Source organism: Erpetoichthys calabaricus, chromosome 4 (genome assembly GCF_900747795.2).
Source record: "Erpetoichthys calabaricus chromosome 4, fErpCal1.3, whole genome shotgun sequence".
NCBI classification, from domain to species: Eukaryota; Metazoa; Chordata; class Cladistia; order Polypteriformes; family Polypteridae; genus Erpetoichthys; species Erpetoichthys calabaricus.
Window position 1 is genome coordinate 189131884 of NC_041397.2, and position 288358 is coordinate 189420241.

Consider the following 288358-nt stretch of genomic DNA (forward strand, 5'->3'; position numbering starts at 1 on the left):
CATTTTTACACAATCACCGCTTGCTCTATTTGTCAATGTTAAATACGATAGATTTCACTGGAAACACATGTTCCCCAGCTTATCAGCAGAGAATTTTGCACTAAAGACAAACAGTTTAAACCACCAAGGTGTTTACTGACAAGCAGCTGAGGCTTACAGGCAAAAATGAAGACATAAACTTTCATTGTGGAGTTGATGTGAGGCAAAGATAAAGACTGCACCTACGTCAAGCGTTTTGGCTTTTGGCTTGCAACTTATTATAGCCTCCCCCCTGACTGCCCTTCACAGAATTTATAAAAAGGCAGGTTATTACAGCAGGTATAAGCAGTTCCTTCTTGTCCTTGAGTTTGAGTCGGGGCCTCCTGCCTCTTCTCACCTTTCCCAAAGAGCCATAACATTGAATTTCAGAAAAGATGGCTGCACTGAAAGAGAAGCGGACCTGTGCTCAGCGATGTGAAGATTTTGGGTACTTTGTGTGGAACCCGGACACCAAGCAGTTACTGGGAAGAACACTTGACAAATGGGGTATGATGATTGCAGTACTCCGAATATTTGTTCCTTTTTTTTGTTGATTTAGCACAGGAAAGTGAAGCTCCTTGGAAAGGTGAAGAAAGAGAAAATATTAGGGATGCAGAGGTAGTATTAGGGATTGTGATGGTATGAATAGTGAGTTCTTATGGCTTTGTAGAGAAGGAGGCCTTTCACAATAATTAAGAGCCACTTGAATGCTTAGTTCAGTTTACTTTATGTCTTCAATATTTTACAGACATTTTGACATTGCTTACCACAAAATATGCAATTAAGATTGACTTATGGATCGCTATACAGCATTAACAATACACAAAAGCTAAACTAGACTTCTTTAAAATAACCAAATAGTGTGCATGAACTTGGAGAGGCCTACTGGCTGCTTGTAGTGTCTTTATCAGGTGTTCAAGGTGCAAGGTAACACAAAAATGATATAATGTAGCATTAATGACCCTGTACTTCTGTGGTAGACTCCTCTCATGTGCTCCTTATGTTTGTGAGGGTTTCCTTTGTGACACTGAGTCTGCGCACAGTTCACGCTTGACTGGATGTGCATGTCACTGTATTTGTGTCATTCTTTCAAATAACAGGTCTTCTCACAGTTCAGTCGTTATTGGTTACTCTGAACTGTACTGGTATGGGTGTGTGACCATGTTTGTTTCAGTCCTTCACTGAATCGATGATGAGTTTGGAACTGATAACCCTGAGACAAATGGACATGAATAGATAGAATAGTGGAATAAGAACAGTGCACAACAAGGGAGCTGGCCCACTCTTCATCACTGGCTGATATGGCAGATGGTATTAAACCACTCCAATGAGATCTTACTGTTTCAACGCAATTACTTACCTGGGTAGATAATCATATTTAATAAAGAGTGTTGCCGCTGTTTTCAAGCAATATGGTAAGATTATATGACAAAAACTACTAAAAAATGTGACTCCTGAATTAAAGTTTCAACATAAGTGTCATCATTACCCCAAGTGAAGGTTCTGCTTTTAAACTTGAGAACATATATACATGTAGTTTTATAAACTGGAAAAGGCAGGTTTTTTTAAACAAACTTCATGATTAAAGATATAAAAATATATACTAGTTTTCCTCTCCTGTTCTTAAGATGTGTAAGTTAAGTTAACCAGCAACTTTAAATTAGTGTAGTGCAATACAATGTCTTGGTGTCCCTAATTCCAGCCTTGCACCTGATGCCGATGAGGTAGGCTCAACCAACCCATAATCCTAAAGTGCGAGATTAAATGGGCTGCCTAAAAAATTATACACTTCAATGAAAATAAACAAAAAAATGTTTGCAGCTTATTTTGCAATAGTTTGTTTCCTAGTGCAAACGTAATTGGCATCACGCAGTGAGGTGTCTTTTAAGCACAGTTAACAGTTGGAAAACTCACGAAGACTGTTCTTGGGAGGAAAGACGAGTTTACAGAAAATAAAAACCTCCATCTAATCTAAAATATGTTTCTATTTCTATTGTAAATATGTAAATATTTCTATTTATTTTCTGTCTACAGTATAAGGACTGACTTGGGCGCTCAATCCTACTTTACTATATTGCGTTATATATTTCTGTTTTTTGCAATATATTTTTCACTACTACTGTATATAAGATGGGTGGAGTGGTGGCTCTGAGGTAGGGATCTGCACTGGTAGTCGGAAGGTTGCTGGTTCAAATTCCGTAAACACCAAAAGTGACTCTACTTCATTGGGCTCTTAAGCAAGGCCCTTAACCTGCAATTGCTCTGTCCTGGTATGACGTTAATCTGCATCCAGTCCTGCATGTAGGCCCTCCAACCTGGGGGTTGGTGGTGGAATTGGCACTCTGGCCACCATAAAAAACCTCACTGTTCCATTCCATCTGAACTAGTGTGGTGCTGAGGTGTCACCCATTGCATGGCTACACTTGGGTCCTAATCCAGGATCCTGAGTGGGTTTGTCATGTGGTGGGGGCGGCAATGCGCTGTATCAGCGTGTGCTCCTAACTTCTCTGTCTCTCTTGTATATAAGGATGTGATGGTGCCATGTATTGTATATTGTCTTGTTTAATTGTATTTATCTTGTTTTGTGTTTGAATGTAACTCCAGTAGAAATTCCTAGCAACTATTTTGCCTGGCAATAAAGTTCAAATATAAAGTGAAGAAGTGGAATGAGGTGCTGAATTTAGACTGGCACAAGGAGAGCATTGGTGCTTTGGTTTCTTGCAGGCACAAGGCCGTTAAAGTTGACTGAGATTATGCAGAACAATGAGGTGGGAAGCAAAAACTTCAAATTGTCCTACATTTGAATAGCTCCATAGTTAATTATTAGGAATAAAAAAAATCTATTACAAAAGTTTTTGGGCCACATATGAATATACTGTAAAACAAACATAGATTCAGAGGCACTAATGTAATATCAGTTATTCAGAATTTCAGTTTCCTTAACAGACATTAATTAACTTTATTGCAATAACAAAATTTGAGGTTCAGAAGCAATACCTGTGAGCATATCTAGCACAGTAAAGACACCCAGCCCAAAATTTGTTTCCAATAACATTTGAAACACGAGTTACAACTTGAGTTAATATGCGTGCAAAAAAGAACCAAAGTGCGTAAATTAATCACAAAATTGTTTTATTTTTAATTACCTTTGAAATGTTGCTACATTTCACATATTAAAGGCCAGCAAACAGCTTTAAAAATTAAACAAAAATCTTATTTCTAACAGATGTATTCAAATACCACGGACAGAGCAGAGATAAGGTCCATGGGGTCTTTATTGCACCATGTACAGAGTATTACTACCTTACCAAGAAAGTCATCATTCAAGTCATTTTTTGTCAATTGGTTGTGCTTATTATTCCTAATTTTCTTGTCGCTTTATAATTCATTGACATTGTCATTCTTCTGTGGGTCAAGTTCATCCTCAGACAGTGTTCACAGAGGATACATTCTCCCAATTCTTCTTTAAGATGTTCTTGTAACAGTGTTCAATGTGTTATGGTGCCCTGATTATACCAGTCAGACAGGAGGACCATATATTGGAGGTTCAAGTCTGACTGAAGGACAAACAGCGGCAGATTTCAGAGTAAGCTGAGATATGTACAACAGTAAAATCAGCAAAGGGGCCCAGCAGGGTATGGAACAGTGCAGGACAGGAGTAGCATCGTCATAAGAGGCCCCAGTGGAAGTTACACTGACAATGTTATCATCAGAAGTGACAACAGGCCATCATTGATAAGGGACGCTATGACCCACTAGGAGACTGGGATACCGATAACAGTCTGGGTCGAGGAGAGGGGCTAGAAGTTTGCCTGAAGATGATGAGATGTAAGCAGGAAGATCTAAGCTTTAATACTTGTATGCCTGCTCCCCACAGCGAGAGACAAGTGTGTGGGCATTGCTTGTCCCATTAACAGATGGCTGGGGTCTAAGACTGTTGGGACACCTGGAGCAGTTCTATAGCTCTTTTCTGGACCCAGATATGGTAACTGGTCTTCTCTTTGAAGCAGTTCTACTTTGGAATTATAAAGATTCTTCTGACCATAAAGTAGCTGAGTAAAGTAAAGTAGGATTGGCAATAGTCCAACTTGTATGAGAAAGCGAAGCCAGAGACTGAAGAGGAAGATTTGAAGGAGTGAGCAAGAGGAGCTGTGAATTGCAGGCACAATTAAGACAGCAGGATGGAATCAGTGGAATTAGGCCTAAAGTGCTTTAGGTTTATTTACTATCTCATTATTGCTTTATGTCTCCTCCAGTCCAGTATCCTTCTGTTTTTATTATATTTTTGTAATGATAAGTCCCTTTCTTTTATATACTTTTGGCCTTCTTGATGTTTGAAGCCAGCCCCAATGGTCAATAAAATGTATAGCGGCAATTATAACAAAGAACACGTTATTGTCAGTATTTTACATACCAAATACAGTGCATTCTTGATAAATCAGAGGATATGTTGGTAAAACGGGCAAAATTAGCCATCGCAGACATTTATTTTCTGTATAATCCTAATTATATTTATTTCAATACTTTGAGAGAAGACTGCCCAAACCTAAAGGAGTTTTAACATACATCCATGACCGCTCCAGTCAGCTAGTAGTCACTAATTACTATGTAACACAAATTATTACATCTTGCCTGAAGAAGGGGCCTGAGTTGCCTCGAAAGCTTGCATATTGTAATCTTTTTAATTTGCCAATAAAAGGTGTCATTTTGCTTGACTTCTCACTACATCCATAATGGCTAACACAGTACAACACCCTAGTACTATGTAACACAAACAAAGCCATCATTGATATCAGTAAATAAATAATATTTGCACTTTACTATGTGAACTGCAAAGTGTCACTGGTGTTTTTATAAGGCTTATTAAGATCAGACCAAGTGTTTGTGAAGGTCTTGAGGCAAAGAAGAAACTGACTAATAGATGCACCTTTGTAGTCCTTTTCCGAAAGGTTACCCCATTTTCCTACAGTACATTTAGGATTCTGTACAGCTTTGAACAAACTTAACAGTTTTAACAATTTAACTCCTAATGCATGGTTTTGTTTAGAAAGATAATCCATTTAACAATGAAAAAGATAAAAAGCCCCACATGTAAAATTGGTGGCCTACCCTATTGTTTGTTAACGGGACTGTGAAAATATTTCATTTCGGTTCTCAAATCAGCTTTTCAACCGCTGCCTAGGATGGGTAGGCTGCTTTTTTTTTCTGAATTCTCTTTGTTTATCAAATGTGCCCGTCAATGAAAGAAAAATAAACTGCTAATGGAACAAAAAAGAAGCTACTTGGACATGTTAAAATACTTCTGCGTTTTATCAGGTTGTCCCTCCATTTTACTTCATTAATTTTTTTCCTTTTGCAGCTGACTGCTGTGAATAAAAAGTGTTCTTTTGGAAATACAAAAACCAAGATCAGTACGTTGAGAGGTTTCTTCTCTTTCTTGTTCATGTTTTCCTCTTGCTCATGTTCATAAATCCTTTCTCTTTTAATGGGAATTTGGCAGCTTAATGAATCAGAAAGCCTTCTGGCCTTGGCCTGACACACTGCTAATGCAGCGTAGCTCATCAGTGTGAAAGTTGCTGTTATTTTGAGTTGACTTCGGATAGAATTACCCAGGTTATTAGACTGTAACCAAGAGTCATTGGTCATGGCACTATGTGAATTTCCTTCAGATCCAGGAGAGCAAAACTCATAAAATGGCCCAAAAATGAACCATTCGTGATAGAAAGTAATTCTCTATTATCTTTTAGCGATAGTTTCAAAAATCCCCTTACATAATCAGATTGAGGTGATGTGTCTGTGTGTTCATTATAAACAGACTTTTTTTTTTAATGTTAACCTTGGAAAAGGTCACTGCTAATGGAAACAGGCCATTTATTAAACACTTACAGTGTAGCCAACGCATATCATGATCAAATACGCTATAATCGGCCGGCTGATTGGGACGCTGCTGATAAGCATTCACATGTGGTCCTTCAGTGCCCTTGTGATTCAAAGAAAGAAACACCATCTTTCCATGGGTCTCTCTATTTGTATTCATGCAGTGTTAGTATTATTCTGCTTAATGAGCCCACTTTCTGACATCCAAAACATTATCACCATGTCTCACAGTTCAGTTTTAAAATTTACCCAATAAATAATTAATTTAACAACTGCTTTGTGTTAGAGTGGCATTTGATCCTGAATGCTAGTTTGGTGCCGAGATGCTTTTTGTGAGGTTTGTATATGTGCTTCTTGTCTTTGGTCCATTTTTGTAGTTGTTTTATTAAACTACTCTGTTTGCAATGTGTATCCAGCAGGGGGCACTAGCTCCCTTGTTGGAATGAGTTCTTTTTTGTAATTGTGTCATGTTACATAACCCAAAACTATATAGATATAATATAAAAAGGCGACACCCCTCCCTTAGTGATACGGCAGTAAGAAATCACATAGGAGAAATAACTTAGCTTTCTTTAATGACGGTTTACGTGACATAATAGACAAAGGAAGCCATGACTTCCTTGTGGGAGTGGGGGCCCGATGTATAGAGTCTGCCATTTTTGTCACTGCTTTGGAAGGATTTTCCGGGTTGGATGATGCTATCTCCCATCCGTCCGTTGACTTCAAAGGTGTGCCGGGCAATGTTCCAAGGCTTTATACTCTTTCTTCATGTGCAGCCCCCCACTTAGGTGAATCATGCCATTCCAAGCAAGGCAAAGACACTGACAGACGAAAAATAGTGCACATTGCCCAGTTGTTCTTGTCTTGTCTTCTAATGCTTGCCTAGCAGTTCTAAATGATGAGCCCCTGTGCTAAATCTGTGTCCACAGTGCATGAGAGTAGCAAGAAAAGTGGATTTATAATATATTTTTGTACAGAGGACAGTGACATAGTAAACTTATGTTACACCATGACAGGCTATGTGCAGCCAACATGGACATTTCATAGAGTATTATCGTATATACTCGCAGATATGTTCTCCAGCAGATAAGTCGGGACTTGATTTTGCAGTATAATTTCTGGTAATTTATAATGTCGGTCATAAAAGTCGAATGGGGAAAACTAACGCTATTGGCCCAAGAGATTACGATATGCTAACGCCCACCTAAGAGATTACGGTAACCACGGAGCACACTGCCTTTTTTCCTATGTGAGTGTGGCAATGTGCTGTATCAGCGTGTGTTCCTAACCTCTCTCTCTCTATCTATTGTGCCTACAAGACCACACAGTAATAACCAAACTATTCTGAAGCAAAGTTTGCACTGATTTGTGTTTTTTGTATCTCACACCCTCATACACCTTTATCGTAAGAGCATCCCTTATCTACGATGGAGTGTTCGATCAGAAGAAAATATGAAGCTGGTTTTAAATTAAACGTCATTCAAGTAGCGAAAGAAATTGGTAACTGTGCTGATGCAACAAAATTCAATGCGTCTGAGTAACTGACGAGAGATTGGAGGAGGCAAGAAGATGTAAAAAAAAAATAATTAAGTGTCGCATTTTTGAACGGGCATATAAGTCGGAGTCTGATTTTATGATCGATTATTCGGGTTTCAAGACTCGACTTATACGTGAGTATATACAGTATATAAAGAATCTCAGTGCAGGTACACAGTAAGGATGTGGTGCAGATTCAGGCCATGCTCTTCAATGATATCTGAAAAAAACAATTATGAATTGGTGATCGGTGATCAGACTGGCACTAAGGCCTAATTGAAACATCTCACTAGTATGAACACAGCAACGCCAGCTCACTTTAGGCACTACAAGGGTATAAGGAGCGAGAGCCTTCCCCACGAAGGCCATGTTCACTTTAGAGCACACTCATACTCACTCAAACTACTGTCGCTCCAGTTTCTCTTAGACTTACCCAAACATAGCAATGATGTCACACTGATCCGTCTTCTTCAGCTTAACTAGGCTGCTGCTCACCTTTTCAAATGCTTTGCTTTCTGTATCTCTCTTCCATTTTTTCATGAAGCTTGCCTTTCAATCTGTTTGCTAAAGGCTGTTTCTCAAAAGTTTCTAAAAGATGGCAGAATATTAGAGTTTATAGTGTAGATGAGGAAAAGATCATACGAAGCCTATAATTAGCATCTTAAACAAAACTATATTTAAAATTAGCTAATCCTGTATTAAATATACTTTTATCATGCAGATTTTTCAAGTTCAGTCCTATGCTACACAGTGGCTGTAGCTTTTCATCCCAACCAGATTGATAATTCATCTCTTTGTTTAATTAGACAATCTCGCTTCCCATCTTCTCTTATTTTGCTTTCAGAAAAGAACAGTAGTGTGACATTTATATTTGTGAGAAATCAAGATTGGCCTTAGGTTTAAATGTTTAACGCTGTTTTGTCATTTTCTTTTTTGGTTCACTTTTTATGGTGGATTTGTTCTCTTAATTGTAATTTAATACTGACAGCTAATGATCACCAAAACGGACACAAGTGCAAATAATACTGAATCACTAAAGGGCAGCAGCTACATCAAGTCAAATGATGATTGTACAACTAAAAAAGACAACATTTTATTTGAGGAAAATCCAGTAACATGCTACATTGTAGTACAAGAAAATGTTAACCCCACCTCCTTCCCATACGCTATGTTATAACAGGCGATGATTCAGACCATTTGTCCATTATCAAACTTGCCTAATATAGTTTAGAGTCAGGGTGCAAGGACCCAACGCTGGCAGCTGTGCATGCCAGGAAGGAACGAAATGTTGAATAATCACTTACACACCCACACTCATCCGTAGTGGACAAACACATTTCTCTAAGGAATATTGGAGAACCTGGATAAAAACTCACATAGGGGGAACATACAGACTTTAAGCAGGCGCTGACTCTGGAGGTATGAAGCAGCAGGGCTAACCACTCTGCCATCCTAGACTATATTTTATGCTATTAGAAATGAAGGACTTAACGGTCATATTTGATATGTGTGGAGTCGTCTGGTCTGTGTGTCAAGGATTTCTTAATATTAGATTTTTTCATACTGTACATAAATTGTCTAATTCAGGGCTTGTTGGGGGAGCAGTTGGTCTTTTTGAAGTAGTACAATTTATTAAGACATTATAAGATAGTGAAAAATCATATTACTGTCCTATGCTACCTTTAAAAACACTTAAACATAAGCAAGTCTCTTTTGTATTAAAAATGATTAGATGCCAAGGAGTATTTTATTTTGCTATGGAATTATATTCTTAAGCCGTCCCTTGTTTTTGAGATTACGTAGCTGCATGGCGAGTCTCCCAGTAAGTATGTGTCGGCCATAGCTGTATCATCCATTTGCCTAATTTCCTTACCAGAGTGTAGGGGACGAAGTGTATCCTGACAGCGTCTTCCCCTAAGCAAAGATGAAACTCAAACATACTCATTCATACTGCACCAGTTCCAGTTATCCTTACTCCATCTGTCTTTGGCCAGCAGTCTTTGGCCAGCAGAAGGATAGTGGAGTAGCCAGAGACGACTCACATGGGAAGTACAGTACATGCAAACTCAGCACAGGCACTAATTGAGAGTCATATCCAGCATCCTGCAACAAAAGCTCCAGTCAACCACATCCCAAGAGAAAATAAGCTTCTGAGGGTCCGTGGTCACTTAGAACATGCGAAGGTACAGTTCAGATGACCCAAGCCACCAAGCCTCCCTTCACCCAAGGACATTCTACAGCAGCCATACCACATGCACTTCAGAAGAGTTCATCTACCTGAAGTTAAGCATGTTCTTCTGGCCTGGCCAGTACTTGGATAGGAGACTATTTAGGAAAAGCTTGGGTTACTGCTGGAAGAGGTGTTGGCGAGGTCAGCAGAGGGCGCTTACCCTGTAGTCTAAATGTGGATCCCAGTGTCCCAGTGTAGTGCTGAGGACACTATTCTGTAAAAATGGCACTGTACTTCAGATGAGATATAAAACTGAGATACTGACTCTTTGTGGGCATAAAAGATCCCTGGGCAATCTTCATAAATAGTAGGGTGTATCCCAATATCCAGTCTAAATTGATCACCATGGCCTAGTCATTTTGATCACCTTATCAACTCCTGTTTCTAGTCACCACTTCACCACCTAACAGCTAATGTGTAGTGAGTGTACTTGTGCAAAAATGGCTGCCGTTGCATCGTCCAGGTGAATTCTACACATTAGTGGTGGCTGAAGTGGCTCCCCACTCACTGAAGCACTTTGAGTAGTGAGAAAAGCATTATATAAATGTTAAGAATTATTATTATTGTTAGTAGTAGTAGTGGACAATGTCACATTGAGTTTTATGCATTCAAATGACAGTTACAAGCAGAACCATGTAAAAGTACGGTGCCCTGTGGAGCACAATATTTAGCTTCTAGAACTGAATATTGTCACTGCACTGCCTGTGAAGTAAGCACTGAATGATCCTGTTGATAATTCTGGGTCAAAACCCAGCAACAAGTCGTTAACTAGGAAGCCAAAACACTAACCAAAGTCAAAGAGAAAAAGGAATTTTCAGTTTTCAGGACCAAAAATCCCTATAGAAACCCGCACAACGTTCTTTTTTTTAACTTGTGGGCTTTGCCCCCTGCTCCCCCCTGGGCGCACTAAGCACCAGCAACTTCGCATCTCTGCCACTTGTGTTGTGAAGGGGGGAGCTAAACACATGCTAAGATAATGCGGTCGGATCAGCTGCTGGCTTGCTGCTGCTGCTGCTGCTGCTGCCGAGCTGCGTGTTCTGCTTGTCGTGCTGCACGTCGATCATTTAAAAACCTGTAGAGCAGCTGTCCTTTTGTCTCACTGCCTTGTCTCGCAGGACGTTAAAGTGTCTCCCACGGGACGTAAAATTGTCTCTGTGAAAATCACGTGTAGTCTCCTTCCAAGCCATCCAAGATTTTTTTTTATAATAGAGAGATTCATAATATTGGATGGCAATGGATTGTAGTGTTGGCTTATAAAGCCTTGCACCAGTGATGCCACGTGGTATGATTTCCAGGACCACACAACCCAGGAACCAGGAGTTCCATCTATATTGTCAAAATGGAGGTGTACATATGAAGAAGAAAAAAAAATTGCACCATGAGAAATGGAAATACAAGTACAGTCGACACAAAAACGACCAAAATTTTCCTTTTGAATTACGACCAACGTCTTGAATTACGACCCGAATGCGGTCACGTGTATTCGCTTGTGAAATTGTAAACAAACAGCGTTCGTAAGCATCAGTCGGAGCCCAGATACGTGTGTTTGTGAACGTAATTTCGGTCAGTGCAGTGATTTATATAATTTATTTCAATAATTGCAATCAAAATGGCCCCAAAAAAGCTAGAAAAGAAGCTAAGGAAGGAAGAGAAAGCAATCACAATCGAAACGAAGAAGGAAATTGTGCGGAAATATGAGAGTGGCGTTCGTGTGACTGATCTCGCTAATATGTACAGTATGTCGAAATCCACCATCTCGCCGATTTAACAAAGAAAAGATTTGTATAAGGAAGCTAGTGTTGCTAAAGGTGTTACTCAAATTAGTAAGTCATGATCAACAGTGTTAGACGAGGTACAAAAGCTATTATTAGTGTAGATAAACGAAAGGCAGATGGCAGGTGATAGCCTATCTGAAGTGTTGCTGTGGGAGGTTCAGAACACATTATGGGTATTTCCATTATTTCTTATGGGAAAAATAGTCTTGACTTAAAATCATCTTGAGTTACAACCAGCCCTCGCGAACGAATTGAGTTTGTAAGTCAAGGGTCCACTGTAATAAAATATAAGCAATTCTAGTAATTAGTTTTGTATAAAATAATATTAATGAATACCCTACAATGAAAAACTTCAAAAAATGTCTATGGAAATCTTACAAAAAATGTATTTAATAATATGTTTTAAAATGATGACTGCATCATAACATCACCACATTGTTGTGGATACTGAAATGGATTTAGAATGGAAATGGAATGTTTTAGGACTAAAGCATTCAAGAGCAGCACCTGACAGCCCAAGATATTTTTCAAGTTTGTGTAACAGAATAGGATGATCAATAGTGTCAAAGGCTGCTTTTAAATCTAGCAACATAATTTTTGTAATATTGACTTCATCAGAAAACACTACAATGTCATTGGCAACATGCGTGTTAATACCTGATGCTGGATTGTTGATACGACAGCTGTGAAAGATAGCTTGTCACAGATTTTATGGTCATTTTCTTAAACATAATAGCCAAAAAAGTTGGAAATGAATGATCAGTTACTCCTTATTCGGTTTGGCTCCTCAAACTGTAAGCATTACCTCAAAATTATGTTGCAAAGTAATTTATTTTCCACTTCAAGCGAAAGCGTCGATTGTTGTACCTCAGTCTTTTGCACTTTTTCAAATTACAAATAATAGTGTAAAATGAAATACTTTGGGGGAATCACATGTGTAAATTGGGGAGATCTGTAACTTTCCACTCTTTTTATTTTATTTGCATGATCTCGATTTCACAAAGGTTCTCCCCACATGCCAAAAAATGTTGGTGGCTCATTGTGAAAGAGTATAGGAACTGGTAAATGCTTCAAGGTTTGCACCTACCTTTAACTCATTTTTTTTTTTTGCCTCAGCAAGCTTAGGCTTAGAGAAGAGCAGATTTACAAAATGTCAAAAGGAATGGCAGTTGCATACAGTATATATCTGCCATTTAGGTTTATCTTAACTTGGAAGCTCATTAACAAGATTTGAAGAACTTGTAATGCTAATGTTACTTTAGAGTTGTTAATCACAATCTGCTAACCATACATTTCCATGTGTTTGTCTCATTCACTACAGTGTACATCAGCCTCTACTATGTGGCTTTTTACATTGTGATGTCAGGATTGTTTGTACTTGCCTTGTATGTACTGCTGTCAACACTCAGTCCTTACACGCCGACGTATCGTGACCGGTTACAATCACCAGGTAAGTCTAGTCTACATTTACTGTACATTCATTTAAGTGGCTGATGCCTTTATCCAAGGCATCTTACAACATTTATTTGATTCTTTTTGGTTTTCCAATTGAAGCACAGGCAGGTCAAGTGACTTGCTCATGGTCAGTAGTGGGATTTGAACCCACAACCTCAGTGTTTGAAGTCCACACTAATCTACTATTCCACAGTCCAAAAAACCTGATCATTTGTAAAACCTTAAGTCAGAGATCACTAGTGATACAATCACTTCCATTGACTTGTAAAGGTAGCGCAATGTAATTGAAAGAAATTCAGAACTAATACATCTATCTGGAAAGGATCATATGATCAGTAATGTACTATGCATCAATTTTTAAACTCACTTTTCCCATTCAGCATCACAGAGATTAAAGCCTTTCTCAGAATCCTGTATGGTCAGCATCTTCTTACATACTCCAACATTCACTCATTTTCGCCCAGTTTAGACTTGCCATGCAGACATGGGAGAAATGAGCAAACTCTACATATGTCTGGACTGGGATTCAAACTCACAACTCATGCCAGCTTTTCGGTAATGATAGTTTAGAAAAGAGACACATTCACACAAATTAGTAAAAACATTTTAGCAAAAGAGAAATTAATGGGATTAAATGGCCAGAAAGGAACTGAGGAACAGGCACAGGTTGATACCAATAAATCTGAATGCTAAAACCAAAATGGAAATGTTAACAAGATACAAGGCAGGAGGTTTATAGCATCAATATTGTCAGGAATGTTTTCCAAAATTGATTCTATAAAAGCTACATTAAAAACACTTTTTTTGGAGGTGCCTTTTAGTTGCTGGTACACCAGTTAAGGGGTACTTGGGTCTTCTTCTGGAGGTCTTCTGTGGCTGCAGGTTTTCATTCCAGCCAGGTTCGTAATTAGAACTCAGGCCTAGCAGATGATGAAACTTGATATTTAATTATATGGCTTTTTAGTGCTGTAATTCTTCCAAGACAAATTGTATGTTGTAGGTTTTCTGAGTTTCTGAGAACATTATCCATATGTTTTGTGGTCTGGAACAGATTTGTACCTCTCAGCCCTTCCGTTTCGTCTCATTTATTTCAAAACATATTAACACAGATACTTCATGATTCACATACACATTAAACGTTAGCTGGAGAGCTGGTTCCTTGGTCATTTGCACTTCATTACTAACTGACAACTGCTCAAGAAGATAAGAAAGAATTAAAACCCAAATGAAGCTTTTTAAAACTAATATATGCATTTAAGTATTAACTAAAACTATGCCCCAAAAATCACATTGCTGTAGTAGTAAATAAATTGATTCTAATTAAAAATTTGATTAAAGCAAAAACCTCCTTCCTTTGTCATGAGGGTCAATGTGGGTGGCACCAAGTGGAAATCTAATGAATCACACGAGTAGCATTGGTAACTAGCGTTACAAGCAAAATGGCAGTGCCCATGGGAAACTAACACAAGATGGTAGCACCCAAAAATAAAATAGGACCACAGATAATTCTAATATATCCAAAAGTAAAACACTGTGAAAAAGGGCAATAATTAACAAATTCCTGACAGCTTTATTGTCATTAACTGTTAACCCACTGTATTAGGAAAAACTAGGGGAGCCTCCGTCACAGAGTAGTGTCCATTGGATAGATACCTTTAAATTAGGTGCTATTATTCTCTTTAATACACAGTTCTGTTGCTAAGTACAATAGTGTCACGCTTACTCAATTCTTAGTTTTGACAAACATTGTAATTCTATTGATCTTTTATCCATCCATCCATCCATCCATCCATCCATTATCCAACCCGCTGAATCCAAACACAGGGTCATGGGGGTCTGCTGGAGCCAATCCCAGCCAACACAGGGCACAAGGCAGGAACCAATCCTGGGCAGGGCGCCAACCCACCGCAGATTAACGTTTCAGTTGGCAGTAAAAAAACTCAAAGTATATCAAAATCCATCAAATAAGATGGATGAACTGTGTGCGCTTATACCAGGTCATGGAGCATATAAGTATAGTGGCATTTTGTGCTTTACAGAGAGCTGGCTCAAACCTGATACACTTGACACTGCTTTAAAGCTGGACGGATTTCATCTTATTCAAACAGACAGTGACCCAGTGCAGAGTGGAAAAAAAAGACAATAAGGGAAAACTTGGCATGTATGGGAATGAGAAGTTGTGTAAAAGGGAGCATATTACAGTTAAAACTACAGTTTGTAATTCAGACATTGAAATTCTGGTTGTCAGAATTCATCCATGTTATCTGCCCAGGGAGATAAATTACATCATCGTTATTAATGTTTCTATTACTCCCTCCGCTAAGGGTGTCCTAGAATGGAAATGATTCATTCTGTCAGCAACACTTTAATGATGACTTACTCCAATCCAATAGTTATAATATGTGCTGACTTTGAAAGGAACGATGACAAAATTCTATCAGTTTGTGACCGGTTCCACTCAAGGAAATAACAAGCTAGACCCACTGTATTTAAATGGTAAAGATTCCTTTAAGTGTAATGTACAGACTGTTATTAGACAGCAACCTGTTAACCACCAGAACAGCGAAGAAGTAGAGCCTGGAGCCTGAAATAGCACTGAATGACTGCTTCTAAATGACAGACTGGGAAATAATGTGCTAGTCACATAGAGACAATATTGAAGATCACTGTCACTGCATCGCAGACTATAACAACAACCCTTGGATTACTAAGGAGCTAAAAGGTCTCCTGAATGAGAGAAAGACAGCATTCAAATCCAGTGACAAAGATGACATTCATTGTGTGCAGAGTGAAGGAAAAGAAGCTTATAAAGCTAAAACAGAAAGCAAACTCATTCAGAATAACGTCAACGATGGTTGGAATGGACTGGATATAATTGGATATAATTGCTGGACTCAAGCAATCCAGAGCTCAGGTGCTGGAAGGGGATGTGGACAAAGCTAATGTCCTAAACCAATTTTTTAACGGATTTCCCCTCTCACTCCCAATGATCAGTCTCCCCACACCATCCCTACTACATCAGTAACTCCTATCACATCAACTAGAATGGCCAATGACAAGTCCACCTCTGACCATCAGTGTGGACTTTGCATAACTGAAGACCAAGTAAGGAGACAACTGAGGAAGGTGCACAAAGGAAAAGCTGCGGGACCAGATGGAGTCAGTCCTTAAGGCCTGTGCTAACAAGGTTTGTGATGTCCTCTGTTACCTGTTCAGTCTGACCCTATGGCTTTAGAAAGTGCCACTGCTGTGGTAAACATCTCTCATTGTTCATGTTCCAAAGAAGGCAGGTGCCTCTTCACCTAATGACTGCAGGCTAGTGGCACTTCTCACATCATGGAGAGACTGGTCCTGGACTATACGAGTCATCTTGTGGTAGACCACCTGTACCCACTGCAGCTTGCCTAAAGGAGAAAGATGGGAGTGGAGGATGCAATTATCTATCTGATCAACAAGGTTTATTCTCACATGAGCAAAGCTGGCAGCACTATGACGATCATGTTTTTTGATTTCTCCAGTGCTGTCAATACCAATCAGCCATCCCTGTTAAGGGGTAAGCTCAGAAATATGCAGGTGGATGAGCCTGAGGTGTCCTGGAAAAGGACTATCTGTTGGGAAGACTGCAGTTTGTGAGACTCAAGAACTGTGTCTCTGATACGGGTGTGAGCAACACTGGAGCACCACAAGGAACAATCCTGTCTCCTTTTCTCTTTACTCTGTACACCTCCGACTCCAAATATAACACCAAGTCATGTCACTTGCAGAAATGCTCAGATGATTCTGCACTTATGGGGTATATTGATAAAGGGGATGAAAAAGAGTATGGGAGTGAGATGGAAAAGTTTGTTTCTTTGTGCAAAGAGAATGGTCTGCAACTAAACATCAAGCTAAACCGAGAAACTAGTGATTGACTTCCATTGCACCAAATAGTGTCTCTGTCAGGTCACTATTCACGAGGTGGTGCACTCCGACAAGTATTTGCTGGTCCACATTAATTACAGGTTGGACTGGTCTCGGAACACAGAGGAAGGGGCAGAGCAAACTCCTTTTCCTTAGGAGACTGTGTTCCTTTAATGTGGGAAATGACATCCTTCATATCTTCTGTATCTCTGTGATGGTCAGTGCAGTTTTCTGTGCTGTATTGTGTTGGGCTGGTAACATCAAATCAAGAGAGGCCCTCCAAATCAACAAGATAATTAAATGGCCAAGCTCAGTTATAGGATGCACTCTGGACCCCCTTGAGGTTGTAGCGAAGGAGAGAATTAAAACTAAACTGAGTATCATTATGAACAAAGCTGCACATCCTCTCTCTGACATGCTAACACTGAGAGCTTTCAGCCAATGAATGATTCAGCAGAAGTGTGTCAAGAAGTGCTACTGGGACTCCTTTATACTAGCAGTAATACAGCTGCATAGCCTCACTGGGACTGGGACTGCCAAGGCAGATATTTTCTTTGTTTTGAATTTTCTTGTTTTATAATCTTTCCAGTGTGTTCAGACAAAAGTGTGTGCGTATATTTATTTATTTACTTACTAATCTATCTGTTTATTTATTTAGTTAAAGAGCTTCTGTAAAAAGCCAGATTTCTCATGGGGACAAATAAAGCACTATATATCTACCTGTTTTTGGTCAAAAAAACTCTTTGACTGATAATACGGCGTGTTCTGGTATGCTGCCATGGTTCAAAATGCAGCTTTTCATGCACCTCTGCTCCTGATGTTTTGTTTCATGATTTTTGTTGCAGATACATTAGCAGTTAAACGTAATTTTGTTGATTAACAGTTTTTTCATATATAAATAAGGGAACTCCTTATGGACAAGTCTGTTAATGATAAAAAACGTGATTATCGTTGTTTTGATGTTCGATGAAACAATGTGCTTTTTTTGACTTTTTCTCCAGGTACTCTGGTATCCTCCCATATTCCCAAAGAAATGAAGATTAGGTTAGTTGCTGGCTCTAAACTAGCACCCGAGTAGGTGCATGTGGTTGAGTGCATTAGTGTGTCCTGTAATTGACTGGGACTAATCAAATGGAACCCAGCATTCATCAGACGTTTTGACTCTAGGCTAACGTGTTATAACTCTATCTTTATTTTATTGTTTTTTTATGTAATAAATATATTTTGGTGGTTGTTTAAACATTTTCTGAGGTTTAGGAATATGCAGATTCCACATACAGTACATCTTCAATGTGCATTTGAAAGTAATTTTGAATTAGTTGTTTTATCATCTTGTTTATTGTTTTCTGTCACACCATTTTGTGTGCTGCAATTCTGAACGCACTTTGATACGACATAATAACAATCATTGCGGTTAGTGACGTGATTTATACCTTCCATTATAAATATGGTGGCAATTAACATATATCCTTTAAAAATTTGGCATCAGATTTGTCTTTTGTATCATTTGTTCCTTTTCAACTATGTCACTTTGGTATTATTTTGATCTTTTTGCATCTGACCTTCACACTACTCTAGCAATTTTTTTGCCTGCTCCCTTTTTGATCATCACATGGTCAACTTCTCTGTGCTTACAATAATTCAAGATCTTGTATGTTTGGGAGACAAAGTCAGAGAGGCGAGATTACGTTGGTTTGGACATGTACAGAGGAGAGATGCTGGGTATAATGGGAGAAGGATGCTAAGGACCTAAGAGAAGGTTTATGGATGTGGTGAGGGAGGACATACAGGTGATGGGTGTAACAGAACAAGATGCAGAGGACAGAAAGGTATGAAAGAAGATGATCCGCTGTGGTGACCCGTACCGGGAGCAGCCGAAAGAAGAAGAAGAAGAAGATCTGTTCTTCCCTTAACAACATGGGGTGTAAGATGAAATCCAAAGTACCCAGAAGAAGATGCAAACAGTTATGACTACACACTGACAGTGACCAGATTGAGATTTTACAGTTTCTCAAATGCAGAGAGATCTGAACAACTGAACCTCCACATTTTATTTGTTTCAATTCAGTTTGCAATTTACATCGATGTGTGCTGTTTTGTAGAACACTTCACACAATTTTTAATAGTCATTTTAACAACACCTGTTTAATTACTTTAAAATAAATGAAACACCTGATAACCAGTGAATTGCAACAACCATCTTCACCTGAACAAACACAATCAGTCAAGTATCTTCATCCAGTTCTCCAATATAAAACGTTTCAGACGTGGTTAGTACAGAAAACAATGGAACAGCAAAGAACACATAGATCAGGTGGTGGGAAAAGAAACAGATGGAGAGCTGCAAAACATACTTCAAATGAAAGAAGAGCCATTTTTATTAATAACGTTATCAATCATGGAATGAGTATGCAGGAAGCAGAATGGAGAGTGCAACCCAAGTGAGTAGCAAGAACCATCCAAAATTTCAGGACTGAGAACAGGTGAAAACTGAAAGAAACTTGCAGGATATTTGGGAAATGGAGTAGCAAAATGATGGCATCTTTGAGCTTGACTTGCAGTAGAGTAGTAAGCAGAACTCAGAGAAGACCAGAGGCTGGTGGACATAACTGACTACTCACTGTAGAACAAGAGGCTGAACTAGGGAACATGGTGTTTGACAAAAAATGCTCTAAAGCAGTGGTTCCCAAACTCGATCCTGGGGACCCACTGTGGCTGCAGGTTTTTGCTCCAACAGTTTCTGTGTTTTGGAGTCAATGTGGAAATTAAACACTAAGTTTGGTAGATTTTTATTAAAATGTAATAAGCAGTTATAAGGGGAATATGTCGTTTTTTTTTAAGTCGTTAACGGTAATTTCATCCTAATTTTCATTCTGCTTTTCCAGGTGTTCTGGTCATTTAATTTATTATTTACTAATTAGTGGGCCTGACACTGAAGTCGGTGCTGCTTTCATCATCCTGAGTGTCTGCTATGCTGGTTGTTAATTGTCACTATGAGGGTTAAATGAAGGGAGCAAACTACACAGGAAAAGGGGAAAATAACAGGAAAACAACAAAAGAGAGCTTTTAGAAAACAATACAAATATTTCGAAATGTCTTATCAATGTAAAAACCATACTGTTGTGTTGTTCTGAATGCAGAATAAGAGAAGAGTAAAAAAGACCAGCTAATTAAATGAGATGAGTTGTTATCGATTACTATCACCGATTGTGAATCTGGTTGGAACAAAAACCTGCAGCCACAGGGGGTCTCCAGGATCGAGTTTGGAAACCACTGAGCTAAAGACTCAAAGAAATCCTACTCCAATTTACAGTTTTCTTTTTTTTATAGTTACAGAACACATGTTACCTATCTTACTATAATTTCTATAAACTTGTATAAACAAACTACCTGAACTCTCATTACAGTATTTTTCTTCTTTCCTTCAAATGGTTTTTGCTAATTGATCATGACATTTTGGACACAGTGTTTTATTGTTGCTTTATGAGAGTTATACATTGTGAGGGATGGCTGGCCATTTACCCCGGCCAATACCCCCAGGCCACTAGATGGAGCCCTCCCTGTAGCATGGAAGTGCCCCGAAGACCAGCAGGGAATTATGGACAATGGAGTTTTTATTCCCAACCCTGCTGGACACCGTGGGGCCCACCAGAGGACGCTGCAGGGAGGCTCAAGGACTCTTACGTGCCCTATAACCCGGAAGTGCGTCATGATCACATGACAAGAAGAAACAACATGCTTCTGGGTTGAGGAAAAGGACTTTTACCCTGACCCGGAAGTCATAAGGACTTGTGAATTGTTGGACAGGAACACCTCCGGGTCAGGGGGTATAAAAGGACTGTGGGAAAGCCCACAGACTGACCTGAGCTGGGTGGAAGGGTGGCAAAGCGTCTGGGAGTGTGGAGGATTGGTTATTGTTTATTGATTAGTTATTAATTATAAGAGATTTGTGGAGAGGTGGTGCTTTGTGCACATTATTATTATAATAAATACTCATCTTTCGATTTTTATCTGGTGTCTGACGTGTGGTCCGAGGGTTCAAGGGGTCACGGAGACCTTAAACTGTCACAACATATAACATAAGTATGCAAAATTCACTGTGACCCTCACCAAAAAAAGCAGTTTCGGAAGATGGGATGAGAAGTGGCATTCAGACTTAATAGTTTGGTTGTGAGGTTGTTTATGTACGAGTATGTAGTTTTTTCTCCTTTGCGTGTTAGATTTTGTAGATGTGATATTTTGCATTAGTGACAGTGTCAATTATTTTGTGAAACTGATGAATATGCATATGAGAATTATTTGTGCACAACTGAAAAAAATTGTAAAAAATACTCAACATACAGTATGTGAATTTTCAGATTGTAAACTTCAGAGGTCAAGCTTTAGTGTTGCTCCACAGAAAAGGGCTATATCATTCTGGCATTAATTCAGTCATACTTTTTCATAAAGTCATACAATTTATTAAAAGCAAAATCATATCCGTGGCCAGTTACAATATACTAGAAACACAATGTCGTGAGTTTTGGAAGACAGGGATGCAAATCTTTCAATGGTTTTTAATGCATAAAACATATAGCTTAAGATCATCCATCAGAGCTCACCTAATGGGAGAACTTCATAAAGACTTTGACACTTCTCGATTTGGTTTCAGGAAACACACACACACACAAAAAAAAGAAAAGAAAAAAGAAGCAAAGTTACAATCTGTGTTTCATAAACTGCAGCTTCACTCCAGAGAACACACTTGCTTCATTATTATACACATATTTACAATGACTTTTGAAGAATATTATAAGGGGATATAAACTTGTGAAAGTAACCCTAAAAGGTTCACCATGATTTTACCTATAAACTTCAGACTGTCCATTTGAGTCGGGCAGACATTTGGCAGCTGTGTTCCTGTCAGATGAAAGCAGCACTCCCTTTACTTTAAGAAACAGCACTTCATCGCTTTTGCAAAGGCAACCTAAATCTATGTAGAATTATGGAAATATGGTTACAAATGTGCATGTGACGAGAATAATTCACAGCAACATGCTAAAGTATATATTGATTACATTTGTTGCACATTTAGCCATGGTGTAAGCCATCTCCCAACAATCCTCCCACACTCAGGTTCTGGCCTGGATTTAAATGTCTTTCACCAACTACACAGTGGCTCTGTGGACAGCATGGACCATCAGATTTGAGATTTACAGTGCAACAGGTCAGCTACAAACTGTTGGTAATGAATCGGTTTAAAGACCAAAACATTGCTGAACGATGATTCTAATTTTACTTTTCAAAAAAGTAAAACAATAAAATTGGAGGAAATGACAGGCGACATCATTTTATCTTCAAACTAACAAAGTCCATGCAGAAGAACTGTTTTTTAATGACTACCACAATATTCAATTTGAAGAGTGCATTTCCAGTTTATGTTCATTTGTATGACACCTTACAGAACTGAAATTACTGTTCCAAGATAATTTGCATGCTAGCATTCACGGTTATGTCACTAACTTTGTTACACTTTAATGTTTTTACAACTTGTTCTGTTATTCATTTAGGAGTGGTGATGCGACCAAATACATATGGAGATGAAGGCTTGCTGATTGTGTACGAGGTTAATAAACCCGACAGTTACACCCCCTTAATACATACCCTTCAAAATTACCTCACACGTAAGTAGACTTTCTCATGGGGTTAAATTCTCGTATTTTAAACAAAAGGAGTGAATCTCACTCTTGAGTCATGAAGAGATTTTTGCACTGCTGCTGTTGTTATTCTCTTAGGGACTCAGCAGAATGAATGAAAATAGCTGTGCCTCCTAAGGAAATAAATCACAAATAGATGCACCAAATATAATGCTTTAAAACTCAATGCAGTGTGGGTCACAGGATACATCAAGCTTTGATTGACTATGCTGTTATTCTGGACTGTGTTTTCCACAGACGTTTGTCTAACCAGTCATCCATTTTGTTAACCTTCCTTCCACAAAAGATGATGAAAAGGTTCCTGTGCCTGGGTGACGGCCACAAGGAAGGAGTTAACTCTGGAAGGAACATCCAAAGCATTCTTGCAATTATTAATATGCCACAGGATTAAAATTATAGTATAAAAGGTTAGATGAGCGTAAAAGCACCTGCAGATGCTTAAACATTTTCAAACAAGATAAATAAATTAGTGCCTGCAATCTTATCCTATCTCCCAGGAGAACATTCGTGCAATCAATCAAACGCAACCTATAACAGAAATATGTACCCTTCTATTTATGAAACATGCAGTGTGCATTTAGAATCATCAAATGAAACAGTAATCTGTGAAATATCATAATGATAATAACTCTGTACATCTGACTATGCAGCAGTTATTACGTGCTACTACCTCAAAAGCTCTCAGTGTAGTCCAAAGGCTTGAAGTCATGGTTGAAATCAGGATGTAATGTCTGAATTCTAATTTCCCCTACATTTAGGCACCCTGTGGTTTGCTGGTGGTGCCTCTTTAAGACTGAGATCCTGGATTATGTCCATAGCTGATAAAGGCCAGTTTGTTTAATATTGTATATCTGAGGTAGCACTTCTCACCAATACAAGGAATTCACCTTTGCAGTTCAGCTCTCGTGTCTCAGCTAGAGGTAATCCCTCTTTGCCAGTAGGTGCAATTTGAACTTGAAGTTGAGCTTCTCGTGTCAACGTTCGCCTTGTGTATACTAATTTCAGTGTTTTAAGTGGCAGTGTTTTGGAAATAAGTGACCAGGAGAAGTAACAAGTTGAACAAAAAAGGTTAAGATTTGTAGCAGGGAAATCAACATTTTAGAAACCATAGCCAAATCGCTAAGCCTAAATCATGTTCAGAAAAACAAAGCAGAGAATCGCTAACTAGAACTCCCGAAAATAACAAATAAAAAGAGAGTCTGGATGAATTGACAGTCTTGGTTTAAACAGAATTGTGCTCCTGATGTCACATGGTGCGACTTCTCAGGGCATGGCGTAACAACTGGGACCCACACCTGAGCAACAAAATTCACAAAATGGTGCTGTCCAAGAAAAAAAAAAACAGAATGGCACTGTAATACAGTGTGAAATATTTTTAACAACATTAAAACTAAACTAAAGCTAACAAAGAAATGAATTTACCATGAAAAACCACAAAATGATTGCCAAATACCTCAACAGGAGCAAAAGCAGTCATGTAAAACTTCTAAAATATCCTGGACTTCATTTTCCGCTTGTTCTCAGTATGGTGAATTCTGGAAACCTTCAGTTTCTAATAGTATCTTAGATACTATTCAGTAGTACTTAAGATCAGTACCAAATACCTTCAATATTTTCATAATTCAAGTCAAACAGCAGTATACCTGCTGGCAAAATACTTTTTCAGAGATTTTCTGCAGGTCCAATTTAAAAAAAAGTAAGTTTAGTAGAAATTGAATTGTGGAATGATTGAGAACAAAAGAAAATGAGACTGTATGAAAGAGCTGAAGTTAAAGAAAAAAAGCGAAAGGCAGACGTCCGCTGCCTAACAATCAAATGAACAAAAAAAAAACCAGAAAGTAATAGCAGCGACTGGCTCTGAGGTCTGCACCCACATGCATGGGACAAGAAAATCAATGCACGGTCTCACAAAAAGAACCTTTCCATTATAAAGGGGATGAGGGACTCTAATGTTCTTTAAAGTGAATAATCAAAATAGATAACAAAAGTCACAAATGTGAAAGTTTGACTAATTTCATAAACGCAAATGTGTCTTTCCTGTTTGCAGCATATAATAGGACAGAGCAACATGCCCACTATGAAAATGAGCACTGCAATGGCAACAAGTACTTTACTCAGAATGAACCCAAAGATCCAGAGCAGAAATTGTTATCCTGTCCTTTCTATAGAAGCAGTCTAGGAAAGTGCTCTGGGATGGACAATTCAACATTCGGCTATCCAGATGGTCAGCCATGCATCATTATCAAAATGAATAGGGTAAGTATGGACCTTCCTCCGCTTCCTCTGAAATATAAATAATCTTTTCAAATGTGAAGATATTCTAAAAAGATATATATTCAAGCATTTTTCTATTATTTAAACTCTTGGTTTCCTTATTAAAAAAAGATTTCTAATTCAGAATGCATACAAACATTGGCTAAAAGCTTTGCTATATTTTCCGGAGAAATTGGTGTTGATTTTCAAGACGGAAAGGAACAGTCTGCCCAGACATATGCGCGTTCTTGGATTTAATATCACAACTTTTTTTTATTTTTATTTTTTTTAAGTAATATATATTTCACTGAGTAAACCAGTTGCTCAAGTGTTAGCTAACATTCTAGGTTTGAATCCAACACCTGTTTGGTGTCACATCCTCCATCTGTGTGTGTGTGTGCGTGTGTGTGTGTGTGTTTTCCCTCCCTCACCCCAAAAGATGTGCAGGTTAGGTTAACTGGTAACTCTGAATTGGTCCCAGTGTCAGCAAGTGTGTGTGTGCGCTCCGTGATGGCATTGCTGTCTCTGCTGCCAGAACAGGCTCCAGCCCTTGCAACTCCAAAATAATCTTAACGTTTTTAAGAATGAATATACAAGTATGTATTTGGTCAATGGCATCATAAAAGATAACTTACAAAATCAGGATGCATAACATAACATCCTCAGACCTGCTTAATCCAATTCAGAGCTATCAATCAGTAATTGGCTCAAGGCAGGCAACAGAATAATTGGTCCATTGCATGGCCCAATCACATGACATTGGGCCAATCTGGAACCACCAGTTAGCGTAACCAGCAGGGAATATGGGAGGAAAAAAAACCATACAGAGAGAATGAGCTGAATGTGCAGGATTCAAACCCAGTATGTTGGTCTAGAAAGCAGCAACACTAACCACTCTGCTACCATGCTGCAATCAACTGTTGTTTTCTTTTTAATTTTTACACCTTAAAAGTAAAGGCCAGTTGAGTGATTTTCCCAGAGCCACACATTGAGGTGGCGGTATGAACTGAACTGACAACTTTGTAGTTTGAGCCCAGTTTTATGTACTGTAAACACATTGTCTACAGCTTTTAAGCCGTATTAATAATGCAGAGTTTTTACTGCAAAGAGAAATCAATCTTTAGAGTGCTTCTTAAAGGAAAACAGACAGTTTGAGAGAGTTATTTCAGCTGATACCTACTAGCTATGAGATCTCAACATGGAAATTTGCCATTATTACATCACCAGTTTAATTCGTCAGGTGTTAAATGCAGTTAGGTGGTGAGAACAGGAGTGCTGCCACAAAACTGGGATAAGGGGAGTAATCTGCTTAAGGAAGAAACCTGGCTTTTTAAAAACTTCCCTTCACAGAGTTCTTCCTTGGGGAAATGATCTGATGTGCCAAAAAAAGGCAAGTGTTTAAAAGTAACTTAGTTACATTACTCATTACCTGTAAAAAAGTAACTAAATATGTTACCGTATATACTCATGTATAAGTTGGTTCTTGAAACCCGAAAACATGATCATAAAATCACACCCCGACTTATACGCCCGTTCAAAAATACGACACTTAATTTTTTTTTTAACATCTTCTTGCCTCCTCCAATCTCACATCAGTTTCTCAGACACATTGAATTTTGTTGCAGCAGTGCAGTTACCAATTTCTTTCACCATTTCAACAACTTTTAATTTAAAACCAATTTCTTTCGCTACTTGAATGACTTTTTAATTTAAAACCAGCTTCATATTTTCTTCTGATCGAACGTTCCATCGCAGATAAGGGATGTTCTTACGATAAAGGTGTATGAGGGTGTGAGATACGAAAAACACAAATCAGTACAAACGTTGCTTTGGAATAGTTGGGGTTTTACCGTGTGGTCACGTAGGCACAATAGAGAGAGAGAGAGAGAGGTCAGGAACACACGCTGATACAGAGCATTGCCGCAACCACATAGAAAAAAAATGCAGTGTGCTTAGTGGTTACTCTCTCACGTGGGCGTTAGCATATCAAAATCTCTTAGATCACTAGCGTGAGTTTTCCGCATTCGACTTATATGACAGACATTATAAAATACCAAAAATTATACGGTAAAATCAAGTCCCGACTTATCCGTGAGGATATACGGTATATAGTTTTTTTTTATAAAAAGTGTGTTACTCTTTCTTCTTTTGTCTGAAAGATATTTGACTGGACAGCATTTGTTAATGGACATCCAAACCTGATCATTTTCTTGTGTTTTATAAATATTTTTAGTCTTTAATGTACTGTAAATAACATCCATCCACTTTTACATCCTCGACCTGAGCCACCAGTGATTTGCGGTATGGACACTTGCTGTGTTGCCACCCGATTTTTTTCCCTGTTTCAACATATGTATAGCAAATAGCTGGATGAAAACTAAACTGACCCTTTATTTATATGTTTCTGTTACTGGATTGCATGCAGCACTCTCTTTTCTGCTTGAAAATGTGATTGTGATTAGCAAGGAGCGGTGTACCCAGTATGTTTGCTCCTTGTCTTACAACCTAGTGCTGCTGCGATAATAATAACGTAGGGATTTTTCATTCAATAAAATAAGGATTAGGATAGGTTACTTGTTACTTTTAAAAGTAATCAGACTACCTAATGCATGTTATTTTTAATGCAGTTACCCAGAACACCGCTTGCAAGATTGTGCTGCCGAGTTTACCACTGTACATTCAGCTCATCAACTTAAAATTTATCATTTTCTTAAATATTGAGAAGGATTATTTCAAACAGGTGAAGGAATAATGCGATCGGCCGAGCATTTGACTTGTGGAAACTTAAACCGTTTTCTGTCCATGGCTGCTAGATATGTATGCAAAAATAGGCTCAGACTAGGAAATCCTTAAGTGTAACCTGGTTAAGAGTTTAAATGGTCAAATAACTGGGTTACTCACAGAGAAATTGTTTTGCATTAACCCTGTTTCTCAGACACTTGTAGTGTACAAGACGTTTGGCATCAGTTTCAGTGGCATAGCTAGAGTTCGTGCTGCTTGGGGTGGGGTGGTGCTTCAATTTCCGCCCTCCAACATATCTGAATATGTTAACCTATTTATATAGAAAATTAAAATGACATATAGAGAAAAATTAAGATAAGTTTGTATAGATTTATTCATATATAGAGAAATAGCTATATTTTTTCACATATAATTATTTATAAGCATCAACTAGACAAGAATATAGTATACTAGCCAACCCGCGGCGTACCATACGCCGCATAATCAGGCCGCTTTTTTAATGATTTTTAAGCACAGGGAGAAAATTAACATTTGAAAAATCGGAAATGTAATAAATCACCAAGAAAAGTAACATTTCATGTGCCCACCCCCAACTCGTCACCTGAGTCATTTTCCTCTTTGCACAGTCCATATGCACGTGTGAGTCACGTAGACTTTTCATTGTTGTTTGCGGTTTTGGCTGCTTTTCTATATAAAATCCACCAAGTCATCCTACCATGGTAGTACCGAGGGGGGGCGTACAAAGGGCAGGGACATAATCAGTGCGAGCGTTTGAGCCGCTAGCCATGTTTTTGAAAGTTTGGCCCTGTGCCTTATTAATTGTCATCGCAAAGGCAAGTCTAACAGGAAATTGTCTTCGTCTTAAAGTAAAAGGCAAATTATCCGCGACAAACTGTTTTACACGGTGCATACCAACTCGCGGCGTAGTATACGCTGCATAATCACGCTGCTTTTTTAATGTTTTTTAAGCAGAGGGAAAAAAATGAACATTTGCAAAATCCGTAGCGCTGCTTTCAGTAAGTACAATGCACACGCGTTTAATTTGTCAGCCACTTTTTGCCAGCCTAACTAACACCCACCCACCCAGCTTGTGTGAAAAAAGTGCGCCCGTTCTTTCATCATTTTGTTGCAGCCTATCAAAGACTTGCTGATCATGTTTTGTAGACTCAATATATATTGGCTTTTCACTCAGCGCGAGGGCGCGCATTCATCTAGGATTATTACATCCTGCTAGACTAATCTGCTACATGGCTGCGTTTGAAAAACCGACTTATCCCGGATGAGTTTCACCAGCATTAATGATTAGGAATCTGGTTGGAACAAAACCCTGCAGCCACAGGGGTTCACCAGGACCGAGTTTGGCAAACACTGCTGAACACAGATGAAACCGACTCAGGTGAGGAATTGGGGCGGGCAAAGTAGTTGTAGCTATTGATTATTCAGTGTTGTTTGCCTGGGTGTCTGATCTGCGTTGACTGACATGGCTGTTTTCTGCGTATCCCATGATTGTCTTCCGGCAGTGTGAATGCCTCGAGAGACAGGGCGTCCTTGTGTGGTGAGTTGTTGCAGTTTGTGACCACGTCGCCGACATTATCCCAATGTTGGCAAACAAAGCCAACAGCCATGTTGCGAAGTTTGAGAGCAACAGTTTCGTCAATGACATTTTTACATCCAGCTAGTCTGCTAGACTAATGTGCTACACGTCTGCGTTTGAAAAACCGACTTATTCCGGATGAGTTTCACCGGCATTAATGATTAGGAATCTGGTTGGAACAAAACCCTGCATCCACAGGGGTTCAGCAGGACCGAGTCTGGGAAACACCGCTGAACAGAGACAAAACCAACTCAGGTGAGGAGTTGGGGCGGGCAAAGTGGTTGCAGCTATTGATTATTCAGTGTTGTTTGCCTGGGTGTCTGATCTGCTCAACAGGATTATAAATAAAAGGAAAACAATGTGAAGGCAATGTCACAGGTGATCCTGTGGTATAGCAGGTCCACAGCTCCCCTTCAAAAGGCCATTTTTAAATAAATAATCATCACACTCACAGTGTAGTGAGGGGCGTGGAAGTGTGGCTGAAACAGTTTCCGGGTAGACTCGTGCTTCGGGCATTTCTCCCCTGTGCAGTGTGTGAGCGAGTGAGGAGAGAGAGAGAAAGCCGGTATGCTAGAGTAAGCGAGAGCAGGCTCGAAGGCAATGTGTTCCTGTGGTATAGCGGGTCCATAGCTCCCCTTGAAAAGGCCATTTTTAATCAGGCGACTGACAGTAGTGGAGTCAGGCACAGAGAAGGTCAGCTGCAGAGAAAGCGTCTCGACTGTTGCAGGGCCTGAAGCAGGTGAGACGCTAATGAAAAAGAGGCACAGGGCTTATTGGTTTTTAAAGACTGCTTGCTTCATTGTGTTTTAACTTCAGTTTTAAAGGATTGCACGGCTCTCTCTCGCGCGCTGCCTGTGTGTGTGCCTCTGTCTCTCTCTGGCACTGCCTCTGTGTGTGTGTGTGCGTGGCTCTCTCTCGCGCGCTGCCTGTGTGTGCCTCTGTCTCTCTCTGGCGCTGCCTCTGTGTGAACCAAGGTTCCACTGAGGTTGACTAATGAAAAGTCATCGTGGCTCAGAGCTGCAAGTGGACTGTGGCACAGACAAACAGAAATGATGGCATGTTTTCCAAGGCGTCGCGTCCGAATTGGTGGACGTGGCTCTGTGATTTTTTTCGTCGTATTCAATGGTCTAAGAGTTGGTGGGCGTGGCTCCTTCCTGCATGCGCCATTGGCGTCTTACTTGTTGGCGGCTTAGTGAATCCACGCCCCTTCCGGCGTGCTTTCCATGGGTGGCTACTTGTCTCCCGGCTTAGTGAATTATATATATACGAGCTGTATATACCCGGCGTTGCCCGGGGCAGAAGTAACCTAATCGGTCAAACACTTACATATATACCAAAGTAAACCTAATCGGTCAAACAGTTACATATATAAAAAAAACGAACCTAATCGGACAAACAGCTAATCTATATACATAAGCAAACCTAATTGGTCAAACAGTTACATAAATACAAAAGCAAACCTAATCGATCAAACAGGTTCATATATACAGAAGCGAACCTAATTGGTCAAACAGTTATGCATGTGCAGAATGATTTTACAAACATTATGCGTGTTAACAATCATTAAAAAGAAAAGATTGAGGAACTGTTCTTCTATATGTGATGAAGCCACTAATAAGACAGATTTTTTTCAGGACCCAGCTGTTTCATAACTAAACTACTGCCACCCCAAAGTAATGGCTAATAGTGGTTTTTGGGGTAGCTGTGGAATAAAAAGGGTGTTTTTTAGTCAGTAAGAATCTGACACTACCCTTCAGTACGGGCTGAAGGGTGCCTATGTAAGGTTTTACATCCTTCCCGTATGGAAAAAAAAACATACTAAACTTTTTTTTCATCATTACACATAATCTCAGTCAAATGGAAGTACGCATTCTCAATTTATTTTTATCTAATTTTTACTTTTTCACAAAGCCATCCCATGCCAATTTGTATGAATAAACTTTTGCTAGAGAGTTAGCAAAAGTTTATTCATGCACATATTTTAATACGGATAATCTATCTCTAATCAAGGTTCTCATTTTCATTCTAATTTAAAATAATAATAGATACTCATTTTTTTCTTCTGTTTTAGAAAAACCAATCTATGCCACCTACGTCTTCGTCAAGTCAGCTTCATCCAGCTTCATCACATATAGAAGAAGAGTTCCTCAATCTTTTCTTTTTAATGATTGTTAACACGCATAATCTTTGTAAAATTATTCTGCACATGCATAACTGTTTGACCAATTAGGTTCGCTTCTGTATATATGAAGCTGTTTCATCGATTAGGTTTGCTTTTGTATTTATGTAACTGTTTGACCAATTAGGTTTGCTTATGTATATAGATTAGCTGTTTGTCCGATTAGGTTCGCTTCTGTATATATGAAGCTGATTGTCCGATTAGGTTCGGTTTTTTTATATATGTAACTGTTTGACCGATTAGGTTTACTTTGGTATATATGTAAGTGTTTGACCGATTAGGTTACTTCTGCCCCGGGCAACGCCGGGTATATACAGCTCGTATATATATATAGCAAAATACCCGCGCTTCGCAGCGGAGAAGTAGTGTGTTAAAGAGGTTATGAAAAAAAAAGGAAACATTTTAAAAATAACGTAACATGATTGTCAATGTAATTGTGTTGTCATTGTTATAACTGTTGCTGTCTTTTATATATATATATATATATATATATAGATATATATATATATATATATATTATATATATAATATACACACACACATAAACATTTATATACATATACATATATATACATATCTACATATACACATGTACATATATATACACACACATACATAAACACACACATAAGACTTACTGAGTGAAACGGGCTTTCATTGACAATCATGTTACGTTATTTTTAAAATGTTTCCTTTTTTTTTCATAACCTCTTTAACACACTACTTCTCCGCTGCGAAGCGCGGGTATTTTGCTAGTATATATATATATATATATATATACATATACACACATACATGCAGTTTTAATAACACAGAAATCAATATAAACATTAACATCATTATCATATGAGAATATGAAGTAATATATAAGAAGCACATTTCATATAAATATAAATTATTAAACAGTAAAATCTTCTTCTGTAATTTGCTACCGTGGCAATTTGTGTGTCTGTCCAGGATTTTAAATGATCTGTAGCTTGCAAACCGTTGCACCTATACACTTGAAATGTGGTACACATATAGTACGTCACGTCTACTATCCGCTTTATGGGTGATAATTGTTTTAGTCTTTTTATCTTTATTTTATTTTATTGTACAATCAAGTCCTATCTGCGCACAGCAGGGCAGCCGTGGGCGGATGCGTATGGTGTATTCACTCGATGTTATCGTGCATTGCGCTGTCAGTGGTATTTTGATAAAAGAATTTGAACAACATATAAGAAGCGTATAAATTATTAAACAGTAAAACATTAACATTTAAGAAGTAAAGTTACATTAAGTACTACTGCTGTGCCTTCGGGTATACCTCATTTTTTGTTTGCCCATTACATGCTTAAATGTATACATTTTTTGGTGCACCTACCCGAGAACACGCGACATATAACCGAGCGTGGGAGAAGCATGGATTTTAAACACGCGTTGAGTTGATGTGCTGGTCTCCCTCGTGAAATAACTGGTAATGTTTGACTAAAATCTACAGCGAGTAAAACGACATTACCTCCTATTTTTTTTTTTTACGATCTCTGAGATGTTGCTTTTTTCGGTTCAAGGCTTCATAAGCTCTTTTATGTTGTATGGTGTACTTATCCCAAACCATCATCTTTGAATGTTGCAACACTTTCGCCTTGTATGTAGATCGGGGTAATTACATTCATTGCATTCCTAGTCTGAATCACAATCTGATTGTATGGGTGGTTACCTGGCACTGTAGGGTTGCCACCCGTCCTTTAAAATACGGAATCGTGCCGCGTTTGAGAATGAAATTGCGCGTCCCGTTTTGAATCAATACTGGACGGGATTTATCCCGTATTTTTTTTATCATTTTTTTTTTAAAGCAGCGTCTCATGCAAATCATCCCACACGCATTTTATGAAGATGCCTCCTTTCCTACTTTTGATTGGGTAATACTTGATGTCATCGTTAGTTTAATTGGTGTTTTTAACTGTCCAGTGAGTAGGGCGTGTCTTTCAACGGAATGAAAAAAAGGCCCACCCGACGACCCACCCATTCCATTTTTATATATATAGATATAGATAGATCCTATATGAATGTTTGTTACATTACTTAATTTCAATAAATTGGTTCTATAAAAATTACAGTGGGTATGTGTACAATTTATTACTTTAGACTTTGTTAAAGACTGGTTTACCACAGTCCATTGATGGAGAACATAGGTATGGAAAGTTAGTGGATGGACTGATGTGTGTGATACTGTACTGTGTCATTGCATCTCATTTCATTCTCAACTCCACTTAATCCAATTTGGACACAGGAGGTGGGAGATATTGTGTCATAGCTGCAGTGACCAGCACAAGTGACTAACCATCTCTAGACAGGATTTTATATAATGAAGGTGGATGAGTTTAAATACTTGGGATCAACAGTACAGAGTAATGGGGATTGTGGAAGAGAGGTGAAAAAGAGAGTGTAGGCAGGGTGGAATGGGTGGAGAAGAGTGTCAGGAGTGATTTGTGTCAGATGGGTATCAGAAAGAGTGAAAGGGAAGGCCTACAGGACAGTAGTGAGACCAGCTATGTTATATGGGTTGGAGACAGTGGCACTGACCAGAAAGCAGGAGACAGAGGTGGAGGTAGCAGAGATAAAGATGCTAAGATTTGTATTGGGTGTGACAAGGATGGATAGGATTAGAAATGAGTTCATTAGAGGGTCAGCTCAAGTTGGACGGTTGGGAGACAAAGTCAGAGAGACGAGATTGCATTGGTTTGGACATGTGCAGAGGAGAGATGCTGAGTATATTGGGAGAAGGATGCTAAGGATAGAGCTGCCAGGGAAGAGGAAAAGAGGAAGGCCTAAGAGAAGGTTTATGGGTGTAACAGAACAAGATGCAGAGGACAGAAAGATATGGAAGAAAATGACCCGCTGTGGCAACCCCTAACGGGAGCAGCTGAAAGAGGAAGAAGAGTAACATATTTTTTCAAAGAGCAAACTGTACTTTAAATACATTACTTTAAAATGTGCAATTCTTTTTTCATTCAATTTTCTTAAATAAGTGAGCAAAACTTTGCATTAACCTAACACATACAATACCTGAATACATTTGAACTTATATTCTATTTCTTTCCAGAAACCTGCAGCGTTTCTGCTCATACTGCCTTGCCATATTTGCCCTAATGGAGTTTAGAGTGGAGTACAACTTCAAGATTAGCTTCAGTAAACCTACACCTGTATTTGCATTTATTACAATTCATAGTTGAGAAATTTCTCACACAGATATGTGCTTCCAAATAGGCACATTACCTGACTGAACATTTTGGACAGCTCTGGAAAGGATGGAGGTCATTCTCTCAAAAACTGCCCAGTCAAGACTGCTTTTCCCTGTGCCTCTCTGAATTTAGAATTTAGCTCATTATTGCACTGAAAGTCAATAAGTTCCATTTGGAACAAACTCGGAACACTCTCCACATCAGGGGTCTGCAAACAGCTGGTAGGTGTTGTAATGTGACCTAAAGTCAGCAAAACGGTGATCACATTCCTGCAGTAGGGTTTCAATAGCATTTGTATATGTATCACTCCTGAGATTACGAAACACAGAATGAGATGTTACTATCCTTGTACAAGCATGTACAATAGGTTAAGTTACGCTTGTCGGTGAATGGTGAATGGTAGACTTGGAGAAGTTTGTAGAATATTGGGACGAATTATCAGTAGTGTTCCTCTTGCTCATGGGGTGTTTCAGCCTTTCACACTATACACCCTCACCAGAGGTGGCCAGCTATAGGGTGATCAGCCCTAAGCTTGCGTCCCATGCCCACTTAGTCATGAGTGTCGCTTTGGTGTTTAATGACTGACATCTCATGAACCTATGTATGGCACCCTAAGCTTGTTACTTGGGGGCCCAGCAGGGGGCATTCCTCTTCATCCAGAGCCACTGGCTACTTCTCTCCACTGCCTCTGATGCAGCTTTGATGGCTGCGCGCTGGCTCTGGCCCCTAATTCCCAGGTCTCTCAGCAGTTTGATGGTAGATGTTGCCACAAACCCTTTGCATCCAACTTCCATGGTCCAGCCGCGATGTTGCGCTTCAGCAGCTAACTCAGCATAGCGTAGATATTTCCGCTCGTATGCCTCATTCACAGAATCCTCCCAGGGTATGGTGAGCTTGATAATGTAACCTTTCCTTAAGGAAGGGGACCAGAGCACCATGTCAGGTCTCAAGGTAGTAGTGGCAATCTCCGGAGGAAACACCAACTGTTGGCCAATATCTACCAGCAATTTCCAGTCGCGTGCTAAGCACAGCTGGCCTCTCTCCGATGGTGTGGAGTTGCTCCTGGTAACTGTAGCACCTTTTTGGACAAAGGCAGTTGTCCATGAGTGATTAGATATTGGTGGTGAAAGGGCATTAATGAGAGATCGTTTTTCCTCCATTGTGGACGCAAGGCTCTTAGGACCTGGTTGTGGCACCAAGTGTATTGCCCTTGACTTGTCTTACACCCTGTGAGTATATGCCGGAGGGAGGCTGGCCTGGAGCAAAGGGCACACCCTGGATCTTCACCAATCCACTGATGGAGATTGGTTGGTGTTGGCAGGACGTCATAAGTGGCTCTGATGGTAAAGCTCAGACTCCTTGCCTCCATGGCCCACACATCATTCCAGCTAAGCTTCCTCCTTTCGACACTGTCCCATCTTGTCCACTGCCCCTGTTTGCCAAGGGAGACTGCCTTAGCCCACCTTGCAGCCTCCTCCTGACGACGTATTTCCTCCACCACCATCCTCCTCCGTGCTTGAGCAGTGGCTTTATTCTAGGCTGGGCGGCTAGTTGTAAGGCCAAGGCCTCCTCTTCCATGCTGAACATTCCTCACGATGTCAGCATATCTGAGAGCTGATATTGCCTCCTTCACCACTGTTGCTGGTCTCCATTTTCACCTATTAGCCAAGGTTGGTACGTTGCTCCTCAACACTTTGACCTGAGAATCATTCAATGTCATCTGCAGTCGTGTTTTAGTGCACTTGTACTCCTCTGTGAGGCTGGTGAGGGGCAGCTTGAGGACACCATCTCTGTAGAGGCCTATGGTGGTGAGGCTATGCAGAACTCCGAGCCACTTTTTAATGTAGGCTGTGACTCTTCTTTCCAGCTTCTCTACCATCCTCCACGAGATCTACATGTTGGAAAATGAGTGAGATTTTTGGCAGAAAGCTGTGTTTTCCATAACTTAAATTCTGTGGTGAAGGCTTTCTCACTTTCATCAGCTGCTTGTGATGAGCAGATCAGGGCCCTGGCGCTTCAAGTTAAGTATGTTCAGCTCCTGTGTAATGTCCACTAAGAAAGAAGGTCCATGACCCATTGTGGATCTTCCAGCTCAGGAACATTCATTCTGCCATCTGCCATGAAATTTTTCACCTCTGTTCTCAACAGAAAAAAATCTCTTCAGGATATTTCCCCTGTTGAGCCAGAGCACCTCAGTGAAGTACATCACCATAAGTTGACTTAATTTCTCCTAAAAAGGCTCTGAACTGGCGATGCTGTAAACTCCTTGACCTGATGTAATTAATACAGTACATCTCAGAATAACAGACATGACATTTTCATCCATCCTCCATCCTCTTCCACTTATCCGAGGTCGGGTTGCGGGGGCAGCAGCTTGAGCAGAGATGCCCAGACTTCCCTTTCAGATTTTAAGCATTTGCTGCACCGTGCTTGTGATGAATATTGCAGTGTAAAACTACTGCTGGATCAGCTTTTTCCTTGAATCAACACTACCAGTCCATTTTGTTTGCCTGTCATGGACGGAGCTCCATCTGTGGTGATGCCTACCAGTTTGTTTCATGGCAAACCAGCATGCTCAATGGCGTCACACAGAAGCTGGTATGTGTCATTGCCTGTGTTGCAGCCATGCATCGGACATAAACCAAGCAATTCTTCAGTCGCATCAAAGAAGGAATTAACACCCCTAATTAAAATCACTAGTTGAGCAGTGTCGCTTATCGGTGCATTCGTCAAGCGCAAAGGAGTATGCAGTAAAAACTTCAGCTTTCTTGAATAACTGATCATAAATGTCATTCGATAACTCGCCTGTTCGCTCTGTCACAATGTTTGCTGATAAGGAGATACTTTTGAACAAACCCGTCTTTTCTGGACACAATATTTCACCGACTTCTAACGTACAGTCCTTAAGAAACTGCCCTTCAGTGAATGGCTTTCCTGCCTTAGCGATTAACTCACTTACCACATAACTTGCAGCATTGTTCAAATAGGTTGCTGTAATTTCAGGCCTTTGTGTAGCTAGTTTTTCCTTCTCTTCTCCGATACTTATCATACTGTTCTCTGTGTTTAGTCGAGTAATGACGTTTGAGATTATATTCCTTCAAAACAGACTTTTTCTTTGCATACAAGACAGGTAGCATTCCCACTGAATTCCACAAAAAATACTGTAATGACAATCTTTCTTGAAATTGTCTGTGTTCAACATCCACCTTCCTTTTCGGTTTGTAAAAAGACATCTTTTATATTGACAACCAAGGAAATGAATTCCAAAACAAATTAACTTTAATCAAAAACTGCACATTTGCACCAAATGACAGAACTGTAAGATTTACGTTAATTTTTTTAAATTGAAAGTTATTATTTTTAAATTAGTTTGGACTTAAACGAGTAAATGAAGAAAGTAGGCGAAAATAGTTAAATAAATTTAGTTTGTGGGCTGGATTGCATTACTTTGTTGATGTCATATACGGTCTGGTGGGAAGGGAATAGGGGGGCCGGGAGTTTGAGACCCCTGATGTAGGGTGTAGCAGCTTTCACAAATATATAAGGTAAGGAGAGTCAGAGAGTTCAGTCCAATGCTAAGTAGTGACTAAAAGATGGTGGTCTTTAGCATTTACATGTCCAAGGATGGCTGTCACAGTGAAACTAATTTTTTTTCTTCTTTTGTTACAGATTATAAAATTTTTTCCAAGTGGTAAAGGATCACCCCCACCTTACGTCAACTGCTCTATGTTGGTAAGTAAGACCATGTGATATTATTTGAGCAGTGTGTGCCTGCAACTGAAATAGACATTGAAGAAACTGTTTTGGGAATGATGGTAAGACCTGTCGACAAAACTTTAGATGACAGTTTTTCTTGTCTTGATACATACTGGTATACCATCCTGCAGCCTAGCCCATCAGAGATGCATAATTAATACCCATTCCTAAAACGGTTGACAGAAATCTCATTGAAATCTAAAATTACTTTAAATAATATATATCTACTCTCTATATACAAAATCCTAAGCCTAAAAGTGCAACAATTTTATGTCATGTTTTTAGTCACGCTTTAAATCGGGCTTATTTTAAAACCTACATATATATGTTTGGTATCATTCGTTTCAGAATTTATCGAACTTTAATGTGATGTTGTTAGATTTTCAGATTCTTATGTCATTTTAAAATTATAAACTAAAAAATATCAAGAACTTACGTCCTATGAGACGAGACTTAACCACAGAGTGCCAAGAGATTTAACCACTCATGAGGCCGGGAAATATAAGAGAAAGAGTAGAAGACAGCTGCGTACAAGCTTTTAAATGTTCGAAGTGCTGTGCGAGATGCAGATCACGTGGCACAGCAGCAAGCCAGCAGCTGACTGAGCAAAGAGGAGGTAAAAAAAAAAAAACTAATTGTTTCTCATTGCATCACCGTTTAAGAGGGGGTTTCGGAGGAGCGACTGCGTCACTCAGCCCCCCTCTTCACAACATGAGTGGCACAGACACGAAGTGCCTGGCGCATAGCGCAGGCCTTGGGGGTTGGCGAGCAGGGGGCGAACCCCCTAGTATATATGTTACGGCCAAAACCCAAAATCGGCTAAAGCGGGAAGTGTCCGGCCAAATCGGGAAATGGCCAATGTTGCTGTAAATTGACCAGCCAATGTCCGATCTTTTCCTTGACTTCGGGATTTGGCCAGCCAGTTTGCGAAACAGCATTGGGTGATCGGCCAAAGTCGGAAAATAAAAGGCATGAGCAGTGATTTGTTGTGCACTTAGTAGTGCAATTGCATTGAGTGTAGCCTTGACGGCTCTTGTTCAGAAAGTGGACGCTGCTTGGTTGTTTCACAATAATTAAGATTAGGTATATAAATAGGTTTCACATTTATGTTATCATTTTAGCCCTAAAACAGTGACTTAACATCGGGGACCTACTTTATTGACCTTAAGGTTAGTGTTTGGGCGAGGGGAAGGCCATCTCAAGTGGTGTCCGCTTTCTGAACAAGACCTGCGAAGTCTTATTTCAGCACATCGAATTTTGGCCAGAGAATTCTTGCCACTTCGCAAAATAGCTGGCCAAAGTAGCATATACACTGGTCATTTATAGTAATTCGGACTTTGGCCAAAATGCGAACTGGCTGAACTTTGGGATTTGGTTGTAACATATTTATATATATACTAGTCATTTAGCCCGTTACAATAACGGGCGCTAGAACAGTAGTGCATAAACATTAGTAGGAACAGTCTATATTAAATGGCAAGGGACCTTGACCTCATTCTTTTTGTTGGTCGTAGTTTTCTTTCTTTCAGCATTTCTTTTATTGATGTTTACTTGCTGAGCTGACCGTTATTCGTGGGCTGCCGCCCTGTACTGTGTGTCTTTAATTTTCTGTGATAGTAATGCTGTCTTGTACGTCCGCTGGCTTGTACGTCTGTAATATACCTTTAATTTTCTCTGGAGGTAATACAGGCGTGCACATTGGTAATATGCCTTTAATCTCCTCTGACAGTAATACTGGCTTGTATGTGGCTGTAATATGTGTCACTGTATTGTGTACCTTTAATTTCCTCTCACAGTAATACTGGTTTGTATTTCCGTAAAACGCCTCTAACTTTCTCTGACAGTAATATCGCTCATCGCACCGTGCCCCGTGCATGTGCACTTCACCAGAAGACACACACACACGGACACCTGGACGCACACAGGGATTTTATTAAAGAGGATATATACAGTGGAACCTCGGTTCACGAACGTCTCGGTATACGTACAACTCGGTTTACGACCAAAAAGTTCGCCAGACTTTTGCCTCGGTTCACGACCAAACACTCGGTTTACGAACAAGCCAGGTTCCCTTTCGGTTTGTTGATGTTCATTCTCTCCCTGTGCATTTCCTGTGCAGCAAGCGAGAGAGAGCACGCGCACGCGCACGCGCACACGCACACACACACAGGAACACGCGCGAGAGAGGCGTGTGCGCACACACACAGGAGCGCTCTAGACAGACACACTGTGAGCTGCAAAGCTGATCGCACCCCCAGAGAATACAGACGCCCCTGGGAAAACCCCTAAGAAACATGGACAGACTACCTTCACATTCCTCCTTTCCCTTCTTGCCGGCTCTGTCGCGTAATATGCCTCTCGTGCGGTGCTCCGCCTTCTTAAAAAGCCTGCACGGGCTTCTTTCAGTTTGTTAAATTGGTTGCTTGCTTCTCCTTCTTTCTCTCTCAGACAATCTGTGCTCCTGGCGGAGCTGTCATCTCTGACTTGTCATGGAGCACGTTTAAACTGTTGAAAAGAGACAAATGTTTGTTTGCAGTGCTTTGAATAAAGTTCCTTTTTTTCTACAACCTCCTGTGTCTCTGTGCAAATCTGTGACCCAAGAGTGACAATACACACAGGCGCTCCAGGCTCGCAAAAGAGAGACGCACGCACGCACACACACACAGGCTGGGGGGGGGGGGGGGGTTGGTAGGAGAGAGAGGCGCACACACACACAGGAGCGCTCCAGGCTCGCAAAAGAGAGACGCACGCAAACACACACAGAGCGATTGAGGGACGCATAAGTTAGAGAAGGCTTGTTTTTGTTTTCAGTTATGTTTCCGGTGATCGGTTCGTAGCCTGCATTGTTGCAGTGTTACTTTTCTTGGTGGTTTATTAAATTACGGATTTTTCAAATGTTCCTTTTTTCCCCTGTGCTTAAAACTCATTAAAAAAAGTGTTTTTAGCGAGAGCGGTTCCTAGCACTATAGCGCGAACTATTGCAGTGTTAGTTTTCTCTGTTGTTAAAGGTTTTCTCAGTGTTATTCAATGTTTTTACATTTAGTTTACCATTACGCTGTGCATTCTATGGTATAATTAACTATATTTGTGCTTAAAAACTGAAAAAATGTATATATTTACATACAGTTTCTACGGTCTGGAACGGATTAATTGTATTTACATACAATCCTATGGAAGAAATTGCTTCGGTTCACGACCAACTCGGTTTACGACCAGAGTTGTGGAACGAATTATGGTCGTGAACCGAGGTTCCACTGTATATATATATGTGTATATATTTTTATATATATAAAAGTGTAAACTTTCTGTGACAGGTATGTGTTGTACCCAGAGATGGTTGCTGAATTTTCCTCATTTATTAAATGGATGGCTGGGGCATGAAAACACCCAGGAAAATGTGGTGTCTATAATAAAAGGCATTTTAGAATTTCAACACTATGACATATTGTTAAATGATTATGCCTTGCATTTATTATTTGAACATTGTCATTTACAGGCTGGTAAATGTTTATTTTTTATTTTTTAAACAGAAAGGGGAACCTAAAAATCTGCATAATATTGAATATTTTCCTCCAAATGGCACTTTTGATTTGCATTACTTCCCTTACTATGGAAAAATAGCCCAGGTAAGTTTGAAACATTTTTCGTTTTCCAAGCTACTGAACTGTCTTATTGAAGGAAAGGTCAGAATATTTCAGGTGGTCCATGGAGGGTCACAGCAGGTGCAAATCTCTTAATTAGTGGTTCCTTTATGTCATATTGAACTTGATGTTTAATTTTTTCTTTTGTTTATTCCTACAGCCCTCATACATGAACCCACTCGTGGCGGTGAAATTCAACAGCCTTGAGAAAAATAAATTGCTCAAGATTGAGTGCAGAGTGGTAGCAGATAAAATCAGTGCTGACAACATTCATGACCCGTATGAGGGGAAGGTAGAATTCGAGATCGAGATTAAAAATGGTACTGCTGTGAACAAGTGAAAATCTGCATGTACAAAAGCTAAACATTCAGAAGAAAAGAGTAGCAAGAACTCAAAACATAGCAACCATGATGACAATAGACTGAAACTCTGAAGGCCCATGTGGCAGTCTCTCTATTTCTGAACAATCCTTTACTGTATGTGTAGCATAAAACTTGCATGTAATATTAGGTACGACTCTGAGAGTTGGCATGAATCTTCTTTTGCTTCATAATTCTCAAACAAAAGTGCAGTATACAGGGTGTGTGGGCTCATCAGTGGTACAAGAAATAATATTTGGGGTCCTACAAATTGTATTTCCTGTAGACAGACCATGGCATAAATACATACTGTCATGTCATCATACCTACCCTCAACTGGTTTATGTAAAGTTTCTGCAATACACGTGCTGGTGCCCGATTATAAAATAAACACAAACTGTCCAAACAACTAGATCAGTATGCTATACATATCATGCATTTTGAAAGTGTCTGGAACTAAATGAAAAGGAAACACTATTCTTCCATCACAAACTCTTATTATTTGTCATTGGGATTATGGTGTTAGAAAAGTGCAGCCTCAGATCTCTCTTCAGAATCACCTATAAATGATCAATTGAGTTTAGATCCAATGGTTACGACAACTGTGGTATGTTGTTTAGAACTTTTGTCATGTTCCTCAAATTGTTCCTTAACCACTCATTACCGTTGTCATCCTACAAGTCTCCACCAACTTCTGAACAGAAATACTTCCCCACATGAAGAACAAGATCACCAAGAATTGCATTTATCGGCATTGTCTTTTATCTTCTAAGGAAATCACTGGATATAAACCATGAAATAGCAGCACAGACCTTAATACAGCAACTAGAACTCTACACTGCACAATAATGATTACCTTTTTTTTTTTAAGCGAAGTTTCATGAGGGAAACAGATATTAAGCTTTGCGCTTAAAATTGTGTTGCTAGCTGAAAATGTTTAATTTCAATGCTGCCAACAATTAATCAGTTATTAATAACTGATGAGGAATAATAACTTATGATATGGTAGAGATGGAGAACATAAAACATTGGGAAAAAGCAAGGAACTCAGAAGAAGCTCACTCAGTACGGAAAAAAAAAAAACCATGACATGGGAGGTGGCTGAAAAGGTAATGGAGACATCTCCGGCTCTGTCACAGCAGCACTTGCAGCAACAACATTTATTTATATAGCACATTTTCATACAAATAATATAGTTCAAAGTGCTTTACAGGATGAAGAAAGAGGAAAAAAAGACAAAATATAAAAAAGAAAATTGGGCAATACTAACAAAGTAAAAGTAAGGTCTGATGGCCAGGGAGGACAGAAGAAAAAAAACAAAAAATCTGCAGGGGTTCTAAGGCCACGAGACCACCCAGCCCCCTCTAGGCATTCTACTTGTCATCAATGATCTCAATCAGTCCTCATGGTATTCAGTGTTTACATGAAAGAACTTGAAAATGACGGTCATGTGGACTTCTGGCCTCCAATCCATCAATGTAGTGTCTGCACGGTCTGATCAGGTGGTGGTGGCGCAGATCACTTGCAGTGTCACTTCCTTCCGTTTCTTCTTACATGACAATGTAGAATCTATGAGAGAGTCATCAGCAATAAGCTAAAATTCTTTTGAAGACAATTTTAATGATATTGATGGTTGGTAGTGCCCTCCTATATAGAAAAAGGAGGCTTGAAATGAACAATGTTCAGATCACCTAGTAGATAAAATGACACAGCATACTCTGGGCAACTTATATTGATGCTTATAAGCAGGTTGAGCCTTAAAAAGTGTTAAGATTGACTTCACATTTACTTACAAATCTTATTCCTCTGCACTCGGGGGCAAGTGTAATTCTAGAGTGTACTTGTACTGTTGTTGTGAAGAAGAGCACTGTGCAAGGAACAGAACATACACTTTGTAATGAAACTGTCTGCACTTTTGCACAACTATTGCATTTGGTAAAGCTCCAATTATTGACAATAATCAACTATTAGACTATAACTGGAGGCGTCAATTGCAGCCCAACACTGAGCTCATGTTAATGGACACTTTCAATGCTTTGAAGTGAAGGAGTGAATCAAAGTTACACATAGAATTATATTATACGCCAATCAGTCACACCATTTAAACCACCTGACTTGTATTGCATAAGTCCCCCTCGTGACCTGTAGAAGTCTGGACTCAAGACCTCTGAAGGTGCCCTGTAGTATCTGGCACCAAGACGTTAAGATCCTTTAAGTCTTGTAAGTTGCGAGATGGGGCCTCCATGGATTGGACTTGTTTTTCCAGCACATCCCACTGATGCTTGATTGGCCTAAGACTTGGGAATTTCAGCACCTTGAACTCTGTTATGTTCATCACACTATTCCTGAATAATTTTTGCAGTGTGACAGCCTGCTTGATCCTGCTGAAAGAGGCCTCTGACTCCAAGGAATACTGTTGCCACGAAGGGTTGTGTGTAGTATGCAACAATTTTGAGTAGGTGGTACATGTCAAAGTAACATCCATACGAATGTTAGCACCTAAGGTTTCCCATCAGAACATTGCCCAGAGCATCATGCTGCATCCACGATCTTGCCTTCTTCCCACAGTGCATTCTGCTCCTACCTCTTCACCAGGTAAATGATGAACACACAAAGCCATTCACATGATCGAAAAGAAAACCTAATTCATCAGTCCAGGCCACCTTCTTCCATTGCTCATAGGTACTCTCAGCAGTGGACAGGACAAATATTGGTCTGTGGCTACGTAGCCCCTTATGCAGCAATCTGCGATGCACTGTGTTTTGACACTTTTCTCTCATGGCCAACGTTACGTTTTTTCTGCAATTTTTACTATAAGACCAAATGGGCTACTCTTTGCTCCACACACTCATCAATGAGCATTAGACACCCATTACCGTTTCACCAGTTGTCCATCCTTGAGCCACGTATGGTAAGTTCTAACCAGTGTGTACCTGGAACATTTCACATGACCTGCCATTTTGGAGATGCTCAACCCCAATCATTTAGCCATCACAATTTGGCCCTTGTCAAAGTTGCTCAGATCCTTAACAGCTGCCCCTTTTTTTTTTTCTGCTTCCAACACATCACCTTCAAGAAGTGACAGTTAACTTGCTGCCTAATATATCCCACCCCTTGACAGGTGCCATTGCAAACAGATAATCGATGTCATTCACTTCGTCTGTCAGTGGTTTAAGTATCAATCGTGGCAGACATTGAATAAAACTTTGAAACTGGATGACTGGCAAAAATAAATATGGCAGATGTTTCCACAGTGACTTTGAATATAAGGCACACTAACATTTCATACGAGATCAGATGTTGCCGGTCATTTGAAGATGTTCTTCTAAACAGTCAACAATGCAGTTCACCATTACCATTAAGATTAAGGTAGACACCCTCTCTTCCTTCACCGTTCAGGACATTCCCAAAAAAATTCCAACTGTTCACACTTCCTTCCACTACTGTGAGCAGAAGACATTAACAAATAAGGAAATCAAATTGCCTACTCAACTAGAAAAATGCAATAAAACTAACCTCTGACCCATACTGAACCATGCCAGTAAAAGAAATTACAGGACCTTGAGCATGAGTTGATGCCCATTGTATCATGATGCCACCTACTTTCACTGTAACCCTTATTAGTCGCTTAGATGTTTCCTTTAGGTTGTCAGTTACCTGAAATAAAAATAGCGGAGTCATGAGCGAGACAGTTGAGAGGCAGTGTTCGACTTTTGCCCGAGGCACAGGATGCATCAGAATGAGAAGAAAGGACTGTTGGAGATTGGGTGAGAAGTTTGCACTTATGGTGAAATGTAAGTGTTGGATCACATAGCTGACCCACTACACTCACAGTTTCACCTTTTTTGTTTTTAAATGGATAACTGGTTTCTCACTTTTTACTTTCTTGTATACAAAGTACTGTAATCCCTCGCTATATCACGTTTCGCGGCTTCACTCTATCGCGGATTTTATATGCAAGCATATTTAAATATATATATCGCGGATTTTTTGCTGGTTCGCGGATTTCTGCGGACAATGGGTCTTTTAATTTCTGGTAAATGCTTCCTCAGTTGGTTTGCCCAGTTGATTTCATACAAGGGACGCTATTGGCAGATGGCTGAGAAGCTACCCAATCAGAGCATGTATTACGTATTAAATAAAACTCCTCAAATATATTGTGAGCACAGGGGCTGTTCGCACCCCTAGAAGATACGGCCACTCATCAAAAAACACTGAAAGATTACCTTCACATTGCTCTCTTCCTTGCTGGGCTTAAATGTGGCTGTTTTGTCAAGCAATATGCTTCCTGCATGGTACTTCGCATACTTAAAAGCTCGAACGGCACGTATTGATTTTTAATTGTTTGTTTTTCTCTGTCTCTCTCTCTCTGACATTATGTGCTTCTGACGGAGGGGGTGTGAGCAGAGGGGGCTGTTCGCACCACTAGACGATACGGACACTCCTCTAAAAAAAAATGCTGAAAGGCTACCTTTACATTGCTCCCTTCCTAGCAGCTGCATTGTCCGGCAGTGCTTCGCATACTTAAAAGCCAAACAGCCCTATTGATTTCTGATTGTTTGCTTTTTTCTCTCTCTCTCTGACATTATCTCCTCCTGACACACACTCCTTTGAAGAGGAAGATGTGTTTGCATTCTTTTAATTGTGAGACGGAACTGTCATCTCTGTCTTGTCATGGAGCACAGTTTAAACTTTTGAAAAAGAGAAATGTTTGTTTGCAGTTTTTTAATAAAGTTTCCTGTCTCTCTGCAACCTCCCGTGTTTCTGTGCAAATCCTTGACCCAAGCATGACAATATAAAAATAACCATATAAACATATGGTTTCTACTTCACGGATTTTCACCTTTCGCAGGGGGGTCTGGAACGCAACCCCCGTGATAGAGGAGGGATTACTGTACAGGGAAAATAATGTAATTGTCCAAAAATTCAACCTTGAGATTTTGATGAATTTCAACGTTTTAGACCTCACTGAGTCCAATTTACTTTCTCGTAGGGAAAGTATTGTAATCGCCGAAAAATACTATTTCCAGATTTTCATGAATCTCGATGTTTTAGACCTTCCTGAGTCTGAAAATAAAACTTTTGTAATTACATCTGTCTGTGTGTATGTAAACACAATAACTTGAGTGCTTAAGGGTAAATTTCACACAAACATGAAGTTTTTCTTCACACAAAGCACTTTTTACACAGAGCACTTTCTTTAAACAGAGCACATGATCTACCAAATAGCGTGGTAGACAGTAAGACTTTAGGGCCTTTCAAAGCTAGACTTGATTTTTTTTTTGAAGAATTAAATGAATAGGACCGACGAATGTTGTTGAGCTGAATGGCCGGTTCCCTTGTCTAGATTGTTTTAATGTTCTAATATGTTTCCACAATACATTTTCCCCAAACATGACATGAACATTGTAGTTGTACAGGCATGTGACCTAAGCACACATTTCTTCTGCACATGATTCTTGTAAACCACTTTGCATGAGGTTAAAGGAACCCTGAAATGCAAGAAGTGCCCTAAATCACGTCAAAATTTTGTTAAAGTAAAACAGATTGTAGATACATCATCATTAAAAAAATGACTGGATTGGTCTCAAACAGTCACCTTAAACTTGGACAAGCCAGTTTATACTGGAGTCACTGCAGTACGGCTGACACTAGCAGTCTGGAGGAATGAAGAAGCAATGAATTGCCACTGCAATTAAGAAAATAAAATCAGACACCGGTTTTTACCATACTATACGCACACTGTGACAAAAACATACTGCAGTAACCTACTATATCCATTGTTCTTAAAATACTGGAAATGATAAAATTTTAATTCCTTAGAAATTCCCACTCACATAAGGACATCAGCAGCCTTTTTGTTTGAGGTCTCCAACAGTGGAAGGAAATTTTGCAGTACAACACCTGTATGTTTAAGCCAAACAAGACTGAATATCACCTGTCATGTTCATCTAAAAGGGAGACATGCCAAGGGTAAAAGAAAAAAAAAAATCAAAGAATGTAAAAATTGTTTGCACAAAACAAACTACACTTAGGTTGATTTTACATGGAATAACTGCAAGGTAAAATTTTGCATAATTTGCTGGGGTATGTCATGTTTATTAACAAAACTAAAACAAGGATTTGATTACTCCATGTTCTCTAAAGAACAGGGATACAGTTACTGTACATATGAGGCAGTTGGGCATTTTCCTCAAAAGGCAATAAGCCTCCAAAAGCTAAGAACAGAACTTAACTTGTATTAACATCAAATTTTAACGGTATGGAGTAAAGAATCTCATCTTTTAACAAAACCACATGTTCAGTTAAACGGGATTATTTCAAAAAAAGCAGATAAGTGGACAAGAATTGGAGTGCCGGAAAGGATGTGGTCACCTGCACTGTTACTTGAAACTAAAAATACACTGTGGCTATCTTCAAAATTGTGAATCTTACATGTAACTAATTTTACAGTTTGCAATTTTAAATACAATATACTTTGAGTGGGGGCAATTGAAAAACTCATTTGTTCTGTAAATGCTGGATCCAGAAATTGATACCTCTTCAAGATAACGAGAAATTATGAAAAACTCCCTGCATTACTGCATCTGCTGATGATCACAGAATTTTCAGCAATGTAAAAGGCGGCCCACAAGTACACTGGAGATACTCAAGAGCACTTTATGATAAACTGATTTAGTTCAGCTGTATTCTTCTTGATATATTATTGATGAAGAAAAACTAGGCATTGAAAAGTAATAGGTTATTGAAAGATATGAGAAAAGGTGTTACAATAAAATCTATCAGTTGATCACTGACAAAATTGACCATAATGGCATTCAGGAACATTTTCTTTTCAGCTGAAATGCATAAAAATGACTAGAACAAATTTTCCTGGAGATAAAGCAGCCAACTAGTCCTAAAACACAATAAATTAGTCTGAGATGAGACAACAGCACCTTGTGAAAAATGCCCATGCGCTGTTTATTAAGAAAACTAACAGTGCCAAGTTAACAGTTGAAATATGTCTCTTCAAACTCTTCGATTACAGAAAAACTTTACTGTTTGGCCCACACACACAGTTTATATACATTCATACAGACATACACACAAGATATATACACAATCCCACACATGCACACATATATACACACCCAGTTTCACACGTGCACACACACACACACACACACAGAACTGAGTACAGCTAATGGGGCTGAAGTTCTTATGTAGATTATTACCGCTGTAAGCAATATTTTCATTCTTTTAATATATAAAAACTACTTGCTCTGAAACAGGATTATAAAAAGTATTGACAAATCTAAATTACAAAACTGTTAAAACATTCTCTATATTTAAATTTTATATTTCAAATTATATTAGATTACAGAAAGATATTTATGTTCAGTTCATTTTATTTTAAAAGGAGAGTTCTGTAGGTATGTAAACACAATAAAATTTATTTCCAATGTTTAATGCCTGTGAGAAATCAGGCACCTTCTACAATCCTAATCATTTTAACCTTTCCACAACTTGCCAAACATAGCTGCCTAGACAATGGCAGTAAACTTCATATAAAAACCACTCACACAAGATAAAACAGAAAAACCTGCTGTTTTCAACTGTACAAATATGTACTTATCAAAAATCAGTCCATACACATCATTGGTTTTCTTTCCAGTAAAATAAAAAATGGGATTAAAAAAGTAACAAAATTAACAGTTTATTAAATTATTTCAGAAAGTAGGCAGATCAGCTATCATCTTTTGGTTTCATTCGACATTACCATAATGTCACAGTTCATTTTTGCCTCTTTGTCAATAATATTTATGTTTATTTTCAAGATCACTATTTTATACCAAGACTGCAATATGTTTCCTTGATTTTCAAAGGAATGCCTTATTTTGTTTCCATATTGAAGGAAGAAAAATATAGAGCTCATAAGATTTTACATTTTACACTCTTCTCAAAAATAAGAAAAAACTCACATATCCACACTAACATGAACAAATGCTAAATCAGCTTCCTTCTCTTTGCTAACTGATTAGTACGAGTCTTGGCCCAACCTGCACAAACAGGGCGTGATCTAGTGAGAATTCATTCAGAATAAAATGTGTGTTTCCTGCAAGCAAGCCTAAATCAAGGCCATTGAATGTTAATCTTCATCATCATTCTCATCATAGTCATCATCGTCATCGTCGTCATCCTCCTCCATGTAAGAAACTGGTGTCTCAACTCTAGATCCACTATAATGTGATCCATTTGAGCTGGATGCCAAAGTACCATCTGCGCCGTTGTCGCTACAAACACAATTGAGACAAAATTTAAATTTTGCATGAAACCTTAAAGTATTTTTTAGAACATTTGCTATTACTGTACACTCATTATTAAGGCAAACTAACCTTGACATCATATGGACTAGATACAAGATATATGAAGAAAAAACAGCCATGTAATTTCAGATATGTTTTACAGATTGAGACTAGTAAAACTCGCTGACAAAATAAACATTGGATTGTTTTCCCCACAAAAGTTGAGGACACAAAATTTGACAGCTAGTGAACTAGAACTTTGTCCCCAGTGGGGAATTTGGCTTTTTACAGAAGTTCATTAATAGATATTCATACACACACACCCACACCAAAATCACTAAAAAGAAAGAAAACTTCTGTTACAGTGAGGCATTATACAGATGAATTGCAGTTGAAATAAATTAGCCCCTTTCTAAAAAGTGTCAAGATTGTCTACTGGCGGCAGAAAATCAAGTAGGACAGGACACAAGTGACTTAGAGCAAGGCTAGACTTTGTAAACAGAGTATGGAATTTAGGTGTGCTAAGTGAGAGAAGTGTGTCACTTACTATCAGTTGCATTCCCCCGTCCCAACAAACTAGGATAGGGCAATGGAAGGAGAAAGCATGAACCACCACATAAAAAAAAAAAAAAAAAAACAAACAAAAAAAAAAAAAAACGGTCTATACACCAGTCAAATGTTCCACCACTTGTCAGGAAACCAAGCTGTGCAGCAGCTGAAGAGCTCAACTCAAGCAGACCACTTATGGAAACTAACACATGCAAAAATAAATAACCTCTTAAGGTGATTGAAAATTTGAGGAATGAACCAAGATTAGGCTAATAAAGATAATTTTTTCTTTACTGAAAATTTACAAAAGATTGATGCAATTTACTCATTTTAAGAAACCAGTGCAGAAGGTTTCAGTAGCATATTTGAATATTCATGGGGGGAAAAAAGGTATTCTGTGACTAAACTTTACTTCATTCATCAGAAAAAAAAGAATGAAGTATATGCTGGATTACCGTTGTAGAAACATGGTTTGTGTGAAAATTAACATAATAAATGCTTACAAGGATATTTTACTTACCTACTTGCAAGAATTATATAAATTAGTATACTATATAAAAAGTTAAAACAGGTCAGTCTAATCAAATACTTAAGGCAGCTCAAACCACCCAAGGTCTGTGTGTCTAGTCCGTCAGAGCTGACGCAACAAGAGTGTGAGATGCCCAAGGATAAGTATGGGCATAGGAAGTCTGCTGAAAGAGTTGGCTTCAAAGACAGCAAGTATAAAACTGGACAGGAGGTGAGAAATGGAAGCAAGCTTACGAGAGGGTGTGCTGCTGAAGAAACATTCACACACACATGCAAATATAGATTAAACTAAAAAAGGTATAGGTAACTAAAAAATACTTGGTGTTGCTTGCTCTATCTTCAACAGGTACTGAAATTAGTTACCAATAAAACATAAAAATATTCATTTTTGACTCCATACTAACATGTTTGAAGTTTAGCACAAGGTAAATTGAAACCTCAAGTGTACCAAACATGCATCAATAAATCAGCACTACATGTGAAATTGATGAATAAAAAGGTTCAGATACTACCAGCTGTACATTTCAGAGCAATTAAGTGTAAAGACCTTTCAAATAAACTATACAGACCTTAACAAAATGCCTACCTGCCAGTATTATAGCGCCCACCATTTGAAGATGCTCCACCATAGATATATACATTATTGATTGATCCCTGAGCCATTTCTACAATAAACATACATAGAACATTCAAGTTATTTCACTGAACTTTGCACAAAAAAGGAAAAAATACACTTGAGCCAAAAATATCCAAAAAAAAAGGCCAGAAATTATTCTGAATGTTTTGTGCACACAGTTACCTGTTACATATGGTTCCAATGATTTAGGCACTAAACTTCTTGCAATTTTCAGGTCTTCAGGAGAACACTTTCCAGACTCTAAACCACAAGCCATCCCCATTCTTTTCAAAACCTCAATATCATCGTGAATTTCAAATGTGTTGTCAAAATTAAATAAATACTCAAATCTATCAAACAAAGAACAAACATCAGATATTAAACAGAATGCAAAAGGTGTTTTTCTATGACAGCGCATTTATAAATTAATCACAAACATGCATTCAAGAAAAAAAAAAAAACTTTACATAATGAAACATCTATTTTACTGTCCAAAGAAAGCAGTTGTCAACTAAGATGCTGAGCCACCTACACTTAACTTTTCATTTCCACTTGCAGATCTTCTATACTGTCACTTAAATGACTTGTTGCCCATTGATGCCTCTCAAATCATAATGTACACAAATCATGAACACTACTATAATTAAACTGTCCAGTAACGAGAAATATATTTTGCTTTTGTCTTTATAGTGGTGAGACAAGGGACAAGCACTCAGCTTGAAGCATCATGCATCTACAAGGAAAGGAGAAGAGTGGCTGTCTGGGCTATGCAAACAAACAAGTGGTATTTGTCAGGCATCTTGTAGTTGTCACACCAAAACATAATGGAAAGGCAGACCAAGACTATGGTGGAACTCCCCGTGTCTGGGAAACATTCATGCAGCCAGAGACGCTGTCAACTGTCTGTTGAAACGTGAAAAGCTTGTAATACTTAGAATTTTGAAACTGGGCATAAAATTAATTCCTAACGGTGTGATCTGACATCTTGAGGTAACATGAACCAGCAACTGTACTCATTACGAGGTGTGATCAAAAAAATAAGGAGATTGTTAAATTAAAAAAATGTATTACAGTAAAAGACACATTGCCATTAATCCCCCTCAAAATACTCCCCCCTGCTCCAAACACACTCATCCCATTCATTCTTGCCACTTCCAGAAGCAGTTCGAGAAGCCCTTTTTCGTGAGTGCCTTTAGTTACGCTATTATGGATGCCTTGAATCCTGATTTGATTCAAAACGTTTACCTTTCATGGTCATTTTGACTTTGGGGAAGAGCCAGAAGTCTCACTGTGCCAGATCCGGGGAATAAGGTGGATGAGGACACACTGTAATAATTTTATTTGACAGAAATTGCCATACCAGAAGCTATGTGTGACACGGAGTGTTATCATGATGGAGGATGAAACCGTTTTCCCATTTCTCAGATCGTTTTCTAGGCACATTGTTTCTTAAACACTCTCATAAGCCCTTATATTCAGAGTTCACCGTAGTGCTCCTGGGTACAAACTCGGCTCACACAATTTAATCAAGGTCAAAAAAAACACAATCATCATCACCTTGGTGTTGGATCTTGACTGGCATGCAAGACATGGAGGCTGACACAACTGTGTAACTAAAGACACTCACGAATGAGGACTTCTAGAACTGCTTCTGGAAGTGGCAAGAACGATGGGATGAATGTGCTCAATGTGAGGGGGATTAAGGGCAATATGTCTTCTACTGTAATACAATTAATGTTTCAATGAAAAAACTGTATTAGTAAGTATGATATGTGAATTCAGCTCAAAATTGTGTTATTGCCAGCATAACTAAAGACACGAGAAAAAACTTCCTTGTACGGCATTATTTTATCTCAAAGAAATTTTTTTTTTTTTTTTAAAAAGACTGCAATGCACAATCAGGTTATATGTGCTTCTATATGCCAACATGTTCACTTACACTTAAATTACCATCCATAATTTTAAAACATTTTGCAGACAAATACCTATACATTACATTCAAATGTTAACTGAATAGTTTCCAGTATAAAGGATGCTAGAGCCTACAAATGACTGTGCTTTGCAGCTTATAACATCATGGCATATAAACACAATGTTCACTGACAGAAAACACACTAGAGGGAGGTAAATAAAACATTCATACAAACTTAAATTTTAATAACCATTCAATTACTTGCAATTTATTGATTAAAATTACTGAAATGTTTAATCTCCCCAAGATCAATATGGCCAGGAATACATTTTAAACTGTTGTAATTGTTTGTTGCTACCCTGTGGCAGTTTACAAAGTAAGGAACATTAATATTTTGAGGTGCAAATCATGAAAAGATAGCCATGAAATAGATAGGGCTTAACCATAATAAATAATAATTGCTAATGGATAGTGCATTTACTTTGGCAGCAACTTAAACAAAAAAGTGTTGAGTGCATCCTGAGAGTTAAAAAGAATGCTGAAATAAAAGTAGTTTGACTCTGCTTAAACTTCTTTGCCCAATACTGTGTAGCATATGAGTAGATAAATTTGAATTTCAATGCTACATCTTTACTTGGTATATCTATATACAGTATATCTATATATCTATATATATATATATATATATATATATCTATCTATATATATATTATATCTATAATATATATATGTATGGGTTTATCTGTTACTGTACTTCAAAACTTTTGAATCTTTAAAAATCTCAAAATTCATCTGAAAATGAATGGCTTACTGCTTCAAAATAAACAAAACTAAAAAAAATTCCTCTAAGCATCTAATGCAAAAGGTATACCCACAGTCAATACTTTTCAACCTACTTGTCATTTGAGATGCTGCAGTCAATGACTGTCTTCTTGCTGGTATTCACTATAATAAAGGGCAAATGAATCACAGAATTTGAAGGTGGAGGACGATTATTCTGCTGCTCTACTTGTCGATTTCTCTGTACAAGATTTTTAAAGGCAATTTGCTGAAAGAAGATTAGATGACAGTGTTACTACAGTATTTGTATTGTGATTGGAGACCATGCACACACTTTTAATTTATCTTTTTATTTTGCAGAACAACTTACTGCAGTTTTGTCAAAAATACCACAAGAGGGGGAGGAAAAAAAAGCTTAATGATTGCAAGCAAAATAGTTCAAATATTTCATATCAAATTACTGTTCAGTAAAGTTTCTCCTTTCATTTTTTTTAAATTATCAAATATATTTTACCCAACATAACAGAAAGAGTAGCAATTATTGGTTAAAAAAGGCCACGGCCTTAAACAGTTGACATTTGTAAAGGTGTCATTCTGGCACAAAGTACTTGTGAGGGGAACAACGGTAATAATTTCACGAAGTACAAACACACACTATCAAACAGATGTGGGGTAACTTAAGACTGCAACCATGTTCAGCTATTTTATGGTACCCCTAAAATGCTGGACCACCCATTAGATTAACATTTAGGATTATTGTTTGTATTGTATTGTATTGTATTGCAATTAACCATTATGAAAACTTGAGGCTTTTGTTTCAAAAGGAAATGAATCCTATATAAAAGGCATTATACAGATTTAGGGGGACGAACTCTGTCTGGGCATACTTGCAATAACATATGAGGAACAAGTCACCAATTAACCTGAATATCTTTAGGCTCCCAAGAAGAGGCGGCAATACATAGTTGATATTAAGTTCTAACACTCACACATTCTTCCTGGATTACCAGAATTTCTATAATACAAGGAAAATGTATGGGATAAATACAAACCAACCCAAAAATAGTAGATGTAATGCACAGTGTTCACATAACTATTGTCACTCAAAACACTTAATTAAAACCATAAGAGCTTTACCTGTAAAATTAACTCCTGTAGCTGTGATTGCTTCTGTTTTATTCTCTCTAGCCTTCTCTGCCTCTCCACCTTAAAAGAATAATTTTTACACACACACAGACACAAAATCAAATAGGTTAGTACACAGTTGAGTTACAGAATGCTGTTAGCTTAATAAACAGAGTACTAAAGCTATTTCTTATTGAGGTTAAACAGCAGGTTTCAGGGATTACAGCAAGCTTTCCATACCTCTAAATTTTGACATTCCTGAGCGGAGTTGGTAGGAAGTCCAATCCATTTAATTTCTTTCTTCTCTTTTGAAATAATGTTCATGGCCATGAGCACATTTAAGGCATCATAGACTCTACGTCTTATGTTTTTCTGATCATATACATGCTAAAAGGAGGAGGGAAAAAAACACCTTAAAGTTTAATTTCAAGACAGTATTACTATAATTTTATAGTTTTAAAAGCATCTAACAATTAAAACAGCTTTCCTTATAGGAGACCCTTCAGAATGAACATATCCAACAGAAAAGCCTTTCCTTAAAAGTTAATGTGAACACCAATCTTATCCCAGAAAACCTACCTGTTTACAAAAGATGGATTTATGTTAGAAGGCAAAACAAAAGAAAAACTACAAAAGTCAGTTATGAGAAAAGCATAGACTTAAAAGAGCATAACAAATGCTACTGTTCTTTGAAAGAAAAATGACCACAGAATTATGTGGAATGAATTTATCTGTTACAAAAAATGCTGTAAAAACTTTACAATATACTTAGACCGTAATTTTTAAGTTACCTCCTACCAAACATTACCCAGTTAATATTTCAATTTACTACTCAGAACAAAAGAATCAAAGAATGAAAGCTTACTTTAAAGTTGGTGACAAGAAAATCTCCTGTCTAGGGAATGTTGTCAACATATAACTTGAGTCTGGACAATCTGCTGCATAAAACTAATTCTACTAATTACATTTGTCAAGTTTGCTGTGGCCCTTTTGGTTTTAAATAATGAATGGTACTCTTCTGTATCTATAAGCTTCTGGTATTTTTTCACTTTTTGTTATTAACACAACTACATTACAGTCAGTTTGAAACTTTTCATGTTGAAATTTGTTTTGCCATGTGAATTTGTGTTCTAAAGTTAAGCACATTCTATAAATTTCAAAAACACCTTGCCAGCACAGGTGCTTTACAATGTAGGGTATGGAGAAAACACTTAATTTAAAAAACAATCTACTTTCAACCCAAAATTTTATTGATTTTTTTTTTTTGTTTTAAACATAATTTCTCCAATGACATGAGAGAAAGTTAATTATAACTATAATATAAAACAAAACAGTAAAAACAGTGCAATTAAGTTAGTTTTTTTGCAGTAAAACATAACTAACTTAAACTGAAACTGCTCCAGTAGTGGCTTAAAAATGAAATTATAGCTGAAACTGCTACATCGGTAGCTTAAAAAAAAAAAAAAAAAAAAAACACAATACAATAATTCCTTCACCATTGTCACCAGGAATGTAAAATGGTTCTACTCAAGTTTTGAGTTGCAATGCAAAAATGTAAGCATGTTCACATGTTCTTGGCTAAAGCTGGCTCTCTATTTGGAAGTTACTGTATGTTGCCTGCAGCCGAAGAGACAATTCGGATGTTGAGGTAGCAGGGATATACAGTGGTGTGAAAAACTATTTGCCCCCTTCCTGATTTCTTATTCTTTTGCATGTTTGTCACACAAAATGTTTCTGATCATCAAACACATTTAACCATTCGTCAAATATAACACAAGTAAACACAAAATGCAGTTTGTAAATGATGGTTTTTATTATTTAGGGAGAAAAAAAATCCAAACCTACATGGCCCTGTGTGAAAAAGTAATTGCCCCCTTGTTAAAAAATAACCTAACTGTGGTGTATCACACCTCAGTTCAATTTCCGTAGCCACCCCCAGGCCTGATTACTGCCACACCTGTTTCAATCAAGAAATCACTTAAATAGGAGCTGCCTGACACAGAGAAGTAGACCAAAAGCACCTCAAAAGCTAGACATCATGCCAAGATCCAAAGAAATTCAGGAACAAATGAGAACAGAAGTAATTGAGATCTATCAGTCTGGTAAAGGTTATAAAGCCATTTCTAAAGCTTTGGGACTCCAGCGAACCACAGTGAGAGCCATTATCCACAAATGGCAAAAACATGGAACAGTGGTGAACCTTCCCAGGAGTGGCCGGCCGATCAAAATTACCCCAAGAGCGCAGAGACGACTCATCCGAGAGGTCACAAAAGACCCCAGGACAACGTCTAAAGAACTGCAGGCCTCACTTGCCTCAATTAAGGTCAGTGTTCACGACTCCACCATAAGAAAGAGACTGGGCAAAAACGGCCTGCATGGCAGATTTCCAAGACGCAAACCACTGTTAAGCAAAAAGAACATTAGGGCTCGTCTCAATTTTGCTAAGAAACATCTCAATGATTGCCAAGACTTTTGGGGAAATACCTTGTGGACTGATGAGACAAAAGTTGAACTTTTTGGAAGGCAAATGTCCCGCTACATCTGGCGTAAAAGGAACACAGCATTTCAGAAAAAGAACATCATACCAACAGTAAAATATGGTGGTGGTAGTGTGATGGTCTGGGGTTGTTTTGCTGCTTCAGGACCTGGAAGGCTTGCTGTGATAGATGGAACCATGAATTCTACTGTCTACCAAAAAATCCTGAAGGAGAATGTCCGGCCATCTGTTCGTCAACTCAAGCTGAAGCGATCTTGGGTGCTGCAACAGGACAATGACCCAAAACACACCAGCAAATCCACCTCTGAATGGCTGAAGAAAAACAAAATGAAGACTTGAGTGGCCTAGTCAAAGTCCTGACCTGAATCCAATTGAGATGCTATGGCATGACCTTAAAAAGGCGGTTCATGCTAGAAAACCCTCAAATAAAGCTGAATTACAACAATTTTGCAAAGATGAGTGGGCCAAAATTCCTCCAGAGCGCTGTAAAAGACTCATTGCAAGTTACCGCAAACGCTTGATTGCAGTTATTGCTGCTAAGGGTGGCCCAACCAGTTATTAGGTTCAGGGGGCTTTTACTTTTTCACACAGGGCCATGTAGGTTTGGATTTTTTTTTCTCCCTAAATAATAAAAACCACCATTTACAAACTGCATTTTGTGTTTACTTGTGTTATATTTGACTAATGGTTAAATGTGTTTGATGATCAGAAACATTTTGTGTGACAAACATGCAAAAGAATAAGAAATCAGGAAGGGGGCAAATAGTTTTTCACACCACTGTAGAGGTAGGTCTTTGCAAGCCTGGCTAGAAAATGGCACCTAGCCTCATTAATCTTCCACCAATGTAATGGATTTTCTTCATTGGCAGCTTGTTTCATTCCAAAGTATGTCTAGATCACATTCTTTAATACTTGCCCAGAGATTTCTTCAGCTTCCACATCTCTGTTATCTGTAGTTTCCCCAAGCTAAGGAGTAAGTCATGTAAAGTGACAGCAGTTGTAGATTTAGCAGCTGTACTACTGGTAGAGGTACTGGCAGCACAGTTTTTGTGTTCCTGATGCTGTTGGTGATCCACTTTCCCTTTCACTTCAAGTGCCTGTGTTTGTACTTTAGCTTGCATATGGAACACTTGCTTAGGTGTCAGAAACGTCAGTTTTCTATACCTTGGGTCCAGTTCAGTAGCAGGGACTACTATGTTTGGTGCAAAGACTAAAAATTGGGTCATTGGGTCTGGGCTATTTTTTGGTATGAATTAGTGCACATTTGGCTATCACTGTGTGCTTTCAATGTCAGATGATGTAGGTGCAAGGAGCGACACCTCAGACAAATGCTTCTTCAATGAGCGGATATTTTCTGTTCAAACATGTGCACAGTTGATGCACACAGAGCAGCATGGTTACACAGTTCTGGAAGCAGGGTGGTTGCTGATTCAAGGGTCCACAAGAAAGGACTGAAATTTACATCATGTGCACTGTGTAGCATACCCTCGCATGAAAATACTGCATGGTATCAGCAGTTTGCCAGCTCGAGGAATGAGCCATTTTAAGGCTGATTACATTGCCATTAATACTGTGTTGAGTGCATAAAAATGCACAATATGTTATATACTGCAATAAATATTTGACTAAATGATGTTAAATAAGATCCACACGTGTCTGTTTTGACATAACTACAAATGACTTTAACAATAGACTTAGAAACATCTCATTTGTACTCCTCTGACTGCCTGTATACAAAACTGATCAATTTCAAATAATATACAGTTAGTTATCTACAGCCCTAAAGTTGTCTAAGGTCAGTTTCACACTTGCAAAGTATATTAATGAAACAAAGTTAATGCCAGTAACACAAAAGCTACAAATTGTTCTAAATTATTCATTATTCCTTTTTATTGTCAATAAAAATGTACGTGATGAGTGTGCACCCGTGTATGGCAGAATCACATACGCAACTTAAAGTGTGTGACATCACCAATTCAACTATTTGACAATGGCAATCGTAGACAACTAATTTAATAAATCAAATTTATCCATATATTTGTCAATTAGATGTTGCTGCCCTAAACTTTAGAACACAATTTCATGCAAATGCATATATACCATGTATGTGAAGAAACAACTTCAACATTAAACATATCGAACTTATCCTTTAACAGAGCTTTGGGCATAGCAAAAATCATGGGTTCCCATGGAAGCTTATTTGCTACAGATATTTTGAAATACACGTAAAATTATGTTACAACGAATATCTTTACAATTAAGTATTTTTATGGTCCCGACAGTTTCCCCATATGACACGAGTCTATAGAAATCTCGTTACTACGAAATACATTCAGCAGATACTTTCATTACAACGAAGTGCCCAAAAGACCTTGAAATGCCTGACGGAATAATTCCCAGAGCAGTTAGTTCTGTGGTTGCAGCTCAGCTGTGCACAACGATCCCCAAACAGAAACATGGAAAAAAAAATTCTTCGAACTTTCCTTATACATTTTTTTTTGCTGTTTTTGTTTACGGTGGCTTTCAGTGATACCGTTTGCTTATTGCCTGTCAACATTTGAAAAACATCCATTGGAATTTAACTCATTGTCACCCTCCTATAGAAACGACAGACACGAAAAAATGATAACAGTTCATAAAAGAAAAAAAGAAAAAAAAACTTTACATTTTTGTAGCTCTCGATTGTGGCAAAAAGAAAGAAAAAAAAAGGCGTTACCAGTGAATTCGGAATTTTACCATCAACACTGTCAACTTTCTTGAAAGACCGAGCAAAAAAAGAAGAAAAATCTCGGCTTGCAAATGTATACAAACTGCTGCATTTGAAGACGTCGAAAAAGCCATTTTTATGTGGTTAAGTGATGCTCGTTCAAGAAACATTCCTATTAATGCGGCACTCATTCAAGAAAATGTGAGGTTTGTAAACTCTCTTGGGACCTCCCCCAACCGGACAACACGCCAAAGAGTGTCCCAAAGTGCGATCACCGCGTCTGTGGAAGACTGTTTATCTGTTGCTGGGGATACAGCAGGCTCACAGCTCTGCAGCGTCTCTCCACCAAAGCAAACTTGAAGGGTGATGCAAGGAACATTGTAAATGCAGGGTACAGTATAACTTGGCCATGCCTCTGCCTAACTGCTGTGTCTGGTTATAGGAGAGTGGCAGATCACTCTACAATAAATAATCCTGCTGTTCCCGTTTCAAGCTGAAAAAAGCTGGTTTTGCTAAATTACCGAGACTAAACCTCGTGTTTTGGGGTGCAAAACAGAGACTTCTAGCGCAACCCTGATCTTTCAGGATTCGCTTCTGTGGCGCCTCACTGCACCGCTGTGAGCCTGCTGTTGCCCTGCCCTGGCAACAGACAATCTTACGCAGATTCGGCAATCGTGCTTCAGAACACTCTTCAGCGTGATGTTCCCATTGGGAGTGGGTATTCAAAAAAAGTTCAGAAACCTCACAATATGAACAAGAAGAAAAGGATGATTCGGCTTCTTATTGATAACTGTGCTGCCCACATGTTTCCGCATTTAGATAATGTTCGCATTGAATTCCTCCCACCCAATTGCACAGCAGTGCTTCAGCCATTGGCTTTGGGCATCATTCGCACCCTGAAAGTGTATTATCGCAAGGAAATGCAGAGAAAAATTCTCGGCAGCATAACTTGTAGACAAGAGGAGATTAAAATTAACACGAAAGAAGCTATTGAAATGATTGCAAATGCCTGGACACAAGTGAACGAAAGCACTGTAGTGACAAATACAGAATCTCATTACAACAAAATATTTTTTAGGTCCCTGGCAGTTCGTTGTACCAGAATTTTACCTGTAATGCATTTGGGTGGTGCCATGGTCAGTGTTCATACCATGCATCTTCATGTGCTTGGGGTAGAGATGGGAAAAAAGGAAAGGACGCTATTTACTTCACAGCAAGAAAATGATCAAATTTAGCCATTTTCCAGAAAAGTTTCATGAAGGTGCATATATGGGTTCAGGATTTAATAATAAATACTGGTTTGTGAAATGCGAAGTTTTTCATACAAATGAAGTAATGCACTGTGTAACTCATTACATTTTTTATGTAGCTATATACGATTTTTAGCTTTGTTAATAATGAATATAATAACAATAATTCTTTGCATTTATATAGCGCTTTTTTCTCACTACTCAAAGTGCTCTGCAATTGCAGGTTAAGGGCCTTTCTCAAAGGCCCAACAGAGCAGGGTCTCTTTTTGGCATTTATGGGATTCGAACCGGCAACCTTCCGATTGCCAGTGCAGATCACTAACCTCAGAGCCACCACTCCATCTACCACCACATTGTCTACCAGTAATCCTGCTTTAACTTTTAATTTTGCAATGCCCTGAGAACACAATCAGCAGCCTTTATATTACACCCTTCATAGAATGGAACACTACTAAGTGCTATCTCTCAGTATATATATTTTTAAAAGAAAGTAAATCTCATCAAGAAAGTGTGAACAGTGTGTCAACAATCATCATCATCATCATACAGTAACATAACAGAGCACATTTTGAAGGCACTTGTGGATATCCGAGCCATACTCAACTATACACATCTAAGATACCCACATGCACTCACGAATTAAAATGGAGACCTATGCGACATTTGTAGGCCTCCTTTTTAAATGTCTTATTATAGTAGTTGCCTCTCCTTACTAATCCTGTAATGGTCATTGGCTTCAACTAGGACAGGGGTGGCGAACTCTAGACCTCGAGTGCCGCAGTGGCTGCAGGTTTTCATTCTTACCATCTTCTTAATTAGTGACCAGCTTTGGTTGCTGGTTGCTTTTAATTAACTTGACTCAGGCCCCATAGTTGTTTCTTTTCTTTAATTTGCAGCCAAACAATAATGAGACACAAAACAAGCCACCACATGACCAGCTCCCCTGCGCACATTACACAATATCTGAAATTAAAGAGCGGTGATGGCCTTGGTAAGGTTGATCTCTCAGGTCAACAAAACATTTTGACGGTCTTCTTAGAAAGAACAGAAAAACAACAGTTTTCGAAATGTGTGGTGTGGCAGAATGAGAGCAGCAACAAGCCATGGAATTAAATAACGGGTTTATTTAACAGCAAGAATTGGGTTCTCATTAAGAAAGTGATTGGAGTTTGAAGCCCCAGTTTAGCTGGTCATCATCTGTTAGCTCGTTTCACATCTCATTTCTTCTTGGCTGTCATTTAATGAAGAAAGGAATCAATTCAGAGGGCTGAACTCTTCTAACAGGGCTATTAAAGTGATGGGGGGGAAAGTTAATTAGCAGTGAAAACTGGTCACTGATTAGGAAAAGGGTTAGAATGAAAACCTGTAGCCACTGCAGCACTCCAGGCCTGGAGTTTGCCACCCCTGAACTAGGATATATTGAACAGGCAATCAACTAGTCAGCAGTGCTGTAAGAGTCAGCCCATATATATTAAACCACAGGGGGTAACATATCTATATAGCAAGCTATGTTGTAACAAAAGCAAAAATTTATATATAAATAAATAAATAGAAAATGAATCTCAAGGTACAGTGAATGTTCAGAATTCCAGCTTCTAATGATAAACAGAGAGCTGCAGAGGGGTATGAAAGCAAACACCACTGACTAAATGCGTAACTTTGTTAGCCTATAAAATATTTTACCTTCTAGAGAGTACATGTGAAACAGATGGACTTACTAAAGGTAGTGTGCTTCGCACATTTGCAAGCTGATGTATGTAAAGCAACCAGTTAGATGATCAGAAATAATACAACTTGAAGCTTCCACTTTGTTTCTTAATAAATATGGTAGTGTATGAATTAAATACATCTGAAAGTTTCATTCAGAGCCTGATTAGTTTTCTCTTTATGTTGCTGTTAGGATATTGTATGCACTTCAGAAAAATAACATTCATTGATCTGCCAATGGTATTTGAATTTACAGTATTTATCAAAAGAACAGAATGGTGCTTATTTTCTTCTATCATTAATTGCTCTGGAGAGAAAAACACTTGTTATAACTGCAAAAAATCCTTCTTATAGTGGCCAGTTATTTGCTAAATAGTTCTGTTTGACATTTAATACAAGTATATAAACCTAAAATTAAGATACTAACTTTGACTCCAATTTAATTTTTAAACAGTCATATTTCTACTCTAAGACTGGTTAATTCCAGTTTAGAATCAACACAAAATTTTAATATTTATGTACTGTATGTTATTTAAAAAAAAAAAAACGAATTTTAAAATAGCAAAAGTTATAATGTCATCTTATCAGGTAACTGAAATCATTAGCACACATTGGCTATATCTAATTCCAAACATGTGGCATTGTTCAAACAACTAGAACCAAGTACCACCACCATATAAACCAAGTTTCTAATGCACTTCATTGGCATCCAGTTAAGTTTGTGGCAGATTATGAAATCCCTATTTTGCTGTAAATATTCATAAATGGCATAGCCTCCTCAGTTTCTTCCATGAAGAATTTATTAACAGCTATAAAACAGAGCATGCACAGCTACTACCAAAGAGACAGGAATGCTTAGCATTCAGTACCCCAAAAAAAGGCAGAAATTGGCATATTTTTATTACACACTGAACTGTGTTTCATATGTATTAACTATTATTTTAAACCACACCATATTTGTCAATGTGAACAGCACTAGGCCAAATTAAGTGTTACTGTGTTTTGTTTGAATACATGGAATTGAATTAATCAGTGGAGTTGTTTATATAGCTTACTTATAATCTTAAAGAATGTATTAAATTCTTAACTTTTTGAAGCCTGGCCTATGTTTAGATGGTTGTAAAGAATGCTGCACATGTTTATTTAAGTGGATGCATTAACAGCTCATCACACTGTTACGGGAAAAAATCCTGCAAAAGTCACCTGTCCACTTTGGGGGAGTATTTATGTGTGTGGATGATATGAAGTACAAGTTAAAAATTATTCATACAAGATCTGAACTGAACCCATTACACTTGTAAATAGCTGAGCTTGATTAAACTGCTTAAAATGCTTCATTCAAAGAGGTCTAGACTTTCAATACCTCTCTCATCACTATTTTCATTCTAATTACAGGTCTATATTAGTCCTTAAGATGAATAGTGATCTATTATCTTCAATTTTTTTCCCTACTCCTTGTTCCCTAGTCAAAAAACAGTAGTGGCTCTATAGTAAACAATACATATTATGGTGTATTTTAGGCCTTCATTACATTTAGTGTGACAGCATGATTACCCATGTTCATCAGTCAAAAAGCCTACATAAGCATTAAAAAAAGATGAAAATAAAAATGTTGCTTATGTCAGGCTGCTGATCCCTCTTCCATCTTTGTTCCTTTAAAATCCCAGCAGACTACTATTTTAATTCTCTATGCTCTTCAACTCTCCTAAGCAGAGGCTACTTTGCCTGGGCACAACTGCTGCCAAATTAGCTCTGTCCACTCGCTGGAAATCCTCCAATTTGGCCTTGCTTGAACTCTGCATTGTGCCGAGTCCTTATGAAATGAACACTAGTGTTTGTATTAGCTGCGTCAACCGCTATGTGACTTGAAAACATTTCAAACATTGTTTCAATGGATGGTATGTTGCAGATTTGGTGAACTATAAAATTCTCAGGTTGATCAAGGATCCTCCTAAACATCGCTGATAAGTATTTTTGCGGGAGGTGAAGCTGTGTTTGTATTTTGGGGTGTGATACATGTGCTTTGAATGGTGTAACACCAACAATGAATACTGCAAAAAGTGCAGAAAAGCAGCACTATGAGAAAGTACGAGAATATCTCATTTTAATATAGAAAAAACACATATGGGTGAATTGCTGGCTAAACAAAAAACACGAGCCTTGCCTATTTGGAAACACTTAGGCCTCAAAGCAAATGAACATGGTGTGCCAAACTATGTAACCAAAGTATTTTGTTAATTAAGCAGGAAGGTTACTTCTCACAAACTTAAAATTTATAGTCATTTGCACAAACTGCATGAAGTGACCTATGCTTTAGTCAAATGCTTCTAACATGAGCACTAAATGCTCATCTCACCAGTCAAATATTAGTGCTGCTGGATTTTGAAAAGGCACAAAATACATGCAGGGCAGTATGTGATGGATAGAATGGTTGACATTTATATGAATTCTGATTGGTTTACGAATTTTCTCCAACAAGATATTTTAAAGGATGAGAAGTATTTTTCCTACTAAGCCACATATATCAGCCTTTAACTCCACTAAAAAGGAAAACTTGTACAGAAAACAATCAGCTATGGCCTGGAATTAAATTAAGTAACACCCGTTTCAGTTGTAATAATCCATGTTAAATTGTTTGGGCCAGTGATGGGGGATATATGAGCCTCAATTGCACCACTGTACTTATTGCTTCTCTTGTGGAAGCTTGACTGTGCATGTATTTGTTTCACACATGCTTTCAGCAGCCAGTTAGAAGTATCCATAAAATAGACTTCCAGAGACAAATGTTCAGAAAATAGCATTACTCCTTCTCGTGACTGAAATGATTTGTCTCAGTGTATCAGAAATTGTTAAATTTACATTAATGGTTGAAATGGACAGTGCTAAACTCAGCAACACAATCGCAACATAAGTAGGGTGACAAGTTAAAAGTGCTGTGTGTTACATAGTCTGATTACTTTTTAAAGTGACAAAGTAACCTAACGCAATATTTATCTTATTGAAGTAAAAATACCTGCATTATCATTCTTGCTGCACTAGGTGCAAGGCAAGAAGCACATGTACCGGGTTTCTTTGCAAGGCTTAATCATACAGTCAAGAAGAAAAGAAATGCACTGCATACATGGTAACAGGAACCTAAAAATAAAATGTCAATTTGACTAAAATAATTATAAAGACTTGAGAGAAAGATCACAGACATTTTGCTTATTTTCAGATTCACGGTGGCCGATGATATTTAACTTTTTTTTTTTTTTTTTTGCAAAATTATCATGAGTATTCTGATAAGGGAGAACACCAGAAGATCACTTGTCCATGTAAATATGGATTTTGAAGAAATTAGATTTCTGCTTTAAATGGTTATTGACCTTGACCCAGTTATATGTGTTCATGTAACCGAACTGAATGATGAAGAGCGGAAAAAAAAAAAAAAAAGCAATTTTAGCTTGGTACAAAACTGTTATTTGCACACCACTGAAAACTAAGTACACAGACAGCTTGAGTTCTACATGAGGAAGGGAGAACATACAAAGTGGAACATAGTGAACAGAGCAATCAAGCCACAAGTAAAGACAACCACTGTTTTCAGACTGACAATGAATGCAAGGATAAACAGTGGTCTTTGTGAAAATGGAATAACCAATGCAGCGTTTTATTTGGCTGTAAAAGAGGTGCCTTTTAGGATGATTTGTTATGAGATGTTGTGTTTATATGCATTTCAAAACTAGTTGCATGTATTGAACACACACATGCAAAGAAAATCAAGCGTTTATTCTTGTATTTGCATACTTGTACATTATCAGTTCTGTTTTTCTTCTGTGAAAACATTGCAAATCAACAGCATTCATTCACTGATCACTCTGTAGACAATGCACCATCGTGCGTGTTCCCACCTCCCCTTGTACCACTGATGTGGGCAGTTCACTTCACATCCTGACAGCTTTGCAGTTACTGTATATAAGAAACTTGGTACAGTTTGTGTAGAACTGCAGCATGCATTATAAGTCAGGGCACAAAAACCCCTTGATAAGCCATTGTTAAACTGTTTATACTTTTTCATTCATTGAAAGTCAAATGAACCAGTCAAATCTGGAATCAAATTTTTGCTTGTGATATAACAAAAATAAATTAATGGCATAGTTTAAACTTAAACAATGACCTTAAAACCTGAACTTTGAACAAAACACTACTTGAACAAGTACAACCTGAATTTGAATGCCTACCTGCAAGGCACGTTGAAAACATGGGCAATAAGAAAACGAGGCCAATGTATTAATTATCATACCAGCATAGAATACGAGACACAGACATGTCAAATTAAATATTAAAGATTCAAAACAACCGTTGACCTTAAATGCACTGCTGAAGACTTTAGTTAAATCTTGTTAAAACTCTATAAATATATCCTCAATTACTCATGACCATCAACTACTTGATAAATTATATACATACATATATATTAGGGGTGTGACGAGACGCTTTTCCCACGAGACGAGACACGAGACTGGGTTCACGAGAACGAGACGAGACGAGACTTTTAGACATTTTTTTTAAAGAAATCCTCAATGTTTAAATATACAGTATAGCAAAAATAGCCTTTTATTTAACTGAAAAACACAAAATGCAAAAAATGCATGTCCATTTTGAAATCAACTTTATGAAATAAAACTTCTATTTTGATGAATGATATGCAGTAATAACATGTAAACACTGCAAAATATTTTGCCACAAACTGACAGGCAATTAATTGCACAATAAAATTAAATAGTATAAATAAAAATAAATAATAAACAACACAACTATCCCTTTACGTGCAATTAACCATAATTAGTGTAACTATCAAAGTAGTGCTGTCTTAAAACTCAGTGCAAAACAATGAACAAAATTTTCTTAAGCATGGAAAAAGAGCTAAGACCTAGGTAATGAGGTAATGACCTATACAGAACAGCCTAAGATACGGTCATGTTCTTTTTTAAGAATATAAGCATGTCTACATTTTTTCACAAGAAATTCGGCATTGACAATGTCGCAGGTATCCAGTGTGTCAATGTTTCGGGCATTTTGTCTTATTTCTGGGCTGGTGAGCGCTGCTGCTATATAGCAGCCTGCTGCTCCAGGTAACGAACCAGCATATCCAATGATGAATTCCATCGCGTGGTGACGTCCATTATTAATTTGTGCGGTGGCAGTTGTAGCAGCTTCTGCTTAGATGTCAGTACCGTGGCAGCTGTCGAACTCCGGTGAAAAAAAGCAGTTACACGTCTCACCCGCCCGAACAAATGAGCGACACGCGCAACACCGAGACCAGCCTGTGTAGCAAGATTTATTGTGTGCGCGAAGCATTTGATGTGCGGCTCAAATCCCGCCTCGCACACAGCCACATCCATATTACGCGCATTGTCTGTTACAATAGCGATGCAATGGTTTGGCTTTTTAAGACCCCACTGTGTGACAGCTTCTTGTAAAACTTCAGCGACGTTTGCCCGTGTGTGATTCAAAAAGTGGGCGCGTCTGAATACAAAATGTACCATTTCCCAATTACTGTTGATAATGTGGGCTGTAATTGTGATATAGCTCTGTGTACACCTAGAAGTCCAACCGTCAGTAGTTATGGCGATGGTTTCTGCCTCTTTCAGAGCCTGTACAACGTTTACCTTGCACTCCCTGTAGAGGGTCGGGACCACCGTGTGAGTAAAATGTGCGCGTGACGGGATGGCATACTTTGGTTCCAGTGTGTGGATGAGTCGCCGAAATCCCAGATTTTCCACCACAGAAAATGGTCTCATATCGGCTGCAATGAAAACGCCGATGTCTCTTGTTATTGCCGTGGCTCTTGCATTGGATGGTGGAAGTTTAGCTGCAAAGGCATTTGTTATGGTTGTTTGCCCTTTCATGCGAACTGAACTACTTTCCGTTTTCTTCACAGGCGCAGCTTTTAGTAACGAGCTGTGGTTGTTTTCTAAATGCTTTTGCATAGTGCTTATGTTAGCAGAGGTGTACGGTATTAATTTCTTACAGTGTTTGCAAATTGTCTTTGTCTTGTCTGTCATTTTTTCGCCGTTTCTTATTTCCACAAGGAATCCAAAATGTTGCCACACCAACGATTTAAATGTCGCAGGCGCATCTTCTATCCTTACTTCTCCCTCACACTTCATCACGCCAATAACGCAAGGATATCGTCACGTTCTCGCGAGACCAGACGCATCTCACAAGACAAATCTGATCTCGCAAGATCTCGTACCACGAGATCTCGTCACACTACTAATATATATATACATATATATACACATATATACACACACACATATATATACATATACACTTATACATACATGTATGTATATGTACCTGTATATGTATAAATATGTATATGTATTGGACCCTATGATTTCCGCAATGCGGAAAACACAGATGGAATCACGGAATTAACACACAAAAACATTTTAGATTTAAAAACAAATGTGCGGAATTTATAGGCTGATAGACTGTTACAACCCTTCCTCCTAGTGCACGACAATGCCCAGCCTCATTTGGCAAGAGTATGTAGGCAGTTCCTGGTGGATGAAGTAACTGATACCATTGACTGGCTTACAACCTGTGGGACATTATGTTTCGGTCCATCCAACGCCGCCAGGTTGCATCTCAGACTATCCAGGAGCTCAGTGATGCCCTGGTCCAGATCTGAGAAGAGAACACCCAGGACACCATCCGTCGTCTCATTAGGAGCATTCCCCAATCATTGTCAGGCATCCATACAAGCACGTGGAGGCCATACAAACTACTGAGTACGATTTTGAGTTGCTGCAATGAAAAAAATGGACTCGCCTGCCGCATCATTTTTTCACTTTCATTTTCGGGGTGTCTTTGAATTTAGTAGGTTGATCATTTTCATTTCCATCAAACGATGTGGCATCCCTTCGTTCTTAACATATTACCCAGTACATATCAGTATAGATATCCAGCATGATTATTTTTTCCTCATTGAATTCTAATGTGTTTTCAAAGTGTTCCTTTAATTTTTTTGAGCAGGTTATTATGTATGTACCAGTGCACACTCTGATATTACCTCGTTACATATGAAAAAGAATGAAGAACTCGGAGTACCAATGCTTCTTTCATTCAACTTCAAGCACAGACTGCATGGTAAATAAACTGCTTGTTCAAAAGGCAGCGCTTACTCTGGACTGAACAGTCAACAAAAGGAAACGAGAGCTAACAGCCCACAGTAGGACGACACAAAAGATGGTCAAGGAGACAGACAAGACACCGACAAAATACAGAACATATAAACAGCAAAACATAAGTGAATCCAGGGCACCTCTTTATGGTGTGCGAGCCATGAAAATGAGAGCTGATTGGTGATTGTGATATGCACAGCATTACACATTGCTATTTACCAACATAATCCATGACATATGCAAGTAATGATATAATTTTATAAACTATTTTACTGTATATAGAATATCATTTGTCTTAATACATTTTGAATAAATGTTAAAGTAGCATCTCTTCAGTTTGTTTCCACTCCCAAAACCAGTACAAAATTGGGCAATACACACACTAAAAAAATAGAGAATTATATAAAGTGTCAACATGAAAATTTTCTACTTCATGTATTATTTTATGTATCCAACTAATTGAAATATAAACAAATGCTGTGTGCCAGGAAATCACACAAACTACTGTGGAAAACCGCAAACATTGTAGCAGCACTATTTAAACTGACTGCAAATCCCAGTAACCCCGGGAGTATTGTGTCATTGATACATCCTTAGTATAAATGGGCAGCTTTGGCAGTTGCCACAGGGGCTGCTGGGTAAAACAAGATGAGGGCATTAGTTTTACAAGTGAGCCAAAAGCTGCCGGCAGGATTGCCAACAGGTGGTGACTTTCTATTTTAACACTTCACTGCACAACTGAATTACAATCACACCCATCAGATCACAGTATTCCATGGATTTATGTTCTTGTCCTGAGCTCGCTTGCTTGCGTAATTTCATCTGAGGAGTGCTCCCAAATTCTATACATCTTACCTTACATTGACATCACAGTGGGACAATACTTTACATAATTTTCAGGAGGGTTGTTCATAGGGAATTTCATTTCATAACTACGCCACCATCATCTGGGTCTTGTTTATTGTTATGGTCTTAGTGTTTTGATGGATTTCTTTTGTATCGGTGATATTAATTAATTTGTTGTTTACTAACATATATACTTTTACAAAAGAGCCTCTGAACTATGAACCTTGCCTGGGGGACACTATGCATCTTTGTCTCAGTAGCTGGCCTTGCATATGTGATTTGCTTGTGCAGTGATCATTCTGTCTTGTGTTTCTCAAAGCTTTTTGCATTTTACTCAGTGCAATAAACTTAGAACATACTATGGGCCCAAAACGTACAGTATATGTATATTTTCATGATCACAGGGGTTCTGAACCCCTAACCCTCGTGAGTCACAAAGGATAACAGTTCATTGTAGGTCAAAGCCAGAAATACCACAACAATAGTCATATTGCACGAATCTAGTATGTTGTATGTAGGCTCAAATTTTAAACAAGTAGGCTGCTGTGAGCAGCATATAGATATTAACTTGATATATCCTTAGTATAAATGAGAATATTTTGATACAAGCAAAATATCTTGAACACCATACAGTTCTCAATTACTAAGAAAAGTTCCATGATAATCTGTTTGGGGCTAGTGGTTTTTTTTTGTTTGTTTCTTTAACTTTTTCTCTCAGAGCTTCAATGTCACTTATATTACGTTAGACGGTTAGGACAGATGCTAACAAAGCCTCTAAAGGAGGCTGCGAACACTGCATAGCAATTTCAGCTTAGGCTGCTTGTTTCTGTTTATCTTTCACCACATTAGTGTTTGAATTCTAAAAAAAAAAAAAATCCATATGAATCAGTATTTAAGTGCTCCTGTCAGCTGAATTTGAAGAGACAGTTCTAGTTTGAAGTTTGACAGATCATTAAATATAACAATACTTGCAAGAGGTACATTATTCTGTTCTTTGCTGAAAACAAAAAATAGCTTAAAAACATGACATAAACATGGACCTCTAAAATCTACAGTGTGTCATCTGCAAGATTAAAGAAAAATGCATTCTGAGAGTTATGAGAATATCACAGCAAAAGCAAACCACAATCAAGCAGTTAGAATACTCTAATTGCACACACAGCACCTTCAATAAAGTACTGAAACCAAATGCCTGGAATATTATCTTATGAGTGGATCGCTGCATAGTTGTAAAAGTAGCCAAACTATTCCAATTAAACTTACTGCATCATTAGGGGAAATGTGGTTGTCTGTAGTACTGAACTCTGCAACCAGTTCATCTGCAACTTCATTGTAAGATGTGGTTCCTTTCCTCTGAACCTTTTCACACACCTTCATGGAAAAATGCCTCAGCCCTTTTCCATTCTTCTCCCCTTTTTTACTCCTTTTCCTAAAGAAAAGTACATTTGGTATTACAGATTTGCCATGAGATTTACATTTTAAACATAAGCAAACTAAAAAGGACTAAAACTAGTTAAAACTATCTGCTTTTGTCAGCCATCCAAAATGCAAATTTACAACAGAATCTTAAAGTTTTGATGTCCCAATACCAGTCAATGTAATGTCACTGTACTTGTCTTTAGTCTTGTTTTTTAAAAATTGCACAATTAAAATCTTTTTGTCTCTAAATGTAACATATGGACTATAGTGTATATAGAAGATGTGTTTGGAATAAATTACTATTCTCAGAGAAGGAAGGAAAAAATAGCTACCAGTTAGGTCTAGAATAACTTGATTGTTTGCTACCCTTAAAAAATGTGCTTAAGTTTGAAAATCCATCCACTATCTAACCCTTTTAGTTTTAGCTCAGTCAGGTGGTTCCACATCTCATTTTGTCAACAAATGCAATGCAAAAACCAGTCCTGGATAGGGCTTCGGTCTATCTCTGCATAAACTCAATCACAAACTGTCACTCACAATGTACCAATTTGGAGACAACAAATATCCACAATCTTGAACTGAATTAAGCTGGTTAACATATCAGACACATGAAACTATAAATTCACTGACAAAAAAAAACATTTTAAACAGTAAACATAAATGTAAAAGATACAACAACCTAAAAGATAGAACAACTGTCTTTCCAGAAGTATGTACGAAGCCTTACATACTGCATTTGGTTGCCAATGGTTTAAAATATTAAGACTACGAAAGAGTACAGTTTGTAAATCTTAATACTGAAAAATATCAAGAATTTCAATAACTAAGCAGACAGGAGTGGGAAAGAAGTCCTGAGACAACTTAAAAAATGTGTTATTCTCACATGATTTAACAGTTATGCAACATTGTTTAAGTTGCATAATGAATAGGGCTGTCGGATCAAACATTGCTATTCAAATATAATTTGATTTAAAAAAAATTTTTTATTCAAAGACAAAATCTGACATTCAATTGTAAAAGAATGGTCGCTTGTTTGACCCCGACTAATTCTGGTATCCAATTACTCCAGAGGTGCTACGCAAAGCTGTAATAATTTATAGATCTCATTTTACCATTTACTTCCACAATCATCCTTTTTTCAGTTTTGTATGAATTGGTATCTAAGATGCATTAATAAAACTTATAGCCAGATTCCTTCATAACACCCCACTGCTCTGATTTTTGATCTGCAAGTGTGCTCAAAGGAGTTTTTCTAAGTGCTTCTTTGGTGGACTAAGTATTTTGCATCCGATTCTGTCCCATCGATTCTTGAACATAAGACCCCTAAAGAGCCTCATCTGCATTGGCAAACAGGTGGTGTTCCACAATTAGGGCTACAAGATAGCTTGTTTGTAACAATAATGTTAAAAAAAATAGATGCAATTAAAAATATTCACGCCACCATTGTTAAAATATTGCTGCATCTATAAAGGAAAAATCAGTATACAGATTGTGCAGATTAAAGTCAGTTCCGGTTACAGAACTAATATCTCCTCATCGGTGCATTATTTTCACCACAGTTGTCATTCATTGCATTAAAGCCCTTTGTATGGACTAGAGAGTCATAGTGCCTTCTGGTCTGAAAGGGGCCTCTACAAAGATGTCAGTTCAACTCTGATTCACGCCTTTGTTAAAAGTATAGGCTAGTCCTGGTACATAGAGTTCAGTCACTTAAGTCTTCTGTCTTCACAGGACTTGTCTTCCACCAAGAAGCATTGAAGAATGGGCAATGCCCGCTTTACCCTATAACCCTCAGAGTCTCCCATGTACACAGCTGTTTCAAAATACACATACAGGTGCCAAGAAATGAACAGCTGTGCTCTGTGAGATTGATGATCAAACCTCCTAATGTTATCCTACAAAAGCGATGCACGCGGTTGAGCATCCTATTGACACAATCACATTTTGAGTGTGACACAGATATGTAGAAACACAAACTCTGACATATGCAGTACTGTTAATCCAACAATCTGACAAATTGCTGTGAACAGCCAGGAACCTTACCCAGCCGGGATGCATTTATTGTGGGAGGACTGGGGGAGACAGCATGTTCAGGGCATTATCTCCCCAAGTTTCTACGGTGCCATGGATTCTTGCAGGGCTTCATGGAAGCTGGAGTTCGGGAAAATTCCTGTTGGGTTCTGGGGGAGCCACCAGAAGGTGTTGCAGGGGCTAACTTTGTTGGGCTTCCTCTAGAAATGCTTCTGGACCACACTGTTGGGACAAATGGAATACTCCCGGGTAACTGAATAAAAGCAGCCAGCTGCCACTATTCTGAGAACCAGAGTCAGGAGGTGGTGGATGAATCTTGTAAGAGGAGGAGTTGGGGCAGAGAGAGAGAAGAAAAAAAAAACCTGGCTTCGATTTGTGCCTTGTTGGTGGTCTACTGTACTGGGCTACCGTGGAGAGTGAGGGAGAAGCGCTTCCCCACTATAATAAATGTGTGCAAAACTTGTGCCTTTTGTCTGCTGGTGTTAAGTCCGAGGTTACAACCAAATGATGGCTACTGGAGCATAAACACACAACATTAAATGGTGAAATGAAACATGCTGGCATGGCATAACTTGTGTCAAAACTGAATAGTATATGCTCCCAGCAGAGCCTTCTCTTTTATACACTCACCTATTTGAAACATGCCCTTTTTGTACCATGCATAGCAGCATAACTTTCAATTAGATGTGCAGTTATTTGATAATAGATGTTTTGTTCAAGCTGTGTTTGGTAAATAAAATTAATGCAGCAGTGCGCAATGATATTTTGTTCAGGAAAAATGCTTCCGTCCAATTAAAGAAGTCCATGACATGTCAAGAGGGGTATATCGATATGTTTATTTCACCTGAAAGGCTGCTGTACTGTGGGGATTTATTCAAGTCAAAATTAAGACTTGTAATGCAGATATGCAAATTCAGAATGAGGACATTCTTTTACTTCTGGAACCTGCTCATTCGACATGAAGTCAAATTTCCTCATTCGTTTATTGAGATTGCAAAAAAAAAATAAAAAAAAACACTTCCCAAAATGCATCTTGTTCAACATGGCAGCACATGAGGTGTGAACAAATATATATGTGCTATTGCATATTTATGCATTTATAACAGTATTCGCAGAAAAGTTATTGTGCATGGTATTTTTGCATGATTAAAAGATACAATTTCAGGATATGGATGAATGATCTCTCAGTTATCTCAACACGGTTAATTAAAAAAATGCATTTTATGACTTCTTTAGACATACGGCAAAAAAGTCAGCAACGTATCACTGATCATTCCTGAAGATGATTAACTTATGTCATAAATTCTGCTCACATATCACTCTACACGTCTTCTCTGTGTCATGTCATAATGCAATAACAAAGTTTCTCATGTGAGATGAATTATAAGTCTCTGAAACTCTATGTTCTAACTTAGCACTAGTGATTATGTAAAGATTGCAAACTTTAAATACCTTTAAAAAATATTTAATTCCTTGCATAATTTTTCAGTTATTATGAGACCATATTTACAATTTGCTTCATTTATAGAAGTGCTCACAAGAGAAAAAACTCACAGGCATTTAACTAACTTTCCCCTTTAATTATAGAAGTGTCAGTTGATGCAAAGACAAAATGATTACAACAGCCAGTCTTCTGTTTTGTATAAATGTGGACTAAGAGATTTCACAAAAAAACTCAAACTGTCTTGGTCTCATAAATAAAATATTTTTTTATGGAAGAAGAAAAATACACACACTAAGAGAAAGAAGTTCAACTCTAAACCTAAAGAACACCAAAGCTGACAGGTGATTGATAGATAGATAGATAGATAGATAGATATAGATAGATATAGATAGATATAGATAGATAGATAGATAGATAGATAGATAGATAGATAGATAGATAGATAGATAGATAGATAGATAGATAGATAGATAGATAGATAGATAGATAGATAGATAGATAGATAGATAGATAGATACTTTATTAATCCCAGGGGGAAATTCACAATATTTTGTGTTCATATTTTATAATCTTTAGGCATTCACTATGGATGAGAAGTTGCAAATCAAAAGCAAATACTGCAATGTTTATTCTGTTCCATGTTCCTTTGCTCTAGACAGACCATTATAAACTTTAAAAGTGTTAGTGTTTCTTTTAGAGAAAAATCTAATGGAAACAGAAAAGGCATAACAAAATCTGAAGACAAGATTCTGAGCTTCAATAGCTTGTGTGATAAATGCCTCACAGGATAACAGCTTTGCAGTACCCATATCTTAAACTATTGTATTCTTTAATTTCAGAGTACATTGAGACTTGTGGTGGTTCCTGTTCCAGACAAGCCTCTTTTTATTTTTTGCAGTTTTATCAATGGCTCTCTTACTGCTAACTCAACCTGTCAAACCTGCAGCTCTAAGTCGTCACAGTTGACAGTGCCACTTGCTTACTTGGATACACTTTGCATAATAAAATGTATAATTTTTTAACATCAGTCCAGATATAATGAAAAGTACAAAGAACAGCTTATAGCAATTCCTTAAATTCACCACTGAAGTGTGTCTTCCACACTGGAACAAAATCATTTTAATTTAGTTAAGTTAGTGTAAAAGACTATATGGATCACCTCTATTTTTAGATATCGCCAGGTTCATCAAAATGTATATTAAGTATAGCCACAAACATTTTGATCAAAGGAATAATTGTGTCCTGGTGCAGGTTACCAACAGAGCACTACAAATGAGACTCAAACATTATTATAAACACTTTATGTTTTGAAGACAAACCAGTGAATTAAAGTGGGGGGGAGGACCCCTACAAATACTAAAAGTATATCAAACCATGGTGCCAGTGTGTGCAGCTAGAAAGGAATTAAGCTCCTTTTTGTAGCCGATTTTATGGCTTGCATTTCTGATAAACCAGCACTTCCAGCCATCAATGATAAACTAAAAATAGGCCATTAGTACAGCTGCTCAGGATTTTGATGACTATTTTATTTAAACAACAGTTTCCCCAAGTACTGAGAGGATTTTTTTTCTTTTGCTCTTGGTGTTTGTTCCTGCTGTGGACGTTACCATAATAATAAAGCATTAAAAAAAGCATGCACAAACATACATGTAAAGCCCATTTTTGCCCATCAAACACACAAAAATCAATTACGACTAAATTAAAACGTTTTCAGAAAGGTTTCCCGATTGATTAAAAATCAAAACCTGAAATCTCTCATTTATGTAAGCATTTAGACTCATTGCTGTGGTACTCCAGACTGCGGTCAGGTGCATTCTTTTTGCGTTAATTATCCTTACGATGTCTCTAGAACTGCGGTGGGTTGGCACCCTGCCCGGGATTGGTTCCTGCCTTGTGCCCTGTGTTGGCTGGGATTGGCTCCAGCAGAACCCCGTGACCCTGTGTTCGGATTCAGCGGGTGGACTATGGATGGATGGATGTCTCTAGAAATTGACTGTAGTCCACCTTTCGCAAACTGAACTGACTGGACATCGCTTAGAAAGGCACACACCTGTGTATATTAAGTCCCACAATTTATACTGCAAGTCAGTACAAAAACTGAGCCATCAAGTCCAAGGCACTCTCTGCAGACCTCTGTGATCTGATTTGTGCTTACCACAGTTTGGACAATGGAATCAAACCATTTTTAAAACTTTGGGCATCCACAGAAGCACAGTAGTTTCAATAACAGTAAAATTGAAAACAGGTCTCTTCTTAGTGATACTCTAGTCAAACTGACTAACCAGGAAAAAAAAGGGTCTTAGTCAGGGAAGTGTTCCTAATGGTCACACTAAGAGTTTAGAAGTCCTCTGCTGAGAGGAGAGAACCTGTTGGAAAGACGACCACTTCCGCTGCACTCTTAAGTAAAAGGCATATGTCACCCTACTTGGAGTTCACCAGAAGGAATGTAATGAACTCAAGAGTAGTGGGAAAAACATTCTCTGGTCTCTTTTAGGGCGGATGTCGACTTTTGTCGACAGGAGGGGTTGAGGGCGCATGTCGACAAAAGTCGACATCCAGGGGTAGAGGGCGACAATCAGCTGTTAATAGTGACAAAACTCACTGTTATGTCACAGGCATTCCCTCTCTGCTTGGAGGAATGTTAGACTCATTGACTCAGCATCTAATCCCTGCGTGTGCGTGAGTTATGAAATGTAAACAAAGGCAAGATGGCATCGACATCTCACGAGGGAGTAAAGCGAGTGCAGAAAACAAACTACTCAGCAGATGTTGTTTTGCGCATTATTGCTGAATCGGACTTCGATTTCTCAGAATCTGATTTTGTCGACAGTGATCAGGAGATCGAGCAAGTGAGTGAGGAACTGGCATCAGCTGATCGGACATTCGCGTGGCTGACGCACTTACGGCGAGGTTCGTGTGGGAGGAATACCCAGACATTGATCCGTGGGAGCCAAACTGGCTACCGGACTTCACAAGACAGCATGGTTTGCTGTTGGACACGACAGATTACCAACCACTGGACTACTTCAGGCTGCTCTCTCCTGATGCTGCTTTTCAGCTACTGTCAGATGAGACAAAGAGGCATGTAGAGCAATTTTTTGAATCGCGGGCTGTGCTTGCACTGCATTCTCGTTTTTCACAGTGGAAACCCACAACAAAAGACAAGATGAAGGGCTTTGTGGCATTACAAATAGACATGGGACTAGACAGGTCATATAACTTCAGGGAGCTTTGGTCCAAATGTGCTTTTTCCCCTGGTGGCTTTGGACAGGTTATGCCGTGTGACAGGTATGTGCTCCTGCAAAGTTTTATTCACTTCTGTGATAACCAGAAACAAATCCCAAGGGGAGAGCCAGGCTATAACCCAATGTATAAAGTTTAGCCCCTGCTTAACATTGTGGAACCAACATATAAACAATTTTATCAGCCTGGCCGTGATTTGTCTTGTGCATGAATCTATGATAAAATAAAAGGGACGCCTTTTTTTTCTGCCAATATATGCCAGACAAGCCCACAAAGTATGGCATAAAGGATTTTGTGCTGGCAGAAGCAAACACTGGTTTCTGCCTGAAAGTAATTACATACACAGTAAAGTATTTCTTTCAAAGAGAGAACTGTCCCTTGACAAGTCAGGATGTGCTGGAGCTGTTTCAGGGCTATGAACATTTGGGTCATGTTGTATACATGGACAATTTTTATACATGACCAGAATTGTTCATAGAGCTACAGAGCAGGGGAATTGGAGCTTGTGGCACAGTGAGATTGAAGCCAGACAGGCTGAAGATGAAGAGAGGTGACAATACAGTTTTCATACAGGTGAAAAACTTGGTGGCAGTGGCATGGCTCGATGTCAAATGGGTGACTTGTCTCTCTACAGTAAACACTAGCAATATATGTGATAAAGTGCAGCAACAGACAATTGAAAAGGAAACACCAGTGCAACACATTGTAAGCAGTGCAATGTGGCAATGCATGCAATTGGCTGCTTTGAGCGATATAAGACTTTGCCGTGTAACATGTATGTGATATGTATGTGAAATCATATAGTATGCAGGCTCATACAACATGCAAAACAGTAACATTTGTCAAAAGTAAATATTTTTTGCTGATTTGATATGTTAAACAATTGCTTTGCGTTCTTTTTTTTTTTTTTTTTTTTAAAGTTAGTTTTTGGAAAAAATATTCAGCCCTGGAACAAACAAACAAAAAAAAAATTAGCCCTAAAAGAGATAAGACAACATTGAACTATTTGGGCAGAACTCCAAACACAATACATAAGTATACAGCCAAGAATACACTGGAGGGGCTTTGGAACAAGTCTCTGACTGTTTGAGCAGTCCAGAAAAGTGGTATAAAATTATATTATATATAATCCATATTTTATAATTACACCTCAAGAACTGAAATGTCTAGCTGATACACTGAAGAAAAAAGCACACCTTTATAAATATAGTAAAATGTACATTTCAACAGCAAAAAAAGCTGGAGTGCAACTAATGATTACAAATTATTGAAACCTACAAGTACATGTACATTTCAGCAGTGTTTAATTGCCAATATTGATTATGCGAGAATAATTGTTTTTTTGTTAGAGAAATGGTGAAAACTACTTTTTTTTTTTAATTAAGCCTCGTTTTAGACAGGTACAATACAGAAACAAATAAATGACAGCTTGTAATTATAAATACTATATGTGTTATAGATACATATTTTATTAGTTAAATGTATTAAGGATTTTTTTTATTTTAGTATTTTTTAGGGCCACTGAACAATACGTTTACATAATTTCATTTTGTTAATAAAAAAATAAACACTTAACATTTGTGCTCTATAGTTTAAATATAAAAATACCAAAGGGAACACTAATATAGAACATAAGGCTTCTATACGTCTGGTTATGCAGGAGATTAGTGTAAAATGTTTTTTTAAAGGATTTAAAAAAAAAATGGAATTGGCATCAGAATCATAGTTCAAGTAACATGGAACTTGTGTTCAGCATCGTCCTTAAAAAACCTGATGGAAGCAACCCTACCAGAAAAAATGTTAATTTAGTTTACTGTAGAAAAACAAAGCTAATACTGCACTGAATTTAAAATGGGTTGTAGATCCACTCAGCTTCTGAGGTGTTGTAGACCAAGAAAAATACAACAAACACCTGGTTAAGCAACAAGTCCCAATCTCTACTATATGATTGCTACAAGTTTCTCAACTAATAACAGGTACAAATAAGTTTTGTGTTCTACGAATTAAATTAGACACAACTGTGCTTGTTTGCTGCAAATCTCCAGCATTCAAAAAGCCACTGTAGTTCAAGTTTAATATCAGTATTAAAAAAACAGACCAGATGACAATTCTAATTCTTCCAACCAAAGATAGATTATAAATTATTATTATGGCCATCGGACGTTACTGCTTTTCCATGTTGCCTTATTTTAATTTCTTATTATGTCTTTTATTTTTCTTTTCTTCATTATGTAAAGCACTTTGACCTACTTTTTGTATGAAAATGTGCTATATAAATAAATGTTGTTGTTATTGGCCAGCTTTATTTTCATCACCCCATCCAAAACAGTTTTGAGAAACACTGTATGAATAATTTAGAATCAAAGCAATAGCACCTTATGAAAAGAAAAAATGCAATGAAAAATAACATTTTATTACTTTAGCTTTTCTTTACCGAGACTAATTACCTAAAATAAACAAACCAACCTAGAATTGTGGCTGAATGAGTGTTAACAACATTAATTGAACTTGTTTTGTAAGCAAAAACTGTTATAGTAAACTTAAGCAGATTTTTGTTTAGAAAAATAAAGGGTTTATTATGGTTAATTGATTTTGATTTTAGAAATTTGGTATAGCTTTGCTGTAGTAATTTTTGTTTTTTTGCATTTCACTGTAACTAACCTCTGAAAACAATCAGAAACTCAAAGTATTATTATTAAACAACTGCTAGCTGGGTTAGAAATTTTAAAACTTTTCATTAAAAGAAACACATCAACGCGTTGAGTTAATGCCATGATTTAATATTTTGAATTTTAAGTGGAGGTAATATGTAAAGCCCAAATAAAATAGTCTTTGTAATGGTCATATATAATTGAAAGGAAAACATTGATTTACAGAGGATACAAAATCAGTTCTGTGCTTACCCTGTGGACCAAGGAGAAGAATCTGCCACATGGCTCTGTGAGATAAATTGTGCATTTGGTGTGTGTGGACTTCCAACAAGCACGGTATTTGTCCCTGAAGGTCTCTGAGGGGTGCCAATAACCTTAAAAAAAAAAAACAACAACAAAAAGAAACACAAAACAAAACAGCTTAAAGATGTCTCAAGCAAGATTTTCATAAAAATAGACATGGTGTTGTAAAATATAATTGCTTATTATCAGGGTTAACAGAAACAAACCAAGATCTTATTTCAAACCAGAACTCAGCTGGCATCTACGCAGGGATGAAGTCACACCCCCTTCTAATCCCAAAAGAGTCACCTCAAAACCAGTCTCTTAAAACGGCAAAGTAGTGTCAGTGCATGCCTCAGTCATTAAGTGGACCGAGACTCATTTCCTTCTTTGGCAGTTTGACATCCTGGTGCAGTGGTGAGAGACCTCCCAGATAGGCAGTGCTGTGGTGGAGTAAAATGTTGCAGTCTATGCTGGAACAAATGACACAGGTAAGGGAACACTGCCAGTTCTGCACAACATGTTAAATGAGCTATGCTGATGGAGGGAAAAAAAAAAAGGTAGCCTTCAAAGAAGTTTTACTTGTACTGCTTGCCAGTCAAGGCAAGATTTTGCTGATTACCATTTTTACAAATATGGGTCAAATCTTGAATTGACTGGGAGCATACATTTATGGGAAACATATCTGAAAGAATATGAGTACATTAGTTGAGGAAACTAGGGAATGGTGGGCACAGTTTAGGACAAAACAAGAACAATGGTGTTGATGTAAATATACACAGTAGCTTTAAAATTTATAATTTTAAATATAATTTAAAATTATAATTTATAATTTTCCTCCACACATCCTTCTGCTGATACCAGCATAGGAAAGACATCCCCACCCATAATTACACCAGCGCAAGTGAGCAGAGAGCTGAGGAGACTTCGTGCCAGCAAAGCAGCGGGTCCAGATGGAGTACGCCACGACTGCTGAAGGTCTATGCATCAGAGCTGGGGGGCCCTCTACAGCGCATCTTCAACCTGAGCCTGGAACAGGGGAGAGTCCCGAGGCTTTGGAAAACATCTTGTATCACCCCAGTCCCAAAGGCATCACGTCCTAGTGAGCTAAATGACTTTCGGCCTGTTGCTCTGACATCACATGTGATGAAGACCATGGAGAGGCTGCTGCTTCACCACCTTAGGCCACAGGTTCAACACGCCCTTGACCCTCTGCAGTTTGCATATCAGGAGAAGGTGGGAGCAGAGGATGCCATCATCTATATGCTACACCGATCCCTCTCTCACTTGGACAGAGGCAGTGGTGCTGTAAGAATTATGTTTCTAGACTTCTCTAGCGCCTTCAACACCATCCAACCTCTGCTCCTTAGGGACAAGCTGACAGAGATGGGATTAGATTCATACCTAGTGGCATGGATCGTGGACTATCTTAAAGACAGACCTCAGTATGTGTGTCTTGGGAACTGCACGTCTGACATTGTGGTCAGCAACACAGGAGCGCCACAGGGGACTGTACTTTCTCAGGTCCTGTTCAGCCTATATACATCGGACTTCCAATACAACTCGGAGTCCTGCCATGTGCAAAAGTTCGCTGATGACACTGCTATTGTGGTCTGCATCAGGAATGGGCTGGAGGAGGAGTATAGGGACCTAATCAATGACTTTGTTAAATGGTGCGACTCAAACCACCTACACCTGAACACCAGCAAAACCAAAGAGCTGGTGGTGGATTTTAGGAGGCCCAGACCCCTCATAGACCCAGTGATCATCAAAGGTGACTGTGTGCAGATGGTGCAGACCTATAAATATCTGGGAGTGCAGCTGGATGATAAATTAGACTGGACTGCCAATACTGATGCGCTGTGCAAGAAAGGACAGAGCCGGTTATACTACCTTAGAAGGCTGGCGTCCAGGCAGCATTAAGAGGAAAGACGCCTCACATCTGGACAAACTGGTGAGGAAGGCAAGCTCTATTGTTGGCATGGAGCTGGACAGTTTAACATCATTTTTTGTAGAGCGAAGGGCGCTCAGCAGGCTCCTATCAATTATGGAGAATCCACGGCATCCACTAAATAGTATCATCTCCAGACAGAAGAGCAGCTTCAGCGACAGACTGCTGTCACTGTCCTGCTCCACTGACAGATTGAGGAGATCGTTTCTCCCCCAAACTATGCGACTCTTTAATTCCATCCGGTGGGGGCGGGGGGTGGGGGGGTAAACGTTAACATTTAACATTATACATAGTTATTGTCTGTTTTTCACCTGCATTATTATCATTCTTTAATTTAAATATTATTTATTGTATCAGTATGCTGCTGCTGAAGAATGTGAATTTCCCATTGGGATTAATAAAGTATCTATCTATCTATCTATCTAAAATTACTGGCCTATAGGAAACAAGACAAAATAAAAACATGGAAAAATAGAAAGGTGGAGAGTAGCCATTTATGTGTGGATTTGAAATTGTGCCAGTTTTGTAATGAGATATCACACAGTAAGTATATTTAAATTAAACTAGAAAGCACCAGGGATAGGGGTGTGAAATTGGAAGTGTGTTATAAGTTCCCAAACCAGACAATAACTTCAATATACAGTACTGTGCAAAAGTTTTAGGCAGGTGTGAAAAAACATGCTGTAAACAAAGAATGCTTTCAAAAATGGAAGCGTTAATCATTTATTTTCATCAATCAACAAAATGCAGTGAATGAACAAAAGAGAAATCTAAATCAAATCAATATTTGGCGTGACCACCCTTTGCCTTCAAAACAGCATTAATTCTTCTAGGTACACTTGCACACAGTTTCTGAAGGAACTCGGCTGGTAGGGTGTTCCAAACATCTTGAAGAACTAACCACAGATCTTCTGTGGATGTAGGCTTCCTCACATCCTTCTGTCTCTTCATGTAATCAAAGACACACTCGATGATGTTGAGATCAGGGCTCTGTGGGGGCCATACCATCACTTCCAGGACTTCTTGTTCTTCTTTACGCTGAAGATAGTTCTTAATGACTTTGGCTGTATGTTTGGGGTCGTTGTCCTGCTGCAGAATAAATTTGGGGCCAATCGTACACCTCCCTGATGGTATTGCATGATGGATAAGTATCTGCCTGTATTTCTCAGCATTGAGAAAACACCATTAATCCTGACCAAATCTCCAACTCCATTTGCAGAAATGCAGCTCCAAACGTTCAAGGAACCTCCACCATGCTTCACTGTTGCCTGCAGACACTCATTATTGTACCGCTCTCCAGCCCTTCGATGAACAAACTGCCTTCTGCTACAGCCAAATATTTTAAATTTTGACTCATCAGTCCAGAGCACCTGCTGCCATTTTTCTGCACCCCAGTTCCTATGTTTTCATGCATACTTGAGTCGCTTGGCCTTATTTCCACGTTGGAGGTATGGCTTTTTGGCTGCAACTCTTCCATGAAGACCTCTTCTGGCCAGACTTCTCCAGACAGTAGATGGGTGTACCTGGGTCCCACTGGTTTCTGCCAGTTCTGAGCTGATGGCACTGCTGGACATCTTCTGATTTCGAAGGGTAATAAGCTTGATGTGTCTTTCATCTGCTGCACTAAGTTTCCTTGGCCGACCACTGCGTCTACGATCCTCAATGTTGCCTGTTTCTTTGTGCTTCTTCAAAAGAGCTTGAACAGCACATCTTGAAACCCCAGTCTGCTTTGAAATCTTTGGCTGGGAGAGACCTTGCTGATGCAGTATAACTAACTACCTTGTGTCTTGTTGCTGTGCCATGACATGAAACTGTCTTCCACAACCTCACCTTGGTAGCAGAGTTTGGCTGTTACTCACCCAGTTTTAAGCCTTCTACACAGCTGTTTCTGTTTCAATTAATGACTGTGTTTCAACCTACGTGTGACACTGATGATCATTAGCACCTGTTTGGTATAATCCTACAAAATCCCTGACTTTGTGCAAGTGTACCTATAAGAATTGATGCTGGTTTGAAGGCAAAAGGTAGTAACACCAAATATTGATTTGATTTAGATTTTTCTTTTGTTCGCTCACTTTGCATTTTGTAAATTGATAACAATAAACAATCATTTATATTTCTGAAAGCATTCTTTGTTTACAGCATTTTTTCACATGTGCCTAAAACTTTTGCACAGTACTGTACATCTTTTTAATATTAAAAAAACGAGTTTAGAGGGACATGTTATAGTAATTAGGAACCTTAACTGCCCAATTATTAGCTGTGAAAACCTACATATAGATTACATAAACAAGAAATTGAAAACAATCACCAATACTTTAACATAGTATGTGAAATCACAAACAAAAGGAGAAGCCTCTCTACTGTAGACGTATCCTTCAGCAGAAATTAGGATAGAATTTATGGAGTATAAATAGATCTAGTGACAAGAATATAATGCATTACACAAACTCATGTTAAAAAAAGCTGTAAATGTGATAACAAAACAAAATTTAAGCAGTTGTATAACATCTTAGAGACAAAATGTGGCAAACTTTAGTGTTAAGAGTCAAAAAAGCTGTGGAACAGGTTTAAAAGCAAGTTCATTCTTTAATGCAGGACCACTGAGAAATTAAAGAGAACACTTTGGTGGAAAATTAGGGAGGTTAAATAAACTGCACTTCAAAAGAATATTAGGAAAACTAAAAGGCAGGTGGAGAGATACATTGTTGAAAATGCAGACAGAAAGAATAGTAAAGGAGTAGGTGAATTGTATTAGAAAGAATGAGGTGAACTCCCATTCACATTTTTCTGACTTTTTCAGATGTCAGAGAAGTACTGTTTAGATGAAATAGGGCAAAACAAAAAACTTCCCAGACCAAATAACATTTGTACAGTACTAATAGAAATCTACAAAGTACATACATTTTTCAAATATCACAACACAGTGGTGAAATCCGTAAAGACTGAAAACTACCAAAGGTTGTCCCATTATGTTTATATATATATATATATATATATATATATATATATAAAAAAAGGGGGAAAAGGCCAATCCAATTATCCATGGGTGAGAGGGCATTACATTTATGAATGGTAAATTATTAGGAGCAATTATTAAAGGAATACCACCAAGTGGTAGTTATAGCCAAGAAAAAAAATGCTTTCATGCAGAATAAGATAAAAAATACCTGATATAATGAAGTCTAATGGTGAAACACTCTATACAGTGAGAAACACTGCAAACAAGTCTGCGGGCGTTGAGGAAATCTCGCATTGGTGGTGTTGCATAATCCACAGGCCTGTTACCAGTGGCAAGCTCAAAATAAATGCATTTTTACTAAAATAGTAGCAGTTACTTCCTGAAAAGGCAGCATTAATAGCAAGCAGGAAAAACATTTTCCATAATTTTGTGCTTTTCAATTGAAGACATTACTCTTGACCAATGAGTTAATGGGGAGAGAGGTCTTCAGTTCAAAAGGACAAAATTATGGGTAATGCATCGTTTCTTTTTACTGTGAACACTGCTTTTCCAAAAGGATATTATTAATAGTTTAGAAAAAACAGCATTTGCTTTGCTAGTTTTGAGCTAGCGACTGGATAACAGACACTTAAATTATGCGACACGAGTAACACAAGATTTTTCTTTTTTCAAAGCACAAGGAGTAGTAGATGGCAGTGAAATTGGCTAGAACATGGAAAGAAGTTTATGGTATGAGAATCTTTCTTGATTTAACTGATATTAAAATAGTCTCTTTTGGCAATCACTGCTGAAACTACAGCTCTTTCACATATATAAATATTGATAAAAATATAAATAAACTGGCCTAAGTTGGCAAATTAAACTAGGTGGAAAATAATCGGACAAACTAGTATAAACTATACATTATAGATAGACCTACTGAACACCGAACTGATTCTTGGTCAAACTCCTGGCAGATGAAATATAATTTCAATAAAAGTATATTATATGTGGGACGAAAAAATTGGACATTAACACTCAATAAGGGTATGAAATGTGAAAAACTCTTTTTGAAAGATTTAGATAAATACAGATTAAAATTACTGTTAATTGAAACATAAGAATCATTTCCTTATTTTATTGAAAGTGCAGGAATCTCTAATAAAATATATACAAGTGACTGCTCTAAACAATGTTTGTATTTAAAGCATATACATTAACTGGGCAACAGATATATTCTATTGTAAAGTATAAGAATAATTGGATGAAGCATCTACTTACAGTAACCCTGTTACATGCTGACTGGGGGATTTTGTTTGTAATCCTTAAAACCAGGTGACCCCAGTCAATGTTAATGAAGATATTAAAGATTTCATCAATATGCCTGGACATTACTATTCAAGCTTAAAATCCTTTATGCATAAATAGGCTTCAATATCTGAAAATAACAATACTTACGCATTCAAAAAAAAAATTAAAAAAAGCGATTAGACTGTTTTTATAGCTGTTGGATAAAAACAGCCCTGGTATAACTTGGCAGTTACATTCTAATGTATTTTAAAAAGACATTTCCCTGATGTTGCTGTAACTACAATAATCACAAAGGTGCACAACAGCCAAAGAAGAAATATTAACCAATTTGTCAGTAGAAGACTTTCTGATAATTTCACTTATCTGTAAAGGTTATCAACAGTACTCTACTGTAGTTTACACTCAAACTTGAAACAACCGGTCTCACTTTTGTTTTAAGGCACTCATAAACAAAAACAAAATGCCAAAAGTATACAGTATTCTATATAAGGCAATGAATAGCTCAAGTCTTCTTTTACGTTAAATTAACTTAATGACTACACTCCACAATGAATAAACAAAAAATCAAGAATGTAGTCTGAGAACTTATCTTACTTTACCAACACTGCACTAATACTTTGGATTAAGCTCTAGCCTTGCTCATGAGCAAACCCTTAACACTAGAATTACCAGAGTCTACGAAAAAACTCGTAGATCCGGCCCACCTTAAAACCATTCTCACCGCTCTTTTGTGTTCTAAATGTGCCGATTAAGACTGAGCAGCAAGCAGCCGGCTATTCCATCCCCCACCGTCGCAGAACGTTCACTAAGTTTTCCCAGCTCATGCCTTGTTTGATTATCTGGAAGTGACTGAACTGCTGGAGTTTTAGAATGGAAATAATAGATGTTATTTGGAACACACGCATTTCATGTGTGTTCTGTTTCTAAAGTAATCTGTGTAAACACATTGTTAAAACAGGAACTTTTTCATATTTTAGTAATGTTACAAAATGTAGGCATAAACTATAGAATGTGTGAAGCCTGATGTCCAAACATCAAATAAACACTTGCACTAAAGGTGCAGGGATGACACAACACCTTCCGTGGCGTGGTGCTAAGATTTGCTGACTCAGTACAGTTGCCCTGCCGTGCCTTAGAGACCTGAGTTCGATTCCCTGCTGGGGAGGAAGTGTTTTTTTATTCTTTGTAGCCTCAAACGGACATAAAATTTATAAATTGGTATGTACTGTAAATCGTTAAGTTTAAAATGTCGATCGCGGTTATTTCTGTTGATTAATTCATGCTTTTTTTTTTTTTTTTTACTTAAGAGTCAGAACAGGAGCTTATTCAGCTTCTGATCTGACTCTAAGTAACAGCGGCAGTATAAATCACACCCAATCTGACGCTGTTCGTTTTAATAATAATAATATTGCATTACTTAGACGATGTTTTCTGATTGGTACTATTCGCATCATAAAATGATTTCTTCAAAACGTCACATATATCTGTCTCTTTTTTTAAAATGTGCGTTGATCACTGCCAGCATGTTGTAGCACACAGCAACTGGCCACCTGCATGTTCTTGTGCGCACTGAATAAGACAGCGCTATATGCAATCATCAGATTCAAATGTTAACAGTTCACACTCACGTAAGGATCGTCTTTCCTACATTTACAACGTGTGTACCTGTTACAATGTACACACTTCTCTCTATGCTGTGGTTTCTATTACACACCTGAAAGAAAGACAATATGTGTGAAAACATCGCAATAAATGCAATACTATTTGAAAACGAACAGCGTCAGATCGGGTCTAAATTTATGCTGGAACTGGAAATTCTCTGATGTGGTATCAGTTCTGTATGGTTGTGGGCATGGGTGTGAGTGGTGGACATAACTTGGAATTACTGTGAATGTGAGTGGTGTTTTGAGATAATGAATAGAGCTGCAAATTACAGGTGCATGTTCAGTGTAATAGGAACCATAGCACAGAGAGGTGTGTACACTGCAACAAGCTATAGCACGTTTTTATGTGAAAACAGCAGTGTCAGATGGGGAGTGTCTGATGATTGCATATAGCGCTGAAGTTACTGCTCTTTACTATGCTTTACTCTGCATGTCCTGGAGTACATAAGAAACAGCATACAGCAACATGTGGGGACTGGCAAGATTGGGGGGGGGGGGGGGAAACTCGCGGTCATATGCATCGTGTCAGATGGGGTAGGGAAGGATCCTGAACGCGACAGAAGTGGATAAAAAAACAAAAAAAAAACAAAAAAAAAAACAAAGCTAATCTTTACAAATATCATAAATTACACTGGCTGTTACAGACTGAAATCAAATGTATCTTTTTATTCTAAAATAGTAAAAATAAGTAGTTCACTTCTCAAAAGGGAGTCGTGCAGGATCGAACTCGTGACCATTTGATTCCCAGTCAGCAACTGATACTGTTGCGCCACGATGGCAGTCGTAGTATAGAAGTGTCAATGTCGCACACTAAGGCGTCTTTTTTCTGCAGTTATATTTTTGAATAAAAGCGCACTTGTTCTGTTATATTTGTACCTTTCGTGAAAGTGTTTCTTTGATATTTGGACTTCAGGCTTCATTATATAGTTTATGCCTACATTTTGTCATTTACTACTAGAATATGAAAAATGTTTCTGTTTTAAAAATGTGTTTTCAATTCTCATCCTGATGATACGGAAGCATATTAGGGCCACGGTGAAGAAAAAAAAAAAAAAACTAAATGTAGAAATTTCTCGACTTTATTCTCGACATTTCCACTTTAATCTCAATGCTTATGTTGAAAATAAAGATGACATTTCCACTTTATTCTCGACATTTATGTCGAGATTAAAGTCGACATGTTGACTTTATTCTCGTAGTTTGTCATTAAAGTAGATCATCATAAACTCCTGTCATAAATTATGCATTTCATCATGAAATTGATATCAAGTATTTATCTTAGCATTCTAAATATTCAGAGAGCAGGAATATAATGAAGTGAATGTATTCTGTGCGGCGATCGCTGCCTGTGCCTCTTTAGTGCAGAGGAAGTCATTTTAAAAAGTGCATAGCGATTAACAACTGGGTCGGGGAACACTTAACACAAAGCATTTAATGTGCTACATTAACTTATGACAGGGTTTGAGAAAATCTAGTAAATTAGACATTCATTTTAAGATGAAGTTTAGTTTACGATATTCCCCTTTAATGACAAAATAGAAACTACGAGAATACAGTCAACATGTTGACTTTATTCTTGATATTTTTTTTTTTTTTTTCTTCACCGTGGCCCTAATACGTTTCCATATGGCGATGTTACATTTGGCATCTAACAAATTCACGTCCTAGCAGAGATCAAACAGTTGAGACAAAAGAATACAGTAATCCCTCCTCCATTGCGGGGGTTGCGTTCCAGAATCCCCCCCCCCCCCCCCCCTGCGAAAGGTGAAAATCCACGAAGTAGAAACCATATGTTTATATGGTTATTTTTATATTGTCATGCTTGGGTCACAGATTTGCACAGAAACACAGGAGGTTGTAGAGAGACAGGAACGTTATTCAAACACTGCAAACAAACATTTGTCTCTTTTTCAAAAGTTTAAACTGTGCTCCATGACAAGACAGAGATGACAGTTCCGTCTCACAATTAAAAGAATGCAAACATATCTTCCTCTTCAAAGGAGTGAGCATCAGAGAGAGAGAGTGAGAGAGAGAGAGAGAGAGAGAGAGAGAGAGAGAGAGAGAGAGAGAGAGAGAGAGAGAGAGAAAAGCAAACAGTCAAAAATCAATAGGGCTGTTTGGCTTTTAAGTATGCGAAGCACCGCTGGACAAAGTAGCTGCAAGGAAGGGAGCAAGCATTTTTCAGCATTTTTTACAGGAGCGTCCGTATCCTCTAGGGCAGTATGCGAACAGCCCATCTGCTCACACCCCCTCCGTCAGGAGCAGAGAGAGAGAGAGCAAACAATCAAAAATCAATACGTGCTGTTTGATCTTTTAAGTATGCGAAGCACCATGCGGGAAGCATATCGCTTGCAAAGCAGCCACATATAAGCCCAGCAAGGAAGAGAGCAATGTGAAGGTAATCTTTCAGTGTTTTTTGAGGAGCGGCCGTGTCCTCTAGGGGTGCGAACAGCCCCCGTGCTCACAATATATTTGAGGAGTTTTATTTAATACATAATACGCGCTGTGGTTGGGTAGCTTTTCAGCCATCTGCCAATAGCGTCCCTTGTATGAAATCAACTGGGCAAACCAACTGAGGAAGCGTGTACCAGAAATTAAAAGACCCAGTGTCCGCAGAAATCCGTGAACCAGCAAAAAATCCGCGATATACATTTAAATATGCTTACATATAAAATCCGCGATAGAGTGAAGCCGCGAAAGGCGAAGCACGATATAGCGAGGGATTACTGTATTATCACCAACAAATAGCACATATGCAAACTTCATACCTCCAAACTGGACACTATTCAGGTCTTTCTAAGTATTAGTAGAGGGAATAAATACAAGACAACTCTGACAAGATTCTATAACCACATTAAATAGGTCCAACTTAATACAAAAATATTAACTTTTAAATGCTCTACCCCCTACCCCAACTCCCACATTAACAACTTAATGCAAGTCAAACTGTTGTACAAAAAGCTATATATTTACAAAGTAGACACATGAATTGTGAAAGCTGTACCTATTCAAGGTCTGCACTGCTTAGTACCATGTATCACTTAATGGTAATACTACAACTACACTCCATACATGACACAAAAGAAAAAACTCAAATCATGACTGTTTCATTTTTGTCTAAAGGGCAAAATAGCTATGTCCTTATGCCTATTATTACTGATCCCCATTTTTCCCCAAACTTTTGTGAAAAGTAGGAATTCAGGTACTTCATATTGCAATTAGGGAGTGAATTCCTAGGCTCATTTGATGAGAAATGCACAAATGTTCTTCTGATCATTTTTGCTTAAGACACCTGTTGGTTTAGTATTTATCTCAAGGGTGTAATTTTCTGCACAAAAAATGGTCCAAAAATGGCATACACATTTTTTTTTTTAGGTCTTTTGGGCCAAACATTATGGCAAGACCACAAAAAGCTTTATGTCTTGTATATTTAACAGTAATTATCTTGCATAACTAGACTTCAAGATGAATTGAACAGTATTTTATATGCATTTATCATACAGGTGAGTCAGAAATCACCAGACCAAAAAAAAAAAAAAAAAAAAAAAAAAAAAAAAAAAAAAAAAACAACCATTAAAGTTATTTTAAAGGATTCATAAGTAACACTGCACAACAAAGTTTTTGCTTCTTGAACACTGTTAGGTGCTGATCACGAATATCACATTAACATTTACTCATCACATACTGTTCCAGACAAAAATCTTCAGTTTTGTCACGATTTTTTCTTATATTTGTATCCAAACATTTTCGCTCCCGTAAGTGACTCATCAACAATGGTTTGTGCAGCCAGGGCATGTCCAGGCATGGAATCAGGCCAGGTTGGAAGCGGTTCTGTGGAAGTTGACATTCTGGGCAGGTCTGAACGAGCTTGACGCTGTCTATATGTTATGCTATAAAGGTGGCTTGCATACACTGATCCTTCTCATTTGGTTAATATAGATAGTGAGTGTGTATGTATGGTATCAGTAGCAATATAAGCAGTAGTAAGTAAGCTTGATGCTATAGACATTTTGGTGTCAGGCGATATGTCTTGTCAATGTCGTAACAGCCTCGATACATTCAGCTATATCTGTGGCAAATATACACTTACCAGTATAGCAGGTACAGTCATGGCCAAAATTATCGGCATCCCTGGAATTTTTCTTGAAAATGCACCATTTCTCCCAGAAAATTGTTGCAATTACAAATGTTTTGGTATACACGTTTATTTTCTTCATGTGCATTGGAACAACACAAAAAACAGAAAAAAAGCCAAATCTGACATCATTTCACACAAAACTCAAAAACCGGGCTGGACAAAATTATTGGCACCCTATACTTAATATTTGGTTGCACGCCCTTTGGAAAAAATAACTGAAATCAAGCGCTTCCTATAACCATCAACAAGCTTGTTACACCTCTCAACTGGAATTTCTGACCTCTCTTCTTTTGCAAACTGCTCAAGGTTTCTCAGATTTGAAGGGCGCCTTCTCCCAACAGCAATTTTGAGATCTCTCCATCAGTATTCAATTGGATTTAGATCCGGACTCATTGCTTGCCACTTCAGAACTCTCCAGCGCTTTGTCTTCAACCATTTCTGGGTGCTTTTAGAGGTACTGTATGTTTGGGGTCATTGTCCTGGAACACCCATGACCTCTAACGCAGACCCAGCTTTCTGACACTGGGCCCTACATTGCTCCCCAATATCTTTTGGTAGTCTTCAGATTTCATGATGCCTTGCACACAGTCAAGGCATCCAGTGCCAGAGGCAGCAAAACATCCCCAAAACATCTTAGAACCTCCACCATGTTTGACTGTAGGTACTGTGTTCTTTTCTTCGTAGGCCTCATTCCGTTTTCTGTAAACAATAGAATGATGAGCTTTACCAAAAAGCTCTACCTTGGTCTCATCTGTCCACAAGACGTTCGCCCAGAAGGATTTTGGCTTCCTCAAGTACATTTTGGCAAACTCCAGTCTGGTTTTTTTATATTTCTGTGTCAGCAGTGGGGTCCTCCTGGCTCTCCTGCCATAGCGTTTTATTTCGCTCAGATGTCGACGGATAGTTCGTGCTGACACCCCGAGTTTGCAGAACAGCTTGAATATGTTTTGAAGTTGATTGGGGTTGTTTATCCACCATTCTGACTATTCTTCGTTGCAGTCTTTTATCAATTTTTCTCTTCCGTTCACGTCCAGGGAGATTAGCTACAGTGCCATGTGTTGTGAACTTCTTGATTATGTTGCGCACAGTGGACAAAGGAACATGAAGATCTCTGGAGATGGACTTGTAGCCTTGAGATTGTTGATATTTTTCCACAATTTTTAGTCCTCAGACAATTAATTCTCTGCTCTTCTTTCTGTTCTCCATGCTTAGTGTGGCACACTCAGACACCCAACAGAAAGGTTGAGTCAACTTTTCTCCATTTTAACTGGCTTCAGGTGTGATTGCTATATTGCCAGCACCTGTCTCTTGCTACAGGTGAGTTCAAACAAGCATCATGTGCTTGAAATAAAGCGATTTACCCACAATTTTGAAAGGGTGCCAATAATTTTGTCCAGCCCATTTTTGGAGTTCTGTGTGACATGATGTCAGATTTGGCTTTTTTCTGTGTTTTTGTGTTGTTCCAATGCACATAAAGGAAATAAACATGTGTATACAAAAACATTTGTAATTGCAATAATTTTCTGGGAGAAATAGTGCATTTTCTGGGAAAATTCCAGGGGTGCCAATAATTTCGGCCATGACTGTACAACTGGAATATCTGTGGAGATCTTAAAGGCGTTGCTCTGTTACTAGGACTGCAGCTCGGCTATACAAAGTACTGTTGTTTCATCTGTGAATTGGACAGTCGTGCGAAAGAGTCGCACTATTCGACAGAACTGGCCACTCCATAAAAAGTTAGTTCCAGGACAGAAAAATGTGGCACATGAATCGCTTGTCAACCTGGCAAAGAAATGTTTGCCTTCTCTTCACATAAAACTGGGACTCATGAAGAATTTCATGAAAGCACTGAACAAGGAAGGCGAAGGTTTTCGTTATTTAAGACAGATGTTCCCAAGAAAAACTGACGCCAAGATCAAAGAGGGCATTTTTGTTGGCCCCCCAGATCAGACATGTTATGAGTGACAAGCGGTTTGAAGATCTGTTAGCTGGGCCAGAAAAAATTGCCTGGAAAGCCTTCAAAGACGTTATTGACAATTTTCTGGGCAATTACAGAGCCCCAAACTACATTCAGGTGGTAGACAAACTTCTCAAAGCATACAAGACAATGAAGTGCAACATGTCACTCAAGATTCATTTCCTCCAATCACACTTGGACTTCCTCCCCGCAAATCTCGGTGCTTTGTCAGTGACGAACACGATTAAAGGTTTCACCAGGACATTGCTACAATGGAAAAACGATACCAGGGCAACTGGAATCCGTCAATGCTTGCTGACTACTGTTGGACACTGCAACATGATGCACCAGACATTGAATACAAGAGAAAATTAGGAGCAAAACAATCAATTCTGTTGAATTTAATAGCTTATGTGAAACATAAACGTGACTAAATACGTTATTGTCATGAAACATATGTCTATTTCTCAGAGTTCCTACGAGATGCAGTAAAACGAACTATATTTGTGCATACCCAGTAGGTACCTGTCACAATCAGTAAAAACTTTTCAGGAAGCAAGACTTTTCAAAAAAATTGTTGTGCAGTGTAATCGCCAATTCCAAAAAAAAAAATACAAAAAAATTAAGAAGGAATAATGTTTAATACAATATGGTTAAGACCAAAGGCAATGTTGTTCCAAGGTCAGCATAGCACTCCACTGTAATACAGAGTATGGCAAAGGTCACACCACTGCTATCAACTGGTGGTGCTCACTGCATTATGGAAAAAGATGTATTAACAGAATTTGTATAAGGTCACATAACAGCCTATGTGAAGCAAGTTTGTGTACCATCCAATAGAGGAATGACTTGGATGGAATGTCAACATATTGATGTTGACATTCCATCCAATTGGAAGAGGAAGGTTCTACAACTGGAGAAATGGTCCTAGAAACCCTTGAAGTGCATCAGAAGGGAAACTGAGGTAGAAAGAATGGCCAAAATGGACATTGCTGGCATCGTAAAATCCGGAGTATCCACTTGTACCACATGCAATTGTTTTTCTTAAGCAAGATAGCAGTCTCATGTCCCTTATAAATGGCACTCTTGCTACCATCACCATTCATACCTGCTGTGTTGTCTCAAACAAGACTGAAGGAAAGAATGGAGGTCTTTAACCTTTAATGACAAAAGCAGCCTGTGTCTGGAAATGAGTTATGGTCATGTACAGCATATGTCCTATGGAAATCTGGTGAACAGCTATTCTCTTTTTATACACATCCGGCACACAGCATTCATGTCAGACATCCTGGTAATGGAATGCTATCAGCTAAAGCTACAGGCTATTTGTGGAGTGGATATTAACCTACACTGCTTACATCTGAATTATTAAATGGAAGAATGTCTCTTCCATTGACACAATGTGCTCTAAAGAAGCGTTTCTCAAATACTGGGTCATGGGCTGCCACTGGTGGGTTGCAAGTTGCTACTATTTATATTGGTATTGGGTCACATCTTTCAGATGATCACATTCAACTGGCCTTGGGGGTTCAACAAAACACTTATATGGGGAATACGTGGGTTGAAACATCAAAAAGATTTGAGAGACATAGCTCTAGAGAATATTCATCAACTCCCCTCGCATTAACAGTCAACTGAGCTATCCCTGTTTGAGACTGCATGGTACTAGATTGGACAGAGTCTCCTGGGCCTAGTTGCAGGTTATGAACCACAACCTCTATAGAGGAAGGGCTCACTCCACACTCTTGTAACAAATATGTCTGGATAGAAACAAAAATGTTTACAGTAGACCCCTGCAAAGTCGCGGTTCAGGGTTCATGGACTCAGTTGTTTGTGGATCTTTTCTTAGAACCTAACTATTAATTGTTAGCAGAAAGCGCAAATATCCTCCTTAATTTTTTATGGCTTTTTTCGTGGCAATACTGTGCTGTAGAGAGAACAGGAAGCAACCGCTGAGGAAACGCGGTTTGGGATGGTGAAAGTAGCCAATCCAAGAGCGTTATTCATTTCTCCTTGCTGCTGATTGACTGCTGCCATGTGACGCGTCTCCTGGTGAGTGGGTTTACCACTGCTGAGGGAAACGTGGTTTGGGATGGTGAAAGTAGCCAATCTGAGGGTGTTGAATTCATTTCTCCTTGCTGCTGATTGACTGCTGCTTTGTGACGCGTCCCCAGGTGAGTGGGTTTACCACCGTGGTTTGGGATGGTGAAAGTAGCCAATCCGAGAGCGTTATTCATTTCTCCTTGCTGATGACTGACTGCTGCTTTGTGATGCGTCTCCAGGTGAGGGTCCTCGTGTTTTCCATTTTATTATTGTTTTGTCATTTTTAAACACACACAATGTCGTTGAACCGCTCTGCACCTTCTAAGGCTTCTGAAACTGAGCCTAAGCGCCAGAAGAAGTTTAAAACACTCCAGGAGAAGATTGATTTGCTCCGGGAACTAAAAAGTTATGCTACAGTAGCGCGCCACTATGGCATTAATGAAAGCACCGTATGCTACATAAAGAAGAACAAAGCAGCGATCTGGAGTACCGTATCTGTAAGCTTCTGTGATAGTGCCAAAAAGGAAAAGACTGTTAAGGAATAAAAATATCATCAGGATGGAACCTGCCTTGGCACATTGGATCACTGACTGCAGGAAGACGGTAACATCATCTGTGAGAAAGCACGGAAATTGTACCAGCAGTTCGCTACAGGAGACAATGTAGCAACTTTCCATCACAATGTTCCTGAAACCTATAAAGAAAAGCCAGCACGAAACACCACCAGAAGACGACCCATACAAAGATACGACTCCTCCTGAAGATCCTGAAGAGGCGCCGCCCGAGGAGTTTTAAAGCTACTTCATCATCATCATCAATATCATTCATCATTGGCGAGTACCCGTACATTTTACTATTTTAATTAAATGAAATTATTATGTATTCACTCTACTTATAACAAAGAAAATGACAGTGCATACCAAAGAAAACGTGCTTGCATGAATTACAGTAAGTATAGCGGTAACATCTGTATTTTACATTCTAGCACCGCAGGAGACATAGCAGTACAGTACTGTACTATACAGTAGACGGTTTTACCTTTACATTCTGTTTTTAGGTAATGTATTAAGGTAATTTTTTAGGTAATGTATTAATGTATTAAGCAGAGTTTGCAATGAAATTAAAGTGCTTTGGGGGCATACTGTATTTAGGATTGAAACTATAACAATAGACATTTAAAAGGCATATTTTAACCACATCAAAAAGTTGCGGTTTTTCACAATTCGTGGGTGCTCTAGGAACGTAACCCCCGTGAATTTTGGGGGTGTACTATACTGTTTATTATACAGCCATTGTTATTTGTCTATATATGTCTTGGCTGTCATGGTGGTAATAATTATCTTTTAAAATTCCAGTGTTAAAAATTAATAACCTCTGATCAAAAGACCACCAATATTTTTAGATGTTTTATTTGAAACAATAAAGGTCCCTTAATATTACACAAAACTTTACAACAGCCTAAATTTCTTGCGTGTCTTCTGCTTTCAAAGTTCAAGTTTTACTGTTGGTCTAATTACACTGTAAATGATCAGCTTCATGCTTACTTGAAAATTTATTTCATTCTTCATTAAACTTTTTTTTTTTTTTAAATGGTTACAGGAATGCCCTAACTTGACTGGATGAAAAGGAGTTTAGTACTTTCTGCATTTAAAGGAAATGCTTGCAAATACTTTAAAAGACATCTCTCTAACCCTTTTTAGACTTTGAAATCTTAAAATTTGCCACTAAATGCACATCAGTAAAACCATCTATGGATGGATGGATATCTTGTTAAACACAATTACCAAGGACAAATTTCTTGCAATAAGTCACCTATTGGCTCATTTACTTACACACAAATCTTAAGTTCAAGTGGTATGGAGGGGGATATTTAGGATGTTATTTATTTGGTTAAACATTGGCACGTTCAGTAAACATAATAAAACAATTTAATTACAAAAAAACCCAAAACACACTTTCCTGCAACTCAATTTACTCTTTATGCCTCAAGTTAAACAGTTGGGTGGTCTGTTTTAAATTCCTTTGATTCCAAATTTTAATACTATAACAAGTTCAGTATAAATTTCAAGAATATTTTATGCAACAATTGCATGCACTAACCACTACATTTCCATAATAAATGGTTGTATACAATAATTGAAAGCGTCTTTTCAAAGAATGCTATCATATCCATCTGAAAGTTTTTCAAAAAATAATCTAAACATTGGCAACTCACATTAAGAACACCATCACGTATTAAAAGGCTTCCTTAATAAACGTACGGTTACCATGTGTGGTGAAATGTTTACATTTGAAGGTCCAAGCGTTTTGGGCAGAAGTTGTTTTCCTAGCGATACAGATGGATGAACAGCCACTAAAGACACCACACCTGAAGAAAAAAAAAAAAAAGCAAACAAAAAAATACATGAATACAGCTATTCTCACATAGCACAACCCCCACCCCCATGAACAAAAAAACCCCACACAATTACTACATGATCAAAAAATAAAAATACACACAAAACAGACTAATGAATTTCTAAATGTTCCCATTCTAATAAAGCACAACTGTAATTAATCCTTCAGACATATACACAGTATTAATGGCTTGTCAACTTAGAAGTAATCACACAAGCTCACACTTAGTCATTTTTTTCCATTACTAATCTAGCACTAATGCTTTTATCTAGACAAACCAACACTGAAGATGGATAAAATAAATCTTTGGCTTTTTTTTTTTTTTTTATATAAATAGTGAGTGAAAAAACACATTGAATTCAGTCTTGGCATTTCCCCCCTTAAAGGTAGCAGATGTTACATGGAGGAGGAAAAATGAATAATAATTCCCAGGATGTCCCAAGCTTTATAGAGTCCATTATATAAGACAATACACAAAAGCTACTATCAAAAACCTACTCTTTTAAGCCCCTTTAAACTTGTTCTTTAAATAGGCTGCTGATTTAAGTACAACCAGATTCACATCAACAACTATGTAAAACTATCGTAACTACACAGAATATGCATACTACTTTATATTAATATTCAATAATTTGCAAGATGCAGGGTCTTGAACACAGTGTTTATGCTGTACAGTATTTTGGTCAACAGTACCCAGATGAATGCATTTTACATACATTCTTATTTCTTTGTGATCCCAGCCACATGGAGATTAGGTTAACTTGTAACGGCCGACCCCGTACCCAGCCGGCAGCTACACCTCCAAGACCTGTGGCCTGGATAATTTACTGAGACGAATCTAACTATCAAGCCGTACCTCTATCAAATTACACTTTTCTCCCACAATCGACGGTGTAAATATAAGCACTCAAAAAGCAGATGATGTAAAAAATAAACTGATTAAATGTATTAAATGAAACCACAAGACAAATGCAAAAATCGAAACATATATAAATATCCCTCCACCACATCAACAATTAGACACCACCATATATATAAATACAACAAAACCCTCCCTTGCCCCTGTAACATATAACACACAACACGAATAATAAAAATGAATGATATACTGAATGATTGTGAACTTGAGTCCGGTTATAAAAACTGTCCTGAATACAGATGACTGAACTAGTGGTAAATGAGTTGTTTGATTTTCCCGGCAAATGGAACAACCTCACCGTGATTCCTCGGCGTATGGTGGATGGCGAATCGACCCCGGGGTCTCAGCAGATGAAGGATGAAAGCAGTCCGGCAAAATGAAAAACAAACTGGTGCAAAGGCGCGATGTGGAAAAACAGCAAGTAAGTTGATACGTGGTTGAAAACGAATGGTCTCCTTTCTCCTTTCTAATTACTTAAATAGTCCTTGTGATGGTTGTAATTGATTAATTGCGAACCGGTGTTTTCCAGGTTAGAGGCTGTGGTCTTCCTCCATCATCCGTCCCCCTTTATGGGGACGGCATTTCCTGATAAACACACACAAACAGCAAACGGGACAATGGAAACAAGATGCACTTAGAACTGACATTTAACAACACTAACTATGTAGCCCCGCTACATTTCTCCCCCCCCCCCCGCCCCCTTCAACCTTGGACAAGGGAGGGCTGAAATACGGCTTGAGATTGGCCACATGGATTGTGTCTAGCTTGGAGTCAGTGCCGATACCCCTTTGGATCTGGAAATTGACTGGACCCGTTTAGATTTATGATTTTGGCTGGACCTAACCATTTAGGCGCTAGCTTGGCGGAGAACCTTTTGCTGGCATCCGAGAGATGTGAGCTCTAATCCAGACCAAATCACCCGGCTGAAAGTGCGCTTCCTTACGCCAGGCATTGTACAACTTGGCATGTCTGGATGTCGAACTCACCAACCTCTGTTGGATTCTCCGCCGTAATTCCTCTAGTTTAAATAAGTTACTGTAGCTGGTGGTTTCTGGCCTAGGGGCTCTGGGAAGGAGTCGGTCAAGCGGGCCCTTTAGCTGTCTGCCCAGCGCAACCAAAGCAGGCGTCTCACCTGTGGCTTCATGCACAGCGGTGTTCAGGGCAAACCGGAGCTCGGGGAGCCATTTATCCCAATCCTGATGGCGTTCACCCACATAGGAGGCGATCATGTTCTTCAGGGTCCGGTTCACTCGATCTGTCATGTTGGCCTGGGGATGGTAAGCTGTTGTCAGGTTTTTCTTCACTCCCCAGGCTGTATAAAGTTCATCTAATACAGAGCTCGTGAACTGCGGACCCCGGTCTGAGACGATGTTCTTCGGCACCCCCCAGCGGGTGAAGAATATCTTGTTGGTTTTCGCGTCTGTTAATGCAAACAGCGCCACCCACTTCGAAAAATAATCAATCACCACCATCAGGATGGTTTTCCTCGAGCTGGTAACAGAAAATGGCCCCATCAGGTCAACCCCCAAAGTCTCCCCCGGTCCATCAGCGATAGTCGATTGTAAAAATCCTGCCGGTTTACCAGGTGGGTTTTTGAGCTGCTGGCAGGTTAAGCAGTTCTTCACGTGGTGGCAAACGTCTTTCCGGACAGACGGCCACCATGCAACCCCCAGGATCTTCAATAAAGTCTTTGTCCTTCCAAGGTGACCACCTAAAGGAGTGTCATGATAGTAACTCAGAAAGTCGGGGATGAGCTCTTCCGGGACCACTAGTTGGTGTTGCAGACCCCCAAGGGAGGATGGAGTGGTCCTATACAGAAACCCTGGAGGTCCACGAAGTGTATCCGGTCGGTACACTGCTGCCCCAGTCCCTTCCCTGATGTTCTGGCAGAAAGGACTGGTGGCTTGTGCTTGAGCCAGGTCTTCAAGACTTCTTGGCAGAGGGAGGACCATCTTCTTTGCCTCTGCCAAACACACCATCCCCGGTCGGACACCCTGGACAGAGCATCAGGTACGATATTGCCACAGCCCTTCCGATAGGTCACCTTGAAAGTAAAGTTCTGGAGGTGGAGTACCCACCTGGTTAGACGGGAGAAGGTCTTCGGGTGATTAAATACCCAGGTCAGCGCATGATGGTCTGTGTACACTTCAAATTCAACCCCCTCCAGATAGTGTCTCCATTTTTCCACAGCCCACACGACAGCCAAACACTCTTTTTCAGCCGTTGAATAATTCAGCTCAGCGCCGTGCAATGCTCGAGAGGCGTAAGCGATGACATGTTCAGCCTGGTGGATTTTCTGAGTGAGCATGGCGCCAAGCCCCAGGTTGCTGGCATCTGTTTGTACCTGGAAAGTGAGCTGCGGATCTGGCTGGGCCAGAACGGGTGGCTTTTGAAGATGGCTTTTTAGTTGCTCGACCGCGTCCTGGCACTCCGTTGTCCACTCCCATGGGACATCATTTTTTCTTAAGTTGTTCAAGGGAGCCGCTATATCAGCCATCCTGGGGATGAACTTGTGATACCACCCCACTAACCCAAGAAAACGTTGTAAAGATTTCAAATCCATGGGCATGGGGTAGTCTCGGATGGCTAAGGTCTTCTCGGGGTCTACAGCGACCCCCTCAGATGAAATAATGTGCACGAGGAAGCGGATGTGGGGTTGAATGAAGGTACATTTCTTCGTGTTCAGCGTAAGGTGCGCTTGATGAAATTGTTGGAAGATGGTGTCCAAGTCCTGGAGATGATGTTTAATAGAAGGGGAGTAAACAATGACGTCGTCGATATAAACAAAGCAGATCTTGCCTATCAACCCCCTCAGGACTTGTTCCATGAGCCGCTGGAAGGTGGCCCCAGCATTTTTAAGCCCAAAAGGCATGACTTTGAACTGGAACAAGCCTTCGGGGGTGATGACTGCCGTCCTCCTCTTACTCCCCTCGTCCATCGACACCTGCCAATAGCCACTGCGGAGGTCTAGTGTGCTGAAAACTGCAGCTCCATGCAGTGACTCCAGAATCTCATGAACCAGGGGCATGGGATATGCGTCCAGGCTCGTCTTTCCGTTAACCCCCCTGTAGTCCACACAGAAACGATAGGTGTCATCTGTCTTCTTCACGAGGACCACAGGGGACGCCCAGGAGGAGGAAGATGGTTCGATTATTCCCTCGGCGAGCATTCGATCAAGGTGTTCTTTAATTATGCTCTTCTTCAGTGGAGAAACACGGTATGCTCGGTGCCTTACTGGAATTTCGTCCGAGGTGTGGATCACGTGGGTAACTCCACGGGCAAATCCTAATTTCTCAGTCCACACCTCAGCCCACTTCTTCAGCACCGGCCTCACCTCTTCGGGCTGTTCCTCCACAGGGGCTGCCGCCGAGGTGGTTGCGTTACTCCTCACTGCCGCGTAAAAACCAATGAATTCCAAGCCCAGATCTTCTTTGGATTTATGAATGAATTCGCATACCCCTTCCCCCGGCACCGTATACCCCCTGGGACTGAGAAGGATGGTCATCCTCATGGTGGTTAAAGAGTCCAGCCCAAGGAGTAACGGGACGGACAGGTGCCGGTCATCCAGGACATATGTATCAATTTCCCAGGTGGTGGAGAGTACACTGTACCTCAAGGGGACTTTGCCCAGGGCCCTGTGTTCACTCCCATCTGCCAATACAAATCGGACAGACGGGGCAGATATTAAGTTGTCTGTCGGTCGGCTAATCATCTTCCATATACTTGAGCAGATTAAGGTGTGATGGCTCACTGTATCCACCACCGCATCCACTTTCCACCCCCGCAGCTTCACTGGGACAATCAGGAGGAACGTACTCGCTTGCATGATGGCGAGATCGGCTTCCGACCGGCAAGGTTTGGCTCGCTGGGGTTTTAGGGGCTGGGTTTCTCGTATACTGGCTTGTACCTTATTCCAGTACGTTTTTGAGTTTCCCCAGTCCCGTTCCATTTGCGAACCCACCTTTACCAGGTCTTCCACCAACCCCACCGAAACCCCCAGCTAACCGTGGGTTACAGGCATTAAGGATGCGGCGGACCACCTCTTCTTCAGACATAGCCGGTCGCCACTTCAAACACAAAGCCCCGGATGGATTGCGAAGGCAGTTGCACCATGGATCGCAGCTTGTCCTCCAGTTTGGATTTGTAATCTTCCGGAAGAAAAGCCGCGAGGAAAGATCGACGAAAGGATCCCCAGTCTTTAATATTCTTCTTGACCTTCAGCCACCAGCTCCGCACCGGCCCCGAGAGGGAGGCCCCTATCACCCCCATAAGCTCTTCTGGGGTTAAAGGGTTAACAGCCAGATACGCCTCCCCGTCCTCCACAAAGTTGAGGACATCATCGATGTTATATGGAGCCCCCAACTTGGGAAAGGAAAGGCGCACCCCAGAAACTGAGGGCCGATTGATGTATTCTCCCTCCCCCACGAGACCTGTACGGCGTTGAATGACAGGGTGACTGAAGTAACTTCTGGAGACCCCTTCGGACTTCCCCTGAAGAGTTTCTTGCCAGCGTTGATCTCGCCTCTGGAGGCACAACACGGTTTCCCGCCCCAGGAGTTGAACTTGCTCATTGATGTATTCTTTTATTTCCTCCTGGGAGCTACTGATGCAAGCCCGCAAGGCATCTTCGCGCCCGAGCGCACTTTCAGCAATCTCGCGGACTTTCTCATCCAGCCGGGTCAGTTGTTGCGCCAGATCTTCCCACGGAGGCAAGACATCCTCCAGGCATTCCTCCTCAGGTCCATGGTGATCTTTGAGGTACAGCGACTGCAATGAATCCACCACCTCCTGCACCGCTGAACACGCTCCGACCGTGACATGCCGCGCCTCGGCTACTCCTTCCTCACACCGCGGCGAAGCAATGGTGCCGTCCTGCTCGGCACGCAATAAAGACATGTTAATTGGGGAAATGTTTAAAGGCAGACAGCGATAGTATTTATTAAGATTCCTCAGAGAGGGAACCACTTATGTAACGGCCGATCCCGTACCCAGCCGGCAGCTACACCTCCAAGACCTGTGGCCTGGATAATTTACTGAGACGAATCTAACTATCAAGCCGTACCTCTATCAAATTACACTTTTCCCCCACAATCGACGGTGTAAATATAAGCACTCAAAAAGCAGATGATGTAAAAAATAAACTGATTAAATGTATTAAATGAAACCACAAGACAAATGCAAAAATCGAAACATATATAAATATAAATATCCCTCCACCACATCAACAATTAGACACCACCATATATAAATACAACAAAACCCTCCCTTGCCCCTGTAACATATAACACACAACACGAATAACAAAAATGAATGATATACTGAATGATTGTGAACTTGAGTCCGGTTATAAAAACTGTCCTGAACACAGATGACTGAACTAGTGGTAAATGAGTTGTTTGATTTTCCCGGCAAATGGAACAACCTCACCGTGATTCCTCTGCGTATGGTGGATGGCGAATCGACCCCGGGGTCTCAGCAGATGAAGGATGAAAGCAGTCCAGCAAAATGAAAAACTGGTGCAAAGGCGCGATGTGGAAAAACAGCAAGTAAGTTGATACGTGGTTGAAAACGAATGGTCTCCTTTCTCCTTTCTAATTACTTAAATAGTCCTTGTGATGGTTGTAATTGATTAATTGCGAACAGGTGTTTTCCAGGTTAGAGGCTGTGGTCTTCTTCCGGGACGGCATTTCCTGATACACACACAAACTGCAAACGGGACAATGGAAACAAGACGCACTTAGAACTGACATTTAACAACACTAACTATGTAGCCCCGCTACAAACTAGCAAATGGATGCACTTCAAGACATGTTATCATTCCAGTTATCGGGACAGGAACTTAGGGTGGATATATTTCTAGCCCATTATTATGCTTCAAGAACTCTAGAACCAGCCACCATTGTTGGATACATATAAAAACATGAAACTTGTTAGCTATGTGAATATCTTCAAATATAACCAAATCAAAAAATATTATCCTTTGAAAATTTAGATGGTACTTTTCTTATCTTTAGACTTAATTTGCTCAAAATTTTCATTACATGCCCATATAATTCCTTAATGCCATGTAAAAAATTTTAAGGCAGTATCTTTACCATGAGATTGTGTATTCTGCAATCTTGTGAGATGTACATTATATTTTCTTAAGCTGTGCAACCCTAATCAAGTATTAAGCAGTTTATTACAATCAACTCTCTAATATTTATTTAAGATACTCTGATCAGACACATAAGGGATACTATTGGTAGAAAATGTTTAAGCATCACAGCTTGCCAAAACACAGTCAGTGAAAAAGAGCACATGAGGAAGATGTGATTAGAAAAAAAAAAAAAAAACACCTTTGGAGTACTGTACATCTCAAAATCCAGAAAGAGTGTAAGAGCAAATGTGACAGTGCGGTTCTTCAAGTTCAGAAATAGTACACTGGGACAACTCTCCTTAATGGGATGAATCATTGCACAACTGAATTAATTACATTGTCTATATTCCTGCAGCAACACTTTCATATTTCGTCAATGTAGAATCTTTATTTTAAATCAAATTTTTAACAAAAGTTTACAACTATTGCCGGTGGTTGTGGTTGTAGCCAAATACCATTAAACAAAACAAACGGGGAAGATTTTATATATATGAAGGGAATGTTTAGCAATGATGATAAATAAAAAGTAGACCTGACCTGTTACTAAAAAGTATCATCCTGAATCTACTAAATGCACTGTTGGCCATAAGAATGTGACAAAAGAGCAGCCTGTATCACAATATGTACAAACTCACTCTTTACTGGACTAGCTTTAAAACATACCCAGATATCATTACTACAGTCATTTTCAAGACTTTCAAACCACCAACCAACCCCTTAGTATGATTTTAACCCACAAAAATGGGCTCCATCTAAGGTAGCTGCAAAGGTGCAAAAATAAGACTTTACTGGCCTTCACATACAACTGTATAACAGAATATAGAAATATCGCTCACCATAATAATGTAAAAACTTCTGACTTCCTAGAAGTGTGGAACACAATGATAAACTAGGTGTAGTTTAGAGACTTCACCCGCACTAAGTGGAAACACTACCATACCAGTCAGTGCCACTGAAATCTTTCAGGAGACCCATGGTGATCATTTTGTTGACAATAGAGAAACTGGTGACTAAATACAACAGACATTTATGATATGGGATTCCCAAATTCCTTATTTGTAGCACTTAACCACAATTCTTGGCACAAGAACTCAACACATTTCTGGAGGCAAGTCATGTTAGGTACATTTGCTTAGCTCAATACCATCCCCCTATTAAATGACCAAAAATGATGGATCTATACAGAACTAAACAATCATTGAAGTGTACTTAGAGCTCGGCCACTACTCAGAACAGACTGGATTTGTGCTAACAAACTTACATACCCTTGAACAAAAGCATCTTCAGCAGTGTTTATTGGATACAAGTTGTGGTCTTATTTGGACTCCTTGAAACCTGTTCAGCCTAATGAAAAGCACACAGGTCCTTAAAATTCTTTGCAGAGATTAACAATCCAGACAAAGTTTGCTGTGAAAGACTCTGTATTTGCATATGTTAACAGTACTGGAAAGATACAAAATTCTGGGAGTAGCATCAATCTTTCTTTAAATGTTCTGGTATCTAAGCAATAACACCCACAGACCTAGCCATACAAATGCAACTTTTGCTCAAATTGTATTTCCTCTACAGATAGTGAAATAAAGTGGAGTATAACTCAAGAGGTTTGTTATGTGACAAAATCTAAAGGCTCATTACTTATAACACTAAAGAAATTCACTGCATAATTAACATCTTTCTTGACAAAAATATTAGAAATGGGCCTTCTTCAGGGAACAACTAATAGGTTACAACCTATAGATGTTCTGCAGCAAATTAAGTAAATTAAGCCTTGCAGAGTTTAAGCAAACAATTTGGAGAGGTGTCCCAACTTCTGTTAATTACTAAAAAAAAAAAAAAAAACCTTCCGTCTTAAAGCACAGTTGAAAGAGACTGTGTTACCATACCCTAAAGTAGTACTTGGACATTACTCCAATGATAGTGGTGAGAAAACGGCAATTAAATGAGACAGGGCATTATTACACTTGAAAATATAGGCATTTCATTTAGAGAAATTGTAAAACAAATATATATATATATATATATATATATAATAATAAAAGGCAAAGCCCTCACTGACTGACTGACTGACTCACTCACTCATCACTAATTCTCCAACTTCCCGTGTAGGTGGAAGGCTGAAATTTGGCAGGCTCATTCCTTACAGCTTACTTACAAAAGTTAGGCAGGTTTCATTTCGAAATTCAAAGCGTAATGGTCATAACTGGAACATATTTTTTGTCCATACACTGTAATGGAGGAGGCGGAGTCACGTATCGCGTCATCACGCCTCCTACGTAATCACGTGAACTAAAAACAAGGAAGACATTTACAGCACGAGTCACACGCGGGAACGAAGGTAAATGACGTTAATTTTTGACTGTCTTTTAATACTGTGTAAGCATACATATTAACACATGTGCAATTAAACGTGTGCATTTACGGGGTGATTTCTCAGGCTTAAAAGCTCGCCTTTTACTAAAAAGGTAAATGCAAAACTATTTTCAATCAGTTTATTGAAACGCTCCCGTTAAGGATTGCAATAACATATTCGCGAGATAAAAGAACGAAGTAGGGGGAAATGGAGGAAGACCCGCAAACAGCGAAGAGCAAAAAATTAATTAAACAATTGAGAACGGAGTGAGTTAAGCATACAAGCATGTTCATAAGGGAAACAAAGCATGGTGTAAAACGTAAGTTTAAATTAAGTTTATAGAAACGCTCCCGCTGCGGATTGCAATAACATATTAGCGAGATTAAAGTTTAATGAGAAGACACGAGGTATAAACGAACCACACGCCGTGGCGCAACGTTAGGGGCAACAGTTTCAACCATTCTATGATCTGCTTCTCGCAACTGAAAGACGGCACATGGCGGATGTTAGCCGACTTGCTCACCGCAACGTTAGGGGCTTCAACTATGGCGCTGACGCCACATCTCAGTGCCAACACTTTGCACACTCTACTTAAAAGACACGCCCTCCTCACTGGACAGTTAAAAACACCAATCAAACTAACGATGACATCAAGTATTACCCAATCAAAAGTAGGAAAGGAGGCATCTTCATAAAATACGTGTCGGATGATTTGCATGAGACGCTGCTTTAAAAAAAAAATTATAAAAAAAATACGGGATAAATCCCATCCAGTATTGATTCAAAACGGGACGCGCAATTTCATTCTCAAACGCGGCACGATTCCGTATTTTAAAGGACGGGTGGCAACCCTACACTGCCAGGTAACCACCCATACAATCACATTGTGATTCAGACTACGAATGCAATGAATGTAATTACCCCGATCTACATACAAGGCGAAAGTCTTGCAACATTCAAAGATGATGGTTTGGGATAAGTACACCATACAACATAAAAGAGCTTATGAAGCCTTGAACCGAAAAAACCAAGATCTCAGAGATCGTTAAAAAAAAAAAAAAAAAGGAGGTAACGTCGTTTTACTCGCTATAGATTTTAGTCAAACATTACCAGTTATTCCACGAGGGAGACCAGCAGGTGAACTGAACGCGTGTTTAAAATCCATGCTTCTCCCACGCTCGGTTCTATGTCGCGTGTTCTCGGGTTGGTGCACCAAAAAATGTATACATTTAAGCATGTAATGGGCAAACAAAAAATGAGGTATACCCGAAGGCACTGCAGTAGTACTTAATGTAACTTTACTTCTTAAATGTTAATGTTTTACTGTTTAATAATTTATACGCTTCTTATATGTTGTTCAAATTCTTTTATCAAAATACCACTGACAGCGCAATGCACGATAACATGGAGTGAATACACCATACGCATCCGCCCACGGCTGCCCTGCTGTGCGCAGATACGAGTTGATTCTACAATAAAATAAAATAAAGATAAAAAGAGTAAAACAATCATCACCCATAAAGCGTGTGTGTGTGTATATATGTGTATATATATATATATATATATATATATATATATATATGTTGATATGTGGATGTGTATATGTATATATATATATATGTAGATATGTATATATATGTGTATATGTATATGTATATATATGTTTATATGTGTGTGTGTGTATTTTATATATATAAAACACAGCAACACTCATAACAATGACAACACAATTACACTGACAATCATGTTACGTTATTTTTAAAATGTTTCCTTTTTTTTTCATAACCTCTTTAACACACTACTTCTCCGCTGCGAAGCGCGGGTATTTTGCTAGTATACTAATAAAAGGCAAAGCCCTCACTGACTGACTCACTCATCACTAATTCTCCAACTTCCCGTGTAGGTAGAAGACTGAAATTTGGCAGGCTCATTCCTTACAGCTTACTTACAAAAGTTAGGCAGGTTTCATTTCGAAATTTTACGCGTAATGGTCATAACTGGAACCCGTTTTTTGTCCATATACTCTAATGGAGGAGGCGGAGTCACGTATCGCGTCATCATGTATTATGCCTCCTACGTAATCACGTGAACGGAAAACGAGGAAGAGATTTACAGCACGAGTCAAACACGGGAACGAAGGTAAATGACGTTAATTGTTGAGTGTCTTTTAATACTGTGTAAGCATACATATTAACACATGTGCAATTAAACGTGTGCATTTACGGGGTGATTTCTCAGGCTTAAAAGCTCGCCTTTTATTAAAAAGGTAAATGCAAACTCTTTTCATTCTGAAGGGCACAAACCACGTTAGATTTCAGCCGTTAAACACGCAAAAATGTCGGTACACCAGATAAATAAGCGCAACATATTATCAGTTGTATTGTATGCTTACAATACATATAGAAATGTGTTAATCGTTAACTAATATTATGGGATGGTGTTTTTCGACTCGCGCCTTGATTTAAACGATTGCATGTCTTGGTGGGTTTGCGTAGCTTATTGTCAATATCTTTACACCTCTTTTTAAGACTTAATTTTAAAAGGTTTTCTTTTCTTCTTAATTAAAATTTAAAACCAATACTTCACCGCTGCAAAGCCCCTCTAGCGCTGACGTCCGACGTTCGATTACCGTAAGCGAGTGCAGTGAGTGTGTACGCCTGATGAGCCAAGAATAAGGGGGAAAGACGTGTTGCGTACTCTTTGCATTATTTGACAGTAAACTATTTTCATCCATTCTATGATCTGCTTCTCACAACTGAAGGCACTGTGGCTGATGTTACCTGACTTGCTGGCCAACCATAAGCGTTACCTGGTAGGTAACCACCCACTCACTTCACTCCCTTACGGGAATCGAACGTCGGCGCTAAAGGCGAAGCCCCTAAAATTGCGCCACGGCGTGTGGTTCGTTTATTTGACAGCATGTAGATCGGGGTAATTACATTCACGGCATTCGTAGTCTGATTCACAATCTGATTATATGGGTGGTTACCTACCAGGTAACGCTTATGGTTAGCCAGCAAGTCAGCTTGAACTGATCACTCGAGTAAAGGCAGCTTCACAAAAAAACAGATCCTTAAACTGTTGTTGGTATATTTTCCCTCAATTTTAAAAGGTTTTCTTTTCTTCTTAATAAAAATTTAAAAGCAGTACTTCGCCGGTGCGAAGCGCGGGGATTTGAGCGACTGACGCATACAGACATATTCATGAGTGCAGGTACTTCGTAAAGAAAGCACCGTGTAAACCTAAAGTTTAAATTAAGTTCATAGACCTACAAAAGGTTGCCATTGATTTCAGGCAAGATTGCTTTTCTCATGCCTTCAGTTGTGAGAAGCAGATCATAGAATGGTTGAAAATAATTTACTGTCAAATAATGCAAAGAGTACACGACACGTCTTTCCCCCTTATTCTTGGCTCGCTTATGGTTGGCCAGCAAGTGAGGTAACATCAGGCATGGTGCCTTCAGTTGTGAGAAGCAGATCATAGAATGGTTGAAAATAGTTTACTGTCAAATAATGCAAAGAGTACGCGACACGTCTTTCCCCCTTATTCTTGGCTCATCAGGCATACGCACTCACTGCACTCGCTTACGGTAATCGAACCTCGGACGTCAGCGCTAGAGGGGCTTCGCAGCGGTGAAGTATTGCTTTTAAATTTTAATTAAGAAGAAAAGAAAACCTTTTTAAATTAAGTCTTAAAAAGAGGTGTAAAGATAGACAATAAGCTACGCAAACCCACCAAGAAATGCAATCGTTTAAATCAAGGCGCGAGTCGAAGAACACCATCCCATAATATTAGTTAACGATTAACACATTTCTATATGTATTGTAAGTATACAATACAACTGATAATATGTTGTGCTTATTTATCTGGTGTAGCGACATTTTTGCGCGTTTAACGTCTGAAATCTAACGTGGTTTGTGCCCTTCAGAATGAAAACAGTTTGCATTTACCTTTTTAATAAAAGGCGAGCTTTTAAGCCTGAGAAATCACCCCGTAAATGCACACGTTTAATTGCACATGTGTTAATATGTATGCTTACACAGTATTAAGAGACACTCAAAAATTAACGTCACTTTCTTTGGTTCCCGTGTTTGACTCGTGCTGTAAATCTCTTCCTTGTTTTTAGTTCACGTGATTACGTAGGAGGCGTGATGACGCGATATGTGACTCCGCCTCCTCCATTAGAGTATATGGACAAAAAACAGGTTCCAGTTATGACCATTACGCGTAGAATTTCGAAATGAAACCTGCCTAACTTTTGTAAGTAAGCTGTAAGGAATGAGCCTGCCAAATTTCAGCCTTCCACCTACATGGGAAGTTGGAGAATTAGTGATGAGTGAGTCAGTCAGTCAGTGAGGGCTTTGCCTTTTATTAATTAGTATAGATATATATAGATATCTACATATATATATCAAAATACCCGCGCTTCGCAGCGGCGAAGTACTGCTTTAAAATATTTTATTAAGAAGAAAAGTAAACCTTTTTAAACCGAGGGAAAATGTATCAATAATTATTTGTTAAGGATCTCTTTGTATAGCACGTTGTCAGGTCGCCCCTCTGCTTGTAATATGACCAAGCTGTGTGGTAGCTTACTGTTGAGCATGCAATGTACAGTTGGCCATGTGAAAAGCAGTCCTGCCTCAAATCAATGCCAACCTTTTGTAGGGTCTGTCCCTGAGACTTATTAATTGTCATTGCGAAGCAGAGCCTTAGTGGAAATTGGAGGCGTTTGAATTGAAATGGGAGATCAGAGGGTATAACGGGGATGCGAGGAATAAAAACTCTCTCCCCTGAGCCACCGCCAGTAAAAACAGTTGCCTCAATGAGGTTGTTTTGCAGACACGTGACCTGAAGTCTCGTGCCGTCACAAAGTTTCAGTGGCTGTACGCAAATCCACAATCGGTTTCATATTCTGTTCGTACCTTATCAATTGTGTTATTTGTTTTTTGAACAGGTTTGATTCATTGAAGTGATCACTCCTGCTGCGTTCAGTCACTTCACGTGATCCGCTCTCTTGTGTGATGTTGCGATGTCCACGGGTTTATTTAATGTTAGCTAAGACCCGGCAGTTAAAAGTGTCTTCTCATTAAACTTGTATCTCGCGAATATGGCATTGCAAACGGCAGCAGGTCAGTTCACGTGCTTACGTGGGAGGCGTGATGACGCGATATATTTCGATATATATCAAAATACCCGCGCTTCGCAGTGGCGAAGTACTGCTTTAAAAATTTTATTAAGAAGAAAAGTAAACCTTTTTAAACTGAGGAAAATGAACCGGTTGTAATATGACCAAGCTGTGTGCGGAGTTTACTCTTGAGCATGAAATCTAACGTGGTTTGTGCCCTTAAGAATGAAAACAGTTTGCATTTACCTCTTTAATAAAAGGCGTGCTTTTAAGCCTGAGAAATCACCCCGTAAATGCACACGTTTAATTGCACATGTGTTAATATGTATGCTTACACAGTATTAAAAGACACTGAAAAATTAACATCATTTACCTTCGTTCCCGCGTTTGACTCGTGCTGTAAATCTCTTCCTTGTTTTTAGTTCACGTGATTATGTAGGAGGCGTGATGAAGCTGTGATAGATGTGGCTGTTTAACCAGCAAATCCTACACCACGGCAAAAGTGACCATAGCAACAACAGTCAAATTGGTTGTCCTGAACAATTAAAGTCTCCAACAAGAACTAATCTGAAGACAGATATGTTTTTCCAGATGGAATACGTAAAGCTTATTTCCCTTCTAAATCAGAAGATATGTAGCATTACTGCCAGTTCAGAAATAGCAAAAAACTTCTGGGACCCTGGTACACCCATCTATAGTATGTAGAAGTCTTATCAGAAATGGTATTAATGAAAGAGCTACAACCAGAAAGTCCTTTGTATAAGGTGGTGACAAGGCCAAACAACTCACCTATGGTATGCAAGAAAATATATGGACTGGGATGAAGAAAAGCAGCAGCAGGTGCTCTGGATTAATGAATCAAAAATTTTAATTTCTGGCGATTAAAGCAGGTAGTTTTTGGAGGCTCCCAACAGATTTGGAGCTGCATTTCCACAAACGGAGCTAGTGATTTCCTCAAAAAAAAAGACAGCCCCCTCAGTTCTGAGAAGTAAAGACAGATTCTCATCCATTATGCAATACAATCAGGGAGCCTTCCGATTGGTCCTACTTTCATGCAACAGCATGACAATGACCCTAAACACAACCAAAAATCAAAATGTGAAGAGAGTTAACAGGTAATCTTGCAGCATATGCTACAGCCTACACAAAGCCCATATCTTATCATCATGAAGCCAATCTCAGATTAGTTCCAGAGATAGAAGGAAACAGACAGCCAATGGCCACAGTGGAAATGTGGCATGTCCTGAAAGAGGTTCGGAAGAACCAGCCATGTAAGAACCTTCAGTAACTGCAAGCAAGTGTGCCTAAGATAAATGTGGCTCAATTAAGGTAAAGGGTGGTCACACTAAATATTGCTTTCTTTTTTTCCCTTTTTAACTGTAATTCCTTTCCAATTAAAAAAAAATTTAATTTCAGCAATAATGAGCTACAGTACTTAATATATTTCAAAACATAAAATGTGTAATGTTACTGCATTGTGATGCATGCATAATAGTGTCCATGGCAAATACAACCCCTAGATGAGAATGCCTGCTAAGAATAAGCACATCCTCGGATACTGCATTTAGAACACAAGGACTTTGAAGGGTATCTCAATGGGTCTTGAAATAGTAGGGAACTACAGTTTTGGTACCATTTCTAACAAGTCGGGTTCAAACAGTGGACTGACATTTCTCTGTATCATGAGCAAGCCTCTACCTCAGGATGCTTTGTGTCTCGGTAGAAGCACAATTATGGCAGAGTTGAAGTCTGCAGGATCTTGGCATGATGGCCAATGAATTTAAGAGCAGGAGTGAAAAATGAGATGATGGAAGCCTGAAAACCCTCCAAAAAAAAAAAAAAAAAAAAAAAAAGCCTACAGATGTGAACTTGTCTACCAGGTCTATCAATTTAGGTTTAATTAAGGGGCAACCCTGCCAGCCAAAACTATTATATATATAAAAAAAAAAATTCCTGGTTAGCAACTGTCATCCTTACTAGTATACATATGTATATGACACTTGTTTGTCAACTAACTTACCTTTAGCAGGGCTAAGATTTTGGTCTATAAAAACCTTCAGTTCTCCATTTGCTTCTATAAGGCCAGCCTTTAAAATTAAAAAAAAAAAAAAAAAAAAAGTTTTGATTAGTCATTTGCACATTCTTTAAAGTATCAGTGGCTAGATGTTGTGGGGATTCATTAAAAAGTGCAATTTTAATGGGAAAAAAAACATTTTCTAGCAATTACAATAAATCAACCCAAATATCAGTACTGCAATTACTTGACCAATAATAAATAAAATTGTTCTTTAAACTAATAAGTCAGAGTGTGAAAAAGCCAGTTTTCACAACATCAGTTTTGATCATGGGAATTAAACCTTTAAGTCAGTAGTTCCCAAAGTGTGCAGGCGTCGCAAAATATTACAAAATTCAATGTGATAGGACACAACATCTGGTGGACCTGGTGCAAACCAGCAACTCACTTAGTAATAACTGTTTGCGGAAGCCTCTACAAATGATTGTAGAGCGCAATCTAGTAACAATTATCTCGATTGTTTTAGTAGTTTGTCGAACTTTCTCAGTACTTTGTGTTCGTATATAAATAGCTGTCGGTTTCGTGAGGTCTTAGTGCTGAATTAGTTTTTGGAGAACACCTGAATATTGTTTTAATTAAATCAAGTGAAGTTTTTGAAATATTTCTTCTCGTATGTATTTTTAAAAATGGATTGGTTTTTACTAAACAGTAATAAGCGTTGTGAGAGTGGAAATAAAGTGGGCACACAGTTAACCAGTGGCAAGAGTGTAAAGAAGCACAAATAACGAAAACATGAGGACAGTTATTTGGACTTTGGTTTTACGTTGACCGAGGTCAATGGTGAAGAGAGGCCGCAGTGTGTACTGTGTATGAAAGTTTTGACACCAGAGTGCATGCTAACAAGTCAGTTGAAACACCATTTAGAAAGCATTCATCCCAACCTGGTAAATCTTGTGACTACCAGAAAGCTAAGAGTTAAAATTAACAAAAAGGTAGTTTTATAAGCAGACATCAATATCAAGCAATGCTTTGCTATCATCTTACAAGGTGGTACAGAGTATCGCAAAATGTAAGAAGCCTCATACCATCACAGAAGAACTCATTCTATCGGCTGCTGTAGATATGGGGAACATTATGATTGGCGAGTCTGCTGGGAAGCTGCTTTCAAAAGTGCCTTTGTGCAATAACACCATCAGTCGCAGAATACAGCACATAGCAAAGGACCTCAATGATCAATTAACTCAAAAAATAAAAGGGAAAGAATTTGGGTTGCTTTATTGGTTGTTTAACAATGAAATGATTAAAACCTGTATAGAACTATAGGTAGGTAGAGTGTCTGCCAACTGGTGAAAAACTAAACCTACTAAAAGGTGTTTTTGTATTTATGTTTTTATTTATTTTATTTTTTTTTAAGTTTACATTCACAGGTCAAAATACCAAATATTGTGAAAATATCCCAGTGGCAGAATTATGTTTTAAAATACTAGGGGGGCTTCGCTTGCCAACCCCTGTGTTTGGTTAACTGGATATACAAAAGACTTTATTTTTCTGGGAATTGTTGCAATGCCATTTTTTTCACTTTTATCTTGGAACATTCGGTAAAAGCAATATTTGGAATTACGTTTACTTCAAGATCATATTTAATTTTGATTCCGTTTTTGGACTTACATCGTGACAACGCAATGTATAACTGCCCATGAGTGAATATAGTTTCTTTTTCTCTTATAAACAAACCAACTTTTTCAAAAGTTTGTCCCTGTGATTTGTTAACTGTCATAGCAAAAGCTATTCTAACGGGAAACCGTAAACATTTTAATATGAATGGCATATATCAAGGTCTCCTTTGGTATCTAATGTTATTCACGGAATATATACTACATTACCTTTCTTGTTGCCTGTTAAAATTTTACATGAGACAATTGTTCAATTTTTAATACGAACTAATCTTGTCCCATTACATAGCCCATCACTCATACATAAATTATGCAATAACATTACGATACATTCTTCTTTCAACAGTAATTCAGCTGTTGGGAGACCAGATGGCGTTAACGTTTGTAGATATTCTATGGGATATTGTAGGTTGATGTTTTCATCTTCTGCATCATCTCCACCAACTGCTTCAGCATAGTCTATTGATACAAATTTAATCAATCTGCCGTGTAACCGATTGACAATTTTGCCGTTAATTCATGTGACTTCATCATTTCTCACTACTAGGATTGTCCATGCATTCATTTCTTCTGTTGATAATCCTAAGTGATAAAATTCTTCAAGATTTTTACATAGTCTTATTTTATTTGGAGATTTTGAATTTTAAAGTTGCCAATGTCTAGTAGCCAGTTTGCAAAATCATCTGAATTTTTATTTGCTTGCATATTTTAAATTTTAATTGTTGGAACAAAGACCATAAAGGTCCACTCTTTTTAGGCATGCATTGTAAATCTGCTTTCGGCCTCCTTTCTTGACTACTGGTAGAACTTGTCTACAGTCGCCTCCCAGTATAAAGGTTTTTCCTGCAAACTGTTTTTCACATCCAAAAACGTCCCTAAATTGTCAAAAATGGATCTTTTTTTTTTTTAATATTTATTTATTAATTTTATTGTAATAATTCCATACAATATAGATTAATTCATAACAAAAAAGAATTAAAGACAAAATCAAACCCCACCCTTGAGAAGGAGAGCTTAGTCAAAGGAGAATTGCTTAGGGCTTTTTAATAGGGCAAAAATAAACAAAAGAAAGGAAGAAATATATATAGGTAAATAAAAAAAAAATGAAGGGAAATAAAGCGGTAATAATTATTTCTCTTATTCTAAAATATTATTGACTAGTCATTTAGCCCGTTAACAGTAGTGCATAAACATTAGTAGGAACAGTCTACTGTATATTAAATGGCAAGGGACTTTGACTTCATTCTTTTTATTGGTCGTATTTTTCTTTCTTTCAGCCTTTCTTTTGTTGATGTTTACTTGCTGAGCTGACCGTTCTTCGTGGGCTGCCACTGTGTATTGTGTGTCTTTAATTTTCTGTAATACTGTCTTGTAGGTCTGTAATATACCTTTAATTTTTTTCTGGCGGTAATACAGGCGTGCGAGTCGCTAATATGCCTTTAATCTCCTCTGACAGTAATACTGGCTTGTATGTGGCTGTAATATGAGTCACTGTATTGTGTACCTTTAATTTCCTTTCGCAGTAATACTGGTTTGTATTTCCATAAAACGCCTCTAACTTTCTGTGACAGTAATATCGCGCATCGCACCGTGCCCCGCGCATGCGCACTTCACCAGAAGACACACACACACGGACACCTGGACGCACACAGGGATTTTATTAAAGAGGATTAGATCCTGCCAGGTTTTGAAAAAAATCTGTACAGATCCTCTGAGAATTTGATTTTTCCAATTTCAAATAATATAAAACATCGGCTTCCCACTGACTTATCAGAGGAGAGTTAGGATTCTTCCAATTTATCAAAATAAGTCTGCGTGCCACAAGTGTAGTGAATGCAATCACCGTTTGCTTGTCCTTCTCCACTTTAAACCCATCTATAAAAACACCAAACACAGCTGTTAATGGGTTAGGAGGGATTGTGACCACAAGGCTGTCTGAAAGGCACTTAAAAATTTTGGTCCAAAATGATGTTAGTTTAGTGCAGGCCTAAAACATGTGACCCAATGAGTAAGGAGCTTGGTTGCAGCGTTCGCAGGTTGGATCTTGCCCCGGAAACATTTTGGACAGTTTTAAGCGAGACAGATGAGCTTGGTATATAATTTTTAGTTGTATAATTCTATGCTTTGCACATATGGTGCTCAAGTGAATTCTCTGCATTGCTACCTTCCACTACTTTTCTGATATATTGATTAAGAGATCTTTTTCCCCAATGTCCTCTTGGGTCTTTGAAAGGTAGGGACTCTAATAGGATTTTATATAATGCAGAAATGGTGTTTAATTCCTCGAATTTGAGCAGTGTTTTTTCCAGCATGGTGGAGGGTACAAGGTGGGGAAAATCGGGCAGTTTCTGTTTAACAAAGTTTCTAATTTGAAAATAGTGAAAGAAATGTGTAGCTGGGAGGTTGAATTTAGAACGTAATTGTTCAAAAGATGCAAATATGTTGTCTATATAAAGATCTCTGAGCATTTTAATCCCAAATCTTATCCAGGTATTAAAAACTGGATATGTTTGCGAGGGTTGAAAGAGGTGGTTCTCATGCAGAGGTGCCACAGATAAAAGATTTTCCATCTTAAAATGCTTTCTAAGTTGGTTCCATATTCTGAGTGAGTCAAGCACAATTGGGTTATTAGTATATTTGTGATAACTTGCATTTATTGGAGCGCAGAGCAGGGAATATAAAGAAGTACTACAGGATTTTACTTCTATTGCGAACCAAGCCTGTGTATGTTTGTTTTTTTGTGTCCAGGATTTTATGGCTTGTATGTTTGCTGCCCAGTAATAAAACTGAAAATTAGGTAAAGCCATGCCACCTTCTACCTGAGGTCTTTGTAGGGTCGCTCTTTGGATACGTGGGTGTTTTGAGTTCCAAATGAATGAGGTTATTGTTGAATCTGTTTAAAAAACGATTTATTGATATATATTGGAATGTTTTGAAATAAAAAAAAGTTTAGGAAGGATATTCATCTTAACAGCGTTAATTCTTCCGGCTAGAGTGAGATAAAGGGTTGACCATCTATGCAAGTCTTGCTTAATTTTTTCCATACAAACGGCAAAATTTTGTTGATAAAGAGCTTTATGTTTACCCCTAGGTATTTAAACTGATCTGCTATGGTAAAAGGTAGGGTGTCCAATCTAATATTATATGCTTGTGAATTCACTGGAAAGAGTATACTTTTATTCAGATTAATTCTGAGACCAGATATCTTTTGAAATTCTGTGAGTGCTGTTAAAACTGCAGGCACGGTATTTTCTGGGTCTGACATATATATATAAAACCATATCATCTGCATATAGAGACATTTTCTGTTCCAGTCCTTCTGATAATCCCCTTTATCTGATAAGAGTTTCAACAGTGAACCGCCAGTAGTTCAATGGCGATTGCAAACAGCAGTGGTGACAAGGGACATTCTTGTCTGGTACCACGTTCTAGCTTAAAGTAGTCTGAACAAATGTTAATACAAACTGAAGCTTCTGGATTGGTATACAGTAGTTTGATCCATGCACAAATATTTGGGCCAAACCCAAATTTCTCCAATGCAATGAAAACCTAGTTCCATTCAATCATATCAAATGCTTTTTCTGCATCTAATGATAGTAATATCTCTGGGGTGTTAGATTTTGCTGGTGATTACATTAAACAGGCGTCGGAGATTGGAAGATAGGTGTCGGCCCTTAATAAATCCAGTTTGATCCTGTGATATTACCGAGGGCAGCACTTTCTCCATCCTTCTAGCTAGAATTTTTGAGAGTATCTTAACATCATTATTCAGGAGTGAAATTGATCTACATGATGCACATTGTAACAAGTCCTTATTTTGCTTAGGAAAGACGGTGATTAATGCTTGACGAAATGTTTGAGGTAGTATTTGGTTGTCTCTAGCTTCTGTAAGTGTTGCCAATAAGAGGGGAGCTAGCTGAGTGTAGAATTTCTTATAAAATTCTACAGGGTAACCATCTGGGCCTGCTGATTTCCCGCTTTGAAGTGATTTTATAGCATCTAGTAATTCTGATAGCGTCAGAGGTTTATCCAGTTCCTCAGCACTTAAATCATCTATTTGTGGTGTCTGTAATGTATTCAGAAATGCATTAGATTGTGTGTTGTCTTCTTTGAACTCAGTAGAATATAAGGATTTATAATAATCTCTAAATGTGTGCATTATTTTTATGGCCAATGATTTCTTCTCCATTCGTGTTGGTGAGTACTGGTATTGCATTGCGGACTTCTTGTTTGTGAATTTGTTGAGCTAAAAGCTTACTAGCTTTTTCTCCGTGTTCATAGTAATGATGTCTTGACTTATAAATAAGTTGTTCAGTTTCTTTAGTTGTCAAGATGTTGAGTTCTGTATGAAGGGCCTGCCTTTTTCTGTGAAGAGCTTCACTTGGACGCCTGGCTTGTTGTTCATCTATTCTAGTAATTTCGCTTCTTAGCTCTAACACTTTCTTGGTTTCTAGTTTATTTCTGTGGGAAAGATATGAAATAATCTGTCCTCTTAAGAAGGCCTTTAGAGTTTCCCCAGAGTGTTCCTGCAGAAACCTCCGTCGGCGTGTTTGTCTCTAGGAAGAAGTTGATTTGTTTGGATATAAATTCTGTGCAGTTCTCGTCTGCTAATAGAAGAGGGTTAAGACGCCATCTACGAGGTGAGTGTGAGGGGCTTAATGATTTTAGCTCCAAGACTAGAGGGGCATGGTCGGAGATAACAATTGTGTCATATTTGCATGATTTAATCGTAGGAAGGAAATTATTATCTATAAAAAAAATAATCAATTCTTGAGAAGCTACGATGCACTGGTGAGTAGAACAAATATGTTCTTGAGTTTGGGTTAAGAAACCTCCAGGGGTCTGATAAGTTGTGGTCAGTTAAAAACTGTGTAATTGTCTTTGCAGTGTTAGGACTCCCGTGACAGGGGGGACGACATCTATCTAAGAGTGGATTTAAAACACAATTAAAGTCCCCAGCCATTATAATTGTATGAGTGTTCACATTGGGAATGGATGCAAATAGATTTTGCATGAATTCCTTATCATCGACACTGGGTGCATAAACATTTATCAAAATCATTTTACTGTGAAATAAGTTGCCCATGACGATCACATATCTACCTTCGGGGTCCGATACTACATCTGATGCTACAAATGGGACTGTTCTGTGTAGGAGGATTCCCACACCTCTACTTTTCTTTATAAAGCTAGAGTGGAATATTTGGCCAGTCCAGTCTTTTAATCTTAATTTCAAAATTCCCCATGAGTTATTGCCATATAGCCCATTGTTGCGTTGATATTTATAGTTATAAGGATTAGAAAAAAAGATTACATATAGCCTGCGCTCCTTCTCTCCCCCCTTTATCCCCCCAGCCCCCCATTTTGCTTCCCCACATGAGGCTTGATCCCACTTAGCAATGTCCCAGTCCTCTGACATACAAAGAGAGAGCACGTCCAAAACAAAGCAACCCCACCCCGCAGCAGCATTTGAGAATTAAAACAGTAGAGATATCTACTGCAGCTGAAATCAAAAATATATTTTCTGCCAAAAATATAATCCTTAACAGTCTTTATTTTAAGCTTAATCTTCAGCAATTTTAAGATATTAAGATAATAAAATAATGAACCCTGGGAATGATTTTAAAAAGTGGTCTAGGATAAACATAGTACAGTGAGGCAAAAAAGTATTTAGTCCGCCAACAATTGTGCAAGTTCTCCCACTTAAAAAGATGAGAGAGGCCTGTAATTTTCATCATAGGTATACCTCAACTATGAGAGACAAAATGAGAAAAAAAAATCCAGAAAATCACATTGTCTGATTTTTAAAGAATTTATTTGCAAATTATGGTGGAAAATAAGTATTTGGTCACCTACAAACAAGCAAGATTTCTGGCTCTCACAGACCTGTAACTTCTTCTGAAAGATGCTCCTCTGTCCTCCACTTGTTACCTGTATTAATGGCACCTGTTTGAACTCGTTATCAATATAAAAGACACCTGTCCACAACCTCAAACAGTCACACTCCAAACGTCCACTATGGCCAAGACCAAAGAGCTGTCAAAGGACACCAGAAACAAAATTGTAGACCTGCACCAGGCTGGGAAGACTGAATCTACAATAGGTAAGCAGCTTGGTGTGAAGAAATCAACTGTAGGAGCAATTATTAGAAAATGGAAGACATACAAGACCACTGATAATCTTCCTCGATCTGGGGCTCCACGCAAGATCTCACCCCGTGGGGTCAAAATGATCACAAGAACGGTGAGCAAAAATCCCAAAACCACACGGGGGGACCTAGTGAATGACCTGCAGAGAGCTGGGACCAAAGTAACAAAGGCTACCATCAGTAACACACTACGCTGCCAGGGACTCAAATCCTGCTTAAGCCAGTACATGTGCAGGCCCGTCTGAAGTTTGCTAGAGAGCATTTGGATGATCCAGAAGAGGATTGGGAGAATGTCATATGGTCAGATGAAACCAAAATAGAACTTTTTGGTAAAAACTCTACTCGTCGTGTTTGGAGGAGAAAGAATGCTGAGTTGCATCCAAAGAACACAATACCTACTGTGAAGCATGGGGGTGGAAACATCATGCTTTGGGGCTGTTTTTCTGCAAAGAGACCAGGACGACTGATCCGTGTAAAGGAAAGAATGAATGGGGCCATGTATCGTCAGATTTTGAGTGAAAACCTCCTTCCATCGGCAAGGGCATTGAAGATGAAACGTGGCTGGGTCTTTCAGCATGACAATGATCCCAAACACACCGCCCGGGTAACAAAGGAGTGGCTTCGTAAGAAGCATTTCAAGGACCTGGAGTGGCCTAGCCAGTCTCCAGATCTCAACCCCAAAGAAAATCTTTGGAGGGAGTTGAAAGTCCGTGTTGCCCAGCGACAGCCCCAAAACATCACTGCTCTATAGGAGATCTGCATGGAGGAATGGGCCAAAATACCAGCAACAGTGTGTGAAAACCTTGTGAAGACTTACAGAAAACGTTTGACCTCTGTCATTGCCAACAATGGGTATATAACAAAGTATTGAGATGAACTTTTGTTATTGACCAAATACTTTTTTTCCACCATAATTTGCAAATAAATTCTTCAAAAAAAAAAAAAAAAAGAAAATCAGACAATGTGAGTTTCTGGATTATTTTTTCTCATTTTGTCTCTCATAGTTGAGGTATACCTATGATGAAATTTACAGGCCTCTCTCATCTTTTTAAGTGGGAGAACTTGCACAATTGGTGGCTGACTAAATACTTTTTTGCCCCACTGTATATCCTAATGTAATAGTAGAAATAGCAATAAACCAAGGGTATGATGTTAAACAGTCTACTTTTAGTATAAAAAAAAAAATTAAAAAAATCAAACCCTACTTTAATTTCTTTACACACACTCATGTCTATAACTGTAATTAAGACTTAAACATATAGTGTCCAAGTAAAGAAAAGGATGTATAATTATAATACCAGTCTATTTAAAAGTGGATCCAACAGTAGATGGTCCTTCCCATGCCATGACAGAATACGGCTCCTTATTAACTTTCAAAAGAGTGTCAGAAACAGCTTCTTTAGTTCCTTTTCAGCTTCCTCCTTGTTTGAAAATACATATTGGTCTTGAACTTCCACTTTCAGTTTGGCGGGATACAAGAGGCTGTATTTGACATCGGCTTTCTGTAGCAACTTTTTAATGTTAAAGTAGGCTGCGCATTTTGCAGCTGTTAATGGTGAGAAGTCGTGGAAAATACGAAGAAGATTATTTTCAAATGTGTCTGAGAAGTGCCATCACATCAAGCTTACATTGTAATCGCTCGAAGCGGACAATAAAAGACCTAGGTTTAAAGGTGCTTGATCTGTATATGCGATAAGCTGCTGCTATCTCAGTGTCGAGTTTAAAATCATCTCCAATTATTTTAGAGAGTAATTCTACTGCAAATTTCACTGGGTTTGAGCTTTCTCGTTTCTCAGGTATACCCTCAATTCTTATATTATTTCTTCTGCACCCATCTTCCAGGGCCGCAAGTCTGTCTCCAAGTTTTTTTAATTCGGAATTCGCAGCTGTACCTTTTTCATCGGCGTTAGACGCCAATTGTTCCGCTGTTTCAGCTCGAGCCGTGAATGCCTGCTTAACGTCCTCCAGCTGATCTGTAACATCATTCATCTGATCGGCAAGTTTTTTCAGATTGGATCTGTTTTCTTCGATGTGTTCCTCTAGTTTCTCCAACATGCTTTTAAAGGTCACGTCGAAACGTTTAAATAGACGTGTTTCCCGGTCTTTGTTACCCTTTTTAAGCTCAATGTTATCCTTCTTAGCTCATTCTTGTTATCCTTCTTAAGCTCATTTATGGCCGTAGCCATGGTGGTAGCCAGTGTAGCGATCATCTCTTTCAGTTCGGACAGTTTGCTTCGGATTTCGTGCTCCGCGAGTGGAAATGCAGCTCCTGTTACAGCAGGTGCTGCAGACTCGCGATGAGTAGATGAGAGCACATCCTGCAGGGCCTTTTCTAGTCTCGAATGATCCACAGAAATCGGCGATCCATCACGACCTGTATCATTTGCACCTTCGCTCCCATTTTCACTCTTGACTGGAGAGTATAGAGAACCTGCCATAAAGTTCTCTACACTGAACGTACACCTGGGGACCCCTTACTGTGAGGAAGCAGCACTACCATGCATGTTTAATACCTGCTTTAATGCATTTCATCATGAAAATTTATCTTATCATTCTACATTTTCAGAGAGCAGGAATATCATGAAATGAATGTATTCTGTGCAGCGATCGCTGCCTGCACCTCCTCATGGTGCAAGAGGAAGTCAGTTTAAGAAGCACGTAGCGATTAACAACTGGGTCGGGGAACACTTAAAGCATTTAATGTGCTACATTAACTTATGATGGGGTTTGAGAAAATCTAGTAAATTAAACATTGATTTTAAGATGAAGTTTAGTTTACGACATTCTACTTTAATGACAAAATAAACTATGAGAATAAAGTAGAAATGTCGACTTTATTCTGTTTTTTTCCTTCACTGTGGCCCTAATACGCTTCCGTAGGGCTATACCACAAATACCATTATAAATGCAAGTTGCAGCTTTATTATTTATGTATATAGCTTAGCTTGAAGCAAAGTCCATATTAACGCAGTTTGCCTTAATGATGGTTCAGTTGGTAAAGATGTCATCACCAAGTTGCACTTGTTTTATTTTATTTTAATTTGGTTAATACTGTGTAATACTTCCAAGACTTCAAACCCGGGTGCAATAGTATTATTACTGGAAGTTGCACTATTTATTTTATTGTTATTATTTATTAGTTTAAATATTATGCACTTTAATGACGGTAAAGCTGTTTAAATAGTCACCTTAACGTGTCAGTGGCCAGAGACTGTTAACATTAACAAAGTGTAGTTGGTTTACAAAAAATATTTACTATTTATTCCTTTTCTAAGACATGTTCAGTGCAATACAACTTTTGACAAGCACCTCTGGATATTTTACTAAGTCTAAATGCCTCTTTGGATGGTTGAAAATATGTTGTCAAAATTTTTGTTTAAGTTGTTTGCAAACTTTGTTCAATAAAAAGACTATTTTGACTGCATCTGTCATATGATGTGATTCCTTTTCTTCATTATTGCCACTTTATGGGGCCATGCAAACCTGTATTAATACTTGTGTGCACATTAAAATGTTTTTTGTACAATTCTCATGACAGTGGAATAGGTTATTCTTAGCCAGTAATTGCAGTGGAAAATGTGGTTAACATCCACTCATGCATGGGAAATAAATACTGTGAAACCAGTATAATTTTGAAAAATACCGCGATATAGAATTTTGGTCATACCGGCAAGCACTAGTTGTAAGTAGGGCGTGTATTGCAAGAATCTCATGTTCCATGTCCCCACGAGACGGTCCTGGGACTCTCTCTTGGCACAAAGTCTCATGTTTTAAGGCCAATCTCTTTCGTCTCGCGGGTCTTTAAGTGTCTTCCGTGAAGATTATGTGTCATCTCCCTCCCAAGATTTCTTTTTATAATAGAGATTTGTCCCCCTCTTTTTAATCTTTCTCTCTCTCTCAAAACAGATAGCTGAAAAATCATACTCTTTGTTCTTAACATCAGCCATTTCATACATATTGCATACCAGGGATTTTTCTTGCTATGCATCCAAACCTGTTGGGATAGGCTGCAGGATTCCTGTGATCCTGCTCTGGATAAGCGAGTTTAGAAAATGTATACTGTATATTGTTCCTAATCTCAGTTGTTGTTTCTGTTGTTTTGTGGCTGTCCATACTCCTATTTCCTGCTCTAACTCTGCTCATTAACACTAGAATTACCAGAGCCTACGAAAAAACTCGTAAATCCGTCCCACCTTAAATCGCGTCTTAAATCCGTTTGCACCTCTCCGCCACAGTCCTTTGTCATCTAAATGTGCTGATAAACAAAAACTACTAGCAGCCAGCTATTCCATCCCCCCACCGACTTAGAATGAACTTCTCTCCTAGCTCAAGCCTTGCCTTGATTTGATTACCTGGGATTGAAGTGGAGTTTTACAGTGGAAATAATTCTAGCGTTATTTGGAATACACGCATTTCATGTGTGTTCCATTTCTATAGTAGGCTGTGCAAAGACATTTTTAAAACAGAAACGTTTTTCATATTCTAATAGTAAATGACAAAATGTAGGCATAAACTATATAACGTATGAAGCCTGAAGTCCATATATCAAAGAAACACTTTCACAAAAGGTACAAATAAGAGAACACGTGCGCTTTTCTTCAAAAAAAATATAACTGCACAAAAAAAAAGCCGCGTTAGCATGCCACATTGACACTCTTACTACAACCGCCGCGGTGGCGTAATGGTATCAGCTCCTGACTGGGGATCAGAGGGTGGCGAGTTCGATCCCGCACGGCTCCACTTCGAGAAATAAACTGCTCTCATTCATACAATTTTAGAATAACAACATAAATTTGATTTCAGTCTGTAACAGCCGGTGTAACTTATGATACTGGTGAAGGTTAGCTTTTTTTTTTTTTTTTTAATTCACTTTTCATTCTCGCGCTATAGGTCTGCAGTGTATCACGATGCATACTACCCCCCCCCCCCCCCCCCCCAAAGGGTTCTGACACACAAACGCTGGCGAAGCTGCCTTCTTCGTATCTCACCGTCACTTGAAATCAGCAGTTCTTAGCTGCTTATCAATCCATACAACCCCATCTGACACAGCTGTTTTCACATAAATAAAAGTGTACTTTTATTCAAGACTATAATCGAAGAATAAAGAAAGCAAGTTACAGTTGGTGGTTGATACGACAGCGTGCGTGGTGCAATGCTAAGAACTGCTGATTTCTGATCCGTGCTATATAAAATCATCACATTCAAATATTAACAATATTATTTGAAAACGAACAGCGTCAGATCAGGTGTGAATTTATGCTGGAAGTGGAAATTCTCTGATGTGGAATGTGGGCGTGGGTGCGAGTGGTGGACATAACTGGGAATTACTGTGAATGTGTGTGGTGTTTTGAGATACTGAATAGAGCTGCAAATTACAGGGAACTCTCAGATGTGGCGGGATAAACAGCTGACACATAAACTTGAATGAATCACCTCTGTATGGTTATGGGCGTGGGTGTGAGTGGTGGACATAACTGGGAATTACTTTGATGTTGCGTGGTGTTTTGAGATAATGAATGGAGCTGCAAATTGCAAGGAATTCTCAGATGTGGAATTCTCTGATGTGGCGAGATAAAACCTGACACACAAACATAGGTGAATCAGTTGTGCTTGATTATTATTTTGAGCAAACAGACACCGCAATGGCCACAGCTCCGTCACTAAAGAGGAGGTTGTCCCCTTCGGAGGCTTTGGCTCTGCTGCAAGAAATGGACGATTGCGACTCAGACGGTGGCGAGGAACTTATTTTCGATATCGAGGAAGACGATGAGACAGACACAGAGGAGAGCCCAGATGAGGATTCTATATCAGACAAAGAGAACAGAAGCCCTCCCCGCAAGAAACGTCCAGTCCAACATAAGAACAGCACAGCTGCACCAGGCATAAAGGCAAAAGATGGCACCATTTGGATACAGCAAGAAGTTGGGCGTCGTCCTGCCAGTCGATCTGTCACACACATGTCCTTCAGCGAAGCAGCCGGACCTACGGAGCTCGCCAAGGTATCGTGCTAAGTCCTGCTTTCAATAATGTCTTTTGATGGCCTGTATATGAAAAACATTTTTATGTTACTTATATAAAAGATGCATCGAATGTTGTTTACGTATTTACCTTTATTTATTTACTTATCTTCCTACAGCGTAAAGTAACCAGTCGACTGCAGAGCTTCTTGTGTTTGATCGACATAGGTATGTTGTGGACAATCAGAGATTGCACAGTCCACGAAGGTCACAGAGCAGACCCCAGCTGGAGCCTCTCCCTCTCTGAACTGATGGCATTTATCTCCATTCTTTTGACAAGAGCAGCGATGACTACAGTTGGTGCTGTGGCTGATGCCTGGTCAGAACTATTTGTTGTACCGGCAATCAAAGATACGATGCCCCGGCACCGATATCAGACTATCATGCAGCATTTGCGCTTTGACAACAAAGACACCCGTGCAGAACGTGTGAAACACAACAGATTTGCTGCGATTTCGGACATCTGGCAACGTTTTGTTGAGAACTGTGTTCTGAGTTACAACCCAGGGCAGCATATTACGGTTGATGAGCAACTGTTTCCAACCAAGGTCCGTTGTCCTTTCTTACAGTACATTGCGAGCAAGCCTGACAAATTTGGCATCAAGTTTTGGATTGCGGCAGATTTGGAGACAAAGTACATGTGCAATGCCACTCCTTATTTAGGAAAAGATGCCAGTCGTCCCACGGGAGAAAGACTTTCCGAGTCTGTGGTCATAAAGCTTATGGAGCCATTTCTGGACAAAGGCAGAACCGTAACAACAGACAACTTCTTCACGTCACTTTCGCTGGCTAATAGACTGCTGCACCGCAACACAACTCTGCTTGGCACCATGAATAAAGTGCGACGTGAACTTCCACCTGCAGCTAAAGGCAGTTCAGTACACGAACAATTCTCCACGCTGGTGTTTAGATCTCCCAGTGCCATGCTGACAGTGTATGTGCCCAAAAAGAAGAAGTCTGTCTGCATTCTCAGCACAATGCACCATGATGTGGAGATTGGGCAAGATAAAAAAAAAAAACCAAACACGGTCACAGACTACAACCACATGAAGGTATGCTAATGAAAAAAATATTAGTGTGACGAAGTATTCTGGTGCTATTCTGGTGATAAAATGATTTCTTCAAAATGTCACATATATTTGTCTTTCTTTTTTCCCCAGCGTGGCGTTGACATCATGGACCAGAAGGCGCGTGCTTATTCAGTGCGAACAGGAACACGCAGGTGGCCGGTTGCTGTGTTCTACAACATCCTTGACCTAGCAGCGATGAACGCACACGTACTGTATAAGGCATGCACGGGGTCCACTGAGAAAAGAAGAGTGTTCATGGCTCACCTTGCAGAGGAACTTCGTCGTCGCTTCTTACAGGAAAAGGCGATGGAAAAAGAAAAGAAGATACAGCGTCAACAAACTTCCGTTCTAAGACCTCAGCTTCCCCCAGGGAAGAAAGTACAGTGTCAGGTGCTCATTCACTGTAATAGGAACCATAGCACAGAGAGGTGTGTACACTGCAACAAGTACACATGTCGTAAATGTAGGAATGGCGGACCTTGGGTGTGTGGGAACTGTTAATATTTGAATGTGATGATTTTATATAGCACGGATTGGAAATCAGCAGTTCTTAGCATTGCACCACGCACGCTGTCGTATCAACCACCAACTGTAACTTGCTTTCTTTATTCTTCGGTTATAGTCTTGAATAAAAGTACACTTTTATTTATGTGAAAACAGCTGTGTCAGATGGGGTTGTATGGATTGATAAGCAGCTAAGAACTGCTGATTTCAAGTGACGGTGAGATACGAAGAAGGCAGCTTCGCCAGCGTTTGTGTGTCAGAACCCTTTTGGGGGGGGAGGGGGGGGGGCGGTAGTATGCAGCGTGATACACTGCAGACCTATAGCGCGAGAATGAAAAGTGAATTAAAAAAAAAAAAAAAAGCTAACCTTTACCAGTATCATAAGTTACACCGGCTGTTACAGACTGAAATCAAATTTATGTTGTTATTCTAAAATTGTAAGAATGAGAGCAGTTTATTTCTCGAAGTGGAGCCGTGCGGGATCGAACTCGCCACCCTCTGATCCCCAGTCAGGAGCTGATACCATTACGCCACCGTGGCAGTTGTAGTAAAAGTGTCAATGTGGCATGCTAACGTGGCTTTTTTTTTTTGTGCAGTTATATTTTTTTTGAAGAAAAGCGCACGTGTTCTCTTATTTGTACCTTTTGTGAAAGTGTTTCTTTGATATATGGACTTCAGGCTTCATACGTTATATAGTTTATGCCTACATTTTGTCATTTACTATTAGAATATGAAAAACGTTTCTGTTTTAAAAATGTCGTTGCACAGCCTACTATAGAAATGGAACACACATGAAATGCGTGTATTCCAAATAACGCTAGAATTATTTCCACTGTAAAACTCCACTTCAATCCCAGGTAATCTAATCAAGGCAAGGCTTGAGCTAGGAGAGAAGTTCATTCTAAGTCGGTGGGGGGATGGAATAGCTGGCTGCTAGTAGTTTTTGTTTATCAGCACATTTAGATGACAAAGGACTGTGGCGGAGAGGTGCAAACGGATTTAAGACGCGATTTAAGGTGGGACGGATTTACGAGTTTTTTCGTAGGCTCTGGTAATTCTAGTGTTAAGGGTTTACTGTTCTTATGCACGGGCAATTCAAGTCTCACTGCCCGTAAACCACGACACCAAATTCTTGGATTTTCTTTGTTTCCCTCAATATAGCCAGGTGGGATCTGCACACTGATTCAAGCCTAAAAGCCCTGTTATTCCTAAGCCCCCATGACTTACATGATCACACCTGTCAGAACACAATAGAATTTATTTTCTGATATCTTTTCATGCCAGCAGGTGCCAAAATTCATTCTATAAATTTTATGTGCCCGAGATGGAATCAGGCTGGTAGAAAATAAAGCCCAGTATGGGATATTTTTGAATGTAATATTGAAGGGATTAATTGTAAGTGCATGGTCTTGGAGCAGGATATGTTGTGTACTGTAGGCAGAGTAAAAAAAACCTTCTGACCTTAAAATTCACCTAAATTTCAACACAAATTGGCCCATTCTGGGCAAGAAAATGACAAGATGAGAGTGGCCACAGTCAGCATATATTTCTTCATGACAAACTGCATAGAAAATATTTTAAAAATGATAAAATTGTATAAAATTGTTCATATTCAGTATATGGTTTTAATCAGACAAACAAAACCACATAGTAAACCATGCAGCGTAGTAAGCTTTTAAACCCGTATTATATCCAAATCTGTTAAGTGTACAATTCTGTCTGATTGTGACACAAAACCAAACTCCATAGTAGCTCTTTAACCATACCATAATTACTAAAAACAGAAATAGATATAAAATAGAAATGTCTTTGTGAAATAAAAGCTAAATTAAAACTAAAAATACACAATGAAAGAAAACTAAAACTAAACTAAATTTCCAACTAAGGTCAGAAAAAAAAAAATAGAAATAAAAACTAATATAAAAAGGCAAAACTATAATACACACATTTCAATTCAGGTTATTGAGCAATTGTTCAAAAATGTTTTTACAGCTAAAACACTTCTTAATTAGCAGTTGAAGTGCAAATTGTTTAACCCAAAAGGCTTCTGGTAAAATGTTATGGATTATATCCTTTATCGAAAGTTCACTGAACAGCATTTCACCCTGCAAATTCCTTTACAATATATTTCACTCATGTAATATTCTGCACCAGCAAATGAAAATGAACTGCTTAAACCAGCCTCAACTAACAAGGCTGGCTTCACAAAACCATCCACAAACAACTAAATGAAATACATTACCTACTTTAAGCATAAATCCCAAGATCACAGCATAGGGATTCCTGACAGATTGCAATACATAATTAGCAATTTAAATTTTTAGCAAAGTACACCGTTATATACTTTGAAAGATTCTACCTAAGTAAGCAAACCAGCTGTCGTGGTGCAACAACTGACGTCCAAGGTTCAATCCCCGAAAGGTGAAGCAAAGGTGAGTAAACCTAATGAGCCCCAATTAATGCAAAACATGTGGTGTGTATTCTTTGTGTTATCTGGCATTGTATCACATATCCATGATCTGCTTCTCACCATCCAGTTACCATCCCAAAAAAAAACAAAAAAAAAAAAACAAAAAAAAAACCAGACTGACATTCAGACCTATGAATGTAAATCTCCAATCTTCACCCTGTCAAGTAAGCAAAACAGCCACCATATATTTTATTTATTTATATATATATATATATATATATATATATATATCTCTATATATCTATATATCTTCTTATATAATACGCTACCGTGGCTGTTTGTCTGTCTGTCCAGGATTTTAAATCACCTGTAGCTCGTAAATCGTTTGAACTATTGACTTGAAATTTGGTACACATATACTACGTGATGTCTATGATTCACTTTTGGAGTGATGATTGACCTCCAAGGTTATTCCTCTTTTTATTTCTATTTTATTGTAGAATCAATTTTCGTCAGCGGCCAGCAGTGCAGCCATGCGGCACATGCGTACAGGCGCTATTCTCATCCCTACCACCATCGCATTCACTTCCCCTACCTCTTTATATCTTAAAATATTTTTGGGGCACATTGACGATGCAAGTGCCAGCTTAAGTGAAAAATGAAGAAAAATGTACTAAGTAATTGCAACAAAAACACTGACTTAAATCAGTTTTAACGTGAAAAGAGGATGACAAAAGAACAAAAAGTGGGCTGCTAGGGTGGAGAAAAGAAGAGCTGCTCAGGAAACAGCAAGCGCATCAACCTCTGAGCAAATGAATGCTAAACGTACAGAGAGTATGAAAACAATGAATACTTAAGTCAAGTGTAATGTGCAGTGAGCTGTTACTGGTATATATATTTTGGATGCAAAAAAAAAAAAAAATCTCAAAGGCTTTATCAATCCCAAGGAGTAAAGTCCATAATAAAGAAGTGGCAAGTGGTTGGTACTACTAGGACCCTCCCTGGATCCGGCAGTCCCTCCAAACTGAATGGAAGAGCAAGGAGGAAATTGGCAAGAGAGGTTGCCAAGAGGCCAATGGCCACTTTGAAGGAGATACAGGATTTTATGGCAAAGAATGGCCATTGTGTGCATGTGATAATTTCACAAACGCTTGTGGTTTGTTCAGGAGGGTCACAGGGACAAAGCCACTTTTCAAGAAAGGCCACATTAAAGCTTGTTTGAGCTTTGCCAGAATGCATGTTGAAGATTCTGATGCAAAGTGGAAAAAGGTCTCATGGTCAGATGAGACCAAAATTGAACTATTTGGCCTCAATACCAAACGGTACACCAGGCGGAAATCCAATGCAGCGTACCATCCACAACACATCATATCTACAGTAGAGCATGGAAGTGGCAGCATCCTGTTGTGGGGGTATTCCTCTGCTGCAGGGTCTGGGGCTCTCGTTATGATAGAAAGAAAAAGGGATGGGGCAAAATACAGTCAAATTCTTGAGGAAAACCTGCTACCCTCTGCCAGAAAGTTGAAGATGGGCAGAATGCTCACCTTTTAACATGACAATGACCCAAAGCACACAGCAAAATTGACCACACAGTGGCTGAAGGAGAAAAAAACAATGTCCTTGTGTGGCCCAGTCAGAGCCAAGACCTAAATCCCATTGAAAACCTGTGGAAAGATTTGAAGATATCAGTCCACCAACACTCACCATCCAATTTGACCGAACTTGAACAGTTCTGTAAAGAGGAGATGTGCAAAGCTGAAAGAGAAGTATCCCAACAGACTCAAGGCTGTCATTAAAGCAAAAGGTGGCTCAACAAAATATTGACATATTCTCAGTATGTCTTTTTTTTTTTTTCTCTGAACTGTAGCTGTGTTATCTTTCACTTGGATGTTATAGACTGCATTGAGTAAGTAAAGTTGGGAAGAAATATTTTGTGTGTGTTTTCATTTAAGGTTGTAAGCAAAAAAAAAATTGGAATATTTCAAAGAAGGTGATTCTTTTCTATACCCACTGTGTGTGTGTGTGTATATTTTATAGAGTTAGACAAAAACATAACTTGCAAAAATATATTACTGTTTAATAAACAAACATTTAAAGAAGCCTAAGCTGATCACAATTGAGTGAAAATGTTAACTTTGTTTATTTTCTCCATTACATTTGAAAGGTGCTTGAATTTGTACTGAGCATATATTCAGAATGTTTATAGTCTATTTGGGGGTTTGTTTCCCAGCCATTTAAAACAGTTTGAATCTATACAAAGGATACAGTACAGAGGAATTTTTTGACATTTTACTTTGTATTAATACCTATTTTATTTGGAAAAAGACCAAAGAATTTACTTTGTGTTCTCCTGTAAATCCTTAAAGCTTGTGACTGGTCAAAATTGAGACTTTATTTTGTATTACCAATTTGATAAATTTTGGTAAAAAGAATTTAGTTGTGCGTTTTCTTTGTGTTCTCCTAAGGTTTTGACTGGTGAGAAGTAAGGTTTTAATTTAATATCTCATATATATTTCTCTTCTGGTTCGTCCTGCTTCCACTTCAAAACCGGTCCCGCACACACGCAGTCGACACTGCCTTTCTCAATTCCTATTCGTTGTCTTCCATGTCATGCACTATACTGGCCTGCTGAGCATAATAATCCAACAAGTACTCGAGGTGCTCCCACCTTTGCGGGAGTCACCCATGTCTTTACAACAGCTTCTTACACAGCAAACATCGGAAGCTAAAAATTATCGTGAACACATTTGAGAATACAACTCTTCTTTAGTGTCTGCTTCCATGGGTGCACAGATAACTCAACCTCCTGGACACGGACCATACTGTTTTAAAATGCATGGGCAAATTTATCACCAAATCTCTCCACTATACGCTAACACTTCTAACTCTCCAGGATATGGACAGTTGTATGTTTTTGATACAGCGCAAGCTACTGAAGTCTGGTCACAAAATAAAGCAAACTCAGCATGCAGTGAAAATGTACTTCTCCAGCAAGATTCCATGCTCAGAACCATCAACCCCTTCGCTAAATCATACAAACACATCCATGAAATCGCTCAATCCAATCCAACAGCATCTGTACGAATGCTTTTCAAGGAAAACCCCTAGGCAGGATTTACGACGATACAATGCCCTGACATTGCAGCGATTTTCGTTGGGAGAAGATGGCGAAACGCCTGCCGAAAGGGACATTTGCATCTATCCCATAGGCAACTCCTGTAAACAGATTTCTACGCTCAATATGAATTGCAATCCTATGGTTTACCCACTTTTATTTCCTTACGGAGACATTGGCTGGCACAAAGATTTACAACATGTTCCCGATAAAATAAGCGCCAAGCGAATAAGGCTTACTCAATGGCAATTTTACGCGTACAGATTAGAAATGAGGAATACATTTAGTATTTTGCACTCCAGCAGCAAACTATTCCAACAGTACGTCATAGATGCGTATGTTAATACAGAGGGCGCGCGTCTCAGCTATCTCAGATTACATCAACAAGATCTGCGCGTGGAACAATACAAAGGGCTATCAGACGCACTGCAAGCAAACGCTGAAAATAACAACGTACGTGTAGGCAAAATGATCATATTACCGTTACATTTCCAGGAAGTCCAAGATACATGCAACAAAACTATTAGGATGCCATGGCCATAGTACGTAAATTCAGAAAGCCCGATTTATTTTTCACATGTAATCCTGCTTGGCTGGAAATTCTACATGCACACTGCGTCTTTCAAGGAGTATTTATTTCTTCTTGATTTCTGAATTCCTTTCTCACCGTTTTCCGTTCTTATTCTTACACTGCCATATGCTATGGCGGGCGTCTGCTGGTATATACTGTATGTATTTTATTTATTTGAAATAAAGTTGCATAATGGTCTGCTGTACATTTGTCATGTTCAACTTCTGACAGAAAAATAATTTAAACCAAAATTAACCTTGTATCTTCACATCTCACTTAGAAGTAAAAAGGAACCTTTAAGCTTGACTGAAATAGTAATTTGATTTTTATCGTGATATAGAGAAAGAGATCTCTCTCTCTCTCTCTCTCTCTCAAAAATCCTGGAAAGAGACTTGTCACGGAGTGTCTCGCGGGGACCGTAAACATGACACTTGGTGTCAAAAGATTATCCCAGGGCCGTCTCACGGGGATGTGGAACATGAGATTCTTGCAAGACACGCCCTACTTATAAAAGATAACATATAACAGCACACCCATCTTAAAACAGTCAGTTGTGTAAAAGCAAATAGTACATACATATCATGTGCTCTCAGCACATATAAAGCGTATAAGGACAATACAGAGAACAGAGACCCAAAGGCGTTGGAGAGAAAAAAAGGCAGATAAGAGATTATGAAAGCAGTGGAATTCAGAAGTACTGAAGCAACCCAGCCAGGTTGAGACCTTTTTGGTTTTAAGTGACTGTTTGGTCTGATTGAGGGAGGGCGGACTACAGCAAGGAAGACTGATAGCGGGGTATTGATTGATGCAGTAAGGGGGGGCGAGACCCGGGGGACAAGGGGTTGAAGAGGGTGCTAGAAAGTTGTGTTTGGGGTTAGGAAGTCGGCGATTGCTCAAGTAAAACGTTTGAGACACTTTCTCATAGATACTGTAGCGACTGACATGATAATCTGTGGTCCCGGAACAGTTAAAGCAATGACAAGTTGAATTTCAAAGAATACACAATTCGATCAGGTGTATATTGATGATCACTGAGAAGCGACGTAAATTTTAACAGGCAAAAAGAAAGGTAATGTATATTCCATGAAAAACATTACACACCAAAGGAAATCGTGATATGCCATTCGTATTAAAATGTTTACAGTTTACCGTGAGAAAAGCTTTTGCTATAACAATCAATAAATCACAGAGACAAACATTAGGAAAAGACGGATTATTTATTAGAGAAACAGAAATAATATTCACTCACAGGTAGTTATACGTTGTTTTGTCACAATGTGTCTCCAGAAAATACTGTTTTTAATGAGGCTTTAAAGTAAAAGTACAAATAATGAAATTGAAACAATTCCAAAGAAAAAAAAAATTATAATTGTATATCTGATTAACCAAACGGGTTGGCAAGCGAATACAGTTGGGTCCATAAATATTTGGACAGAGACAACTTTTTTCTAATTTTGGTTCTGTACATTACCACAATGAATTTTAAATGAAACAACTCAGATGTAGTTGAAGTGCAGACTTTCAGCTTTAATTCAGTGTGGTGAACAAAACAATTGCATAAAAATGTGAGGCAACTAAAGCATTATTTTTAACACAATCCCTTCATCTCAGGGGCTCAAAAGTAATTGGACAACTTACTCAAAGGCTATTTCATGGCCAGGTGTGGGCAAGTCCGTCGTTATGTCAGTATCAATTAAGCAGATAAAAGGCCTGGAGTTGATTTGAGGTGTGGTGCTTGCATGTGGAAGATTTTGTAGTGAACAGACAACATGTGGTCAAAGGAGCTCCCCATGCAGGTGAAAGAAGCCATCCTTAAGCTGTGAAAACAGAAAAAACCCATCCGAGAAATTGCTACAATATTACGAGTGGCAAAATCTACAGTTTGGTACATCCTAAGAAAGAAAGCAAGCACTGGTGAACTTAGCAACGCAAAAAGACCAGGACGTCCACGAAAGACAACAGTGGTGGATGATCGCAGAATCATTTCCATGGTGAAGAGAAACCCCTTCACAACAGCCAACCAAGTGAACAACACTCTCCAGGGGGTAAGCGTATCGATATCCAAGTCTACCATAAAGAGAAGACTGCATGAAAGTAAATACAGAGGGTGCACTGCAAGGTGCAAGCCACTCATAAGCCTCAAGAATAGAAAGGCTAGATTGGACTTTGCTAAAGAACATCTAAAAAGCCAGCACAGTTCTGGAAAAACATTCTTTGGACAGATGAAACCAAGAATGATGGCAAGAAAAAAGTATGGAGATGGTGTGGAACAGCTCATTATCCAAAGCATACCACATTGTCTGTAAAACAAGGTGGAGGCAGTGTGATGGCTTAGGTGTGCATGGCTGCCAGTGGCACTGGGACACCAGTGTTTATTGATGATGTGACACAGGACAGAAGCAGCCGAATGAATTCTGAGGTGTTCAGAGACATACTGTCTGCTCAAATCCAGCTAAATGCAGTCAAATTGATTGTCCATCTTTATCATGAAACGCCGCCCAATGACCCAAAACATATAGCCAAAGCAACCCAGGAGTTTATTAAAGCAAAGAAGTGGAAAATTCTTGAATGGCCAAGTCAGTCACCGGATCTTAACCCAATTAAGCATGCATTTCACTTGTTGAAGACTAAACTCCGGACAGAAAGGCCCACAAACAAACAGCAACTGAAAGCCACTGCAGTAAAGGCCTGGCAGAGCATTAAAAAGGAGGAAACCCAGCATCTGGTGATGTCCATGAGTTCAAGACTTCAGGCTGTCATTGCCAGCAAAGGGTTTTCAACCAAGTATTAGAAATGAACATTTTATTTCCAGTTATTTAATTTGTCCAATTACTTTTGAGGCCCTGAAATGAAGGGATTGTGTTAAAAAATGCTTTAGTTGCCTCACATTTTTATGCAATTGTTTTGTTCACCCCACTGAATTAAAGCTGAAAGTCTGCACTTCAACTGCATCCGAGTTATTTCATTTAAAATTCATTGTGGTAATGTACAGAACCAAAATTAGAAAAAATTGTCCAAATAATTATGGACCTACCTGTATGTGTATATATACAAATACACACACATATACATACATTATATATATATATATACACACACAGCGCTCAAAAAAATTAAAGGAACACTTTGAAAACACATCAGATCTCGACAGGAAAAAAAAATCACGCTGGATACCTATACTGCTATGGACTGGGTAATATGAGAGAAGGAAAGAATGCCACATCGTTCGATGGAAATGAAAAATTATCAACCAACAGAGAGCTGAATTGAAAAAAGACACCCTGAAAATCAAAGTGAAAAAATGATGCGGCAGACTAGTCCATTTTGCTAAATTTCATTGCAATAACTCAAAAATCGTACTTCATAGTTTGTATGGCCCCTATGTGCTTGTATGCATGCCTGACCATGTCAGATCTGGACTAGGGTATCACTGAGCTCCTGGACAGTCCGAGGTGCAACCTGGCGGCGTTGGATGGACCGAAACATAATGTCCCAGAAGTGTTCTATTGGATTTAGGTCAGGCGAGCATTGGGGCCAGTCAGTGGTATCAATTCCTTCATCCTCCAGGAACTGCCTGCATACTCTTGCCACATGAAGCCAGGCATTGTTGTGCACCAGGAGGAATCCAGAATCCACTGCACCAGTATAGGATCTGACAATGGGTCCAAGGATTTCATCCCGATACTTAATGGCAGTCAAGATGCCGTGGTCTAGCCTGTAGAGGTCTGCTAATCCCCTCCATGGATATGCCTCTCCAAACCATCCCTGGACACACCACCAAACCGGTCATACTGAACGATGTTACAGGGAATGCTCTCATTGGTTTCTCCAGACCCTTTCACGTCTGTCACATGTACTCAGGATGAACCTGCTCTCATCTGTGAAAAGCACAGGGTGCCAGTGGTGGACCTGCCAATTCTGGTATTCGATGGCAAATGCCAATCGAGCTCCATGGTGCCAGGCAGTGAGCACAGGGCCCACTAGAGGACATCAGGCCATCAAGACATCCTCATGAAGTCCGTTTCTGATTGTTTCGTCAGAGACATTCACACCAGTGGCCTGCTGGAGGTCATTTTGTAGGGCTATGACAGTGTTCATCTTGTTCCTCGTTGCCCAAAAGATCAGATACTGGTCCTGCTGATGTTTTAAGGACCTTCTATGGCCCTGTCCAGCTCCCCTAGAGTAACTGCCTATCTCCTGGAATCTCCTCCATGCCCTTGAGACTGTGCTGGGAGACACAGCAAACCTTCTGGCAATGGCACGTATTGCTGTGCCCTCATGGAGAAGCTGGACTACCTGTGCAACCTCTAAGGTCCAGGAATCGCCTCATGCTACCAGTAGTGACACTGACTGAAGCCTAACACAAAACTAGTGAAAAAACAGAAAAGATGGAGGGGAAAAAGGTCATTGGCCTCTACCTGTTTACACCATTCCCGTTTTGGGGGTCGTCTCATTGTTGCCCCTCTAGTGCACCTGCTGTTAATTTCATTAACACCAAAGCAGCTTAAACAACCCCCTCTGTTACTTAACTGACCAGATCAATAGCCCATAACTTTTATTGACTTGATGCTATACTCTGAATAAAAAGTGTTCCTTTTACTTTTTTGAGCAGTTTATAATCGATAGACTGATGTGAAAAAAAATTACCATAAGATTTTTTTTCCCACATCGCCCAGCTCTAAGCAAATGTACATTAACACAAAAAAGCTGTATGTGAAATGATTAAAGAGGGTTAAAAATGTGTAAATGCATGTATATTTACACTTAAGCAGGACAGAACTGCCAATATCAATTCATTGTGAGAAAAAAAAAAAAAAAATATTATATATATATATATATATATATATATATATATATATATATATACACACACACACACACACACTAGCAAAATACCCGCGCTTCGCAGCGGAGAAGTAGTGTGTTAAAGAGGTTATGAAAAAAAAAGGAAACATTTTAAAAATAACGTAACATGATTGTCAATGTAATTGTGTTGTCATTGTTATGAGTGTTGCTGTGTTTTATATATATAAAATACACACACACACATATAAACATATATATACATATACATACACACATATATATATACATATCTACATTATATATATATATATATATATATATATATATATATATATACATATACACATCCACATATCAACATATATATATACACATATATACACACACACACGCTTTATGGGTGATGATTGTTTACTCTTTTTATCTTTATTTTATTTTATTGTAGAATCAACTCCTATCTGCGCACAGCAGGGCAGCCGTGGGCGGATGCGTATGGTGTATTCACTCCATGTTATCGTGCATTGCGCTGTCAGTCGTATTTTGATAAAAGATTTTGAACAACATATAAGAAGCGTATAAATTATTAAACAGTAAAACATTAACATTTAAGAAGTAAAGTTACATTAAGTACTACTGCAGTGCCTTCGGGTATACCTAATTTTTTGTTTGCCCATTACATGCTTAAATGTATACATTTTTTGGTGCACCAACCCGAGAACACGCGACATATAACCGAGCGTGGGAGAAGCATGGATTTTAAACACGCGTTCAGTTCACCTGTTGGTCTCCCTCGTGGAATAACTGGTAATGTTTGACTAAAATCTACAGCGAGTAAAACGACATTAGCTCCTTTTTTTTTTTTTTAACGATCTCTGAGATCTTGCTTTTTTCGGTTCAAGGCTTCATAAGCTCTTTTATGTTGTATGGTGTACTTATCCCAAACCATCATCTTTGAATGTTGCAAGACTTTCGCCTTGTATGTAGATCGGGGTAATTACATTCATTGCATTCCTAGTCTGAATCACAATCTGATTGTATGGGTGGTTACCTGGCACTGTAGGGTTGCCACCCGTCCTTTAAAATACGGAATCGTGCCGCGTTTGAGAATGAAATTGCGCGTCCCGTTTTGAATCAATACTGGACGGGATTTATCCCGTATTTTTTTTATCATTTTTTTTTTAAAGCAGCGTCTCATGCAAATCATCCCACACGCATTTTATGAAGATGCCTCCTTTCCTACTTTTGATTGGGTAATACTTGATGTCATCGTTAGTTTGATTGGTGTTTTTAACTGTCCAGTGAGGAGGGCGTGTCTTTTAAGTACAGTCTGCAAAGTGTTGGCACTGAGATGTGGCGTCAGCGCCATAGTTGAAGCCCCTAACGTTGCGGTCAGCAAGTCGGCTAACATCCGCCATGTGCCTTCTTTCAGTTTCGAGAAGCAGATCATAGAATGGTTGAAACTGTTGCCCCTAACGTTGCGCCACGGCGTGTGGTTCGTTTATACCTCGTGTCTTCTCATTAAACTTTAATCTCGCGAATATGTTATTGCAATCCGCAGCGGGAGCGTTTCTATAAACTTAATTTAAACTTATGTTTTACACCGTGCTTTGTTTCCCTTATGAACATGCTTGTATGCTTCACTCGCTCCGTTCTCAATTGTTTAATTAATTTTTTGCTCTTCGCTGTTTGCGGCTGTTCCTCCATTTCCCCCTACTTCGTTCTTTTATCTCGCGAATATGTCATTGCAATCCTTAACGGGAGCGTTTCAATAAACTGATTGAAAATAGTTTTGCATTTACCTTTTTAGTAAAAGGCGAGCTTTTAAGCCTGAGAAATCACCCCGTAAATGCACACGTTTAATTGGACATGTGTTAATATGTATGGTTACACAGTATTAAAAGACAGTGAACAACGTCAGTTACCTTTCTTCCCGCATTTGATAAAAGGTGAGCTTTTAAGCCTGAGAAATCACCCCGTAAATGCACACGTTTAATTGCACATGTGTTAATATGTATGCTTACACAGTATTAAAAGACAGTCAAAAATTAACGTCATTTACCTTCGTTCCCGCGTGTGACTCGTGCTGTAAATGTCTTCCTTGTTTTTAGTTCACGTGATTACGTAGGAGGCGTGATGACGCGATACGTGACTCCGCCTCCTCCATTACAGTGTATGGACAAAAAATATGTTCCAGTTATGACCATTACGCTTTGAATTTCGAAATGAAACCTGCCTAACTTTTGTAAGTAAGCTGTAAGGAATGAGCCTGCCAAATTTCAGCCTTCCACCTACACGGGAAGTTGGAGAATTAGTGATGAGTGAGTCAGTCAGTGAGTGAGTGAGTGAGTCAGTCAGTGAGGGCTTTGCCTTTTATTATTATAGATTATATATACACACACACATACAGTGCATCTGGAAAGTATTCACAGCGCATCACTTTTTCCACATTTTGTTATGTTACAGCCTTATTCCAAAATGGATTAAATTCATTTTTTTCCTCAGAATTCTACACACAACACCCCATTAATGACAACGTGAAAAAAAAGTTTGAGATTTTTGCAAATTTATTAAAAATAAAAAAATTGAGAAAGCACACGTACATAAGTATTCACAGCCTTTGCCATGAAGCTCAAAATTCAGCTCAGGTGCATCCTGTTTCCCCTGATCATCCTTGAGATGTTTCTGCAGCTTCATTGGAGTCCACCTGTGGTAAATTCAGTTGATTGGACATGATTTGGAAAAGCACACACCTGTCTATATAAGGTCCCACAGTTGACAGTTCATGTCAGAGCACAAACCAAGCATGAAGTCAAAGGAATTGTCTGTAGACCTCCGAGACAGGATTGTCTCGAGGCACAAATCTGGGGAAGGTTACAGAAAAATTTCTGCTGCTTTGAAGGTCCCAATGAGCACAGTGGCCTCCATCATCCATAAGTGGAAGAAGTTCGAAACCACCAGGACTCTTCCTAGAGCTGGTCGGCCATCTAAACTGAGCGATCGGGGGAGAAGGACCTTAGTCAGGGAGGTGACCAAGAACCCGATGGTCACTCTGTCAGAGCTCCAAAGGTTCTCTGTGGAGAGAGGAGAACTTTCCAGAAGGACAACAATCTCTGCAGCAATCCACCAATCAGGCCTGTATGGTAGTGTGGCCAGATGAAACCACTACTTAGCAAAAGGCACATGGCAATCCGCCTGGAGTTTGCCAAAAGGCACCTGAAGTACTCTCAGACCATGAGAAAGAAAATTCTCTGGTCTGATGAGACAAAAATTGAACTCTTTGGTGTGAATGCCAGATGTGACGTTTGGAGGAAACCAGGCACCGCTCATCACCAGGCCAATACCATCCCTACAGTGAAGCATGGTGGCGGCAGGCTGTAATTGCTGCCAAAGGTGCATCGACAAAGTATTGAGCAAAGGCTGCGAGTACTTATGTACATGTGATTTCTCAGTTTTTTTTTTATTTTTAATAAATTTGCAAAAACCTCAAGTAAACATTTTTCACGTTGTCATTAAATAGATAGATAGATACTTTATTAATCCCAAGGGGAAATTCACATACTCCAGCAGCAGCATACTGATACAAAAAAAACAATATTAAAAAGAGTAATAAAAATGTAGGTAAAAACAGACAATAACTGAATAATGTTAACGTTTTTATGGTCAGTGAATAAGGCTACAGAATTTAATCTTGTTAATAAAAAATGAACAGTTAACACCTGTTCTCTAGTTTATTTATAAAAATACACTTTAATATAGGACATTAAACTTCTAATGGTTATGCAGGAGTTTAGTGTAAAACGTTTTAAAGGGAGGAAGAAAAAAAATCAGTTTTGAATTAGTCATCACCGATTTCATGTTATTTGATCGACTATCAGCCTTAGAAAACTTGGTAGGAGCATCCCTATAAGTCAGTTAATTTGACCTACTGGACTATGGGATTGAAGACTTTTCTTTCCAAAGTAGTAGCTAGACTTAAATCAAGAAAGAATCTAAAATTGAAAAATCACTATATCATGCACTGACCCATAACATATCTCTGATATCCAAGAGTCCATCAAGGAACAATACTTTGTTGCCTTTTGCAGAACAATGGACTGTGAATATAAAAAGATGTGTTTGCACAACTTTGAATATTGTGTGCAGCGCTGAAAATCAACTCACCAGGAATAGAATGGAGTATAAAGGACATTAAATCCTTCTAGCATTTCACTAATACAGATGATCTGTGAATAGTTCTTAAGTTCAACAACTGTCTTATCTTAACGTGGTGCCACTTGGTCATTCGAAATTTCAGGTCTGGACACTCTGTGGTGGAGTACAAGTACAAAATATTGTTTAGTTCTACTTTGTTTCTTTCTGAGAGCCAGAACTCTCCCCCCCCCCCCCTTATAATTTCAGTGGTTGGTGTTAAAAACTGTCAAGTATTCTCCAAAAAAAAAGAAACCCCACAGGTACCAAAGCTTTTAACTGGCTTCATTAAGGTCTCCAGATTTAGGATGTGGATGTTTCTTAGTTGGTTGAAAGCTTTAGGGTATGCCGTATATAAGGAATTTGCTATATAGTGGCAGAAGGCAATAATGTGTTCTGATATGCTGGAAAAAACACAGCAAATATATTAATATAGATATATTAAAAAAAGGATCATAGCCACCAAAGGGGCACAACTGACAAACAGAAAATTGATGGATGTTTTAATTTTATAAGACCAATTATTTGGTCACAGGAAACTATAATCTTGTTTAAACAAAGGCACCGAGTAAAAGGCAAGAACACTAGATGTGATGCCACTGAATTACTGAGCACACACATCTGGCTAAAACAGAAACATCAATACACACCTTTACTATAAAAGAATTAAAAAGATTATCCACTAGGAGATATAAAATAAAAAAACAGTGATAAAAAAGAATGGAATGTGGCACATGCAGATGATCCAATACACCAAAAATGAAAACTTGTTTATGAGCATATGTGGGATCATGTAGTCATTATTAGAGTATCTGTTACTGTTATTACAGTAGAACTGATATGAAATCATTGATAATTCAGACTTTTCAAGGCCTCACAAAGCAGCTTGAATTGTGTGATACTCAAAGAAGTCTACCAAGTCCATTTTTCATTTATTTTAAAATTTTGTAAATGATAGGGAGGTTCTGATCAGGGGTTTTGTTTTGGCAGATACCTATTTTACTATAATTGGCCAACTCATTTTTTTTATTATTATTAGTTTAGCCTTTTCTTCTTTTTTTTTTTTTATATATAAACACTAAAATCCTACATAACGTGACGTGTACAGCAGAAGTCAAGTTCCGTATTAAAGTGTTACCCTTGGTATTTTTTAAATTAAAGATCACTGGTTTAACTATTTATTATTTTTATTAACAAAATTAACTTTAGTGCAGGCTTATTGTTCAGTGAGCATAAAAAAAGCTCAATTAAAATCCACTTAAAATACATACTTCAAAAGAAACATATGCAAAATATTTAACTATGACACGATACTAACAAAATGTTCATAAGATGTTAAGCAAGCTAGCCTTATATCATCTTGATAAACAAGTTTACATGTAAAATGTAACTGTCTCTTAAGCTATCAAGCCTAGTGTTTACTAAGAAACAAGAGCAAATTCTTCTTTGTCTATTATTGCCCTAATTAAAAAAAGTGAGCTGCTGAACTAAACAAAAGCTCACTTATCATCCACACTTTGACATGGGGAGTGTGTTTTAATTAAGGGACAAAACAAAAAGGTATAAAAACTCATTAAAGCAGCTTCTATTAAGTTCTGACGAAGATGTGTCCATCTTTTCTACCACTACATGTTCATCTAGACAAGAAATACGTTTGATTTTCCCCCTTCAAGCAAAGTACAGTATCTCACAAAAGTGAGTACACCCCTAGCATTTTTGTAAACATGTTATTATATCTTTTCAAGGGACAACACTGAAGAATGAAAAATTTTTCACTTAGGGGTGTACTCACTTTTGTTGCCAGCGGTTTAGACATTAATGGCAGTGTGTCGAGTTATTTTGAGGGGACAGCAAATTTGAAGTGCTATACAAGCTGTACACTGAATACATTGCATCAAAGTGTCATATCTTCAGTGTTGCCCCATGAAAACATATAATAAAATATTCACAAAAATGTGAGTGGTGTACTCACTTTTATGAGATACTGTATGTCTCCATAGTTTACTTGGTTGATTTCTTTGAAGTAAATGCCAATACTCTGGTATTCTTGTTATAATTAATGATCTAAATAATTCAACTAACATAAATACATCATCTGTTTATATCTCTCCCTGTTTTCCTACTCCATCCAGCTCCTTCTCTAAGTTCTCACTAGTCACATCTGCGTCTGTTAATAACCTGCTTTGTAAGATGAGGCCGACTACTTGTGTACTTGACCCCATTCCCACCACACTACTTAAATCCTGCCTTCATGCCATAATCCCGACTGTTACAACAATAATAAACTCATCCCTTGACACTGGCTCTGTGCCGCTCACTTTTAAAATTGCTTCTGTAACCCCAATGTTAAAAAAGTCTGGTCTTGATGCTGACAATCTTAAGAATTTCCGGCCTATTTCCCACTTACCTTTCCTGTCAAAAGTTCTTGAGCATGTTGTAGCTTCCCAACTCACCAATTACCTAACCTCTAATAATTTGATGGAACCCTTTCAGTCTGGTTTCAGGGCGTGGCACAGCTGTGAAACTACTCTGCTATGGGTAACCAATGATTTGCTTATGGCAGCAGACTCTGGACAAACCAGCATATTAATTCTGTTAGACCTCAGTGCAGCATTTGACACTGTCAGACATGACATCCTACTGTCCAGAATGGAGAACATGCTGGGTATCTCTGGCACTGCCCTCCAGTGGTTCAAGTCCTATCTGACTGATAGGCAAGAGCTTGTTAGTCTTGGCAAGAGCAGATCCAGCTCAGCGCCAGTCACACAAGGAGTCCCTCAAGGCTCTGTCCTCGGTCCTCTGCTTTTCTGTATTTACATGCTTCCCCTTGGCCATATTATCCGTAGCTATGGACTGGGTTATCATTTTTATGCAGATGATACTCAACTCTATTTCAATGTTAAAAGTGGAACTTCATCAGAGCTTTCTCAGCTCACAACCTGCCTTAGTGAAATTAAATTATTCAAAACTCAGCTGCAAGAGTCCTGACACGAATCAGCAGCAGCGAGCACATCACACCCATCCTGTTCCGTCTCCACTGGCTCCCTGTGTCTTACAGAATCGAATATAAAATCCTACTAATAACTTACAAAGCCTTAAATAACCTCGCGCCACACTACATCAGTGACCTTCTCCATCACTATGTGCCTGCCCGCCCACTAAGGTCCTCTGATTCTGGCAATCTTGTTGTGTCCCTCACTAATCTACACTCCATGGGTGACAGGGCCTTCAGCTGTATAGCGCCCAGACTCTGGAATGACCTACCAAAATTAATCAGGTCAGCTGACTCCATGAATTCTTTTAAAAAACAACTCAAAACTCATCTGTTCAGGAAGGCTTTTAGCTCTATTTGACTTTATTACCCTTCTCTCAGTTTACTTCTCTGTCAAGATGCTAATGTAACCTGTGTGTGTGTGTGCTAGACCATCGATTATGTTGTCTGTTTCTTTTTTTTTCTCCAGAATTCACTGTCTTAATCTTCTTTATTTATCTTGTTTGTACAATGCTATATACTGTATACGCTGCCAGTCTTTATTATATTCTGTAAGTGCCTTGAGCACGGGAAAGGCGCTATATAAATAAAATGTATTATTATTATTCTCTCCTTTTTAAAGTCTGCCTGGCTGCTGTCAGTTTACAGAAAGTTTTAATAACAAAATTACATGTGGAATGTGCACTTGCTGAAGTACTGTGATACTTTGCACAAAGGAGCACAACCATCAAATTGCCACAAAGCTTAAAAACTGGAATAAAAGTAGTATTTAAAGAAAAAAAAAAAAATCAGACAATTTACCAATAAACAATTCAGTAATTCAGAATGAAAAACAGTCTGATTTAGATCATTAAATCTAAAAGGTTAAGAGTATGACCTAACTGCATGAAATTTGTCAACTGACATATGGAGAAGTGCTTTTAAAAGAGTTGGGCATTGTGGGAAACAGCTCCTATAAGCTCCTGAAACAAACTTCAAACATATTAGAAGTATAGAGAGCATAAAAATAAGGGATCTTGAAAGAGGAACCAAACTTTGCATATTCTTCTAACATGGGATGAGAGTGGACATCATAATGTAAAACAAATTGCCAGCAACATAAAGTGAAGCATTTCACTCTGTTGCAGTCGAAAAAGCCAGCTAAAGATGATCAATGAAGTATGCACTGAACAAGATGGGCAAGAGTTCACAGATTAGGCAGAAGTGAAACTTAAAGAGCAATTTGCAAACTAAGGAATGTTAACCAAATGCTAACTGTGCACCTTTTCTTGTGGTTCATTTTGCTTATATTTAGACATCAGTATCCACTACAAGCACAAAACGCCAGTGTGCTGTAATAAAAGTGGATTCAGTTTATATCTGATAGGTAAATGCACATAGTGAATAAACATTTGCAGTTTACGTTGTTAGCACTGGGGGTGGGTGGTACGAGCTAAAAAATTGTACCATGATATAATTAAAAATCACCTAAGTTACAGTATAATCTATATGCACATACTTTTTCAGAATGCATCAAGTTTAGGGGCTTCTGTTGGCCCAATTTCATAGGTTAACACTGTATAGTTGTAGTGTGGATTCTTTCATAAGGTTCACTTTAATCAACTGAAGAAATACCAAAATATATTTACTCTGCAAAATAATAAAACAAGAACTGAACAAGATACAAACATATGTTGCACATACAACTAAAAAAAACAATCTTTGAAAATGTGTTCTGCATAGAGTATAGAGAAAAAAAATTAAATAAGATTTGGCAATTCAAATTATTCTAAGAGTTACCCAACCACCCCCAATTCCTCTGGTTCAATACTGAACAAAAGCAAGCAAGCCTAAATAGATTTAAATATCACATTCAAAAACATCATTGTGAACATTAATAATAATTACATAAAGACAAACCAAAAGAAATTTTACATCAGCTTTGCCTAAATAGAACTTCAGCAGAGGTTATCAAAGCAAGACCTACAATCCATCCTACTAAAGAATGCTTTCACACTTGAACACTAGTAAAATTAAGTGATCTGGAGAGAATACTTTCCAATAATCATACTCCCCTTTCTACAAAAATCTATGTTGATGGACAATTGTAAAAAAAAAAAAAAAAAAAAAATACAAATTATTTGTCATTATTTGTATTAAACAAGTAAGCAAAGGGGAGAAACACACTCACAATTTATGTCTATTGATTTAATTGCAAGGTGTGGATCATCCTCACTCATGTAGTTGTGATTTGGCTTTGAAAAGACTGGTGTTGCTTAAAAGATGGAAATCTGCAAGCTATGTCAGAAATCTTTTGTTGTTAAAGACAGCTCGACAACTAACTGTTTCACCATCTGTGAAGTGAAACTGATCTAGTACGAAGCCCCGTAGGTGTCAAGCCAAAAAAAGGTTCAACTGATTATTTTTATTTCCATAAGAAGCATATGACTATCAGGAGAGTTTTATTTCGCAAGCCGTCTTGGTTGGGGATCCTCGATTCCAAAGCAGTTTTTTTCTCTTTTGTCTTATTTCAAACACTTGCACAAATCCCTGCCACTTGCCCTGATCTATCTGTCCCTATGGCCACAGAAGTTAGAACAGTTGAAGCAAAAAAAAAGGCTTTTAGGATTTAGACAAATGCAAGAAACAAGTGGCAATTAGTGGTACGCATGCAGAAAATGTGATGATAAGGTCAATCAGGAAGAATGTGTCAGTTGCCAGAAAGTAGGATGTGCTGCTTCCATCTCTGCAAAACACACATCAGGGGATGAGCCCACTTTGATATGTAATGTGCAATAGATAAGAATTAAATTTTCAGCTATAAATCAGAGTTCTGAAGACATTTATCCAATTTCCAAAATTAGACTGGAAGAAACTATAAAAACCTGAAAGACCAAATAGACAGTTTTCATTACAGCAAGCTTTCTTATTAATATTTTTTCAATGTTAAATGCTTACTTAGAGCTGATCTATATGGACAACCAGGCACATGATTCAAACCTATGATGCTACCTTCATGAAGACAGCACCAGTAACTATTGTTCCACCTTGTCTCCCTCTATAAGTGCTCATTGTCTACAGTATTCAGTTTGCTAGTGAAACACACTGCTATTGTTATTATTCTACGGCTCTACATTTCAGCAAGTAATAGTCCACAGAGAAATTAGTGCTACAAACTTACAGGTCTTCTTTCAGTACATCTTCCATTCGAGTGCATCCAACCTAAGCACCATAAGCCGAAACTAAGGTTTCATGGTTACCATAAGGAAGGCAATGAAAACTAAACATTTTGTTTTCTAAATTTGCTTACATCCATGATATATGCACTAACCATTTTCACAAAAGAAATGTCCTAAGCAGCTTCAGACACATTTGGGTTTATGCTAATCAACTTCCTTATTTGCATCTAACTCCACCCACAATTGCAACTATGAGCAGAGGAGCGAACAAGAAATTTAATCCTACCTCAATTATCATATTACAGATTCTTGGGACTATGTTCTTTATTTCTAGTTTACTTTGGTTATCACAACAATTCCTCAAACACAGAAGGGATGTTTTCTTGAATCAAACTTCTGCTTCTTCCAAATGGAGATATTTGGCAAGTTTAAAGGCTTTTCACTCATCTATCAACCTATGTATCCTTTAGCCCCATTGTTAAGCCACACAAAGTACTTTTAAAATTTGAAAAAAAAAAAACCACTTCACTCACTTTAAAACACAATTTTATGTAACAAATATATGCCACTGTGAAGAAATAACTTCAACTTGAAAAATACCAAACTTATTTGTTATCTGACAACATAAGTTACATGCCAAAAGAATGTGCAGTCTGCTCCAAATTGAGTTCAAATGTTTCAGCCAATCCATTCATTAACAGGTATGTAAAATCAATCTTCATTGACAAACACTGTCAGTAGAGTGGGCTGTACTGAAGTGCTAAGTGGCTTTAACTGTTCTCAGGATGTCACCTTTGCAACAAGTTAGTTAGGAGCAATTACAGCTCAGCCCCAAAGTGGAAAACCACACCAACTCACAAAGTGGGGCTGCAGAGTGCTGAGGAGGTAGCACATAAGTCACCAAACCTCTGTTGCATCACTAGTAGCAAAGTTCCAAACTGCCTCTGAAAGCATCATCAGCAGAAAAAATAAAAATAAAAACACAAAAAAAAACACGTGTCAAGAGATTCATGAAATGGTTTTCTATGGCCGAGCAACTGCTTACTAGCACAAGATCAATATCCGCAATACCAAGCTAAAGCTGGAGTGCTGGAAAGTATGCCCATCACTGGACTTGAGCATTGGGAACATGTTCTCTGGAGTGATGTACAACCCTTCACTACTTGACAGACTAAATGACTAATCTGAATTTAGCGGATGCCAGGAGATGAAATTAGCGAATGCCATGAGAACACTACATTCTGGACTGCATGGTGTCAATTGTAAAGTTTTGTGAAGGAGGAACAATGGTCTAGGGCTGTTTTTCAGGATGTAGTGTAGGACCAATGGTTCCAGCAAAGGGTACTGATAATGCTACAGCATACAAACACATCTTACACAACTGTGTTTCCAATTTTGTGGCAACAGTTTGGTGAAGGCCCTTTTCTGTTCTAGTGTACAAAGTCAGGTCCATAAAAACATGAATGACAGGTTTGGTGACAAGTTATGTGTGTAGCCTACACAGAGCCCCAAAATCAATCCTACTGAACACCTGGAACGTCAACTGGGAGCCAAGTCTAATGGTGCAACATTACTAATGGACCTCACAAATGCTGTTTTGGCTAAATAGGCACTAATTTCCACAGACAAAATACAAACACAACTATGGTAAACCAGTGTCTCCAGGAACCAACATGACATTGTGAAGGGGAGGGGGATGTATTTGGTGGTCTTATTATGGTTCAAAAAAAGTTATTCTAAAATATCTGGAAATACCACATTGTAAATTTTAGAATACCAGCATTAAAACGCATACCTTTATCTTTTTCCTACGTTAACACTGCTAGCTTATAAAAACTCCAGAGTACTAGAAAAACTAAAATCAGACCACCTCATATGACGCAAACTTTCAAACTCTACAGTTTCATATTGAAGTCTTGATTTTCATATGTTTTATCCAGATTAACTGTGCTATAAGTGATTCTATAAAAAAAAAAAACACTAACTAAAAATGGACAAGTTAGTTATATACACCAGAAGAAACAGCAATTTGGAGTTGGGGGATGGACCAGCAACCTTGACGTATTGTTAGGCAAATGAACTTTTCCCCTTGAAAGATACTTCACTTGTAAATAAACATAAAAATCATAGCCAAGACGTATTTCACCTCTGCTGATATAACAGAGCACTTAAATTGGAGTCTGTATCCAATATTGTATGATGCAAAATGAATCTTAAGTTAAACACTATGAAATACACAAACATCTACAATTACTTACAATGATCCTTAAAGGGGACTATTTTTATATCCCAAAAATATCACTCTCAGTCCTCAATGAGCAGGTAGCAATGATATATATTTCATCCTAGTTTTTGGAAATTAAATTTGTATTTGGACATCCATACATAGTACCGAAAGAATAATCCAATACTACCTCAAAACAAATTTCCTGAAAATGTTGTCCAAACATAGGCATGCTTTTTCTAAGTGAGAGTCTCTCTCTAATAGATATGCATGGAAACAGTTTTATCATTAAATCTTACTGCATGCTTTTATGTTGTACCCATGTTACTACAAGCATTATGCACCCAACCAAAACCAATATTCAGACATGCATCCAGAACTTTTCTTTTCTACTTCAGCTCTACTTGTCTGCCTGCGCATGCTGTATGGTAATGTGAAATATGTTTTGAAAGTACAGGATAAATGCTTAAATTACATGTTTCATCACTATCAGGTGTTTTTTTTTTTTTTTTTTTTTTTTTTTTTTTTTTTAAAAAGGTGCATTTGCACAAAATGTACATGTCAATGTCATCATATTTGCCCGTCTATATAGACAACAACTTTGCTCTCATTAAACTTGTTTTGCTGAAATACTGGCACATTTATTCTAGGAAATTATTCATCAAAGCTGAGTTGTCACTGAAATATACTCTACAAATTCTTGAAGTGAAAACCTCCAATTTAGAAAGGAATTGAGATTTCCAAATTTGGTCACCTTAAAAAGAAGAAATATGTGAAATCTCAATTACTAATTAATCTACCATTTCAAAGTTACCTTGACAGATTATTTCAACTCAAATTTCACAAAACTTCACGTGTTCACATTGATAACCGACAAAAAAAAAGTTCACCAGCACAAGTTACTGAAACGGAAGCAGAGTTATACACAGGTAAAATCTTGTGGATACATCAGTGGTAAGTTGAATGTTTTTTGGCTTTCATTTTCTGTTTTAAGGTTATGAAAATCAAAGTGTCACTTTACCTATCTAGAAATGAAATGAAGAAAGTGGTATGACTCAATAAACCATAATGGATACAGTGAATATACAGTCATATGAAAAAGTTTGGGAACCCCTCTTAATTCTTTGGATTTTTGTTCATCATTGTCTGAGCTTTAAAGTAACAACTTCCTTTTAATATATGACATGCCTTATGGAAACAGTAGTATTTCAGCAGTGACATTAAGTTTATTGGATTAACAGAAAATATGCAGTATGCATCATAACAAAATTAGACGGGTGCATAAATTTGGGCACCCCAACAGAGATATTACATCAATACAGTAGACCCCCGCGAAGTCGTGGTTCAGGGTTCGCAGACTCAGTCGTTCGCGGATTTTTTCTTAGAACCTAACTATTAATTGTTGCGGAAAGCACACATATACTCCGAAATTTTTTATGGCTTTTATCGTGGCAATACTGTGCTGTAGAGAGAACAGGAAGCAACCGCTGAGGGAAACGTTATTTGGGATGATGAAAGAAGCCAATCCAAGAGCGTTATTTATTTCTCCTTGCTGCTGATTGACTGCTGCTTTGTGACGCGTCTCCTGGTGAGTGGGTTTACCACCGCTGAGGGAAACACGGTTTGGGATGGTGAAAGTAGCCAATCCAAGAGCGTTATTCATTTCTCCTTGCTGCTGATTGACTGCTTCTTTGTGACGCGTTTCCAGGTGAGTGTCCTCACGTTTTCCATTTTGTTATTGTTTTGTTATTTTTAAACACACACAATGTCGTCGCACCTTTTAAGGCTTCTGGAACTGAGCCTAAGCACCAGAAGAAGTTTAAAACACTCCAGGAGAAGGTTGAATTGCTCCGGGAACTAAAAAGTTATGCTCCAGTAGCACACCACTATGGCATTAATGAAAGCACCATATGCTACATAAAGAAGAACGAAGCAGCGATCTGGAGTACTGTATCTGTAAGCTTCTGTGATAGTGCCAAAAAGGAAAAGACTGTTAAGGAATAAAAATATTGTCAGGAGGGAACCTGCTTTGGTACTGTGGATCACCAACTGCAGGAAGACGGTAACAACATCCGTGAGAAAGCACGGAATGTAGCAACTTCCTATCACAATGTTCTTGAAACCTATAAAGAAAACCCACCACGAAACCCCACCAGAAGAAGACCCATACAAAGATACGACGACTCCTGAAGCACCTGAAGAAGAGGTGCCACCCGAGGAGTTTTAAATCTACTAAAGTTTAAACGCTACTTCATCATCAATATCATTCATCATTGTTGAGTACCCATACATTTTACTGTATTTTAACTAAATGAAATTATTATGTATTTACTCTACTTATAACAAAGAAAATGACAGCACATACCAAAGAAAACGCGCTTGCATGAATTACAGTACGTATAGCGGTAACATCAGTATTTTACATTCTAGTACCGCATAAGACATAGCAGTACAGTACTGTACAGTAGACGGGTTTATCTTTACATTCTGTTTTTAGGTAATGTATTAAGGTAATTTTTTAGGTAATGTATTAAGCTGAGTTTGTAATTAAATTAAAGTGTTTTGGGGGCATACTGTATTTAGGGTTGAAACTAGGCATTTAAAAGGCATTTTTTTTAAACCACATCCAAAAGTCGTGGTTTTTCAAAATTCGCGGGTGCTCTAGGAACGTAAACCCCACGAATTTTGGGGATGTACTGTACTTAATTGAGCCTCATTTTGCAAATATAACAGCCTCTAGACATCTCCTATAGCCTTTGATGAGTGCCTGGATTCTGGATGGAGGCATTTTTGACATTCTTCCATACAAAATCTCTCATTCAGTTAAATTTGATGGCTGCCGAGCATGGACAGCCTGCTTCAAATCATCCCATAGATTTTCGATGATATTCAAGTCAGGGGACTATGACGGCCATTCCAGAACATTGTACTTCTCCCTCTGCATGAATGCCTTTGTAGATTTCAAACTGTGTATTGGGTCATTGTCTTGTTGGAATATCCAACCCTTGCGTAACTTCAACTTTGTGACTGATGCTTGAACATTATCTTGAAGAATTTGTTGATATTGAGTTGAATTCATCCGACCCTCAACTTTAACAAGGGCCCCAGTTCCTGAACTTGCCACACAGCATGATGGAACCTCCACCAAATTTGACAGTAGGTAGCATGCGTTTTGCTTAGAATGCGGTGTTGTTCTTCCGCAATGCAAAGCGCTTTTTGTTATGACCAAATAACTCAATTGTTGTCTCATCAGTCCAAAGCACTTTGTTCCAAAATTAATCTGGCTTGTCTAAATGAGCATTTGCATATTACAAGCGACTGTTTACGGCGTGAGTGCAGAAAGGGCTTCTTTCTCATCACCCTGCCATACAGATGTTCTTTGTGCAAATTGCGCTGAATTGTAGAACGATGTACAGATACACCAACTGCAGCAAGATGTTCTTGCAGGTCTTTGGTTACAGACAACCCACAGATCACCTCCATTCCCACAATCCTGTGCATATGCCGCTCCTGTATTTTTCTTGGCCTGCCAGAACTGGGTTTAACAGCAACTGTGCCTGTGGCCTTCCATTTCCTGATCACATTCCTTACAGCTGAAACCTCTGAGATAGCTTTTTGTAGCCTTCCCCTAAACCATGATACTGAACAATCTTTGTTTTCAGGTCTTCTGAGACTTGCTTTGAGGATCCTATGCTGTCACTCTTCAGAGGAGAGTCAAAGGGAAGCACAACTTGCAATTGACCACCTTAAATAACTTTTCCCATGATTGGACACACCTGTCTATGAAGTTCAAGGCTTAACGAGCTAATCCAACCAATTTGGTGTTGCAAATAATCAGTATTGAGCAGTTACATGCATTCAAATCAGCAAAATTACAAGGGTACCCAAATTTTTGCACAGCCAGTTTTTCACATTTGATTTAATTTCATACAACTAAATACTGCTTCACTAAAAATCTTTGTTCGGAAAACACCCCAGTAGTCAGATGTTCCTAAGAAATGAAAGACATAACACTTATCTTTTTTTGTTGAAAGTAGAGTAAATTATTATGCAGGCTGAGAGGGGTTCCCAAACTTTTTCATATGACTACATATACTTAGTAACATTATATTAAAACTTGCCTTATGGCTTCATTATCTACAGATTTTAATGATTTGATGTTTCTCTGACAACACATTATTGGCAAAGAGTTGTAATGATCCACTATGAATCATGGACTGTTGCAACCAACAATTTCAGCTTGACAAAGAAGTACATGATGGAGAGTTAAAACACACTTATCCATAAACCCCATTGTCTGTACAAGTTTTTTTTTTTCTTTTCCCCACCATATGATTAAAATCCCAAACTTCACCTTACTGTATACTTAAGAGTACACCTCTTATAACAGGATGTGATCAAAGTGTTCCTCTACAAAATATCAAACCTCCACTAAATATTTGCACCCAACGGGGAGAAAGGGATGCTCTTCAGCTTTTTGGACCCGTAGCAGACATGTATGTAATATTAGTTAACTGCTTTAAAATCTGAGAGGTACTTTCATGAATGCTGGAGATGGGCGCCATCTACAGTTGTCATTTCCTCTCTACAATATTGTCAACTTTTTTTCTTAATCATACAGGTATCTAACTATTCTCCAATGATTCCCCATACTTAGTGATGCAATATGATATTTTTAAATGTTCATTCATAAACAAAATTACCAATATATAACTTTTCAGAATGCTCAGTGGCCACTGTGAACCATTGGACAAGAATGACAGAACCACCATTAGTGGGAACCAATCATCCCAGAGCAACAACAGACAATGAGTTTAACAAATATAAGCAATCAGTCCGTTTATAGTGCCAACTATAATAGCGAGGATAATGTAAATAGTAAGGTGGAAAGATTTAATACTAAGGTGAGAGCTGCTGTTGACATAGTTTCACCTGAAAAGACAGTTAAATTTTCTAGCATTGTTATACCATGGAAGACCCAAAGAGTGTCTGATTTAAAGAGAACATGCCGTAGAGCTGAGCGTAAATGGAGGAAGACTAAACTAACTTATCCACTAGGAAATATTAAAAGTTAAAATAACAGAATACAATAACACAGTCCGTCTTGAGAGGCGCTGCTATTTCTCCAAGATTATAAATAACAATGCTAGTAATCCCAGAGTCTTATTCTCGATGATTGATCGTCTGTTAAACCCAGGTAACTCAAAGGAATGCCTCCTAAGTACTTCCAGTAAAACCTGTGAGGCTACTGCTGTATTTTTCAATCAAAAAATTAATGATATTAGAAATAACATAGTATATCTCCCCAATACTAAGGATCCACCTAAACCCCAGTATTCTGTTATAAACAAATTAAACTCTTTCACTAGGATAGATTTACCTGATTTACATAAAATAATTTCTCAAATGAAACCCTCCACCTGCGTCCTTGACCCAATACAAACAAATTTTTTCAAAGTAGTATCGGGCGTGCTAATTGATAACGTTCTTGACATAGTAAATTCGTCATTAGATACGGGGGTCTTCCCAGACTGTCTTCAGACTGCTGTAGTTAAACCCCTACTTAAGAAAAATAATCTCGACCCCTCTGCTCTTGAAAATTTTAGACCCATCTCTAACCTGCCTTTCTTAAGTAAAATTCTAGAGAAGGCAGTCATTATGCAGTTAAATGAGCACCTCAATAAACATGCTATTCTTGATAAATTTCAGTCAGGTTTTAGAACAAATCACAGCACAGAAACTGCACTCGTTAAAGTAGTAAATGATTTGCGGGTAAATGCAGACAGAGGCCATTTATCTGTTCTCATCCTCTTAGATCTGAGTGCCGCATTTGACACCATTGATCATAATATTCTTAGAAATCGCCAAAGTCAATGGGTGGGCCTCTCTGGCAGCGTCTTAAATTGGTTGGAATCCTACCTGGCAGGGAGAAAATTCTTTGTTAGTTGTGGTAATTACAACTCAAAGACACAAGATATCCTATATGGTGTTCCACAAGGCTCTATCCTGGGTCTGCTGCTCTTCTCAATCTACATGCTTCCATTAGGTCAGATTATCTCAGGGAACAACGTGAGCTACCACAGCTATGCTGATGACACACAGCTGTATTTATCAATTGCACCTGATGACCCCGATTCTCTTGATTCACTAACACAATGTCTAACTTGTATCTCAGAATGGATGAATAGTAACTTTCTCAAGTTAAATAAAGAGAAAACTGAAATCTTAGTGATTGGCAATAATGGATACAATGCGGAGGTAAAAAGTTTAGGGGTAACTGTTGACTGTAATCTAAATTTTAAATCGCATATTAATCAGATCACTAGGACAGCATTTTTTCAGTTAAGAAACATAGCAAAAGTTAGACCTCTTATATCATTGAAAGATGCTGAGAAATTAGTTCATGCGTTTGTTTTCAGTCGACTAGATTACTGTAACGCACTCCTCTCAGGACTACCCAAAAAAGACATAAATCGTCTGCAACTAGTGCAGAATGCAGCTGCTAGAATCCTAACCAGGAAAAGGAAATCATAGCACATCTCTCCAGTTTTGATGTCACTACACTGGTTACCTGTGTCATTCAGGATTGACTTTAAAATTCTGCTTATGGTTTATAAAGTCTTAAATAATCTCGCCCCATCTTATATATTGGAATGTCTGACGTCTTATATTCCAAATCGTAACCTCAGATCCTCAACTGAGTGTCTCCTTAGAATTCCAAGAGCAAAACTTAAAAGAAGTGGTGAGGCGGCCTTCTGCTGTTATGCACCTAAAATCTGGAATAGCCTGCCAATAGGAATTCGCCAGGCTAATACAGTGGAGCACTTTAAAAAAAAACTGCTGAAAACACATTACGATCGATAGATAGATAGATCGATAGATAGATACTTTATTAATCCCAATGGGAAATTCACAACATTGGCCTTCTCATAACTTCACTGTAATTTACATCCTGATACTCTGTATATCCAATTCATTATAATAACTATTCATGGTGGCTCTAAAATCTGTACTAAACCCTACTCTCTTCTGTTTCCTTTTCCGGTGTCAAGCCATCACCATCTACTCAAAGCACCATGATGTTCCAACAATGATGGATGGATTAAAAGCCAGAAGTCTGTATGACCATCAGCATCAAGTGACTCCGTGAGAACCCTAACTACAAAGAGGACTATTTCATTTATGTTAGGTAGAATGCCCAGAGGGGACTGGGTGGTCTCGTGGCCTGGAACCCCTACAGATTTTATTTTTTTCTCCAGCCTTCTGGAGTTTTTTGTTTTGTTTTTTCTGTCCACCCTGGCCATCGGACCTTACTCCTTTTCTATGTTAACTAATGTTGTCTTATTTTAATTTCTTATTTTGTCTTTTATTTTTCTTTTCTTCATTATGTAAAGCACTTTGAGCTACTTTTTGTATGAAAATGTGCTACATAAATAAATGTTGTTGTTAAATATAACTGCCAATTAATCCTGTGCAATAAGTCATCTTCCAAATCTGCTTGTATTAGCTGTCAAGTTATGACAGAAAAATACATAACAATCCAGAGGAAAATCTTCATATAAGTTGGTAAAAGATGAGGACATACTCCTCCCTGCGTGGAGTTTGCATGTTCTCCCCGTGTCTGTGTGGGTTTCCTCCGGGCACTCCGGTGTCCTCCCACAGTCCAAAGACATGCAGGTTAGGTGGATTGGCGATTCTAAATTGGCCCTAGTGTGCGCTTGGTGTGTGGGTGTGTTTGTGTGTGTCCTGCGGTGGGTTGGCACCCTGCCCGGGATTGGTTCCTGCCTTGTGCCCTGTGTTGGCTGGGATTGGCTCCAGCAGACCCCCATGACCCTGTGTTCGGATTCAGCGGGTTGGAAAATGGATGGATGAGGACATACTACAAATAAACAAAAATAAACCAGCTTAGTTTTGCAACAAATTTGAGACTTGTGTACATGTCAGAGGAGAGAGAACATCGATTAACATTATGATTTTTTTTTTTTTTTTTTTTACCCCAAAAGCATAAGAGGCTCATTACAAAATGACCACTTGAATTTTCAATGCAATACTCTGCCAATTTTAGTGTGTACTGGTGTTGCTACATACACACTGACCTTGAAATGTTCTACAGAAATTCCTCCATTAATGCTATATAAATTATTTACCTCCTGGCGACACAAAACAGGGAAACTTGCAAAAAAAAGTCCAAAAAACAAATGTTTGTTGAAATTGTTGATAAATTCAATGTATAATAGTGTTTTATGGTCCAGTAATTGTGGAAACATTGAAGAATCTCATTAAGACACTAGACAATTAACATAACTACTCAAGCTTTAAACACTGGGAGGTACTCACATCTTTTGCCATGTTACCAGATCCTGCTTGACAGCAATGTGACAGCGTGGTATTAAAGTCAAACTTTGCAGGATGTTCTGGTGAGCACCCCTGTAATAGGAAAAATGTTATTAAAATCTTGACATGATGAATAATAGAGTTATGATTTTTAAACCACTCGTGTTAAATGATCCCTGCACAGATTAACCGGGGAATCTATTGACCACGCATGCTCCATCGTATACATCACAAAATCCGCCTTCCAAGTGACCTGGAATCGGAGTATCTCTATAAGGTTTAACACTGCAGACAGAGCAAATCGGTAACTTTGGAGATGCATACCATTAGCCCGACCAATAATGTAGCCCGCACCGAAAAAACGGATGGTTTCCATCCTCCAACCGGATTCCCTTACCCCTAAACACAATAAACAGTTTAGTATGCGTGTATGATAGTGTCTAGGAAACGTTGGACTATTCCAAACAGAATACACTGTAATACAAATAAACGGAGACCGCGTTCATAAAATTGACAGTGTCAATAAAAACCGAAGGGCGGCCAAAAGTGAAATTAGAGATGTGCCACCCATTCATTAATATCACACCAACCCCCCGCATGCGCGCGCGGCGTGACAGTTTGAACAGCATTTATAATTATAGTAGGCCTCGAGATATACGTATATCAGCTCTCAAAACAACCAGAAATGTGCCATCTAAAGTGCCGCTGCACATGCCATAAACTTAGAAGGTGCCTTAGTGACGGCCACCTCTATTTGTCGATCAACCGAAACTTGTTAATGAAGCATCGAGCGCAGGCGAGGCCTGCTGTCCCCAGTTGCCAACATCTCCCCTAGCTCCCGATTAATCGAAAACAATGTTAATAGCAAAACGTTACCAATAAATACGCCATTTACATCAGCAACAGTCATATGCGTGCAATTATATAGCCAATCCTTGTCCTCAACATAAAACCCCCCAACTTGGCAACACAGGGCCTATGATCGGATAAACTCCAGACTAGCGTCCCGCTGATGAAGGCATCAGTTTGCGACCACGTTTACTGGTACTTTCAACATCCAATATATCCATACAGGAAAGACATTTCCAGATGAGGCTGTGCTAACACTAGTATAAAAGTTTATTCGAGATGCAGAAGGAAAACAAGGTGTCACCGGACTTAATCCTTATTGCCTGTTGGGAGTTCGAGGGGATAAATGTGCGCTTCTGCGGAGGCTCTGTTAAACAGTCCGTTGTTTATTCCTTCCGCGGCTCCAGTTGTGCATTTTGCGGGAGGCTGCACCCCCGAACTACACGAATCTATGATCGCAGCCAGTCATTCGCCGCGGTGTGGCTGCCCGTTTTCTGTTTGCAAGAAGCGAGGAGGAAGAGGAGGTCTAAATTCGCACAAGGCAACAGGAAACGCAAAAAACAACCAAAAACAAATATTTTCTCCAGTGATCACCGCGCGGAGAGAACGCGGTCAGGACAGTACATAAACATTTAAAACAAATATTAAATATCGTCGCAGGTAAACACTGCATTTCTTAACAGGGCGAACATTTGGTAGCTAAGGATCGGGCATCTCAACAAAATGGATGCTTTGCCATTTTGCCGGGGTTTAGGTTAGCATTAAACAGGTTACGAAATGATATAAAGAAAGGTTTTAATTAGTATACTGGTACCGATCGTGTAGTCGTAAACAGTTTCAACTTTTCACTGATGAATTTCTTGTTTTTCCTTTGTTGTACGTATAAAGAGCCTGTGCCCCCTACCTTTTACGTGACCTTTGTTTTGCGTTAAGGTGTGAAGCTTTCATGCAGCTGTTCTTTCTCGGTTTGCAAATCAACCATGACAAAAAAACAAAGAGGCGATCGAAATGCAGAACACGAAATGAAAGCGGCGTTCTTCGATCAAGATCATTCAAACTTTAAACCAGGACCGGTCACTGTGGTTTTTGATCGCTATCAGATCTAAGCACACAGGATAATAATCAATGATGGTCAGCCATTTTAGCTTTTTCAGCTCAAGTTAAGTTTAAAACGAAGTAAAACAGAAAGCACGAGACACTGTGATCGAATGTGTTTGCGTTGTGTGGGGCTTCAACGTCTAACGTGCTCACAAAAAAAAAAAAATCCCTGTAGCTTTTCGTACACAGATGATACTTAATTTGGAAAAGTTTCGCTTATTGGGTAGTAACTCCGTCACTGTGGGTATGCCAAAGAATTAAATAAGCAAAGTAAATGTAAGAGATTTTGAATTAAGAACTGGTAATATTCGGCACACATCCTTATCGTGATAGTACTCGCCTACCCTGCCCCCATCGGGCCCTGTTTCAGTCAGAGCCCAAACTCCACCACCACCTTCGAGAAGCCCCATTTGCGCAAACTGCTGGACACAATTTGTGCACTTACGTGTTCATGAAATACGTTGCATCTGTGAAGACCAATATAGGACACTGAAACTAATACATAAAAAATAAAAAAGTTCTCGCTATGCAGGTTGTCACTGGAAAAGTACAAAAAAAAAACAAACTCGGTCACACACGCCTCCTGCAACCGATTTGCCGCCAGTCAACCTGCCTTTCCAGCTCTTTGCAACTCTCTCGCGCTCTCTCTCTCTCCCAGTCAGGCAAACTGAGCTTGGCGGTGTCCAAAAAGCGTGACCGCTGATTGGATACGTAGGGATGACGTTAACGGCGTAGAACGTTTGTGAACACCCACTTCCTTTTTCGTTCCGACTGTTTCTTTAGCTCCGCCCACATTTGCTCATTTTTGGACCCATTTAAACTGTTTAAATCTATCGTTGTTCAATTTCGTGGCACTTTATTCCTACTTATGAATAAACACTTGTATTTTTTTCTGGACTAAATAAATTCAATTTATATGTATTCATATTTCTGAAATTGTGTGGACTTTATTTACAATTGCGGCAATTCGTAACACCTGGGGGAGTTAAGGCAAGCTGACAAAAGTATTACGGTGACGGTGACATTTATTTTAATCGGAACAGTTATTCTCAGTCAATTTTTATCATTAATCACAACAGTATAAAACATGGGCTATCTAATCAACAAAGAAATGTTATGTAATCAGTGCTTGAATATTTCCAGCAAAAATGAACTTCACCTGCGGTGGGCTGGCACCCTGCCCAGGATTGGTTCCCTGCCTTGTGCCCTGTGTTGGCTGGGATTGGCTCCAGCAGACCCCCGTGACCCTGTGTTCGGATTCAGCGGGTTGGAAAATGGATGGATGGATGGATGAACTTCACATTAAGGAGTTAATAAGTTTTGGGTAAGACTGAAGATGACAAAGAATTAGTCCAGTGGTATATGGTACTACCCAAAAATATGATTTGTGAAAAAAAAAATTGGGTCAAGAAGGCCAGATTTAAAAGGTACATATTTCTTCCCTGCTTACAATCACACCATTGTTGTAGTAGAACCCTGTACACAGTGCCCATAATGAGAACTGTCACCTAAAGAACAATCTGAAAAATAATTATCATGACATTTACAAAGTTACTGAGAGAACTTTGCCCAGAAAAGAGATGCTCAGAGTCAATCTTGCAGAGATACTTTCTGAAAAGCCTGGTGGCCTGCTCATGCAAATATCCTACTGAGAATCCAAATGGACTAAACCTCAGGAAGGAAAAGTGGTTTATGAGCTATGGAATGGGACAGGACAGGAGCACAGTGGTAACTATGCTGCCTTGCAGTAATTTAGACCAGGGTTCATGTCCTGGTTGTTCCCTGTGTGGAGTTTGCATGTTCTTTGTGTCCATGTGGTTTTCCTCTGATAGTCCAAAGTCATGCAGGTTAAGTGAACTGGGGTTATTAAATTGGCCCGAGAGTGTGTGTGTTCCCCCTGCAATGGAGTAGTACTCTGTCCAGGAATCGTTCCACCTTCTGCCATTTGCTTGCTGGCATAAACTCCAGCTTCCCCACAACCCTGCCCTGGATAAGCTGGTTAAGTTAATGAATGAGTATGTTTGTGCATCTACTGTATGTTCTGCGGTGGGTTGGCACCCTGCCCAGGATTGTTTCCTGCCTTGTGCCCTGTGTTGGCTGCGATTGGCTCCAGCAGACCCCCGTGACCCTGTGTTCGGGTTCAGCGGGTTGGAAAATGGATGGATCTACTGTATGTTTCTTCTATGCCTATGATCGGACCATTCACATGGTGGCTCCCTGTACACAATGCTCACAATGAGTAAAGCTAGGTAAACAACAATCCAAAAATTAATTCTTATATTTATCCAGTTACTTTCAGAACATCATCCAGGAAAGGGATGCCTCCAAGCCAATGCTGGAGTGGTACTATTAGCAAAGTATGGTGAACAGTTCAATCAGACATCCCATTAAGGATCCAAGTGGCTTAAATCTCAACAATAAAAAGGTGCTCATTAAATATGGAAATTGGAAGCACAGTGGCATAGTGATAGTATTGTTGCCTCACAGTAAGGAGACTGGAGTTCATGATGCAGGTGTTCCTTGCCAGGAGTTTTCATGTTCTCCTGTGTCCATGAGTTTTCTCTGGGTGCTCTTTTTTAGGTGAATTGGCAATACCACTGTGTGTGTATGGAGGCATGTGTTTTTAACCTGTGATGGTCTTGCGCCCAATGACTGATAACATGACTTCCAGCTGCCCTACATCCATGCCATGGATATGCCAGTTAGACAAATAGATGGTGATTTGGCATGGTATTTCACAGGTGGGAAAAGAGACTCGGCGAGTCTGGGAAGGTTCACAGTGCCAGCTGGACATACAGTATAGTAATTAGATTTTGCATGAAGGTCTGCATTGACTCTGGAACTAAGCTCATGATCTCTCTCTTACTCTGAAGTTAAATGTGTGCGAGAGACCCACGCAAATGGGGGAATACTCATGTCCCTTCTGGGACCTGTGTAGTTAACATTTATTTGTCTTAATGAGGTCACCTCAAAGCAAGTGGCTGAAAACTGACAGTGTGTATTCACCTGACAGACCTTTACTATTGTATATTCTTCACTGGTTGGGATAATGGAGGTTTTGTTTAAAATGCTACTCCTTACTAGTTATGTCAGAATCACATTAAGACTTTAGAACTGTTTTAGAAATGACAATACATGGAGGGGTGTGACTGGGAGAAATGATGTGCCTGTTGTAAATATGAGGAGAGAATGTTTATTGTATTTCTGTGTTAAACATAGATCGTCCAGAGTAAACGCCACGTTTAAACACAGAGTTGAACCTGGCAGCAGAGCACCTAAAGTAAGAGGTCAGAGATCTGTGCTGTAATTTCCACTTGGTATTATTTTTATTTTGTTACATTGCTTGCTCTTCGTTTTCATAATTGTGCTACAGCGCTGTTAGAAAGTGCTTATTGGACTCTGCCACAACAAAAATACTGAGAAAGTTACTTCCAGTGATTTCTAGGATGGGGGTGGAGGGTTGGGGGAAGCTTTTCATTAAATATTGAGTTGCTTATTGAACACAAACAGTATTATTTTTAAATTACAAAAAATATTTATCATACCCTGGTATTTAAGATTCTCTGAACCCCATGTACACTGGATCACCACAACTACAGACCTGCTCGACCTTGGGACTTTTGACTTGTGGCCTTCTGCAACTTTCCACCACCCAAACTACTTTATATGTTCTGACTGCCACCCAGACAATACAATAGCCAAAAGACTGAGAGCTCATCGCTTTACAAAATCAGACATAGAGCGCATCCTCACTAACACATCAACTTTCACACTGCTGCTGTTCAGTTGGAGAATGACATGGACTGAACGTTGAAAGATTCTTTAATAGTTAGCCAATAAAAGGTATCATTTTGGTTGGCTTTTCTCTACATTCATAATGGCTAACACGGTACAACACCCTAGTACTACAAGTTATGTATTATTTGTGTTGTGACTGGTTATTGTTGTGGTTATTTTGTCTCTGGCTCTAAGGTGATACTGCAGGTGGAATGACCATTCCCATCATTGAACCTGGCGCATTCGTTAAATAAACACTCCTTGCGGGAAACATAGCTAATATTTTGTCTACATGCAGTAAGAAGAGGTGCTGAACTGTCAACTGATGACCACTTAGTCATTAGCTGGGCTAGACAGTCTGGGGGTAAAGGTGGACATTCCAGGTCAAACTAAATAGTAACTGAGGGTATTTTGAGCACTCCTAATAAATATCTTCATTTGATACAATTCTTTCCTCCAAGAACTTTTCTTTAATCTGAAGCTTGAATGGATCCTATTCAAGACTTCTGGTTAATGGCTTCCAAGCATGTTGTGCAATGCGAGATGAAAAACTCGCATGTAAAGACTTAACACAGGCATTGCCCAGACCAAAATTGAAACCAAGGATTCTTCAGATGTGAGGAAGCAGCACTAATCATTTCTTACAATGTTGGCCCTAAGGGATGTAACATTAATGTTTAGTACAGACACTAAAAAGGGAGGGGGAACAACTGCTACAAAACATTCTGAACTACTCAGCCATTGTGCAAAACTGGACTTACAGTTGAAATATCTTCCCGTAGTACCTATCATAGGGAATGTTTTTGAGCAACTCATATTCTGCTCTGTGTTAACTTATTAGTATAAATTATATTTGTATTTTAACCGAGAATTGTTTATAGCGCTCTGCGCCTGCACACAGTGAAGAAAGTTATACAAAAAATAAGTTGTAATTGTATATCCATACATTTAAATATAGGGTATATAGATGTGTGCAAATGTTCATATTCTTTCACATCTAGAATCAGTAAGTACACACCTCCAAATCCTTTTTTTTAAATTCAGCCCTTTTTTAACATCATTATCATTCTCAAGCTTTTGAAAAGACTGATACACCTGGATATCAAGCTGTCTTTATGTTACAGACTATTGGACTTTCTTTTTGTCGGGAAGCAGGTGCTGAAGATGAAAGTCACTATTTCTAAGCACCTTACCCTAAGTACAGGTGTCTTCTGTTGTTGCCCCTTCTTTATTCATTGTACATGAATGACAGCATTTTACATATAGATTATGTAAAACTAGGGGGCTCCGCCCCCTGCTCGCTTCGCTCGCCAACCCCTGGTCTTGGGTAACCTGAAATACATTTGAAAGAGATTACTGTCTGTCTCGGTAATTGTCACATACGTATCATGTCCACTGTCACGATATCTGTAGGTCTATGTAATATATGTAAATGAGAATAGCAGTGTAAGTGTTATGTTATGCAAGTATAGAATGTCTTTGAGTTTGCGCAGATCTATGTATGAGATATATTGGAGTGTACGCCGAAGACTCTTCTGCTTGTGTTTTCCGCGAGTACATATAGTATTGTATTACTGTAATGTGATTCACATATGCTGTGGAGTCCGGATCTTTGGGGCTTCTGTACTATCTCGGGTTATTGCTTGCGGTGCTTTAGAAGCGTGTTGTAGGCGCCTGCACCTTGTGCTTGCAGCATTTGAGACGCGCGTTGTGTTTGCGTTGATTGATTTTGTCCAGGTAGCTCCGTTAGTCGAGCTGTATCGTTTTGGAGCAGTGACCGTGTCTCCATTAGTTATACGTTGTTTACCGTTAGTAATATGGATATTTGCACTTACTGTTAATATGGAGCGTTGTCTGTCGTTGTACTGTTAGTAATGTATCACTGTAATGTGATTCACATATGCTGTGTAGTTTGGACGTGTGAGGATGCCATATATTAAATACGGAGAGTTCGTTTATTCTTATTACCCATCTGGTGTTGAGCCTGTGTTTTCTGTGGTTGTACTGTTAATATTGTATTACTGTAGGACGTCGAAGCCTCTTCTGTTTGTGTTTTCCGTGAGTACATATAGTATTGTATTACTGTAATGTGATTCACATATGCTGTGGAGTCCAGATCTTTGGGGCTTCTGCACTATCTCGGGTTATTGGTCGCGGTGCTTTAGAAGCATGTTGTAGGCGCCTGCACCTTCTGTACTATGTCGGGTTTGACTATGCTGTGTAGTGTGGACGTGAAGGGTTCTGTACTCTCTTATTGTATCTCCGTCAGTCGAGCTCTTTCTTTTTGGAGCTGCGCCTGCTTTGCTTGCGGCATTTGAGACACACGTTGTAGGCGCTTGCGTTCATTGATTTTATCCAAGTAGCTCCGTTAGTTGAGCTGTATCGTTTTGGAGCCGTGAGCGTGTCTCCATTAGTTATACGTTGTTTACCATTAGTAATATGGATATTTGTACTTACTGTTAATACGGAGCGTTTTCTGTCGTTGTACTGTTAGTAATGCATCACTGTAATGTGATTCACATATGCTGTGTAGTTTGGACGTGTGAGGATGCTGTATGTTTAATACAGAGTGTTCGTTTATTCTTATTACCCATCTGGTGTCGAGCCTGTGTTTTCTGTGGTTGTACTGTTAATATTGTATTACTGTAATGTGATTCACATATGTTGTGGAGTCCGGATATTTGGGGCTTTTGTACCATCTTGGGTTTATGCTTGCGGTGTTTTAGACGCACGTGGACCATACTGTAATGTGCTTAATATTGTATTACTGTAATGTGATTCACATATATTGTGGAGTCCGGATCTGTGTGGTTTCTGTACTATCTCGTGTTTATGCTTGCGGTGTGTTAGAAGCGCATGGACCATGATGTGTAGTGTGGACGTTTAGTTCAGAAGCGTGCTGTAGGTGCCTGCGCCTTTCGTACTTTCCCGCGCCTTCCGTACTATCTTTGTGGACCTGTGGGGCCTCCGTAGCCTCTTCCGTTTGACTCTGGGGAGCAGCACAGAATCCTCTTTTTTGTGTGGCTGTGTTGTTAGTCGTTAGCTATGGGCGCGTTGTTGCTTCATGTCTTATTCATGTTAGTTGAGCTATTTCGTTTTTGGGCCGTGACTCCTTCATTTGCGGTGGATCAGACTTCGCTTGCGGTTTATGAGACGTGTGTTTTCGGCGCCTGCGCACTATGTCTCATGGTCCCATTGCCATGTACCTGCGTCCATGCCTTCCGGTTTACCATTCTCGGTTAGTAATATGGATTTTTCTCACGACAATTCACTTGCTAATCTTACTGTATATCAAATTGTAAATCTGTACATAAAAATATAAGTGAATTAGTCATTTGGAGCAACCTATATAATCTGAAATTAAAATCATTACAACAAATTAATAGGAAGTGAACTTTAAGCAAGTCAAAATATTACCATAACTGGTACATATAAATGTCCATGTTGTAGCAGTTGGGGAGAATTTTAAATTCTTGGGCAGTGCCATGTCTAGCACTACAAAATGGGAGGTCATCACATCTGTTATGGTTAAGAAAGCTTATTAATGCCTGATATATCTGAAACAATTAAAAACAAAAATAAATAAAAAGAGGGTGGCACGGTGGCCCAGTGGATAGTGCTGCTGCCTCGCAGTTAGGAGACCCGGGTTCGCTTCCATTTGTTCTCCCCATGTCTGCGTGGGTTTCCTCCGGGTACTCTGGTTTTCTCCCATAGGCCAAAGACATGCAGGTTAGGTGCACTGGCGCTTCTAAATTGTTCCTAGTGTGTGCCTGGTGTGTGTGTGCGCGCCCTGCAGTGGGCTGGTGCTCTGCCCGGGGTTTGTTTCCTGCCTTGTGCCCTGTGACTTTGTAGTTCGGATATAGCAGGTTGGATAATAGATGGATGGAATAAATAAAAAGAAACATTAAAAAATATCATTATTACAAAAATGTAAAAATTACATATTAAAAATTAACACTTAAAGTGTATACTGAAATACTTTCTATATGTACATGGGTAAGTCAATAATTATCCACATCCTCTACCAACATCCACAACAACATTGAGCAAATCCTTACCATGATGCTGACAAAACAGCAAGTGATCACTTAAAGATGCCATTGTCGATTTCTCATGGACAAACAAAATAGTGAAAATAGTGGTATATGCATGGATGACAGAATAACCAACTTGTGGAAAGCTGGACCAAGTGCTCTGTAAAGGAAGAGCACTATGCTGGAAACTGATGTGTCTATATATTTTCTATTGTAGTTCTAATACATTTTAGAAATAAGTGTGTGGTTAATAATGGAATTATCATTGTACTTTTAAAGGTTACTTAAACATTATTACAGTTCATTTAAACTGGCAATTTTACTGTGTAGGAGGCCACTGAAAGCAATGACTCCTTTCTACACTTCAATTATTAAAGATGATATGGACTTCGAAAGAATGGGTTTAGTATGGCAATATCTCTGCTGAGGTTAGGAAGCAGCTAAAGAGACTATTGCTCCTTCGTCACAGTGAATTTGCATTGAAATGTAAAACTGTTAAGATATTTTCTGACCTACTGTACCCCAGATACTCCATGTTCACTCTCCTTCCTTCTAGTAAATGGCTTAGCTCAGGAGATTTCATAACAGTACATATAATGTCCACAAGCAATCAAAACACTTACACTTATAGGAATACTTCACCCAAAAATTATATAATGTTCTCTATACTACTTACCGCATGTACTTTTTGTAGTGGTGCCCAAGAAAAAAATATAATATTGTGCTTTCATGTAATGTGGAGAAAAATAAGTTTTTGATGTAACAGAAATCAATACTGACAAGTACCATAAATAGACATTTCTCACATGTTTGCTGTTGTACAATACTGGGCACTATTGACTGGCTAAGTCACCTCATCCTTTCAGTGCTTTGAATACAACTTTCTGCTTTTTCCTAGTTTTCATTTGTTCTTCTTAGCTGGTACACTATTCCCTTCATTTATTAAAGAAGTGTTAAAAACAGACAGTCATTTTTTTGGGGTCTATTCTTGTGTACCTTCATTAGCCTTCTTTTGCTCTATTAATAGTAATTTTTTCACATCCTTCTGTGTAATATCCTATCCTTACTTCCTACTCAGTTTGAAATTTACATATAAAACTGGTTCTATGAAAATGATGTAAAAATAATGTGATTTTGTGCTTTCACTAATCCTAATGTACAATAATATATTCCTCTTGTGTCATTATTAATACTATGAAGCAATCCTGTCATAATCTTTATGAAAATCCTGAGCAGAAATGTCTGTCTGAAATTTGAAAATACAGGTAACACAAAGATATGACCACACGGAAATAATGAAGGAAACAGGCTGATATGAAAACATTTTGAATGGTCCACTACATTTTTAACTGCTTTTTTAATAATACAGGTACTCGTCGACATACGACCTATGCAAGTTACGACTGTTCGACTTTACGACGCGTTTGACTGTTTCCCCTGCCAGCTGTTGGCAGCGCCAGTTTCCCGCACTCTCAAGTCTCGCTACGCAGCAGTAAAAATATACGCAGCAGTGTTGCCCCACGTGTGTTTGTGTCTTGTTGTTTTGGCAATTTTCGATAATAATATAACCCTAACATATAACCCTATAATATTAACACTAATAGCAGCTTTCTACTCAAAACGGCAAACTTGAGAAGCTGCCAGCATCAAACCCAGAAGCTCTTGATTGGGCAGTTCTTAGGATTGCACTACGCAAGCAGTCGCATCAACTGCTTACCGCAACCTGCTTTCTTTTTTCTTCTTGAATAAAAGCGCACTTGTTCTGTTATACTTGTACTTGTGAAAGTGTTTTTGATATTTGGACTTCAGGCTTCACACCAGTCATTCTCAGTCACACACACCACTCACATCCACATCCACAGTTATCCCAGTCTTGTTCGTGCACAAGTTTTATGTACAATCATCACATTCAAATGTTAACAGTTCCCACACACAACTGCTGACTCCCAATCAAGAGCTTCTGGGTTCGATGCTAGCAGCTTCTCGAGTTTACCGCTTTGAGTAGAGAGCTGCTGTTATTGTTAATATTATACAATAAAAACATACATTTGATTTACGTCTGTAACAACCGCTGTAAATTTATAGTGCTTGTCAAAGTTAGCGTTCACACTCGCCCCGATATGACACTGCTCTTTTCAAATAAAGACGCGCTATAACAGAGGTGAACTCAGATCAGAGAAAACAGAAGCCCTCCCCGCAAGAAATGTCGACTCACAGTGTATGAATGGCGTATGGAAGAAGTGTGTTAAGCGTTATGTAAATACTTTTGCTGGATTTAACAGTGAACAAGAACTTGATGAGATTCGTGAAGAAATAGTGAAACTGTCAAAAGACCTTTCATTGGAATGTGAAATGGAAGATGTCGAGGAGTTGCTAGACCGGGAATCAGGTGAACTTATGAATGAAGAGCTGATAGAATTGGAAGAAGAAAGAGTGGCGGAAGAAGAAACAAGAGAATTGGAGTAAGACGAAGAGGAGGAGGTGCCACAAACAATGTTCACCACAAAGGGATTGTCAGAAGATTTATCTCTACTGAATAAACTCCTCGCTCATTTTGAAAAAATGGACCCAAATATTGAACGATTTGCGAGGATTGAACGGATGGCACGCAACACATTTCGTCCTTATTGCGAAATTCATGAAGAGAAAAAAAAACAAACAATTCAGACGAAGCTCACTATGTTTATGAAAAGAGCAACTCCTCCCATCACCCCGTCCGCAGCCTCGCCTGATCTGATGAAGGCGATATCGACAACCCGCAGCCAAGCACCAGTGGTGCCAGGAATTAAATGTACAGTACAGTATTTCTTGTTTTGTACGTTTTCCACATATTAAACAAATTGTACTGTAGTATGCTGTGTTTGTCTTAGAAAGTAAGAAAATGTTGATAAAATATTACTTTAAGATGATTACAATATTATTACCCAGTCTAATATTCTTACCTTAAATTAACATAGGCCGACTTACGTCCAGATCAACTTACAACCAGTCAGTCGGAACCAATCGCGGTCGTAAGTCGACAAGTACCTGTATATTCAGAGATTACCATTATTATAAAGGTGCAAATATCCTGATAAAATTACAAGAAATGTTTTATAGTAGCTTTTCACTGAGCAGTTATTTTACACAAATCATTAAATCAAATCAAAGACAACAACAAAAAAAAAAGAAACCACAAATAAGCTTAGTTGACATATAAGTAACAAAACTCTTTATTAATACAGTCATTTCAACTTCAAAAAAGTAAACAGCCCCAATGAAAGCTATGTGTAATAGGTAATCAGTGCAACTTAAAAATAAATATGATTTGATCTTTTCATTAACAGCATAAAAATAATTTTATAATTGGAAATCATAAATCTCTAACAGTTCTGTACTGAACTACCCACTCCAAGTGATTACTATCATGTGAAATCTAACCATAAAGCTAAAGTGAATATTTGAGGTCCCAAAAATAAGTTACATAGCATCATTTTTTCCCTTAAGACAATTTCATGAAAACTGTCTAAAATTATTTGAATAGCTCTTAATAGTAAATACACATCCACCACCATTAAAAGTCAGTTTAACAAAGACGATTGTGCATTAATTATACCACTGTTTGGCTAAGGAAGCATTGAATTTCTTCAGTTACAATGGATCCTCTAACATCTATAAATGCACTGCAATCAATCAGTAAAGGATTTTTGTTATTATTTTTAGTCAAATGCTAATTTTAACTTTATAATATCAACTTACAAAATTTCCATAGCCCACAACCCTGAATTGGATTAAGCTGATTCTACAATTAATACCTGACAATTTCTCCAAATTCGTAGCAGTCAACAAGCACACTATGATGAAAGAATCTTCAAACAAAACTTTTTTAAGCTGTACCACATTCTGCCAGTGTCCACTGAAAGTCCAGTTACTTGGAAAAAGTACATTTAAAAAGGTTTAGTTTGAGCAACAATCACTGTCAAAATTAAAACCTCATGATTTCTTAGTTTCATAATTTTAATAAGTATGCAATTGAAGGAAATACAAAAGACCACCAACTCCATTTAAATATACTCTTTGTGTTATGCATAACTTAAGGTGCCACACAGAATGCAAACAGAACACAAATTTTTGCTTAATCATTAACAGATTATAACTAGCACATTTAAATCCCTTTCCATTCACTTTGTGTAATATTTTTCAGCATCCAAGTATTATGTATTATACATATATCTCCTTATCATGTTTCTAAACCTGCTTATTCCTGGTAAGGGTTGCTATCCACAACAGACAAACAGCTGAAACCAGCCTTGGGTTGGGTTGGGTTGGCGGGTGGTGTATGTATAGGGGGGAGGCAAACCACAACTTTTGAAAAGCCTTTACTTGAATTTGGAATATCAATGTCTGAGAAAATATTTTTATAATGGATGGAAATAGCAAAACAATTTGCACAGCACTAGTTTAAAGCAAACGAACACAGCCATATTTCACAGTTATAAGAATGCCTCTGAGTTTTACTTTAATATAACTCAAATAAGGAGTGCACAAAAATCATAAACTATAAAGGCATTTGGTCACTTTTGATCCCTGTCAGAAACCCTCTAATAGTTCTGGGGATCTCAATTAAAACAAAGTCTTCACTAAAAATAATGCCAATTGCTGCAGTTTATATCAGTCAAAGATCAAAATAAAAGTAAAAGTAAAGAAATGGGGAATGGAGGACCAGAGGTGAGTCTGGAGTATAAGAGGCTTGCTGGAAGCATTTCTCCAGTGATGATTTCTTAAAAAGGTCAGATTAAAGAAAAAAATGTGCCAGGGAGAGTATAATTAGTAATTATAAACATTCTAATATGAAGAATATGGAATGTCTGAACACAAAGAAAATCTTCCTTTTTTATTCACAGAGGAAACACCTGTTCACAGTTTGATAGGAGAAGGTGAACAAGAGCATGTGCATTTGCTGAGAATCTGAGAAGTATTTGAATACAACTGGACATAAGACTAAATTAAAGAAAGAAAACCACCTTAAGACATTATCCTTCTAACACAGCCAGAATATTGGCTGTTCTAAAAAATAATCAGGGCACATGGTTTCCCAAATATCCTCAGACATAGTGCACTCAAAGCAGACCTGAAGAAAGTTGTGCCTTATTGGGCGTTGATTAATTTCACTTCACTAATGCTAGTCAAAATTGTTAATTTCACTTACCTGTTCTTAAGACAGCTCTTAAATGCTAACACATAGCTAAACGATAGCTTAAGCACTGTCAGCAACAATGTTGCCAGAAGAATGATTGGATAGTTGTTAATAGTACACATTGCCATGTGACATTTGCATATTAGAGTAAAACTGGCCAACCAATATTCCAAAAGTAGGGTCCATTTGAAGGTAAATACTAAGCTGTAGTCCAACACTGAACTATATGAGTGCTCTGTGTTTACTTCCAATGATCCATTGTTTGTGAACAAATAATTCAAATGTGATGTACTGACATCAAGTGCTTGATCGCCTTTCTGGTCGAGGAACGCATTTCAGTGTTGCTGCTTTCCACAAGGCTGGAGCTAATAAAAGGCTCAGTGTTGTTACACTTAGAATGAGGAGATACACCTAAAAATGAAGAATAGATTTAACAGTTCTGGCAGTAGTCAAATAGCTTTTTCTAAATAAAGAATAATACAAACAGATAAGAAATAAATAGAGTACAGCATGTGGCTAAGTTAGTCTTTCATTCAAGACAGACAAAACATGTTTAGTTGGGCCCAGTGGCCAAGAGAATTTAGTTTTCTATTTGTTTATCTGGGCTCATTTATTTACAATTTTGGTTAGTGTGCCTACTGGGGAGAACCCTTTACACAGTATAAACATACAGATACACAAATACAACACACAATTTTTTCTGCTTCTTTTTTCAATTTTACCAAATATTTCACTACATCTATAGGACAAAATAACAAAGAGTGAGATCTGAAAACAATAATAACTTAAATTGTAAGGGTCTATAAACAACATAGTACACTGCCTGATGTATGCACAGATTGCAGGTCTGTTATTTACTCTGCCAAAGAATAAGGACTACATTAGCAGTAAGTGCTGTCACAAGTGAAACGTCTATGTACATTACAGTGTCTGATTGTAGTAACTATCTGCCTCAATACTCAAATGAATGCTGAAAAACATATTTTCTTGTTTCTAAATTACGAATCCTACAAATTATAAATATTCCCTGTGATAATTCATAGAAAGTGCAAAATATAAACTAGCATCTGGGAAATTAGCATCTAGTTTGCTATACTACCAGTCTAAGGTTTTAGGACATCTCAATCATTCCTGTTTTAACTGACATTTAAGCAGTTCAAGTCCAGTGAATTATCACAAATGATACAAAGGTAAGCAGTAAATCACTAGAGGCTTAAAAAAAGTTCAGGTAACCAAAAACTGAAAAATAATGTAATTATCAGGGTTATACAAAAATGCAGTTTTCAGGAAACTCTCTGAAACTTGTCTTCTAATTGTGTTGTGCTTTGGGTCTGCCAGACCTGTTCCTGTTCTCTGCCAGTTATATGTGTGCATCTGTAATATATTTTCAGACTGTATTCAGTGCATACCTTCTTGAATAATAGCTGTTTTGCATAACTAATAGACTAAAACCATAAAACCTCTTTTAAAGACTGCACTATATTTGATACTATAGTATTATTATTATTATTATTATTATTAAAATTAGCAGTTATAAATCAGTCTGTTTTTAATCAAATTACAATAATGAGTAATTAACAGGATATATTTTAAAAACAAATACTGTATATTTTTACATCTTTAAAGAAAACAAACACAAAAAAAATGTATATGGGAAGAATGAGATTTTCACTGCGGTTCTCCTGCAATAACACCATGAAAATCCAATGTTGTACTTTTTATGAAAGAAAAAAAATTCAGCTCACAAATGAGAAAATTTTTAATCTTACCTCACGAGAAATGATGCCTGCCCGTCGAGCTCGACTGCCCAGAACAAAAGAAAATTCACTGACTTGGGCCAAGCCGGCAGAAACAATCCATTTGATATATTGACTCCCTTTCGGTAGAATAAGGGAGAGAACTAGAACTGCAATAATAAACTGTAAGAAAAGAAACAATAATAAACTAAAAGAACCACAAAATTATTCTAGAATAGGGTCTTTGGAGAAAAGTTTGGCAGGAGAAAGAATTCAAATTTGGAAAAGACACCAACAGTGTTCAATTAACACACCTTGTGCATCTTTAGAACATGGAAGGACCCAGGAGCATTCAGACATAAATACTCCCATACAGTGAAAACATACAATTCCAGGCAGTCCATACAGGATTTGGACCTAGAATTTGGAGCTGTCACTTCCCCACAGCGTTGATAAGGAAGTGCTTCTTAAACAGAAAAATTAATGGAATTCTTAAACAGATTCCATCATCATTAAATGATCTACTGTGTATTGAGGAAAATGTAAAAGCAGTGAATGTGGAAAAAGAAACGAAACTGGGTAATGTAAGTGATCTCCAGACTATTACTGTATTGCTTAAAGTGAAAACGAAGAAAACACTAAAGAAAAAAAACCCCTGCTTATTCAGAAACAGCTATTTTCTCCCTCAAATGTTATAATAAAGATTACAACTTATTTACATTTGACTTAAATAAAAGATGTAATTGTTTATTCAATATTAGCTTTTGATATTATAGGTCTTTTTGTTGCCTCTGAAGGGCTAAGTGGTTACTCATGAAATACATGAATGTAAGAAAAGCAGATGTATGTGCTCCTCAACTGTGTCATTTTGCTTGGCTTCTCATAACATTCATAATGGCTAACACGGTATAACACCCTAGTACTACAGACAATCAAGATCAGTTTTTTTGACAAATGATTCTTAATTGACGTGTAACATTAGACTTTCACTCTATGTCCTTTTAAAAAAAAAATAAGGAGGGAAAATCTTGATTAATAAAAAAGTTAAGAAAAAGAAACAAATCTGTGCAGTGGTTTGAAAAGGTCTAATTATATCCATACTGAGCTGTATATTCAGCTTTGATTTTGTAAATAGAATTCTTGATCAAGGGTGGTTTCTCTCCATCCACAGAGATGCCCAATTTGAAAAGCCCTCAGGCCCTTAGATTGCTGCTGTATGGTCAAGGTTTGCTGTAAATGGGAAAAATGAGAACCTTTCTTTTCATGTATGCACATTGGGCATGTAGTCTGTATGTACACTGGACATAGAATCTGAATAGACCCCGGCACTGGTATCTACTATAAAATACTACGGCCCTATGACAGGAGTTGGCAGCCGGTACAGCAGTCACCTGAGCAAAGACTTGAATATAGGTAGAGTCTGGTGAGGAAACAGAAAATGGCTTTTGGATGGCTTTCAAAAACTTCTATGACTTATAATAAATGTTTCAAAGGCTACTTTCAGCATGGGTTGGGAAATAATGACTTCAAATTGGGATATTGTCAATACGTAGAAGGAGAACCCTGCATACATGTCCTTCTTTCTCTCCTTGTTTTAAGACATTTTCTGTGAAAAAAATCATAGTCTGCCTATGGAATGAACTTTACAAAATGCAACAAACCCTGGAGAATGCCAATTAGACTTAAAACCACCATGTAAATATGTTCTGGCAGATGGCTAGGATGCCTTCATAATGGAAGGTCTGGGGAAGAGAACACACACAGGGCATTATTTCCCTCAGAACACTAGACAGCAGCCGCCCTGGGTTGCAGCAGTGCCTTGGACTCCCACAAGGCAACATGAGAGTTGGAGTTTGGCACAGCCCTGTTGGGTTCTGTGGGTGCTGCAGAGCCCTACTACACTGGGCTTCAGCCTCACCTGGAAGTATTTCTGGATCATGCTAATGGGCCACAGGAAGTGCTCCTGGGTGTGGCATGAATGGAGCAACTACTGCTCCAAAAGCCAGAGTAGGGGGGAGGTGGACAACACTTGCTAGAAGCAAAGTGGAGACAGAAGAAGAAGAAGCAGCAGAGTGGAGACATAAGAAGAAGAAGCAGCAGCAGAGTGGAGACAGAAGAAGAAGAAGAAGCAGCAGAGTGGAGGCAGAAGAAGAAGAAGAAGCAGAGTGGAGACAGAAGAAGAAGAAGAAGAAGAAAAGACAAAGTTCTTGGTGCTTGTAACTGTGCTGCATTAGTGGGAAACAATTTGGGAAGCATTTCCCATGAAAAAAAATAAAAATGTGTGCTGCTGAACTTGTGTCCTGCGTCTTTCTGTGTCATGTTTGGGGAGCTGAACACCCGCTGCAGGTCACAATGTATATGCAAACACAGTATGCACATTGTGATGGACGACCGGCTACAGACTCCGGTTGCCACCCCCAGGCCGCCAGGAGGAGCCCTCCGGACAGCATAATCGTACCCCGAGTTCCAGCAGGGCCTCATTGGCTTTGTAGTTTATATACACAGCACTGCTGGATACCTTGGGGACCACTTGGAGTCGCTGTAGGGGGGCTAGTGGGCTCTTATGTGCCCTATAACCTGGAAGTGCATCAGCATCACGTGACAGGAAGGAACGACGTGCTCCCGGGCTGAAGAAAGGACTGTTTACCATGACCCAGAGGGAATAAGGACTTGTGGGTTCGGCCAGGAACCACTTCTGGGTCAGGGGATATAAAAGGACTGTGGGAAAGCCCAGACACTGAGCTGAGCTGGGAGGTAGGGTGGCAAGTGTCTGGGCGAGGAGGAGAGAGTATTGTATTGTGAGAGAATTGTGTTTGAGTGTGTGGAGTGGAGGGTGCTTTGTGCACTGTTTAATAGTAATATAAATGCTATTTATACATTCACCTGGTGTTCAGAGTGGTACCTGAGGGTTCAAGAGGTGGACCACACATCAAACTGTTACAACATTTGGCACAATGTTACTTACTTTACTTTTCTATTTCTTTTTTCACACTATTGTAATTATTGTATAACAAACTGAGTTCACAAATTAAACTTAATAAAAAATATATTTTTATATATCTTATAATAAATTAATAAGTGTGATATTTTATCTTAACCGTTTGCCTCCTTGGTGATTACCTGGATGCAAACGTTTGTAACGAGTGCCCCCCTCTCATCTTAGTTTTTCCATTACCCCCTATCAAAAACTAAAGAAAACAAGCCTGATGAAATAAACTAAAAGGGAATTTTTATAAGTGTATATTAAACAAACATATAGTAACACTTGGTGCCCTGTCCAGGATTGGTTCCTGCCTTGCACCCTGAGTTGGCTGGGATTGGCTCCAGCAGACCCTCGTGACCCTGTGTTAGGATTCAGCGGGTTGGAAAATGGATGGATCTTATCAGCCAATTAAAAAATACTGATCAATATAAGGAAGATCATTTGTGAAAACACATTGGGCACAGTGATACTCAAGATTCATGGCCACAGGTATGAGATTAAGCTATTATTATTTCATTTTCTTGTGAGTGAATACCTGAGTTGTAGTTGGTGATATAATATTTTAGTATCTTGTACCATGATATGAATTATCAAGATCGCTTGTCTTATTTTTGTTAGTCAGTACTAACATATGGCTAAATGTCCCTTTGCTGATGTTAAGAGATTACAGTTAACATTTACCTTCATTAAAACCAATGACAGAGTGAGGATGAGGAGCACGGTAAGCTCATATAGAACAAAGGTGGGAAACACATGTAGACCTGCAACAAGTCAGAAAGAAGAGTCACAAATTACTGAAATGCAGACCGCAGTGTAGTTCTTCTGTAAATCACTTAAGATGAAAAAAGACAATTAAGTTACTAAAATACTTAACTATTTTAATAACAAAACTGTCCAATGTTCCTTATTGTCAAAGAAACACACTCAGTAAATAATGTCTTTAGGTCAACCAATTTCCCTCAAAATACAGTCATATGAAAAAGTCTGCGAACCCCTCTTAATTCTTTGGATTTTTGTTCATCATTGGCTGAGCTTTCAAAGTAGCAACTTCCTTTTAATATGACATGCCTTATGGAAACAGTAGTATTTCAGCAGTGACATTAAGTTTATTGGATTAACAGAAAATATGCAATATGCATCATAACAAAATTAGACAGGTGCATAAATTTGGGCACCCCAACAGAGATATTACATCAATACTTAGTTGAGCCTCCTTTTGCAAATATAACAGCCTCTAGATGCCTCCTATAGCCTTTGATGAGTGTCTGGATTCTGAATGGAGGTATTTTTGACCATTCTACCATACAGAATCTTTCCAGTTCAGTTAAATTTGATGGCTGCTGAGTACGGACAGTCTGCTTCAAATCATCCCATAGATTTTCAATGATATTCAAGTCAAGGCACTATGATTGCCATTCCACAGCATTGTACTTCTCCCTCTGCATGAATGCCTTTGTAGATTTCAAACTGTGTTTTGGGTCATTGTCTTGTTGGAATATCCAACCCCTGCATAATCAGTCAACTTTGTGACTGATGCTTGAACATTATCCTGAAGAATTTGTTGATATTGGGTTCAATTCATCTGACCCTCGACTTTAACAAGGGCCCCAGTCCCTGAACTAGCCACACAGCATGATGGAACCTCCACCAAATTTGACAGTAGGTAGCAGGTGTTTTTCTTGGAAATCGGTGTTCTTCTTCTGCCATGCAAAACGCTTTTTGTTATGACCAAATAACTCAATTGTTGTCTCATCAGTCCAAAGCACTTTGTTCCAAAATAAATCTGGCTTGTCTAAATGAGCATTTAGACAATTGCATACAACAAGCGAATCTGTTTGTGGCATGAGTGCAGAAAGGCCTTTTTTCTCATCACCCTGCCATACAAATGTTCTTTGTTCAAATTGCACTGAATTTTTTTTTGGTGTAAATATGTTTTATCTAACTGCCTTACCTTAACCTTTCTTATTTCTATTTGTCTGTTTTATTTCATTCTGTCTATTACCTGTTATTAGATGCAACTGAGAAGGCAAATTTCATGTTTTCTTGTGTAAACATGACTAAATAAAGAAACCTAAACCTAAATTGTAGAACGATGTACAGATACACCATCTGCAGCAAGATGTTCTTGCAGGTCATTGGGGGGTGATCTGTGGGTTGCCTGTAACTATTCTCACAATCCTGCGCCTATGCCGCTCCTGTATTTTTCTTGGCCTGCCAGAACTGGATTTAACAGCAACTGTGCCTGTGGCCTTCCATTTCCTGATCACATTCCTTACAGTTGAAACTGACAGTTTAAACCTCTGATATAGCTTTTTGTAGCCTTCCCCTAAACCATGATACTGAACAATCTTTGTTTTCAGATCTTTTGAGAGTTGCTTTGAGGATCCCATGCTGTCACTCTTCAGAGGAGAGTCAAAGGGAAGCACAACCTGTAATTGACCACTTTAAATACCTATTCTCATGATTGGACACACCTGTCTATGAAGTTCAAGGCTTAAGAAGCTAAACCAACCAATTTGGTATTGCAATTAATCAGTATTGAGCAGTTACATGCATTCAAATCAGCAAAATTACAAGGGTACCAATATTTTTGCACAGCCAGTTTTTCACATTTGATTTAATTTCATACAACTAAATACTGCTTCACTAAAAATCTTTGTTCGGAAATCACCCCAGTACTCAGATGTTCCTAGGAAATGAAAGACATACCACTGTTATCTTTTTTGTTGAAAGTAAATTATTATGCAGGCTGAGAGGGGTTCCCAAACTTTTTCATATGACTGTAGCTAAAAAATATTTAAATTTGCTCATATACATACTTTCAAAGTATATTCCTTTCCCATGATAAATAGAATTATTTTTCTGGAAACCAATGTTTTCTATATATAATTGAAAGTGTTTATAATCCCCATTGGGATGGATTGTGACAATTGGTAACTTTATTACATCTGGACCTCAGTTTGAATTTCAGCTTGGTTGTCCATTGTGTAGTGTTTGCTTCCTTGTTTACATATGTTTTTTCTAGTCTCCTATCCCAACAAAAAGACACACTGCTGTTGAACAACTCTAAATTGGCCTAGTCTTAATAGGTGTGTGTGTGTGTGTGTAGACCAGTGTGTCATTTTTCCCCAGATAGATTACGGATATTTGCCCATGAATATCAGAACTGACTGCAGCTTACTTCCGCCTCAAATTGTAAAATGCAGGTTCAGAAAATGGCCTATTAATATCATGATATTAATATAATTAAATACATGCATATTGTGATGATGCTTGTTTCAGCAAAACAAAATTTGATGCACTGAAAAACTTTATTAAATGAACAGCCTGTTAAAACTGGAACATTTTGATATTCTTCATTTATTTATCAGAATACACAGCCTGAGATCAGTACTGTCTCTGTCACCAGGACATCTAGTCACCTTAGTAAATTACAGCGCCAATGAAATAGTCACCCCATGGGGTATTTCATTCATATCTTGGTATCCTTTTGTTTTCCTTGCAATGGAAGGTTTTGAAATTTCATAAATGTGTGCAGTGTAATCTGTTCAGGACAAATTTCCTTGAAGAATATGAGTGCTATATTTAAAAAAATGAGTCCACTGGTTTCTGAGTTGTTTTATGCACACAGATAGACAGACATGAGCTGCACAGTAAGTGCTTCAAGTATTACATGTGAACACAACTGAAACACAGATGAAGGGAAAAATGAATCCTAATTTCCTTAAATGACTTCTTTATCAAAGGAATATTCTAAAAGTTAATTATTTCTCTAAATTTCTGTGCATGTCATTTTCTTCCAGGTAAGTTAAATGTTTAACAAAAATAAAATAATACAATGAAAATGATAAAATGAAATATGGCTACACATGATACATAAGCTTACCAATGGATGCAAAGAATATAATTGCCAGATAATCTCTTATTGGTTCAATGCAAGACATGACTTCTTCAGTTACTAGGTGTCCCTGAGATGACATCAGAGCTCCAGCCAAAAAGCAGCCCAACTCCATTGATACATCTAACAACTCTGTGATCTGCAGAAATGCATGATGAAATTTTAGCAAATAATATTAAAACAGTTAACAATTAATTATTTGTGATTAATAGCAGGAAAACACACAATATAACCTCTATAATATTTATTTTAAAATTTCTTGAAACAATGGTATTACAAAAGCATACTCCAATCAGTTTTATATTGGTTATGGTTTTCACAGGTTTGTCCAACAAGCAATAATCTTAAAATTAATAAACAGATGAGCAGCTTTCCAATAAGTTGCTCTACATTTAATCAATTTTATTTCTGAAAACCGACCCTCCAGGCAAAATTCTTAAAATATGGTGAAGTTAGTTAAGACCCAATGTAAAAATAGTAGCCTACCGTAAGCATAACAAAGATGAAGGCTGAAACTCCCAAAACAAGGATTTCTTTATTTCCTTTGCACTCAGCATGCAGCTTTTTGTAATATGGTCCAATAAGATAAGTCTTCATTATAACACATAGAACAAAAACAGCAGCCAAGGAGAAAAGAATCTGACCAAAAAGCATACATATTCTAAAAATTTCCATTAGGGCACTGTAGAAAGACAAAACCCAAAAAAGAAAGCCTTTATAGATAATCTCATGTACATTTGGTAAAAATTAAAAGTGGCAAATAAACATCACAGAGAACTCAAACAGAATAAAATGTTACCAATTAATTTTAATAAAAAATCAAAATCAAAAGTAAAAGACTAAGAATCTAATAATCAAATGTATAATTTATATATAAGGTGGCTAAAAAAATTGAACATCTTTACTAACTGCCATGACCAAGAATCAGTTCAACTCGTCTATCATGCTACATGATTCTTTTCTTGTAACATTCCAACTTCTTATATACTTTTTTATTATTAAATTAGTAACCCCTGTAAAATTAACTGATTATTCAGGTTAGAAAGAAGGATTGATTTAATTTACTGGTGTCTTTCAGTACTGTAAAATATGTTTTCAAGCCAGAATTTCAGGATTTTTTATTTTGCCACTACACCTTCGGTTTTACTTTTAACCTGTTCCAAATTTCAAAACGAGCAAAAAAAAAAAAAAAAAAGGAAAAAATGCATGTTTTGCTAGGATGACGTTAATTCATATACTATCTCACCATTTATTTTTAAGAAAAACATGCCAAAGCTTTAAATTATTTCCACCACAGTTAAAACTAAAAATGAGCCCTATCCACAAGTTACTTTTGCATTTCAGTATCAAGTACCGTTCAAGTGTAAAATGATCTGCTTTTACAAACTGCATTATCAAAATGTAAAAAAAATGGGGATCTGTTAAAACAACTACTGATTTTATTTGTATGGAAGTGTGAAATCTAGTGTTACAGCAACATACAGAATACTATCTGGACCTGGTAATTTGACGAAGCAATAAAAGCTTTGAGTACTGCTATAAACCCAGTGATAAAGAGTTTCATACTGCATTACTAGGAAAGTTTAAATCCACTACTGAGGCATTTGACTGAATTATAAGGTTAATTTTTATTGTAAACGTTTGTCATTATTTTACCCAACACCAAAGCAAGTAGTTTAGTTTACTCATAGGCTTATGTTTACCCAAATGTCCTGTACTTCACAAGGCAAAATTTGAAGTGTTCCACTCAATAGTTAGCACTGTAGTCCGGTTCTTATGTCACATAATTTGATCACCCGATTTCTAAATTTCAGGAAAATCACTCTGTTTAAAGTGCAACAAAGGGCAATAACCACTACCTGATTCAGCACATCAATAATCCAAATCAGCTAAAGTTGATTTACAAATCAAGAAGTTTGTAGTCACCTAGCATCTTGGAACAAGCTGAATGTCAGTATGATGCGGCATTTTAAACATGATTAACGAAGAAAAAGAAGCTGCAGTAAACTTTAGAGCATTTTAGAAAATTGGGGGTACTTCAGCAGGAAACACTAAATTAGGTGAATATATGGTTAATTATGGTTAAATAAGTAAAAGTGCAACTGCAAAGTCACATGGTCATTATTAGTCCCTTGAGAAATAGAATCTATTTTCATGTAAATGTATACAAGAGCAAATATGAAATACTTTTAGTTGAAAGGGAAAAAACACAATAATAATACTAAACACAGGAATTGTTTATACCAAAAACAGAGTATTGTATACCTAATTAATAGCAAAAACAAAATGTTAAATAACTTTTAGAATTGATAAATATTTACAGTACATATATTAAAATACGACTCCTGTGTTAAATACTGTATGTTATGTACAGCATAAATAAGGTAAACATACATATTTTTCACAATGTAACCATTATGTAATAATTAATACATAATTCATTCAATATAAAAGTGTACTTTTAATGGTTCCAAAAGCATTCCTGTATAAATGGTTGATAACATACGTAAACTCACTCTGTTTATTAACTCCTATAATGTACTTTTGTTTCTTATATTTACTACACACCAGTTGAGCTATGGGTGGTATGGCTGCCTCACAGATTCAGAGTCCTGTACACATATTGACCATATGCAGCCTTTAAATTCCTCTGTGTTTCCATGGGTTTTCTTCCGAGTACTCCATTTTGTCCTTCCTTTTTTCCAAGATGTGCAGGTTAGGTTCACTGGCAATTCGAAACTAATTCCTCTATGTCAACAAGTGTGGCGGAGAGTGAATACTGGGAACTACAGTACAATGGAATGATGTTCTGTCTAGGGTAGCTAACTATCTTTCTACTACTGGGACAGGCTCTGGCCCCTTGCAACCCTGTAGTTAATTAAGCAGGTTTGACAATGCAATGTTACTACAAATTGTTTTCAAACTGAGTAAGATCTACAATATAATTATTAAGGTAGAACAAAATGTCACAATTTGCTGTTTCCCTTTCACTCTTCTCCTTCTGTGTTCATCTTCTGTATTTTGCATAACAAAATTCTAAATGTTGTTTAGTTTTACCATTAGACAGAATGAGCATCAAAGCTAAGAAAACAGGTAAATCTGCTTTTTAACTATTTAGAACAATTCCTCCCACTCACTGAAAAATGCAACCTTCTGAGCTGGTTGTTCATTACTAAAGCACTAGTTGTGTAATGTAGCTATTATATGTTGCAACCTTGACAGTAGCAAATTTTATGAACATTCACTAACCTTTTGTGGCAAACCTACTCAAAAATGAATTTTTGGTTTTGGAACACTTAAGTTCATATTTTTATAGTAAATAATGATTTATGAAAAACAGGCATATACTAGCAATGTTTTCCAACAGTGGTCTAGAAGAGGTAAATGCATCATCAACTTTACTATTAACATTTGATGTTATTCAGCATATTTTTATGAATTTTAAACTTACTACATCAATTTTAAACATATAAATTGCATAAAACATCCCATGTGTAGGGTTTTGATTTTTTTCTTTGTTTTGAAACAAGCTTTGGAGCTATCTTAATAATTGGCAAATTAATAAACTTTCACAGAGCACTTAAGACCTCTCTAGAAAGCTCATTTTAGCAGCTAAGTGTTTATTTGTCATGGTTGTTTAATAAAAACGCTTTACTCTGAATGTCTGGTGATCTGGTGCATTTTAATTCATGGCGTCGGATTATGTATACAGGCAGCGATGCAGTAGTACAGTTTTAAAGGGGAGAGTCTAATCATTTGGCATAAGCACACTATGGACTATTAGTAGTTTTACAATGTAAAGAGGTTAATCAAGGATAAAATAGTTTTGATCCCAATGGAGACGGGATGAGCCAGATTCAAAACAGATTTTGGATGCAGCAATAACTAGCAAAGTATAAACAGAAATATCGAACATGTTTTGGTTAAAACAAGAAGTAATATTTCTAAAACAAAACATAATAATTGAGAGAAATGTTAAGTTTGCATATTACACACTTACCTATTGTGGGTGCTTTCACCTGCTTGTATTAGGGTTGGCATTACAGCAATAAACAGACTGAGCTGCACATCTTGCATAACCAGCATTCCTAGTAGCACACTGCTGTAGTCAATCTCTCCTGTAAAGATAATCACAAGCATTACAACTCTGGTACAATTAAAATTCTACCAGAAACAGTGATTGGCTATAGGTGAACATTAATCACATTTAAGTAATTTGTAAAAGAAAGTTATATGTGCACAAATCCTGATAATTTAATAACTATACAAGGATGGGCTGACTAGATTCTCTTTATGAGGTAGAGACTTGTACTTTACATGCTATGCTTTTAACCAGACTTGTAAATGTATTACTGTTATTAATGGAACATTATTTTTCAAGCAACTACACACAAGAAACAGTAGTACTCTCTCAATTACAGGAAATAACAAAACATTGTTGAGGCAGAACCTATTTGTAATTCAAAATTAAAAACTTGGACCTTAAACTTGATTTAGACTCGAACCAGAAATTATAACAGCAGAAATGACAGCAATGACTCGTATAGAAGGCACTTCAAACCGAAATGGTCATAAAAATTCTTTAGAAGAGAATACAAACATACATTAACTCCAGAAATGTATTGCTACTTTTCAAATTAACTGTACTTGCAAATGCATATTATTATTATCTGGAATCTCCATGTAATCTATAGTTTTCCAGTACTAATTCAAAACGAGATTAAGTACATTTGCTAATATTCTGTGAAATTATAAACAATTTCTCGATTAGAACACATACCACATGAGAGATGCTTTCTACAGGTCATTAAAGCAGAAGATAATCTGAATAAATTTATTGAACTGCAAAACAATAATAAAATAAATACTGAGATAAACTGTCAGCAGGTGATCAAACTTCCATCAGTATTATATGTGAGTTCGTATGTACAACAGTCACAAGTGATGTTCCTGAAGTAGTACATTGTAAGAAAATCTAGACACAACCCACTAATTATCGTAAGAAATCAGCCACTACCAATCAAAAAGACTGTGAATAAAAATATTACTTCTAATAAGCAAGTACTACACTATTTGATATCTCTCTATTATAAAAAAAAATCTTGCAACGATACAAGACTTTTTTCCTGAGATGATATGTGATCTTTGGAAGAGAGATCTTTTGAAGAGAGACAAAGAGACACTTTCACGTCCTGCGAGACAGACAAGTCACATCATACTTACAACCTTTGGAAGAAAGTCCCGTGATACACATGCAGAGTAGGTTAGAGATAATGGAAGTAGGCAAATTTGAAAGTCTCAAAAAAATGTGAGTAAAGATCGCATTAGCACAAACAAACGGAAAATATTACTCGGTGAAATAACGGAACATCGAAAAGAGATCGTAAAGTGTTTGAGGATGTCTGGGGGACAAGAGAGAAGACAAGGCAGTGAGACAAAAGGACAGGTGCTGTACAGGCTTTTAAACGTTCAAAGCGAAATGCAAATCATGTGGCACGGCAGCAAGCCAGCAGTTGATCGAGCAGAGGAGGTAAAAAAAAATGTATTTGTTTGCCATTGTATCACCATTTAAGAAGGGTTTCGGAGGAGCAGCCGTGTCTCCTTGGGGTGTGTTCAGCTCCCCTCTTCACAACAGCTTGTAGCGCTGGCGGGAGGGGGGTAAGGAGTAGGCGAGTAAAGCGAGCAGGGAGCGAAGCCCCTTAGTAAACAAATATAAACAAAATAAATCCAGCTTCAGAGTGAATGTATGCTGATCTGTTGCCTGAATTCATGTATTCAGTATATATTATTGAAGTCTTTGATATTACCCTGAAAGGAATGAGCACATTCCTTATTGGCACCATAAGTAATATTCAACATAAGACTTTTTCAAAGTCATAATCAAGGTAAAGTTTATTACTCCACAGCAGGAAATTAATTTGGTCATCTTGGCTATGCATGTTTCCAAACAAAATAGCATTGTTAGTTTACAATGGGAAAAAAAAATACAATTCCCAAATATTTATAAACTGATACTCAGCATAGGAATTACAGCCCTTTTACTTTAAAAGTCTATGATCATCTGTTTTGTTTTCATTGCATTTAACTTCTTTAAATTCATACCACCATTTAATAAACTGAAGTCTCATCACAAAAATCCTTCTTGGGATAAAGTGACAGATTTGAAAATGCAAGTAGTTTTAAGGGTTACAAGGTACAATTAAATCTCACCTGCCAGCTGCAATAACAAACCTGTAAAAGCACAGAATGATGTTCAAAGAAATGAATTATCCTATCCTCTTTTTCAAGCACTACATTCTTATTAACACTTAGTACACTCCAAATCCTCAATAATCTATGCTCCTCGATGAGTCCAGAAGAGGGAAGTCCACTGCAGAAAGATGTTTAATATGATTTATTCAAAAGACACAACTGGTACTAAAGACAGAGCAAATGAACACATTGTATTTGGAATAAACTACCACTGATCTTTTTCTACAATATACTTAGCACATCCTTTTCAGAAGATGTTTCAGTGGTAACAATTCTGTAGACAACTCATAAAGCCTTTCAACTGATTCCACTTAGGCCATGGGTAATGTCTAGTTTAAAATTTCATTTACACTGTGCAGGCTTTCATGAAAATTTATTTTTTGCAAAAACGGATCCTCCGTAGCGAAAGTCATACCTAGCACATTGTTATAGTATAGCTATATAGTAAAGATTTTCCCACCAGAACAAAATTTTTAAAAAAGTAGCCCAATTGTTTGGTCACACTGAACAGGTTTCTTAAACTGTCCAGGCCCAATGTGTTTATATAAAAAAAAAATAAAAAAAAAAAAAGAAAGAAAATAATTGTGATGTATCCTTTGTCAGTGACTAGGAGCACCTGGACATTTTTAGAAGACCTTTCTTGGGGCAAGAAACTCTGGTCTGGCATACTTTGCCTGTTAATTTGCAGAATTCCTAGTTTACAGAATTTCACTAAATTAATAAATAATCCAGAGTTAATTATAAAGTCTGTAATTTGCAATCCATTGCCAGTTTCTTTCATTTCCATCCCTTCCTCCTGTTCTGTTTGTTTCTTTCATTTCATAACCCTGAGATGCCTAATTAAGTAGACAGTCAAAGTACTGTTTCCACCTATTTTAACATTTCCTTCTCTTTATTCAGCTCATTCCACTTTTTATCCACCTTAATAAAAGGATAAATATCTGTGTGTCTATTTGTCATTTGTCTCTGTCATTCCAAAAGAAGGTGCATCATAAACATAACACTGCTTATACAAATCCCATACCAAATGGAATATAACAGAGACATAGGCACTGCATGGTGCGCTGTAATCATTAACAGTGAGGTTTACTTTGATTACTTAGATATCATCCCATCTTAGATGGGTAGCACTGCTAGTCTTTAATAAACCTTTGGGGGCAATTACCTTTACTTTCTTTTCTCATATTCTTAATCACTTTATAAAACAACTCCTGTTTATTCTGTGCATCTTCCTCCAAGATGTGCCCACATTTTTTCCAGGCTTTCTTTTTGGATACACTGATGATTGGTTTTAGCTTTCTTCTTAGTCACTTTCTGTTTTTCTTGTTTTATTCTTTCCTACATTTTACTGTTTTATTTCAGAATCTGATAGGCTAGAGGTAAAATTACAAAATAGAAATCAGAAAGAAAACCTCTTTATCTCTTAATTGATTTGAGTGTCTTGGTTGTAGATGTGTTCATATATAATAAAAGGGGTCACTGCCAATATCTGACCCATACTTAATGCAGGGATTTCTTATCTGTGTGAAGTCATCATTTCTCACTATAGTATAATCACTCATTGAAATTTCATTTCTAGATGTATGTACTTCTTTTTAGGTGGAAACAATTAACTGTACAACACTAACTTGTTTGCTAAACAGAATATGATTTTATTAAGGTTCACTGTGTCTTCCTAGTGTTCAAATTTACAGTACTGTGCAAAGTTTTAGGCAGGTGTGAAAAAATGCTGTAAACAAAGAATGCTTTCAAAAATGGTGTTAATCATTTATTTTCATCAATCAAAAAATGCAGTGAATGAACAAAAGAGAAATCTAAATCAAATCAATATTTGGTGTGACCACCCTTTGCCTTCAAAACAGCATCAATTCTTCTAGGTACACTTGCACACAGTTTTTGAAGGAACTCGGCTGGTAGGTTGTTCCAAACATCTTGGAGAACTAACCACAGATCTTCTGTGGATGTAGGCTTCCTCACATCCTTCTGTCTCTTCATGTAATCCCAGACACACTCGATGATGTTGAGATCAGGGCTCTGTGGGGGCCACACCATCACTTCCAGGACTTCTTGTTCTTCTTTATGCTGAAGATAGTTCTTAATGACTTTGGCTGTATGTTTGAGGTCGTTGTCCTGCTGCAGAATAAATTTGGGGCCAATCGTACGCCTCCCTGATGGTACTGCATGATGGATAAGTATCTGCCTGTATTTCTCAGCATTGAGAACACCATTAATCCTGACCAAATCTCCAACTCCATTTGCAGAAATGCAGCCCCAGACGTTAAAGGAACATCCATCATGCTTCACTGTTGCCTGCAGACACTCATTATTGTACCGCTCTCCAGCCCTTCGACGAACAAAACTGCCATCTGCTACAGCCAAATATTTCAAATTTTGACTCATCAGTCCAGAGCACCTGCTGCCTTTTTTCTGCACCCCAGTTCCTATGTTTTCATGTATACTTGAGTCGCTTGGCCTTGTTTCCACGTCGGAGGTATGGCTTTTTGGCTGCAACTCTTCCATGAAGACCACTTCTGGCCAGACTTCTCCGGACAGTAGATGGGTGTACCTGAGTCCCACTGGTTTCTGCCAGTTCTGAGCTGATGGCACTGCTGGACATCTTCTGATTTTGAAGGGTAAAAAGCTTGATGTGTCTTATCTGCTGCACTAAGTTTCCTTGGCCAACCACTGCGTCTACGATCCTCAACGTTGCCTGTTTCTTTGTGCTTTTCAAAAGAGCTTGAACAGCACATCTTGAAACCCCAGTCTGCTTTGAAATCTTTGTCTGGGAGAGACCTTGCTGATGCAGTATAACTACCTTGTGTTTTGTTGCTGTGCTCAATCTTGCCATGACATGAAACTGTCTTCCACATCCTCACCTTGGTAGCAGAGTTTGGCTGTTCCTCACCCAGTTTTAAGCCTCCTACACAGCTGTTTCTGTTTCAGTTAATGACTGTGTTTCAACCTACGTGTGACATTGATGATCATTAGCACCTGTCTGGTATAATTGGTTGATCATACACCTGACTATAATCCTACAAAATCCCTGACTTTGTGCAAGTGTACCTCTAAGAATTGATGCTGGTTTGAAGGCAAAAGGTAGTAACACCAAATATTGATTTGATTTAGGTTTTTCTTTTGTTCGCTCACTTTGCATTTTGTAAATTGATAACAATAAACAATCATTATTTATAATTCTGAAAGCATTCTTTGTTTACAGCATTTTTTCACACCTGTCTAAAACTTTTGCACAGTACTGTATATCTCCTTAGATCATTTCAAACTCTTCCATTCATATCCATTAGAATATGTATCTTGTGTCCCACATTATCTAGCATCTTTTGCATTTCATGGAAGAGGACATCTTATATCTCAGCTTACTTACTGTTGATTGGGGCATAGGCTACTTTGTCACACATCAGTCTTCCACTTTTAAAACATCTAGTCCCTAACTTGAGTGGCATTAAAGCAGGTATGGCCTGTTTTATACCTGGTTTAATTCTTCTAAATTGTGCTAATACTGAGTAAAACAGAAGAAAATGCCCTGTAAATTTTGTGTCTTTGCCCTTTTACTATTATTTCTGATAGTTCTACTAATGAAGTTAGTTATATTGTTGATTTTCTCCACTAGTTCAGAGTTCTACAAATCCGTATTGTTTTTCCTTTGTGTTGTGTTTTAATCTTTACAAATTTAGGCATGTGAGAAATTGGCCCACAGTATCCACAGTTTGGTGAAAAATTGTTTCCTTAGAATATACAAACCATCTCCCCTGGTGTCTGAAAGTCTGGATGCCCAGTCACCATTTGCCTTACTTAGACTAAAGCAGGGTCCACCTTTCCTCCTTTCTCAACCTGTCTTGAGAACGCGTATGGCAGATAATCACTCCAGAAAATTGACCACTGCTGAAAATTAAACTGGGCAAAGGAGCTGGCTATGATGAAATTGTTCCTGAAATGTTCAAATATATGGGACCAATTGGGGAGTTTATGTTAAGAAGAGTTTTTAGACTAACCTGGAACACCACTAAAACACGAGACTGGAAAATCTTTGTGATAATTCTGTTTTTAAGAGGGTTGTACCCCTCTTTTTTTTTTTTTTTTTTTTTTTTAAACAAAAGGGACAACAGGGAGTGTGAAAACCATTGGGGCATATCAGTGTTAAGTATCCCAAGAAAGCTGTACAGTAGAATTCCAGAAAACAGACTCCAACAACAGGTTGAATGGCATTTGGAAGAAGCTCAGATGAGCTACAGACCAAACTGTAGTAAAAAATGATCTGACCATTAATGGCTTCAATGTGTATTTCAATCAAGTGATGAAATAGTGTCAGTGTTGCATTTGCCACCATTCTGCATTTAGTCTTAGTCTTCAGTCTAAAATATATTTTACTTTAATCCACAATTGAGTCCTATTTACATGCAGTAATTCCAGCCAAAACAACAACGGCTAAATCCAGTTATCTTTTAGGCCATTAAAAGAACTGTTTCATTTACAAACTTTAATGATCTGGACTTCGTGTTGTTTTTACAGTAATCCCTCGCTATATCGCGCTTCAACTTTCACAGCTTCACTCTATCGCGGATTTTATATGTAAGCATATCTAAATATATAATGCGGATTTTTCGCTGCTTCGCGGGTTTCTGCGGACAATGGGTCTTTCTACTTCTGGTACATGCTTCCTCAGTTGGTTTGCCCAGTTGATTTCATACAAGGGACGCTATTGGCAGATGAATGAGAAGCTACCCAATCAGAGCACACAGTTAAGTTCCTGTGTGCTGCTGACTGGCTCAGCGACGGAGTGCTGCATTAACCAGGAAGTCTCATCTCACTCATTCAGCAATAACGTGCTCCTACTACTGCTTCAGGGGCCGGTAAACGTTTTGGATATGTTGAAGGAAGGGAACAGCTACACCGCTGCAGGACACCATTACAGCATCAATGAGTCCACGATTCTTTTTATTTAAAAAGGAGGAAAAGCATATAAGATCTACGGCCGCAGTGTCCTTTAACCAGGGCGCAAAACGAGTTGCAAGTGGACGTGATAAGGCAGTAGTCTGGATGGAATCTGCTTTAGGGATTTGGATTGAAGAGTGCTGGAAGAAGAACAACGGTGGTGCTAAACAGTCGCCTGAAGAGGCTCCTTTAGAAGAGCTGTAATGCTATCCTTTGTTGTGCAGTAAAATTAAACTCATCGTTATCGGACAAGTCGTCGTGTCATTGTTGGTGAGTAACCATAATTAATTATCTACGTACAGTACTTATTACATATACATAGTTTAGTGTCACTGTACACACATTTTACTGTATATAATTTTTCTTGCATTGTATGTATTTATTGCTGGTGGCCTGTCTGTCGTAATGGCTGTAACATATGTGATATCGGAGATGCTCGATATCTTTAAAATAATATTTAGGTTTTACTGTATGTAAACTGTGTTTACATACATAATTTCAACGAATCTTACCTAATATCTAAGAGAATACAAAGGGTTTATGCTGTATAATTGTGCGTGAAATGTTTATAATAGTGTGGGAGAGTTTATAAGAGCTTAAAATATATAAAAATAACCATATGAACATATGGTTTCTACTTCGCGGATTTTCACCTTTCGCGGGGGGTTCTGGAACGCAACCCCTTTGATGGAGGAGGGATTACTGTACTATGATTCCTTTGCCTATAAAAATAATTGAAATACTGTTTTAGTGGTTTTAGAGGTCAAGGAATGTAATGGTCAGATGAGTATTTTTATTTAGGATTCTATTTGAGGATTTCATTTTTTTTAAACATGTCTTCCCGAAATGTTTTTTTAAATTATTAATCAAAATATAAAACCTTCACATTGTTATTTTTAAAGATCTCTTCAGGTTTGAATTACAGTACATTCTGCATTTTGGCTTTCAGCTACATGAGATACAGTATTCTAGTTCTTGACTCTCTCTCTGAATTTCTTTATCTACGATTTTTTCCCCCTCATGTCCTGGACATTATTAATTTGATTCATGTTCTTCCAGTTACAACCTTAGCTTGTTATTACTATTACCATCCACCTGAATTCATTTTAATTTAAACTGCTGCAGTCCTGTGCAGTCAGAACACTACCATAATTTACTTTAGTTATAAGTTACATAACTAATTAAACAGATTAAGTCTCTACCTTTTAGTTCCTTTTGTGACATATTTTAATTGCCGTACTCCATTTTGGTCAGGTGGCTTGTAGAACAGTGGCTAGTGCTGCAGCTTATAAGACCATACATCCAGGGTTTGAATCCTGAATCTGTGGAGTTTGCACATTTCTCCTGTTTCTGTTTGAGTGTTTATTCTGGTACTTCAGTTTTCCTCCCAGTGTGAGCATGTGTGGTTGAGTGCATGAGAGGGCCCTGAGATAGACCCAGGCACCTGAACTGGATTAAGAGGGTTTGACAATGCATGTATGTATGTATGTATGTATGTATGTACTGTCACAGATAGCTGGGGTTCTGACCCAGCCGGGACACTAGGAAGGACCGGAAGGTGGCCTTTATATCTTCCGGGTCATGAGGGGGCAACTGCCCAGGGTTAGGAGAGGACCATAGGAAAGGAACAAGGAGATTCCAACCCATTGGGACCCATGGCCACCGCCAGGGAGCGCCTTAAGCCTCAGGGAACCCGGGAAACAATTACTTCCGCCACACCCGGGAAAATGGAGGAAGACCCTTCCAGGGACGCCCGGAGTGCTTCCGGGGCAAAGGGCAGCACTTTTGCCACAACAGGAAGTGCTGCCGGAAGGATGTCATCGGACACCAGGAGCATATCCGGGCGGAAATAAAAGGGGCCGCCTTCCTATAATCGGGGAGCTAGAGTTGGGAGCGGGAGCAGGACGAAGCTCCCATAAGGAGAGGAAAGGCGGCCAGGGACTGTGATAGAGAAGCCCGAAATAGAGGCAATTGGTGCTGGGGGCACTGTGTGTGCTGTTTGGGACTGTTATTTTGTGGTTTAATAAATGTGCGCTTTTATAAAGATGTGGTTTCCGACTGGTGGTGTCCGGGCAAGTCTCACAGTATGTATATACTGTATATATTAGTCAGAAAAGTACACTATTTGTTTGATACCAGCATATTAAGTGATTTGCTCAGCCTCAAGAAATGATGCAGTTGTGGGAATGGAAATTTTTAGATTGCACTATCTGCCTATATAGTGTCCAATAAAAATACAAGTTCCAGAATAATAAGCATTCAAATTATATTTCATGCTATCTTTAAAAATAAATAAAAAAAGTTGTGTCTTCTTTTGATACTGTACCTTCTTTGTCTCCTCTGCCACTCCCTGCAAGGAACCTTGACACAAGAGGTGTACTTGAGAGGGAAAGACATGTAGAAATAAAGACTGTCTGTGTGGGTCGAATTCTTAAAAGGTGACCCCAGAGCAATCCAAACGTCACCATCAAGAATGTCATGTAACAAGAACCCTGCACAGAGATTTTCCACACCTAAAGGAAATAATTGTTGAAATTAAAATCTACATGTAAAATCATTCTTGTAGTTTAAACAGCACATCTACTTTACTGTTAAAAGTCAACAGTATGTGAAATCTTAATAGTCCTTTCAAAAATAAGGATATTAAAAATAAAAACTGATGTAAAATATTAAAACAACTCTCTCAAGGTTTTATTAAACGTTTACACGTTCCATAAAACACCGATTAATAGAATATCAATTAACTTTAAGAACAGAATTTTTGACTATAATGGGAAGATAGTATACATGTTTTATTACAAAGTTGGAAACAACTTGGACTGGACTCCCCTGTTCTTATCTGTTCAGTACAATGCTTTAAAAGATTGAGTTCATTCCATTGGACAAGTAAATGTGCAGTCTGTACATATCAAAGTTGTATGTATTAAGTTAAAGGAAACTACAGCCTATTTTGCTTTTAATGTAAACCCTCCAAAATTTTACAACAGTGCAAGATTACAGATCAAAGTGTTACATTCAAATCCGGCTGAAGCTATCACTTTTACAGGCCCTGTTACAGGGTGAAATTATATTTATACCAAAAGTTCCTATTATTCCTACTAATTACCTGTTTGAATTCAAAAGAATACAGTTTCCTCTAAGATTGTGTTTTGTAATGACCATCAAAAAATGGCAAATTACTAGGAAAAGCAGTAATTCATCTAGGGCAGGAATGTTTTACTCACATGAAACTGTATGTAGCATTTTCAAGAGTAAGAAGTTCCAGTGAACTAAAATATTAGTCCCTAGGGATTAAAAACAAAAACAAAAAACAAATATTGTACAATAGACGCTCAGTTAACTGGCACCCACAGGGATTGATAGATGCTGAATACATGTAGTTTCTGGTTGCTTGAGAGTTACTATTAAAAACAAGACTAATAGTGTAGTCCATATTAATTAAAACCAAATTAACTCTTTGAGGGCTGAAAGTTTTTTTCGGCAGCCAGTAGGAATGCGCAGCAGTGCAGCTGCCGGAGGTGTCTTCACGCAGGCGCCAGATGTGAGAGTTTTCTTCATGCAGTTGCTGGCCACAAGAACTAAAGGTGGATCTACTGGGAGAATGCACAAAGAAAAATACTCTGTATACATTGTTTTGTGTATTACTGCTAAATCGGACTCTGAGTTATCGTGCTCCAATTTTGATGCAAGTGATCCATCCATCACCCAACCCGCTATATCCTAACTACAGGGTCACGGGGGTCTGCAGGAGCCAATCCCAGCCAACACAGGGTGCAAGGCAGGAAATAAACCCCGGGCAGGGCGCCAGCCCACCATAGGGCGCACACACACACCAAGCACACACTAGGGACAATTTAGAATCGCCAATGCACCTAACCTGCATGTCTTTGGACCGTGGGAGGAAACCAGAGTACCCAGAGGAAACCCACGCAGACACGGGGAGAACATGCAAACTCCACGCAGGGAGTACACGGGAAGTGAAACCAGGTCTCGTAACTGCGAGGCAGCAGCGCTACCCACTGTGCCACCGTGCTGCCTGCAAGTGATCTAGAGATTGAAAATGAAAGTAATGTACCATAAAACACCCAGCAACATGGCAAGTACATATAAAAAGAAAAGGGTTTATTATAACAAAAAAATATAACCAGAAGGGTACAAGTGTTATGGAGATAAGAATACAAAAATAATGGGACAAATAATAAACTTTAAAGTACTCTGGGACTATCTAAACATAGTCCACTTCCATTCTGCTAATTAGGATGACTGGCTCACTTTTCTAGCTTGCTGTGAATTTACTAAACCCCCTCCTGCTTTCTTCTCTCCTTTTCACTCTAACCTCCTCCCACCAGTTGTATTCTTGCCACTACAAAGATCGTGACTCTAAGAAAAACTGCAACATGGTCAGGAGGGCCATTTAAATCCTTGCATGGAATTGCTTCCAGGGAAAGTTCACCTACCACTTCCAGGGTCAGGAAGGTGCTAAGAAACACCTGGGATTGGAACTGACAGAACACCTCCGAGCAATCCCAACTGTCCATTCATTCCAGAACACCAGCCTTCCAATAAAGGGACACACAACTCTTCAGACACCTTACCATCATGACAGAAAGCAGAGAGACAGGAATGAGATAAAAATTCCCTGAACCATAAAGGGGGCATGTGGACATTCAATCATACTTCAAGTCATTGCAATCACTTGATCCAAGACAAACTGCAACCTAAAGCACAACTGTTACTGGCATTGACAGTATTACCAGTATAATCAAACAAGTCTGATTCTTTAAAACAGTGGTTCTTAAAAACTTTTTTGCTCACAACCCAATTTTGACAATTGCCTTTCCTCACGACCCACAACATACGATCATTGTGCTGGTCTCCATACAACTGTCTGGTTTTTTTCATCCCTTTTCCTTTGAAGATTCACCAATAAACTGCGTCTGGGGGATTTGTTTCAGGCATGAAAGTGGCAACTTATTGCAGGACTTTCCGCAAACCATTCATGACCCTCTCTCCTTTACATGAATTGTAATTTACAATTTAGCATGACCCAATTAAAGATGTGTTGCAATTAGGCCCATAGATTAAGAAACACTGTTTTAAAATAATCCATGTGGACACTAATGTTATAACTTTGATGACGCTTTACTCTGCCATAGATATAAAACATTTTATCTGTCCTGCAGAAGCAGCCTTTTAGACAAGGGAATAGGTAGAAATTGCACATCGCCAGGTCTGAAGCAGAATATTGTAAGCTTTACAGTATTTTAAAACAATCTTTGTATTATGACTGGGAACACTGCCATGAAGCAAAAAAGAATGGTGAATAATTTGTCCTTGACTGATTTGGACAAATGGCAAAGAAAATCAGCATAATACGGATCAGTTATATGGGCCTTTTGAGGCATGTAATCAATGTGGACAGAATGTGGACTGTCTGATGTCTTACATTCTGTCACTCTATGTTTCTCTATTATGACTTGTGCCACAGCTGCAAAAAGCTCTCCAGTTGTCAAAGAATTTTTTATTAAGACATCTTTCTTTGGGTTATTCTGTTTATAATGGAGGGGTGTGGGGTGGATTGTAGTCTGTAAACTTGTGGGGTGTTTGTTCATTGTCTTGCAGTTTTTGGTGCCTGCATGAGGACATTCTAGAAAAGAAACTGCACATGGCAGTGATATAGCTTGTAATTCCTGTTTTTGATGGGTGAGGTTCAGAGAAGAGTCATGAATAGTTTACAAGCAAAAGTATGTCAAAATAAAATGTTTTGGAGAATGCTATTTTGCTGAAAGCAAATAAGAAAATGTCAAGGTATTCTAAAATTCAGTGGCATTATAAAGACAAACAATTGCTAAATCTTTTATTTATTTTTTAATTTTTTGGAAGCAAGAAGGAAGAACAAAAGAACACTATGGTACGAATAATGCAGAAATGTTTCAACACATTAATACTAGAGTTCTTTGGGTATTTATATGTAAAATACAATATTTTGACATTGGAAAATATATTTGTTATTTTCTTTAAAAAAAAGTGAACTTCAGGATTTCCCTTATGGTCACTGATTCTTTACAATCAGCCTATTACAAATACACCCTTTTTAAACTCTTTTTTTACATTATATGGAAGATTTGCTTAACACAACAAACAATTATGAAATAATACTGGCAAAGTGATTAGTGAAGTTTAACGGTCTTTGAATATCTATAGGGAATCATTACTTTCCAGGCATGGGCACTGCCTGTGTAGAGATTTCATGACCTCTCCATTTTTGCATGAGTTTTACTCTATACATTCTGGTTACCATCCTACTGAAATAAGTTGTCTATATTAGGTTCATTTTCAAATCCAAAGTGGCCAAAAATATTACTGTGAGTGTACAAATGAGTGAGCACCCTGTGACAGAGTAGTTCTGCATCCAAGGTTGGTTCCTACATTGAATTCAACACTGCCATGTTAGGTACCTACACATAAAACCCTCAATTGGATTATCTGGTTATGAAATGGATGGATATATGTACATCTATACAGTGTTACAGAGATGAAAAATGCTAAAAAAAAAAAAAAAAAACTTGAGATTTGCAAAAAATTTTAAACTGATTTCCACTAACATGAAATGCTTGTCAAAATGGTGCCAAAACAGAGGCTTTTACATAGCATCCTCCTTACCAAAATAATGAAAGGATGTCAAAAATAAACAAAACATAGTAAACTTATTCAACAACTAAACTTGAGGGAATAATGAAAACATAGAGAATTCAAAGCAGTAATTAAACAAGACAATAAAACCTATAGCCTCTGAGCCAAGCTATATTAGCATTTCACTCTTCTCACTTTGCACACTAGTCTTTTTTCCTTCAGCCAGTTGAAAACTTGTCGCATCTATCATTTATATGTTTTACTGAGTCTGGAGGTTGTTGTAACTTTAAATTCTATTTTGGGTCACATCTGACCAAGTCCTGGAATCGCTTCCAAGGTTAGAGTCCACCAACCTATTTCAAGAGTAACAGCAGGCTACAGTCCGTGAACCTTTCACAGCCAAACTATCTCTATAGGGAATCATTACTTTCCAGGCATCTTCTCTCTAAAATTCAGTAATGTGTATCCTTCCAGATTGATCAACTCTCTCTCTCATTTATGGGTATCTGTGCCTCCTTCCCTTCCAAGGCACCTTCCTTCTGTATTAGCATGGTGGCACGCAGCCAGTCCCCTCAGAAGGAAACAACATTCCAGTTGTTGAACAGACAACTATTGATTATAAATTGTGTTCAAAAAGAGACATGTCTGAGCTCTAGTCAAGTGAGACTAAATAATAACTATCTATAATAAAAACAGCAGCAAGTGGGCATCAAAATAATAACTTTAGTTATCATCCATTTTACCCTCTACCCTCACTAGCCTGTCAGTGCTTGCTGTAGATAAGCACTCCTAGAACACAATGCTGCCACAACCATACTTCACATAGCTGATGGTGGGTGCCTGGTAATAAGCAGTGTTTGGCTTATGCCAAACATGGTGTTTAGTCTGATGGCCAAAAAAGCTACATTTTGGTCTAATTAGACCACAGCCCCATATTCCAGCTGACTTCAGAGTATCCCATGCGTCTCCTGGCAAACTCAGTGTCTTTCTCTTTGCCACTCTCTCATAAATCTGTAACTGGTGATGCACCTGGGTTACAGTTGTTGTTTGCACAGTTTCCCCAAACCCATTCACTGTGGCTTGCAACCCCTTCAGAGTAATCAAACTCTCTTGGTGGCCTCCTTCACTAGCTGTTTTCTTCTTACACGATCATTCTCTTTTGGTGAATGATCCACCCTTGTGGATTTACAGCTGTGTCATACTCCTTACAGTTCTTAACAATTGGTTTAACTGTACTCCAAGGTATGTTTAGTGACTTGGGTATTTTCTTGTATTCGTCTTCCTGATTTGTCAATCATCTTTTCACAGTATTCGCAGAGAAATTTTGTAAAACAATGGATACCAGTTATAGTGCCATCATTTAATCCAGGGTATCAGAAGGTCTATGTAACCAAATTTAATTTTTTTTTATAAAGGCTAATATTATTGGCAGGCAGTGTGGTGTAGCAGTCACAGTTATTTTGTGAGTTCAAATCCTGCTATTGATACTGAGTGATCAAGAGAACTCATTTTATTTGCCTGTGCTATAACTGGAAAACAAAAGGAATGTAACCAATTTAATCTGAAATGTTGTCACCTTAGACAAAGACATCAGTCAAAAAGTAAGCAATAATAATATTATTACACCACTGGAGTAACTTACTCTTGGACATGCTATACACAACGGTTGATGAGTAAAACTTTGCTTTGGGTTTTGTTGATAATCACAGGAAAAACAGAATTTTACAGGATTTTGTATTTTTTTTTTAAAAGAAATGGACAATCAATAGGAATAATGTGAAATTTGAGAATATATTATTATCATTATTAGACATTTTATGTTTTCAATCTAAGTATTTCTTTTCGGGTTTTTCCTCAGGCACATACTGTATATACATAAGCGATGATGTATTAATGTGAAGAGCATGAAGCATTCCCCCACATTAGAAATACACTATCTAAGATTGATGCTGGATTTTGCAGCACTGCGATTGATTTGGGTTGGGTTTGCATTCTCCCTTGAAGCAATGCATCCAAAAATGATATACTTTTTAAAATCAGGGCCTCTCCCCAGATACATTGACCATGAATCTTGTTTTTAATTCAAAAGTGTGCCTCCATGTGAAAGGATTCTGGGTTGCTAGCTACTTTTGTTTTAAGGGAGAAATCAATTTAACTGCATTTTAGTGAAGAATGCACATGTTTTATACACATTTTGGGTATTCAACAGCCTGACTTTATGTGGATTATGTGACACAAATAGTGCAATTTCTTTTCCCATGGACATTTACTGTATATATTGTTTGCCTTTTCCAGTTTCGACAACCATTCACTTAAATTGAAGCATACACTTTATTAGCATTTTCCATGAAAATAACAGTACAATTTTTTCTTAGCCATCAGTACAAAGTACATTGGTGAAGTAATATTTTAAGAAATTCTCATTTTTGAGTGGATTATTTCTTTGCTGTTTTAAGCTCCATGATCAAAGAATGGGTATGGTCTTTGCTTTTCAGTACCAAGACCAGGGGCTTGAGGTCAATGGAGTTCAATAGGTAACTAAGATGACAGCCGGTATGTACCTAAAGTACCAATAGTCAACAGCAAAAAAACAGTGCTTGCTAACCATTGAGTTTTGCCAAACTTTCTCTTTCCATTTCAGAATTGTGTCATTTTTTTTTCTGTCCATGATACCAGCCTGTCTTCAGTCATTCCTCCATCCTAATGGTTAGTAGCCTGTCAATCACTTCTGGTGTGTCCTTCATTTGCATAAAGCACACTTTCAGAGCAGTACAGAGTATTTAAATTAGCATATTAGCAATTAATATTGACAAATAAAAAAAATGTATCGAAAAATTAAAAAAACTTTTGTTTTTTCTATGACGTCACAAAATTTCAATCAAAGTTTTCTTTTGTGGGAGAGTGTTTTACCCCTAAATATTGATAAATCAAAATGTCCTTCCCTAGTGGGTAGCTACTACCCTAGATGTACCATCCTGCTAAATTCCAGCTTTTTAACTAAATGGGAAATAAGTGTTTTTGTTGATGAGTGAGTGAAGTGACATTTCAGATTGATAGATAGATACCACTTTGCAGAAATCTGTTTTCACTTTGACATTTCAGAGTTTGTTTCTCTGTCAATAAAGTCAAATTATATTCACTGTGATTCAATGTTGTATAAAATAAAATATGAAACCTTCCAAGGGATAGATACTTTTTATAGGCACCATACATAAAGCATTACAGCAAAAGTTATAAAATTACAGGGTAAATTAATATTGTAACATCTGATAACAGAATAACAGCGGAACTAGAAATTTTTGACTATAATATCTACACTACACAAACAGAAATCTGAGGAGACAATTAAGTATGAGAAAAAAAAGTAAAAAGTATGTGAACCCCTAGGAATTATCTATATTTATGTCTAATTCCCATATAAAACATGGTTGTATCTTCATGTTAGTCACAATAATGAACAAACACAGTCTCCTATAACTAAAGATACACAAATTTCAGAGAATTTTTAACCATATTGAATAAATCATTCAAACTGTGAAACTAAAGGTTAGAAAAAGTAACTGAACTCTAAGCCAATGACTTTTAAAAAAGTAAGCTCATTGCAGTCAGAATTTAGCACATCTGGAATCCATTTAATGAAACGAGTTCAGAGGTGTGGCCTAGAATTACTTTGACGGATAAAAAAACACTATAAAGTTTGAGTTTGAGCTTTTGACAAGAAGCATATTCAGATGGGAATCATGCTTCACACAAAAGAGCAGTCTGAAGAGCTACGACCGAGAATTGTTAATCTACATAAGGCTGGAAAGGGTTACAAAGTCATCTCAAAGATTTTAGATATTCATCAGTCTACTGTTAGGCAAGTTGTCTATAAATGGAGACAATTTGGTATTGTGGCTACTCTGCCTAGAATTGGGCGCCCTGCCAAGATGAACCAAAAGCACATAGCAACGTCAGCAATGAGGTAAAGAAGAACCCTAGAGTGACAGCAAAGGACTTGAAGAAGTCATTAGAACTGGCTAACATCTTTGTTCATGAGTCAACTATACGCAAAACATTGAACAAGAAAGGAGTCCATGGCAGAACACCATGAAGGAAGCCACTGCTATCAAAAAAGAACATTGCTGAACAGCTGAAGTTTGCGAAAGAGCACTTGGACACTCCACAACAGTACTGGGAAAATGTTTTGCGGAGTGATGAAACCAAAATTAAACTATTTAGGAGGAACAAGCAGAACTTCATTTGGCGTAAAAACAGCACTCCATATCAACATCAAAACAGCATCCCTACAGTAAAGTATGGTGGAGGGAACATCATGATTTGGGGCCGCCTTGCTGCATCAGGGCCTGGACAGCTTGCCATCATTGAGGGGAAAATGAATTCACAAGTTTATCAACAAATTTTCCAGGATAATGTGAGGGTGTCTGTCTGTCAACTTAAGCTCAGAAGAGGCTGGGTGATGCAACAGGACATTGACCCCAAACATCACAGCAAATCCACAGCACAATGGCTTCAGAAGAACAAACTCCACCTTTTGGAGTGGCCCAGTCAGAGCCCAGATTTCAATCCTATTGAGATGCTGTGGAATGCCTTAAAGACTGAAGAACAGTCGTAGATTACTAAGCACTGTTGTAAGTCGCTCTGGATAAGAGCGTCTGCTAAATGATGTAAATGTAAATGTAAGAATATGGAAGAGTTAAGGCAGTTCTGCAGGGAAGAATGGGCTAAAAGTCCCCCCGCATGATGTGCAGGTCTGATCTGCAGTTACAGGAAGCTCTTGGTTAAGGTCATTGCTGCCAAAGGAGGGTCAACCAGTTATTAAATCCCAATGTTAACTTACTTTTTCCACTACCACTCTGAATGTTGAATGGGTTTGTAAAATAAAGACATTAAAGAGTAGAATTTTTTGTGTGTCATTGGTTTAAGCTCATTGTGTATATTAGTACCTGTGACTTAGATGAAGATCAGATCATTTTTATGACCAATTTGTGCAGTAAACCAGATAATTCCAAAGGGTTCACATACTTTCTACTTTGATTGTATCTAAGATGGGCAGCGATTAGTGCTGGTGCTTCACAGCTCTAGGAAACTAGGTGTGAATGCTTGTTCAGTCACTTTTTGTGTGGATAGAACACTGAGTACTTCACTTTCCTCAAAAATATCAAAGACACAAATATTACACTGACTGGGAACTCTAAATTGGTTCGTTATTGCAGAATATGTGCGTGCATGAAGGGACCTGTTCCAAACTGGGCATCTCATTTAGACAGCTCCAGGAAATGCTCTGTCTCCCTGCAATAGCATAATGGAATAAACAGGTACAGCAAATGGATGGGTGAATTTTAGAGTATTATTCATACTAATGTGAGAAGTTTTTAGTTTCCCTAATTTGTTTATTTATTTTGATGTTTTTTGTGATTTACTTTAGCATATGTGTTAATGTAGTGTAAATGTTATTTTTAATTTCTTTTTTTTTTTTGGTATTTAATTTCTTTTTGTTAATATTTTTTTGGTTTTAAATATTTTTGTAGCTTTATTTTGGTCTTTTTATCATGCCAGCATTACTTGATTTTTAAATGCTTAGTCCAAGGCGGCAGGACCTTGTGATGTTTCAGCTGAGTTGGCCAATTGTGTGAACCTATTGATAGTGCCCGAGATTCCTCAAGTGAGTGCTGTGGCATTAGCTGATGTTTGTATTGTTCAGGTCCCCTTTTTTGAAACTTTTGGATTAATGGCTTTGAAATTTTTGCTCTTGTTTTTGGCTATTGATTCCTAAATATTTAAATTTAGTTTAATGTTCTTAGTTTGCTTATTGTTTTAATGTAACAAAAGGCTTTTGCTCCTTTCATGGAGGTTGTGCACCTACTGTGTTTTTTGCTCATATTTTTGTAAACTTGGGCCCTTCTTCTTATTAAATACACTTTAAACTTATTATTATGAAGATTATTGTTTTGTTTCATTTGGATCAGGGATTTTTAAACAACTTCACTCTCCCATTTGAGGGTTTTTATGCGTAAGGCTTTTTAACAGTGCAAGCCAAGAACTATCCTGAATGTTAGGACAGCTATTTTGTGAGTTTTTTGAAGTTCTCAAGATCACAAAATCATGGATATACAACAGAAGACAATTTGTTACTGCTACAAAATTTTTAATAGAAGCAGAAAAACCTCCATCAAAATTCCATTGACAGAACATTTTTATTACCAAAGACTACATTAATCAACTGCGGCACAGAAGTGTCTCAAGTAACAATTTTATTACCTTTCGCAGTCTTTCAGGTGAAAACTCAAGACCAACAATAAACAAAGTAAACAGCACACCAAACTCGCCCAAGGTTTCAACTTGAACAATAGACTGCAAAACAAAAAAAAAATTCCAATTAAAATATGAAAGCAGTTTATTAAAACTTGTCTTTACTACTGCATTCTAAAAGTAAGAAATAAATCAATTTTATATAGAACTCTTTACAGAGAACCCCAACACAAGATGCTCTACAAAGCCCTGTTTTATTCACTGTTTTACATCACATTTGTAAAACACCTAAAACAGGGACAATATAAAATGAATGGAGGAATGCTGCAGCTCTGTATCTTGTTTGAAATTTGAAGAAACAATAGAATACAACTTTTATGAATTAAGCTTTAATAACAAAATTAATGACTGAAATAATTTCAACAAAAATATATTCCATGAATGATAATTATACAGTAATCCCTCGCTATATCGCGCTTCGCCTTTCGCGGCTTCACTCCATCGCGGATTTTATATGTAAGCATATTTAAATATATATCGCGGATTTTTCGCTGGTTCGCGGATTTCTGCGGACAATGGATCTTTTAATTTCTTGTACATGCTTCCTCAGTTGGTTTGCCCAGTTGATTTCATACAAGGGACGCTATTGGCAGATGGCTGAGAAGCTACCCAACTTACTTTTCTCCCTCTCTTGCGCCGAGTTTCTCTGATCCTGACGTAGGGGGATTGAGCAGGGGGGCTGTTCGCACACCTAGACGATACGGACGCTCGTCTAAAAATGCTGAAAGATTATCTTCACGTTGCTACCTTCTGTGCAAGCTGCTTCCTGAAGCGACATGCTGCACAGTGCTTCGCATACTTAAAAGCTCAAAGGGCACGTATTGATTTTTCACTGTTTGTTTTTATCTGTCTCTCTCTCTCTCTCTCTGCTCCTGACAGAGGGGGTGTGAGCTGCCGCCTTCAACAGCTTTGTGCCGTGGTGCTTCGCATACTTAAAAGCCAAACAGCCCTATTGATTTGTTTGCTTTTGTCTCTCTGTCTCTCTCTGACATGCTCTGCTCCTGACTCGCACTCCTTTGAAGAGGAAGATATGTTTGCATTCTTTTAATTGTGAGACGGAACTGTTATCTCTGTCTTGTCATGGAGCACAGTTTAAACTTTTGAAAAAGAGACAAATGTTTGTTTGCAGTGTTTGAATAACGTTCCTGTCTCTCTACAACCTCCTGTGTTTCTGCGCAAATCTGTGACCCAAGCATGACAATATAAAAATAACCACATAAATATATGGTTTCTACTTCGCGGATTTTCTTATTTCGCGGGTGGCTCTGGAACACAACCCCCGCGATGGAGGAGGGATTACTGTATAACAAAAATAACAGCGATCAGAATAAGTTGATTTTCATTCTACAATTATTCATCAGTTATTTGGATAATAATATGTTAAAATATATTGCTTTCACTCATACTCTTTACCTGCTTGCGTCTTCTCTCTCTCTCTCTTCCTCTTTCTCCCTTCTCCACCCATTTTCTTTTTCTTGTCAAGAAGAACAGAATAAAAGTTCATAGCCCTTCTTTTTGTTTTAATTTGGATTTCCTGTTTTTTGATATTTTGCTTGTGTTTGGATTCTTTTTTTGATGGAATTGTTGGATTTCGACAGTTTATTCATCTTCTATTCCATATGTGATATACCTTTTTGGATTATAGATTGTTTATACTGGTGTTTGACCTATTGATATCTGCTTTACTATTGGCTCACCCAGATCTGCACAATTATGTGTACTTTTACACATGCAACCACTCATGCTTTACAAAAGAACAGTGTGCTGTATTTCAGCCTGTCGAGTCAGTTTTGTTTATAGGCAAATTGCTGTAGGGGTATTGTGCTACACCCAAATATGTCCCTGTGAGATTGTCTGGTTAGCAAAGTCCTCATAATTCTTACACTACAAACAATACATCATATTGAATGAATTTACCAGTTATGAACAACTAACTAACTCTTAGTCGGTCTCAGTTGTCAGAACAGATACATTAAATTTAACATAACTGTCAGAGTTGACCATTGACCAATATAGCACCTTGTAGTTAGATTACAGAGATACTTTTAGTTCACATGTTTTCCTTATGATTTATTGCTGTTTACAGAGCTACATAGCCAGGAGTTCAAGAGTACTGACAAAAAAACAGCATTGGTGAAAACAGGAAACCTTAAAATGTTTTCTGAAGTATATCTTCTTTTACACTCTATGCTTTGCATTTTGGCATCAGAAGTGTAGCAGTGAAGTGTAGCAGTGAAATAGAAAAATCTTAAAGAAACGTAGAATGAACAATTGCTAAATTTAAAGAATGGAAACCAAATAAAAAAAAATCTGTGTTCCGAAACCACAGTATTATTTTCAAGGTTAAGTGCATTAGAACAGCAAACACATAAAATGCAATAAAAGCTGTAATCACACTAGTGCCTCTTCTGATAGAATAATATACGTTGTATGACTCAGAATGCAGACAGAGCCAGGACTTAATTTACACAGATGACACTGACAGAAATATTTCAGTAAAGCGGAAAAAAATCAACTAAATATAATGTTGTTTGGAGGAGAAATACACAAATAAATAAAACTGATAAAAAAAACCAGTTTTACCTTAATGCTATTGAGACCAGATGGGCCCAGGAGGACTCCACAAACAATATAGCCAAACATGATAGGAAGACCAATCATTGTACACAACCACCCACAAGGCAGGGATAGCATCACAACTGTCACAATGTCCTAAAAACAGTAAATGAAGATGAACATTAATTAATTTAGATCATCATAGTTCTAAAAGTGCGTGGAATATGCTCACTTTCAAGTCTGAGAAAAACCCAGGTTTTACTATTACTTCAACATCAGATAAATCATTGAGAAATGGTCATTATCATGAAGCATAATAAAGAATAGCCATTTGTGACTTTTTAATGAAGGAAAAGTAATACACATTCAACTTAGGACATAGCTACTGTATAAAAGTGTAAACAGCATGAAAAAGTAAAAAAAGACAAAAACTATGTAAAATTCTTGTAAAGCAAAGCCAAAATGCTGAAAGAAAAATGAGTGGTTATTATGGTGCACAGGCAAATGCCCGAAGTAGAAATGTAGATGTACAATCATCAGTAAAGTAAAGTTGTTTAAATACAATCTAGGAAACAGCTACTTACAAATAACTGGTTCAATATGTATTGCATTGCTTTATTTAAATTTTTATTTATTTTATTTGAAAATTTTTTTTGCAAACAATCAAGTCAAGCAACAAGTGGCTTCATAGTCAAACTTGAAATAAGAAAAAAAACAACAGAATGCTAGAAATAAAACGAAAGCTGGAACAAATAAAGACAAGAATTCAATCCTCACCCAAGAGAAAGAGAAGAGAGCTAAGAGCATGACCAAAACTAATAAACAAAAAAAAAAAGAAGTGAAAATGTCCTTTTCTCCCAATATAAATACATATAAATGCTTAAAATTTAATTAATGAAATCTTGGCATATTTTAATAAAAGTTTTGAACAAATCCTTTAAGCGAAAATTTGATTTTTTCCAATATTAGATAGTATAGAAAATCATGCATGATGTTGCTAAGTAAGAAGACATGCTGCTCCCTGAAATGGACTATGGTTAATTGTGAAACATGTATAAGTCATGGCAGACATCCTTGTTGAGGGAACGGCTTTTAATTTCAATTGCATTTTTAACATGTAATGTGCTGGGAAACTGTATGATTACCACTAATGAAGACCAACTAGGGTCTAGCCACCATGACCTCATAACATCTTTGTGTAACGAGTCTTCACACCTTTTTTCCCACTCGCACATTCAACACAATGGTCTTGCCCTAACAGGATATCAATGTTGCTAATTAACGCAGCAACTGAAACTACAGAAGTCTCATCTGAAGACCGCAAAGACAGGCTTAGAACATGCTACCAAACACTATCTGGAGAGAACACTGCAAAAATACTGGTAATATGTAAACAAATGAGTAAGGTAAAAGTCATCTTCAAGGCATCAGTCCACAAGTTTTAAAACCATGGGCAAAGTAAGACATAACTACATTAAAATATAACCAATCCACCAAAGAACAGGGAGCTGGGGTAAGAGGTGGCTTAAATATTAAAAAGCTCTAACAGGCTCAGATGACACCAGACTAATTGTTTAATGGTAAAAAAGCAAATAACATGAAATTATTAATGTTTTAATGGTATTATTAAAGAGTCTTCACTACATACATGATGCTGATTTTTTTCCTAATGAAACTTGGAAATACACTATAATGGACAAAAGTATTGGGATGCCTGATCATTACACCAATGGGCACTTTAATGACAATGCATTTAAATACATAGACTTTATTATGGAGTTGCTCCCCCTTTGCAGCTATAACAGCTTCCACACTTCTTGGAAGGTTTTCCACAAGATTTTGGAGTGTTTCTCTGGGAATTTGTGCCCATTCATTCTGTTGAGCATTTATGAAGTCAGGTACTGATGTTGGATGAGAATGCCTGGCTCGCAATCTCCGTTCCAGTTTATCACAAAGGTAGTCGATGGGGCTGAGGTCAGGGCTCTGTTCAGGGCAGTCAAGTTCTTCCACACTGATCTCATCCACCCATGTCTTTATGCACCTTGCTTTGTGCACTGGGACACAGTCACGCTGGAATAAAAAAGGGCCTTCCCCAAACTGTTGTCACAAAGTTGGAAGCATAGCATTGTCCAAAATGTCTTGGCATGCTGAAGCATTAAGATTGCCTTTGACTGGAAGTAAAGGACCTAGCCCAAACCCTGAAAAACAGTCCCATACTATTATCCTTCCTCCACCAAACTTCACAGCTGACACAATGCAGTCAGGCAGGTAACGTCCTCCCAGTATCTGCCAAACCCAGACTCACCATTCTGACTGACAAACAGAGAAGCGTGACTCATCACTCCACAGAACGCATTTCCACTGCTTCAAAGTCTAGTGCCGGTGTGCTTTACACTACTCCATTTGATGCTTGGCATTGGACTTGGTGATGTGACGCGTGTATGAGGGTGCTCAGCCATGGAAATCCTCTGAACACTTAATGCCAGTGGAAGTTTGGAACTCTTCAGTTATTAAATCAGCAGTGCGTTGGCAACTTTTACGCACCATTCACCTTAGTAGTCATTATCCCCGCACTCTGACTTTATGTGGTCTTCTGCTTCATGGTTGAGTTGCTGCTGTTCCTAAATGCTTCCTCTTTTCAATAATACCACTTACAGTTGACCGTGGAATATCCAGCAGGAAAGAAATTTCACGAACCATCTTATTGCAAAGGTGGCATCCCATCACAGTACCACGCTTGAAGTCACTGAGCTCTTCAGAACGACCACAAATGTTTGTAAATGGAGACTACATGGGTAGGTGCTTGATTTTATACACCTGTGGCAAAGGGTCTGATTGAAACACCTTAATTCAATAATTAAGAGGTGTATCAATACTTTTATCCATATAATGTATATCTATGCCTTGAACAAATTGCATGCATTTTTGTGACAACATCATTTATTTCAATAGCACATTTTCAGACACAGGAAATGTGTCAAAGTGCTTTACAAAATGTCAAAGAAATAGTTACAGGAAAAGAAAAACAAAAAAAATTGAACAATAATGAATAAAAATAATAATGAACAAATGGCAAACAATAAATCAATAAGGGTTTATATAACATAGATATATCATTAATAGAAAGGTAGAGTTATCATATATAATATTGCATTCTAAGTCCCTAAAGATGAGTACTGTAAGATGAGATGGCCAAGAGGACAGAAAAAAGGGCAGATAAGCTGGAGAAACAAAAACAAAAACAAAACCTGCAAAGGTTCCAAGCCCAAAAGACCACTAAACCCCCATTGGGCATTCTACCCAACATAAATGTACTTACGTAGTTCCTTATTGTTTCCAGGCTTCATCCCAGTGGATTTGATTCAGTGGGTCTTGTTGACCGCTAGGGATCCCAACTTCATTGTTTGTGATCAATGTTGGCTCAGATGAAGTGGTGCCAAGCAATGTTAATTGCATAAACCAAAATGCTGACAGCTAATATTTTAAGGTAATAATAATGCTAAGATTTCATATTATGAAAACTTTTTGTATACCTCCATTGGTATTACACTGGCAATAACAGACAACGAAATATTATCAAACCCACTTAATCAGAGTCACACAAAGCACAAAAGTACCCTAGATAAGGTGCAAAACCATTAAAAAGCACAAAGATATAATTTTTTTTTAAAAAATTCTGATTTTTCACAGCATCTTCTTCATTAAAGCACTAGGATAAGACTCTTGCAAATGAAGTACTTATAATCAAAAAATGCAAACTGATTGTCAAATCTGTTAAAATTTGATCTCAGTAACATACTACGTAAGATTAACTTACAATAAGTTATTAACTCCTATACAGTTAAAATAAGAAGATAAAGTGTATGTAAACAGAGAAATCTAATGCTTTTTCAATATTCATTCAGGCATTTCCTGTTACTTCAGAATCTAATAGTAATACAGTATGTGTTTTTTTTTTTTAGCTTGATGCTCTTGTAGTACATTGACACATGATAAACATATGGATAAAGAAGCTCCAGTTCTCTGAAAATTCACTTGAGATTTTCTGAAGAATGAGGTCAAAGCGATTACTTCAAATGATTATACTTTGTCATATGGTCCAAGAGGATTAGAGCTAAAAAGATATTACAGTGCATTAAAATTTTCCTCTGGACAGAACAAATTCAGTAATTTACTAAAAACTACCAAGAAACTTGATACAGTTTTCCCAAAAAAGAAATCGCACTAAAATAGGTACCAGATAATTTCTTTTCATTTTCAAAAGTGATACCACAAATTAATAAAAACTGAACACAGGAATAAAAAATACTAATACAGCATATTGTATATAAATATATACACACATATAGAGTGATAAATGTAAAGTGGCATAGGCAATCAATAAATACAGTATAACATTAACAAATATTTCTCAAAATAATGCTGAATTTAACATTCTATTCCAAGTGTGTTTATGGTAAAAGCAATTTAAGCTTCTATAGTGGTAATGGTATAATCAATTAATAAACTGTCAGCAAACACTATAGTGTAGTCCTTTTTGAGAAATACAAATTTTATTAAATTGTTCTAACCTTGATGAAGTGGTGATCGGCTCGTGGTATAGTAGAGTCTCGAGGCTTAGTGAGGATGTACTGATTATTCTGAGAATCAATCAGCATGCTTAAGCCAAGGTCATCTTCTATCTCATGTTTTGAGGAATTTCTCGGAGGATCATCAACATCATCTTCAACCCGAAGAACTGCTTCTATATTTACCCCTTTTACCTGCATCAAATACAAAAGGTTTCAGAGGAGCTTTCAACCATATGAAGGTAAATGCAGTAGTCAAAATTTAATGCAATAGGCAGCATGCCAGAAGTAAGTTAATACCACAAACAACTGACTTGTACAGCAAAAATAAACAATAAATAAAAATTTTCTGAAGTTTCTTTGGTACATGCAACTGCATTTTAAAAATAGAGTAGATTATTTAATGTTTCATTTCATACATTTTGCTTTTCTGTTAAAATAATCCAAAAATGGATAAGATAAAAAACACAAATTAAATGTTCTGCTACTACAATAACTTCAATTAACATTTTTTCAACTGTCTTTATGCTGTAGAATTATCAAAGATATGGTCACAGGAACCTAGTATTTTTGTGTTATTGCAGCTTACAGTGAAACACATGCAACTACACGACAATATAAATACACAATAAATGAAGAATAGCACGCGGCCTTGCTGTATTCAGATTTTAAACCTGGGTTTTACTAGCTTGTAATTAAATGAAAACACAATACTCCTTGTTCATCACAAGAGATTTTATGTGAGTCGAACAACTTATATACCGTGTTTCCCCAAAAATAAGACCTACTCTGAAAATAAGCCCTAGAATGATTTTCAGGCTGCTCTGTAATATAAGCCCTACCCCAAAAATAAACCCTAGTCAAGATCATCAGCTGAAAAGTAAGGCGCTTAAGGCCAGGTTTATACTTCATGCGATGTGACGCGTGTGCCCGAAACATCCATTAAATTCCGAGGACACCTTGCCACAATATCTCTGAAAAGGATATTTAATGATTACATCCATCAATTCGGGGGTGAGCCCATTCCAGCTAGTATTGGGCACAAGGAAGAAACAAAATCCCTGGACGGGACATCAGCTCAAGGCAAGGTGAACACAAGCACACACATACACTAACATCATTGTAGCTTCACCAAATCCCCAAAGCTTCATGTCTTTGGATGGAAAACTGAGCACACTGTAGAAACCCACCAGGAAAACATGCAAACTCCAGACAGGGATCACAAGGGACGTGACTCCCTGCGAGACAGCAGCGCTACCTCTCTGTTACCCCATATGTGTAACTATTAACAGTATTCATTATTTAAACAAAGTTAATGATTTATCTGTAAAATGAAACATACATATTTTAATGCATTTCATAAATCTATAAATCTAAGAATTCTAAATGTGCAGAGAGCTGGAATATTATAAATTTAATGTGTTCTGTGTGGCGATCTATTGCTGCTTACCACTGCTGTCAGTTCAGGAGGAAAAACCAGAAACGCGTAGCGATTTAACAACTGGGTTGGTTTTAAGATGACGTTTACAATGGTTTGCTTTAATGATAAAGTAATCTACGAGGTTAAAGTGGACAATTCAAGTTTAAAGCCTAAATTTCCACTTTAATAACAAAATCGACATTTTCATTATGTCTCTATTTTTGTTCTCTGTGGCTCAAATACACCTCCATACATTCTGATGGTATTGTGAAGGTGCAAAAAAAAAAAAAAAAAAAAAAAAGACGGCACAAAAGATGGTGTATGAGACTTTTAAAATGTATCGTGCCATTACTTTGGGGAATATGCGACGCTTGAATATCAAAGCACCACAAATGCATTTATATGTCGGCATTTTGCTTCACCACATCGAACCATTTATCAAACATTGAAGCAGGCACATCGATCCTGGAAGATCCTAAAACCGGCTGGAGTAGCAAGAAATTCAGGCTAGAATTCAGGGTTTGAATGTGGAGAGTTATGACGATATTCTAGAAGAAGATGACATGACTGTATTTGGATAAATAAATGTATATTGTACATGAATAAATAGAAGATATCCCGTGAAAATAAGCCCTAGTGCATCTTTTGGAGCAAAAATTAATATAAAACCCGGTCTTATTTTCGGGGAAACACGGTATAAACTTCTACACGTGGAAGTGCGTGTGTCTGTCCAGCCTGGAAGTGAGAGGTGGAGTCGGGCCAAGGACTCCAATTCTGAGATTACGCAAGCAAGGCCAGCATGTCAGCAAAATGAAATACATGAAGAGAAAGTCACTTGCATATCCGCTATTACAGAAGTGCTCGCCGCTAATACACAAGCGAGGCGAGCACGTTGGCAAAACAAAACCTCCGCAGAAAGACAGTCGCTTAGCCCCTAATGCACAAACAATGTGAGCACGTCTGCAAAATGAAACCTCCTAGGAGAGAGATGCCCAGAGTAGTTCCTTTCAATTACCTGACATCTCCACATTTCTTTTTTTTCCTGACGATTTCAATAGTTTCTAGGACCCTGTGCTTTTACAGCATGAGTTACACAGCTAGTAAATGTATATTCTTCAGCAGAAAATAAATCACTCATGCTTTTATGTCTTGAAATGTGCTGGACTACATAAAGTTATTTTTTTTAGTTTATCACATGCTATACTAAAATGCATCTACTTTAATTTAATAAATATAGTCCAATTTCATATAAAAGTATAATAAAACATAAAAGTACTGACATTTAGTCTGCAAAGCTTTTGGCAATGTGAACGTTCGAGTTGGACAGTCTAGTGAATCTGACTTTTACCTAAAACTGCTTGTGCAAAATCATGTACAGTTAAAGTGGACAATTAATAAAACAAAGATTAGCATAAAGCATGGATTATCAATTTTGATTTAGCCACATATGTACTTTGAAATGTTTTTAATTAAAAAAAAATTAAACTTCATAGACATTTGAAACATTGTAAAATTGTCTGTTTCTTTTAATAGTATAGTCTGGGTCAGGATTTTATTATATCCAAATAGGCAACATTCCTGGATGAACATTTTGTTTTTAGAGGTGACCATTTAAATACAAGACTACAGGCTGCTTTAAAGGGGAATAATAACAAAAACAGGATGCAGAGCAAATAGCTCTCTGGTGAAAGTTCTTCAAGTGGTAGCATTATTTCAACATAAATTCTGAGGACACAAATTAATCTCAAATTTTTAAGGAAAAAAAAAAGTTTGACCAATATATGAAAATGTATATTTAGTGTTTAAAGTGTTCAGTGTACTCACAAGCAATCACATATCATGTAAACTGGTGACCCTCAGAAGCTTGTCCTCTAACTGGGTTGTGACATTGAGTCTGCCAGATCTGTTCTTATCAGAGTTTCTACCAGTCTCCAATTGCCTTTGGATATGGATGTAGGACACCATACTCACTAACACTTTGATTCTTTTTTTGCAATTACTCTAAAGGAAAGACCTACACTTCTAAGGATAATAATGCTCTCTCATTTCATTTGTTAATTGCTATTTTCTTGCCATTATGACTGGAATATTGTCCAAGTAGTACTTCTAAGAGTATAGTAATACTGTCTGTTCCAGCTCTGGTTCAAGACAGAAAAAGGGTTTTCAAGTAATCAACAGAAGTTGGGACATATGTGCAAATTGTTTGCTTCAGCTTGCAAGGTTTAATTTAATTTAATTGCTGCAGAACATCGTTAGGTTGTAACCTAGTAGTTATTCCCTGAAGAAGGCCCAATTGTAATATTCTGTAATTTCCTTTTTTCATGTTTTTGCTAGACCTAAACTTTAAATGTAAATCTCTGGCAGTTTCCTGTTTACTTTTTCACCATTTCAGAGCATTTCAACTGATTAAATTTGAAGAAAATCTGGAAAAGCTGAGGTGATCTAAAACTCTTGTCCAATGGTATATGATTTTTTAAAATGACCAATGAATGTTAAGCTAAGCCAGAATCCTACTGGTTCTCACATGCCCTCACATCTATATTTTCATTCTTTTTTCATCTTATGTGATAAACTATCTCATGAAAACATGGCATATTTGACAAATACAGTTTGGATACATTTATGAAACAAGAATGCATTGCAGATGCCATCTGACTCAGCCTTACTTTACTTAGGTAGTTTTATAAGGGTTGGACAATACCAGAAAACACAATGTCACTAATCTATTCCATTAGAAATTCTGACATGTTTTAATATGTCATTACAGAAATTAATGAGCAAAGAAAAATATAAATTATAAGATAGGATCCAAAAACCTGAAATGACACAGCTTTGTTAATTTCATCATTTGCAATAAATTTTAAAACAAAATAAAAAGCACATTGGGAATTCAAGCTTTTGAACTGACAGGACTCCACAATGAATAAAGGGAGAGGCGGTTCTTCAATTCAAAAGCTTGACCCATTTAAATGCACTTAATTTTTGTGCACCACTCAAATTTTCCAAGTGAAAAAGTAAATACATCCCACAAAATGCTCTCTTTTTATTAACATATGTGGACATATCAAGATTCGATCTTCATTTAAACGGTATCTTTACATAAAGATGTTGCAACTGATGAAAAAAAATTGATTTTGCAATAATTTATTCAATGAAAAATGAAAGATGTGACATTTCCATCTGTGGAAAAAAAAAGTACAGCCTTATAAGATCTAATAAGTGGCATTGCCCCATTTGGCAACAAAAAACCTCAGGTAGACATTTTCTCTAACATTCTACCTCATTGACTGGGAGAAAGTTTTTCCCACTCCACCATGCAGAATTCTTTTAGTAGTATTTTACGTAGTTAATCATGTATGGAGTAAACTTACTTTTTTCTCATATAAAATTTGTATTTATGCTTTTGTAAATAATACAGGACAACAACATATAAATGTAGCATGATCTTTATTATATCACCTTTACCTATAGAAGCTATATAAATGATGATCAAATCTTGATTTGAACACATACAGAATGTTAAAAAAAAGGAATTTTGTGTATGTTTATATTAATGTTTTCAATAATAATTTAGCAAAAACACAAGTTTTGGATATTATGAGCATACAACTAGATAACAGTCATATACAACACAAGTAACTGGATATTGTTTGATTGATGTTTTAATACTGTTTACTGTTCTTCATCAAAGGACCAGCTGACCTCAATTGGTTAAAAAAACAAAATTGCCCTCACTACAAACAACAACTCAGGGTAAGTAACAGATTTATAAAAAAAATAGTTAACTTTTAAGTGGAGTATTTCTTTAAATGTCAAGATACACAAGGTTTTAATGGAACTAAATTTTCTTGACTGAGGAAGGACAACAAGCAAATGGAAAAGTAAGCTATGTGTACAAATGGCATAATTGTAGGACTTACTAGTTTGTTGTCATCAAAAGCATGCTCTTCAATTTCTTCTTCCAAGCGGTCCGCTGCTTTCCTCACATCTTCAAGGATCTCATCCAACATTGAAAGGCTCTTGTTTTGTTGCTGCATGCTTTTAATGGCTTCCACCTGGTGTTTTTCTGCTGCCAACAATTCAAGGAATTCTTTTTCTTCCTAGTATGATTTATTTAATGATCAGAGAGAATATATAGTTATTACTGAAAATAATTTGGCAAATATTTAGATCATCAGCCAGGAATATGTAGAAGTACTTAGCAAATCAAACCTTTTTGTGCTTTACTAACCTAGCCTAAAATTCTTAGAATCCATACACAAAAATTAAACTTTTGTTATGCATTTCTCAAAAGAGAAAAGCACACAAACCTGAAAAAGCAGGTACAAAAACACTTAAATGTCTGAAAATTTCATTATTTTAGATAATGGAAATGCACAACCCTAAGTTTTTTTTAGTGCTTTTTAGTGAAGAAGGTAGTGATTATGCAAAGTCTCATCAAACATATGTGGCTATGTAGAATAATACTTTCATTAGACATAAAAAGTTGTTATAACCAAGTGTAGGAAATCTGGATCAAGAGTTTACAAGGGTAAAAAGTGCAGCTGGTACATGTTCATGTAAATAAATACAAATTTTTGCAAATAAATGAATGGTAATTTAGTGTAAAATATCTTGCTTTTAGCACTAACCATAAAACAAATAATACAGTAACTTGGAAATGCTGTACCAGCTATGCTTCCTTTCATTTGTCACTAACCTGCATAAATGTAAGTAAGTTGTTTACATTTAGAAGTGGGTTTTTTTGTATAGGCCTTGCAGTTTTTCTGACTTCTTAAAAGAGAATACAGTATGTCCAAGGAAATCTCCTGCCAAATTAAGTTACAAGTTGTTTTTTTTTCCAGTTTCTATGAAAGAGACAGTTTACTTGCAAAGCATTATGTAAATATCTGACCAATATACATTATTCCACCATAGAAGACTCTGTTGCACCATCATGACTTGATTAGTTTCTTTTATTCTTATTTTTTAAGTCGGCAGTACAGTTTGAAATTAGTTTATCACAACAAAAAACATAATTGTTAAATGTTGAGCAAATGTGCAGACTATATTCCTTTTGCAGTAAAACAAGTAGTTCCATTTGTGTGAAATTCAGTTTTCTTGGCCATGTATTATAACCAAGTTTATTTTAATTGAAAGTTTATATCTTTTTGCATTATCATTTATCTTTTTTGTGTTTGGAAACCTTTACCACCACAGATTCTATGGCAAATTTGCTTGCAGCCAGCACACTATCGCAGCCTGCTGCATGTTATTTGCTGTTGAGAGTGTGCTGTTAGATTTTCACGTTTGCAACTGTGTGATACTGACACAAAATCTGTTTTAACAACAAAGTTGCCTTGAAGCAGCAGTAATTGCACATTATCACATCTTCCTCCAGACTGTATAAAAGCCAGTTGAAGTCTGATAGCCAAATAGTCTGGAACTTTCACTTTTCCACCTCCCTCCTATCTTTTGACTTGGAATGAGCAATACATCACTGCACTCTCACTGAGTTTTTTACTTCCTTATGAGACTAGAAAAAGTTTTCTGTTTTGACCGGAACTTGTGTCTCTTCACATCCATTTTTTGCAAAAACACACACACACACAATACACATATATGCAAGTGTGTAAAGCAGCACCATAATTTAGCCGAGTGACCTCATTTAAAAAAAAAAAAATTATTAGCTAGTAACTAATGACATAATGTTTTAGCCACCTATCATTAAGTTCTATATGCTAGTTATGTTTGCATTGTAGAGGGCTGGACTATGACTCGAATTATTCCTCACTTCAAACCGAAAGTCATGTCATTATGACTAGAATAATAAACATTGCGTCAGGCATTTGTATCACATAATGCTGAAGTAACATCTTTATCTATATACAGTGCATCCGGAAAGTATTCACAGCGCATCACTTTTTCCACATTTTGTTATGTTATAGCCTTATTCCAAAATGGATTAAATTCATTTTTTTCCTCAAAATTCTACACACAACACCCCATAATGCCAACGTAAAAAAAGTTTACTTGAGATTTTTGCAAATTTATTAAAAATAAAAAAACTGAGAAAGCACATGTACATAAGTATTCACAGCCTTTGCCATGAAGCTCAAAATTGAGCTCAGGTGCATCCTGTTTCCCCTGATCATCCTTGAGATGTTTCTGCAGCTTCATTGGAGTCCACCTGTGGTAAATTCAGTTGATTGGACATGATTTGGAAAGGCACACACCTGTCTATATAAGGTCCCACAGTTGACAGTTCATGTCGGAGCACAAACCAAGCATGAAGTCAAAGGAATTGTCTGTAGACCTCCGAGACAGGATTGTCTCGAGGCACAAATCTGGGGAAGGTTACAGAAAAATTTCTGCTGCTTTGAAGGTCCCAATGAGCACAGTGGCCTCCATCATCCATAAGTGGAAGAAGTTCGAAACCACCAGGACTCTTCCTAGAGCTGGCCGGCCATCTAAACTGAGCGATCGGAGGAGAAGGGCCTTAGTCAGGGAGGTGACCAAGAACCCGATGGTCACTCTGTCACAGCTCCAGTGGTCCTCTGTGGAAAGAGGAGAACCTTCCAGAAGGACAACCATCTCTGCAGCAATCCACCAATCAGTCCTGTATGGTAGAGCGGCCAGACGGATGGATGCCACTCCTTAGTAAAAGGCACATGGCAGCCCGCCTGGAGTTTGCCAAAAGGTACCTGAAGGACTCTCAGACCATGAGAAAGAAAATTCTCTGGTCTGATGAGACAAAGATTGAACTCTTTGGTGTGAATGCCAGGCGTCACGTTTGGAGGAAACCAGGCAACGCTCATCACCTGGCCAACACTATCCCTACAGTGAAGCATGGTGATGGCAGCATCATGCTGTGGGGATGTTTTTCAGCAGCAAGGACTGGGAGACTAGTCAGGATAAAGGGAAAGATGACTGCAGCAATGTATAGAGACATCCTGGATGAAAACCTGCTCCAGAGCACTCTTGACCTCAGACTGGGGCGATGGTTCATCTTTCAGCAGGACAACGACCCTAAGCACACAGCCAAGATATCAAAGGAGTGGCTTCAGGACAACTCTGTGAATGTCCATGAGCGGCCCAGCCAGAGCCCAGACTTGAATCCTTTTGAACATCTCTGGAGAGATTTTAAAATAGCTGTACACCGACACTTCCCATCCAACCTGATGGAGCTTGAGAGGTGCTGCAAAGAGGAATGGGCGAAATTGGCCAAGGATAGGTGTGCCAAGCTTGTGGCATCATATTCAAAAAGACTTGAGGCTGTAATTGCTGCCAAAGGTGCATCAACAAAGTATTGAGCAAAGGCTGTGAATACTTATGTACATGTGATTTCTCAGTTTTTTATTTTTAATAAATTTGCAAAAACCTCAAGTAAACCTTTTTCACGTTGTCATTATGGGGTGTTGTGTGTAGAATTCTGAGGAAAAAAATGAATTTAATCCATTTTGGAATAAGGCTGTAACATAACAAAATGTGGAAAAAGTGATGCGCTGTGAATACTTTCCAGATGCACTGTATATAATTCACTAAGCAGCTGACCATGGCAGGCAAGACGCAAGACAGAGCCCCGCCCACCAACAATTCACTAAGCAGCCGACCATGGCACGCAAGATAGAGACCATTGGATACGCATGACAGAGCCTCGCCTGCCAAGTCTAACTTTCTTCCCGCGTCATGGGATACGCATGACGGAGCCCCGCCCGCCAACTCTAAGAACATGGGGTACGCATGACAGAGTGTTGTTCTTAGTCACGGAAGCATAATCATACAGTCTGCTCAACAATACTCTGACTACATGAATACTTCCGGAGTCTATGGTGGCGAGGCAGAAATTGTGGCAATGTCCCAAATGCTTCCAGCTACTATCACCATTCACTTCTGAGATATCCCTGACTCCATCAGATTCAAATTTGCCTTTTACTTTTACAAACAGACAATTTCCTGTTAGATTGGCCTTATGCAATGACAATTAATAAGGCACAGAGCCAAACTTTCAAAAAGATATGCCTGTATCTGCCAAAATCAGTTTTCAGTCACGGACAATTGTATGTTGCTCTCTCCACAGTTCCATCTTTTCATGCCCTCACAGTCGTATCCTCAAACCCACCCCATTTGGACAACTGTGTCTTTCAGGAAGTGTTCACCCATCAATAAATAATTATGCCACGGGTTGGCTAGTTCAGTTTACTGGGATGATGGTACAGTCATGGCCAACAGTTTTGATAATGACACAAGTATTAGTTTTCACAAAGTCTGCTGCTTTAGTGTTTTTAGATCTTTTTGTCAGATGTTTCTATGGTATACTGAAGTATACCAACAAGTATTTCATACGTTTCAAAGGCTTTTATTGACAATTACTTTAAGTTTATGCAAAGAGTCAATATTTGCAGTGTTGGCCTTTCTTTTTCAAGACCTCTGCAATTCACTCTGGCATGCTGTCAATCAACGTCTGGGACAAATTCTGACTGATGGCAGCCCATTCTTGCATAATCAATGCTTGGAGTTTGTCAGAATTTGTGGGTTTTTGTTTGTCCACCCGCCTCTTGAGGATTGACCACGAGTTCTCAATGGGATTAAGGTCTAGTGAGTTTCCTGGCCATGAACCCAAAATTTCGACGTTTTGTTCCGAGAGCCACTTAGTTATCACTTTTGCCTTATGGCACGATGCTGAATCATGCTGGAAAAGGCATTGTTCATCACCAAACTGTTCTTGGATGGTTGGGAGAAGTTGCTCTCAGAAGATGTTTTGGTACCATTCTTTATTCATGGCTATGTTATTTGGCAAAATTGTGAGTGAGCCCACTCCCTTGGCTGAGAAGCAACCCCACTAATGAATGGTCTCAGGATGCCACAGGACTGATGGTAGTACTCACCTTTTCTTCTCCGGACAATCTTTTTTCCAAATGACCTAAACAATTGGAAAGGGGATTCATCAGAGACAGTGACTTTACCCCAGTCCTCAGCAGTCCAATCCCCATACCTTTCGCAGAATAGCAGTCTGTCCCTGATGTTTTTCTTGGAAAGAGGTGGCTTCTTTGCTGTCCTTCTTGACACCAGGCCATCCTCCAAATGTTTTCGCCTTACTGTGCATGCAGATTCAATCACACCTCTCTGCTGCCCTTCCTGAGCAAGCTCTGCGCTGGTGGTGCCCCAGTCCTGCATCTGAATCAACTTTAGGAGATGGTTCTGGCACTTGCAGGACTTTCTTGGGCATCCTAAAGCCTTCTTCACAACAATTGAACCTCTCAATTCTAACTCAATCAGCATGACAGTGTGATCTCCAACCTTGTCCTCATCAACACTCTCACCTGTGTTAACAAGAGGATCACTGAAATAATGTCAGCAGGTCCTTTTGTGGCAGGACTGAAATGCAGTGGAAATGTTTTTTTTTTTTAATTAAGTTCATTTTCATGGCAAAGAGGGACCCTGCAATTAATTGCAATTCATCTGATCACTCTTCATAACATTCTGAAGTATATGCAAATTGCCACCATAAAATCTGAGGGAGCAAACTTTGTAAAAATTAATATTTGTGTTATTCTCAAAACTTTTGGCCATGACTGTAAGTCTTCCTCCCACACAGAGCCTGTAACAGTATGCTTTCTATTTAAATGTTTGTGCACCTCCGTTGTGTTCTTGTGCTGTATGAGGTCAGACCTACACATTCTGTAACTCACAACCTTTATTTTTCTGTGCTCAGAGTAAAGTGCTCCCAAACTATGGAAGTCTTAGGTTGCACTGTCTTTTCTGGCACATGCTTACTGTGAGCCTTTTTTCAAATGTGTTCACAAACGAATGAAGTAGTGACACAATTCCACAGCACATCATACTCCTCCTAACGACGTAAACAACTAAATGATTAAAGTGATTGATGACAACATTTTTAATAATCAATTATCATCAATTATGACAGGGGTGGGCCGCAGGTTTTTGCTCCAACCCAGTTGCTTAATTAGAAAACAATCCTTGCCAATAATTACATTTCCTGGCTTGTTAGTGCTTTAACTCTGCCATGTCAGGCCATTCTCATATCCTAGATTTTTTTTCCTTTCTAAGGATATCATCCAAATGATTTGAAGTCTAAAATGGACTCAATCTTTCACTTTTTTCCTCTTCACTTTCCTTCCAAGTATTTAATTATACCAAATGGTGCACGATAAATACACACAGGTAACAAGCTAAAAGGAGAAATGCTGTTTTCTTTTGTCATTTGCATCTTATTGCTAATAAGGAGCCATTAAAAACTAAGAAAACAGCTATTTAAGACTAAAATAAGCAATAAGGGTTCAAAATCTTAACGACCGAGACAACTAAAGTGAAGCAGAAGTGTTACTTGAGCAATAAGTGCTTCTTATTAAGCAACTGGTTTAAACAAAAACCTGCAGCCACTGCGGCCCTCCAGGAATGACTTTGCCCACCTGTGGATTATGATGTTTAGTTGGTACACCTCTTGAAAGTGGGAATCATGAAACATGCAATAACGTGGTGGTTAATAAGTTAAAATTAGTCTCCATTGGAGAAAGCACCGTCTGTGAAGCTATATGGGGAAGAGGTAGTTGTTTGTAGCACCGTCTGTGAAGCTACATGGGGAAGAGGTAGTTGTTTGTAATTGCAAGTTGCTCTGCTTTCTCTTTACAGAACCTCCAGGAGCACAAGGAAAAAGACACTGGTGTTTTAAAGACAACTCAATGCTTGTTCTTCACTCAGTTGCTGTTCAACAATAGCACTAGTGGAAGATTCCATCCAAAAAGTAATTCTTCTGTTTGAGCTCCTTGGCAGAGATGACTAAAGCTAACATAACTAGAGAATATACTGTTTATTGTCGATGACAAAATAGGAAGAGACTCTACTTGAATTGCTGCTCTGGAATTACTCGAAGATAAGTGTTTAGCAAACCCTGCTGAATTTGCTTTGCCTTGAGTTCTGCAAATTCACGGAAATGTTTGAGAACTTCACCCAACTTAGCTAAATACATTTAAGTCAATGGGGAAGGAGAAACTGAATAATTTTTGAGTGGATTATACAGTCATGGCCGAAATTATCGGCACCCCTGGAATTATCCCAGAAAATGCACCATTTCCCCCAGAAAATTATTGCAATTACAAATGTTTTGTATACACGTTTATTTCCTTTATGTGCATTAGAACAACGCAAAAAAACAGAGAAAAAAAGCCAAATCTGACATCATGTCACACAGAACTCCAAAAATGGCCCGGACAAAATTATTGGCACCCTTTCGAAATTGTGGGTAAATCGTTTTATTTCAAGCTCCCAACCCCACTGTCTCTTTGTTCACCATCAAGTAAATCATATTTTGAACCAAAGCCAACAAAAGTAGACTTCATCAGCCCAACCTATTTCTTCTTTGGTCTTTCCTTTTGAATTGAAAGTACCACAGCTTTCAAGTCAAAAAACATGGTGATGCAGTGGTTAGCACTGTTGTATTACAAAAACAACCTTCAGAGTTCAAATCATACACTCAGTTATTGTTTGTATAGAGTCTATACAATCTCCCAGTCCCTGCATGAACTTTCCCCCCAGATCCCCAAACGTATGAGTGTGTTAGGTTGAATATTGATTTCACATACATCTTTCAGGGCTCCTACTAAAATGGTTGCAAATGAGACAGAAAATAAGCTTTGGCAATTATCATTTCAACTCAGTTTGCCAATGGACAATGTAGCCATTGAAACTTTAAACAAACTGTATTGTAACAGAATTTTTTTTTTTTGTGGAGCATATGTGCTATTAACATTTGTGTTGATACATGGGGGTGGAGGGGGCATTGCCCCTTGGAGATTCATGAGCTTCATTCCAGTAGAAGCTGGTTTATACTTGATGTGTATGCACTGGGTGCTAGGGCCATGCAGTGAAAATGACGTCAGACTTTGAGATGAGCACGTGCAAAAATTTTTCTATCTATGAAATTCCGAAATTGTGAATTTCAAGGAACGGCTGGTTACACTTGAGCTAGAATGATGAATGAAGGGCTGAATATGACAGAACAGGTCATAAAAAGTCATGAAAGAAGTGCAAAAACATTTAAAATGCATCTGCCCATTACGTAGGTCCCTTGTTATGAAGATATCTGTGCCACGTGTAATTTAGTATCCCTTCAGTATCCCTTCTGATTTGGTGCAGATATGATTATTATGGATCTCCTCGTGTTAGTGCATCTTTGTGTGTTTTTTCTCTTTATATTTAACACATGCTACATGCAAAATGTCGTCCTGTCTATCCGTAAACCTGCACGTTCAGATGCCTTCCTGCTGTTTTCTTATGCACAGAGATGTCATGAAGTCTGCATTTTAAGGTTGCTGGTGTATTTCACATTATTGTCACTTTACCAGGGTGTTTCATGCTTGACTTTAGACTATAAACTTTGTTAAAATACCACTTGTTAGCTGTTTCATCAGTCGTTTTGGCATGCATACTGTTCTTCTACCAATAAATCATTCAACGGAAGCTCATCAACAAAGAAACTGAAAAACAGATTTAGGAATATACTAATAGTAATAATTAATGATTCATGACTTGACACCCAAGAAGTCTGTACAAAGGCATTTTAAAAGACAAGTCATTAAAATAAATGTACTAATCCAATTTCACGCCATAAGTGGTCCCTTGTTCTTATACATTTATTCAGGTAGAGGAAAAAAAAATCATGACCTCCCCTTTAATTAAGGAAGGATCTCATTTATTGTTTTGAGCCTTTGTTGTTAAAATGCTCTTCTGTTTACAAAATGAACACTGGACACCTAACATTGGTCTAAACCAATTTAAAAAGAGTCTAGGCAGTCTTTTATTACTTTTTTTCTCTAGTGTGCCCTTTTGTTCTATATACAGGAAGAGACACTTGTTTCCATAGCTGGAGAAGAGCCACAGAAATGCATGTTCCCTGTCTGCTGTTTACAAAATGAGCATTGGATAGCTAAAATTCTTCAAAATGTACTTTAAAATGTTGTGGAAAGTCTATTAAATCACTTTCATGTCTACTGTGGCCTTCTATTGCACCCACTGGCGGGCAGTCATTTCCAAGGCTGGAGCATAGATGTAGAAATGTGTGACCCTGCCTGCTGGTTGCATGATGAATATTGAGAATATAAGACTGTCCAAAAATTATTCAAAAAGATTAAAGGAAGTATTCTATATCACTTTTAGGTCTGCTATGTCCCCCTGTCCCATCCATCTGAGGGAACACATATTTCTTCAGCTATACATTTGCCATAGAAATGTTTGCCCCCTGTCTTCTGTTTTCAAAATGAACACAGGACAGCTCAAGACTGAAAACTCTATGACTACTGCAGATATGTAAAACATATCACTTCAGCCCCAAAAGCAAGCATGAGATGAGAGTGATAGGTGTGGAATTAAGCTGCTCTATAGGCACACGTACTACAGTGAAGACCCAGCATTGGTTGCCCTGGGCATGTTCTGTTTTTCTACACTCTAATCACACAGGGCAGCTGGGCATCACCACTTGGAACACCTGGCTACAGCTCAAAAAACACTGACATTAAAGGGAGACCAAAGCACACTGAACAGAAAATGGAGAGATTGCCTTTGGTCGCATTTTGTCACTTTCTCCATTACATTTTTGGGAAATCTCAAAGTTAAGTTTTACACTTCAAAATAATTCTTTGATTTTGCCTCATGCTGTAGCAGCTATTGACAGTTGTGTTCTCATAATAAAAGTGATATCAGACAGACCATTAAGGAATGTAAAGTTGCAACAGTTTCTGCTGTGCACTGGGCTAGAATCACTTGCTCAGCATAAAAATGTGGTGCCCCAGGATAACACACAGATCTCAGACAGACTGAAAACTAAAGTGCAGATCTAAAGTCTGACTATCCAACTCAAAGGCACAAGTCACACCAACTTCTATTGCGTGTTAAGAAAGCAGTGGAGGCTGTAGACAAGGAACCGGAAAGCCAGTTTGAAAATATGAGATATAATACACAGTAAGGAAGCTCACATGGGTCTGAGATCATTCGTCGCTTCTTAATCTTCTCTCATGATTCATGGCCAGATGATTTAAGTACTTTTGTAGAAAATGAGATTGACACTTTAACTGGTATCAAGAATTCTTACTAAAGAGCACATATGATGTCAAGACTGTACAAACGGAATGGAGATTGCAAAGAATTCTGATTACAGGCCAAATTCTTAGACTTATACCACTTGTGGGAAGTCTTACTGACGAAAGAGCCTTATTGCACAGATTTCCACAATATTTCACATCTTGTTGAGATTTTGCTTGTTCTGCCTATTTCAGCAGCTCAGTGTGAACGAGGCTTTTCAGCACAGAACAGAATAAAATCAAAAGTGCAAAACTCACTCAACGTTTTGGATATTTATAGTGTTATCTATATGGGAAACCAACAAGAGAAACTTGTCTATCACATGTTACAGATTACCTTAAACATCCATGCTCATCTGGAAAAAAAAGGATTTAGACAATATAGTCAGTCATTCATAACAGCTTATCAGTGGAGGGACTGGTTATACTATGCAAATAAATTCAGAGACTGAATACAATTTACCCTTTGATATTCTTGATGCATTCAAGCTCATTTACCTTTATAGCAGCCTCCCTTAATGCCTCCAGGCGCTGTCTGCTGCTCTCTTTCATGTTGACCACATCCTTGTAGTCTCCCTGTAAAGCTCTCTGCAACCCATGGATGGCTTGGAATACAGAGTTCTCACTCTCATTAAGCTCTTTTTGAAAGATCTCAAAGGTGTGTACTTGAAATAGTTTTTCAGCATCTGATAGGTCTGGATTCTTCTCCACTGCTTTGATAGCACCTTTTAACTTGTTTAGTACTACATTCTTCTGGTGCAGCAGAGCAGCCATCTTGCGGCAGTTCTCCATAACCCATTGTTTGCCATGAGTGACAGGAGCACCTTTACCCCTGTGGAGTTTGATGGCATGCTTTACCACCTCCACATGCTCACAGGCTATAAGCAGCCAGCAATTTAGAAAAATAGCCGGAAGCCATTGTGACAGGTAACCCTTCATTATTTGTCATATCGTATTCTATTTCCACTGTGAACCTATAAAAAAAGAAAGAAACTCAATATGCTATATTGTTTATACTTAAACCACACTGTCTATATCACACATTTTATACAATTTGACTAATTACAGGTTAAAGCTAGAAAAAGAAAAAAAAAGCTTTATACTAAGATCTGAAAATGAATGTTTTTCAACTTTCTTCCTGCATTCAGTCATGATATGAAAATTCATTCTTTGATCTTTTTTTAGTAAGCACTGATACCTCTCATTTGAGTCCTTGGTTTTAGCTCCATTTCATAGTTCATCCTCCATCATTATTTTTTTGCATGGTGGCTCAAAGAAGATCAGTTCATTCATCATTTCATATAGTATATTAATGTGTCAGAAAGATAGGATAGAATTTTAATGCTATCAAAAAATGTTTCACAAGATATGCTTAATCATAACTTAGTATTCAGCAGGACTTTAACAACTGTAATATGAAAAAGATATTTAAATGAAGAGAAGGAACCAAATCCCCCAAAAAAGCTATGCTATCAAACTAAAACATGTGAAGCAGTTATGAGAAGTATTTTTTAATCTTATTTTAACCTACTTTAGAAAGGCTTCATCCCCAACCCCAAAGAACTCATTTCAGTATCACCTACTGTACTAAAATTAAAAGAGCTCTTTTCAGTATCTCTTGCTATACTAAATTAAGTATCATAACAATGTCAGACATTGAAGAGACTCTTACATGGACCTTTTCATGGGTGCACTGAGGAAGTAGTGAGAGAGTGGAATACTTATTCACACAGTTTCTACTGCCAGGAAACTGATTAGACCAGATGACTGAAAAATCCACATTAGCAGAAGACATCATCATCGTTCAATCAGCAGTCTTCATAAAAGAGCCAAAGATGCCAAGTAGAATTATAGTATTCTATATTTATAAGGTACAGTATTATACCTTATGAAAGAAGTGACATGTTGCAGAATTTCACATCATGTTCCAAAATAAACTGGCAATTAAAATATGTTTTCCTGGCTGGGGCACCAACTCTTTTCATTCTATTTACAGCAAATTCAATTAAATCTTTGCCAAAGACTATATAATAAGGTTGAATATCCTGATAAAAATAAGGCTTTTGTCACTGTTTGACATATTATGCTTTAAACCATTGATTTATAAATATTTTATGCTAAAACACTTAAAATATCCATTATAGCAAGCAAACGGTGGCTGGTTTCCTCGGTTATCAGTGACAACTGTTTAAAATTACTGCCATATGTTCCATTTTCTTATGTCTTTTAAAAGGATTTAAATATTTCCAATGTTGTTGACACAAACTAATCTACATACAACTTCTAAAGTATTATATGCTGCTGCTTCCACCCTTATTGACTGATGTGTTAACACACTCTTATTTAAAAGGTAAACTTAAGGAAAACTCATTGGGATTTATTCAACAACTGAACAAAAGAAAAATGATTTTAAAGACTCAAATAATTTAACCACACATGTTATTCCCAAATCCACCCCACATAGAACTAAGTGCCCATGGTGGTGTACAACTGCAATAAAGCATTTATCTTAAAGTTCACACATAAAAGAGAGTGACGCAAGAGTAAACTGCATCATAGATAGAAATTATCATGAAAACTGGAAGCTAAACCTCTACATAATGTTTTCACCTTATATCTTGAGTATTCACTATATGATGAGAAGCTGGATTTGTGATTTTAAAAGTGAACTTTATCTACTAAAATGAAACTTATCACCTGTAATCTTGATTGAATCGCAAAATCCCTTATTTGTTCAAAGTTACCATCGTTAGGTCTTCCATCAAATAAATAATATTCAGATCCAAATATTTTTTTTGACTTTTTTTTTTTTCCCCAAATCTCCCATCACTAAAGCCTATTTCAATGCTATATTTTACTCACAATCCACAGCTCATACTTGGAGTTTTCTTAGAGCACCATATCATTGGAATCAAAAGCAGCAGCCTGATCCTTCAGTCCCAGGTGAACAGCATTGTTCACTCAGGGGTTTTGGTTTCGATAGGAGCCAAGACATTTCATGTAGGCACACACAAGTGCATACAGAACAGGACATAATCTGTAACTGAGTGAGCATATTCATCCAGATTCATGGAGAAATCTTTGAAGATGGACCAGCTTATCAAATCCAGGTAATCCAGCAATTTGTATTTATGTTCCGGAATCAAGCACTGTACTTCCCCTACTGTTAATCTGGTGTACTTTAGTAACTTATATATGGAGTCACATACATTTCTGAATGGCCTGTAAACACAAACTGGTAATGTATTTATAAATATATTGTTCACTGTGTGGAAAAACAATTAGTATTTCAATATTACAATTTACTCCCATGTTCCAATTTTATTACCATAGAACTCATTTTGAATCAGTGGCAGGGTTCCATCTCATTAATTATGTTTTACCTGTTTTCGTGTAACATATTCATCTGTTTGCCAAAAATGTAAAGCCCTTATGTTTTTATGTTTTATGGAGAACAAAACACAGTGCTCCAAGTATGCGTTAACAAGTGCATTGTACACCTCAAGCATAATCTTCATTCTTGCAAACCATGTGGAATGCTTTGGAAAACCAGGGCAAATTAACCTAATAATTACTTCTGAGCACTATTTACTTGTAGATAATGATGAGTCCAGAAGGTAATTACAAGTTTCAGAACCCTCACTGTGTGATTATATCTAACACCTTTACTTCTTACGTTATGGATAATGAAAGATTTGCAATCAAATAAAATATCTTTGAAAAATAATAGTTTTATTAATACTTAATTATCTTACATCTAAATATTATAATACTAGTAAGCCCGCGATTCGCCAGCAAATCAGAAATCCAAGAATGGCAATCAGTTTCTGTTCCGTCCGATATCTGGATGGATGACATATCATGGAGGGTGGGTGCGTCTGGGGAAATGTCATTTGCGATAGGGACCTAATCAATGACTTTGTTAAATGGTGCGACTCAAACCACCTACAACTGAACACCAGCAAAACCAAGGAGCTGGTGGTGGATTTTAGGAGGCCCAGACCCCTCATGGACCCCGTGATCATCAAAGGTGACTGTGTACAGATGGTGCAGACCTATAAATATCTGGGAGTGCAGCTGGATGATAAATTAGACTGGACTGCCAATACTGATGCTTTGTGCAAGAAAGGACAGAGCCGACTATACTTCCTTAGAAGGCTGGCGTCCTTCAACATCTGCAATAAGATGCTGCAGATGTTCTATCAGACAGTTGTGGCAAGCGCCCTCTTCTACGTGGTGGTGTGCTGGGGAGGCAGTATAAAGAAGAAAGACGCCTCACGCCAGGACAAACTGGTGAGGAAGGCAGGCTCTATTGTTGGCATGGAGCTGGACAGTTTAACATCTGTGGCAGAGCGACGGGCGCTCAGCAGGCTCCTATCAATTATGGAGAATCCACTGCATCCACTAAATAGTATCATCTCCAGACAGAGGAGCAGCTTCAGCGACAGACTGCTGTCACTGTCCTGCTCCACTGACAGATTGAGAAGATCTGTTCCTCCCCCAAACTATGCGACTCCTCAATTCCACCCGGGGGGGGGGGGGGGGGGTAAACGTTAACATTTAACATTATACAAAGTTATTGTCTGTTTTTCACCTGCATTATTATTATTATTATCAATCTTTAATTTAATATTATTTATTGTATCAGTATGCTGCTGCTGGATAATGTGAATTTCCCATTGGGATTAATAAATTATCTATCTATCTATCTATTTAATTACATACGCATATATGTAGTAAAGCGGTCTCGTTTTGTGGAGACGCGATTCCGTTGCCTTTGCTGACACCGACTGCTGGCAGAGTGGAGCACAGCAACTTCAGCCCTGCGCCCTGCGTCCATATCCAGTTTACTCCGTGTAGTTTGGACGTCTGGGGATTCCATACTGTAATACTGTAATGTGATTCACATATGCGCTGAATCCTCTCGTTTTTGTTTTCTCTGTGGACGCTGCTGCATTTGACTCTGGGGCGGGCGCCAAACTGAATGACCATTATGTGATCTACATTACTGGCACAGTGGATTAGAGCAAGTCTAGTTTACAGGTGGCGGGCTTGTTGCAGTGCGCGTGACATCCGGTTTACAACCTTCTCGTTTCTGTGTTTTCTGTGCAGTGCGACAGTGCGCGAGCGCCTCAATGTGCCCAGCGTCCATATCCGGTTTACAACCTTCGGTTAGTAAGATGGATAATTTATTATACATTTTAAAAACCACTACATTAATTTAATAATAGAACAGCTGCTGAAAACCAAGACAGAATGCCCTTTCTTCTCATATGAATCAAACACTTGTTGACCTTTATAAAAGAAAGAAAAACATTCGCCCACAGTTTCTATTGCAGTTTTAAAGAATCAGTGTGGTAAGTTGGTTGAAGTGTTGCAGAAATAAATACTGACAGAGGTTTACATTCACTAATAATAAAGTGTCTTCAAATTTAAAAACAGGCGCGCCAACCTGTAGGTCAAATATTTAAGTTACAATAGCCGCTATGGCCTATTTTATCAGAAGAAAATGCACCCTTTTGCCATTTGCTTCTCATAGAACTAACCATTATTACAGGGAAAGACCATTATTACTAGAATTTCCTTCAGTATCTGTTACACATAGTAACAGTCTGAACTGTAGATATTTATCAATATTACTATACTCACAAATAAAGTATGCCAAAATTGACTATTATCCCATGATGCTTAATGATGTGGTTTGTTTTACTGTATTTTTTTTTGTATTGACAAACACTTGTAGACCAGAATCAGTGGGGTCCATTGCCAAAAAAAAAAACAAAATTAAAGATAACTAAAAAACACTAAGACCAATTAAAACTATTCACGGATTCTTAATAAATGCAAACAGATATACAGTGATCCCTCGCTATATCGCGCTTCGCCTTTCGCGGCTTCACTCTATCGCGGATTTTATATGTAAGCATATTTAAATATATATCGCGGATTTTTTGCTGGTTCGCGGATTTCTGCGGACAATGGGTCTTTTAATTTCTGGTACATGCTTCCTCAGTTGGTTTGCCCAGTTGATTTCATACAAGGGACGCTATTGGCAGATGGCTGAGAAGCTACCCAACTTACTTTTCTCTTTCTCTCTCTTGCGCTTTCTCTGATCCTGACGTAGGGGGTGTGAGCAGGGGGGCTGTTTGCACACCTAGACGATACGGACGCTCGTCTAAAAATGCTGAAAGATTATCTTCACGTTGCTACCTTCTGTGTGCAGCTGCTTAGTGAAGCTTCGCATACTTAAAAGCTCGAAGGGCACGTATTGATTTTTGCATGTTTGTTTTTCTCTGTCTCTCTCTATCTCTCTCTCTTTGCTCCTGACGGAGGGGGTGTGAGCTGCCGCCTTCAACAGCTTTGTGCCGCCGGTGCTTCGCATACAGCCCTATTGATTTGTTTGCTTTCTCTGTCTTTATGACAGTCTCTGCTCCTGACAAGCACTCCTTTGAAGAGGAAGATATGTTTGCATTCTTTTAATTGTGAGACAGAACTGTCATCTCTGTCTTGTCATGGAGCACAGTTTAAACTTTTGAAAAAGAGACAAATGTTTGTTTGCAGTGTTTGAATAACGTTCCTGTCTCTCTACAACCTCCTGTGTTTCTGCGCAAATCTGTGACCCAAGCATGACAATATAAAAATAACCATATAAACATATAGTTTCTACTTCGCAGATTTTCTTATTTCGCGGGTGGCTCTGGAACGCAACCCCCGCGATGGAGGAGGGATTACTGTATCAATTATTTTAAAATGAGGGTTAACTATTATGACATACTGTACCTTGATACTTACAGTCACTCATTTTCCAAATAATTTTCTCACTTGATTGTCACAAGGATTTTGGCAGATAGTTTTCAAATGAATGTGCTGCCATCTTTGCTTCAGTTAGCATCTGGACAAAGAAAAATAAAAATAAAGAATAGAAAAAAAATAATCATTTAAGAGCTAAATTATTAATCTGAAAAGCATGAATTTACTAAAGTACATTAATCGTAGAAGTATTAAGATTAGATAAAATTAAAAAATCAACTAGAGGGTTTTGCCCCCTGCTTGCTTCGCTCAACAACCCCCGATCCTGCACTACGTGACAGCCACTTCGCATCTCTGCCGCTTGCGTATGTGGATTTCACTTTCACCAAACAACAAATCTTTTAATACTCACAGATACGACTCTTCATTGGGAAGAAACACTTCTTCTCCCTGATTGTAACACGAATTAGAAGATCTACAAGTCTCAGACTTAAAGTTTAAATCCAAACAATATACTCAATCTCTTTTCGCTGTTCCGTTATTTTACAAAGTAATAATTTCCGTTTGTTTGTGCTAATGTGATCTTTACTAACATTCTTTTGAGACTTTTGAATTTTAGTACTTGCATTAGCTCTGCATGTGTATCGCGCCAATGTTTTTGAACCTCTTTACGACGTTCTACTTTGTCATCTACTTTTTGTCATTTATTTCCAGCCCCGGGCATGGTTAAATCTCTTGGCACAAAGTCTTGTCTCTCGGGACTTGAAAGTATCTCTCTGAAAAAGTCACATCTCGTCTTGTCCCAGGATTTTCTTATATAATAGAGAGATATTAATTCCAAAGGGAGATTTCATTAAGAACATATCTTCAAATCACTTCTTGCAAAACTGACATTAAAACATACAAGTCTGAATTGAACTGTTTTACTTTTTTCAGAAAGTTAATTTTATTTCAATGTTCACCTATCACCTTTATCTTCACTTTTGGGGAACTGGGACTGCAGTTACTAAAATCATTCAGAACTACATTTCCTGATATAACAAGTTTTTAAATTTAAATTTCCAAGTCTAAAGTGTCACTGTAATTTGCTTAATGACTGCACTTCAATTGTTTGCAATGAAGTGAAGCAGTCATTGCAAGACAAAGCACAACAAAATGGCAAATGGCAGTTCACAGAGTTCCCTTGAGATTGTTTTTTTCTAAATTACTCATGAATTCAAAGTTCTATTTATAGCCAAAGGAAAAGCATGGAAATGTATTTAAAATGACAATCAATTTTTTTGAATTAGTAAAAGCTATTATCCTATAACCATCAAATTGATAAAGTATGGAAATTTGAAAAATAGATGGAGTTGGTCTTGTCCTTTGTAAGAGATGGACGTCTAGACCGAGCTCAGTTAGCAGCAGTGTTATTTTTTTTTCTTTTTAACTATCATCCTAAGGTATCCTGTATTTACTCATTCAATAGGATTTAATTACATTACACGCAAGTATAAATAAGCATAAGCAGCAAACAAAGGGCTCACAGAGAAAAAGAAAAGGAAAAAGATAAGGCAGCTAAAGTTCCATCAAAGTCTAATCTGGCTTCTAGTTCATGGTACGGCCTGCTAGAAACTGACCTGAAACAGACAGGTGAAGGTATAGATCTGCCAGGACCGGATGCTGCAGTAACAGCCACAACCAAGAGGATAAGTGGGAGTGAAACTGCAAGTGAGGCAGGCAAGGAAAATGTGTCGATTCAAGAAGGATTACTGAAACCAGAGTCTGGCCTTTTTATCCATACTATCAACTACAGCCAATACCCTACATGAGGATAAGGATATAAACAAGAAAAATGAGAAACCGCTTCAGGATAGAAAAGACCTGGGGCCTCATGTATAAACGGTGCGTACGCACAGAAATGTTGCGTACGAACCTTTCCACGCTCAAATCGCGATGTATAAAACCTAAACTTGGCGTAAAGCCACGCACATTTCCACGGTAACTCATTCCTTTGCGTACGCAATTTATCCACCCGGTTTTGCAGACTGGCGGCACCCAGTGTCAAAGCAGTGCTACTGTTCCTGTGTGATCACCCTTTCTTTCTTAAATCCACATTCCTGGCGCGGCTTTATAAATACACTGAAATTAACTGCATATTGTTTATTAGTGTAATGCATCTGATTGTAATTAACCTGTAGCAATATAATGGTCCAGGGAATAGCCATAGTATTCCAAATACCATAACTGCTTTAGCGTTGTAACTCTCACTGCATCTTCTTTCAGCTGATCCCGTTAAGGGTTGCCACAGCAGATCATCTTTTTCCACATTACTCTCACTGCACCACTCTGAGTATTTATATCACTGTATCTGAGTGGGAAATCACAGCAGCAGCTGATTGGAAAGAGAATTATCGGTACACAGCATGAAGCAGATGCTGCCTGAGCCACAGCAAACGCTTTAGTCCCTGTACGGACTTCGCGGTTTAGAAACAGTTTCATCCCAAGAACTCTAAACGCACTAAATCAGTCCATCAAGTGCTCCTTGTAGAACTGTTTGTACTTATAAGTACAATTACCCCACTGTAAACTTGCACTACAGTTATAATATTGCACAACCTGCGCCACTTTATAAAGCGCGTATTTACATGTGATGACGGTATTCATTTCTAAGACGAAATGCAGCAAAACATGTTGATTATATTATACAGATAAAACTTTAACTTCATTTAAATAATCTGTATTGTTAATAATTAAACATGTGAGGACACGGTGCCGCAGCGCTAGCTAGTTCAGTAATTGTTCCTGCCTTGCGCTGTATTCTTGCTGGTGCTGACGCGACACTGGAAAGATAGACGGATATAATAATTAAACACGTACTACTAAGATATTTCAATGTTCCTTAAAAGTTTTGAAGAATCGAAGTTCTAAGATTACAGATGGCTTCACGTCTATTACATAGCTTATTGTGTGGCGATTGAGTTTTTGCAGAAAGAAAAGTAAGGACAGGAATTGGAGGTTAGTACGTTTGAAAGAGACAGTACTGCTGTGATAAATTATTTCATTGAAGGTTGCGCATGGCGCAGCAAGCCTCTTGCGTGAGACATGAACAAGCACTGCGCCACCATGTTCCCATGTTTAATAACATGCTTTCATTCCTATCATCATGAAAAAGATATTACGTATACATCTCAGTATTTTAATTATTCAGAGAGCTGTAATATCACGAATGTAATGGATTATGTGTCCTGTCGGAGAAAGAGAAAGCCCGTTTAAAAAGAAGGTAGTGATTCATACACATAGAGCACACAGAAGATCAAATACAGAACAAAGCATTTAGCATGCCACTTTAGTTACAATGGGATTTGAGAAACTAGTAAATTAAACGATTTTAAGATGAAGTTTATAATGTTCTACTTTAATGGCAAAATAAACTACGTGATTAAAGTGGAAATTTCGAGATTAAAGTTGACATTTCGTGCTTTTTTCCCCACTGTGTGCCTTTTTTTTGTCAGTACCCTAATAAGCTTTCATATGACACTCAGACGGTGGGCTACGACTCGCTTTTTCACGGCGACTTTGATATGTGATTTCTTTTTTATTTCGGGCACTGTGTGACTTTGTGAAGTTGAGCCTTCGAGTTTCTCCGACACTCTGTCACTCGATCAGCTTCCTTTTGTTGATTATACCACTGTTTAAACCAACAAATAGTACGTTTTTCCTTTGCCTCCACTTGGTATTCGCTGAAATTCTTATATTTTCTCCCGTGCTTTTCCCATTGTCTTTTCACAGAAGGCTATTTATATTGATTTGCATATTCAAAGAGGCGTAATTCTGGGAGGAGTTGGGGCGGGACAGAAGGCGCGTGCACGTGCGTTACTTTTCACGCAAATCGGGATTTATGTAGTAGAAGAACGTGAAAGTATGCGTGCGCACAGATTCCTGCATCTGGATTTTTCTGTGCGTACGCACAATCCCGCTTTTGTGCTTACGCCATGTTATAGTGTGAGTTCTACGCACGGCGTTATACATGAGGCCCCTGGATTTTACTACAAACTTTACAGAGATTCTAGAAAAAAAAATGGAAGAAAAAATATAAGAAAATACAAGTAAGTTACAAAGTAAAATTGGAGTACTTACTGCTCAGCTTGAAGATGTTAAGCAAACGTTTACAAATTATATTGAGATAGTTGGGACAATCGACATCTTCTATTGCCCAAAAAGCAACAGCTGCAAAATCAGAATGCAAAGTGCTTACTGACAAACTGGCTGTGCTGGCAAATAGGTATAGAAGGAACAACATCAGAATCTGAGGTCTTCCTGAAAAACATCGAAGTCCAAACCCAGTGAAATTCATAGCTGAACTATTCACTAAAATAACTGGAGAGGACTTTAAATCGGACATCGAGATTTCAGCAGCCTACCATATATGTGGATCGAACGCCTCAAGACTGAGAAGCCTGATTGTCTGTTTCGACAAACTAAAGGTTAAAGAAAACCTGATGTCTCTTCTCAGACTGAAAGAAGAGATTACAACTGAAAATAACCCACATTCATATGTTCCCAGATTTCTCCCCTGCTACAGCTGCTAAAAGCACTGCATTCTACAGTATTAAACAGTATCTACATAGTGCTGAAATCAGATATAGCCTCTTGTACCCTGCCAAATTGAAAGTGGTTATTGAAGATTAGTTTTACTTTTTTAGCTATCTGGATGAAGCAGAAAAAAAAGCTAAGAAGAATGATCTGGACATCCTTTTGAAACATGATTATGAGTCAAACTGTGTTTTGGTAAGGCAAAGAAGATTTTGCTTGCAACCTGCAACTTGGAGAGTTTGTAACTCCACATTTGCCGTAAGTATATGTTTTATTTCTTTTTTGGCTACTTTTTTTTTTTTTTAAACTTCAATTATAATATTGAAATTTGTTCCATCAATTATATGTACATTTGGCAACCACAAAACAGCCTGCTATTTATAGTGTGTTTCTTTTCCCACATCATAGCCTTGGTTATTTGTATTGGAAGTGTTTAAAATCATATCGGGCGACACGGTGGCGCAGTGGGTAGCGCTGCTGCCTTGCAGTTAGGAGACCCGGGTTCACTTCCCGGGTCCTCCCTGCATGCAGTCTGCATGTTGTCCCCATGTCTGCATGGGTTTCTTCCAGGTACTCCGGTTTCCTCCCACAGTCCAAAGACATGCAGGTTAGGTGCATTGGCGATCCTAAATTGTCCCTGGTGTGTGTGTGTGTGTGTGTGTGTGTGCCCTGTGGTGGGCTGGCGCCCTGCCCAGGGTTTGTTTCTTGCCTTGCGCCCTGTGCTGGGTGGGATTGGCTCCAGCAGACCCCCGTGACCCTGTAGTTAGGGTATAGGGGTTGGATAATGGATGGATGGATAAAATCATATCCTAGGTTTATTGTATTTGGACAGTACTGTCATAAGATATCTCACTCTTAACTTTTTCTACACTGCTGCTGGGGGGGTTCTTTATCTTCTGGACGTGCTCTGTCTCTTGGTATGTCAGAGGACAGGGACTTCATGAAGTGTGGTCTGCCTGACTTGGGCCATAAATGTTAACATAACAATATGCCATAACACCTGGCAATAAAATAAAATCAAGTTCAATGCTATCATATGTAAACATGTGCTACCTTAACTTAAAACTACAAAATGTCAACAAAAGTTCAGAAGCAATGTCTCTATAACCAAACCGTGAAGTTAGTGAGCTGTATTGCCAATGGTCTCAATCATGAATTAAAGAGAAACAATGTATTCTCTCACTTAACAGGTCTAAATGTCAAAATGGTGTTTTTACAGGAGACTCACTTAATAAGTAAGGATGAGTTTTTGTTGCAAAGTGAGTGGATTGGCCAAATTTTTCACTCCACCTATACAAAGAAAGCTAGGGGCATGGTAAACTTAATAAATAAAATTATTCAATTTGTACTGTCAGACGTAATATCTGATCCTACAAGGCGATATGTCATGGTGATGGGCAATTTACTTAATACTTAAGTGATTTTGATAAATATCTATGCATCTAACATGGACGACAGAGATTTCACCCAAAATGTATTTCCATCTATTCCTAAAGTGAACACCCATAAAATTATAATGGCCAGAGACTGTAATTGTGTTTTAAATTCATACCTGGGTAGCCCTTCAGTTACAGCAGTGATAACATCTAATACTGCAAAAATAATTCCACAGTAATTGATTACAACTTATGATTCAAAAACCTCCATGAGCCTGATAAGAGTATATTCCTTCTTCTCACAAGTACATCTTTGCTAGTAGTAGTACATACAGAAAGCAACTGTCAAAGGAGGTGTTAGAGTGATTGATGACTTTAAGCCCCGCCCCAAATATGAAAATATGAAAATATGATTTATGAAAATATAAAAATATGAAAATATAAAAATATAAAAAATATGAAAATAGGAGTTATGAAAATATAAAAATATAATTTATGTAAATATAAAAATATGAAAATTTATGAAACTATAAAAATATGAACTATACCCCACCCCTGGGGGGTTGGACCACCGTCATAATTGATCATCTCTAAACCACACCTTTTAGGGTGGGTCTTTCGTAAACCGGACACCTATCACGCCCCATTAACAATACTCACGCCCCCGAGGTACGCCTTTATCTCTCAATCCGCCTATAGGGTTAGGGGTGAGGCGTGTCTCTCACCCCCGACTATGGGAGGAGACGAAAGAGCTCTTGTATAAAATTCTAGTCATTTAGTGAAAATGCCACGACACACACAAAAGCAAACAGAATGGACGGTCTTGTGAACGCTCCTAAGAAACTGAAAGCAAACAGGGTGTCCAGAAGAACGTTACGGGAGTTACGGGAACCACGCTTCAGCTCAGTCTGGTACGATTCTACCTGTCATGGCTGTTTCATAGATCACCCCAGCCAGACGCAGCATACGTGTCTGTTTGAGCCTGACTCTGTTTATCGGGTTGGCCGCTTTCAAGAGGTTCTGACTGTTTTCCGCAAACCTTGGCTCAGGAGCCTGGTCATAAAGACTCTGGGTTGCTTCAACATCTTTCCGCCTTTTCACAAAGTTCATTCATTTGTGCAAAATGCTGTCGATGAACTGGAAAAAGAACATTCTATTAGCAAAGCCATTGTACAAGCCTTTCACAACATGGACGATCCCTCTTACTCAAAAATACGTGAAATAGCCGATGCTTTCTCTAAAAGACATTTTTCTGTACCGAACACGACCGATGCACCTTTGGGGTTTTACGGGGAGTACGACTTAGAAAAATCAGACGAAGTGTCTGCACTCAATGTTCCTGTGATATGAAATGTTTTAATCATGTTTTTGTTTAATACTGCTGTTTTGAAATTTTAATAATGTTTTTAATCATGCTGTTTTGAAATTTAAACAATGTTGTTTTTAAAATTAACAATAAAGACTCATTTGATTTTTAAACCATTGACATTTTTCTTTTACTGTCGGCAATGGAGGGTTACTTGAAAAAAGTTTATTATAACCCGGCAAATCCTGGTAGCTTTGGGGGAAAAGACTCTTTGAAAAGAGCTCTTGAGGTTTCGGGTCAGAAAAGTAATGACCAACAGGTGTCGGATTGGTTATCCGGTCAATATGCTTATACAATTCACAAACCCGCTAGAAGGCATTTTAGGAGAAATAAGGTTTATGTATCCGATATAGACTCGCAATGGCAGATGGATTTAGCGGACATGACAAATGTGTCCAAGCATAATCTGGGTTATAAACACTTGTTAACCTGTATCGACGTACTTTCTAAGTACGCGTGGGTACGACCCCTGAAGAACAAAATGGGTAAGGAAGTGACAAGAGCCTTCCAAGACATTCTGAGCGCCGGTCGAACTCCAAAGAAGCTCCAGACCAATAAGGGCAAAGAGTTTTTCAACCAAGATTTTCAAAAGCTGATAAAGAAGATCGGAATAAAACATTTCACCACAGGAAACGAATTAAAGGCCTCTGTGGTGGAGAGATTTAACCGCACACTAAAATCTAAAATGTGGAAATATTTCAGCGCTTATAACACGAGAGCCTACATCGATAAATTGCCAGATCTAGTATACTCTTACGACAAAAGTTATCATCGAAGCATAAAAATGGCTCCTTCCGATGTTAACACATTAAATTCCTGGAAAGTTTTCAAAAACTTATACGGCGTAGCCAGCCCACCGGGTCCGCCGTTGTTTAAGTTCAAAGTAGGAGACACAGTTAGGGTGTCTAAAACCAGACATCCTTTTGAGAAAGGTTATGAACAAACATTTTCAGATGAAATCTTTACCGTATCTGAACTTGTACCTAGGGAACCGGCGGTGTACAAACTGGTACAAACGATGGTGAAGAGATTGTAGGATCCTTTTACGACCCTGAATTACAGAAAATTAAAGTCGGATCCACAGACGTTTACAGGATTGAAAAAATACTGGCTAGGAAAGTTAAGAATAAAAAATGACTCATTTTAGTCAAATGGCTCGGCTGGCCAGAAAAATTTAACAGCTGGATACCGGAGAGCCAAGCCCAAGATGTTCAATAAAATCCAGAACGCTCCTAATCGACTCTTCATTCTCTAGCGGTATACCATGGAGCGCAAAAGTTTTTTTGTGACTCTACCGAGCAACGCTTCCTCAGACATTTTCCCTAACAACACAATTTCCAATTTCACGACGAAGCTTGCTAAACCCATAGAATTAGAAGGTTCTTGGGAAGTCGGTCTAGCCGAAATTCAGTACCCACATATGTGGAATACCATAGACAAACCAGATAACAAATTCTACGTTTCAGCTCCAGGGGTAAAAAAACATTACTACATTCCATGCAGATATTACGAAGGTATTCACGACCTACTGTCTTTTATGAATTCGACAACCTTAAGCCTGCCCACTTTGACAGATGTTGCAGCTGGATTTGTCCCTTCCGAGAGCTCTGTGAAATTCAGTTATAATGCTGTGGAAAGAAAAGTCTACGTGGTACCGGGTGAAAAGGATGAAACTTATAAGGCTCCTTTCCCCGCCGACATCAGGGCCGGCTTTTACACTTTGTACGTGTACGGGGATATGGTATCTCATCAGAGAGTCGGAGACAGCTACGTACCCCTTTTGAGGTGTGTTCATATAGAGGATCAGGCTAATAAAATTACAACCATCACATATGACAAACCGCATTATGCCCCAGTCAGCAAGAATCATTTTGACACAGTGACTATTGAAATAAAGACGGACCAGAACAAAAACGTGCCATTTCAGTTTGGTAAGGTGATAGTGAAGTTGCATTTCAGACCCGTCAGGCATTGTATGCATGACCGAAACAATGAGGACTTACCAGGACCCGACACCTTACATCCAATATTATCAGACCCAAGCAGGTAACGGCTTACCGGGGTTCTCTGGATCCCCTGTAATGTATGGTGGGGGGATTGGAGGTATATTTCGAGGATTGTTTAGAAGAGCTTTACCTCTCCTGAAAAAAGGCTTTGACATCGCAAAACCACATATCAAATCCGCGGCTAAAAATATTGTAAAAGATGTGATCACGGGGGCTATATCCAGTGCTGCGTGTGGAGTCCTAGAAAAGCAGGAGGGAGCGGGCTTGATGGTCATGAGAAAGACAAAACGCAAGAGACCACCGGGGTCGTGTCAGGCCCCGCCAGCTAAAAAGGCCGGGCGCACTATTTTTACAGCATTATCTAAACGTCGTTAGAAGAGGAACAAGACTAAAGCAAGCAAAAAGAAGAAGAGAGACATTTTTTAAGAGAAGATGGCTTTCGTACACAGAATGTCCGAAGAGTGTGTCAAATCTGAACTGGATCTGTTTACGGTGCCTTTCACTCAAACGAGTGTAGATAAAAGTATATACGTTGAAGTCCCACCACTCTCAGCCCTCTCTGAAGTAGCTCCGCTAGAATTTCTCATAGCCGGAAATGGGGAAGATTACCTGGACTTGAATAACACTCTTCTACACCTAAGGGGAAAGATAGTGAACGCTGACGGGACTAACATACCTGCCGGGGCAAAGGTCGGATTTGTCAACTACCCTATAGCCAGTTTGTTTTCTCAAGTTGATGTCACCCTGGGGGACCGCCTAATATCGCAGAGTTCAAATTGTTATCCTTACCGAGCGGTCTTGGAAGGCCTGCTAAATTACAGCCAAGAGACTCTTCATTCTCAGTTTGCTACAGGACTTTTTTTACAAAGATACACTTAACAAATTGGAAGAGACAGACCCCGCCGGAGAAAACATTGGTTTTAATAACAGAAGCGCCTATACAGCCGGTAGCAGGACTGTCGAACTTCTGGGGCACATACATACAGATCTCTTTTTCCAGGAAAAACTACTATTGAATGGCCTAGACGTGAAGATTAAAATGGTTCAGAATAAAGATGAATTCTGCTTAATGTCCGGTGATGCCGAACGATACAGAGTAATCATAACATCAGCCTCCCTGTTTGTAAAAAAAAGTAAAAATTTCACCGGCCGTGAAATTAGTACACGCTCATGCCCTTACATCAGCCAATGCTAAATACCCTGTGGAAAGGGTGAATATGAAAGTATTCAGTATGGCCGCGGGAATCCGAGCATGCAATCAAGAAAACCTGTTTCTGGGTCAACTACCAAAGTATGTGGTGATTGGCATGGTGGATAATGAGGCGTTTTCGGGGTCTTATACACGGAACCCTTTCAATTTCAAACACAACGATGTAGAGTTCCTGGCTCTGTACATGGACGGTGAACAGATTCCCGCCAAACCTTTTCAACCAGACTTTGTAAGCGGCAACAGTGCCAGAGAATATTATAACCTGGTATTAGCCACTGGTAAGCATTTGAAGGATCAAGCTCTGTCTATCAGCCGTTCAGAGTTCTCTCAAGGATATACTCTTTTTGCTTTTGATCTAATCCCCGATCAAGAATGCGGTGATCATTTTTCATTAGTTAAAACTGGAAACATGAGATTTGAATTACGCTTCCGCGTCCCTCTCCCTCGGACCGTCAATCTAATAGTATATGCGGTCTTTGACAATATCATTGAAATCAACCAGAGACGTAATGTTCTGTATGACTACTAATAAGCACCATGAATACAAAACAATTAACACAACTACTGTCCCAAGACCCCTACACCGAAAGATATTTCCGCGGTGTGCTGGCATGTGATCAACTACCGGAAAAAAATAACGTCTTGCCAGCCATGTTTGTAGTGAATACTCACCGTCAAACCCAACCCGGAGAACACTGGCTGGGGATTTACCTCACAGAAGACGGAAATGGGGAGTTTTTTGATTCCTATGGAAATCCTCCGGACTTTATCTACTTCCCGAATGACATTTACCGTTTCTTAAGCAAAAACTGTAAACAAATCATTTACAATAACCGACAGCTTCAAAGTTGGTTCTCGGACAAATGCGGTCAACACTGCCTCTTCTATCTGCATCAGAGAGGAAAAGGTCTCCCGTACACCTCTGTAATAAAAAAGTATTCGGAGGATGTGAACAGTAATGACTCTATGGTCTCTAAATTTGTTCGTTCCTGGCTTCCTTCGCCGGGACTCTGTTTTTATCAGTACCCTTGCGTGCAAAGATCAGAGACCTGTAAATATTTCAATAGACGGTTAAAGGATGACGACACTCTGTAATGAGATAAAATTGTATTTAATAAACAAATAATTTTACAAATTAATAAGCAATCCATTCCAGTCTTTTTTTTCTCGGTTTCAGTCGGTAGGGGGTAACTTCTGTATGATGAGCAGGGAGGGGGGCGGTGGGTGGCTTAAAACTTTCAAGGAGTTCTCTCGTTTCATCATTAGGTACGACAGAAAATGGAATGTTCAAACCGGCCATGGCGTTTACAAATTCCTTCCACCCCCGCGGTCTCCTATGTTCAGGTATTGTATGAGAAGCGGTCAGATTAAGGACCAAATCCACCATGTTGGATCCGACCAAAGGTTTACCTTCTAACAACAGCTCTCCACGATTATTCCAAAACGCGTGATGGGGATTAACGGACATTTTATGTAAAACAAATTCAACATTTTTCTTTGCTTTTACAGGCGCGCTTCTCAAAACCTCTTGCCAAACCTTGTCCTCAGACACCTTGACTGTTCCAGGGCCCCCCTCGCCATTTTCTTCTTTTGGTAATATGAGCGTCAGACTGCTAGTTTCTTTATCGGCCTTTTTAACTAGAGTCAGATATCTCTGCAAGATAGAAGTGTAAAGCTTCACCTTCTCGTCAGCCCCTATATCACAGCGTTGCAGGACGTTTCTCATTTCTTTGTCCAGTTCAGTTTCCGTGGCACTCAAGAGTTCGTTCGGGTTAGCGCTCTTTTGCTGAAAAAGAGACATCTGTTGCTGCGGGACCAAATACATTTTTTGAGCGTATTCCATGTTTATGCTCTAGAAGCTAATAAACTGGATATGAATGGCACGGCGACGCTTAAAAGAGCTCCCAAAAAAGCCTCCTTTCTGGTTCAGAATAGCTTTCTTCTTTTTTAATGTTAGTTTTCTGTCACTTATCTTTCTGACAGATGTTTTATGCTTCTTGAGTAGCTTAAACTGTTTGGGCGAAAGAGGTATATTACCTTTTAAAGTATTACAGGCTATTTCGGACAAAGCATTAATTAAATCGTCAGAAGAGGCATTTATAAGAATTTTACGGCGGCGACAAGAGCAACGGAGTAAGGCCTTGAGAGGCTGTAGGTTTCTACTTATTCTGGCCGACATGCTGACAGAATATGTAACTTTGACTCAGAACAGCTTCTTTTATCTTTTCACGGTGTACACGACCGGCCAATCGGGCGGAAACAGACCTGTTCTTAAACGCAGTTCGTCTGGGGTCTGTGCCTTTAAATCCACTAAGAGATAGCCGTACAGTAGTTTTGTAGCATCTTCGAAAGCTTCCAAAAAGAACTTAACACGTCTCGGATACATTTGGCGGGCCAAGGTAGTAATCTGCAATTTGTCCCTGGGGTTTTTAAAAAGAGTAATATAATTGGCGTTAAAATCTCTTTCAGTAGCCATAAGGTCTTGTGTTGCAATCTTTTAGGAGAACCCTCTTGTTATACACCACTCTGAATTTCTTCCTGAGTGGTCTGTTTTCTAAAGTGAAACGTTTTTTATTTCGATGGATCCGCTTACCGTGAACCAGTAACTCTTGAGGAGGGGCTTCATGAGACGTCACAAAATTCTGAACTAGATTGGTTAGTGACTCGAGGTTTATAATTTTACCGGTTTCGTGATTGATGGTTATACCTTTTACCTTCATACATGTTTTGCCTTGTGCCGTTTTATACCCGTACGTCTTTGGACCGCCTGAAGCAAATCTATAATAATAAAAGGCAAAGCCCTCACTGACTGACTGACTGACTCACTCACTCACTGACTGACTCACTCATCACTAATTCTCCAACTTCCCGTGTAGGTGGAAGGCTGAAATTTGGCAGGCTCATTCCTTACAGCTTACTTACAAAAGTTAGGCAGGTTTCATTTCGAAATTCAAAGCGTAATGGTCATAACTGGAACATATTTTTTGTCCATACACTGTAATGGAGGAGGCGGAGTCACGTATCGCGTCATCACGCCTCCTACGTAATCACGTGAACTAAAAACAAGGAAGACATTTACAGCACGAGTCACACGCGGGAACGAAGGTAAATGACGTTAATTTTTGACTGTCTTTTAATACTGTGTAAGCATACATATTAACACATGTGCAATTAAACGTGTGCATTTACGGGGTGATTTCTCAGGCTTAAAAGCTCGCCTTTTACTAAAAAGGTAAATGCAAAACTATTTTCAATCAGTTTATTGAAACGCTCCCGTTAAGGATTGCAATAACATATTCGCGAGATAAAAGAACGAAGTAGGGGGAAATGGAGGAACAGCCGCAAACAGCGAAGAGCAAAAAATTAATTAAACAATTGAGAACGGAGCGAGTTAAGCATACAAGCATGTTCATAAGGGAAACAAAGCACGGTGTAAAACGTAAGTTTAAATTAAGTTTATAGAAACGCTCCCGCTGCGGATTGCAATAACTTATTCGCGAGATAAAAGTTTAATGAGAAGACACGAGGTATAAACGAACCACACGCCGTGGCGCAACGTTAGGGGCAACAGTTTCAACCATTCTATGATCTGCTTCTCGCAACTGAAAGACGGCACATGGCGGATGTTAGCCGACTTGCTGACCGCAACGTTAGGGGCTTCAACTATTGCGCTGACGCCACATCTCAGTGCCAACACTTTGCAGACTGTACTTAAAAGACACGCCCTCCTCACTGGACAGTTAAAAACATCAATCAAACTAACGATGACATCAAGTATTACCCAATCAAAAGTAGGAAAGGAGGCATCTTCATAAAATGCGTGTGGGATGATTTGCATGAGACGCTGCTTTAAAAAAAAATGATAAAAAAAATACGGGATAAATCCCGTCCAGTATTGATTCAAAACGGGACGCGCAATTTCATTCTCAAACGCGGCACGATTCCGTATTTTAAAGGACGGGTCGCAACCCTACAGTGCCAGGTAACCACCCATACAATCAGATTGTGATTCAGACTACGAATGCAATGAATGTAATTACCCCGATCTACATACAAGGCGAAAGTCTTGCAACATTCAAAAGATGATGGTTTGGGATAAGTACACCATACAACATAAAAGAGCTTATGAAGCCTTGAACCGAAAAAAGCAAGATCTCAGAGATCGTAAAAAAAAAAATAGGAGGTAATGTCGTTTTACTCGCTGTAGATTTTAGTCAAACATTACCAGTTATTCCACGAGGGAGACCAGCAGATGAACTGAACGCGTGTTTAAAATCCATGCTTCTCCCACGCTCGGTTATATGTCGCGTGTTCTCGGGTAGGTGCACCAAAAAATTTATACATTTAAGCATGTAATGGGCAAACAAAAAATGAGGTATACCCGAAGGCACTGCAGTAGTACTTAATGTAACTTTACTTCTTAAATGTTAATGTTTTACTGTTTAATAATTTATACGCTTCTTATATGTTGTTCAAATTCTTTTATCAAAATACCACTGACAGCGCAATGCACGATAACATGGAGTGAATACACCATACGCATCCGCCCACGGCTGCCCTGCTGTGCGCAGATAGGAGTTGATTCTACAATAAAATAAAATAAACATAAAAAGAGTAAAACAATCATCACCCATAAAGCGTGTGTGTGTGTGTATATATGTGTATATATATATATGTTGATATGTGGATGTGTATATGTATATATATATATATATATATATATATATATATATATATATATATATATATATATATATATATATATGTGTATATATATATATATATATATATATATATATATATATATATATATATATATATGTAGATATGTATATATATGTGTATATGTATATGTATATATATGTTTATATGTGTGTGTGTATTTTATATATATAAAACACAGCAACACTCATAACAATGACAACACAATTACATTGACAATCATGTTACGTTATTTTTAAAATGTTTCCTTTTTTTTTCATAACCTCTTTAACACACTACTTCTCCGCTGCGAAGCGCAGGTATTTTGCTAGTTCAGTAATATAATCACCAGGATTTAACTCACTGGTGAGCTCTCCTAAATAGTCACCCAGAGGAGGATTGTACTGACCAGGCTGAGAAGTAAAAATGACCGAGTCGGTGTCGTGGTACAACACCCTTTCTCCCAGACTGTCAAGTAAATCGTACAACTCTAACCGGGCATAGGCCGTGGTAAAAGCAGCAATGACAACATTAATGCTACCAGGTAGGGTATACTTTTCATCGGTGTACAGTAATCCCTCCTCCATCGCGGGGGTTGCGTTCCAGAGCCACCCGCGAAATAAGAAAATCCGCGAAGTAGAAACCATATGTTTATATGGTTATTTTTATATTGTCATGCTTGGGTCACAGATTTGCGCAGAAACACAGGAGGTTGTAAAGAGACAGGAACGTTATTCAAACACTGCAAACAAACATTTGTCTCTTTTTCAAAAGTTTAAACTGTGCTCCATGACAAGACAGAGATGACAGTTCCGTCTCACAATTAAAAGAATGCAAACATATCTTCCTTTTCAAAGGAGTGCCCGTCAGGAGCAGATCATGTCACAGAGATACAGAAAAGAGCAAACAAATCAATAGGGCTGTTTGGCTTAAGTATGCGAAGCACCGCGGCACAAAGCTGTTGAAGGCGGCAGCTCACACCCCCTCCGTCAGGAGCAGACAAAGAGAGAGAGAGAGACAGAGTTTGTTTTTCAAGCAAAAATCAATACGTGCCCTTCAAGCTTTTAAGTATGCGAAGCACTGTGCAGCATGTCGTTTCAGGAAGCAGCTGCACAAAAGATAGGAACGTGAAGATAATCTTTCAGCATTTTTAGACGAGCGTCCGTATGGTCTAGGTGTGCGAACAGCCCCCCTGCTCAATCCCCCTACGTCAGGATCAGAGAAAGTCAGCAAGAGAGACAGAGAAAAGTAAGCCGGGTAGCTTCTCAGCCATCTGCCAATAGCGTCCCTTGTATGAAATCAACTGGGCAAACCAACTGAGGAAGCATGTACCAGAAATTAAAAGACCTATTGTCCGCAGAAATCCGCGAACCAGCAAAAAATCCGCGATATATATTTAAATATGCTTACATATAAAATCCGCGATGGAGTGAAGCCGCGAAAGGTGAAGCGCGATATAGCGAGGGATTACTGTACTTCCATTGTATTTGAGCAATCTCATCGCCGATAAATTCAAAATAAGAAACATTATACTGTTTGGAGAAAATATATTGCAAGAATTCCTCACCGTCCTTGACTAAGCTAGTAGTGAGATGGAGAGGTTTTTGCCCAAATTTACCCCAAAGAGAATTTAAAAACAACTTTGAAATTTGTCTCTTAGCCGGATTTACGGCGATGTTATCGCGGTCCATTGCACACCTTCCTTCTGATAATAATCTAAAATATAACGGTCTCGGGAAGCCTCATCCGTACACCAGGCAGGGTAGCCCGAGGCCTCCTGCTTGCCTTTTAGATGAAGCTTGATATAGTCTGAGAATAACTCAGAAGTACATTCGGGGTAATGCCAAATCTCGTATACTTTTGAAACTTTATACCCTTTGTCAATGGCCTTTGCTATTTCCACACTGCACCAAGTACCGGTTAAAGCTCTCTCATCCTCTGTGTGACGACAGTCCACAGTCTGAGCTTCGGTCTCCGCGCAGGTGCGACAGAGGGTGAACATTAATTTCCCACAAAACCTGAGAGGCAGGACTGGAAAATTGAGACCACGTGGAGGCTGGACGGTGGCTTTAATTAATCCAAAATACTGCCTGAGATCGCCAAACTGCTGAAAAATGATAGTGGGATGACCGACCGGGTACATTTTTGTTTTATTCACAAATGGGTACAAGCTAGTGAAATCATAATAGTGAATCTGTTCGGGTCCCACTGCCTTGCGGTACAATTTTATGGCGTTGGTATGTCCGCCGAACAACCAGTCCCTCGGTTGTATACGTTGAGGGAAATCACAGTGTTTTAAGAAAGTTTGTAGCCTGAGGTCTTGTTTTTTCATCGTCTCCCAATCATGCTCCCAGAGCACGTGCACATCTAAATTAAATTTAGTCCTAAGTTTTTCCAATTTTCTCATAAACTTTTGGTACATAACCGCACAAGTCATACCGGTTAAAGGATGGGTACTGTTAAAATCATAACATTCTGGACAGCCGTGATAAAAACAACCGGCAAATTCAAAGGCAGTCGGAATACCTTTAACTACGGCATAGCCGTCAAGATAAAAGGAACCCTTCTTTACTTCCTCAAGGTTTAGAGCGTGTCGAATGTTCAATTTTTCTGTTTCACAGAGATACAATAACCATTGAATAGAGGCGTTCGAATAGTTTTTCTGACTACTACTGTAATGGTCAGAAGGAATTATGCCGACAGACTTTGGAGGCATACAGTTTAGCCTGTACATGGCCATACATAGAGATGCCAGGGTCATGCATTGCAACGGGTCAATATTGCCAATTTTGATGACCTCGTCTTTGAATTTAACTAGGGGGCTCCGCCCCCTGCTCGCTTCGCTCGCCAACCCCTGGCGTTGGGGCATGACAAAGAGTGAGATGTATGATTTAGATATAGTACAGTGTGCAGCTTTGGATGATGCGTATAGAAATAAAAAATAGAGTGTTTGGCATAGAGTAATGTTTTATTGGAATATTTCTTTGTATACAGCATTAGTAGTAAAGATGGTGTCTTGTCCTTGAATGAGTTTTCCTTGGCATGGATCATTTATAATTTTAACTTTAACGTCAGATGAACGTCGAACACGTGAGAAGGCAACATAAAGTTGTCCATGTCCAAAAACGGGTTCAGAGAGGTAGATGCCAACCTTGTCCATGGTTTGTCCTTGTGATTTGTTGATGGTCATGGCAAATGCAGCTTTAATGGGGAACTGTCGGCGTTTCAATGTAAAAGGTAATTCTAGGTCAGAACTCGTAAGGTCAATTCTAGGAATGAGAACAGTATTGTTAGCATGTGATCCTGTAAGAACTGTTGCTTGAATAACATTGTGTGTCATGGTGTTGACGACTAACCTTGTGCCATTGCATAAACCCTGTTTAGTGTTAAGGTTTCTTAATAGCATGATTATTGTTCCGTTTTTAAGGGTAAGGTTGTGTTGTGGTAATCCGGCCGGGTTAGTCTTGGATCTTGTTCTTTGTCCTTTATCAAGACCAAAGCAATTGTAGTTGCCGCTATACCTTCTGCATTTGCTTTTGTATTGGCCTCCTTTTCAACTTCATGTAGCATTTTTATAGACTTAGCTAATGGGTGATTGTTTATGACATGAGAGACGTTTCTCATTATAAGCTCTGTGCATTGTTTGTTTTCAGGAAGGTTCATTCGTTGATAGATTGCCTCATCTGGATCTAGGATGTAGATTTGTGCATATTTGCGTTGTTGATTTGTTTCAGGGTGCACTGTTCCAATGCGATGCAATATTTGTCCACATATGCGAAAGCAGTATGGGCCATTGCCTTTTGGTGGCCTGATATGTACTCCGGTAGATGCAAAAGCAAATGAACTATTGTAGGATCTAATGCAGTTCATAAAGTTTTTATTTTCAGGCACATCGTTAGTTAGAAGCTTCTGTAGATATTCAGGATATGAATGTAAAGCAGTCAGTCTAATCTGCCTCTTTTGACAACAACATGTAAATTCATTATTTGTATTGCCAGTTGTTTCTTCTGGGAAGTTAAGTGAATGACAATGATTGCAAATGACATTCATTAATCCCAATGAATTTTCCTCAATAGTGGATTCATTATTGAAGGCGTTTTCAGCCATTTGGCTTAAGCGTTTAACATGTGTCTGGTGTTGATGTCCGCTACGTGCATGTTTTGCTTTTGGCGTTTGAGTGCCGCGTTGTTGCATGTCCAGTATTTGGGACGCGCTATTTTTTTTCTTTTAATTTATTCGCCTCCGCTTTGCGCAAAGTCCGTTTCAGTCTACGTCGTGCATTGTTTGTATCGAGCCTTGTCCGTTTTTGTATGTCGGTCATTTGAGCTTTCTCCTTTTGGAGTCTTGCTTTCTTTTTTTCTGGCAGTTCATTTGCGCTTTGTAGACGTCTGCGTGCATTTATTTTTTCTCTTCGCTCCCTTTTTTGTATGTCTGAGACGCGAGCTCTTTCGTTTTGAAATCGTGCTTGTTTCGATGCAGCACTTTGAGACGCGCGCTGTATGCGTCTACGTTCATTGTGTCTGTCCATTTGGGCACGTCTCTGTAACGGTGTTACTTGTGCTTTGCGTTTTTTGATCCGAGACATTTTTTCTCCCGGAGTTTCAGAAGCGCGTTTTATGCTCCGCCGTCTATTTTGTTGTTTCTTTCGTGTTCGTGTGTTTGTTCCTGTTATCCTTTCCGAATCGTTTTGTACCCGTGACCGTGTATTCATGACTTGTTTCTTTCTCAGCATGTGAAATATGGATAAGTAATAAGGAGGATCGCACTCATTGTTAATATGTTTCCTTTTCTGCAGTTGAATGGTTAATAGTGCTTTATTGTAAGGAGATCCACCTATGCTGACACCTATGCTGCCTAGTGTGAAGGTGTTGACGTTCACTTTAGAATATGTGGCTTTGGGTGTCACTTCTTATGGATGTGTGTGGGGGGGGGGGGGGTGAGGATTGTTGTTGCGCGAGCGTGTTCTTTCTTTTTGTGTTCCTGTGTCTTGTTGAATCCCCCTCTTTGAGTGTGTCCCGTCCCCTTGCTTGTAGGGTCTGTGGGGTGGTTTTTTGTTCTTTTTTTTGTGTTCCATGGGCTTGTTGAATCCCCCTCTTGGTGTGTGTCCCGTCCGGTGCCTGTAGGGGGGGGGGGGGGGGGGGGGGGGGTGTGTGCCTTGCTGTTGTGCGCGAGCCTCATTTTTTTTTTTTTTTTTTGGGTCTAGTTTCGTGTGCAATGTGTTTCGTGCTTTGCCTGCGTTTGACTACTTTTTTATGTGCCTTTTCCTTTTATCGGTGCTCGTTGCGCCTCATTTCTTTGACTCCTTTTTTCTGTGCTCACTCCTTTTTTCTGTGGTCTTGTCCGCCTCTCGCGGCCCCTCATCCGCCTCTCGCGGCCTCTTTTGTCCCCCTCTCGCTGCTCCTCATCCGCCTCTCGCGGACTCTTTTCGCGCCTGCGCAGTACGTCTTTTTGCGTTTCTTTGACTCCTTTTTTCTCTTTTTTCTGTGCTCACTCCTTTTTCTGTGGTCTTGTCCGTCTCTCGCGGCCCCTCATCCGCCTCTTGCGGCCTCTTTTGTCCGCCTCTCGCGGCTCCTCAGCCGCCTCTCGCGGACTCTTTTTGCACCTGCGCAGTACGTCTCTTTGCGGCTACGGCCCATGGCCGGATGTCCCTGCGTCCATCCAGTTTAGCATTCTCGGTTAGTAATATGGATGCACGCTGTTCTAAGAATTTCGACGCCATTTTTACAATAAAAAGCCAACTCCTTTTTAAAATTAAAAACACCATGCTTGACACTGTCGTACCAGGTAAAAAATTCTTCTTTTTCTTTGGTCATCATGCTCTGAACACCGTAGCATTCAGGTTCAGGGTAGGGGCCGATATAATTCTGATTTTCAGCCAGATTGAAGAAATGGGGGAAATAACCTTTTGCGGCTTCAAACCCCATGGCTTTAGGCATGGCACTCAATTTCATTGTTAAAAAATTCAAAGAATCTATAAAACGTAATTGATAACCATCATCTGTGAAACACATCAGCTTATTTCCTTGAGTAGTAACACTAGGGTTCACACCATTTTCAAGCAAATACTTCATTAAAAAAGTACCCATCGTAACCTTTTGAATTGTGAGCTATGAAGGTATAGCCTTGATACTTGGGGCGACGGTATCTGGCAAAGAACTGGTGTACACAATCTTCACCCGCCCAGAACCAGGATTTACCCCGCAAGGACTTACAGTATATGTAATTAGGAATGTGCACACCTGTTTCTTGCCAACTTTCAAAATCATACAATACATATTTCTCACAACGGTCCTCAGACTTCAAGGTTTCTATAAAGCACTGATGGTTTTCTGCATCATTTTCAATTTTTGCTTTACAAACACGGCATTCCTTGGGGCAGCATTCACTGTATAAGTTTTGTAACACAGGGGACACATTTTTGCCGTGTCACAGGCCGCTTCCATATCGTTGGTCTTATCGTTAAATTTAGGAATCGTATGCTGAATAAAACAAAATTGGGACCGGCAGTAACGGTTGCAATCACCACACTTGACAAGTTCTTCAGGGATCGGACGGCAATCTGGGGAGAAACAGACGTTGCAGTGACCTTCACAACGATGACTAAGGATGGAGTGGTAGCTTGTGTAACAGTAGTAGCACAAGTATTTCACCCCCAGAAACCCCTTTAAATTCAAAATACTGTAGTAATGGTTATTATGTAAAAACATAAAATAGGTTTTGGGGTTTCTACCTCGGGAGCTTTCAAATTTTAAAAATTTCTCATTTCTTAGACACCTGTACCAGACAACAATTTTAATACCCAGTAAGTTTTCAAATTTATGAACGTCCGCAAAGGACACTTTTTCATCCTCAGATAATCCAGCACTGCTCTGAAGGTTATACGCTTCACGCATGCATAACTGTGGGTTTTGCATGTACCGGTCCTCCATTAGGTTAAGCAGACAAAAGGCAAAACAGAGCTGATTCCCGTAATTATAAGAAATAATTAAATGCCTCATTTTCTTTCTAACTATTTCATGATTGAGTAGAGATGAGACCTTGAGTGAGCCACGAGCGCCCCCGCTAGGTGCCCGAACAATCTGGGTGACTAGCATCAGAGACTCATCCGCTAGCACACTTGCATGACTCTGAAGAAGATTCTCTATCTGATGAAGAAAATCGTCTACATTAACATTAGAGCCAGTCAGCTGTATAAAAACGCTGATAGGTAATGAATCAGCACGCAATTCTAGCTGTACAACATCTTGCGGATTTAAAGTACCTGAAAAACTATCCAGAATTCTTTGCAGCTTCTCATGAATACTGTTAAACACCTCCTCATAAAACTCTAGTTCATAGGCATCGGCGAAATTTAAGGGGTGTCTTATTTCAGTGTGATTAAAGGCAGGTCTATTGATCTGCTGAAAACCACCCTGACCGTCGTTACCAGAGACAACAGAGGGCCCGGCCATGCCTAAAGTAGACGAGGGTGAAGGTTTAGATACCACAGAACCACCGGACATAACTGGCGCGACTGAAGGGGTAACCACAAATGGCGGGGCTGAGGAAGCAGTGACTAAAACAGAGGGCGAGATTGAAGCCAAGGGGGCAGGGGAGACTGAGGCAGACGGCTTGGCAACAGAGGGCAAGACTGGAGCAGAGGATGCAGAAGGGATAGCTGAAATAAAAGAGACAGAAGGTGCAGAAGGGGTAGAAACAGGGGAGACTGAAGCAGACGGCTTGGCAACAGAGGGCAAGACTGGAGCAGAGGATGCAGAAGGAATAGCTGAAATAAAAGAGACAGAGGGCAAGACTGGAGCAGAGGTGTTAGCAACTGGTGCTGAAGCCGAGGGGGCCGGGGAGACTGAAGCAGACGGCTTGGCAACAGAGGTCAAGAATGGAGCAGGGTGCAAGACTGGCGCAGGGACCAAGACTGGAGCAGGGGAGACTGTGGCAGACGGCTTGGCAACAGAGGGCAAGACTGGAGCAGAGGATGCAGAAGGGATAGCTGAAATAAAAGAGACAGAGGGTGCAGAAGGGGTAGCTGAAATAAAAGAGACAGAGGGTGCCGAGGGGGTAGAAACAGAGGACAAGACTGGAGCAGGGGGCAAGACTGTAGCAGAGGGGGCAGAAGGGTTGGCTGAAATAAAAGAGACAGAGGGTGCAGAAGGGGTAGAAACAGAGGGCAAGACTGAAGCAGAGGGCAAGACTGTAGCAGAGGGGGCAGAAGGGTTGGCTGAAATAAAAGAGACAGAGGGGGCAAAAGGGATAGCTGAAATAAAAGAGACAGAGGGTGCAGAAGGGGTAGACACAGAGGGCAAGACTGAAGCAGAAGGGGTAGAAACAGAGGGCAAGACTGGAGCAGAGGTGTTAGCAACTGGTGCTGAAGCAGAGGGGGCAGCATTTACAGAACCCAAAGTGTTTGTTAAACCATGACCCGTTTGAGCATTCACATTTTCGTTCAAAGACCACTGAACCCTTTCTAACAAGTTATTTAATGTTTGCATTTCATCGGGGGTGGCTACTGGACGTAGGGCTTCTAAAAGGCTGTCAAGCTGGTCAAAGTCGATGGGAGTGGTAACAGGTGAAGGAACTCTCATGGTCGCTATTATATTATTCATTTGGAACATGTTTTGATTTTGCCAATTAATATATTCCAATTCATTAAAATATCGGGGTGGTGGAGTAGGCATTTTTGGGGGCCGAATAGAATAACTAAGTTCATTCACCATGTCATGCAATAACCCAGCATTTTGAGAACCGCTCCCAGCGTCCAAGTCCTCACTTGCACGCCTTTTGCCAGACATTATTTGGAGAACAAGTTTTCTAAAATTGCATACAATAAAATAACCTTTTCACGTATAGCTGGAGACAGGGATTAAGAGTTTTGAAAAATCAACAGCACTCGTTCGATTTCAGCCTTCAGCTCAGCAGCCTTAGCAGCGGGATCAAATCTTTCAGATTCACCGATTATTTGGGTGAGAGGTCCGTGTGATGATACAAACGGCGGTGATCCCCCGAGTATCTGAGTAAATAAGCCTGGAGAGGCGGATTCTGAAAAAAACAAGTAAGACTAAGTTTTCTTTAAAAATAAACATTTGCCGCGCACTCGCACAAATAGTTCAACTTACCGGGCTGCATGAATGAGATGTTCAAGAGTAGACTGTCCGAGGGCCTTTGCGCCGATTCTAGATGCTGACTGGAAACTTCGGAAAAATTACCACTCTGAGGCAGGATTTTTATTCTCAAAAAGACAATCTGTGGCCGCTATTAAATGCTCCAATTGCGAACTAGTTAGATTTAAAGAATCAAACAGTTCAGCCTCCGATTCTAAAATATAAAAGACTAGGTTTGTACGTACTTAAAGACAATTACATTAAAAAGTAATCAGCCAGAACGTTCTTATAAGTTTGTGCATTTTCATTAAAAGCAATTAGCATGAAACGTACATACTTAAAGACATTAAATAGGCGTGGTCTTATAAACAATATTTCGATTTATAAAAGGGAAGTCTGTATGACTACTATAATTAGCATGAAATGTACATACTTAAAGAGATTAAAAGTATTAATTCGGCGGTCTTATAAGCAACATTTCGATTTAAAAGTACGGCCGAAAGAAGATCTGACTCACTTTTTGAACAGCCAACTGGACAGAAATAAGAACAATACCACATTTATAAACTCTGTGCGTTACGACTAGGTACAGTTTTTTCACTTAAAAAGCAGAAAATCCCCAACTCTGATTTATTAAAGAATATAATTTCAACAGTTTGAAGAGACGGTCGATAATCTACACTTAACCTCAATCACAAAAGTATTTTTGCCATGCCAGCCATTGCGGAAGAAAAAAGCGAAAAAACGCCTACCTTTTAAAAAAGCTCGCAGAGAAACTTGGATTGCTGGAACAGTTATTGTGTTAATAGACACAAAGCGGGACACTTTATGCCGCATAACGGTCTCTGTACCGCCTTGGAAGGGCGGAGCGAAACACTTCGGGCATTTGGGAGAGAGCTCATAGGTTCAGAGTTGTTGATGTTCCGCCTCTAAGGGGCGGGGAGACCCTGGTAGCGGAAATAAGCTTCATTCAAACACTCGCCGCTATAAGGTTCACATCTAAGCAAATAGGAAAAAGATTAACCTTTTATGTTTTACCGAGAGATCGTTGTGCTAAACGCCATGTGTATTTTAAAGTTGATAGACTGTAAATGTGAAACGAGGTTAAAATACAGTATCGGAAAGACCCGTTTCTTAGATCGCCACGTGTATTTTAAAGTTGATATACTGTAAATGTGAAACAAGGTCAATTTGACATTTACCCGATTAACGAGGCTAAAATACAGTATCGGAAAGATCTGTACTCGGAATATAAACAACTTTTTTTTTTTTTATCAAGTACCATACGACAGCAAGACCATTTTTAATAACTTTTCTTGCGAGCTTTTAAAGATCATTGTGTATATAAGAGAGAGAGTCGTTAGTGGAAAATATTTCATTTAATAACTTTGTTCTTAGACCATAGAAATGTGAAAACGTCTGACATTTAAAATGGAACACAGGGAAAGAAGCTTAGTGTTTAATGAGCTTTCAACCCTCTGAATAGCGGGGGCTTCTTTAATAATCGTATGATTTTTCGATTTCATTAAATATAAAAGAATTTAGCATTAAAGGCCATTTGCTGTTTGGCGGGGTCTTTTCCCCACGGTTTAAAATTGACCGCCATTTGCTGTTTGGCGGGGTCTTTTCCCACGGATTAAAATTGACCGTCATCTGATGCTTGGCAGGGGGGCTTCCTTTTAAAATTGGTGACACTATGCTAAAGACACATGTCCCAGCAAAGTGCCGCATGGCGGGGTGCTTCCTTTAACACTACGGTATCTTTTCCCACAATTTGCCAGCAAGGGCGGCTTGGCAGGGGAGCTTCCTTTTAAAATTGGTGACCCTATGCTAAAGACACATGTCCCAGCAAAGTGCCACATGGCGGGGTGCTTCCTTTAACACTACGGTATCTTTTCCCTACCATTTGCTAGCAGGGGCTGCATGGTGGTGGGGGCTTCCTGGGTCTCGATTTACCTATAGACTGTTTGAACTGCTGAAAATTTTACACTAAAGGTCCCGAGGTTTTTAGAAAGAGTCACACTCGAGCCGTTTGGTCTTACGATTACGCAAAGTGTATATTTCATTTTTAGAAAGTCACATCCATGCGTGGGCATGCAAGCAAGATCCGTGTATATTTCTTAATATGAAGCCACGTTTTAGAAAGTGCTGGGAAGATAAGTGTTTATTTCTTAATATTAGTTTTGAATTTAGTGTTTATAAAATGAAGCGGCGTGTCTTGAGCTTATAACTTAGAGCGGGGAGTGAATATCGTTTTTAGAAAGGTTCGGCTAGATAATTGTATATCTTATATCGTTTTAGTTATGGCTAAGCAGGAAAGACGCGTGTCGTGAACTTAGAGCAGGGAGTCAATATCTTATATCGATTTTAGAAAATTGTATATTTATTTTCTTATTATTAGTTTAAAACTTAGAGCGGGGGAGTGAATATCGTTTTAGCTATGGCTATGCAGGAAAGAGAAGTGCTTATAAAATAAAGACGCGTGTCGTGAACTTATAACTTAGAGCAGGGAGTCAATATCTTATATCGTTTTTAGAAAATTTTATTTTCTTACTATTAGTTTATAACTTAGAGCGATGAGTCAATATCTTATAGCTTATAAATCATATTAACATAATCCATATTTTTATAGTTTCATAAATTTTCATGTTTTTATAGTTACATAAATTGTATTTTTTATATTTTCATAAATCCTATTTTCATATATTTTTTTTAAATATATTTTTATATTTTCATATTTTTATATTTTCATATTTGGGGGCGGGGCGTAAAGTCATCAATCAAAAGGGGCGGGGCTTAAAGGTCATAGATCGAACTTGGGGCGGGGCTTAAAGTCATCAATCATTCGTTGATTATAGCTATCTGTATAACTACTTTTGCTACTCAAGAATTAATTATTTCTTCATAGACGATAATTTTTCATCCATTATCATATCTTGGAAGTATGATGCTATTGTTATTTCTGACCAAGCCCCACTGATCATGGAGCTTAAATCCTTACAAAATCATTTTGTAGCTGGCATCTTAATCAGGTGTCGTTGAGCTGACTGGAACTGTAAAGAATTCATATCCAAGCAAATTGATTATTTTCTTGAAACAAATGCATCCTCAGAGGTCTCTGCAGAAATACTCTGGGAAACTCTGAAGGATTTTTTAAGAGGGCAGATTATTTCATATCTTTCTCACAAAAATAAATGGGAAAACAAGAAAGCATCTGAGTTAAACAGCAAAATTACCAGAATAGATCTAGAATAAGCCAGGTCTCCAAATGAGGCACTTTATAGAAAAAGACAGGTTTTGCAATCACAATTTAACCTCTTGACTACTAAACAAATGGAACAGCTCATCTTTAATCACAACATCTTTATTATAAACACAGAGAGAAGGCAAATAAAATCTTAGCCTAACATATCCACAAGCAGGAACTCTACAGTGCACTAACAGCAATTACCAACACAGATGGAGATAAAATCACTGACCATAAAAATATAACTTACACATTTAGACAGTACTATAAGTCCTTATATTCTACTAAGTTTAAAGATGATAAGACACAATCTAATGAGTTTCTTTATTCATTACAGATACCACAGCTAGATACTCTTAGTGTTGTGGAACTGGATAAATCTGTAGACACTCTCGGAAGTACTACACGCTATAAACTCACTTGAAAGTGGGAAAGCAGCGAGCCCTGATAGCTACACAGTGAAATTTTATAAAATTTCAATAAGTTAGCTCCACTATTATTAGAAATGTTTATAGAAGCTAAAGACAACAAAATTCTACCTGAAACTTTTTGCCAAACATTAATTTCTGTCTCTCCTAAGAAAAATAAGGATTTACTATAATGTGTATCATACAGACCAATGTCACTCCTGAATAATGATATTAATATACTCTTCAAAGTTCTAGCCAGAAGGGTTGAGAATGTGCTTCCTTCTGTAATATCACAAGACCATACCGGATTTATTAAAGGCAGACACTTAGCTTCTAATGTTCAATGTTTGTTTAATATAATATATTCACCCATTAACTCTAACACCCCAGAGATCTTATTATCTTTGGATACAGAAAAAGCATTTGATATGGTTGAATGGGACTCCTATTAACCACATTGTGCAAATTTAGGTTCCGCCCAAACATATGTGCATGGATCAAACTACTAGTCCAGAAGCCTCAGTTTGTATTAACATTACTCCAGACAACTTCAAACTAGAATGTGGTATTCAATAAGGATTACCCCCATCACCACTGCACTTTGCAATCACCGTGGAGTCATTGTCTATTTACTTTAGAAATGCATTAGAGATAAAGGGGATTCCCAGAGAAGCACTTGAACAAAAACTGTCACTATATGTAGATGATACAGTACTGTACACGAGGTGAGACACAAAAATAACCAGACTGGGCTTGGGGCTTTCCTGGAAAACCATCTGGAGGACGGACAAACATGAATGATAGAACTATATCCCCTCCCACATGCCCTCTCAAACTGCCGTCCAGGTAGGTATACAGTGGAACCTAGGCTCACAAGCGTCTCAGTACTCGTACAAATCGGTTTACGACCAAAAAGTTCGCCAAACTTTTGCATCTGTTCACGACCACACACTCGGTATACGAACAAGCCAGTTTCCCTTTCGGTTTGTATGTGTTCAGTCTCTCCCTGTGCATTTCCTGTGCAGCATCAAGAGAGAGAGAGCGAGAGAGCGCGACACACACACACAGGCAGCGCGAGAGAGACACACACACACATGCAGAGCGAGAGAGAGAGAAAGAGAGACACACACACACAGGCAGCGCGAGAGAGAGAGCTGGACACATAAGGTAGAGAAGGCAGTTAAAGAATGCACTGGGCTTGATTTTGTTTTCACTTCTGTTTACAGCAATCGGTTCGTAGCGTGCATTGTTGCAATGTTACTTTTCTTGGTGGTTTATTAAATTATGGATTTTTTCAAATGTTAATTTTTTTCCCTGTGCTTAAAACTCATTAAAAAAAAAAAGTGTTTTTAGCCAGCGGTTGGTAGCGCTATAGCGCGAACTATTGCAGTGTTCATTTTCTCTGTTGTTCAAGGTTTTCTCAGTGTTATTCAATGTTTTACATTTAGTTTACTATTATGCTGTGCATTCTATGGTTTAATTAACTACATTTGTGCTTAGAAACTTAACTTACATACAGTTCGTATGGTCTGGAACGGATTAATTGTATTTACATACAATTAATTGTATTAATTACAATTACGGATTAATTGTATTTACATACAATCCTATGGGGGAAATTACTTCGGTTCACGACCAAATCGGGTTGCGACCAGAGTTTTGGAACGAATTATGGTCGTGAACCGAGGTTCCACTGTATCCTGTGAATAGCCCAGTCAGTATTTGCACAACAATCGCTACACGAGTTGCCGCTATAATGTGGGTGAATGTGGTAATTAATTTTGGCTCACTCTGTACATTAACAAATCTTTTTTAAGAATAATATTTGGAATTTCGAAACATATATGCATCCAAAGGGCAACCCTACAACAACCTAAAGCAGGAGGGGGCATGGCATTGCTAACTTTCATTTTTATTACTGAGGGGCAAATATACAGGCCATAAAGACCTGGGGCCTTATATATAACACTGTGTGTAGAATTCACACTGAAACATGGCATACAGACAAAACAATTCAGTTGCATAAAACTGTGCATAAGCAAAGTTCCACGCACTTCCCTTTTATAAATCCCAATCAACGTTAATTTTAATGACACGCATGTGCCCATGGCCCCACCTCAACTCCTCCCAGAATTTTGCATATTTGAATATGCAAATCAATATAAAGAGCCCCTTCCGTTCAATGTTTTGTGGTAAAAGCACATATAAAAAAAAAAGAAGAGTTTCACCGAATGCAAACTTGAGGTCCTACTCAGTTAAGTGGAGTCAAGGAAAAATGTACAATTTGGTGGCTTATTCAGTGGTATGAGCAATAGAAAGAAATTGATGGAGTGGCACCCAAAAGTGCAGTTCAGAAAGTCGTACAGTGCTTGAAACAAAAAAGAAGTGGTCAGATGTCAAAGTCGACGTGAAAAGGCGAGTTTCTGAGTGTCATACAGAAGCATATTAGGGCCACAGAGAAGAAAAAAAATTGGGAAGAAGTGAAGAAAAGTGAAGAAAAATGTTGAGATTAAAGTCAAAATGTCAACTTTAATCTCACAGTTTATTTTGTTATTAAAGTACATCATCAAAAACTTCACCTTAAAATGGATGTTTAATTTACTAAAGTTCCTCAAATTCCATCATAATTAAAGTGGCACGTTAAATGCTTCGTATTCATGTGTTCCCTGATCCAATCGTTAAGTGCTACATGCTTCTTAAATGGGCTCTCTCTTATGCGGACAGGAGCACGCAGGCAGCTATCACAGGTTACAGACTAGATTACATTCATGACATTACAGCTCTCTGAACATTTCAGAATACTAAGATGTATACTTGATACCATTTTCATGAAGAAATTTATTAAAGAAAGTTTTAAACATGTGGGGACACGGTGGCACAGAGGTAGCGATGAGTTGGCACCCCGTCCAGGGATTGTTCCTGCTTCCTGCAAGATGCTTGCTAGGACACGCGGAACCCTGGTTAGAGTCATTTTTTGCAGTAATGCTGTCTCTGTCAAACATAACCGCCAATTCCTGTCCTTCCGCTTTCTTTCTCCATGTAACCAATCGCCACACAATAAGCATCTGTAATAAATGTAAAACCAGATGAAAGCATAAAATGTCAAATCTTCAAAACTTTTAAGGAACATTGAAAATGTTTATGTTTAATTATTCTATTTATCCATTCATCCAGGGTCACACCAGTGCCATCAAGTTAAAGGCAGAAACAATCCCTGGTGACACGCTTGGGTCACAGATTTGCACAGAAACACAGAAGATGGTACAGACAGGAATTTATTCAAATACTGCAAATAAAAATGTCTCTTTTTCAAAAGTTTAAACGTGCTCCTTGACAAGACGGAGATGACAAATCCATCTCACAATTAAAAGAATTCAAACATATCTTCCTCTTCAAAGAAGTGTGCGCCAGGAGCAGGGAAGGTCTGAGAGAGAGAAAAGCAAACAAAACAATCCTAATACGAGAGGTGCTATTTGGACTTTTAAGTCTGCAAAGAACCGCGCGGATCACGCGATAGATAAGCCGCAAGTAAGCCCAGCAGCAAGGGAGCAATGTGAAGGTAGTCTTTCAGCATCTTTTTTTAACTAGTAGGGGTGTGATCAGCCCCCCAGCTCACACTGGATGGAGCACCAGCTCATTGCTACCACTGTGCCATCATGAAATTAACAATTTATCTGTAAAATATAATATACATACATTAATTCATTTCATCATAAAAATGATATCAAGTACTGTGGAACCTTGGAATGCGAGCATAATTCGTTCTGGAAAAGTGCTTGTAATCCAAAGCACTCGTATATCAAAGTGAATTTCCCCATAAGAAATAATGGAAACTCAGATGATTCGTTCCACAACCCAAAACTATTCATATAAAAATGATTAATACAAAATATAAAGTAAAAATACATAAAACAAATTAACCTGCACTTTACCTTTGAAAAGAATCATGGCTGGTGTGAGGGAGATGAGAGAGAGGGTAATTGTGTAGGACGACTTTCACTGTAATGGAATCCCTCCTATCTGTTGGCTCACTAGAATCTTCTTTTTTTGCGACTTTAACAAGGAACGTATCCAATGACAGTTGCTTTTGCCTGAAGAGTCACTACACTTGGACACAAAATTTAAAAAAAAATGTTTTACACACTGTAAGGTTTCTAAACTCTTTTGGGATTCCACCCAATGGGACAACACGTGGAAGGGCGTCCCGACACAACCGCAGGCTCCCAGCGCTGTAGTAGTTTGCCGTAAAAGCGAATCCGAAAAGATCGTGGACATTCTAACTTCTTGCAGTTGAACTCCAATAAAACTGAGGTGCTTCTTATGGGCACGAAATCTGCAATAGCGAAGGCATCGAAGATCTCAGTATTAATAGACAACACATCTGTTACCTGTACAGATCAGATAAAAAGCCTTGGTGTGATTCTGGACAGCATGTTGTCTTTCCAGTCTCACATCAGTTCTGTTACTCGAGCAGCTTACTTTCACCTGCGAAACATTAATCGCTTGCGTCCATTTTTGTCAAATCACTCTACTGCCATTTTAGTCAACAGTTTGGTCACCTCCCGCCTGGACTATTGCAACTCACTTCTCTTTGGTCTGCCCCAAAAAATTACTACATAAACTTCAACTTGTTCAAAATTCGGCTGCTCGTATAATTACTAAAACACCCTATTCTGATCACATTACACCCGTTATTCAGCAGCTTCATTGGCTGCCAATAAAGTTTAGGGTCAACTACAAAATTTTAGTCCTTACATATAAGGCCATTCATAATCTTGCCCCCACATATCTCTCACAGCTCCTACAAGTCATTAAACCCTCTCGTATGCTCAGATCCTCTTCTTCCATCAACTTACATAATCCACCAGCACGTCTTGTTACGATGGGATATCGAGCATTTAGCAGATCGGCACCTTCCTTATGGAACTCATTACCTGCTTATCTTAGGAATATGACTACCCTTAACCAATTTCAGGCTAATCTTAAAACTTATCTGTTCAAAATTGCTTATTCACTGTAACTGTTATTGGTGTTTTATCTGATGTTTTATTTGGATTTTAAATTTTCTAGTCATTGAATGTTTATTTTTTAACCTGATTGTAAAGTTGAGTTTTTTGAAAGGCGCTTCAAATAAAATGTATTATTATTATTATTATTACATGCTATAAGCGCCTGCCGTTGATGGGTGATACAAGGAACATTATAAATGCAGGGCACAGTATTACTTTGTAGCGGGGCCACATAGGTATTGTTGTTTATTGTGTTGTACCCAGTCGCGTCTCATCTTAGCACCCCGTTTAAACTAATGTGTGTCCGTTTAAATGTCGACCCCGTAATAAGAAACGGGGAAGGGTGTTGCAGGGAGGCAGCGACCCCCTGGACACGTCAGAACCGGGATTTTAACAGTTACATCCGGTTCATCAATATTTAAACTATCAGGAGGGAAAGAAAGAGGAAAGGGAGAGAGACAGATTTCAAATACCGACAACCGATCCACATTATTCTGCTATTATTTACATCGCACATGGTTTCAGTTTGATTCTCATTCCGTTGAAATCACGACAACACCATCATCGCCAGAAACCCTGGGGTTGGACATTATAATCCACCATTCGCTGAGGAAGCACGGTGAGGTCGTTCTGTTTTTTTCGGGAGATTCATGATCAGTCATCCGCATTCTGGACAGTGATTTACCCGGAGTCAATTTCACGTTCATTGACATTCAGTACTCATACATTGCTATTATTTGTGTTTTGTGTTTGATATACGTTTGCAGGGGCAAGGGAGGTTTTGTTATTGTACAGGTGTTGTTTTCACTTAGCTGCTTTGGTGGAGGGATATATGTAGATATATTTTACGTCGCGGATTTATATTCTTGTATCTGTCATTGTATTGTATTTAATACTAGTTGATTACCCAGTGGCTTCGCTCACTGAGTGCAAGGGAAAAAAATAAAATGTAGTCTAGAATTTATTAAACAGTAAAACATTAACATTTAAGAAGTAAAGATACACTGAGCACTACTGGAGTGGTTTCGGGTAAACTACATTTTAAAGGCGCTATAACACAACAGGTAAGTAGTAGATCCCTTGTGAAAGGCGCTACATGACTGCTGTGGTATAGAAATTACATTTTCTATGTGATCGTCCAAATTTTTGCCTGACAACCTTGCACTACATGCCTGTGATTTACTTGTTAAAATAATTAATCACAAAAGCAACCTTGAATGTTGTGGGGTTTTAGTGACCCGAACTTACCTTAAGGGACAGTAAGTAGTTGTGCAGGGCAATTTACAAACAGAGTCCTGCTTCGATGGCGCCGATTACACTCATTCACAAAGATTCCCACTCTCCCAGGAGCCGACGGGGGACTTGAAGTGTCACAAACAGTGCAAGAAGAGAGGACGCTGCCCGAAACTGCGAAGCTCTCGACTCAGCGGAGCAGCCTGACATTCCGCACCTCCCAGCGTCCACTTTGTTCTCACGACCCCTCGCAGCTGAAGGCGGTCTTGTCTTCACATTGTTTACAGCTTGGCGCAGTTAAAAAGTAGAAAGACGCAAAGCTGTTTTCCTCATCTCTTCTACTATCAAGTACTGCCAACTTAAAAAAAAGTTACAATGTGGCAGTTTCAGCGACAGTCACGTGGACGAATAAACAAAACTCTGTCAGAACGCGCCTGGCTAGTTCCTGTATGATAATATGTAGGGATGCACCGATATGGGAATTTTGGGCCGATGCCGATATCCGATAATGTCTATGTACTTATCTGCCGATGCCGATGCCGATACCGATGCCGACATACATATTTATAAGATACAGAGAAAAATGAGACTTGATCTGTCTGGACAAGAATTACAGACAAAGTGAACATTTATTTGTATAACAATTTTGCACACCACATTTAATCATTAAAAACAAATGATATCTGCCACATTTAGCTGGCTACCTGTTGGTTATATGGGAAACAGTTCTGCAAGTTGTTGCTTTAAATAACACTTTTCTCTTTCTTTTTGATGGAACAAATACAACAAATTCAACAATAATCGAAAAAATGAAAACTGAAAAAAATGGTAAAATGTACAATTGCAATGAAATAAGCAATACAACTTAAGAATAACAACTTTTGCATATTATTTACAATCATTAAAATGGCTTCTGCTCAACCACATTTGACTGGCTATGTGATCCTTTGTTTTACAGTCTGCAGTATTAAATAGTTTACCACATAACATTTTTTCTTTCTTTTTGATGGAATAAATCTAACCAATCTATAATTTTAAAAATCAGAAAAGCGTACAACAGTAAAGAAATAAGTAACTTTTTTTCTGGAGGCTTATCATTCTTTTCTATTTTTTTAAGCATGATGGGGAGGTTTTTCTTAACGAACAAGAGCATCTCTGCCTTGTCACAGGAAATTCTGTTTCTCTTTTTCGTCGATCACATTAGAAGCCAAACTGAATAATCTCTCGCTGTCTACGCTAGTACATGGGGCTGACAGGAACTTGCGTGCTACTTTGGCAATGGTAGGAAACCGACTCCAGTTGTTGTTCCAATATTTCAGTGGATTCTCATTCCTCGGGATTGGTGCTTTAGAAAGAAATCCCTGCACCTGCCAAGTAGCATGCATACATATACAGTATTATATTCTGTGTCATCTTTCATATCTAAAAGATAGATCTGCATTTTGGCTTTTACCAGGGCTGTTAGATTAAGATTAGAATCCTTACAATAAAAATAAGTATATGACATTTGAATTGAATGCATGTCTGTATTGTATTTGCTGTTTTTTGAAACATTTTATTATTAATATTTTTGCTTTTCACTGTAGATCAGGGGTGCCCACACTTTTTCGGCTTGCGAGCTACTTTTAAAATGACCATTAAATTAAATTATCTACCTACATTAAAAATTATATATATTATATATATATACACTGAGTAGTGCTGGGCGGTATACTGGTTCATACCGAAAACCGTTTTTTATTTTTTTTATGATATGGATTTTTCTTATACCGCAACACCGGTTTAAATTGCCTAAACGACGTTCGGAACGTGGCGCAGCGGGAAACTGTTCAAGTGGGGACCTTTTTCACTGCTACACCGCTAAACACAGATTTGTTGCACTAGGGCTCTTTTTCACTGCTACACCACCAAATAGTGGGCGGTAGCATAGGAATGCTGCGTGGTGAAAATGGACAGAGAGCCTGGAGATACTTTAGTTTTAAAAGGTCAGATGTGTAAATACTGTTTCTATACTACTGGATAAAACTGCAAGCCAAGTTGTACTTGTTTTAAATACAGTGTAATGTACCTGGGTACTGTGTAATAGTGTGACGACGTTTTCAAAGCCCGTCATAAGTTATATAGCACATTAAATGCTTTGTGTTAAGTGATTCTTAAACTGACTTCTTCTTGTCTTCTTCGCTGCGCCGGCAGCGAACCCTGCACAGAATACATTCACTTCATGATCTTCCTTCTCTCTGAACATTTAGAATGCTAAAATAAATACTTAATATAATTTTCATGGTGAAATGCATTAAAGCATGCATTAATCATATGGGGGCACGGCGGCGTGCCTGCCTTGCATTTGCATGTTTTTCTGGTGGGTTTACTCGGCGCTTCAGTTTCCTTTCAAAGTCATGTAGGATGTGGGGTTTTGTTGTGCTATATTGACCCTGCTAGTGTATGTTTTGCTTATATTCATCCTTTGATGTGCTGGCGACTCGTTCAGAGATGGGCGCAACTCTGAATGGATGGCATAATTAAACATGTATAACGAAGATATTTTTAAAGTTCTGAACACTCCGTGGGCTAAGTTTATAACTAGTTTTAATTTCACAAAGACGTTTATCATGTGGTGATTGGTTATGTGGAGAAAGAAAAAGGACGGATAGGAACTGGGGTTTTAGTACGTCAGATAGAGACAGCATGCGTGCAATATAGAAAGCCCACTCAGAAGAACATGCATTGAATTCTGTGTTCGTGTCTCCGACCACCAGATCACAAACCCAACATTTATACAATATTTAAGTTAAACCTGTGCAATACCCATTCATACATCCAGTTTTTTGGAGCCTCGTCACACCTGCGATAAAGTTCTCTACACTGAACATAATAGTACAACTATCAGTAATAATACTTTTATTTATTTTATTGTTATTATTTATTAGTTTAAATATTATGCAGTTTAATGATGATAAAGTTGTTTAAAAAGTCACTTTAACGTGTCAGTGGACAGAGATTGTTAACATTAACAGAAAGTGTAGTTGGTTTACAAAAAAAATTTACTATTTATTCCTTTTGTAAGACATATTCAGTGCAATACAACTTTTGACAAGCACTTCTGGATATTTTACTAAGTCTAAATGCCTCTTTGTATGGTTGAAAATATGTTGTCAAAATTATAGTTTAAGTTTTTGCAAAATTTGTTCAATAAAAAGGTTCTATATTTTGACTGCATCTGTCATGCAATGTGATACCTTCTCCATTAGTGCCATCCCCTTGAAAACTATCACTTTATGGGGCAATGCAAACCTGTATTAATACTTGTGTGCACATTAAAATGTTTTTTTTGTACAATGAACAATACTTTTGACAGTGGAATAGGTTATTCTTAGCCAGTAATTCCAGTGGAAAATGTGGTTAACATCCACTCATGCATGGGGAAAAAATACCGTTGAATACCGTGAAACCGGGATAATTTAGAAAAATACCGTGATATAGAATTTTGGTCATACCGCCCACCCCTAATACTGAGTATACTTTATACAGAAAATATATGTTGTCGTACCTTGCATAACTGAATAACCCTTATGGCACAATAACAATTCAATACATTTATGGTCACTACAGTATTTGGATTTAATAATCTTCATATGGGAAAAGGCTGACTCGCATAAATAAGTAGAGCCGAATAATGCAGTCAAGGAGGTAGCACATTTCCTCATTTTTGGGAACTTTTTCTCTGTGAGTAAGGTCCAAAACTGTCCATGAGCCCCAGACTTCGGCTGAATGTGAAAAATGAGGGCTGTCCGATTAATGGCGATTTTAGTTCCCTCTCCTTTCTCTTTCTCGGATCGCTTTTCGGAAGGAAGTCAGTTTCATAGTTTTTATGAACAGTTCGAAAGTGCCTTTCCACATTTTCCTTCTTTGGAATAGCAATGATAGATTGACATATCAGACAAACGCACTTCGATTGTGACATTGTGAGAAAAAAATCCTCTTCCAATTCCACATCCAGCCCATACCCTGCCCAAACAAATTTTTTTTTTTTTTAAATCCCTTCTTTAGTCGATATAAATTGGAAGGCTAACTAGATCACAGCCGGAGTTTTGCAGTAGCTCGCGCGTTTGATCGTGCGTACGGGATGACTAGTGTGTTAGAAGAAAAGAGATCTCAGACTGGCCGCCCTGTATGTCAATCAAGTGGCAAATGCCATAGGGAGGATATATGATAGACTAACATTTAAAAAAAATTTTTTTTTTGAATGCAACGCGATCTACCGGTCGATCGCGATCGACGCATTGGGCATGATCATGATCTACTTACAAGTTGCTCATTATTGCTTAAGAGACTCAGGTGAAAACAGTGTCTTCCATGAATGTGATTGGCTGTCCCACAAAAAGCAACGCAAAGAGAAATAAGACACAAACCGCACTGGCACTTTCTTAAAACAATGTTCAAAAGAAAAACAAACAAAATTGTCAGTGATTGCTCAAACAAAGTAAATGCAGTCATTTTTTTGTTTTTTTCCTAGAGGCCAGAGGACCTTATATCCCTTTGTCTATTTTTTACAGTAAATAAACTGAAGCATTGTGACCCTTTAAGTGTTTTACAAATGAAGCAAGTGTATTAAATGTTACTTTGTTGAGGTCTTTTAAGTATTTTGTGTATTATAATCAATTATTAGCAGACAGCATTTTTCAAAGTAACAAAAAAATGTAAAACGAGTTTGTTTATTTATGAAACTATTTAGTTAACATGCACCGAACAAAAATATGAAGCAAAGAAGCATAGGCAATAGTTGGCTCAGTCGCTTGATGAAAATTAGCAATCTTTAAAATGGTTGTGTTTAACACAGAAGATGCCGACCGTTTAACTAATGACTAATAACAATATGGGTTAACAATTTAGAAACACGCATAGACTGATCCTAAAAAGTTACGTGCAAAAAACAGATCTGTAAAATCCCACAAAAGTGTCCAGCACGTCTTAAGTAACATGAAGCCAAAGTTAGTGCGAGGTAAAACCAACAACCGTTCTTTTTACATTCGATTGCCGTTTTTCTTTCTTGCCTTCCAAGATTTTGTATACATTCGAATTATGTTAGAATAGTGATATTATATCCGACAGCCCATGTTATTTACTTAAAACAATGTTGTAAAGATCTCCACAGAGCTTTTTTTTTTTTTTTTTTTTTTTTTTTTTTTTTTTTTTTTTTTTTTTTAACTCCCCTCTGTTGTCATCTGGCTGTTTTCCCGAGGCATCAATGTGTTCTCTTCAAGAATTTCGTTGTACATTTCGAATAGCATGCAAGCCACTTCGTCATTTCTCTTGGCCCTTTTCTGTTGTGGACCATCTATCTGTGATTCAGTCGTCTGCATTTCGTTTGATGCAAGTTCCACCTGAGCTTGCAACATTTTGAATGCCAGTGATTTTACATCTGCATCGAAATAGCGGCCTTTGTATCTCGGGTCTACAATAGTGGCAACACAGTACATGGATTCTTTGTAAATCTCAATGAAACGATTGTTTACAGCCTCCAAGAGAGTGCTTTTACTGGTTTTGACTCCGAAGTCAGTATGAGCACTTTTAGTCAACAGTTGTTTTAAGGCATTAACTGAGGGAATAACGTTAGAAGCCAAGACTTCAGACTGGCAAATTTCTTTTGTCAGTTGTTCAAATGGAGCAAGGAGTGTGATTATGTTCTCGATCAAATCCCACTGATTAGGCGTTAGAGTTGCAGGTAACTCAAAATCGGAGGCATAAGCCCCAAGGGCTCTTTTCAGCTCCAGCAAGCTTTGCAGCATATAGAATGTGCTGCTTCATCTAGTCGAAACATCTTGCTAAAGCATTTTCGGCTGCATACCAAGTTCAGTTTGTATAGTTTTGAGACGCGAGTTGGCTAATTGTGAATGCTTAAAGTGACCGACTATTTTTCTGCCAATCGCTATTGTATCAGAGACACTGCGCTGGGATAGTACGCCATCGTTCACGGCAAGCTGTAAAGTATGAGCCATACATGGCAAACTTGGGATCCCGCATTCCTCCATAGCCTTTGCAATGTTGCGTGCATTGTCTCGTAATACTACATGAACATTCTCTTTGGGTATTTTCCATGTTTCAAACATTCTTTTAAACGCTACAGAGAGTGCAGCACCCGTGTGTGATCCAGAGCATTCTTGGGCGTGCAAGATTGCTTTCTGTAATTCAAACTTGCCGTCGGTCCACTGAGCAGTTAAACTAAGCATACTAATAGCACTCATATCAGATGTCCATATATCAGTGGTAAAGCTTATGGCTGTGACATCTTCAGCAAGGAGTGTGTGCACATGACTTTCCACAATCTTATGCAACTTTGGAAGTGCAATGTCCGAAAAATAACGGCATCTGGGTATCTGGTAACGGGGCTCAACATACTCAAGCAGCCTTCGAAATCCTGTATCTTCTACAACAGAAAATGGCTGATCGTCCAGAGCAATAAATTCCATCACCTTTGCAGTAATTGTTTGAGATTTAGGGTTATCTTTATCAAATTTCTTTGATTTTTCAAGTAACTGAGCAACTGTAGTTTTTGATTTTGTGCGCGGTGGCACAGGATTCTCCTCTTTTGCTCTGAGGAATTCTGTATATTTGTCGGGATGGCGTGTCTTCAAGTGTGTAATTAAGTTGGTGGTATTGAAATTTCGCACTTTGGTCCCTCCGCGCAAAACATTAGTTGAACAAGTGTTGCAAATGGCATATTTTATGTCACTCTCACTCACTTTGAAAAACTTCCACACCGCAGACATTTTCGCACAGTAGCCCAGCGTCGCCTAAATGTCCAGCACATCTGGAACACAGTGAATGCGTCATCAATATCGGTTCGAATTATCGGTCCAATTTAGTCATCGGTCCGATGCCGATAAAATTATTTTAACCCATTATCTGCCGATACAAATATAAATCCAATATTATCGTGCATCCCTAAATATGTTCTGTGGTCATAGGTAATTTCCATATCGTGTGGTCATACATAATTTCCATTTCATACGTAATTGCCATATCACGTGGTCATACGTAATTTCCATTTCAAACGCAAAAAGAATTTTTATATATATTATATATATATTCCCACACTTATTTTACATAATTGCTTTCGTTTGATAGTCTTTAACCGTCAATTGGGGAGGAGGGAAAATTATTATTTGTTAGAGGTACAGCTTGGTATTGATAGGTTTTCTCAGTAATTCATCCAGGCCACAGGTCCTGGTAGTGTGGCTGCCGGCTGGGTAAGGGGTCGGCTGTTACAACTTGGCCACTAATCTGGCCACGACCCTGCCTGACTGCTGTGTCTGTGTATAGGAGAATGGCAGATCCCGCTACAATAAATAACCATGCTGTTCCTGTTTCAAGCTGAATAAAGCTGGTGCTACTAAAGTACTAAGACTTAGCTTTGTGTTTTGGGGTGCAAGACAGGGACTCGCACGTTACAACGCCCACTTGGTCACAATGCTATAGTGAACAGTATACACTCGTACGGATGTTGACTATATGAGTGAGGCACGCCAACTGACACAGAGAATGGGAGACGATTACCCACAATCCCACAGCGAGAGGGAGAGAGAAGAACCATCAGCTCAGTTGTGATCACGTGGCGCTCGGCAGACAAACCATATACGTACTACTCGTATTGCAAGACCTCGCTCATTTATCAGGTTAAAATTAATAAAAATTTTAGCTCGTCTTGCAAAACACTCACAGACCAAGTTACTCACAATCCAAGGTTTTACTGTATACATTCTAGTATTCTAGCAGCACACAGCTCCAAGAGGATATCTTTTGGAAGTCTAATCCATATTACTAACCGAGAATGGTAAACCGGATGGACGCAGGGACATCCGGCCATGGGCCGTAGCCGCAAAAGACGTACTGCGCAAGCGCCCCCACAAAACCCCCCTTCCAAGCAACGGAAACCAGATGTATATTACTAACTGAGAATGGTAAACCGGATGGACGCAGAATGGTAAACCGGATGGATGCAGGGACATCCGGCCATGGGCCGTAGCCGCAAAAGACGTACTGCGCAAGCGCCCCCACAAAACCCCCCTTCCAAGCAACGGAAACCGGATGCAAAGCAACGTAAAATAAGAAATGAGGCACCCATAGCACACAGAAAAAAGGAGTCAGACGCGAAACGGAACACACACAAAGAAGACAATTGAGACCCACGACACACAAATGAGGCAACGCCCCCTAGCACAAAAAAAAAAAAAAAAAAGAAGTCAGACGCGAGCGCCACACAAACCCATTGGACACAAAACGGGACAGACTACGGACATAGCACACGAAACATACACAAAAAGCAGGATTCGGACCCACGACCACACTAACATAAATAAGAAATGAGACACAAAGCACCATTACTAAACGAACCGTCCGTATTAAATATACGTCATCTAAACACATTCAAATTATGCAGCATAGGTCGATCTCATTACACTGATGCACTATTAACCGAACAGTGAGTGCGATCCTCCTTATTACTTATCCATATTTATAACGCTGAAGAACAAACAAGTCATGAATTCACGCTCACGGGTACAAAACGATACGGCTCGAGTGACGGGACCAAACACACGAACCCGCATGAAAAAAAAAAAAACATGTCGGTCGACTAACCGACATACAAAAACGGGCAAGGCTCAATACAAACAATGACCGCCGTAAACTGCAACGGGCTTCTCACACAGCACAGGCAAATCGATTACGGCTCCAGAATAGCACGTCCCAATTCCTGCACATACAACGACGCGCCTCTCAAACGGCACAGACAAAACATTCACGTGAAGGACATCAACGACAGACACCTGCTAAACGCTTGCGCCAGTTAGCTGACAACGCGTTCAATAATGAGTCCACTATTCATGAAAATTCATTGGGATTAATAAATGTCATTTGCAATCATTGTCATTCACTTAACTTCCCTGAAGAAACAACTGGCAATACAAGTAATGAATTTACACGTTATTGTCAAAAGGGTCACATTTGACTGCCTCCTTTACATTCATATCCTGCATATCTACAGAAGCTTCTAACTGACGAAGTACCTGAAAGTAAAAACTTTATGAACTGCATTACATCCTACAATAGTTCATTTGCTTTTGCAACTAATGGCATCCACTCACTTACTCAACACCATTAATAAACTTCTACAAACGTTGATGATTAATAATATTCCCTTTGGAGGAAAGGTACTTTTATTAGGAGGAGATTTTACACAGTGCTTAGCTATTGTTTCACATGCCATGCACTCGGCTATTCTTCAGTCCACCTTAAAATACGCAGACAATTGGCATTGCTTTCAAAAGAGTTACGGAGATATTTGGAACAACAATCTCATTACACCAAACACCCCTTTTAACACAACGAACTATATTCTGTCCAAAAAATATTAATGTTGATCACATTAATAACCAGGTCATTTCATTACTTCCTGGAGTGGCACAGCTCGGACCCACGACCACACTAACATAAATAAGAAATGAGACACAAAGCCCCATTACTGAACGAACCGTCCGTATTAAATATACATCATCTGAACACATTCAAATTATGCAGCATAGGTCGATCTCATTACACTGATGCACTATTAACCGTTCAACCACAGAAAAGGCTCCATATTAACAGAGAGTACGATCCTCCTTATTACTTATCCATATTTCTAACGCTGAAGAACAAACAAGTCATGAATTCACGCTCACGGGTACAAAACGATACGGCTCGAGTGACGGGACCAAACACACGAACCCGCATGAAAAAAAACAATACATGTCGGACGACTAACCGACATACAAAAACGGGCAAGGCTCAATACAAACAATTAACGCCGTAAACTGCAACGGGCTTCTCACACAGCACAGGCAAATCGATTACGGCTCCAGAATAGCACGTCCCAATTCCTGCACATACAACGACGCGCCTCTCAAACGGCACAGACAAAACATTCACGTGAAGCACATCAACGACAGACACCTGCTAAACGCTTGCGCCAGTTAGCTGACAACGCGTTCAATAATGAGTCCACTATTCATGAAAATTTATTGGGATTAATGAATGTCATTTGCAATCATTGTCATTCACTTAACTTCCCTGAAGAAACAACTGGCAATACAAGTAATGAATTTACACGTTATTGTCAAAAGGGTCACATTTGACTTCCTCCTTTACATTCATATCCTGCATATCTACAGAAGCTTCTAACTTACGAAGTACCTGAAAGTAAAAACTTTATGAACTGCATTACATCCTACAATAGTTCATTTGCTTTTGCATCTAATGGCATCCAGTCACTTACTCAACACCATTCATAAACTTCTACAAACGTTGATGAATAATAATATTCCCTTTGGAAGAAAGGTACTTTTATTAGGAGGAGATTTTACACAGTGCTTAGCTATTGTTCCACATGCCATGCGCTCGGCTATTCTTCAATCCACCTTAAAATACGCAGACAATTGGCATTGCTTTCAAAAGAGTTACGGAGATATTTGGAACAACAATCTCATTACACCAAATACCCCTTTTAACACAACGAACTATATTATGTCCAAAAAATATTAATGTTGATCACATTAATAACCAGGTCATTTCATTACTTCCTGGAGTGGCACAGCTCTTTCTAAGCTCTGACAAAGTTGACTCTGATGACGACAATGACCATCTTAATTTCCCCTTAGAATATTTGAACACTATTAACCCAGCTGGATTACCACAACACAATCTTAGCCTTAAAAATGGAACAATAATCATGCTATTAAGAAACCTTAACACTAAACAGGGTTTATGCAATGGTACACGTTTAGTCGTCAACACCATGCCACACAATGTTATTAAAGCAAAACTTCTTACAGAATCACATGCTAACAATAATGTTCTAATTCCTACAATTACCTTACAACTTCTGACCTGGAATTACCTTTTACACTTAAACGGCGACAGTTCCCCATTAGACCTGCCTTGACCATGACCATCAACAAATCACAAGGACAAACCATAGACAAAGTTAGCATCTACCTCTCTGAGCCCGTTTTTGGACATGGACAACTTTATTTGCTTCCTATATGCGTCATCTACACCTTCACACTATGCTATATCTCATTCATACATCACGCTCTTTGTAAATTCACAACACCAGGGGTTGGCGAGAGAAGCGAGCAGGGGGCCGAGCCCCCTAGTCAACTTAGAAGCCAGTAATAATCATCTCTAAATATGCGCTCTCTTCTTTTGAATTGAATTGAATTCCTTTATTGTCATTGTATGGTATAATGAGATTCAATATGCAACCCCTCCATCTACTTACTTTTCCTATAAAATGATAAAAATAATAATAATAATATGATAAAACAAATGAAAAATATACAATATGGAAGTGCAAGTACAATGTACATGTACAGTAGGTAAAGTGCAAATGGTTCATTAAAGTGGCTGTTTGTGCAATATTACAGTTGTAATGCAAGTTTACAGTGAAGTAATTGTAATTATAAGTATAAACAGTTCCACCAGGAGCATTTGATGGACTGATTGAGTACATTTATAGCTCTTAGGATGAAACTGTTACTGAGCATCGAAGTCTGTGCAGGAAAGACTCTGAAGTATTTGCTG

General features: G+C 38.5%; 3 protein-coding genes across 7 annotated transcripts in view; 1 reads left to right on the forward strand and 2 right to left on the reverse strand.

The window, feature by feature from the left end:
- The first annotated feature begins 309 nt into the window (after positions 1-309).
- Positions 310-42583, forward strand: LOC114650433 (potassium-transporting ATPase subunit beta-like). Its single transcript, XM_028800064.2, has 7 exons — positions 310-525; positions 12758-12886; positions 22341-22454; positions 24535-24743; positions 38149-38211; positions 41766-41861; positions 42037-42583. Exons 1-7 carry the CDS (start codon positions 414-416, stop codon positions 42214-42216), a joined length of 903 nt encoding a protein of 300 aa, XP_028655897.1. The 5' UTR covers positions 310-413; the 3' UTR covers positions 42217-42583.
- A 6589-nt stretch (positions 42584-49172) lies between these two features.
- On the reverse strand, positions 49173-168092 carry tfdp1b (transcription factor Dp-1, b). 4 transcript variants are annotated; one of them, XM_028800060.2, is made up of 12 exons: positions 167837-168092; positions 165448-165537; positions 118241-118307; positions 101558-101658; positions 83256-83377; positions 73479-73644; positions 56274-56420; positions 56046-56114; positions 55025-55176; positions 52400-52566; positions 52187-52265; positions 49173-50511 (listed from the first exon to the last, which is right to left on the reverse strand). In XM_028800060.2, the coding sequence occupies exons 2-12, from the start codon at positions 165457-165459 to the stop codon at positions 50367-50369; spliced, it is 1227 nt and encodes a 408-aa protein (XP_028655893.1). In that variant the 5' UTR covers positions 165460-165537; positions 167837-168092; the 3' UTR covers positions 49173-50366. The 4 variants fall into 4 exon arrangements, with proteins under 4 accessions (XP_028655893.1, XP_051782187.1, XP_051782184.1 ...); XM_051926227.1 differs by lacking the exon at positions 167837-168092 and adding an exon at positions 167198-167469; XM_051926224.1 differs by lacking the exon at positions 167837-168092 and adding an exon at positions 166962-167124.
- An 11990-nt stretch (positions 168093-180082) lies between these two features.
- Positions 180083-288358, reverse strand: part of tmco3 (transmembrane and coiled-coil domains 3) — a 124552-nt gene continuing 16276 nt past the window's right edge. For both annotated transcript variants that reach the window (XM_028800068.2, XM_028800065.2), the window contains exons 2-14: positions 242554-242653; positions 236260-236735; positions 225607-225786; positions 220270-220461; positions 215726-215854; positions 213092-213184; positions 202524-202710; positions 192996-193113; positions 189482-189677; positions 188984-189134; positions 185779-185858; positions 182148-182297; positions 180083-180789 (exon numbers count right to left, since the gene is read on the reverse strand). In XM_028800068.2, the coding sequence (XP_028655901.1) occupies positions 180676-180789; positions 182148-182297; positions 185779-185858; positions 188984-189134; positions 189482-189677; positions 192996-193113; positions 202524-202710; positions 213092-213184; positions 215726-215854; positions 220270-220461; positions 225607-225786; positions 236260-236700 (2031 nt within the window). In that variant the 5' untranslated portion in view covers positions 236701-236735; positions 242554-242653 and the 3' untranslated portion in view covers positions 180083-180675. The remainder of the gene's footprint in view (positions 180790-182147; positions 182298-185778; positions 185859-188983; positions 189135-189481; positions 189678-192995; positions 193114-202523; positions 202711-213091; positions 213185-215725; positions 215855-220269; positions 220462-225606; positions 225787-236259; positions 236736-242553; positions 242654-288358) is intronic.

Coding starts and splice junctions, on each gene's coding strand:
- tfdp1b (XM_051926224.1), bottom strand. CDS start 166,985: ATGTTCGCCCTGTTAAGAAATGCA. Junction 73,645..83,255: donor TCTTCTCCTTGGTCCACAGG/GTAAGCACAGAA, acceptor ACTTTTCTTTAG/GAAAAGGAGTAAAAAAGGGG. Junction 56,115..56,273: donor AGGAATGTCAAAATTTAGAG/GTATGGAAAGCT, acceptor TATTCTTTTAAG/GTGGAGAGGCAGAGAAGGCT.
- LOC114650433 (XM_028800064.2), top strand. CDS start 414: ATGGCTGCACTGAAAGAGAAGCGGACCTGTGCTCAGCGATGTGAAGAT. Junction 526..12,757: donor AAGAACACTTGACAAATGGG/GTATGATGATTG, acceptor CATTCACTACAG/TGTACATCAGCCTCTACTAT. Junction 12,887..22,340: donor TGACCGGTTACAATCACCAG/GTAAGTCTAGTC, acceptor TTATTCATTTAG/GAGTGGTGATGCGACCAAAT.